General features: G+C 33.5%; 3 protein-coding genes across 4 annotated transcripts; 2 read left to right on the plus strand and 1 right to left on the minus strand.

Moving 5' to 3' along the window:
• Positions 1–1,180: 1,180 nt before the first annotated feature.
• Positions 1,181–135,961, minus strand: LOC124537997 (neuropeptides capa receptor-like). The gene is made up of 7 exons (XM_047114999.1): positions 135,336–135,961; positions 68,100–68,190; positions 64,195–64,394; positions 38,791–38,932; positions 36,690–36,793; positions 8,732–8,915; positions 1,181–1,522 (listed from the first exon to the last, which is right to left on the minus strand). Exons 1-7 carry the CDS (start codon positions 135,634–135,636, stop codon positions 1,246–1,248), a joined length of 1,299 nt encoding a protein of 432 aa, XP_046970955.1. The 5' UTR covers positions 135,637–135,961; the 3' UTR covers positions 1,181–1,245.
• LOC124537996 lies at positions 72,500–76,943 on the plus strand. Its single transcript, XM_047114998.1, has 2 exons — positions 72,500–72,598; positions 73,158–76,943. Exon 2 carries the CDS (start codon positions 73,162–73,164, stop codon positions 76,480–76,482), a length of 3,321 nt encoding a protein of 1,106 aa, XP_046970954.1. The 5' UTR covers positions 72,500–72,598; positions 73,158–73,161; the 3' UTR covers positions 76,483–76,943.
• Positions 135,962–178,484: 42,523 nt separating the features above from the next.
• LOC124538024 (zinc finger BED domain-containing protein 4-like) lies at positions 178,485–181,252 on the plus strand. 2 transcript variants are annotated; one of them, XM_047115026.1, is made up of 3 exons: positions 178,485–179,606; positions 179,709–179,794; positions 180,050–181,252. In XM_047115026.1, the coding sequence occupies exons 1-3, from the start codon at positions 179,490–179,492 to the stop codon at positions 180,966–180,968; spliced, it is 1,122 nt and encodes a 373-aa protein (XP_046970982.1). In that variant the 5' UTR covers positions 178,485–179,489; the 3' UTR covers positions 180,969–181,252. The 2 variants fall into 2 exon arrangements, with proteins under 2 accessions (XP_046970982.1, XP_046970981.1); XM_047115025.1 differs by having other exon boundaries at positions 178,485–179,794.
• Positions 181,253–227,656: the final 46,404 nt, after the last annotated feature.

Genomic DNA, 227,656 nt, shown 5'->3' on the forward strand with positions numbered 1-227,656 from the left:
TTATTCGATTGTATTATGTCGGAGGCTGCCCCCCAAGTATAAAACCGAGTTTCTGTCGCCCGAAACCGCGAGAGCGTTAGCCGCCATCTTGGAAAACGTTATTTTGCATACATAAACGGTAAGTTTTACGTTAAAAACCGAAGAAATCTTTTTTGTAGAGAACAAAATTTCCCACCTTTTTTATACAAAACTTTTCCCCCTATTGTTGATATTTTCCGATATATTTGGGGGGCACCCTCCGACATAATCCAATGGAAAAATCACGTAGAAGGATTTTATGCAGAGCGGACCGATTTTCGATGCTAAAATTCCTGGACTATATTGTCTTGTAATCAAATTGTGTAACCGTAACCGTTTCTTTAGCGAGAAGATTAACTACTGTTAATTTGTAATACTTAATTCTGCTCTTTAATTTAAATTAAAAATACCTCTCTTACAAAAAATAGCTTAAAACGAACGGCTTTTTACTTTACTTAAATAAAAAACACAATAAATAATAATTAAAAAGAGCGCAATGCTTCTAATTGAAATGTCTGTTAAACGTCAACTCAAATATTTGTTTCCAATGAATCATGAATAACCAAAAAACCCAAAAATAGAACGAAAACGCCTTTTTTGGTTTGGGCTAATGTCTTATTTTTGCAAATGTAATCAAATAAATGCTCAATAAATTAGGCTGAATAATACAACAATAATACACGAACAAGCTACCTCAAGTGAAGTACCGCCATTACTGATATTAATATTTATTATGCTTGTGAGAAATTCGTGGTAGGTAACAATCATTACATATTTGCTGTCAACAATTATAACATTAGACACTAATGTTTTAAATTTCTTGCATTTTAATATTTGTATAAAACATTCACATACTCATATTTACAAATAATTAACGTACATTTATGAAACAACAAAATCCAAATATTTGTGGATTCTACAATGAAGGGTCTACGTAGTTGAACCTTATTACTCGTACATATTTACACAATTATAATTTAATTTTTAACAAACATATCAGTAGAACATATATTCTGGTATAACATTGGAAGTGAAAAAAAAAACAAACGTTCTTTAGTAAAATATTATGTTATATTTATACAAGCCAAAAAGTAACAATGGAACATTGACTATCGTAATATTTTAAGAGAGAACGAAATACCTATAAATAACATTGAAATAATGTTAGGAAAACGCGCTACGCGATTTCAGACTGCAATCATAGAAAATAAATGTATTAAAAAAAATTTACTGAATTTCTTCAGTACGATTATCGTCTTGTATATTTTTGTTGTCACCGTTTGGAAAATAGAAAATTGTTTTCTCGTCAATCTTTGTTTCGATACAAAACGGTGAGTCGTCCTTCACAAAGTCCACTTTGCTTGATGGGATCCTAGGTTCCTGATAGAAACTGGACTTAGGCTTGACGTATGTAGACATAGTTGTTTCACGGCGTGAATATTCGAAACTGTTGCGATCCGCGCCATGCTTGCATAGAAGTGTCTCGTGGAATGCCATTCTGTATCTGTGGAAAATAATATTTTTTATTAATAATAAAGATAAACAGAACCCAATAGAATTGACGTATAGTATGATTAGGTGAGAAAGTAGAAGGTCTGTATATAAGAAGAAACAAAGAAATAAATAGTTTTAAGCGTGTATATACGTAATGTACCTTTATTACTAAGTAGCATCAAAACCTTTTATTTCGGTAATAGGCTGTTTGACTGGTTTTTAAAATCAATTTTATATTATTTAGTAGAAGTTAAGGAACCCATTAAAAATGTGTTTATTATTTCTAGTACATATTTGCCGAAAAATATCATATTAAAAATTCCATATTTAAATAGCGGACAAAAACGCTACTTGGACAATATGGCGCTGCAATGGGATCGGTGACGTCACTTTCCTGTTTTTTAATCTGTGGTACATATTGTAGAAAAGCAAAGTTTACAAGAAATTGACTTCATCATAAGCCCGGCCAATCAGGAGCGTTTTGTGTCACGTGACAAACGTTTGAAAAAATGCATTTTTATTTATGGATTTTTGAATAAATTAAGTATTGTTTTCAACTTTCGTTAGTAAATAACCATTTTTAAGCCCATAATATACACTGATTACAATAATTCACAATTAATTTTTCGCATTGTCAAATAGCCTATTGTTATCGAATAACTATATACACCTTACATCATTTACAGTTGATCATCGCTTCAAAAAATAAATAAATAATACAAATAAATGAGCTTCTTTTTAATATACTTTTTTCATTTTTTTTTATTCATTATATTTCTTACGTGTGATCTCTGTCGACAATTAAATATGTGTGAGAGGAGACTTTGAGCACAATATTCATATTAATTGAAGAACTCTTCAACCATCTGTTTCGTATAATTTATTTATATAGAATATACAATACCTATTATAAAGAAAAGTTATATCTCGAATATAAAAATACGCAACGTACTTAAATGACACTCAGATATCAACAGTGTTTTTATGAGATTTATATGATGGCATGATAATTGATAATTTTATAATCAAATTTGTAAAGTAAAGTAACAGCCTGTAAATTACCCACTGTTGGGCTAAGGCCTCCTCTCCCATTAAGAAGATGGTTTGGAACATATTCCATGACGCTGTTCCAGTGCGGGTTGGTGGAATGCACATGTGGCAGAATTACGATGAAATTAGACACATGCAGGTTTCCTCACGATGTCTTCCTTCACCGCCGTGCACGAGATGAATTATAAACACAAATTATTAAATGAAAATACTTATTTAAATGAAAATTATTACTTGCTTTGAAATTATTTAAAATATATATTTGAATACGGTAACATTATCGGATACTACTTACTGATTACAAAAATTCAATTTTCACGTGGAAGAGGCAGGAAGGCGAAAAGGACTGAAATTCTTATTTAAGTCATACAAAAATACTTAATCAAATCAAATACTTGAATATCGTCCTTCAAATTATATTTCTTTTAGAGTAGGAAAAGGTAAGTTCTTATATAAAAAAAGCTTAAATATGTTAAATTGATAAGATGTCTTTTCAACCGACTTCAAAAAGGAGGAGGTTATCAATTCGTCTGTATTATTTTTTTTTTTTTTTTTTTTTTTTATGTTTGTTACCTCATAACTTTTCACTGGGTGGACCGATTTTGATAATTTTTTTTTGTTTGAAAGGTAGTGCTTCCCGTGGGGTCCCATTTTTTTTTAATTTTTTTCCGATGCTGGTATCCGTATGAAAACGACATAAGTCTTAAATTTGCATTATGTATATGCGCGACAAATAGGTGAATAACTGAAAATCACGTTAACCAATTTTGATAATTCTTTTTTTATTATAAAATATATACTTCAAGGATAATTTGGTGAAAGTTTGGTAAGGTTTTGAGCACAGGATCCATGGCAAAGTAACGGAACGGAAGGGAACGGAACAATTCTGAGGAGCACGTTAGCGATACTCGGTCGAATCTTTTATTTTTATGTTATTTGGATATTTGAGTCACCTTCCGTAATGCGGTAATGTTAATGTAATTATCATAGTCGAATATTATAATCAACTAGCTACCCAGCCCGGCTTCGCACGGGTGCAATACTGATACTAAATATACTACAGAATTTGTTTATTTACGACATCACATCGCAAACTTCTAAAATTATCAGTGTTTCTTTACTATATTGGTCATGTATTATATATACTAACTTTCCTCTGGAATCACACTATCTATTAAAAAAAACCGCATCAAAATCCGTTGCGTAGATTTAAAGATATAGGGACAGAGAAACCGACTTTGTTTTATACTATGTAGTGATGGAACTCCTAAACGGCTCACAGTTAGGGTGCGATATGGGGCAGAATTTCTTACTATCTTTAATCAAATTTTGTGTATGTGATGTAATGTAATATGATGTACGACATATATTAGCTCTTTTTAAAATTTTTTTTGCTGAGGTCGATTACAGCTCTTTCGAGGGATCCTTGTAGTTTATGCCGCAATACGTATTAAAGTCGCATTTTCGAAAGTCTATTTTTGTTAAGTTTCCCTTAAATTGTCCTCGAAGTAGTTTATGACTCATATAAAGGGAACGCTTAATCTATCCATATTAAGAAAAATTAGTTAGTCAAATTCACAAGCTTCACTTAAAATCAAAAAATAAATAAAAATTTTAACAAAAAGAAAAACCGACTTCAAACAAAACACTACTTTAGAACAAATGAATATGCACTAAAAAGTAATAAAAATAATTGCGTATTCAACATATTTTTTAGAGTCCTCCTAAGTAAAATGAACTTTCTTACTGTCTTTAATCAAATTATGTGTATGTGATGTGATGTCATATGATGTACGACATATGTATATCAGCTCTTTTTTAAAGTTTTTTTTGCTAAGGTCGATTACAGCTTTTTCGAGTCATCCTTGTAGTTTATGCCGCATGACGTATTAAAGCGCATTTTCGAAAATCTATTTTTGCTTTATTCGCAAGTTTCCTTTGAAATTGTCCTCCAAGTAGTTTCTGACTCATATAAACGGAACGCTTAATCTATCCATATTAAGAAAAAATAGTTAGTCAACATCAGCTTCACTCAAAATAAAAAATAAATAAAAATTTTAACAAAAAGAAAAACCGACTTCAAACGAAACGCTATTTCAAAACGATGAATATGCGCTAAAAAGTAATAAAAATAATTGCGTATTCAACATATTTTTTAGAGTCCTACTAAGTAAAATGAAATGAAAAGTATTAGACTACTTAAACGTCGATTTACGATTATATAATGTAGTTATAATTATTGCTATATTTGGAGTCGGTGTCAGCCAAGAAAACCCTACAATATATCTATCAAAAAACAATACGAGAATACTTTAACAAATATGTTTTTTACAAATTACCTTTTATACAATAATATACTGGATTACTGGATCAATCAAGGGGCTCGTATCGCTTCTTTCTTTTGATTGTTGGCTCAAGGGCACCGTGGCTGACACCGGCTCCTCCAGAACCTCGAAAACATAGTTCGAATTCTCAGGGAAGAAGGCACGAGATATTATGGCATGCAGCGTAAGGGCAGGAAGTCCAACCTATCGGAAAAGACTTTAGGGCTCATGAAGAAACGACGCGAAAACCCACCTGTCACTTCGTCAGAGAATCGGCAATTAAACCAAGAGATCAGCAGGCGCGTACGACACGACCTCCGGTGCTCCAATACTCTTGCAATCGCAAGAGCGATTGAGCACAATCGAGGGTCTAAGGTGTTCGTACAATCTCTTGGAAGGAGCCACCTGGCGAAGTTGACCACAGCAAGTGGAGAAGTCGTTTCTTCTAAGCCGGCAGTACTTTCAGAAGTAGAGGACTTCTACGGCCGGTTATACGCATCGCATACGTCTCGACCTGATCCCGAAAATGAGGATTCTAGAGCTACATTAAGACGCCATTTCTCCGAAGACCTGACCGAAGTCAGTATTGGCCAAATCGAGATTGCTCTTAAACAGCTTAAAAATGGAAAAGCCCCTGGAGAGGACGTCCTTACCACGGAGTTATTAAAAGCAGGAGGTAAACCGGTATTCAGAGAACTCCAGAAGCTTTTTAACTCTGTCCTCTTCGAAGGGAGAACTCCAGAGGCGTGGAGTAGGATTGTGGTCGTCCTGTTCTTCAAAAAGGGGGACAAAACCCTGCTGAAGAACTATCGTCCCATATCCCTACTGAGTCACGTCTATAAGCTGTTTTCAAGAGTGATCACGAACCGTCTTGCGCGAAGATTCGACGAATTCCAACCCCCGGAACAGGCCGGCTTTCGGACCGGATACGGCACCATAGAACACATCCACGCAGTGCGGCAGATTATACAGAAGTCCCAAGAGAATAATCGGCCCCTGTGTCTCGCATTCGTGGACTATGAGAAATCTGGGCTGTTCTGGAGTCCCTGCAGCGTTGCCAAGTTGATTGGCGATACATCCAAGTGATGAGATGTCTCTATGGAGCTGCCACTATGTCCGTCCGAGTACAGAATCAGCAAAGAAATCCCATACCATTGCATCGAGGAGTGAGACAAGGGGACGTTATTTCCCCCAAATTGTTCACTAATGCAATGGAGGATATGTTCAAGACGCTGAACTGGAAAGGACGTGGTATCAACATCAATGGCGAATACATCTCTCACTTGAGATTCGCAGACGACATAGTCATCGTGGCAGAAACGCTGCAGGACCTACAACAAATGCTGAACGAGCTGGCTGATTCTTCTATGCTTATCGGCCTACGGATGAACTTGGGTAAAACCATGTTCAATGAACATGTTCTACCGGATCCGACTGCGATACACGGCACCGTCCTCGAAGTTGTTCAAAAATATGTCTACCTCGACGATTAGGTAGAAACAACCTTGAGGACGAGGTGAATAGAAGAATTCAGCTGGGTTGGGCAGCGTTTGGGAAGTTACGTCGGATCTTTACATCGTCAATCCCGCAGTGCCTTAAGACGAAAGTCTTTAACCAGTGCGTCCTACCCGTCATGACATACGGAGCCGAAACGTGCACACTCATGACAAGGCTAGTCCACCAGTTTAAAGTCGCTCAGCGCGCTATAGTGGATGGATGGATCGCATCAGAAATGAGGTGATCCGTCAAAGAACCAAAGTCATCGACATAGCCCACCGGATTAGTAAGCTGAAGTGGCAGTGGGCTGGTCATATTTGTCGTAGAACAGACAAACGTTGGGGAAAACGTGTTCTAGAGTGGAGACCGCGTCTTGGCAAACGTAGTTTAGGACGTCTTCAGGCACGGTGGAGTGACGATATACGCAAGGCGGCAGGCAGGAGCTGGAAGCGAGTAGCCGGAGAAAGACCACAGTGGCGTGCGCTTGGAGAGGCCTATATCCAGCAGTGGACAACAACAGGCTGATGATGATGATGATGATGATCATTCATAGTTTTGTAAAGTGCCAAATAACAGTTCTTACAGGTATAGTTCATTTAATAAATATTAGTTGTGACAATATAGTCATTATAAAAGATTTTCTTTAAATAATTAGGTTTTTAGGAGGACTGACAATTCTAATCGTAGTTGATTACTGTCCATAAATAATTTATTGCATGATTCTGATTTACGACAGGTGTTCTGCGGCGTCGATATATTATTTGTATGAATGAGTATTTTACGTCGTACTCGCTGATTAAAAAATAGTTGCCAAAAAACATTTTACTTAGAAATTAAATTTTTACTTAAAATTATTAAATTTTGCAACGTGCAGACGATTAAAAAGGTGCCGTGATTTAAAGGATTTCTTCAGATTTGATAATCATTATTGATATATTTTATATAATTTAAGATACTTTCGCATTTAATATCATTCAGTCATGTTTTTTTTCTGATTACATTAATAGTTAGTTATCTTTGCTCTAAAAGTACAATATTTAAATACCTATGACATGACGTCATTGTCTTATTTAGTGCCCAAAATTACAAGGGTGAAAGAGAGACTTTTGTTATGACTGATGATATGACTGTCACATTGTGGGAATTGTGAATTTGAAATACGAACGTATTGACGTAAATTTATGAATACATCAACATTTTCAAATAAAAAAATATATCAAAAAACGAACTAAAACAAAGTTATTGAAATTATAATTAAATTTACCAGCAAAAATAAAAAGAAAGCCCACCGAGGGATCCGTTCAAAATTGAAGGTACATATTACATAAAATAATATTTTAACATATTATCTATCTCTAAATTAAAAAAGAAAACAGCGTTTTTCATCATAGAAACTATCATAATAAAAATTCTATTTAAGCTTGTGCCACCGAAGCCCTTTCATACGATCCCCTACATGACACGGTAAACTCAATACAAAATTTTGAAGGCCCAGACCCTAGAGAGACCTAGCAGTTTTTCCTAAAAATGTAAAAGCGTATTACAGAAAATTGCCTGATATTATATTCATATAAAAAAGTAATATTGGTAAAGCACAAAGCCTGTGTCTAATATCCATTCGAAATGTAAATGAGACTCATAAGTGACCCATAAACAGACAATCCTCAAACAGATTAGAGAGTAATTCGATTTATTGAACACGGCTCCGGTAAAGGAGTTAAATGTGGCTAAATCAGTTCCACGCAGTTGCTGAACTTCCGCCGCCTTCAAACAACTAGATACAAATAAAAGCTATAACTTTTTCCGCCCTGTAAATGTAAATAAGGACTATTTAGATCCTGCAAACTGGGTCACGCCTAGTTTGTATCCGTTTAATATTTTTTTATCGATTTGATACTACGAATGTAATTGTAGGAAGGAAAAATATGATGTTATCGAAAACATTTTATATGTCACAGCTAAAAATATGCAGTTAAATTAAACAGATTAGCGTCCTCACTCGGACACGATACGTCATTTTAATTAACGTTAATTATAGCAGACGAATATTATAAGATAAACACTTACATAGTTTTACTGCTAACTTACTGTTTTTTCCAAAATTGCATAATAGTAATACCTATTTCATTCCTCTTCAATTCGACTCATTTAAATGTATTAGTACCTAATATTCCTGTATCACATCTAATTAATTGTATAATTTGTCTTGTAAAACGATAACTAATTTATTTATTTTATCAAGAACTTTCAGATTGCTATATCAAGCCAAATCGTTGAACCATTTCACTGACAATTTATCTAAATATACCTAACCATATTTCCATAATATATAAAGGTTTATACTTTACCGAGCGCTCATAACATTATAAAGAATCGGATTGACGGTCGCCGACACGTAGTACAAGGCACCAGCGACGTTGAAGAGGTGCTCGTTGATCACGTGGAACTGAGGGTGGTCGTAGCCGTAGATGAAGAACAGGCGTTGGACGTGGAAAGGGGTCCAGCACACGAAGAACGCTATCACTACTGCCACTGTTACAGAAAATGACAAGTTAGAGATAAGTTTTTTTCCCTTTATTTTTTTTTCTCTTTATTGTTTTACATTAGATTTATATTTTACATAGTCTAACTGATTTTAAGTATTTTAAGCACATAGTCTATAAGTTTTTAAATAAGCATGCAGTGTTTATCTATAATTAGTTGTACAATTGCGTTTGATATTTTGTTTATTTTAATTGTACCTATAGTAAGTTTTATATTGTAACAACTGTTGATAAACCTAAATAAATAAATAAATAAAAATAAATAGAACAGATTAAAGCGTGAATACACATAAGTGACTTTACAAAGGTATTAGAGCAATCTAATACCTTTGCAATCGATAAACTTTATTGAAAAATAAATATTATATGAATGAACAACATTAGTTTCGTTTCATAACGTTTCTATACCTTTTTTTTATTGCGCTTATTTATTTTTTGCCTTCAGTTTTAGTGATTACAAACCGTACCAAATCGTACATGTCACAAAATCGTACAAGTATTCTACATGGACCAAAAAGATTAAGTGAAGAAAGAATTCTTGTCAGCATATCATGTCTATAATTTTATCTATCTCAAATGTACTTAGCTATCTAAAAAGTTAAAATGAATGCGAAAAACACAGACTTCGTAACAATCACTAATATCAAGTAAAAACGTGCACGACACAATTTGTAATATGTAACTAATTTAAAAAAAAAGAGAAAAGAAAGAAAAAAGAAAAAAATAGGTACTGATAGTACGATAAAGTTAGTTTAAAGTAGGTTTAAATGTGTTATAAATTTTGGAACTTATTAAGAACTACCTGCGGCCCTACTCGCATTGAATTTATAAAACATTGCCCCTAACCCTAAAACCGTCATCTCCATTATACCCTTTCTAGAGATGATTTAAAAAAAGTAGCCAATTTTCTTTATCAAACCAATTTTCATTGGAATTGGTTTAGCAGAAGCGTGATAACGGACAGAGTTACGTTCCCATTTATATTAGTAAATTGTAATCCGAAAAGAGATTGGTAAGTTTTTTTCTTGAAGTGGAAAGTATATCGTGTCAAATATTGACGCGGGGTATTTTGATCGTTAATATTAAAACAATAAAGTTGAAAGTTCTTTTTACGGCTAATTGTATTTAAGTATTATGTGAGGATTTCAAAAATCAGTTTAAATCGTTGGATTTAGATCAATCATCTATTCAATTATGTTGAGGAGACAATTTTTAATCCGAAAAATCGACCGAATTTTGGACAATGTTGCTTTGCTAACGCTTCTTGCCTTTTTACCAGCTCGACTCAATAATCAATATGTTAGTACGCATTCATTTTTTACGTTTAAAGTACTTTTTTATAGGTATATATGGTATAGGTTAGCGGACGAGCAATTGGACTACCTAAGTGGTCACTACCGCCCATAGACAATGGCGCTGAAGGAAATATTAACAATTCCTTACATCGTCACTGCGCCACCAACCTTGGGAACTAAGATGTTATGTCCCTTGTGCCTGTAATTACACTGTCTCACTCACCCTTCCAACCGGAACACAACAATATTGAGTACTGTTATTTGGCGGTAGAATAACTGATGAGGGGGTGGTACCTACCCAGACGGGCTTGCACAAAGCCCTACCACCAAGTAAATTTTTATAAATTTATAAACATCAATCATCAATCATTTATAAACTACGATTTTATTCATCCTATAATGTTTTAAATATTTTAATGGTCCCGTTTCATTGTTTAGTTTATTTAGTCATTTTAATAAAATGAAATACGTCGACGCAATGTTGATATAACCTTTAACAAAAAAATATATGTTTCTAACGATACCCGGTTGAAACGATTCGTTATGTATTATGTATTAAATAAAAGACACAGTGAAATAAATGAACAACGCTTGAGAATAATTGAATTGCAAGACATATTTTTTTATTAAAAATGTGTGTGTTTCATTATTCGTGAAAAAAAAATATAGAACGAGAAAGAAATAGAGGAAGAAAGAAAGAGAGAGCCAGTCTAGTTCAATCTACAGTAAGCTACATAAAATAAGTGAATTTTTAATCGGAGTACTTACTATCGTAATTTACCTTTTTATAGGATTACTATATGTACTATCACTATACACAAATCAAATATGATTAATATTTATTCAAAAAATAATATAGTACGACTGACGTATATTTTAAGAAGAAATTATAGTATTCTATTTTCTTTTTAAATGTTATGTATTGTCACTTTACTGTGTACAATTCTTTAAGTTATTTAAAGCCAAGTTCTCTAATGGTTTTGTCATTTATGTATCAACGACTCAGCTTAGATGTAGCATCGGCAAAATTCGTAAAACCGATCACATCCGAATTTAGTACGTTATCCCAAATTATCAATATTTATTTCTTATGTAAATATGATCTTTATTCAAACATAATAACTTGTTGTATCATATGACGTCGATTTACATGCACTTGCTTTCTTGGATTGAACTGACGCGAGAATCTATAGCGACGAATAGTGTCGAATGGCGCGATAGAGGGCTATTTCTATTGGTTTTGTAAATCGGCAGTAATCGGTTTTATTGAATTTGCCGATGTTACATCTGAGTTGTGACATAATAAACTTTTCTCTGATGTGATAAAATATATTTGCCATAGTTACTTATGATTCATAATCCTTAAGATACAGATGTTCAATCGTGAGATTGAATTCAAAAACAAAACATTAATAAATTTATTGAATAAGTCGGTAAACAAAATTGTAACATTCAATGAAATAACTTCTGTAAACTCAAAGGGAAATGTTTAATCAGACTTAAATATAATTTTAAAAGAGACCACAGTCAGTAATCAAAGGAATTTCAAAGTAACAAGATTTATGTCTTTTCTAAAAAATACTGACCCAGTGAACATTTGAAACGATAATATTTTCTACAGAAACCTGTATTAATAATTGGAAATATTTTCTATTTATGTGCTGTGTTCCTCATAATGCTTTTGGTGGATATTGTGAATCAAAGTTGTACCTGAGGCATTTGATATAAAGAGAACATGTACCTCAGTTCCGTTTTTATAATTAGCCGTAATAATTTTAATTAGGGCACGGCCCTTAGTCCCTTTGTATTTACTTTAGGCTCTCGGCTTGCAAGGAACAGTCTCTATGACCGATATATGTAGGCCTATGCAGTGGCAGATTTATATATTTGCCGCTTGTAGGCTATTAAATTTTTGCGACCCATACTGTTTTAGAAATTCAAAACGTTAGTTTATTTCCCAATCATATTAATTACATTTATTCTGAAATTGCAACTTTATGATCTGTCTTATATCGTCCTCATTACATCGGCTTTTTCCCGTTATTATAGTTACTAGATAATTTTTGCAACCCGCTATGTAGTTACGAGTATGCGGATTACGGACGTTATGTGTATTACATATATAATTATAATTATTTCTGTAAGATAAAAAAAATTGGGCTTAAACTTCCCCGCTCTTTAAATCTGCCGATGGGCCTATGACATTTCGCTCTTCTTATATTATTAATTTGAGCCTCTTGGTCCCTGATATAGTGGATAAGCTACGAGGACATAATCTCTACTGGTATTATGTGTCAATCTAAGAACTATGTCGGAATAATTTGCCTTGATGTATAGTTCTCTCGAATTAAGCGGCCAAGGAAACGAAGACTGGGTATTTTTCTTATGAATATTATATATGTCAAAGTCTTCATGTCTTTAATTTGTTACAGTAGTATTTAAAGTTGACAGTACGTTATTAAAATAGGTTCTATGCCGGATGATCCAAAAAATAAATATAGTGTACATCACTGCTTACAGTAATTAGCGGAGAAAAAATGTAATCAACGTATTGCTTGCAGCTTCAATACTGTTAGAATTAAAGTTCTATTTTATGTCTACCACCAGACAAACAAACTACAAACCTACATATATAGTATATATCCTATTAGGGTTGTCTCCAGTTAACATCCTATGTCTAAAAAAAAAATGACGTAGATATTGTCGTGGACAAATTTATAGAAGCCTTTTAAATCAAAGACTCCATCATCAGATTATAAAGACATAAGCTTCACGTTAATTGGATTCAATCAATTTCCTAATAATAGCGTATAATTGTAAGTCAAATTAAAACCTTCAGCTATTGTATCGATACCAAAGATCCAAAAATTTAATGGAATAAATTAATAAAGCACTAAGAAGGTTTGACTCGATGAAAAAAGACGCTCATCTTTTGCAACCAAATTATATCTCAATATTTAAATCAAAAACATGACGTTACATGGTGGTAGGTCTTTGTTCAGTACCGCTTGAGTAGGTACCAACCACACATCAAATATTGTAATGCCAAACAGCAGTATTCAGTATTGTTGTGACAGCGTAAATACAGGCACAAGGGACATAACATCTTAGTTTCCAAGGATGGTGGCGCTTTGGCGATGTAAGGAATGGTTAATATTTCTTCCATTGTCTATGGGCGGTGGTAACCACTTAGTCACTTGCTAGTCCGAAATACTAAAAGAAACTGCCTAGTTGCATAAAATGTAACTAATTTTTTTATTATTTGAAAATTTATTTTGAAACAGTAATAAGTTTTTTTTTATTTGAAAATCGAAGACGCAAGCAGAAATAATTAAAATGTGTTGAATAAGAATTAATGACACCGTGCAGATATATATACCCTTGCTAATATTCACAATCAAATTTTTTTTCTTTTTTTAAACCATAGTAGCTAGTTTTCGCAAGAACATATCAAGGTCCCCGAAAATTAAAAAAAAACAACAACAACAACAGCCTGTAAATTCCCACTGCTGAGCTAAAGGCCTCCTATTCCTTTGAGGAGAAGGTTTGAAACATATTCCACCACGCTGTTCCAATGCGGGTCGGTGGAATACACATGTGGCAGAATTTCTATGAAATTTGTCACATGCAGGTTTCCTCACGGTGTTTTCCTTCACCGCTGAGCACGAGATGAATTATAAAGACAAATTAAGCACATGAATTAGCGGTGCTTGCCTGTGTTTGAAACCTCAATCATCGGTTAAGATGCACACGTTCTAACCACTGGGCCATCTCGAAATTTAAAAAAATATATTTTAAATACAGATACATTTTATTATTGTGAAAATCATCGTGATCGTGTGCAGTATCGTCGGTTGTAGGTTAAAATATTTATTATACAGATAGTTCTAGGATAATGAAATTCATTGAATTCCGAAGGCGACGAAGCGTAAACTCTAATCGTTTTGACAGGTAAGGAGAATAGTGCATTTTCTTGTTTATAAAGCAAACATACGTTTTATATGTTATTTTTTTTATGTTATAGGTTGGCGGACAAGCATATGGGCCACCTAAGTAAGTGGTCACCATCACCTATAGGCAATGACGCTGTAAAATGAAATATTAACTATTCCTTACATCGTCAATGTGCCACCAACCTTGGGAACTAAGATGTTATGTCCCTTGTCCCTTGTACTGACTCACTCTCCCTTCAAACCGGAACACAACAATACTGAGTACTGTTATTTGCGGTAGAATAACTGATGAGTGGGTGGTACCTACCCAGACGGACTTGCATAAAGCCCTACCACCAAGTGAAACCTTAAAAACAAAATATTCTTAAGTCAATTTAATTGAATTGAAATTTCAAACAACATTATCAAAACGCTACCATTTCTTGTAACATATAATGTGTGAACAGGTCTCATAATTTTATTTTAATTCTCGTTTTAGGCAATGCTAGTCAATTTTTCTAACAAGTTTTCAAAAGGTTACTATTAGGGGATTATTATTATTCTAAAATAATTTATAATTTTTTCTAGTCATGTTTTTTTTGCATACAAATTTTTGTTACAATTATTCTAATAAATTATTCAATTGTATATATTATTCATCTATGTTCTTTAAAAAATATAACCATTTATAGTATTTTGTATAAATTCAAATAAAATTAATTATCTATTATTACATAATGCACCTACGAAACTATTTACAAATTAAAAATTGACGATATCCGTGGTCGAGTGGAATGTACACCGCTTTTCATGGGTACGCCTATCCGAGGTACCGGGTTCGATTCCCAGCCGAGTCGATGTAGATTATCATTAGTTTTCTTTGTTGTCTTGGGTGTGGGTGTTTGTGGTACCGTCGTTACTTCTGATTTACCATAACACAAGTACTTTAGCTACTTACATTGGGATCAGAGTAATGTATGTGATGTTGTCTCATATTTATTTAAAAAAAAAAACTACAAAAGCGTTGTAGTCCAAAACAAAGGTTTAAGTAACTCATAGAATACACCAATATTATTTTGTGATTTTTCCAAGTCAAGAGCTTAAGTAACTCCATCTTAAGATAAGCTTTGTCTGCTTCACTTGTCTAGTAACTCTTTGTAAAAGTGTATTCTATTCTATTGAAACTATCATGTGAAGTAGTTTGGATTAGAGCGTTAAGTAGAATGGATTCAATATAATCGAATATTACACTGAAGTTGATTTATAGAAATAAGTATAATTTAGAACTGTCATTATTTCCATATATATATGTCTAACAGCAGAACTTCGATAGATTAACATATAGCGAAAAATAATGCCATAAATTGAAATCATATTTCACGGTTCACAATATTTCGACAATTTACTGTAGATTTACGTTAGATTGTAATCTAACGAAATTTGTAATCTTACGGTGTCATATACACGTCGTTGCGACAAATAACGGTTACGTCGGCGAATTTCAAGGGAGACCAGCCAACTCCGTTGGACATATTATTGTATTCCCTTTCTCTGATGGGACTAGTGTTGCCCAAATGCAAGAACAAGACGAGACTTAGCCAGTCTTGGTCTTGGTCTTGCGCCAATACACCTGGTCTTGGTCTTGGTCTTGGTCTTGCGCTCCCAGTCTTGGTCTTGCAGCAAGAGTCTTGCAAGTCTTGCAACCTATTAGTCTATTACTATTTATTAAAGTTTATTATAAATCATAAAAAAAAACTTATTAGAATTGGAACATTGTGAGCTTGAATTAACATAGCCATAGTAAAGATCAAGCAGATTAATAAATTACTGAAGATTTGATAAGAAATTTGAAAAATCAACTGACCTATATGTCGTTTTTAACCGACTTCAAAAAAAGGAGGAGTTTCTCAATTCGTCGGGGCCTTTTTTTTTATTTTTTATGTATGTTACCGAATTACTCGAAGATGGCTGGGCCGATTTTGACAATTCTTTTTTTGTTTGAAAGGGCATGTTTTACACGTGGTCCCATTGTCAGGAGATCAGGATCTGATGATGGGATCCTGGAGAAATCGAGGGAACTCCTCAAATTTTATAGGCACACCTATAGTGATTTCGGTTTTATTTAAAGTGCTTTGGTCATATGCTTACGAAAAGTGACATTTGATGAAGTAGAACTGATGATGAAGACCACAACTGGTAATCAGAACCTATTAGTAAGTAACTATTTTACGGGTTTAGTTCTATTTCTTTAAGATAGTCTTCAAGCAATTGATGTTAGTAAACATGCCTATGATGAAGTCTAGCTGATGGTGGACTACCAGGAGAACTCCTCAATGATTAACGGTATTGCATCGGGAAAAATGGTATTGTCTAATTGGCGATGAGCAGTTAACATTAGGCTATTGTAACTTAGGTAACGCTTAATTTGAGTTGCAGTCCACATCGTATTGAAACGGCGTTGAGTTATGTTTAGAGTCGAAAGCCGAAATGTACTGAGTATAATATAGTGAATGACAAACACTACAATTGTAATTATAAATAACAAAACAACACTGAAAAGCAGTAAATAAATTTTTATAAATAAAAAAAAACCGCCTTCAAAAATGAACTAAAAAGAAAAAAATAATCAGTTACATCCACATCCAATTTACGATTTTTTAATCACCTTTTGAAGTCGGTGCCAACAAAGTAAATAAATTCCTATATTGAAATCATTTAATTTGTATCGATAGTAAGGTTTGTCTAATGGTGTCATCTATACAATAAATAGATTTAGGTTTGTATGTATGTATTATGTACCTATATTAGCAATTTTGGCACCGACTTTGAGAGGTGATTAAAAAATCGTAAATTGGATATGGATGTAACTGATTATTTTTTTCTTTTTAGTTCATTTTTGAAGGCGGTTTTTTTTTATTTATAAAAATTTATTCATGGTAGTAACTGTTTCTTAATAATAATATGTTATAATTAAGAAACAGTTACTTCCACATTCCAATTTGGTTTTTTACATGTCTTAGCAAATAAGCTTACATTTGCTAAAACATGTAATAAACAAATTAATTACAATAACTTTATAATATATACTTACTAGAATAAATTATTATAACATCTACTACCTATCCTTACCATTTTATCGTAATCATAATACTACTTGCGTGATCATTATAATGTATTCATTTTCATTCTAAGCACTCTGAAACTTATTTATTCTTTGGAACACCTGTAGGTACTCTTAAAATTCGAAATTATTTTGCATGAGTATACCTACGCCCTGTGGCGGCCATAAAATAGTGTCAAATGTTGTGATTTCGGCGCGGCGGCAACGATTGTTGTATATGATTTCAAATTAAGCCGCCGGCGCGTGTATCGTAGCCCTGTACTTCCGAAAAACGGCAAATTTCTTTGAGAAGTAAGTACAAAACCTTTGATGCCGCATTATCAAAGTGCCGATGATTAAAACATAACTATGCTTGCACTCAGTTTGATTTTAATGGATATTTTTTTATTCGCTATGTAGGTATGTTTATGGTATTAGTCGTAATGCGCATAGGTCCAGTTTTTCATATTCTTTGATACAGTATTTTGCGTCTCATAGAATTCCTAAGCGTACCTATACACCGAACTGTTACACCTAACTACTCCGTGAAATAGCGCTAAGTCCTAGCTGCAAGACGCAAGAGTCTTGCAGGCTATGTCTTGTTCTTGCTCAAGTCTTGCACGGTCAGTCTTGGTCTTGCTAAAAATATGCGGTCTTGTTCTTGGTCTTGGTCTTGCAAAAACGCAAGAACAAGATCAAGACTGCAAGACCAAGACTGAATTTGGGCAACACTAGATGGGACGGCAAACACGACCGAAAGGACGCAAGACCATCAGCTCTCGGCTCGGTAGTGTACAACCAGTACTTGGACCAATGGCTAGACAGGAGGGCAGCCTTATTAAGCCTCTATTTCCAGGACATTACTGAGAATTTTTAAACCAATAACTTTATATTGGTCCGACCTAGGCTTTGAACCCAAAACTCGGGTTCTGTAGCCTTATAGCCACTAGACCAATGAGGTAGGCAACAAAATATAAAGTAACATAGTTTTTTAAGACGTTTGTCTATAATATGGCCTACGGATACGAGAGAAATGTGAAAAATTCGATAATATTTTACGTGTATTTAATATTCATAGCGGTCGAGCCTCGAAAACACTCATAATGCTAGGTGAATTCGTATCGTAGGTGATTCATTTTTATCATTCACAAGGCCTTACATTTTCATAATATTCAATTAGATTATAGAAATTCAAAAATTGTAGAGTTTGAAGGATTTTATTTGTTTTTTATAACAATTACATAAAAACAGAACGATATAAATCTAAAATTAGAAACCAGTTTTCGTAATAAAAAAATATTATTGCTACGAATGGTTAAGTTGACAGAATTTTTTTTGAAAAATCAAATTTTTTTACTAAATCAATATGATATACTGGAATCGTGAATCGCGATTACGTTGTGTTCAACGTAAGACATATCGCTTTTATATCCATACAAATAAATAAAATCGGTGTGTCTGTTTGTAATATTAAAATAACCGCTTTCTGCTACATGCATTTGTCTTTATATACGGTACACATACCAAAACACACATTTTTAGAATTTTTGTCTGTCTGTCTGTCTGTCTGTCTGTCTGTCTGTCTGTTTGTTCCGGGTAATCTCTGGAACGGTTGGGCCGATTTGAACAGGACTTTCATTGGCGGGTAGGTAATGTACTAAGGCGTAACTTAGGCTACTTTTTATACGCAAATAATACAAAGTTTTGGAAATATAAACGCCCAACTTAAGTTGAGCTCTTTCTGATATGGTTGTCGATATGAATTGGGGGTCAGCTTATATTGGAAATTGATCGGGTGTATGTTGCGTTGCGTTTTGCAAATTTCCCACGCCACGCGGACGTCGTCGTCTGTTTGTAATTTTTCTACTACGTGGACATGAATGTATATACGGTACACATGCGAAAACGTATAATTGTAGAAGTTTATAATGTGATGTCGTAAGCAAACAAATTCTGTAGTATGTTTAGTATCAGTATTTCACCCGTGCGAAGCCGGGGCGGGTCGCTAGTATTTTTATATGATTAATTATATGATTATCAAAACGAAGTTTAAGCTCTCTTCGCCGGTGGTACTGCTATATACTGGACCACGCCTTTGAACATAAAATGTTTTTTTAAAAAATACCAACGACTTCAAAGTGATAACTAAAAAGTAATAAAATAATTTGATTTAAACACTCCTGGAATATATATATATAATATACTCCAGGAGTATATTTTTTCTAACTAAAAAAAATCATCAAAATCGGTTCATAAATGGCGAAGTAATCGGCGAGAAACATAAAAAAATAAATAAATATACCGGTCGTATTGAGAACACTCCTTTTTTAGGGTTCCGTACGTCTGAATACAAAAACGGAACCCTTATAGGATCACTCGAGTGTCTGGCCGTCCGTCGCTTACAGTCAATTATCTCCGAATCTATTAGACCGATTAAGTTGAAATTTGGTACACATATCAATTCCTATAACCCAAATACAGAGGTGTGACGTGAGCAGATGAAATCTGTATATGGGGGGTCATTTTTGGGGGGGAAGGGGAAAATTAAAAAAAACAATTCTGAAAATTGCATCGTGTGGCATATCAAATGAAAGGTCTTGTTGAGAAGATCTTAAATGTATTTTTTTGTAATTTTAAAATAAATAGTTTCCAAGTTATTCAAGAAAATAGACGAAAATTGACCATTCCCTCCCCCCCCCTTATCTCCGAAACTACTGAACCTAAAATTTTGAAAAAAATACAGAAATTAGTTTTCTCCTTATAGATTATAGGAAAACCTATAAGAAGTCCATGATATTAAAATAACATGGAAAATCACTCAATATTGTGCGTACCAACTTACATTTGCAGGTGGAATGTGTGGGAGAACATATTTTAGTTACCACAAACAAATTTCAGGTCAGATTTAAAAAAACATGATACGGGACCCTCTTCACGCGAGTTCAACTCGCACTTGTCCCCTTTTTTGAAGTCGCTTAAAAATATCGGCAAGGCCAAGGCGTCTCCAAAGCCCAAATCAAATGACTGCAATGGCCAAACGTATTTACTGAGATGTTCCTATTAGGCGCAGAATCGACGGTCTTAATAAGAGTAGCGGTATTCACAACCGTTTCTCTTCATCTAAATTGAATGGAATCAGGGTAATTTAAAAGGGAAGGGAAAACATAGACTTCGAGTAACTTATTCCTTGGTCCGAAGTGAATTTTAAAGGTGACACGTAACGAACCTTAGATGATATATCTTAGGTATATTATATTAGAAAGGAGTAGTTAAACAAAAATTATATCTAAATTTTTGTTAGTTAATAAAAAGAATGTTTTTTAATAAATTAGATTTAGAAAGCGAACGTATGCGTTCACTTTGCTGGGCAATAAGAAAAATGGGAAAGATCAAGCGGTATTCGAAAAAATTAACTATCCACGGACGATTGTACATGATACAAAGAACATAATGATGTTATATAGGTTCCGCTTCAAGCTGAGAGTTACCCAATGTTTATAATTCGTTCCCGATTCCATTCCGACCTCACTTCGAACAAACAAAAAAAAAAGTTAATTTAAAAAATTGTTCTTATTCCGAAGGAATGCTGAAACTATCTGTGTCCGAGACCTCATACGCGTTTGAATTTAACAAAATAATATATTATTGTAGCCTAAGTTACTCCTTATAATATCAGTTATCTGCCAGTGAAAGTCCCGTCAAAATTGTTGCAGCCGTTCCAGAGATTAGCCGGAACAGACAGACAGATAGACAGACAAAAATTGTATATAAATTAATAAATAAAAATTTTGGCATATGTACCGTGTATACATATACATATGCATTGTGTAAAAAAAGGGCTATTTTAATATTACAAACAGACACTGCAATTTTATTACATGTATCGATAAGAGAACTGCATCGATTACGTTTCGATTCGATTGCAGTAAAGTAACAATGAATTAATCGGTATCGGCTATATTATATTCGCACTGTCGACTATAATACTTTGAGAAAGATTTAATCACCAACATCTCAAAATGCTGATAATGTATTTTAAGAGAGCTAGACAAAATATTATTCGTGATTGCACAACTCTACTACTCGTTTAGAGACAATACAATATACTATTGCTTTAGTAATAAAATCGATTATGATTCTGTTGCAAGTAACATTTGAGAGACTCATTTGTTAGCATATTTATTTTAAAATGATCATATTTTATTGTTTTAATGTATTAAAGTATTATCAGCATAAATAATTCGATATAAATAATTGTTACAATTTACGTTGATTGTTAACATCGGGTTTTGACTAAATTGTTTTTTTAAATAAATCATAACCGGATGTTGCTACAGTCGGAGGAGGGGCGTGTAAACATTAAATACTAGGAGTAAGCCTAGAAATGGTCATTCTTATTTTAATCGTCGAATTGGAAGGATCGTGAACCACTTCAGGAGAGATAAAGTATTGATTGTGAGGAGAGTTTTTGTATTATTCCAACACATTAAAAAACTAATAAATGTATATTTTCCACTGATAGGCTAAAGCCTCCTCTTCCGTTGAGGAGATGAGGACCATACTCCAACACACTGCTCCAATGTGGGATGGTGCGAGGTGGCAGAATTTCGTTGAAATTATACATGCAGGTTTCCTCATGATGTTTCTATTACCGCCGAGCTCGGAATGAATTGTAAACACGAATAAAACACATGAAAATTCAGTATATGTATTGGTTTGAACCCGTAATCATCGGTTTAGATGTACGCATTTAAATATCAATAGGGTTTTGATTTTTTTTTTATTTTATTTATTACTAATTGTTGCCCGCGGCTTCGGCTCGGGTTTTAAGCAAATAAATAAATATGAGACAACATCACATACATTACTCTGATCCCAATCCCAAGTAGCTAAAGCACTTGTGTTATGGAAAATCAGAAGTAACGACGTTACCACAAACACCCAGACCCAAGACAACATAGAAAACTAATGATAATCTATATTGACTCGGCCGGGAATCGAACCCTTGACCTCGGAGTGGCGTACCCATGAAAACCGGTGTACACATCACTCGACCACGGAGGTCGTCATAAAGGTCGTTTTAAGGGGTTTGTTGTCCTTGGAGCTTAAAATTGCTACGTACCAAATTTCATCAAATTCGGTACAGCGTTTGGTAGTGAAAGAACAGACAGATACAGAGACAGAGAACAGACATACTTTCACATGTATTTTTTTTCGCAGACATTTTTTGCCGTTTAGTAAATTCAAATCGTTTGTAAATATATACATTGGTAGAAAAAGCATATTATTCGATACAAGATGTTATAGATGATAAAAAAGCGTGGAGTTAATACCTGTTGACTTCCAAGCAGGATATATTAATTTAAATAATTGTATTTAATTAACATGACTTTGTATTTTTTTAATGTTAAATAAATAAAATTTTAACAAAAAGAAAAACCGACTTCAAAAAAAACACTATTTTAAAACAAATGAATATGCACGAAAAAGTAATAAAAATAATTGCGTATTCAACATATTTTTTAGAGTCTTCCTAAGTTAAATGAAATGAAAAATATTAGACTACTTAAAAGTCGATTAACGATTATATCATGTAGTTATAATTATTGTTATATTTGGAGCCGGTGTCAGCCACGGTGCCCTTGCCCCAACAATCAAAAGAAAGAAGCGATACGAGCCCCTTGATTGATTCAGTATATTATTGAGTAAAAGGTAATTTGTAAAAAACATATTTGTTAAAGTATTCTCGTATTGTTTTTTGATAGATATACTGTAGGGTTTTATTGGCTGACACCGACTCCAAATATAACAATAATTATAACTACATGATATAATCGTTAATCGACTTTTAAGTAGTCTAATATTTTTCATTTCATTTAACTTAGGAAGACTCTAAAAAATATGTTGAATACGCAATTATTTTTATTACTTTTTCGTGCATATTCATTTGTTTTAAAATAGTGTTTTGTTTGAAGTCGGTTTTTCTTTTTGTTAAAATTTTATTTATTTTTTGATTTTAAGTGAAGCTGATGTTGACTAACTATTTTTTTTTTAATATGGATAGATTTAGCGTTCCGTTTATATGAGTCAGAAACTACTTCGAGGACAATTTCAAAGGAAACTTGCGAATAAAGCAAAAATAGACTTTCGAAAATGCGGATTTAATACGTCACACGGCGTAAACTACAAGAATCCCTCGAAAGAGCTGTAATCGAACTCAGCAAAAAAACTTTGAAAAAGACCAACTATATTTCGTACATCATATGACATCACATCACATACACAAAATTTGATTAAAGATAGTAAGAAATTCTGCCCCATATCGCACCCTAACTGCGAGCCGTATAGGAGTTCCATCACTACATAGCATAAAACAAAGTCGCTTTCTCTGTCCCTATATCTTTAAATCTATGCAACGGATTTTGATGCGGTTTTTTTTAAAAGATAGTGTGATTCAAGGGGAAGGTTTGTGTATATAATACATGAACAATATAGTAAAGAAACACTGATAATTTTAGAAGTTTGCGATGTGATGTCGTATATAAACAAATTCTGTAGTATATTCAGTATCAGTATTGCACCCGTGCGAAGCCGGGGTGCGTAGCTAGTTGATTATAATATTCGACTATGATAATTACATAAACATAACCACATTACGGAAGGTGACTCAAATATCCAAATAACCTATAAATAAAAGATTCGACCGAGTATCGCTAACGTGCTCCTCAGAATTGTTCCGTTCCCTTCCGTTCCGTTACTTTGTCATGGATCCTGTGCTCAGAACCTTACCAAACTTTCACCAAATTACCCTTGAAGTATATATTTTATAATAAAAAAAGAATTATCAAAATTGGTTAACGTGATTTTCAGTTATTCACCTATTTGTCGCGCATATACGTAATGCAAATTTAAGACTTATGTCGTTTTCACATGGATACCATCATCGGAAAAAAAATAAAAAAAATGGGACCCCACGGGAAGCACTACCTTTCAAACAAAAAACAAATTATCAAAATCGGTCCACCCAGTGAAAAGTTATGAGGTAACAAACATAAAAAAAAAAAAAAAAAAAAAAAAAAAAAAAAAAAAAAAAAAAAAAAAATACAGACGAATTGATAACCTCCTCCTTTTGGAAGTCGGTTGAAAAGACTAACTACTGAACTTTCTTGCCGGTTCTTCTCGGTAGAATCTGCTTTCCGAACCGGTGGTAGCTTCACTTAATTGTAAAATGACGATTCAAAAGTGCTTGTAAAAGCCTACTTGAATAAAGTTTATTTTGATTTTGATTTTGATTTTATAATATTAGTATAGAAATACAGATTTAATTGTATGATAACTTGTTTCATATTTCTATATCGTTCTTTCGATACTTTTATTACTTTTTTATTTTTATTTTTTTTATTTTTTATTTTATTTTATTTTAGGGAAACAAACAATAAGATAAACTTATGGGATAGGAATATACAAAATTACATATATCAGCTAAGTTTCCACTGGTAATTAGACACATATTCATAAAGTTAAAAAAAAGACTAACATACATAAAATCAAACATTAAAAACGTATACTGACGAATTTCTTCGGCAGTTATGAATAAAATCAACATAAATATAATTAAACGAAACAAAATTAAAAAAAAAGTAACAAAACACATTAAACAAAATTGAAGGCATTAATGGCTACATCGGTTAGTTAAATTACAGGCAAAACATTTATTTATACACGTCAGAACAAACTATGAATTGATACATAAATTGATCTTATTAACTTTATTTTTAAAAGAATACATTTTTTCGAATAATATATCAATATCTGAGTAAACTTTATTATAATTTTGGCAGCTACGATATAAGAAGATATTATTAGTACTTTTCGTTTTACAAATCGGCACATTAAATAATGGTTTATATCTATAATTTATTCGTGGACAATTAAATTCAATATTAGACAATAGGAAAGGTGAATCAACGAAACTGTTAATTATTTTTAACCGACTTCAAAAAAAGGAGGAGGTTCTCAATTCGTCGGGGCCTTTTTTTTTTTTTATGTATGTTACCGAATTACTCGAAGATGGCTGGGCCGATTTCGACAATTGTTTTTTTGTTTGAAAGGGCATGTTTTATAGGTGGTCCCATTGTCAGGAGATCAGGATCTGATGATGGGATCCTGGAGAAATCGAGGGAACTCCTCAAATTTTATAGGCAAACCTATAGTGATTTCGGTTTTATTCGAAGTGCCTTGGTCATATGCTCACGAAAAGTGACATTTGATGAAGTGGAACTGATGATGAAGACCACAACTGGTAATCAGAACCTATTAGTAAGTAACTATTTTCAACCGACTTCCAAAAGGAGGAGGTTATCAATTCGTCTGTATTTTTTTTTTATGTTTGTTACCTCATAACTTTTCACTGGGTGGACCGATTTTGATAATTTTTTTTTTGTTTGAAAGGTAGTGCTTCCCGTGGGGTCCCATTTTTTTTATTTTTTTTTCCGATGATGGTATCCATGTGAAAACGACATAAGTCTTAAATTTGCATTATGTATATGCGCGACAAATAGGTGAATAACTGAAAATCACGTTAACCAATTTTGATAATTCTTTTTTTATTATAAAATATATACTTCAAGGGTAATTTGGTGAAAGTTTGGTAAGGTTCTGAGCACAGGATCCATGACAAAGTAGCGGAACGGAAGGGAACGGAACAATTCTGAGGAGCACGTTAGCGATACTCGGTCGAATCTTTTATTTATAAGTTATTTGGATATTTGAGTCACCTTCCGTAATGTGGTTATGTTATGTAATTATCATAGTCGAATATTATAATCTACTAGCTACCCACCCCGGCTTCGCACGGGTGCAAAACTGATACTAAATATACTACAGAATTTGTTTATATACGACATCACATCGCAAACTTCTAAAATTATTAGTGTTTCTTTACTATATTGTTCATGTATTATATACACAAACCTTCCCCTTGAATCACACTATCTTTTAAAAAAAAAGGCATCAAAATCCGTTGCGTAGATTTAAAGATATAGGGACAGAGAAAGCGACTTTGTTTTATACTATGTAGTGATGGAACTCCTATACGGCTCGCAGTTAGGGTGCGATATGGGGCAGAATTTCTTACTATCTTTAATCAAATTTTGTGTATGTGATGTGATGTCATATGATGTTTTGTTTTGGTTGGTCTTTTTCAAAGTTTTTTTGCTGAGTTCGATTACAGCTCTTTCGAGGGATCCTTGTAGTTTACGCCGCGTGACGTATTAAATCCGCATTGTCGAAAGTCTATTTTTGCTTTATTCGCAAGTTTCCTTTGAAATTGTCCTCGAAGTAGTTTCTGCAAAATGTGTAGTTTTTACCCTACCTAATGTTAGCAAGCAAAATTATAATATATCTTTAAATGGTGACCGTCTTGAAGTAGCTGATACTACGGTGTTTTTGGGAATAGAATTGGATTCCAGACTTCAGTGGACTTCTCATTTATCATCCCTAACAGGAAGACTCAGCTCCGCAACATACGCGGTTAGAAAAGTTAGACAGCTAACTGATATTGATACCGCTCGTTTAGTTTATTTTGGTTATTTTCACAGTATTATGTCATATGGCATATTACTTTGGGGTAACGCTGCAGATATTGAATCTGTCTTTATTTTACAAAAGAGAGCAATTCGGTTTATTTATAATCTTGGAGCTAGAGACTCTCTTCGGGATGTTTTTAACAGAGTATAGTATAGAGGAATACTTACTGTTGCGTCGCAATATATTTACAACAATATCATGTATATTCACAGTAACATTGATCACTTTGATAAAATCAGTGATAATCATTGTATATGCACTAGAAGTAAGGATAAACTTATAACGCCAAGTTTCCGACTCCGCAAAGTCAATGGATCCTTCTTGGGGCAAGGTATCCGTTTCTATAATAAAATTCCGCAGAAATTTTTAACTTTGCCGTTTAGTAAATTCAAATCGTTTGTTAAAAATACATTGGTAGAAAAAGCATACTATTTGATACAAGATTTTGTAGATGATAAAAAAGCGTGGAGTTAATACCTGTTGACTTCCAAGCAGGATACATTAATTGAAATAATTGTATTTAATTAACATGACGCTGTATTTTTTAAATGTTAAAAAAGAGTAACTACTGAGTTTCTTGCCGGTTCTTCTCGGTAGAATCTACTTTCCGAACCGGTGGTAGCTTCACTTAATTGTAAAATGACGATTCAAAAGTGCTTATAAAAGCCTACTTGAATAAAGTTTATTTTGATTTTGATTTTGATTTCTGACTCATATAAACGGAACGCTTAATCTATCCATATTAAAAAAAATTAGTTAGTCAACATCATCTTCACTTAAAATCAAAAAATAAATAAAATTTTAACAAAAAGAAAAACCGACTTCAAACAAAACACTATTTTAAAACAAATGAATATGCACGAAAAAGTAATAAAAATAATTGCGTATTCAACATATTTTTTAGAGTCTTCCTAAGTTAAATGAAATGAAAAATATTAGACTACTTAAAAGTCGATTAACGATTATATCATGTAGTTATAATTATTGTTATATTTGGAGTCGGTGTCAGCCAATAAAACCCTACAGTATATCTATCAAAAAACAATACGAGAATACTTTAACAAATATGTTTTTTACAAATTACCTTTTACACAATAATATACTGGATCAATCAAGGGGCTCGTATTGCTTCTTTCTTTTGATTGTTGGGGCAAGGGCACCGTGGCTGACACCGGCTCCAAATATACCAATAACTTTAACTACATGATATAATCGTTAATCGACTTTTAAGTAGTCTAATATTTTTCATTTCATTTAACTTAGGAAGACTCTAAAAAATATGTTGAATACGCAATTATTTTTATTACTTTTTCGTGCATATTCATTTGTTTTAAAATAGTGTTTTGTTTGAAGTCGGTTTTTCTTTTTGTTAAAATTTTATTTATACGGGTTTAGTTCTATTTCTTTAAGATAGTCGTCAATCAATTGATGTTAGTAAACATGCCTATGATGAAGTCTAGCTGATGGTGGACTACCAGGAGAACTCCTCAATGATTAACAGCATTGCATCGAGAAAAAATGGTATTGTCTAATTGGCGATAAGCAGTTAACATTAGGCTATTGTAACTTAGGTAACGCTTGCATATTCAAGGGTAGACCGAACATATGAGTTATAGAGCAGAACCAAAGTTGAGCACTGTCTGAAGTCCCTACCAACTCTTAAAATAAATCCAAGCATTCGATAAGCTTTTGATGTTATGTAATAAATGTGAGAAGCATAAGTAAGCTTAGAGTGTAAAACAATGCCGAGGTCTTTAACCTCAAACACCCTATTTAAAGAAATATTATTTAAATTATACACATACATTTGTGGAATTCTTTTCCGGGTAAATGAAATCGTCCTTTGTCGTATCGTATATGTGTAGGTACATATCTAAAAAATATTTATATTTGACGGCGCCACTGTATATTGAGAGCGTCAAGAAACATCGAAAGCAATAATAACATCTGATAACGAACGTATCTTCGCTCTGACCTGACTTCAGTCTCTTTTGTAAGCGAAGCCAAACGGAAAACAAAACGTGCCTGGTGGGGCGTCATTGCTTGAGTTGATTGTATTAGTGATAATATTTCGTTGTAATAATTATTGGATATTGTAAAACAACCTCATACACGTTATTTTAATTCTCTTCGCCTGACAACCCGCGATCGCTCGGCAGCCACATGGATACCAACAATAATGATAATATGAGACAACATCACATTACTCTGATCCCAATGTAAGTAGCTGAAGCACTTGTGTTATGGATATCAGAAGTAACGACGGTACCACAAACACCCAGACCCAAGACCACATAGAAAACTAATGGTAATTTACATCGACTCGGCCGGGAATCGAACCCGGGACCTAAGAGTGGCGTACCCATGAAAACCGGTGCACATACCACTCGACCATGGAGGTCGTCAAATGATAACGGCAATGTGCCGTTACATTTGTTACCTGCGCACGTATTACATGACAGATTATATTTCATTTATTTGAAGCTGGAATGTAATTACATACAGGGCGACAGGCTCAATCATTGTTTGTTTTGTATTTTTGTATAACAGCATTTGCATTTTTCAATTTAAAACAGAATTTCTGGAATGACGAAACATGTAGTATTCAAATTTAAATTCAAAACATACTTTGGCCGAGTAGATCTTTTCAAGCTCTTTTGAATCGCTATTTTCAATAATTATAATATAATAATTATATTCAAGCTACCAACAACACCATCATCCTGTAAATTTTCCACTGCTGGGCTAAGGCCTCTTCGCCCTTTGAGCAGGTTTGGAACATATTCCACCACGCTGTTCCAATGCGGGTTCGTGGAATACACATGTGGCAGAATTTCTATGAAATTAGACACATGCATATTTCCTCACGATGTTTTCCTTCACCGCCGAGCACGAGATGAATTATAAACACAAAATAAGCACTTTATTTATTTATTTAACAAGTACACTAACAATATACATATTAATTGATGGCTTACACAAAATCCAAAAAAAGAAAAACAACTTCTGATATGTACATCGATTACAAGTGTACATAACATTCATAGTGTATCGTGTCAACATATTTGTTTAAAGTTGAAATTAAAACATATTATACAATTTAAAAAAAAATGACCTATGCTATCGTCGTTTATAAACATAATAACTAAATAATATAACAGAAAAACAAAAAAAAAATAAAAAAAACAGGAATTTAACGCACTATTTAGCTAACAAAAAGAAATCCATGAGCTTTTTTTTAAAAGTAATAAAGCTATCATGAAAGATGTCAATGCCACGTATAACTTTTGTCAATTCATTATGTCGAGCACATATGCGCACTATCGGAGCCAGTTTTCCAAGACGAGTTTTCGTGATAGGAGTATGGAATATTTTTGTTATGTAACTTCGGGGATGTTTGCGAGGAACAGTAAGAGATATTCGATGTAAATGGTCGCAGCACTTAACCTTGTTGTGTATAATTTTATGCAAAAAAACATTGATCGAGAATATCCCGCCTATTTCGAAGAGACATTAATTTATATTCAGCTAGTCGCTGATTGTATGGCTGCCTGTGTGAGAAACCGCTGGCTTGGAAGGCCAAATGTCGAGTAAATGCACGTTGTATTCCTTCAACGCGTTGAGAGTTTGAGCTGTAAAAAGGATCCCAAATGACGCTGGCGAATTCAAGATGACTTCTTACGAAAGCGTTACATAAAATAATTTTAGTCCTGGAAGAAAATCCTTTAGTATTGCCTTTAATGAATCCCAAGAACTTTGCAGCTTTGTCAACAATATTGTTTATGTGTGATTTGTAATTTAACTTTTTGTCAATAGGAACTCCTAAGTATCTTATCTTAGATAACTCTTTTAAGGTTACATTATTAATAAAATAACTGGAGACAAGCGGTTTTTTCTTCTTCCTGTATTTTATATGAAAGCACTTGTTAGTATTAAGAGCCATACTATGACTTCACATCAGTTCATAATATTATTAAGGTCATCCTGTATTAACTGAATGTCATCAACTGATTTTACTGTTTTGTAATTTTTTAAGTCATCTGCATATAACGAGCACGAACTATTTTTTATAACCTTAGTGATGTCATTAATAAAAGCTAAAAACAACAGTGGTCCTAAATGGGATCCTTGGGGAACGCCGGATTGGGCCAAATACAACCTAGATTCGAAGCCATTTACAACAACCGTCTGAGATCTCCGCTCAAGATAAGATTTAATCCAATTAGTTAGAGTGGATCCTATACCATACTGCGAGAGTTTGTTAACAAGTGGTCACCTTTCTTGAAAACTGGCACGATTCGCGCTTTTTTCCATTCTTCCGGGAAAACACCTTCATCAATGGACGATTGAATATAAACATCAATGGAAGTGCCAATCCTAAGCCACAGCGCTTAACAAAAATGGGAGGAAGGCCATCTGGTCCAGCTCCCTTTTGGGTATCCAATGTTTTGATTCGCTTAATAATATCAGATTCGAGAAATTTTAATTTATTTAACTGTAAAATGTTGTAATTTGTTGCAGGTTCACAGGCGTGAAGGTTTTCGTTACAGTATAGATGGATGAAAAATGATTAGCAAAAAGATTGGCAATTTCAGTCCCAGTGCTTGCTATGTCACTGCCCAGTCTCATAGATGCTGGTAGAGAAGATTCGTTTTTCTTTTTCTGTTTATAATATTTCCAAAAAGCTTGCGGGTTTTTGGAAATATTATATTCAGTATTATGCTTAAACTCGTTTAGACACGAATCAAAAAGTTTATGACAGCGACTGCGAATAATTTGAAACTCTAGTTGATCCCTAGGATTTTTGTATATGCCAAGTTTCTTACGTGGTTTCTCTTTTCCCGAAAGTATTTTAATTAAGTTTTGTTTGAACCAAGCTGGGTATTTAACAGAAGTAGGCTTATGTTTAGGCACAGATTGTTCGATAATATCGAATAGACTGGTGTAAAATATCTTAACCATGGCATTGACATTTTCGCAATTTGAAAATTTATCTAACCAATTTACATTTTTTATTATTTTACTTATAAGATTAAAATCAGCTTTAAAGTAATTGTAGTCAATACGACCTTTGGAGTGAAGGTACAAAATTTTAGAAGAGTCTATATTTATTAACAAACATGGATGGTATGAGTCAAGTTTGCTCAGCAGATCGGGGGGCTTTGTAACTGTAACACTACTTAAATTACTTATTACCAAGTCCAAAAGTCTATCGTCACAGTTACTTATATTATTATATTGGTATAAATTATTAATAGACATAAAATCAACCAACGAATATCCGAGAGTATTGTTGTAATTAGATGGTGTAATTAGATGGTGGTGGGGGTGACAGTTCCTACAACTGTGATCACCGGCTCTCCATTCGATAAAACCCAAATTGAAATCTCCTATCACAACCACATCATTAACTTTGTTAATTACATCGTCTACATTTTCCAGAAACTTTTTAAGAGATTCAGGTTTGACTGGTGGAGGCAAATAGACTGCACTTAGTCCAATACTGATTTTAGTGCAATTATGTATACATTCCAAAACTACCCACATATTTTCTTTATCAGTGTCCCAATTCACAATACGAGAGGATGAAATCTCTCTTGAGACGGCAATGAGAATACCCCCACCATCTTGTTTGGATGGAGAGTGCATTCGATCCTTCCTGTAAACTGTATATCGTGAATCAAAAAGCTCGTTATCGAATATATTCGGATTAAGCCATGTCTCAGTGAATACAACAACTTTGTAGTTCGAAGTCAAGATATTCTTAAGCACATCATTGGTCTTAGTTCTCAATCCACGCACGTTCTGGTAATATGCTTCTAACACAGTGAAGATTGAGGAACTACAACATTTACCATCAAGTTGTAACAAAATTAAATTATCAGCTTAAGACTACCTTCGTTTTTAATGACTATGGCTTGACTAAATTCGTCTTTTCGAACATAGATTTTGCCATTTCTGATCCATGTGAAGCGGTATTTCATTTAGCCTTGATTCGCGTAGCTGCATGTAGGGATTTGTTGGTAGGAGTCAGATGCTCAGAAACGTATATTGGTACTCGAGATCCCCCAATTCCCAGATGTTGAGAGCTCAATTTGTCTTCAGGATTTTTTTTGTTGAATTGAGCTACTGCTGCTAGAAGGGTGTCTCTATGCTTTATTGTACGTAACTTTACAATGACAGAGCGCGGTTTTACAGCGTTCTTGTTAAGTTTAGCAACTCGAGTGACATAATGAACGTCGTCGAACGTCGAAAACGTATTGCGACTATTGAAGGTAGGAAATTTACTTTTGGGACTCTTATAAACAGTTACATCTTCCTCGTTGTTTTTTCAGCACTTTTGTAGATATAAATTTAACAAGGCTTTAGATATTGTTGTTGATTTTTTTTTCAAATCAATATTTATCTGCGAATCATTGGACTGTTATACACTATAATGTTTACACACAACTATTGCACACTTATAAACAGTTTTATAATACTTTTATGAAATATTGAGAATTATAACAATTTTAACGTATTTCTAAAGCACGGAGCGAAAATATTTATTTGTTAACACGACGAGTGACAGTGACATTTTGATATTTATATTGATATAGCACTTTGATATTCAGTGGTGCTTGCCTGGGTTGGAACTTGCAATCAGCAGTTAAGATGCACGCGTTCTAACCACTGGGCCATCTCGGCTCTATTCAAACTACCGCCAGTTCAAAATCTAGATTTTCCCGAGAACCGGTTTTCGAATATTTGAAATACATTATTTTAGTTAAATACAATTATATATAACATATTCTGGATGGCAACAAATATAAGCTTTAAGGTTTTTTGTCATCCATATAATGTTTTGTTGATTATTTATCTTTATTATTCATTTGAAAAATATTTCGAATCAGCAAAGTAAAATTATTTTTAACATTAAAAGTTGTCACATCAAAGTGATCTGATAGTATATTGGTATATAGCATATTCTATGAAAATTAAAAGGCAATTTTTTTCTTATCTATATTAATGAAACAGTTACTTTATTTTGTAACTAATAGCGCTAATAGTTCTTTAAATCACCCTATATTTGTTTTGTTATTTTAGGTGCATTGCCACATTTAAAATAGGAATTAAGTTTCCACTAATTTTGATATTTTAATAATCGTGGTAACATTTGTGATCTGTGCTATTCATTATGGAATTATAAATATATTGCAATACACAAATACATAAAATTATTAATACGATGAAATATTATAATTCTATTGAAATAACACAAAATTTATAAACTCGCATTGAAATCATGTAATAGTTTTATTGGTAAATTGAGAATTATTATTAATTATTAATTTATTGGAAAATGCCATTAAATTAATGGTGATTTTAAGTTTGGCAACAAAAAAAGAACTCGATAAAAAGAAAGGAAATAATACTGAACGACTTTATGACGTCAACAAGTCTTGGCACCCTTTTTTACAGGCAAGTGATAATCTTTATTCAATATTAAGCGATACACTTGCTTATTGTTAAAATTTTAAGACTGGTCTCAAAAAAATACGACAATAAAATACTCTTGATGACATATTCCATGTTGTGTTGTTCATGTGGGTATAAATTAAGTTGCAAGGAGTATATATGTAAATGGCTGTGACGATAAGTAATCACTAAACCCATAGACAATTCCGCCATAAGAAATATTAACCCTTACTTAAAACACCAGTGCGTCATCAAACATTTTTCTGTGCGATCTTGAACCAGCCTTGGGAACTACGATGTTATGTCCCTTATACCTCTAGTTACACTGGCTCACTCATCTTTCGAATCGGAACACAATAATATTTAGTATTGCTCTTTGATGATAAAAGATGTGATGAGTTAGCGGTAACTACCCAAACGGCTTCTAACAGCTTACGATTTCTTCTTTAAGTAATGGATTGAACCCGATCAGAAAGTACACTCTGTGTGTATATTTATATTTTTACTGCAATATTTATGTAATTAATTCAGTGCAACAATTTGGATCTTACCTTCCCATTATAAATAATCGCATATTACTCTTCAAACATTGCCATTGTATATCATAATTATCTTATATAATGTTAAAGAATGGCGTAGACAAAACCAGCTGTTACCCGCCAATATCACTGGGCATTAAATGAAAATATAACAAACATAATTATATAAGACGTGAACATTCAATACATCAATACAGTCGTAATATGTATCACATAGCAACCGTCAGCGTCACGCTGCTTTCAAATATTCACAGCGACGCCATTTTGTATGATTTTTTTATAGAATTACTATCATATCCCCCATTTCAGCGTTATTCGAAAATTAAAATTCTAGATTAAAGAAAGTCAATATATGACATTGAGTTTCATATATGATTTTTATATGTGGTAGGACTTTGTGCAAGCCCGCCTGGGTATAGGGTAATAGTACGCAGTATTGTTGTGTTCCAGTTTGAAGGGTGAGTGAGCCAGTGTAACTGCAGGCACGAGGGACATAGCATCTTAGTTCCTAAGGTATTAAATAATTAATAATTTTTCATTATTTTCTTTTATTTATGACATAAATATACATAATCATTAGATAGTATTGATAGTAATGATCTTTTTTATACGCTGAATTTGTAGCAGACGAAGCCGCGCTTTCACATAGTAATTCCAAAATCTATTTGCTTCTCTTTTTAAAGCTTTGGTAAATATTTATTCGACTACAAATCATTTGAATTACGCTCTCAAAGCGAATGGCAATATTAACCTCAATACGATGAATTTCTTATTTGATACTTATTAAAGTTTTAAATATTTCATTCAAGTGTTATTATTTTCATATGGGTTGAAATTGGGTACCTATGTTCGTGGTTTTGAATACTTACAGATACCCATCAGTCCTGCCTACCTCATTATCAGAATTTAATCTTCAGAATGGTTCCAGAGCCCTTTAAAAGAAAACCGGGTTACGTGGGATTCCACCATCACTGCTCTAATGGGGTTTGACGAATGTGTATATGCCAGGTTTCTTCAGGTTGTTTTTCAGTACGTGGTGAAGTATAAACACTAAATAAGTAAGTGAAATTTGAGTACTTGCATGGTTTTGAGCCCATATCTTCAGTTCCCCTTATTATTATTATGGTACCTACGAGTCTTATTAGACATTTATAGGTACGTAGGTATACTCAAACTTAAACTGAAATAATTTTATTCAATATAGAAGCATTACACTTTCTTACAACAACAGCCTGTAAATTCCCACTGCTGGGCCAAAGGCCTCCTCTCCCTTTGAGGAGAAGGTTTTGGAACATATTCCACCACGCTGTTCCAATGCTGTTCCAATGGAATTTACATGTAGCAGAATTTCTATGAAATTTGTCACATGCAGGTTTCCTCACGATGTTTTTCTTCACTGCTGAGCACGAGATGAATTATAGAGACAAATTAAGCACATGAATCAGCGGTGCTTGCCTGGATTTGAACCCGCAATCATCGGTTAAGATGCACGCTTTCTAACCACTGGGCCATCTCACTTTACACTTTCTTATTGATGGTCATTTGAAACACTACACCGGTTCGGAAAAGAAAATATATAAAAATAAAAACCTGAGAAGAACCGGCAAAAGAAACTCAGCGGGTTTTTTGTTTGTCTCATATATTATATTAACAATTTGATATGAGATGAAACGATATGTATGAATACGATATGTACAGGACGGTGGTAAGTGGTGACTAACGCAATGTTTGCGTTAGGTCTTTTCGTATGAATACACAATCAAATTAATAAAAATTAAATAAATAAATTGACTCCTGAAAGTTAATAGAAGTAAGCGAGTTATACTATCAATATTCAATTAATAAACTCACCCAGCATCCGAACAACCGCCTTCCTCGACTTCGCCTGCCTAGTTTCGCCGTGGACGTGATCTTTGAACAGCCCTTGCTTCGCCTTTGAGCTCACTCGAGTGGACCTTGTGTAAGAGGAGCATTAAATAAATTATAGCACGACACAACTTAGATGTAGCATCGACAAAATAAGTAAAACCTATCACCTCCGAATTACACACAAATCCCAAATCATTAATATTTATTTCTCATGCGAATATGATCTTTGCACAAATTACACAAACGTAATAACTTCTAATATCATATGACCTAATTATAATATACTCGTCAATTTGACATGTCGATTTACATATACTTGCTTTCTCGGGTTGAATGGCGTGATACGGAGCTATGTGTATTGGTTGTATAAATCGGCAGGAATCGGTTTTATTGAATTTGCCGATGCTACATCTGAGTTGTGTCGTTGATCGATTTTTACTTTCGAGGTCTCCTTTTAACGAAATGTGTCTGGTGTAATGGTTTTTCTTCTTTTGATATATTATCTTTTGAAGCGACTACTTTTTGTGATAAATTAAATAACATCTTGCTGAATAAAAACAATCTCAATGTCCACAGAGAACGATATATTTAATACTAGTTCATGCTCGCGGTTTCGCTCGCATTTTGGGTTTGGTTTACGTCTCCCAAGTTTGGTATTTCATAAAATTTGGTTCTGTAGTTTGGTCGTTAAAGAACCACAGACAAATAGACTTATTTTGTAATGATATGATTTGGTCTTCATTATTTGCATAGCACGTTATATTTTCTATTAACATGTTACAAACGTTAGCTATTCATGTTTAACAGATTTTGCAATCTTTGTATATTTCTAAGTAAGAACTGTTTTAACTTATACTTTATAGACCGTAATAGGAAAAAAAAAATGTTACAAGAGTAACCTTTGCCTTCAATACGGTGTTATGACATTTGATTCTATATCATAATTTATATCACATTATTATTGCATATTATTAATATAGCAGGAGCTATTGAATTTACTTTATTATATACAATTATTATTCTAATTAATTGATCAATAATTTGTAAAACTGTAATTAATATTATTTTATTTTATATGGCATAGCATTTAATACTGGCATGTAACACTATTTCTTATTTTAAATATGATTGAGCTGTCATTATAAAACAATGGGACTATAGCGTGGCATTCTAAAATTTTATTTCATTCTAAAAGATAGAGACATTGAAGCATCATTGTAAAACGATAATATTATTTTGGCCATCCCGAACTACTGAAATTACATATATTTAGAAAAATCGTTTTAATGTTCATTATATCGTTCTCTGACGGGACATAATATTTTCCCCGTTTTTTCGGGAAGGTTGACTGAATGGAGTTATATTTAATTTGATTGAAAGTACTCGGACAAAACATAAAAATGTCGTCGTGGTATCTAATATTCTCAGCGGTTCGGATTTAACAGCCACTCAAACTATTACACAAAAGTGGTTTATGGCTGTCCTAGATGTTTTATAGAACAGATAGCAGAGTAGGCTGCGGTTCGCGACAGCCGGTTGGTTTTAGCGAACCCATTAATGATGTTGCTTTCGTCCACGTATTATTAATTTTTTGGCTGATATAGATTAATACGTGAAGCAATAACTTTGTATCCGTTTTTTACCAAAGATACGCGGACGGAGGTGGATGAAATTTGGCACGTTTAAAGTTTATATACAGAAAACTAATATTGTATAATTTATTATAAATACATTAAAATAGCCAAAAATCATTACACACACTAATACAATGTTTAACACATACACGTTTATTCACATGATGTTTGATAATAAACATTCATTGATAAAATAAATACTGCCAATGACGACACATCAAATTACAACAAAGATGTAAATCAATGATATATTTTTTATATTCGTTTTTTTTTGTAGTAGTGACAAAGTTTTGTTCATTTGAGCTTAATTTTTCCTACGTGTCTGTCAAATGAAAGTATCTATTATTTAAATAGCAAAGAATTATGATCTTAAAAAAAAAACAAAAATATTAAACAGTATAATAGTTTGAATTTTTTACCAAGAAAATATATGTTTAAAATGTACGCACCGGATATGTATTCCCATAGTAATATACAAACAAAGTATGAGAATGGCTGGCACGAAGAAGAAGAAGATGCTGCTGATCTCGAGAAGGGGAGATGACGCCGTTAGTGTGCAGAAAGCGGAATCCAAGGACAAGTTGCCGGAATCTAGAAAAATAGAACATTATATTTAGATGAAAACAGTCAAATTACAAGATTTAGATAATAAGTCAACTTAGTCATCATCCTCCTGCCATCTGTATTCTTCTTCCATACTTCCCTATCTGACGTCATCTCGAAAGTAATATTTTTCCAGGCATATCATCTTCCACACAATCCATCCATCGTTTCATTGGTCGTCCCGTTCCTCCATCCATCCACATTCATGGTCAAGACCTCACAATATGTTCCTCATCCCTCTACACATATACATACACACCATATGATAATAAGTTAAATAAGTACCTATGCAAATTTTCCCGTTGCGTTTCAATATTAATAGGTATTAAATAAATAAATAGTAATTTAAATAATATAAAAACAGTTATCAAAGACTTAAAATTATAACTTATTATTTAAAACGTTTGTTCAATGTCAGTAATGTTTATTTAGCATTTTTTCAGTACATTCTATTAAAAAGAGACTAAACTTTTGTACGGTATTTTTTGTTTAAGTAACTGAAATAATTATGTTTGGCTCTGAATCCCTTTGAAAAGTTTCTTGGAAATGCCGAATTCGGTATAAGCGCTTTTAATTGAGCACCGCCCGAGGTGGTTTTTTTCCTCCAAAAAGGAGGAGGTTGTCAATTCGTCTGTATTTTTTTTAGATATTCGTGTGTTGATGCGTTTTATGCATGTAACCGACTTGTTTTCCGGTCGAATCGGTAGTTTCCAGCATCAAAATATCACCCTGAAGCTGGAGTGAACGTAGACGAATATTTAAACGTCTATAAAGTTGTTGTTTTTTAAAATATTTTCAGGTATGTTCATAATTTTTTTAAGGTTGATTTATATATGAAAAATTTATCAGATTGAATTTTATGGAAACTAGACGACGAAATTGCTCGCTAATCCACTAATTCGACAGTCAAGCTACTCCAAATAAATAACTTTACATCTTATCTTTTTTTAAAAAGCTCCGGCTTCACGTGTATCAAAAGGGACTAATATAAATATTACATTAAAGAACAAACCTAAAAAAAGACATTCTAATTCTCTATTATAAAAGTATAAGTAACAGCTGTAGATTTCCCACGGCTGGGATAAGGGCTCCTCTTCCATTAATAAGGGTTTTAAACATATTCACATGTGGCAGTTTTTCGATGAAATTAGACATGCAGGTTTCCTCACGATGTTTTCCGTCACGGCCGAGTAAGAGATGAATTTATAAACACAAATTAAGCATATACATATAGTGGTGCTTGTCTGGGTTCGAACCCGCAATCATTGGTTAAGATGCCGTTCTAACCACTGGGCCATATATCTATAATATACATGCATTATGCATTTAAACCTTCCTCTTGAATCAATATGTTTATTGATAAAACCATTTGTGTATTGGTTGCGTAGTTAATCTATTCATTTGATTTAAACGTACGACGATGGGAATTGATGTTGGTTTATGCAATGTAGAAAGTATTATAATATTTTATTACTTATATGTTTACTGGATGTTGCCCACGTCTTGCCTCGCGTTTTAGTTTAGTTGTCATGTGTTGGGCAAATAAAGAAGCCTATGTCTTATCTTGGAGTTCACGTTTGCTTCATACCAAATTACATGAAATTCGGTTACACGAAATAGCGTCGTACAGACATACACACAGAGTTATTTTCACATTTATAATATTATTATATAATATAAACTACTTTTTATTAATTATTTTTATTAATTAGAAATATTCGTGTATCAAATGAACTTTTTCTTACTCAATGTAATTTTCATTCGCATATAGACTGCTAGTGTGGAAGGCTTCGATTAACAATACCCATACGGCATTGTTGATCGATGGTGGGATGATATGCTTTTCATGTAGACTTAGGCGGTCATAGCTTATTTTTTTATGTTATAGGTTGATGGACGAGCAGATGGGCCACCTGATTGTAAGTGGTCACCATCAGCCATAGACAATGACGCTGTAAGAAATATTAACTATTCCTTACATCGTCAATGTGCCATCAACCTTGGGAACTAAGTTGTTATGTCCCTTTTGCCTGCAGTTACAGTTATTGCGTATTTATGCCGTGACTAACACAATAAACAACAGCCTTCCTTTGAGGAGGAGGTTTTGGAACATATTCGACAACACTGTTCCAATGCGGGTTGGCGGAATACACATGTGGCAGAATTTTTATGAAATTAGACACATGCAGGTTTCCTTACGATGTTTTCCTTCACCGCCGAGCACGAGATGAATTATAAACACAAATTAAGCACATGACTATTCAGTCCTTGCATAGGTTTGAACCCACAATCGTCGGTTAAGATGCACGCGTCCTAACCACTGGGCCATCTCAGCTGGTGATTAACGCAGAAGTTTGGAAATTCTTATAGAGTCAAAATATTTAGGTCATGTAATTAATTTAGTTAGTACTTGATATATGTAAAGATATACTCAGATATTTAAATATTTTATATACGTTTCTGAAAGCTGTAAAATATAATTGCTTTATATTATTATTGACTTGCATTTGCATAAACTATATTAGTATCGGAAAGTCCTTCGAATATCGTACAACGTGACCGTAAAATCAATAGATGTTTTGAGTGCGGAATACAGTGAAGTTGTAAACAGCGTTTGGTTATTTTATGATTATTATAACATATTCAATTTGAACATATAACAACAATAAGTCGTTTCTGATTTGAACGAATAATTGATATTACTATAACGAACTGCTAACTATAACAGAGATTTATTTACGTAAAGACTAATGGCACGACCCCGCTTCGCTCGGCTGTACATAAGTTTTATTTGAATATTTATTGATATATTTTTTCCGACGTGTTTAACAATTGTCGTTCTATTTCAAATTATTACACAAAACCTTAATAAATAATATACCTAAACCTTCCTTATGAATTCCTCTGTCTATTTGTGAAAACCGCATGAAAATTTAAAAAGTTTTGGACTTCATTGCAAACATACAGACAGTCAGACGGGGGTGCTTTGTTTTATAATATGTATTTATTATAATGCTAATGACGATAAGTATGATCGCACGAAAAACAGATATCATATATGTATATACCAATAAGTTATATTTGATATCAGGAGCGGTAACGTATAGTACGACACAAATTAGATGTAGCATCGGAAAATGCAATGGAATGAAAATAAAACTGATTACTGCCGATTTACACAACCAATAGAAATAGCTCCCTATCGCGCCATTCGACGCTATTCGTCGCTATAGATTCGCGTGTCAGACAAAGCAAGTGCATGTTAATCGACGAGTCAAATTGACGAATATATAAGGTCATATGATATTACAAGTTATTACGTTTGTGCAAAGATCATATTCGCGTGAGAAATAAATTTTCATAATTTGGGATAGCGTACTCAATTCGGATGTGATCGGTTTTACGAATTTTGCCGATGCGACATCTAAGTTGTGTCGAACTATATAGTATATACGTTTAACACAGGTGGAAATGGGCGCATCAGCTCGTATTAGATATTTCGCTTTTCTAATAAATCGTTCCCATGTAGTTCGCTATCAAATGTTTCGACAGGGAATAAAATGGATATCTATTGGAGTCTATATTGGAGACTGGGAACTGTACTGCTGTAAAACGTTTTTGTTTTATTGAAACGATAAAGTTTATTTCATCGAAATGCTCGATAAATGTGCATATTATTTGTGTTCGTGTATAATCTGTATTTACGTCATTTTTTAATAGAATAAAAATATGATAATGTTATGGTTGTTTTCAAACTGTTTGTGAAAATAAAAATTGACTCCGAGAACAAAAACATTCTTATGAATTTATTCTGCTCTCATTATAAATTATTTTGGTTCCTTGGTTGTTTTGACAGAGTAGATATATTCTATCTCTAATGTTTCATAGTATGAATATTGATATAGTAAATTTTCTTATTTAAATGTAATTAAGAACAAATTCAAATTAAATAAATAAACATGAGACAACATCACATACATTATTCTGATCCCAATGTAAGTAGCTAAAGCACTTGTGAGTGAGTATGAAAAATCAGAAGTATTATGGTACCACAAACTTCCAGATCAAAGACAATATAGAAAACTAATGATAATCTACATCGACTCGGCCGGGAAACGAACCCGGGACCTCGAAGTGGCGTACCCATGAAAACAGATGTACACAACTCGACCACGGAGGTCGTCAAAATGAATTAGAATACAATATCTATAAGTGATATCTAACTGCCGAGGTCAAATTAGCAATTATAATAAGTAAAATTTGTTTATTTTTGAACCGTTACAGTACAAAAAATTTGCGAATACTTTAATTAAAAGTAATTAGGCAAAACAGTTTACACAAAAACATTGTTTATATTTTCTAAATAAAAATATATTTGATGAAATTAAAGCGGCGAAGATTTACTCAACAAACATTACTATTTTTTTTAAAGTTAATATACTTCAACGTAAATAAATGTTCTGAATATACCATTCGTTTGTTTCCAATAAAAACTTAACGAATTTCGAATAGCAATCAAATTGAAACGCAACCATCTCGGAGCAATACTGAGTCCGAATAAAAAAAGCATTAAAATCAGTTAAAAACAAAAAACATAATAAAAAAGTTATATCTGAATATATACAAAAAAAGAACATATATATTTCATTTTTAAATGAGAATTAACAACATTAAATGTTTAAATATATATATACAAATATGAACTAAAACTAGTTACTGTATAAGTCTTGACCGCGTGGAATGGTGGCAAGAATGATAGCAGCCTTTCCCCGTTTAATTTACATTTTAAATTAACATAATTATTTTCATTATTACAGTTATTAACACGACATTATCTACGAATGTCTCGTGAACAAGACATTCGTAGATAATGTCGAAATATCGAGCTCCAACAAATAAAAATAAAAAACATGGTAAATATTCCGTATTTAATAACTGTAATACTATATATGTATGTATATTATATTTATGAATGCCGTAATAAAAAGAAGCGTCTCAACGCTTCTTTTTATTACGGCTCCAGCTAAGGGCTCTATAAAAGTTCACCTAAGAAAGTATAATAATAAGAAGTATATTTGTTACATATTTATTTTGTTATATTCTAGATTATTACGAATTAAAAGTTGTCTTAAATTTTCGCGATTATTACACATTTAAATAAAACTAATTATAACGGATGAATCGCGTATATTAATTATTTTTAAACATCCCGACGTTTCAAGCACTTTGCAGTGTTCGTGCAGTCTACCCGTGACCACCACCCCCGTACCCGTACCAATAAATTGGTTAATTTTGGTACATTTTTTCCAATAGTACAACAAGCCTCCACTTTCCTACCCTATGTTCTTTATTGGTTCCACTGAAACGTATCTAATGTATGCAAAAGTTATTATGATCTGAGTAGTTATACATCTAAGCGTAATGTATTAAAATTTATAACATTTGTTAAGATCGTTTGATGTATTAGGAAAAATATGGTTCTTTGATCTGCACAAAGCCTTGATCTTACCTACGTACCCGAAGCCATAGCTTTAACTCATTACTAGTGAACCGGCTCGCTAAAGTTTTTTAATTCTAAAACTTATACTTGGTAAGGATATTTTTCTGTTATGCCTACATTCGTTTTGATGTAGAAGATATTAAATCCTTGAATTCTAAATCCTTAAAGTTTACACAGGAATATACTTTAAGGCTTCAGGAATTATTGTGAAGGAAGACATTTTTCTGCCATATGTACTTTTTATGGTATAGGTTGAGAGCAAATGGGCCACCTGATGATAAGCGGTAACCATCACCCATAGACAATGAAGCTGTGAGAAATATTAACTATTCCTTACGTCGTCAATGTACCACCAACCTTGGGAACTAAGATGTTATGTCCCTTGTGCCTGTAGTTACACTGGCTAACTCACCATTCAAACCGGAACATAACAACCTTGAGTACTGTTATTCAGCGGTAGAATAACTGATAAGTGGGTGTCACCTACCCAGACGGGCTTGCACAAAGCCTTGCTCGAACTCGTAGCTAGTACTCTACTATTGCAATAAGGTCAATTGACTTATTCATTATTATTTCCGACGCCAAGCTAGGAAGGTTAAGACAACATATATTTTTTTATTTTGTTAGATGAAGGAACAAATGAGCCGTCTGAGCTCACAGATGTTGACGCTGTACGATAAATAAAAATTTTAACAAAAAAAAAACCGACTTCAAACGAAACACTATTTCAAAACGATGAATATGTGCTAAAAAGTAATAAAAATAATTGCGTATTCAACATATTTTTTAGAGTCCTACTAAGTAAAATGAAATGAAAAGTATTAGACTACTTAAACGTCGATTTACGATTATATAATGTAGTTATAATTATTGCTATATTTGGAGCCGGTGTCAGCCACGGTCCCCTTGCCCCAACAATCAACAGAAAGAAGCGATACGAGCCCCTTGATTGATCCAGTATATTATTGTATAAAAGGTAATTTGTAAAAAACATATTTGTTAAAGTATTCTCGTATTGTTTTTTGATATATATATTGTAGGGTTTTCTTGGCTGACACCGACTCCAAATATAGCAATAATTATAACAACATTATATAATCGTAAATCGACGTTTAAGTAGTCTAATACTTTTCATTTCATTTTACTTAGTAGGACTCTAAAAAATATGTTGAATACGCAATTATTTTTATTACTTTTTAGCACATATTCATCGTTTTGAAATAGTGTTTCGTTTGAAGTCGGTTTTTTTTTTGTTAAAATTTTTATTTATTTTTTGATTTTGAGTGAAGCCGATGTTGACTAACTATTTTTTCTTAATATGGATAGATTAAGCGTTCCGTTTATATGAGTCAGAAACTACTTGGACGACAATTTCAAAGGAAACTTGCGAATAAAGCAAAAATAGTTTTTCGAAAATGCGACTTTAATGATTTAATGCTTTAATGATCATGCGGCATAAACTACAAGGATCCCTCGAAAGAGCTGTAATCGACCTCAGCAAAAAAACTTTGAAAACGAGCTAATATATGTCGTACATCATATTACATTACATCACATACACATAATTTGATTAAAGACAGTAAGAAAGTTCATTTTACTTAGGAGGACTCTAAAAAATATATTGAATACGCAATTATTTTTAACACTTTTTAGTGCATATTCATTTGTTCTAAAGTAGTGTTTTGTTTGAAGTCGGTTTTTCTTTTTGTTAAAATTTTTATTAATTTTTTGATTTTAAGTGAAGCTTGTGAATTTGACTAACTGATTTTTCTTAATATGGATAGATTAAGCGTTCCCTTTATATGAGCCATAAACTACTTCCAGGACAATTTAAGGGAAACTTGCGAATAAAGCAAAAATAGACTTTCGAAAATGCGACTTTAATACGTCATGCGGCATAAACTACAAGGATCCCTCGAAAGAGCTGTAATCGACCTCAGCAAAAAAAAATTTGAAAAAGAGCTAATATATGTCGTACATCATATTACATTACATCACATACACAAAATTTGATTAAAGATAGTAAGAAATTCTGCCCCATATCGCACCCTAACTGTGAGCCGTTTAGGAGTTCCATCACTACATAGTATAAAACAAAGTCGGTTTCTCTGTCCCTATATCTTTAAATCTACGCAACGGATTTTGATGCGGTTTTTTTTAATAGATAGTGTGATTCCAGAGGAAGGTTAGTATAAACAATACATGACCAATATAGTAAAGAAACACTGATAATTTTAGAAGTTTGCGATGTGATGTCGTAAATAAACAAATTCTGTAGTATATTTAGTATCAGTATTGCACCCGTGCAGAGCCGGGCTGGGTAGCTAGTTGATTATAATATTTGACTATGATAATTACATTAACATTACCGCATTACGGAAGGTGACTCAAATATCCAAATAACATAAAAATAAAAGATTCGACCGAGTATCGCTAACGTGCTCCTCAGAATTGTTCCGTTCCCTTCCATTCCGTTACTTTGCCATGGATCCTGTGCTCAAAACCTTACCAAACTTTTACCAAATTATCCTTGAAGTATATATTTTATAATAAAAAAAGAATTATCAAAATTGGTTAACGTGATTTTCAGTTATTCACCTATTTGTCGCGCATATACATAATGCAAATTTAAGACTTATGTCGTTTTCATACTGATACCATCATCGGAAAAAAATTTAAAAAAAATGGGACCCCACGGGAAGCACTACCTTTCAAACAAAAAAAAAATTATCAAAATCGGTCCACCCAGTGAAAAGTTATGAGGTAACAAACATAACAAAAAAAAAAAAAAAAAAAAAAAAAAAAAATACAGACGAATTGATAACCTCCTCCTTTTTGAAGTCGGTTGAAAAATTAACCATTCCCTAAAGTTGAGAGGTTAGAATAACGTCATTTCACTTACTGATCTTTATAGCATAAAGTCAAATTGAAAAACTGTTACTACGAAATACTATTAAATACGAAATATCCTCTAATTTTGTATTTTTACCAGACGTGTAATTTTTTATTCGAAAACTGAATAATTCGTTATATTTGAAAAATTAAAATATACTTTTATTCAAGTAGGCTTTTACAAGCACTTTTGAATCGTCATGTAACAAGTATATTTTGACGACCTCCATGGTCGAGTGGTGTGTACACCGATTTTCATGGGTACGCCACTCTGAGGTCCCGGGTTCGATTCCCGGCCGAGTCGATGTAGATTACCATTAGTTTTCTATGTTGTCTTGGGTCTGGGTGTTTGTGGTACCGTCGTTACTTCTGATTTCCATAACACAAGTGCTTCAGCTACTTACATTGGGATCAGAGTAATGTATGTGATGTTGTCTCATATTTATTTATTATTATTTATATTAAGTAAAGCTACCTACGGTTTGGAAAGTAGATTCTAGACTCGCAAGAAACTCAGTGGTTACTCTTTTCGTAATAAGAGTCATGAAATAAGAGCGGTAAAGCAAATTTAAATAAAATGTAAGCATACTAATTGAATTCAGATATATAACATACACACGGAATTTGAAACGATGCTGGCTTTTGACCTGCTAAACTAGTGATTGCGGTTTACCGGCGCTAGCACCAAATTTCAGGTGCTTCATTTGGGCTTAACAGTTCATCTGGTTTTAGGCATGAAGGCAGACATCATGAAGCCACGTGTTATGAAGGATTTGTTAAATTATGCGATACAACTATGTCATAGAAACTGGTTATTTTTCAGGATGTAACTGAGTTTATCTAAAACCCTGTCATACCAAGCTATAGAAATGTTTTACAGGAATCATGTGATTTTTGGGTTGTACGTTGTGTTTTGTTAAATGAAATTAGATTTGTAAGAATCATAATGATTTTACAAGTGAATATGAGGACATAAAGGAAGCCTCACCAAAAAAATGATAGTCTGGTTATATTGTTTAAGAAAACTAGACAGACAATCTTTTCTGAAAGAGTTTTGGAGTAGGAACGCGTAATGTTGCTACACTTAACACACCGTTTCAAGCTTTGCTTCTATCTCTTGTGGTTAATACTACTTAAGTGAACACTAACTTGCTTTGTTACGATTACGATTCTACATGAGTAGAATACAACCAACATCTTAGTGACATTATCTTTAATAGAGATTTCGTCATAAGTTATGAAGAGAAAAATTCAGGATTATTTATAATTAAATTTTTATTATTTATCTCTGTCGTGATTTTTATTAGACTTTCGAATTTCGAATTTCTGTAATAAATAATTATATAAAATAATTATTACAATATTTGTGGGACACAGTATTAACATTTCACTAGTGAGATACGAAATTAATTCTTACGGAATGTCACTGCTAAAGACAATTACGATAGTTCAAAGACGTTCCATTCAATCTTAATAAAATATTATAATTATTTACTAATGATTTTTACCGACAAGGTTGAATGCGACCCCATTATAAACAACAAAAATAATTAGTATTTATTGTAACTGTCTTACTGTCACGGTTCATGAGATACAGCTTGGTGACAGACAGACGGACGGACAGCGGAGTTTTAGTAACAGGATTCGTTTTACCTTTTGAGCATGGAACCCTAAAAATAAACTCAAATCTGATTATAATAATTGATAGTCTATTTTATTTTTTTGGTCCTGGAAGGCAATAAGTGGTAATTGCATCCGTCACTCGCGTTTTTTCCGAGTAAATGAATATGTAATAAAAAAACGTTTGCCGTATCAGAATAAATTAGATGAGATCTAAGAGATATTTTTCACCTGAAATGATTTGCTGCATCAGTTGTATGAGAAATATTTTATATTTTTTACAACATCTATACCTGGAAGGGTTTTATCATTCCGCCCTTATCCCAATCTACTTGAATTATTTATTGAAATATTGATCTAGAAGGGGTTGTGGTTTTTTAAAAACAGATGGCATATTTCTTCGTCTGCCGTTTCACTATAAATGAATATGAAAAATGTTTATAAAATTATTTTCCTAATAGTATTTTAATTTTTTAATAATAAAAGAATTAATGGAATTCTTGTAGTTCTCGTCCGAATAAATTTGGAATGTGTATTAGAATGGTTACGTTCACTTAGAGAAGGTCTTTATCTTGATTGACAATTAAATCGGTTTGTGCAGAGCTATATTAGTTCATAGAAGCACTAAATAAAGTTCCAACGGCGGCAGCTCAGCAGTCATATTATACAGTTTTTTTACTTTATATATACGATTTAACAACGCTACTACTACTGCCTTTAAAACAGAGTCGGATTTAAAGGTCTGAAGGCTCCCGGGCCATAAAGCAGTGGGGGCCTTAGACAAACAGAAGCGTGAACAACCTAATAATTATATTATCATGAATTAATTACTTTTTTTATTTCAATCAGTAAGCAATGATTTATTTACTTGTATCGGTAAGTTTTAAAATAATAAATAATAACATTATTATAATTTGACTATATCTCGGTATTTCTTAACTTGCTGAAAACTGTGGCCCCCACTAATGTGGAGGCTCCAGGGCAGTTAAAACCTTAACAGCCACATTAAACTTAAGTGTGCGTTTGTACCTGCACAACATATGTGTGCATGAAATCGAAGATTAAAAATTGCAACATCGAACAATTATGTTATTAACAGCTCTTGAATAGTATATTATTTTAATTTTATTAACACGTTCAATTCGGAGCGAGGTCTCATACGCCACGTTTTTTTTATGGTATAGGTTGGCGGACGAGCATATGGGCCACCTGATGTTAAGTGGTCACCATCACCCATAGACAATGACGCTGTAAGAAATATTAACTATTCTTTACATCGTCAATGCGCCACCAACGTTGGGAACTAAGATTTCATGTCCCTTGTGCCTGTACTTACACTGGCTCACTCATCCTTCAAACCGGAACACAATAATACTGAGTACTGTTATTTGGCGGAAAAATAACTTATGAGTGGGTGGTACCTACCCAGACGGGCTTGCACAAAGCCCTACCAACAAGTATTGACTTCCTTGTGATGAGTCTAAGAAAATCATGGACTTCTTTGTCGTGCGGATGCCGTAACCTCTATTTTATATATTGTAGGAAAGAGATAAATGTATTTATATGATGCCTGTTGAAAACAGAATGCTATGGTGTACCAATTTAATGTGGGGTCTCCTTGACCATGTACCGCACTGAATAAATAAAATTCGATTACATCACAGCATCACATCACATCGAATTCTAGTTTCTTATACTTTACGAGATCTAATAAGACCGGTACCTGTATTATGATAGTTTTCATATGAGGTCTTAAACGCCCCGTACGGCAGAAATTAGAAAAAAACTGATACCGCAACGAACGTGTTAATATATTACTGTTACTTTAAAAATGTGAAGGAAAACATCGTGAGGAAACCTGCATGTGTCTAATTTCATCGAAATTCTGCCACATGTGCATTCGACCAACCCGCATTGGAACAGCGTGGTGGAATATGTTCCAATCCCTCTCCGTAATGGAAGAGGAGGCCTTATCTCAGCAGTGGGAAATATACAGGCTATTACATTACTTTTACTTTACTTTAAAAATATGTAATGTTTTACTGTTATCTTAGACAGAATTACAAATACATAGTCAATATAACCCTATCGAATAAAATGCTCAATGGAACAATTCACATTGGAATTGCATAGAAATATCTCAACACCTTGATGGAAACTATGACATGCGAATTGAATTAACGACAGCGTATTCCTGTAACGCGAAGTTCCTTGAACGTTTGCCAAGTTATAATGTGATGGTTGAAGTCTTCTGACGCAACGTTAGCTGGTGGAAATTTACATGGTAACCCAATATTCGTAACACAATGTCATGACCAAATTTCAAATATTTAAATGCTTGTTTTATTTTTCGACGGTTTATAAATACAGTAGCTAAATGACAATTTTTATGGCATAGTTAGGTGGATTGGTAAATGGGTTATCTGTTACTGAAAGGAAATAATCATCGCTGCCCTTAGAAGTTCACGCTTTAAGAAATTTAAACGAAACCATACATCGGCAATGCGCCACCTTCCTTATGGACTGATATGGGTTCTCCACGTATAACAACAACAACAACAGCCTGTAAATTCCCACTGCTGGTCTAAAGGCCTCCTCTCCCTTTGAGGAGAAGGTTTGGAACATATTCCACCACGCTGTTCCAATGCGGGTTGGTGGAATACACATGTGGCAGAATTTCTATGAAATTTGTCACATACAGGTTTCCTCACAATGTTTTCCTTCACCGCTGAGCACGAGATGAATTATAAAGACAAATTAAGCACATGAATCAGCGGTGCTTGCCTGGTTTTGAACCCGCAATCATTTGTTAAGATGCACGCGTTCTAACCACTTGGCCATCTCGACTCTTTCTCCACGTACACTTGTCATTAATCCTTCAAATCAGTACACAAAAATCCTAGGAATTTGTGCTACACAGTTAAACGTGCACGAAGCCCTACCATTAACTGACGGTTATAATTAAAAATTGCCCAAAGGACCTCCTTTCTTACATAACGCCCCTTCCGATGTAATTTGGTTGATCCATTAGCTGAACTATTTTATCCAAAACATGCGAGAAAACATCCCAAGTAAGATCTTACGAAGCCTTCCTTGATTCGAGCACTATCATTTACGAGCATTAATTTATATTTTGATACTCCAAGCTTGCTAGGTTTGAATTTTCAAAGTACACGGATATCTCAGTTCTTCTATGCTATGATTTTCGTATTATTATTACTCTTGGCCCGTTTAATTTCAAAGATTACACCTTGAATTACTTCGACTGCTGGAATACAGATCCAAATATCTCATATTTTGAATACGTATTCGATATCTAGTACCTGACTTGCCTTCAGGCTTGTTATCTGAATTCTAAACTACCTAATTTTATTTAATTAGCTTCATATATCTACATAGCAAATTTGCTTCTTTGCATATGTTCGTTTTGACTTTATATGCTACGCAACGGATTTTAATACGGTTTACAAATAGTGATTGAAGATTAAGGTTTTGTATGTATAACACGTGTTTATTGCTATAATATTAGAGAAACGCCAACAATTTCAACTTTCCTAGCCGGAAAAGAAAGGATTTTCTTTTCATGTTCTTTTATCTAAACGATGTACTTAGACCATTATTGTTCCGTATAAACGGGTAGCTAATATTTATTAAAGTCGAATGGGTTGGTCCATTGAAATAAGAGCTATAATATACAATATACTTATTATAATAACGAGATCGAAAATCAAATTGGACATTTTATTTTATTTAAATATAAAGTGTTAGTTATCTTTGAAATAAAGTGTAGAACTTGGTAGATTTACGTGATTAATTTAAGCTAGTAGTACAGCTTTTTTAACTTTGCCGTTTCGTAAATTCAAATCGTTTGTATAAAATATATTGGTAAAAAAGGCATATTATTCGTTACAAGATTTTATAGATGATAAAAAAGCGTGGAGTAACTACCTGCTGACTTGCAGGCAGGATATATTACATACATATATAATTGTTTTTAACAAGCATGACTGTATTTTTTAAATTTTGAAGTAGAGTTACTACTGGGTTTCTTATCGGTTATTCTCGGTAGAATCTACTTTCTGAACTGGTGGTAGCTTCACTTAATTGTAAAATGACGATTCGAAAGTGCTTGTACTCGAATAAAGTTTATTTTGATTTGATTTGATTTGCTTACATGATGAGTTTATTTCAGATAATACTTTTAAAACAGTATCGATTCGTTACTAAGTAACGGTCCGCAGGAAGTTAATGAACTCATTGGTAACGGTCACGCTGATATACACAGAGGGTCGTAAATATATTGTGTTTTCTCAACGAAGTAAAACATTGTGTGTTTTGCTCGTGACTTGGCTTTAAAACAAGCATGCTCACATTAATCTAATCTCAATATTAAATCTGATTGAATAAATACTTTATATGATATAAACTCATACCGACTCTTATAATATAATTGTTGTTATTAAATAGAACTGCTTTTGTAAAAGTAGTATTTAACAATACATATTAATCAAACTCGAATAACGAAAAATAAATAATAAGTATGTTTACCTATAAAGAATATATCACAAGAACATGAATAACAAAGGAACTGATTTAATAAAAAATATGGAATAACGTATGTTTGCCGATAAAGACGAATTGAATGAGTAGGGAACGATGTTTGCCGTGACACCGCATTTATTAGAAGAGGCAGCGTAAAATGTCAAAAACCAATATCATACGAGTATTGAAATTACAATTTCAGAATAAATAAAACGACGAGTGTAGAAGCGTTTTCATATTATCCGATCATTTCATTCACAAATCCGATATAGATTTTGGGCTCCGATACGATATTAACAACAACAACAACAACAGCCTGTAAATTCCCACTGCTGGGCTAAAGGCCTCCTCTCCCTTTGAGGAGAAGGTTTGGAACATATTCCACCACGCTGTTCCAATGCGGGTTGGTGGAATACACATGTGGTAGAATTTCTATGAAATTTGTCACATGCAGGTTTCCTCACGGTGTTTTCCTTCACCGCTGAGTACGAGATGAATTATAAAGACAAATTAAGCACATGAATCAGCGGTGCTGGCCTGGGTTTGAACCCGCAATCATCGGTTAAGATGCACGCGTTCTAACAACGGGGCCACCTCAAATCTTCGATACGATATCGTAGGAAGTTAAATGTATGAAATATGTATCTGGCTTTTATATTGTCCGACCCGATATTGGATACAACATCACTACCACCGGCACCAAATCATGTCTGTGAACTGTCGGGCGATATTGTTTATAAGTGTGCTATCCGTGTATTTAAATTGTCTCTGTGAGCGCAGAGCCAGTTTTTGTTTTAGGTGCGTTTGGTAGCGTGCTAAAAAGAGTTTAAAATGCTCCCTGTAAATATCTAGCTTCTATAATGAGACATATCCAATTCTTTCTTTGTACAGGTCTTTTTTGCGTGTTAAGTGTAAGACAGACTATCGGAAAGGGCTGCGGATGTGCTGCAAAAACGATCCTGCAGCCTCTCTGTTTCCGTGCTGATGGCGGCCATTGCAGGGGTTTTTAGTGAGTACAATCTCACATAACCCGACATCCCCATAGGTATCTATGAAGATTTACCCTGCGTCAACAAAAAACAAGTATAAGACAGACTAAATAAAGCTAATCTATGGAGTAAATGGCCAAATCGGAACGACTGTGTCAGAAATATGTAAAAACAGGCTATCTGCTATCAGCTATCGTCTTCCATGGCATCGGATGATATGAAAAGGTTTATACAATTGATGTAATCTATATTACTTACGTCAAAGTTGAGAACTACTAATAAAATAAATTATTATGGGCGTAGCTGGAAACGAGACGCACGACAGGAATGAAAGACATTTTAATTTATTTTCATGAATGACAGACGGATGAGCAATTGCAATATCTAATGTTAGGTAGGTCTCGTCTGCTCATAGAGATCATTTTTATTTTATTACACAATCCTTAGTTTCACGTATTATGTGCAATTTGATATTACTTGGTAGGGCTTTGTGCAAGCCCGTCTGGGTACGTACCATCCACTCATCAGTTATTCTACCGCCAAATAACAGTCCTCAATATTGTTGTGTTCCGGTTTGAAGGGTGAGTGAGCCAGTGTAACTACAGGCACAAGACATAACATCTTAGTTCCCAAGGTTGGTGGGACATTGACGATGTAAGGAATAGTTAATATTTTTTACAGCGTTATTGTCTATGGGTGATGGTGACCACTTATCATCAGGTGGCCCATATGCTCGTGCGCCAACGTATACAATAAAAAAAGTCTCCTATATTCAGCAATACAAACAGTTCTTGATTAATATTTATTTATAATGATATACCATTCTACTTAACTACTTATATGCACTTGAATTTAACTTTAAAAGTTCTGATACAAACTTCGTCGATGTTTAAAAGACCAATCATCCATAATCAATATCATAGATTATAACCTCTCGACCAATGAGATCTCGTCAGTTCGATGTCTATATCTGAATATCTATTTGGCTTTTGTTTGTTGTTGGAAAAGGCTATACGTATTATTCAAAACAAATCTTTTTTTGTATAATACTAGAATGAAAATACACGCATACATTACACAAATTCCGTTTGCTTCTGCTTAAGACGAATTTAATGTATCCAAATTCGATGGGTTCACTAGTCCGCATCCCAGGATTCCATCAGCCTTACAGTTTTATTCACAGACCTACCGAATCAGAATCATGTCCAAAGATAGATACAGGAATGAAAATTGATACATAATGAGATGAGCTGAGATGGCCCAGTGGTTAGAACGCGTGCATCTTAACCGATGATTGCGAGTTCAAACCCAGGCAAGCACCACTATATATATGTGCTTAATTTGTGTTTATAATTCATCTCGTGCTCGGCGGTGAAGGAAAACATCGTGAGGAAACTATTGTGCTAAACTGTTGTACGTGTCTATTTTCATCGAAATTCTGCCACATGTGCATTCCATCAACCCGCATTGGAACAGCGTGGTGGAATATGTCTAAACCCTCTCCTTGATAGAAGAGGAGGCCTTATCCCAGCAGTGGGAAGTTTACAGGCTGTTACTTTTACTTTTAAAGCTTTTAAATGCGTGGTTTAAATATTTTACGTTAAATATTTTTTTATGAGTACGGTTGTACTAAATAGGTACATTAATAAATACAATAAATACATTTTTTTCTACTTTGGAGAGTTGTAAGAAATCTCCTTACGGGATAACGTTGAAGCAGGCCTTTTATTTGGTCTTTGATAATACACATGTTGAATATTTTTTTAATGTACATATTATATGCTATATATTTCTGTAAATAATACACCAATAAATTTGTTCTTTTTTCAGCAGTTAGGGCTTATCGTAAATTTGTTCAATGAAACATTTTTTGCTAAACTCCTTGCTTCATTTTTATATAATGTATAAAATTATATACAGTACTTCTTTATTTCATTTACTATACAAATATAATACATGTTTCTGTGTATATTCCCAGCCCTTTCGTCCTTTGTTTACCGATTGTCTCCCCAAGCGAAATTTAAATATTCAATTTGTTTTCGAAAATTTCTATGCATTGTTGTTCAGTGTTTAGGAAATGTAAAGAAAGTTACTACAATTTTATGTAAACATGTAAATTGCTTCCTTTATCTTTTAAAATTCAAAATATTATGCATATTTTTTTTCTCATCTCATTTGATTTTTATGCAAAATTCTCCGGGAGATAGGTATGAATAAAAAATTACTTACATTTCACTAAGTAACGGTAGTAAGGTAAGCCTTAATAAATTGCCTTAGTATCGAAAGAGTTTAGTATCGAATAAGAGGATTAAGAGTAATTTACCTCGCTTTACTTGAGTTACGTTGTTAAAGCTCCTTCAATTATCCATCGATGAAATCAATCGTCCATTAAATATATGTAAAAATTATATTGAAACTGCAATAAAAATACTCACATAACATTAATTTATGTCACTATATTACTTTACCAATCGATACATATATTATTTATTCGCTTATTGTATATTAATTATACCGCCCAACTTCGAATCTAGTTTTCTTACCCCCTTCCCGTTCAAAATCAACCGCCTTTTGTTTTTCTCGTGCCAGGCTGTACCAGTCGTCGCACCACGCCACGAGAGGATGTGACGGGAGTCTCACAATACGGTGTCGATAACCGAATCAATAATCATACTAATAAATGTTATTTCAATTAAAAAAACGTATTTAAAAATAAAAACCGTACTAAATATTATCATTTCAAATAAAATTATATAAGTATATTTAAAAAATCATGACAAAACTGCAGTAATATTTAATTTACGATGTGTTTTGTTGTTTAGGATAATATAGGGGAATCTAATGGTTATTTAACATTGATACTAGATGAAAACGTGGTTACGCACGGGCAAAATTATTATTATTTGACATATTTGTCAAATAATATTAATTTTGCCCGTGCGTAAATAATTAAAAAAACTGATCACCGAAAATAGAATTTCGAATACATTTTCTAAATCCGCCCGTAAACGTCAAACATGGCTTGTTGAACTGTCATGTCATTGAATTTCATGGATTTAATATAAATATATACTGTTGGAATAACCAAGCAACATCTGCATCAAGTGACACAACTTCCCTTTAAAAAAAAAAGGCGGGAGATTCGTAGTTGACACATTGAGATCGCGATTATAATTATTAGGGTGTAATGTGATTATTGATGGTTATTTCTGTTGTAGACTAAACGTTTTTCCTTTGTGGTAGATTGATTGTTATTGTAAATTAAAGATAGTTTTAGAGGTTAACCTACTTCCTACTTCTGGTTCTAAAAATAAATATATAGTTTAGAATACTAACTATTTTTAATTTACCCTATTATTAACCCTTAATGTTTGTATTGTTCTAGGTTAAGGATTAACTAGGAAATCACTACTGCTATACTTGGGTTTAAAATTTAATTGAGTTTGTTATCTCAACCGTACCGATCAATCACATTCATGTCCTCTCCATCCTACGTGACCTGGTGAAATAATCTGTGTCCCGTCAGAACAACTAAAACTCATGAAATTAAGAATTGATTTGAATTGAATATCGATATAACTCAATTATACGAATTTTGCGGATATATGTTGTCGACTAAAAAAAATTTTTTTTAGAGAGTCATAATTGTGTATAGTTTTCTATCGGGTCCATTTTTTTTATGGAATAGGTTGGAGGACGAGCATATAGGTCACCTGATGGTAAGTGGTCACCATCACCCATAGACAATGACGCTGTAAGAAATATTAACTATTCCTTACATCGTCAATGCGCCACCAACTAAGATGTTATGTTCCTTGTGCCTGTAGTTACACAGGCTCACTCACCCTTCAGACCGGAACACAACAATACTGCGTACTGTTGTTTAGCGGTAGAATATCTGATGAGTGGGTGGTACCTACCCAGGCGGGCTTGCACAAAGCTCTACCACCAAGAACCTGAGACCCCTTCGAGACCTGTACGAAAATATTAATATGGATATAAATAAAAATGACATTGGAGATTGTATTTAAAATATTTTATAAATATATTTCTTAGAAAAATATTTACTTGATGGTGAGATCTTATTGTTAATTATAAACTCAGACATTATATGGAAATGTAATCATTAATGTAAATATATCAATTAAAATGAAAAACTTTTGGCACATATAAGGTTTCGTATTACTATTCATTATTTTTATACAATCGACGAAACTCAGATAGGAACACTGTTCAGAGTCTGTTTGCCTGTCGATTAAATGTCACGTAACGAGTGAATGAAAATCCTGCAAGCTCTTTTATTACTGGTGACATACAACCAAAATCGACAAGTCAACATCAAAGTATATTTTATTCCAGTGTTTCACAGAGTATTTTTACAGAGCTATATTAAATAAAGCTGAAATCGGTTTGAATGTAGATTATATCGAGAAGAATCGTTAGGAAAATAAGTATCGTACGACACAATTTAGATGTAGCATCGACAAAATTCGTAAAACCGATCACATCCTAATAACGTACGTTACACAAATTAGTATCAATATCTATTTCTTATACGAATATAATCTTCACACAATCGTAATAACTAGTAAGAACATATAAAGTAATATATTCGTCAATTTGACACGACCATTTACATGCAGTTGCTGTCTCGGGTCGAACTGACGCGAGAATAGCGTCGAATGGCGCGATAGGAAGCTATTTCTATTGGTTGTGTGAGTCGGTACTAATCGGTTTTATTGAATTGGCCGATGCTACATCTAAGTTGTGTCGTACTATAGTTACTCTTTTCCAAAATTTAAAATACAAAGTTATATTAGTCGAATACAATTATGAATATAATATAACGTGCCTGAAATTCTTAGCTCCGCACTTTTTAATCATCTATATAATTTTCTGTTGAATAGTATCTTTTATTTATTAATGTTTTTAACAGTTTTGCTGGTGGTTGCTTATGCACATCCATATCAAATATATATAAGTCGTGATCGTGACATTTCCATTTATTTTAACGCGATTTGGGTCTGTATATGTCGTTAGTATAACATGCTTTCGAGCTTTTGATCGCATTATACGATATTCTGCTATAGAAATAATTTCAAGGGGAATCCGGAAGAGGGGCGCGGGACGCGCATGAAATACCAAATAGATAGACTGGATCGAAGCTTAAACAAAACAGTATTCGTGTGTGTGTCAAATTATGGATCATATAAGTTCAAATTGTGTCAAACTAAAGCAACATTATAGTATCGTATTCAAATTAAACGAATGAATTGCAGACGCCGAGATGGCTCAATGGTTAGAACGCGTGCATCTTAACCGATGATTGCGGGTTCAAACCCAGGCATGCAACGAATTTTCATGTGCTTAATTTGGACTTATAATTCATATCGTGCTTGGCGGTGAAGGAAAACATCTTGCGGAAACTCGCATGTGACTAATTTCAAGGAAATTCTACCACATGTGAAACCAACCCGCATTGGAACAGCGTGGTGGAATACGTTCCTAGCCTTCTCTTTAAAGAGGTCTTAGCCCAGAAGTGGGAAATTTACAGGCTGTTAATGCTGTGACTTATTCTGCAATTTATCTAGCGTCTCCGATTGTATAGGCTTAATCAAAATATGCTTCTTTTTTAGCCTTTTAAAAGGACTTTTGTATTATAAAGATTAAAAAATAGTTAATCTCTTGATATAATTTCTTTATCAAATCTAAAATTTAACTTACGAAGTTTCGGCATTTTACTTTGAGGTAATATAAATATTGAAACTGTTTTCCCTTTGCTAAACTGAGCTGTCCGGCCTATTATAATCTTTTATATACATGTGGATTACATAAAAGTATTATATTACTATATATTTAAATCATCAAAAAGATAGGTCTTTTATAATGTAGCGTTAATTATTTTGTAAAAAATAAGAGCAAATTTCCATAGATATTTTTTTTACTTTCTTTATTATAAAGAATTATTTAATATTCTGTTAAAAACGTTAATATAAAAAGTTTGTTTTACATTAAAAGTGTATATTAATGACAAAAAGGCTTTGAAATATCGTTGTTTGTATTTATATTTAATATTTTGTACATATTTAAACAAATTAATACGGTTTAATTAAAAAGGGTATTTTCTTTTGCCTAATCCCTGAAAGTATGACATATTCGTGCTTTCTTTATATTTAATTTAATTCTGTAACATTTCTTTTCAATATTTCTTTTACCTATACAATAAATCAGACTTTGATCGTGGAATCTATACAAATAGTATTTACAAAAGATATCGATTTTAAACGGTCATGTATTCAAAATCAAAATGTACTTTGTTCAAGGCTTTTACAAGCATTTTTGAATCGTCGACAACTATATTAAGTGAACCAATGGTTCGGAAAGCAGATTCTACCAAGATTAACGACAAGAAACTCTATTTCAACATATAAAAATACAGCCTTATAAGTACATACATATATAATTGTTAAATACAATTGCTTAAATAAAAATGCTGCTTGGAAGTCAACAAGTACTAATTCCACTGTATATTCGTATAGTCTTGCATTGAATAATATTATATATATATATATATATATATATATATATATATATACATATATTAGTAGGTATAACTACAATATAATAAAAAGGCTCGCAACCTCAGCTTGTATATAACTTAATCTCATGTCATCTATATTTTGAAAGTTAGACAGATAATTAATGAGGCAAGATGACATAACAGATTAAATTTATTACGATTAATTAAGGCAAAAAGTTCGAAATCACGGTATATACGGCCGCTTTTTAAGGACTCTATTTATTTTTGCAATTCATTGCGTGTTTTAAAGGAAGACTGAAAAAAAATCTTTTGATTAACCCGCAATGGCGTAGCGTGGTTGGCTAAGTTTCAATTATTTTTTACTTTTACATAAGTTTCGAATTCATTTTTAAAGGGATAATAGATAATAGAAGTTATGTTTCCAAACGAAACTCGTAAAAAAAAGTTAAAACGGCGTTCTAATTTCAAAAATTATCGAGATGATAAAAAGAGAAAATATACAGGGTCTAATAAATTACGAAGAAAAAATTGATTTGACAGTTTAATAGTTAGTTAGTATTAGCAAATGATAATAAGGCTCTGTATATACTGGTGTTCCGCTTCGACGTAATCATGAAAACGTGATCACACATTACTTGATTAATTATACAGCGTGATTTATAAACACAATATTATGTTTCCTTAATTTTATCTCATACTGCAATTAATACTTCAATATACTTGTGTTTTCGAATAAATCAATAATGTATACTTTTTAATTATGAAAACCTTTAAAAGGTATTTAAATTATAAATTGATCGGTAAGTTTTCGCGATCTAAGTTTGCCAATCTGAATGTATAGACATCTATTTATTTATTTATATTTATATACTCTTTATTGCACACCAATATAGACAAAAATAATAGGAACAATTTTACAAAAACAAAGAATAGAAAAATGTACAATAGGCGGCCTTATCGCTAAAACAGCGATCTCTTCCAGGCAACCTTTGGTAGAGGAGAGAGATAGGATGGTAGGAGTGTACAAATTATTTAATACATAAAAAAAAAAAATAGATACAATATATATATGTATATATACGACACATAAATAAAAATTCCATAAATATATAATTATATAATAATATAATATACATACACATTATAAATATATACATTTACATACTATAGATACTTACATAATAAATAAAATATTTAATTACAGTATTACTTCATGAAGCAAGATAGTGCTCTTTTATCATTTTTTTAAAAGAAGTAATGTTTGGTGCACGTCTTGCTTCTAGTGGAAGAGAGTTCCAAAGACGAATTGAATGGACTGTAAATGAGTTACTATAAAAAGATGTTGTATGGGGTGGTATTTTTAAAACCAAATTCTCTTCAGAACGAAGATTACGGCTACTTCTTTTACCTATACAATAAATCAGACTTTGATCGTGGAATCTATACAAATAGTATTTACAAAAGATATCGATTTTAAACGGTCATGTATTCAAAATCAAAATGTACTTTGTTCAAGGCTTTTACAAGCATTTTTGAATCGTCGACAACTATATTAAGTGAACCAATGGTTCGGAAAGCAGATTCTACCAAGATTAACGACAAGAAACTCTATTTCAACATATAAAAATACAGCCTTATAAGTACATACATATATAATTGTTAAATACAATTGCTTAAATAAAAATGCTGCTTGGAAGTCAACAAGTACTAATTCCACTGTATATTCGTATAGTCTTGCATTGAATAATATTATATATATATATATATATATATATATATATATATATATATATACATATATTAGTAGGTATAACTACAATATAATAAAAAGGCTCGCAACCTCAGCTTGTATATAACTTAATCTCATGTCATCTATATTTTGAAAGTTAGACAGATAATTAATGAGGCAAGATGACATAACAGATTAAATTTATTACGATTAATTAAGGCAAAAAGTTCGAAATCACGGTATATACGGCCGCTTTTTAAGGACTCTATTTATTTTTGCAATTCATTGCGTGTTTTAAAGGAAGACTGAAAAAAAATCTTTTGATTAACCCGCAATGGCGTAGCGTGGTTGGCTAAGTTTCCATACTTTTTTACTTTTACATAAGTTTCAAATTTATTTTTAAAGGGATAATAGATAATAGAAGTTATGTTTCCAAACGAAACTCGTAAAAAAAAGTTAAAAGGGCGTTCTAATTTCAAAAATTATCGAGATGATAAAAAGAGAAAATATACAGGGTCTAATAAATTACGAAGAAAAAATTGATTTGACAGTTTAATAGTTAGTTAGTATTAGCAAATGATAATAAGGCTCTGTATATACTGGTGTTCCGCTTCGACGTAATCATGAAAACGTGATCACACATTACTTGATTAATTATACAGCGTGATTTATAAACACAATATTATGTTTCCTTAATTTTATCTCATACTGCAATTAATACTTCAATATACTTGTGTTTTCGAATAAATCAATAATGTATACTTTTTAATTATGAAAACCTTTAAAAGGTATTTAAATTATAAATTGATCGGTAAGTTTTCGCGATCTAAGTTTGCCAATCTGAATGTATAGACATCCTTTAGGAGAAAACAGTAGGAAGTGCGTTGCAGCATTATAGACTTAGGATGGCAACACATATATACAATAACAGCCTGTAAATTCCCACTGCTGGGAGAAAGGCCTCTTCTTCCTTTGAGGAGAGGTTTGGAACATATTCCACCACGCTGTTCCAATGCGGGTTGGTGGAATACTCATATGGCAGAATTTATATGAAATTTGTCACATGCAGGTTTCCTCACGATGTTTTTCTCCACCGCTGAGCACGAGATGAATTATAAACACAAATTAAGCACATGAATCAGCGGTGCTTGCCTGGGTTTGAACTCGCAATCATCGGTTAAGATGCACGCGTTCTAACCACTGTGCCATCTCGACTTTTACACACATATATCCAACAGTAATATTTATTTAAATATTTGACTAATAGCTACCTAAGTATATTTTCACAGTATATTATATTTATTGTTAAGACTCACTCAATTAAGATTGAATGAATTGTAAAAATAAAATATTTCGAATATCTAAAAGAAATATATCAAATTTTCCTGGCACATGTTTTAATAATACATTATCAAAATGTAAATTAAAATTACTTACTGGGAGGGTAGTCTCTATAGCTGATGTCACTGTAGACAGCGAAGGGTGAAGCGCTGATGAAGGCTAGCATCCACAGGATTACGATGATGCGAGACGCCCTCGTGAGCCCGGCCATCGCATAAAGATGTAGGGGATGACAGATAGCCAAGTACCGCTCCAAGGAGAAAGCTGATATCGTCAGAACCGATACGTATGTTGCCCTATAGAAAAATAAAGCCAATATTAGTAATTGTAATAAATATTATAATAAGCGAGATACTATTAAAATGTCGCTATAACTTTTTGATTTGTTCAATTATAAAATATAGATAACTAGAAATTAACATTGTCACAGATCAAAAACACAAGTGCTGATAATAAAATCAACACTGTCCACTTATAAAAAAAAAAAAAAAAACAATATATATTACCTCATTGGTAACCTCTGAATTTAATTTATTTAATGTGGAGGATGTCACACATATTATAAATGTTATAAATTCAAATACTCAGGAACTTTTAGTGGTTCAGAACAAAAATGTCATATTGATCATAACAAGAGCATAAAATTCGACTAATAAATACATTTCAAACTTCAAAGAGTTCGCATTTCCTTTCGAATAAGCGATAAAGTTAATATTCAGACCGCGTATGTGAGTACTTATTCGTATTTTATTTTTATACGATATTGTTAAACTTTGAACAAGTTTAATGTATTGACAAAACGACATAACTTAGATGTAGCATCGGCAAATTGAATAAAACCGATTACTGACGATTTATACAACCAATATAAATAGCTCTCTATCGTGCAATTCGTCGCTATAAATTATCGCGTTAGTTCAATCCGAGGAAGCAAGTGCATGTAAATCGACTTGTCAAATTGACGAATATATTAGGTCATATGATTTTTACACAAACGTAATAACTTGTAATATCAACAAGTTATTACGTTTGTGTAAAGATCATATTCACATAAGAATAAATATTGATAATTTGGGATAGCGTACTTAATTCGAATGTTCTATCTAAGTTAGCCTATTTTTATCAATTAGCTTATGTTTTGTAAATTCATATCTACTTAAATATGACTTTACAGACCTAGTTTGAGTTTTAATTTTAGCCTTATATGTTTTCGTACAGTTTTACTTTTTATGCTAGCTGTAACTACCTTTAAATGAAATTATATGTATAATTGCAACTTAAGGATTGATAATTTTTATGTAAAATATCCACATGCAATTTTTTTGGTGGTTCTTTAATAAATAAATAAATAAAATAAATAAAATAAATAAAATAAATAAAATAAATAAAATAAATAAAATAAATAAAATAAATAAAATAAATAAAATAAATAAAATAAATAAAATAAATAAAATAAATAAAATAAATAAAATAAATAAAATAAATAAAATAAATAAAATAAATAAAATAAATAAATAAATGTGATCGGTTTTTGCCGATGCTACATCTAAGTTGTGTCGTGCTATACGTGAGAGCGTATTACCGATTACACCCAAGAATAGATTTATTTTTGAACCATTTATTATATTAACATCAAAGCCTTTTTATGTTTTTGACAGACTCCATCTTTGAGACCATGAATAGAGGTGATCCGTCATAAAGTATAAATTGATCTTTACTAAAGATACGCTATCATTTTACAATTTTAATGTCACGAAGAAAATCTATCTGTATTATAGACTTTTCGTTATAAAATATCATTTTTTCAATAATTTAATGGAATAAAAATGATACTACAGTCTCATTTTATGCTTCGGTTGATAAGAAACAATATTTTAGTTTAAGAGCTATTTTCACTAGTCACTCGCCCCGGTTTCGTCCAAACATCTGCTCAGGTGTAATATAATTATATAAAAAATTTGGAGTGTCTGTTTGTAATATTATAAATGCATAAGTATGTATACATGGTACCTACATATACCAAACAAACATATATTTCTACCTATCAACATAGCGTCACAGCCAGTCTATTCAATGTAAACGATCGGGTTCGTCTCATGTCAAATTTTATCCTTGCAGAATAGATATAAAGAGTTATTTGAAAAATATAAAGTGAACATTGCAACGCTTTTATAGAATACCTGACAAGACAAAGACGCATATCCATTACAGAAAACAGGTTGAAAATAGCGCACAAAAACAGCATCAATATCTATAGATTTTATCTTTATACTAGCGATCCGTCCCGGCTTCGCATGGGTGCAATACTGATACTAAATATAATACAGAATTTGTTTTTTTTTTTGATATCACATTAGAAATTATCAGTGTTTCTTTACTATATTGCCTATGTATTGTATACAAAAACCTTTCTCTCGAATCACTCTATCTATTAAAAAAAACCGCATCAAAATCCGTTGCGTAGTTTGAAAGATTTAAGCATGCATAGGGACAGAGAAAGCGATTTTGTCTTGTACTATGTAGTGATATCTTATATCTCTATTACAATTGAAACGTTAGATATGTCCGTTCATAGTGGTGTTTGTTGCATTTTGAGGACAAAATATGCTAAATTTTACAACGTAGTATTACAGGATGTATCCAAATATGTACCCACATTTTGACGACACTTGAAATAATGAATATAAAAAGCTCAAACGTTACGTAACATACAATATATCTGAATAAGTTGTTATGTGTCATCTATTTCTATCGGTGTATTATTATCGTATTCAAAAGCGATGTAATTGTTTAAATACTGCGTATAATGATTTAAAAATAAATTGTGTTTTAGTAAAATAAGCGTTTAAATTATAATCTTCATCCTATAGTCGATAATTTATAAGAGATAAACGTTTCAGAGTTTGTACAAAAAGCGATCTTATCGCTTGATAAGTGTCGCTTTAATCGCTTAAATACTTCCAGACGACCTTCAGGTAAAGTACTTGAAGGTGAAGTTCCAGTGTAATTAAACATAAGGAACATAACATCTTAGTTCCCAAAGTTGGTGACACATTGACGTTTTAAGGAATCGTTAATATTTCTAGAGCCGCCATTGTCTATGGGTGATAGCTACTTACTAGTATTATTAAGCCTTTGATTGAACATAATTAAAAAAAATTAATTACCATATTCAAATATATCAATTTCAAAATTTTAATCGAATACAATTTAAATAATGCAATAAATCGATATTTCAAATTTAAACATTGAAAGTGTACTTAAACATAAATCAAAATATACTTTATTCGAGTAGGTACGCACTTTTGAATCGTCATAAACAACTATATTAATTGAAGCTACGACCGGTCCGGAAAGAAGATTCTATCGAGAAGTACCGGCGAGACACTCAGTTTCAAGTTGAACGATTAAAATATCCATCGATTAAAATCATTACGATTATGATTACGGTTCTATTTCGTTAGTATGGGTCGTAGAAAGGAAATCTATACTATTCTGACACTCGGATGCTAATGTACAAAAAAATGTTTGGTTGTCACTCGTTTAGAAGACACGCGAGAGCTTCACAAACACGTCAACGTCACGGCTTATTCCATTATCGTGACATTTCAATGGCGGATCTCAAACTGTCCCTTTTAGAATTGTGGAATTATTTTACTTTCCAAGTATTTGTTTGGTGTTACCCTTATTTACATCAGGACGAATTTAACAGACCTTCTAGGAATACATAAGCCAGCTTGATACCTATTCAATGGATCATGAATATACAACCTTTTTGATGGCTTAGGTAGGCTTAGGTGAAAAATGGACCTGATAATCGAAAATACACTACCAACCTTGGGAGATGAGGTATTATGCCCATTGGACATATAGTTACTAGTAAAATTGATACAAAAATATAATTATAGTATGAATGATTCTTTGGTTACTTTTGTTATTTAAGTACTGTGTCCAAGGAATTATAAGATTACACATAAAAATAATAATTATGTACTACTTACGCCTCCGATATGAATGCTCGAAGTTTGCAGAAAACTAAACCCAAACTGTAAGGATATTGGTGCCAGTACACTGCAAGATCATTTGGAAGACCTGGAACAATATAAAAACATAATTATGATGATGTAATATACAATTGACTTTAATGGTTTCGGCTTGACGATTGATTCGTATGCAGTGGTGGCAAACACCTCTTATATTTATTAAAATATTAATTGTACTAATAATTCTGATGACAGTACAGTCTGGTATTAGTATTTTATGTTGATGGTTTTTAATTGAAATATCAGAATTGGATTTGAAACATATGATCTCGAAAATGAGATGAATCAATAATTTTGAAAAAACTTAAATAATTTTATGATAACAACAAATCCGTAGATACAATTATTATTCTACTTTACGAACCGATGGTGGCTTCATTTAGTATAGTTGTTAAATGAAGATACAAAAGTGCTTCAAAAAGCCTACTTGAATTAAGTTTACTTAGTATATTTTGTTATTTGTGGAGATATCCACCAACTTCCAATAATCAACTTTCGATTTAAATTATATTTGTCAAAGTAACATAAATTATATGTTTATACATATTTATCGTGAATCACAAACATAATTTTAACGGCAAATATTTGGAACGTAGAGACTTTTAAAGTCTCAATACAAAGTTACCGAAATTGGTGGCACAATTTAATTAGAATCAGTGACTTATTAATAAAATTTGCCTTCTTTCATGACAGACCTAATTCTGACAATATTAATTTAGGAGCCGAGTTTTTGATTAATATTTATTTCATTGGTATGAAGTTATAATTACTTTTATGTATTCTAGATTACTGAAATTCTTTATGACTTTAAACATTAATGGTAATTATATTTTAATTAATAGTAGTTTAATAAAACATAAAATTAATTTATTGTTAATTATTAACTTTAATAATATCTAATTTATCTCATTTTATTTACTTAAGATTAAGTTAACAACAAGAATACTTAATTATTAATGTAAGTTTATATAGTATATTTTTTTTAACGTTTCAAAAAATAATAGATGAATAAAAAATGTTTATACTGTATATAGCTATATACTGAATACAATACTCTTGTTATTATATATACATTTAATTACCAATATCAGGATTATTCCTGATAAGTGGATGTATATACAAACTATTATTCAATAATTCAGTAAGCTTTTAATTAAACAAATTAATTACTCAGATAAAATCTCAATAGTCATTAATATCGTTTTGTTAAAATATCAAATATATTTTATATGTGTTTGTGTATATACACAAACATCGACTACAAAAAAAAAAATAAAGAAAATATAGGAAATTAATGATTCGTCATATACGTGGTGCGCGGGAAATCTAGAATGTAACCGTCGTACCAAAATGGCCGCCGCCCGCCCTGCTACCATCGACTGGCTTTGTCACTCTTTTCTTATGCTCACCAAACGCCGTCAGGTATATTGTAATCACTTTATAAAAATGTAACGTAGGTGTCAAGATACTTATTAGTTACTAACATGGGTACTACAACAACGATATGTATTTCTTTTTAGATCAATTAAAATGCAAATATTTTAACTTAACTTTGCCAGATACCACTCAAGTAGTTTCGAAAGAATAATAAAGAATCTTTTGCAGTAGTAAGATCTCTTTCAGATTTTTTAACTAGACGTTAAATTTATCTAGATAGATTCTAGTTTCCTCGATGACTTTTGTATAAATTTTACTTGAAGTGTAACTTAACTTATACAATCAATTCATATAATTGATTGTATTTAACTTAAAAAAATGCTTTAACTTTTATCACTAATATTGAGTAACAACATAAATCTAAATTAGGTATGTATCTTTTAGAGATTTAGTAGTAACAGGGTTTTTTTTATGAAATATGTATGCAAACATCTGATGGTATGTGGTCAACATATGTTAGTATATGTATGAATATTACATAAAGATGACGCAGAGTTACTTGTAAATTGTTTTCATTTCGACTTTATAAATGTGATACTTTCGCCCAAGGGATTTTATGGATTTCCAAAGCCGTAACCGATATCGAATATCCCAAATACAAATCTATTCGATACCGTATTGGAATCCGATAGAAAACATTGTTCGTATTTATTTCGCGTATTTTTCATAGTCCTTTACATAAAGAGAGTATCTAATAGTTTTTTAAAGCTATTTCTTTATATATTTTTTGTTTAACTACATTTAATAGATTACATAACTATTTTTAATTGCATTTTTCTAAATCTTATATTCGTAGCTAAAACTATTCGAAGCAATCGAATAGTCCAAAATTATTTCGTATCCAAAATCGGTATAATAGTTTTCGTATATATGTATCCGTATACAGATTTAAAAAAATCTGCTTCATTATTATGATGCAATCACCAGAATGACAGTTATTATTTACGGGATATTTACCATGTTTTTTATTTTTATTTCGTTATTTCGACATTATCTACGAATGTCTTAATATTATCGGGGTTATTTTTATAACCACTTTCATTTAAAATCACCAGAATGATCATCTATCGCATTGAAAAGTTAAAAGTATACCTTTTACGAAATATTTAAGAACTACGACCGCGTACGTTTGCAATGCTGATGCCAGATATACTACAGAATTTGTTTATTTAAAACATCACAATAGAAAATTCTAAAGTGATGAGTGTTTATTTACTATATTCTCCACGTATTATATACAATCAAAATCAAAAATCGCATCAAAATCCGTTGCGTAATTTTAAAGATCTAAGCATGCATAGAGAAGACAGCGGTAAGCGAATTTGTTTTATATTATATGATGATAATATTTATTTTGGTATAGTGTTATTTTCTAATTTACTAAAGTAGTCTTTATTTACGCAGTCTCTGCACGAACGTTGAGATATTGTAGTTTCACTTTATCGTTGTATAATAATGATTTTACAGTTATTAGCTGTATATCAAATAACTAAAATATAATTCAATTTTCCCACTTGTAGTTTATGAATACATAACAAGGAAATACATATTTCACTATAAATACACAAAGTTCCGGACTTTGGAGACAGGGAATTTATATACTTTGTGAGAAAACAATATCTAAAATAGCAAAGGTTTTTCTATTTATGATGGAAAGCACTTTATATAAATGGTTCAGTGGTTCTCTGGTCGAATGACCGTTTCATTGAACAAAAAGAATGAAATGAATACTTAATTATGGAGTTTGATATTATAGCCAGTCAGTGGCGGATTTACAAATCTGTCGCTAGTAGGCTATTCAATTTTTGCTGCCCCTTACTTTTTTTTGCAACATTTATGATTTGTGGTCTATCGTCCTCATTACATCGGTTTTTTCCCGTTATTATAATGATTATAAACTAGGTGATATTTCTGTTAGTTAGTAGATTATTTATCCAACCCGCTATGTAGTGACGAGTATACGGATTACGTACGTAATATGTATACATATAGTTATATGTAAGTTCTTTTTTATTTCTGTAACATAATAACAAATTTGAATTAATTTGCCGCCCCTCTAAATCTGCCGCCCTAGGCTCCAGCCTACTTAGCCTATTGGTAAATCCACCACTGTATTTCATTAGTATTTTTTATGATAAAGGTGTCAAACTGATAGGAGCCACACCTGATGGAAAGTGACTACCATCGCCCATCGATATCTACAATTACCCTGTACTTGCAGGTGCGGTAAATCGCCTTTATGAAATGTCTAAGTCAGCAAAGTCTACAAAGTGGTCTTGAAAGCTGAAATTTTCGGACGACTAGATGTCGCGAATCAAACTTTGAATTCTGACGCGATGTCCTAAGGTGAAATTCAGCAGCTGTGTTTAATCTAAACTATGCCTAGAAATTTGTCTTGAAAATTGTGGTAAAATATGCATCTTTAACTTATTACCTTTGTTTATGTGGCAATCATTCGCTGACGTCATTAAACGTTAGTAAACTACATCATTACACTTACAAAAAATAAAAAAGTTATCTTTGTCTTCAAGCGATTACAAACAAAGTTTTAGGAGTCGCTTATGAGATAATCGTAAGACCGTGTAATTCGTGATAATGGTCGACGTTAGTCTGCCGAGGTAGATAAAATATTTTTAACGACCACTTTTGACGTGACAACGTCTTAAAAATTGGTTTGCCGGGTGACACTTCAAGAAACTGCGTTACGCTCCGCTCACAATGAGAGCGAGTGAGAGGCACGCGTCCCTTCCACTCGGGCATGGTTAGCCCGCCTAAGAGCGAGAGAGACAGACATAAAAAGTGAAAGTCACGCGTCCCTTCCACTCGAGCACAGTTGGCCCGCCTAAGAGCGAGAGAGACAGAGCGAGAGAGATAGGCATACACACCGATTCATGTCATAGCGCTTCTATTTCGCTTAGGCGCCTGCATACAAGTCTACACGTTGCCAGTTAATTGTAAAACAATTGTGTAGTGATAATGTGAAGGTAGTTTCGTCCATCGCAACAATTCAAACAGCAAAGGTAAATAATTTCAGACTGATAATATAACATGATGAAATAAATGAATATTTGAATTAAAATCGATTTATATTAACAATTAATGTGATTTAAATAAATGTTCTAACTTTTAAGTTTAGTTTTTATATTCATAACAATGTAAAACAAGTTAAATTTATTAATAACTTATAACAACTGATTGATTTAACATAAACCAATTTTGTGAATTCTTGAATTTGTTATTTATATTAATAACTGTTTCAACAAAGTTCAATTTAAGCAAAAATTTGAAATAAAAAATGAATTTAACATACACAATTTTTGTGAAATTTCAAATTAATTATTTATATTAGTAACTTTTTAAAACTACTTTTATTTTTTAAAAATTCTTGAAACAAAAAGTTAATTCAACAAAAACAAATTTTGTTAATTTTCCAAATTATTATTAATTCATAACATGAACCATATCAGGTATTTAACACAAACAAATTTTGTTCATTTTTAAATTGACTATTCATATTCATAAGTATTTGAGAACATTTAAAAATATGAGAAACAATAATTTCTAATTTTTCAATTTTAGTACAATGGAGCCAGATGTACAAATTCCTTCAACGTCCAGTACACCGATGGAGACTGATGATATCGTGCCACCAACGTCTGCCATACCTTTCGCTGTGCCACACACACCCCATAATGCCAAAGCGCAACGACAAAAAATATATAGAAAACGTAAGGCCGCGGAAAGAACTCCAGCGGAGGCAGCAGATTTTGCAAAAGCAGCCGCCGAAAGACAACGTAGATGCAAGCAACTTAGACTCGCCAACTCAGCTCTTGACACCGGCACGCTAGAGACAGCCACAGTGTCTGCTCCTGTGGTAATGGAAAGAACAGTTACTGCCCAGACCAGCGCTCAGCGACAACGTGCTTACAGACAGCGTAGAGCTGCTCAAATTGTTTCACAAATAAGTACTCCACCGACTCACACAGCAGTGCAACCGGAACAATCAGCCTGGAATATCAAATGGTCGTCGTCAATAAAGAGGTTTAAAACTACATTTCTGGACAACGAATTTGGCCACGCTTGCTCTGTTTGCGACCGACTGTGGTTCAAGAATGACCTTAAAATCATCACTGCTGCACAACTACAGGTCATATCGGGTGGGTTCGTTAAGGAAAATAGGCAACTACGCGAGGAGGATTATACGCATATTTGCAACACCTGTAGATTTTCGCTGAACAAACATAAGCTTCCTACCCTTGCAAAAGTGAATGGCTTCTCATATCCAGAAATACCTCCTGGCTTACCGCCACTGGATCCAATTAGTGAACGATTAATCTCACCACGTCTGCCATTCATGCAAGTGCGTCGTCTGCGGCATGACTTCTCTTATGGAATTATTGGTCAAGTGATCAACGTTCCAATCAACGTAGAAGACATGGTAAAATACTTGCCCCGGCATTTAGATGAGGACGACGTCATTAATGTCAACATCAAACGGAATCTCGCACACAAAACAAACTACATCAGCGGCTACATGTCCAAAAGGACAATCAAAGAATGGTTGGATGTACTTCAAAATTCAAGTCTATATCGCTTGTACGATATCAAAGTAGATTTGTCAAGGCTGCAAACTGTCGTGCCACCAGAGGAAGATTTGCAGGATGACTCGGCTCATCGAATCGAAACAATCGCCGCCGAGTGTACTCCGGAGTCAGAAATTCTTGCTTCCAGGCAGCATACACTACTGTGGAACGAAGAGGATTGCCTCGACATCGCACTAGGACATCGGGCCATGCCTCTGAACATCATTTACGACCGTCATGCTGAAGAACTATCATTTCCTGCAATATACTACGGCCAGCCTCGTCGCTTCCACATGGGAGTTTCAGTGACACCTTACATGATGGCAACCAGTGAATTACGACGAAGTGACAGACGCGGAGCCACGCCTCAAAAAGTCTTGTACGTTGCTATGAAGATTCTACGTCTCCGCATGGTAGATGGCATTTACAGCACATTTCGAAATGTGTCAACCACGGAAAACGTAACTCGACGCATGTTGGACGACCCGGAATTTCTTAAAGAATTTGTCGTTCAAAATCTTGCCTTCATGAAGTCAGTACCTAATTCTGTCCAGTATTGGGCCTCTCGCAAACGAGATCTGTTTGCGATGCTCCGTCAACTAGGTAAACCGACCATATTTCTCACTTTAAGTGCAAACGAAGTACACTGGTTGATATTACTGAACTTACTCCTCAAATTGAGTAACAAGTATCCTGGAAAAGTTGCTGAAGATCTAAACACGTCAGAGCGGTGCAACTTAGTGACCGACGATCCAGTTACGTGCTGCATATATTTCCACAAACTCGTCGGTACATTGATGAATATGCTGAAGGCAAAACAATCATATAATCCATTTGGCCAGTACTTTGTAAAAGATTATTTCTTTTGCATTGAGTTCCAGCATCGAGGAAGCCCCCACGCACACATTTTGGTGTGGTTGAATAATGATCCACACGAAGCCGTGTCAGAAAATATGCCAATGACCATCGAGCTCGTGGAGAAGCTGAGTTCTGTCGCCAAAGAAGATATGCCCAACGAGAACATCTACGCCAATCAAATTCACAAGCACACTTTCACCTGCACGAAGCGAGGTGAGACGACTTGCAGATTTGGGATCCCGTACTGGCCAATGCCTGCTACTCGAGTCTTGGTTCCAATGCCTCAGACTGATGGACGCCGGTCAACATTCCAAAAAAAATCCAAGGAGCTACGAACGTGTCTCAGCGAACGTACATACCCTAGCATGGATGACTTTCTGAGGGAACATGGTCTGACATTTGATGCATATCTTGATATAGTACGTTCAACCCTTCGCAGGCCAACTTTGTTGTTTAAACGTAACTTCGATCAACTTATGACAAACACGTTCAACCCTTACCTTGCTGGTCAAATTAATTCCAACATCGATATTCAGTTTATCTTAGATGAATACAGCTGCGCACAGTACGTCGTGGAATACGTGAACAAATCAGCTCGTGGAATGGGTAATTTGAATCGAGAGTTGACTAAAATGATGGAAGAACATCCTGACCGCGATTACACTGGTCAATTAAAAGCATTGAGTGTCAAACTTCTCAATGCAGTTGAAATGTCGGCGCAAGAAGCAGCATGGTATTTGTTACGACAGCCGATGAGCGAAGCAAGCCGTCAAATTGTGTACATACCAACAGTGTGGCCCTCAGAGAGACAACGTTGCCGCAAACGTCGGAAACAATTGGATCGCGAAGGAATCGCAGAGGACAGCACAGACGTGTGGACCAAAAACATCATTCAGCGGTATGAAGAAAGACCTCCATCTTTGCAAGATGTTTATTTGGCCGAGTTTGCGTCGTGGTATGCTAACTCTCGTGATTTCATTGACAATGAAGATGACTTGAACGTGCATGAAGATGACGATCCTGAACCGCCGACTGGAGAAAGAACGACATCGAGAGGATATCGCAAACGTCTGATCGGTCGAATCATACGATACAGATGCTACGACATAGATGAAACTGTCGATTATCAACGTGAGATGGTACTGCTGTACTTGCCCTTTCGCAACGAAGTCGCTGACATTGTTGATTGTAATAAATTTATACAATTATTCAATGACAATAAGGAAACTATCATGGAACGCAGAAAACTTTATGGGAACAATATTGACATCGACAAAGTGATGCAAGAGCTAGAAGCAATGATGATTTTGCAAAATTCAGACACCACAGAACCGACGGAAACAGAGTCAAGAAGAGTGTTTGTAGAACAGCTGTTAGGAGGAGAGGGAGCTGAAAATAACGATGATGTTAATGAAATCGTGCCGCAAAACGGATTGTCAGTTGTAAAAAAAGGAGCAACGTGATGCCAAAACAACAATATTGTGAGCTGCTACGAACTACAAATGCTGAACAACGTGAGGTGGTTCTTGAGGCTATACATCGTTTACATGGCTGCGGAGATGAGCTCCTACAGGCTCTACAAATCTTCTTCACCGGACCAGCAGGATGTGGCAAAACGTATACATTGAAGGCCCTCATGGAAACGTACAATCGTTACACTCAGAACCACAACTCACTCAACAACGCCCACGTTGCTTGTTCAAGCACAGGTAAAGCAGCTGTACCTCTTGGTGGAACAACAGTTCACTCAGCATTTCGCCTAACAACTTCTCGAGTTACAAGACTTCTATCAGCTACAAACTTGCAAGCCTATTATAGAAATATGTTCGTTGGCGTGAGAGCAGTTTTCATTGACGAGATCAGTATGTTGAGTGCAGCTATCCTCGGTAAAATCAATTATCGATTGCAACAGATAACCGGCATATACGACCAACTTGGTCGTATATGCCGGTTTCGGAGGCCTTCACATCATCTTATGCGGCGATTTCAGACAGCTGCCGCCTGTACGCGCTACTTCGTGTTACACAGTGCCAATCAACTCAGTCCGTGTTGTACGACAAACTGACGAGCTGTTTTCGAGAATTCTGACTAAAATTGGAGATGGACTTAAACTAAGTGTCAATAATATCAAACTTATAGAATCCAGACATAAGTCAGAGTCCTGGTGCAAAGAGAACGTACCTGACGCTGTTCGGTTGTTTTTGAGGTTGATTCATACAATCGAAAAGCAATTAACAACGCACACAACTGTATTGCCACTGATATCATGCTCGGATATTCCAGTAATTCTGAGAGGGGCCAACAGCAAGGAAAACTTCACAAGATGTCGGTTGCAGAGACAGTCGGATTGCCTTACATGCTGCCCTTAGCAGTGGGATACCCTTACATGATAACGTCTAACATCAACGTAGGAGATGGATTGGTAAACGGCAGTATTGGAGTCTTGCGACACATCGAACGTCAGCCAGCTGATCCAGCCGAAGCAGGACCATTGACCAGCACGACGTCACCGCCCACAAAAGATGAAATTATCACTCTTTGGTTCGAGTTTCCAGACAAAAGTACGGGTGCCAGTGCAAAACTCAAAAGTCGACCACATGTACTCAGCAAACCAAACACTTTGTCCGTTGATTGGGTGCCGGTGTACAAAAAAGTGGTCAACATCACATTGACAAAAACAGTGAAATGCAAACGCAAACAATTTCCTTGCGTACCTGCCTTGACGTTGCGTTGCCTCCTTGTGCCATTACGATTCACAAATCACAAGGTGGGACGTTTGATGTAATCGTGTATAAATACTCCTCCAAGCAACCACAACAATAAGTATATGTAGCCATGAGCCGCGTAACGAGTATCAACGGATTGCATATCATCACGAAGAAGGACTCTCCTTTGATTTTCAAACATGGGCGCGAAGGAAACCACTCACAAACTACACGAGATATTCGCACTGAATATATTCGACTCCAAGGACACACTTTGCAAACCACCACTAAAAAGGCAGTCAAATTCTGTGACGATGCTACCAGTGCTGGACAAACTATCGTGACGAACATCAATTGTCAAAGTTTGAGTGCTCATGCCACAGACATTGAAACAGATACAGTGATTCCAAGATCTGACTATTTAGTACTGACCGAAACGTGGATGCGCGACACTTGTGAACCACATGCAATCAAGAATTGTTTAGTTGATTAGTTTGAATTTAACAATAAATATATATTAATGTAGCCTAAGTCACTCCTTATTATATCAGTTATCTGCCAGTGAATGTCAAATGTCAAATCAAATGTCAAAATCGGTCCAGCCGTTTCAGAGATGAGCCGAAACAGAAAGACAGACAAACAAAATTGTAAAAAATCTTGTTTTGGTATAGGTACCGTGTATACATACATATGCATACAAACAGACACTCCAATTTAATTGTATGTATAGATTATTATTATTATATAGCAAAAACATCTTCGTAGTAAACAAAGGTACCTAAAGGAGTGAAACGAGATCATATCATGAATACAAATAGAGGGATGCTTATTTTTATAAATGACTTCATAGCAGCGTTTTTGACACCCTTTAACTGTGGAATTATTCCATAAAAAACATCGTAGAAACGTAAAAACGGTGCTACTTAAAATGTAACAAGTAATTAAAATAGTTTCACAATTAACTATTTCAAATTATTGAGGTTATGAATATGTATTTAGTCTCCTATATCAATATTTGATATGTTAAATTACATATGTATGGACTTTGGAATTATGCGAATTGTGATTTTCTCTTCACATTCGGTTATATAATGAACTAGCTGTGCTCGCGACTTCGTTTGGGATGGAATTTTACAAAAAATATAATTATACCTGAAGTTAATTCCGTTTCCGAGATTAGACGGAACAAACAGACAGATAGACACACACATTTAGTAAAAAGCGGTTATTTTAATATTGCAAATAGACACTACAATTTTATTATATGTAAATATAGTCTATATTAATCAACGCATTATATTATTTAAATAATTATTGACATACCTTTTGCATATGTTTTATTTGTAGATTATTGTAGAATTATCAACAAATGAAATATCTGAATTACTACCGGCATTGGTTGCGGAAACCAAGCCGAATGGTTCACCTTTTTGGGACACATCGCGATTGCAGACATCATAAGTTAATACTGTGTATGTTGATTTGTATAAATTTGTTATTTTTTTTTGTTGTCTTCTTATAGTTATTAGTTAAATATTTCCTATGATTTTATTTTTTTTAAATAATTATGTTTGTCCCGAATAAACATTTTCTTATTCTTATTCATTAGTTATGTGATTCATATAAATAAAGAGTAATATGGGCCCCAAGGAGCTCCCCTGTGGTACACCACTCTAGATTTCGATAGACATTGATTATCAGTTTCCATTTTCAATTTATAAACTCAAGAGCCCTAAAAGATAGCCCGATAAATACTTACGGCAAAAATATTAATTTTATATTAGATTTCAAGAACAATTTGTCAATTAAAATTGAACGAATTCTACCTGTTTGGAACCAGTAAAATTTTCATTATCTTGGCATTTACAAGTATTGAGTGTTTATATAGTTAATCTGTATTAATATTATGAGCAGAGATGGCCTAGTGGTTAGAACGCGTGCATCTTAACCGATGATTGCGGGTTCAAACCCAGGCAAGCACCGCTATATATATAGGGCTTTTAGGGCCTTATATATATATATATATATATATATATATATATATATATATATATATATATATATATATATATATATATATATATATATATATATATATATATATGCTTAATCTGTGTTTATAATTCATCTCGTGTTCGTCGGTGTAGGAAAACATGAGAAAATAGCAGAATTTCATCGAAATTCTGCTACATGTGCATTCCGCCAACCCGCATTGGAACAGCGTGGTGGAATATGTTCCAAACCCTCTCCATAAAGAAACCATCGACGCGCTAACAATCCAAATGCCGGGTGCCTTGACCTGTCGACTGATGCGACTACGAAACAAAGTGGTCGCACTCTTCGAACGGGAAGAGGAAGCCTCCTTTGCAATGGCGTGCGAAATGCTCTCGAGGTTGGGTGAGTTGGACCATGGAGGGAACCCATGTACGATAAGCGTGGACGCCATGAGAATCGGCTATCAAAAAGGTGACATTGCAGTCTGCTATGGCTGCCTGTTAGCCTCGAAAAAACACGAGGTCATCGTATATGAGGATAGGGGAGAAAACCTGAGTTTCCTAAAACCAGAGGTCACAACACCTTTCCCTACCATAAAGCTGGCCACCATCGAGTCCCAATTAAGCGGATCTGAGCGCTTGCAGTTAAAAATAGCGGCGCAGAGAACAGCCCAGGCCCCGAAGAGCCCTCGGGACAGACGGCCGAGTCCTGGACCCACAGTGGCGGCGGTGACATGTTTAATCCGCGATCTGGTATCTCCAAGGAACAAGACGTCGCACTCACCTCAATCAGACCCTGGCCCGTCGGGATCATCGAGTAGACAGGCGAAGGCAATGAGGGAATTCCTAATGGTCAAACATCCGGAAAAGCCCAAAACTACTCGCACCCACCTAACAAGGGCCGATAAGGGTCAAGTAATACCACCAAAGCTGAAACCAGCGTCTAACCCTCGAGACCATGCAGTGAATGCTTTCCTAGAGTTCCGGGCTATTGTGACGGCCACCCGCGAGGTCCACTTAGCCACCTGTAAAAAGATCATGCAGACCTACCGACGCGGTAACGAAAAGCTGCTGGAGGTGGAGCTCGAAGAAGCCGGGGCGGCCATATACAACAACGACACGTCCCAAGTTATCAAAGGGAAAATGTCGGGGCGGTACATGGCAGCCTACAGCGCTGTAGATGGATTCGTTGGCCTGGTTGAAGCGGAGGGGCGAAAAGAAAATTCCCTAGGTTCTTGATACAAACAGGAGACCCAGTGGTAGTAGTGGCCAGATGCATGAGAGTAATGCTAGACGACAGGATACTCGTGATGGCAAAGTCCGTCTCAGAAGGTCCGGGCGTCGACGCACCTCTCGTGGGTTGGGAGCTGCAACAGATATCGTGGATAAACGGGGTACCAGGATGCGGAAAGACGACTCACATTGTCAGGAATTTTGATGAGGATAACGAAGTGGTAATCACCTCAACAATCGAAGCCGCCAAAGATCTGAAAGAACAACTGAAGAGATTCACTGACGCCAACATACCATCCGACCAAACTGAAACCCTATATCTGGTCCATACGCAGGAGGAAAAGAAACTCCTGATGGACCAGGGATATGGAAAAGGAGAAGGATCAGGCGTCATGACCATCCACGAATCTCAGGGACAGACCTACGGCGACGATATCATAGTCCAGTCGAAAAATGTGAGGCTCCGTATTCACGAAAGTGTTCCTCACGCAGTTGTGGCAATTACTAGACACACTAACACCTGTGTCTATTACATGGACGATGGTGACGACGCTATCGGCAGATTCATCGGCCGAGCGGCGGGTGCTTCAGAAAGGACCATCCTTGAGCACAGCCTCAAGACTAGATGTCTTGTTCTAGATACATAAACGCGACATCAGAATCGCCGAGGCCGTGCTCTCTCTGATCAAACGCGGACCAGGACCCGCTGGATTGAGTAATTCGAACACATATACTGCTATATATTTTTATTTATATATTATTTATTATAGTTTATATATTATTTTTATTATATATTATTTATTATAGATCACGTATATATTATTTAAAAAAAAAAAAATCAGTGTGGGCCACGTCTCCCAAGAAGACGACAATAATGATTTCCAGCGAAGATCTGCTGATGTTTAGTATAAAATATAAAACGCCAAAATGTAATTGAATATAAAAGGTAAAAAAAGGCACGGGCATCTGCGAGCCTGTGGATGTTGTATTTTAAATAAAAAAAAAAAACATACAGACAGACCGACAGACAGACAAAAATTGTAAAAAATGTTATTTTGGTCTATGTACCTTGTATAAATATATATGAATTGAGGTAAAAAAGGGCTATTTTAATATTACAAACAAACACTCTAATTTTATTATATGTATAGATTTACTCGAAGAATATCATGTTCGGAAATGCATATTATATTCCAAGATGTTCAGGTGTAACTTTATAACATACACTAAAACATTTTCTCCTTTTGTCGGAGTTCAGTCCAGAGCAACGGTCATTGACATGTCTGTCTGTGTACTGGAATTTACAAGTAAAGGACATCTGACAATATGAAGCTTCATAAGGTAGACTTTGTTGCAAAAAAGCTGGCTGTGTCGGAAGTGGAAAAAAGCCTTGATTTGTCACGAAGATAGTTGACATTTTGAAATGACATAATATTTGATTCTCAAAACGTGGTGGTGAGTCTACTTGGTGGTAGGGCTTAGTGCAAGCCCGTCTGGGTAGGTACCACCCACTCATCAGATATTCTACCGCTAAACAACAGTACGCAGTATTGTTGTGTTCCGGTTTGAAATGTGAGTGAGCCAGTATAACTACAGGCACAAGGGACATAACAACTTAGTTCCCAAGGTTAGTGGCGCAGTGACGATGTTAGGAATAGTTAATATTTCTTACAGCGTCATTGTCTATGGGTGATGGTGACCACTTTCCATCAGGTGGCCCATTTACTCGTCTGCCAACTTTTACCACAAAAAGTTTTGAATGTCAAAGCAGCGAACGCGTTGAGAAAAAAATAATGGCAATTGTTGGCCATTAAGTATATCGTAATAATTGGTATGACATTTAACGATTTCAAGTGCAGATTTCAAACATATTTATAGAATAAAGTCTGTTTATTTTGGTCCTTTGTTAGTGCGATATATGAATTGTCTAAGTACATTATATGCCATGGTGAGTATTATGACTATAAAAGGGCCGTTTGTCTAATCTATTACCTTGGAATATATCGAGATTTTGTATTGTAGAAATAACCGAAAAATACGCACTCTTATTTGTTCTACGTACACTTTATACTTCTCCCTCTCTCTCTATTTCGCTCTCATGATGGGAATAAGGATGCGTTTGAACTAATGATAGAAAATAAAGAGCAAGTATGTATAAAAAGTATATTCGTGTTCACTATTTCACGGTTATTCACGGCGGAGTGATCTCGCGTGACATAATATCTCTTTTTACGATGTCTTTCAAAGATATAACAAATTACCTTCACCTTTTGTGGCTTTATGAACGTCAGTTAATAATGCTTTGTATGATATTGACGTAAACACAATAGTGAGAGTCTATGACTTGTATACCTCGAATAAAACATGGCAGTTTATACAATAAACTAGTAACTTGTAGACATCACAATAGGAATATTGGAAAAGGTAACCCTGCTATCATATATAATTTCCGATTCGTTTAGGATTTCGAATTACAAAGCCCTTTACAAATAAGGGCAATAAAAGTTTTAGATGGAATTCGACTGTACGATGTGTACTCTTTTGGTGGTTGGTACCATCCAAACATAATACTTAGTTTTGGTGTTTAAATTTGAAGAGTGAGTGAACTAATACCGTCTAAGGAAGTTACCACCCAAACAGCAATACTTATCACAGTTATTAATTACGGGATATTTACCATGTTTTTTTTATTCGTTGGAGTTCGATATTATATTATATAACTGTAATAATAAAAACCATGTTAATTTAAAATCTTATACGGCAATACTTAGTTTTTTAGTTTCAGTTGGAAGAGTGAGTGAAACAATACCGTCTAAGGATGGTATCACCAAAACAGAAATACTTAGTTTTGTTGTTTCAGTTTAAATTAGTTTGTTGTTTTAGTTTAAATGGTGAGTGAGTCAGTTTAACTTCAAGCACAAAGGACGTAACATATTAGCTCCCTAAATGAGTGGTGCATTGGCGACATAAAAATGGTACAAAAACATTACCGATATGACCACTTACAAATAAGCTGAAATAAAATTTGTTCATTAAAATAAAAAAAATCAAAAATAGGAAGTAAAATACATATGTTGCAGATCAAATGCAGAAATTATCCTCATTAAATAGGAATTGTAAACAATGTATATGAGGCAAACGAGAAAGCAATGTTACTTTTTCCTCTTACTTATGTATTTTTTCCAATATAGTGTAATATAAATTCCAATGTACTTCACCAAGTAATTTTGAATAAACCAGTGACAATTGAGAGCTGGAATGCCCATTCCAATTGTTTAAATCCAACAAGTTCGGTCTATTGTAGACTTACGAGCTCCACCCAGTACCGAATTAGTATTTTATTGTTAATTGTAATTAAGGATCAGACTAGGGTAATGTGTATTTACTTAACTTGTCTGAATTTTGTAGGTCGCTATGACGATAGATGTATACGTGATGAGTTCGTGATATATTCACACTGAAATATTTAATTTAAATAATTATATAATTAAATTAAGATTTTTATACTGGTTAGTTTCTATTGAAAATTTTTTGGTGTACTAAGGTAAATGTTGTTTACACATTACATAGACGAATCATTTCGTATATTACCTATATTAGTTATTATAGTGCTGAGTGATAATTTGATGGAAATATTTCCATAAATAAATATAAATTTGAAATTAATTTAAAAATGCCTGAGAACTGACTGTAGATATATATACCGATTAGCCGCTTCTTTTGGTGCTTTTATCTTAATGATTTGAGGCTAATACAGTGTTTAACCTTAAAACTTAAAACTCGAATATATAAAGTTAACTTGTTGATAACCACTGATCAGTTATTCTACCGCCAAATAACAGTACTCAGTATTGTTGTGTTCCGGTTTGAAGGGTGAGTGAGCCAGTGTAACTACAGGCACAAAGGACATAAGATCTTAGTTCTCAAGGTTGGTTGCACATTGACGAAGTAAGGAATAGTTAATATTTCTTTCAGCGTCATTGTCTATGGGTGATGGTGACCACTTACCATCAGGTGGCCCATATGCTCGTCCGTCGACATATACCATAAAAAAAATGACAAGACAAGAATTACGATTAATACATAATGCCAGGCGTAAAAAACAGAATAATTTAGTTGTTTTTTTTTTAACTTTTAATATTTATAAGTTGAATAAGACTATATAAGTAAATAATTAATATTTCTTACAGCGTCATTGTTTACGAGTGATGGTGACCACCAGGTGACCACTTACCACTAGGTGGCCTACATTCTCGTCCGCCAACGTATACAATAAAAATAAATTAAGTTAAATGTGTCAATAATAAACGGGAAAAGCAAATTATTGTAAAACATTCCAGTCAAGAATTTCTCGACATGTTACTTTCAAACGTTCTAAGTAACTAAATTGTAATTTCTTCAGGTTTAATATAATTAGTCTTTGCTCTCAACGATTTCATACTAATTTTGTTTTAAAGGGTAAGGGTACATGTATTCTCTAATATGTCTTCTAGTGATCGAATTATCTTAAAGTTCAAATAACCGCTCAATCAACGATTATGTCCTTAGATAAGGGTAAAGTACTTAAATCGGTATTAAGAAACTCGTCCAGACGATCTCCAGTCTCATCTCGTATAATTGAAACCTATTGTCCATATAGCTTTGTAAAATCAAATTCAAAGCGCGATTTATTTTTCTGAAATTAACTGTTTAATAGCAGTGACAGCCGAATTTGACGCAGACTGTATCGATTGATGCCGAATTGGAAGCCGAGATGGCCCAGTCTGAAAGCGTAGACCTTAACCGATGATCGCGGGTTCAAACCCAGGCAGGCAACATTGAATAATCATGTGCTTAATTAGTGTTTATAATTCATCTCCGGCTCGGCGGTGAAGGAAAACATCGCGAGGAAACCTGCATGTGTCTAATTTCAAAAAAAATCTGCCACATGTTTATTCCACCAACCCGCATTGGAACAGCGTGGTAGAATATGTTCCGAACCTCCTAAAAAGGGAGAAGAGGCCTAAACCCAGCAGTAGGAAATTTACAGGCTGTTGTTGTTAATGTATCGATTTAAGGTTCACATTCACATGTCATCACATTTCAGCTTTTTACATGTAAGTCAACTCTAATCAGTTGTAACAACTCGTTTCTACTCCACCAGAACCAAATAGCAAACTTGTGTTAAAGTGTTATTAAATCAGTAGTAATACTTTAAAAATGCGAAAGTAGCTATATCTTCACGATAAAACCGCTGATCTGATTTAGATAAAATTTGATATGCGTAGTTCAGGCTAGTTTTTATCGAGAAAGTTTGTATGGATGTAGAATGTATAATTTCTTAAGTAATATCAATATATTTTGTGATTTACCTAACTTTTCGATACCTCAAATATTTTTTGAGTATGTTTTATCAATCTGGTTAATTATAAGATGGTAAATTTTAGGGACATTTGTATATCGTATCTCAAATCTACACTTACCACAAGGATATTAATTAATTGTAGTACACTAACTACTAATTACACAATTAATATTAAAAATGTAATGTTTTATATGTTGTACTTTGACGACTTAGCCGCTGGAAAATTTTTGGAGAAATTAGTTCAAAGTAAAATTAAACTCCACGAAAGTACAAAGCCAATTTTCCTGGAGTTAAAATTGCGAGACAAAGTTTTTGTGCTAAAAACTTTGATAAATTTTACGCGTTTAATCTAAACCAACTATTTAATTAAGAGTCGGATGCAATTAAATAGGAATGCACAGTATCATTATCATCAGAGTTATGAGCGACGAATAAATTCCCACAGAACTATAATACACGTATAGTTCGACACAACTTAGATGTAGCATCGGCCAAATTCGTAAAACCGATCACATTTATTTCTTACGTGAATATGATCTTTACACAAACGTAACAACTTGTAATATCATATGACCTAATGTATTCGTCAATTTGACATGTCGATTTACACGCACTTGCTTTCTCGGGTTAAACTGACGCGAGAATATATATATAGGGGGAAGTCCCGTAACGCCGGACGGCACCTAGCGCCGGACACTCGTACTATAATATTTAAGCGAGTATAAATCTGTTCGATTCAAAATACAAGTGAAAGGGGCGCAGGGGGCGCGGGGGGCACACAGGTACGGGATCACGCGCGCGCGCCTCGCCAGTGACGCACACGGCCACGGCTGGAGCAACCGTTTGGTGTTTTAGGCGCGAAATCACGGCGTCACTTAAATATCAATGTAAGTAATTCTAGTATATTTATGCAGTTACATTTGAGTAGTATTCAAAGATATAAGTAGTACTTGATTGTTATCCGTAAAATTGTAGAATATTATTAGATTTTTTAAGCAATTTTAGTAGGTACCACCTAATGAACGAAAATGTCTGTCCCCTAGCACCGGACACTAAGTCGTCCCTTAGCGCTGGACAGTAAACATATTGATATTTCTAATGAGAATTCAAGGCGTTTATTCTAATTATTTAATTTTGTTTTAGCATATAGAAGAAAGAAGAGAATTAAAATGGACGAAAAGAAAAAGAAAGGATCCTGGAAGCCACGGAGCTTACAAACTGCTATTGATAAGGTTATGTCAAAGAACTGAGTGTAAGACAAGCTGCAATGCAATATAATATTCCTAAAAGCACTATACATGATAAAATAAAGGCTCTAAATCGGGGAGAAGAAATAACAATGAAAGCAAAGTTAGTTAGGTTCACTAGCACCTTTTCAGCAGAGTATGAACAAGTCTTGGTGGACCACATTAAAGATTTGTCGAATAGATGCATGCCGCTCATGAAAAATGAGTTTCTAAAATTAGCATACGACTTAGCTGAAGCCATGAAGATTCCTCATAGATTTAATAAAGAAAAAGGCAGTGCTGGTAAACATTTTTACTACGACTTCATGAAAAGGCATTCTGACATTTCGTTGCGAGCACCGGAATCGACAAGCATGATGCGCGCCATAGGATTTAACAAACCACAAGTGGATCTATTCTACGACAACCTTGAAAAGCTGATGAAACGGTACAAATTCACACCCTCAAGAATTTATAACTGTGATGAAACTGGTGTCAGTTGCGTGCACAAACATCAAAAAGTTCTCGCTCCGAAAGCCATCCGTCAAGTAGGTAAGCTCACTTCTGCTGAGAGAGGCAAAAACATCACATTTGTTCTGTATGAGTGCTAACGGTCACTACATACCCCCATTTCTCGTATTTCCTCGGCAAGAATGAATGAAAGGCTCATGATGGATGCTCCAGCTGAGAGCATCGGTGTGGCCCAGCCCAAAGGGTGGATGAATAGTGAGGTTTTTGTTTCAGCACAGGGATGGCCATTGCAGCCACAAGACATTGGCGGTAATCAATTTTTGCAGAGAAAATCATATTCACTTGATAAGTTCACCACCACACACTACGCACAAGCTCCAGCATCTGGACAGGACATTTATGAAGTCATTTCAAGATGCATACAGCCAACGATGCGACTTGTGGATGAGAACAAATGCTGGATGTCGGATAACGGATTACGACATTGCTGGTTTAGTTAAAGAAGCATTTATAAAAGTAGCTCGATTGGATATTGCTGTATCTGGATTCAAATGCACTAGAATCCATCCATTTGACAGACATTTATTTTCTGACCTAGATTATTTGGCGGCAGATGTGACCAATATACCACAAGAACAAACAGAAACTTCATCGAACTCACTAAATATCGAACAAGATGTCGTGATATCAAACTTAATCATTGAAGAGCAAATTAAGAAAGAATTTGAACAATCTATTAGTGAGCCTATAACCACAAGTCCCAAACCGTCGACAAGTTCTGCTCCCGATCTTATTCAGATAATCCATAACTTATCACCGTTGCCTGACGCGGCAAAAAAACGAACAGCAGTTCGAAAAAGAAAGAGTGAACGAAGTGAAATTTTAATTTCATCGCCCTAGAAAAAATGGCAGAAGAGAAAGAAAATGTAAAGAACATGAATCATAAAAAAAGGAAATAGAATCTAAGTTTGAAGTAGCAATTGGAGGTAAAGAAAAGCAAACCAAAAGAATTAAAACAAAACGAAAGAGCGTAGACAAAGTAAAAGAAGCGACAAACGTGAAACCTAAAGCAAAGAAAGGAAGTGAAATAGAACCATTAACTGAAACATCTAACACAAACATAACAATTTGCGTAGTTTGCTTAGAAGACACTGACGAAGACTGGATCCAGTGCTCATCCTGTCGTGGGTGGGTACATGAAGCATGTGCTGACATTACAGAGTGTGGAGATGGCTACATATGTGATCGTTGCAGGTTATTTTGAAATGTCCGGTGCTAGGGGTATGGCGCAAATATTCGCCCGGTACTAGGTGCCACTTTTTAAAATTATATTTTTTGTTACCAAAGTTTGATTGATGGTATTAATTATTTTTTAGCAGAAGTTGCATTTTTGTTAATTTAATTTGATTTCTAACTTTGTTATCTAATATAAGTCATAATTTAATAAACATTTCTTTATCATAAATATTTGTTGTTTTATTTATAAATAACCTTAGGTGTCCGCCACTAGGGGACTTCCCCCTATATATATAGGGACGAATAGCGTCGAATGTCGCGATAGGGAGCTATTTCTATTGGTTGTGTAAATCGGCAGTAATCGGATTTATTGACTTTGCCGATGCTATGTATAGTACGACACAACTTAGATGTCACATCGGCAAAATTCGTAAAACCGATCACATCCGAATTGAGAACGCTATCCCAAATTATCAAAATTTATTTCTCATGCGAACATGATCTTTACTCAAACGTAATAACTTGTAATATCATATGACCTTAATATATTCGTCAATTTGACGCGTCGATTTAAATGCACTTGCTTTGTCTGACATGCGAATCTATAGCGACCAATAGCGTCGAAAGGCGCGATAGGGAGCTATTTGTATTGGTTGTGTAAATCGGCAGTAATCGGCTTTATTTTCATTCCATTGCATTTTCCGATGCTACATCTAATTTGTGTCGTACTATACTGTAGTAACTCCAAGACGTTAACGACAACAATTCAAAATTATTATTCTAAGAATTTTACAATATTAGCTTAAAAAGAGTAAGTCAGTAATAAGACGAAACATTTCAAAATGTGGAAAGATTTCCACGTTCGTTTAAAATTGACTTAAGCTTTCACTTTTGTCATAGACTTTTCGTATTCTGAAATCCGCATTTGTAAATTAGGTTACGTAGCCACTTTTCAGATAGCGCTTAAATACAGATTTATTATCGAATCCGATCAAATTTCCATGAAGCTATTAAAATCTACAGGAATGACTAATCGTTAAATTTGTGGAGCAGAACAGTCTAGTTTATAGTTTCATTGTGTAAGCAACCAATAAGTGTCGATAATCCTTAGTCGTCCATGGCGCAATGGTTTTGGCTACCTATGTAAAAAGACGATCGATTCTGACCTCTTGGGCTATTGTCGTTCCCACTCCTAACACAAGTGATAATAAGTATATATATTATAAGAATCAGTCGTGGTAATTTATTAAAAAAAAAACAATCTACCGATAAAACACGCTTATTTTACGTTCGAAATCGAAATAAAGAATTTAACCATAACTTTTATTAAACTAAATGGCTGACAATAATAACAATTAGCGAAATACTAATTATCTCACGTGCCGACAGCATGAGGAGCGTCTACTGCGGGATGATAAGTGGGCTCTAATCTTGTGAACCAAAAAGGTTATCTTCATTAAAACAGGTTTTCTGAATGTATCAGAACACAGCTGTGTAACTAATATTATTTGTATTTAAAGACTATTGACCAGAACAAAGTTAAAAAAAAGAAAGATATAATGTTTGAAGGCATTCTCTGCCAGTCAACCTTTAGATTAAACAGAAAAACATAAAGGCGGTAATTAATAACTAGTAACAATACACAGAAATCTCATCTCTCTGAATTAATTTATATAAAACTATAGAACCAAATATATATCACGGAAAGTCGGCAAGATTATTTGATTAAGGATCATCATCTTCGATATACATATTCACGAAATAATACAACAAATCTGTAGCTGGATTCGTATATTGATTTGTTACAATATTTTATAAGACGCGACACCATCCGTCATATCTCGTAAACTCAAATTGCTTTATTCAATATAGAAGTTACTTTCTTACAGATGGTCAATTGAAACAGTACCACTGGTTCGGAAAAGAAAATACCCTGACCTGAGAAGATCCGGCGAAAGAAATTCAGCGAGTTTTTTTTTCTAACACGATTCTCACTGGCCAGAATCAAATCTCCAAACTAAGTGATTTCAATCAAAGTATTTCATTATCTCACGCTGCAACATAGACATATAAGCATATAGAGTGTCTACAAAATAAATATCGATCTATATTATTAATTGAAACAAATCTCATATGTTTATACAGTTTCAAAAACCTAATTTATATTTATAAATTTAAATTGAACGCTCCTGATTGGAGTCAGTTTGTTAGTACAGTAAATAAGGATCGTATTGAATGGCACTCATTTTGCATAAAGGAAATTAAAGTGTCTATACAATATTCAAGTGGATATTTGCATGGAGCGCGGCTACATGCGATGTCATACGATTGAATCCGCCTATCCTATATCCAATGCTTTCACAGACTGGAATTTATAACCTTCATTATTAGTTATAACTAACTATCGACTCGCCCCGGCTTAGCACGGTTACAATTCTGATGCTAAATATACTACATTATTTGTTTGTTTATGACATCACATTAGAAACTTCTAAAATTATCAGTGTTTCTTTACTATATTTTCTATCTATTTCGTACAAAAAAAATCCTCACGAATTATTCTATCTATTAAAAATACCGCATAAATATCTGTAATTATAAAGATCTAAGTGTACATAGGGACAGAAACCGTGAAGTGACTTTGTTTTATATATGTATGTAATGATTATTTGTTTTACTGTTGACACAAGTTGCAATGGGTCCCCCTGATTAATGGATTGGGGAGTAGACTGAGTTCTGCGGCATTTGCAGTCGAAAAATTAGGTTGTATACTGATGGTACGGCTAGCTTAGTATATTTCAGTTACTTGCACAGTATAATGTCTTACGGTACTAGCTTTGGGGTAACGCAGCCGCTCTCCATACTATATTTGTGTAGGAGATAAAGAATCATTGAGGTATGTTAAGAAATCAAGATATAAACTATTGCTTCTCAATATACGTATATTTTGTAATGTTAAGTACCTATCTTCGGAAAAATATTAGTAATATTATGAGGAAATGTGATACTCATAGCATTGGTACAAGAAACAAACACAAACTGGTTACTCCTGACATCCAGCTGCATGGAGTCAGTAACACTTTTGAGGGGCAATTTATATGGTTTTACAACAAGATCCCGGAAGGCGTTCGTATTGAAGACGAATGCTTCTATTGCTAAAAAAAATGTTAAGGAACGTTTTCTTGCGAAAGGTTCCTATACAATTAGTAACATTATGATTGATAGCACGCCTTAGGAATGAAACGATCGCCGCCTGGATATATTATGTAAAAAGACCCGCTGAGTTTCTTTCTCCGGTTCTTTTCGGGCCAGGGCATTTTCATTTCCGAACCCGTAATGCTTCTATATTGAATAAAGGAATTTGAGTGTGTATGGTAAGTGGTCGTCTTATATTCGCTAAATCTTAAATCTGTATTTTCACCATCATGAGCTGATATGATATGTTTCAGATATCGTTTATGCGAAAAGTATGGCAACGTACTAGTATACAATGGTACCATCGGTTCGGAATGTAGTAGTATTCTATCGAAAAAAAACCGTCTAGAAACTTATTAGTTTCTCTCTCCCACCATTTTAATTACAAAGTAACACAAGTATATAAAATAAAAAAAATCTAATTAATCGAAGTTAACTATTTTGTTTTAAAGATATTTACTGTGAATACAATATATTTTTGACTTTGACTATAAAAATAACTTATAATGAGAGCTTTTAAAAATTTTATCAATAATAAATTGATTTCTTTTTTCTCTTTGTAAATAATTTAAAAAAGTTTTTATGTTTACCATCGAGCTCGCGTAGGTGTTTCTTAAAGACTCCATGTTTTGTATCTATTCGGTAATTATTCTCATAATGAATTGGCTTGATAATATATCCGGTGAATATAGCACGATGAAATTAAAATATTTTTTAAGTCCGATCTTTAGTAAATCGGACTTGAAAACTATTTCCATTAAATGAAATAAGTTTAAAATAATTTTGTTGTAGTTGGTATATTTTGCTTTGAAATTAAAAACACTTTTAATACCAGATTGCGTAGCAATAATGCGACTATATTTGATTAAATTTTACAAACTAAGTATATAATAATAGGCTTATTAAAATGAAAACGCTTTATACTAATCAATAAAACATAAAGGATTAATCTGTAAATGTCCTACTGCTGGGCTTAGGCCTCATCTCCGTGTAGGAAGAAGGTTTGGACATAAATCAACCACGCTAGGTCAATGCAGTTTGATGTACACATTCACATGTGGCAGAATTTCATTGAAACTATACACATAAGGATATTTTCACGATTTTATTTGCTCATTAGTTTGCATTGTTTCACTTGCCTAGTTATTAATTCGCGATCATCATCTGGGCCAACTTTATAAAAATAAAAATTAAATCAGTTAAGAGAAGAAATAACAAAGGGATTGAAGTATTTATTATTACGTTTATCATTCGTAATAAATAAATCTTACAGCGTTGTGAGTAAGATGTCAGTTCATAGAAGCTTTCAAAATGTGCAAACAACGCTGTAAGTATAAGATCTATCGTACTAAAAGTCTGAAGACGTTCTTTGAAAAAAATATATTAGTCAAGAATACTTGGCGTAATTAAAACATCGATTCAGAAACATGACTGGTCTCGAATTTATTGCTGTTTCACTCATAGATATTTCTTTCCTTATCGTTCAGTATTCCCTCTAATTAGTTACTAATTTGGTTCTCAAACAACCTTTCTGAGAAGTGCTAACATGAAATTACGTTAGTCGAACCTTTTCGACATATATATAAAGGGAATTTTCCATTAGAATGTAATACTATATATTGTACGAATTATTATTATCTAGGTAGTAGCTGTTCCCATCGTCTTCGATCGCGTTTGAATTTAACTACAGAGTTAGTTAGCCTAAGTTACGTCCTTATTACGTCAGCTTTCTGCCAGTGAATATATTGTCAAAATTGGTCCAGCCGCTCCAGAGATCGGAACAAATAGACGGACAAAAATTGTAAAAAAATGTTATTTTGGTACCGTGTATGCTTATGCTTTTCGTTAAAAGTGGTTATTTCAATATTACATTCAAACACTCCAATTTTATTATTTTTATAGATTTATTTCGGATTTGTTAATGAATCCTTATAATATTGCAACACTAATAAAGTCAAAATCAAAAATCATTATACAATATAGAAGTGACACTAATTGATTGTCAGAAATTTTTACCGGCTCGGAATTTAAAACCTCGTACACTGAGAAGAACCGGCGAAAGAAACTCAGCGGGATATATTTTTATTTATTTTTTATTTTCATGTACAAAAATATTTTTGTTATTTGAAATATCCTGGAAGCGTTCATCTCATTCCCAAGGTGTGCAATCATCAATCAATAATATTGATGGATACACGTCATGGGGGAATAATTGCTTTCATATATATACATATGTTGCAGCTAACTGATTAAATTGGTCATTTAATCAACAGCCTAGATACTTTACCTGAGTTTACTATTCAACCAAAGGCCTGAATAGACATCATACAGACATCCTCCAATACATCTTTCATTCATGGAATAAGGATTCTCATTAAATTAAAAATATTTATATTGATAGCTTAGACAGGAATGTAATCAGTGACATCGTAACTACTCTTGGTAGTCTCGATACTTACGTATTAAAGCCACCGCATAAAAAAAGAACACCGTTTAGTTTAGTGGTTAGGTGTTTAATTGGATGGCTAATTAAGTTAGTTTTTACTAACCTGTAACATATTAATTTGTACATAATTTAGAGTTAGACGAACTCCGTGGTAGAGTGGTGTGTACACCAGTTTTCATTGGTAAGCCACTCCGAGGTCCCGGGTTCGATTCCCGGCCGATATACATATGTTGTCTTGGGTCTGGGTGTTTGTGGCACCGTCGTTACTTCTGATTTTCCATAACAGAAGTCCTTTAGCTTGGGATTGATTGATTGATTGAGATCAGAGTAATGTATGGGATGATTTTCACTGTGCGTCATGTAAAACATTAACTATAATGATTATGTAATTATATGTATAAGAGAGCTTAAGACACATCGTTTCATTGCTGAATAAAGTAAGTTATTTTAAAGTAATGTATATGTTTTATTTGCTAAACAATAAATTTATTTCTTAATCCAGTATACATATAATTGCTCAAAAACACTCTTAGTAACATACATACGCGAAAACTAGCGCTTACAAGTTATAGTATTATTATATCAAGCATTTAGTTAATCGTGGTAAACTTTAGCCAAGAACAAATATAATATCTACATGATATTGTTATTTAGAGTTATATGATCTCAAAGTACAGGGTGAAGTTTATCAACTAAATTCGCATCTCGTAACAAGATGAACGAACTTTCACACAAAATTGTTTTCTATGTATTTTATGTTTCGGTACATATTTAACTAGTTATGCTCTTGTCTTAGGGGTAAGTCACCCCGCAAACCCCCCTAAATGTTGGAAAAGGTACCGTTGGTTTTTTAGTGCGCACCTATATACCCTCCCACTTCCAGGTGGGAAACGCGAAGAGGTAGTCGGTAGGGGTGAGGTATTAAAAAAGTGTGGGGTTGAAACTTGTTTTATTGCAAACTTCGTCATATTCGGTTTAGCTGTTTGGCCGTGAAAGACAGGCTCGTAAAGAGAGACAAAGAGTTACTTTTGCATTTTCACTACATAGTATAAAACAAAGTCGCTTTCTCTGTCCTTATATTCCTGTGTATGCTTAAATCTTTAAAACTACGCAACGGATTTAGATGCGGTTTTTTTTAATAGATAGAGTGTTTTGAGAGGACGGTTTTTGTATGTAATACATGAACAATATAGTTAACTAACACTGATAATTTGAGAAGTTTCTAATGTGATGTCGTAAATAAACAAATTTTGTAGTTGGTACATATATTGTATTTAGTGTCAGTATTGCACCGGTGTGAAGCCAGACCGGATCGCTAGTATATACATAATATTAGTATAGAGAATATATATATAAGAAACCTGGTTAAGTGAAACTTCAAGGGACCTGCAATGTTGTTTCATTTATAGAGGTATTCCACTAACCCAGTGTCTCAGATACCCAGGTATAAATAAATATGTCTCAGATATAGAGGTGCGCTCTGACATTTTGCAAAAAAAAACTCAAACTTGGAGTCATTGATACTTCAAATTACATACATAGTTAAGTGCGGAATTTGTGGGCAGAAAAAGAATAAGTTAGTAAAAATACAAAACAATGTTATCTCAGTTACAGAAGTTTATCCGTAAAAAAATCACTTGCTGTCTCATTTGTAGAGGTTATTCTAATGATGAAACAAAATAACAAATCCCAGTTATAGAGGTTTGCTTCCTCCCACTAACAGAGGTAATTCAATGCCAAAGTGATGGGACCGCAGCATGAGCTCCAGTTGTGGAGGTATTTCACTTATCCAGGTCCCACTTAACCAAGTTTCACTGTATATATGTTGTGAAATATATTCTTTTTGCGTTGGGTTCAATATAGTTCCAACTAATAACATCAATCGCCCTTGCCAATATCATACATCGAAACAAACATTTTGCGAAACCATCGTCTTTCACGGAAATTTTGGGAGTCAGCTTTTATTTTCAATTAATAAATTGGAAAGGTTATTTCCATGAAATGTTAATGAATATTTTTAATTAATTCCAAGAATCAAAATATATTCGATAAATGTGCTGATGTTCCATGAAACGAGATTTATTATTAGTGAAACATTATTTTATATATAAATAGCATTTGAAATGTTAAATTTTCATGTCTCGTACTTCACATCTGTTACAAAGTGCCTCTTGGATCTTTCCGAACACATAAGATATGTACTTTACAGATGGATATATTGTAAATACTTGTGTTCAAAACGTTGAAAAAACATTGAGACAGTATAACTGTTTCGTATTACAATTTTCCGAATACGTATATTTATATCATTGAATAATGATAGACTTAATTTTTACAGGTAGGTGAACTGGCATATAATAACTATATATATAACGGGCATGAGTCGTTATGGCCCAGTGGTTAGAACGCGTGCATCTTAACCGATGATTGCGGGTTCAAACCTAGGCAAGCACCGCTTATTCATGTGCTTAATTTGTCTTTATAATTCATCCCGTGCTCAGCGGTGAAGGAAAACATCGTGAGGAAACCTGCATGTGACAAATTTCATAGAAATTCTGCTACATGTGTATTCCACCAACCCTCATTGGAACAGCATGGTGGAATATGTTCTAAATCTTCTCCTCAAAGGGAGAGGAGGCCTTCAGCCCAGCTGTGGGAATTTAAAGGCTGTTGTTGTTGTTGTTAAACGGGCATATAGGCCTCTTGGCGATGGTCATCCATAGAGATACGCGCTTTGATAAATAGTACCCAGTAGCCGCCCACAGCTTCGCTTGCCTTTTAGACTCTTGGTTGTCATGTGGCGGGCAAAAAAGTGGCCTATTTTTTATACCAAATTTCGTCAAATGCGGTTCAGCGGTTTGGTTTTGAAAGAGCGACATATATAGACAAATAGATTTACTTTTACTTTTATATTATTATTATAGATAACATACATCGCCAATGCACTATAACAACCTCAGGAGCTAAGATGTTAGGTTGTACCTGTGGTTACTGCCGCACTACTTCAAACCGGAACCACCCAATATCATGTATTGTTATATTTTTGTATACACATCATCATCGTTTAATATTAAAGCTTTAATAGGCCTTAAGAGGTTGTCAATTTTAACCGAAGATTGTGGGTGCACTCCCGGGCAAGCAACACTGAGATTTCAAATCGCTACGAGCAAAATATATTTGGTGAAATGTCCATCAACCCACAGTAGAGCAGCGGGGTGGTAGACAGTGGAGCATCTCTAAACATCTGTATAACATATTTAAAACTGCCAAAGCCATATCTGTCCTTTGACAATAGTTTTATAATTTTTTTTTGTTATAGGTTGACGGACGAGCACATGGGCCATCTGATGGTAAGTGGTCACCATCACCCATTGACAAAGACGCTGTAAGAAATATTAACTATTACTTACATCGTCAATGCGCCACCTATCTTGGGAACTAAGAAGCTATGCCCCTTGTGCCTGTAGTTACATTGGCTCACTCACCCTTCAAACCGGAACACAACAATACTGAGTACTGTTATTTTGTGGTAGAATATCTGATAAGTGGGTGGTACCTACCCAGAAGGGCTTGTACAAAAAGGCCCTACCACCAAGTAAATCGTGTGATAGATAGTATTTATACGTAATGTTCCTTTTATCGCGTTATAAATTTATATATTGAACAGTAGCTACATACTTTTATAAGGATAATAATACTATTAGCTAATGGATCTTGTTCTACAACATTCAAGTTTTATAACTAACATTTAATTTTCGAATTGTTCTAGAATATTCTCGAAACCCTAACAAAGCCTTATTAACATAATTTCACTATTCATTACCTACACGGTTGTAGAATGTGGACGAACTATGTCATTGTTAATGAAATTACTTAATAACAAATTTTAATTGAAAATATTAGGCAACGACTAAACTATGTTAGCACAAAAAGCTCTAATTAATTTAAATAGCCAATAACATTTTAAGTAACTATGTCATATACTAACTGAACCTGTGGTTTTACCCGCAGGAGAATTGTAAAATTACCATTCAAACCCCACCAGGGTTGAACAAAAAAATATATACACAGAGTATAGTTAGTGGTATATCCACTCGAAATTAGACTCTGTGGTAAGTGTAGGTAGAGCGTAGGTATGGTATACTAAGGTGATTTTTAAAATATACTCAAAATGATTTTATTTAAAGAAAACTTAAAAACATACCTACTCTGGAACTTCACCAATCTCCATACCAAATTACATCTAAATTGGTTCAGCGGTTTAAGAGTAAAAAGGAAACAGACTTTTTATATATCATCATAGAGCTGAGATAGCCCAGTGGTTAGGACGCGTGCATCTTAACCGATGTTCGCGATTTCAAACCCAGGCAGGCACCACTATATATATGTGCTTAATTTGTGTGTTATAATTCATCTCGTGCCCGGCGGTGAAGGAAAACATCTTGAGGAAAACTGCATGTGTCTAATTTAATCGAAATTCTGCTACATGTGCGTTCCACCAACCAGCATTCGAACAGCGTGATGGAATATGTTCCAAACCTTTAACGAATGAGGAGGCCTTATCCCAGCAGTGGAAAATTTACGGGCTGTTACTTTACTTTTTAAATGTTAAAAAGGAGAAACTACCGGCAAGAAACTTATTCTTGCCGGTTCTTCTCGGTAGAATCTAATTTCCGAACCAAAGCTCACTTAATTGTAAAATGTCGATTAAAAAGTGCTTATAAAAGCCTACTTGAATAAAGTTTATTTAGATTTTAATTCGATTACAAATTTCAACCAATATTAATCAATACAAACATATAATTTATACATTATTATATTTTATTAATTCTGAGGGAATATATCCGGTAAAAACCACTATTAATATGATTATTATGGCATCCAATTAATATTATTAACATGAGTCACCCCCTGGGATTCGACAGATTAATTTGCTATTCCAATTTAATCTTATTGTGACGTATAACGAAACACCACATAGGAGTTTGTCGCATTAACTAATTTGACTTTAAATGAAAGGCCATTGGGAGGCAGCCGATGACGGGGCAGGCGACTAATGAGCGGTCAGTATATAAGTAGATTAATTGAGAACATTGTTCACTATATCAAGCACTAACCGGTACTTAACAGCTGAATTCCATGTTAGGAAAAGATACTTATCAACCGATTTCCGTGTTCTGAAAAGAGTTTATATTGTAAACTAGTTGTCTAGTTTAGCTCGTGATTGACGGGGTTGGCTGGCGTTAGGCTACTAGGAAAACAATCCAGTAACATAAATTTAATGTACGTATTTGTGGGAGCCAGCCAACTTGGTCCCATTGGATACCGATACATCAAGATCATACACAAAGGATCAGCATATATACATAAGGGACGAAATTTCATCTGTATCATCAGTGTAACGAATTTCCTCATATAATATTTTTTTTTACTGTTTCTGTAGTTAAAGTATATTTGCACAAGTATAGTTGCCGTTACAGGATACAGTCGCGGAGATGTAAATAAAACCCGCCAATTACTAGGGTGACTATGTCATTTTGTCCGTATTTCCCTATTATTACTATTAAAATATACTACTAGTAAAAGAAACTTCATTGCCTGGAATGCACATCAAATTCCTTAGTAAATAATAAAAACGCCTTTTTTTCCAAATACTTGTTATTAGTTTTGTTTTTGAATATTTCAGTGGCATTTTTAAAGTATATCTATTTGTATTATTACTATTAAGGTCTTGAGCATGAAAGTGATATAGAGTAAGGGGACGACCAATAAAACGTAGATGGATTGTGTGAAAGATGATATGACTGGAAAGAATGTTACTTGTGAGAAGGCCTCAGATATACCTATGTATGGATTTTTTGTATGAATTTATGGAATTTTTTTTTTTTTTTTTAATATTTTTCAAGATTGACAAGATAAGACAATGATTGTTTTTTTTTTTAATACTTGAAATAAATATGAGACAACATCACATACATACATTACTCTGATCCCAATATAAGTAACTAAAGCACTTGTGTTATGGAAATCAGAAGTAACGACGGTACCACAAACACCCAGACATAAGACAACATAGAAAACAAATGATAATCTACATTGACTCGGCTGGGAATCGAACCCAGAACCTCAGAGTGGCGTACCCATGAAAACCGGTTTACACACCACTCGACCACGGAGGTCGTCAAATAATCGTATGGATGAAGAAGACATGCTGCGCCGACCCCATATAAATTGAGAATAGAGTAGGAGGATGATGATGATTTATTTGTATTATTCCATAATGAAATCATCCGCCTAACGCCAATACAAAAGATACGTGTTACCCGCCAGTTCAGCTAGATCCCGTAAAATTTATCCGGGATCCTTGTATTTCGGGATACCGAGAATGCATTTTCTAGTTACAACTAACGCGTTAACGTGTAATACCCATACCTAATTATTTGCATAATTTTATTATTAAAAAATAAAACGCTGATTAAATTAAAAATAAATATTTTTAAATTAAAAAAAAATGTCTTTGAATACTGTAACGAATTTGCATTTGTCCGAAAAACAAGAAACCGGAAATGGGTCGAAAAGATTCGTTTTACCAGTGCCTGTTTATGCAAATCTTACGGGATAACAATTTATTACCTCGGGAACGTATACAAGTTAAAAAACATTGCTCGTAAATAACTAACATGGGTGAGACAGAATCTGGCAACATTATTTTAGTTTTTGCTATAAATCACGTCTTTGTTTTCAGAAACACTTCTTGCAGTGATAATGACAAGAACGCAATCTTTAAAAGAATGATTTATCTTGCATACTTTAATCGCAAAGAGCTTAGAAGTTGGTATCGAAGATTCTTATATAATTGGTGGAAATAATTGAGCCGACAAACTCTTTATTATAAATAAATAATTATAAATATGAGACAACATCACATACATTACTCTGATCCCAATGTAAGTAGCTAAAGCACTTGTGTTATGGAAAATCAGAAGTAACGACGGCACCACAAATACTCAGACCCAAGACAGCATAGAAAACTAATGATAATCTACATTGACTCGGCCGGGAATCGAACCCGGGACCTCGGAGTGGAGTACCCATGAAAACCAGTGTACACACCAGTGTACCATTCGACCACAGAAGTCGTCAAAAAATTATGAAACATATATTCTTGAATGGAAACAACTCAAATTTTAATAGAGGCAATTTACATTACACGAGACAATTAAGCAAGAGGCAAAAACCATTTTTATTTGATTTGAGCTTTTTCGCGCGTAGAGGATTGGAATTGCTATTTAACGGGGAAATGCTGCTAGCATTCTTGCCACCATTCCATGCGGTCATCATTAATACATATTTTAAGCAATAAATATTTTTAATTCATATTTCTATATATTTATGGACTTAAATATTGATAATTCTTACAGATTGTTAGATGTTATTTTTCTCAACAATATCTACTACCCCTTATTAAAAACTCGTTATTTATTCTGTTTTCAAAAGTTTTGTCGTTTCTCATTCGTTGAATTTTTATCAGAAATACAAAACAGTCAGATGAAGAGTTTGAAACTGAATATTTAAGAATAAACTCAGAGTCTAATCAACATGATAATGGATTAATATCTTCACAAATCTACATTTCTGAAACAACAATGATTTTAGGATTCTATTTAATTAATCCTTTCATAATTAAAACTTTTCAAAATTGTAGTAGAAGGCCGATGATAAAGGCTGGACCACGTTCCGGCTTATTTGGTTCGAGTTGTTTATACTATTATTTGTTTTCTAAATTTTCGGATTAGCATATCATTTATAAAAGCAACAAAGATAATAGCCAATAAAACAAAACACGATGACGGGGATGGCGGGTTCGTATGTAGTAACATGATTGTATATAAAAAAATGAATTTTTGCAGTGCAATTTTTCTTAACAAATTGTTTATTCTTTATCACTGTACAAGTGTACATAGCATACTTAAGGTTAACCTATAGAGATAGATACTCGAGTCAAAATTCTCTGCATCATGTGTTTTAAGAATAAAGAAACTTTTAATTCATATGAATAAAAAAAAACTGAAATTAATTGTCTAAGCGTGTTTAACAATGGAAGCCATAAAAAAGATTCAAAATTATTGTAAATACGATTTTTGCGAATTGTAAAAAAAGATTGTAAAAAAATTAAAGTTTTTTTTTTTAATTTTAGTTCAATTGCTTTTCATGTTGGATTATATTTATAAATATAGAATTTGTAAATTCTTGGGCATGTCTCCTGGATGCTTGCTACATCGTTACTCCGTGGCATTTGACATCCAATCGCTCCATTTTACTGTCTTGCCTGATAACAAGAAAAATTTGCCATACTTCAGCAATGATTATAAAGTACTAATTATGCTTGAGTTTGCTGTCGTTTTAAGGGTTGGTCGTCAGGTATTAGGCGTTGCCCTTCCTTGGAGTTCTTGTTTTACATCAAGTTCGCTTCAGTTGTTAGACCCTGAAAGAGCAACAGGCAGAGAGGGGCTGATTAGCTTTAGAATTCATAATATTAGTATTGATTAAACAAAGAAACTACTTTGTTAGCACGAAATAAAAACAAATATTTTAAATAATGTTGTCTTAAATTTTCGCGATAACACATTGAAATAAAACTAGCTATAACGGATTTGTATTTTCGAGCACTTTACAGTGTTCGTGGTCACGGGTAGACTGAAACGTCGGGATGTTAAAAATAATTAATATACGCGATTCAAATCCGTTATAGCTAGTTTTATTCAAATATTTTAAAGTCTAAAAATCTGAAATATTGTTACGAAAAATAAATGAGAAGTTAAGATCTGTCGACTACTTTAGCTTACCACGACATTTTTGTATGAACAAATCGTAATACGAATTTTATATCTATATATAAAGTTCTTGAAGATAGACATAATAATATGTATGTTAAAAAATTAAAACAACGCGCTTAAAAACAATAAATATTTAAAAAAATTAAGTAACTCGATGAAGCTTCAGATTTATGAGCTCGCAATGTATAAAGATTTACTTTTACCACACAAACCGCTATACCCCCTTTGACAAAAGTGTCTTGTGTATAGCCTGTGTCCTTCCTTGGGTCTCAAAATATCTCCAAACCAAATTTCAGCTGGATCAGTTTAACAGTTTAAACGTGAAGAGATAACAGACTGTGGAACTTTGCATTTCATATTAGGATGGATGATAATTTGTTTAAATTTCAATCTATGTATTTTGTTGTTGCTTTTTCACTGCGTGGAACCTACGAGCCTAGATCTTTTCCCATTGATGTAGTACGACTAAGGAAATTTATGTTCAGTACATACGATCGGTCATGTAAGCTTCTTAACAATCCGTACGGTAGCGGGCAACTCGGTCAACTACCATAAGTATTCTTAATAAGGGTTAGCATCAAGCAACAGCTGGTCGTAGTCAGACCTTTTTTTGGTTGAATTTATGCCGCCCATACTCTCTACATAAATGGAACCAGGGCAGACGAATGTTGATAACGATTTTAAAATTATAACAAACTTTGAAAGAACAATAAAGTATCAAGTCCATTTTTAGATATACTTGATACTGTGCAAGAGAGCGACGGTTTTTTCACCTTTTAAAGAAAATATTTGGTGCTCATATCAGCTTAGAGGCTTTCTTCCTCAATATTTTCCGCGCAATAAACGCCTTAGGATTAATTAGCTGTTAATAAATAGTATAAGGCTTTTAAAGCTAAAAATAAAAAGTAATAGTGAACGTATGAATTATCCATTACGGATGTATAATACGACACAACTTAGATGTAGCATCGGTAAAATTCGTAAAACCGATCACATCCGAGTACGATAAATTATCCATATTTATTCCTTATGTGAATATGATCTTTACACAAACGTAATAACTTGTAATATCATATGAACTAATATATTCGTCAATTTGACAAGTCGAATTACATGCACTTGCTTTCTCGGGTTGAACTGACGCGAGGATCTTTAGCGACGAATAGCGTCGAATGACGCCATAGGGAGCTATTTCTATTGGTTGTATAAATCGACAGTAAGTGGTTTTATTGAATTTACTGATGCTACATCTAAGTTTTGTCGTACTATAACTATAAACAAATGAGTATTTAAAACACTATAAACATCACGACCACGTAAAATGTTGGCAATTTTGCTATCAGCGTTTCCCCGTTGAATTGTCACCAGAATGAACCAGGCCTCCTTATTTCATTCTTGTTAATAAATGCTATCGAATAAAATATTTTATTTAAAAAGTATAACATTTATTCAATAAATGTCTACATTATAATTATCCTTTTGGATGTTTATTTGAGGTAATAAGGTTTCGCTACGCTTTCATTAGATAGGACGTGATCGTAAAACTCTCACAAATTAAACCTAATTGGATAACTTTTATAAATTTTGAGTCTAAAAAGACATTTAACAACATTTGAGTAAGCATTGCAATTAGAATAGTTTTCTAAATTAACTAATATTATATAAATTGCCCAATTTTTAAAATGCTTTATAATCTTTAATAATAATCAACAACAACAGCTTGTAAATTTCCCACTTCTGGGCTAAGGCCTCATCTCCTTTTAATGAAGGAAGTATAGAAAATATTCCACCACGCTATTCCAATGCAGGTTGGTGAACCTTTGGCATAATTTCAATGAAATTAGACACATGCAGGTTTCCTTCACAGGTTATCCTTTAGCGGCACAAGATGAATTATAAACACAAATTAAAAACATGAATATTCAGTAATGCTTTTTTTTTGGTTGGTTTGACCTCACAATCATCGGTGAAGATGCACGCGTTCTAACCACTAGGCTATCTCATCGTTATCACATTTTTTTTCGTTTCTATACATTGCAATGAATATCTATGTATTATTATGTAGTATGTAATTGTGTGTATCACTGCCATCATACATCGGCGCTATCGGAAATATAAACCATTCCCTACATCTCCAAATCGCCACTAATCTTGATAACTGAACTGTTATATCCTTCGTGCATCTGCATTTATAGCTGACTCGTTTACCCTTCAAGTATTAGTGTTATGGCTATCACAATGTGCTATCACCGAGAAAAAATCATGTTAATGATATTTTCATGGTAATTGTAGTTCATTATTATATTATTTATGGTTTTAATAAAAAATATACTATCATAATTTTTATAGTTTATACGTGATAGTATTTTAAGTTTTGTAATTCTAAACCCAGCCTTCAACATTTTTCTGTGTCAATTGCTATGTATACAATTAACTGCTTCAATTCAGCAAAATTGTTAATGTTTCGACTTAATTTTGTGGGGATGAATTTGACGTTGAATGTGGATTTCTATACAAGGGAATGAGGATGAACTTTTAATATCTGTCTAGATTAATCCAAACAATTCATTGAAAAACTTCCCGAGAAAAATGCCGTAGAAGAAGAAGAGTGTTTCAATATGTCTGCAACAACAACAACAACAGCAGCCTGTAAATTCCCACTGCTGGGCTAAAAGCCTCCTCTCCCTTCGAGGAGAAGGTTTTTAACATATTCCACCACGCTGTTCCAATGCGGGTTGGTGGAATACAAATGTGGCAGAATTTCTATGAAATTTGTCACATGCAGGTTTCCTCACGATGTTTTCCTTCACCGCTGAGCACGAGATGAATTATAAAGACAAATTAAGCACATGAATCAGCGGTGCTTGCCTAGGTTTGAACCCGCAATCATCGGTTAAGATGCACGCGTTCTAATCACTGGGCCATCTCGACTCTTATATCAATATATCTGCGCAAAGTCAAAATTGATACAATACTAGCTGTAGATAAGATTACCATAGAAATAAGATCGAATATTCGAAATCTATGAGAGGAGGCGGATGCGTCCTTATTCTCTCATAGACACGGTTGAAATATGGAACTTTGTGAGTTTATGTGAGGTGTCCTTTAGCTAGATATGCTACTCCGGTCTTGTAAATCTACCCAAGACTTTAATAATCTGTATTTGCTATAACACTGCGACTTCCTTTATCAGTTTGAATTATACATAATAATAATAATTTATTTATTTAAGCATCATGTTGAACAAAAGCAAGATGTCAACGATAATAACTGTCATAGTATAAAACTGTGGTGCAGGTGTAACGCCCGCCAACAAAGCGACATTGCTCTATTTATTAAGACACTTAAATTGCACATATTTGTTACATAATATATGAATACAGAAAAGAAAAGAAAAATAAAACACCAAAACACTAAAGAATTTTGAATTGACCGATAACAAGATTTAAAAAAAAAAAATTACTAAAATCACCAAATAAAGAATAAAATAAAAGTCATCAATAAATAGTAGCATCGATTTAGCCAATACAATTTCAAAAATTAAGTTATAGTATAATTAGTGTATTATACTTAAAACTAGTAAGTTACATATTTAATAATACGAGTATTTTTATATGCTCGATTAAAAGTTATATGTACACTGATTTAATTAAATACTTTAAAGATCGTAGGATGAAGATCGTCAATCCTTCGTCAAAAAACAACCTATTTATTTAACTTAATTAAATGCCCAATTATTGTTAAGTAAATTTCACAATAATTGGGCATTTAATTACTTGTTTTATTTTTAATCTGATTAATGATCGTTATTAAGATTGCGTCTTTAGAATAACAATATTCCAAGTTTAATTTAATTTAATTAAAATGTATTTTATAATTATACTGAATATACAACCCCTCAATGCAAGCTTATACAATATAATGATTGCGAGTAAGTTATTAGAGAGTCTTATTTCTAAATTGCAATGTAACATTCTCGGTAAATGCATATTATTCTTCGGTTCGCGGGAAATCTACGTCAGCTTCCTTTCTGGAGTATGCTTGTATAACTGACATTTGTGTCATCGACAATGTTAAGTATCACTACACAATTTAAATGATTTTCAATTTACGAAAAATCCAGCAGTTTTCTTTCGCTGGTTCTTCTTAATTTTCGGTAGATTTTTGACTATTAATAAGCAAGTGATTTTGCATTATTAATAAAGTTTTTTGACTGACGTGACTTTTAATATTATTATTTATATGTATAGTAATATCTACATATTAATTTCATGTAGTTAATATTTTGTATATGACCAGTAGTCAGTCGCACGCGGCTTCACTCGTATTTTATGCTGTTGGTTGTCATGTGTCAAGCAATAATATTACCTTTCTTGGTGTTCAAGTTTGCTTCATAACAAATTTCATCATTCAAATCGAATCAAATCAAAATAAACTTTATTCAAGTCATTTTACAATTAAGTGAAGCTACCACCGGTTCGGAAATATATTCTACTGAGAAGAACACGCAAGAATCTCAGCAGTTACTCTTGTTTAACATTTAAAAAATACAAAGTCATGTTAGTGAAATACAATTATTTAAATTAATATATCCTGCTTCGAAGTCAACGGGTATTAACTTCACGCTTTTTTATCATCTATAAAATCTTGTATCGAATAATCTGCTTTTTATACCAATGTATTTTTTACAAATGATTTTAATTTACGAAACGACAAAGATAAAAATGTCTGCGTTTGGTTCAGTACTTTGGTTGCGAAAGAGTGTGAGTTACATCCAGATTTATAATATTAATACAGATTTTTAATCACGTGATTATTTAATTCCATTTTACGAGCAGATTTCGAAAAAGGAAGGTCCTCAATTTTTATTTTCTTTTATGTTTATTACCTAAGAATACCGTCATTTATAAAACGATTTGGGAAATTTCTTTTTTGTTCGTAAGGGTTCCCATTTGGTCACCAAAGGGTGAATAAATCGGGTTAGTATTTTTTATGGATTTGAATTTTTTTGTAATTTATTTTCTCGGTCGTTTTGATTTTTTTTTAATAAAATAAATTTGTAAATATATATTGTTTTTTTTCTGAATCCATATAAAATCCTTTTTATTTACACCCAAATTGATATTTATTCATCCTTTTATACATATACATCATCTTGTTGAAGGTATAGTTAGACAACTCGTTAGTTCGACGCTTATCTAAATACATATCTATTGTTCTATTTCCGAATCAACTTTTAGCAATTTTATTTACTAAAAGCATATATACCATAGCATGGTACAGAGATATAGTATTATTTTTAAATATTATATATCTTTACATAGTATAAAACAAAGTCACTTTTTCTGTCCCTTTGTACGCTTTAATCTTTTAAGCTACGCAACGGATTTCGATGCGGTTTTTTTTAATAGATAGAGTGATTCGAGAGGAAAGTTTTTTATAATACATAAACAATATAGTTAAGTAACACTGATATTTTAAAAAGTTTCTCATGTAATTTTATTTTTATGAGAAAAAATGGCCTATTTTCGAAGCGATTTCAAGATATATAGCATTTATCCTTATCCAATTAGGTACCTTAAATAAATTGTGCATTCAATATAGATCAATACGGCCCTTAACAGCATGTAATTTAATTGAATATTTTCGAAGATATTACAGTTTGAAAACGCAGGGATATAGCTGTTTGTATTTCCTAAGGAGTGAAAACTGTGTATATTGTACCTATTTGTTATCACAGCATAGTATGAGTGAGTGATTTAAAAAGAATGATTTTGTATCTATAATACATGGACAATATAGCAGATAAACACTGATAATTTTAGAGGTTTCTAATGTGATGTCGTAAAAAGACACATTGTTGCGCATATATTGCAAACGCTGGCTGAATACTATGAGACAGATCAAAATAATGTACCACAGAATGGTAGACCTCAAAAATGTATAAATATATATAAAAAATAACATTTTTTTATCATTTATTTTTTACCACATATATTGTCTAATTTTCGTAGCACTTTCTTTTTCATTTTAGCTATTTATATGTATTTGAAGTTATTATCGGAACTCTCTAGCGAGGGAATTAACAATACTTAATAAATAAATAAAAATTTTAACAAAAAGAAAAAGATGTAATAAAAATAATTGTGTATTCAACATATATTTTTTAGAGTCTACTTAAAATATAGGCTACTTAAAAGTCGATCTACGATATACTGTAGTTATAATTATTGCTATATTTGGAGCCGGTGTTAGCCACGGGTATGCGCCACAACAATCAAAAGCAAGAAGCGATACGAGCCCCTTGATTGAGCCCCAGTATATTATCCTATAACAGGTAATTTGTAAAAAACATATATCATCATCAAAGTATATCGTATTGTTTGTTGATAGGTATACTATGGGGTTTTCTTGGCTGAAGGTTTTTTTGGTTTTTTGGGTGTGTTTTTTTTAAGTGTGATTCCAGAGGAAGGTTTGTGTATATAATACATGAACAATATAGTTATAATTTTAGAAGTTTGCAATGTGATGTCGTTAATAAACAAATTCTGTAGTATATTTCGTATCAGTATTACAGCCAATAAAAATAAATAATTAAAAAACAATTACATATATACATACCATTATTATATTTATTTATTAATATGATAATAAAACTATTAAAAATAAATACAACATCTTTCCCTAAAAATAATTTATTGGCATAGTGCTGTGAGTTAAACAATGCTTCATCATCTCCTGTCCGAATGTCAAATCAATCATGTCGGAAAGAGAGAAAGTATATTAATTGACACACACTACGCTAGCAGTAATAGCAAAAAAATAGAAACATGTCAAATAATTAAAATTGTCTATATAATTTTTATGATTTTGATAGGCAGACTGTCAAACTCACTCACTCACTCACTCACGTGAAATCCTTCGAAAAAACCGCTATTAGGTACCGCTGGATTTTTAGCGTGTATTCCAGTACCTACAGCGTTAGCTAGCTCCTACATGAGGGGGTATGTGGTAGCTAGCCGTCATGTAGGGTATAACCGTGAATGAGTTTTTCCAGCAAAAAAAAAACGGACTGGCAAATAGGCCACTTAATGGAAAAAGTAGTAGATAAATATTAAACGTTCGTTAAATCGTCATTGCTCCACCAATCCTGAGAACTTAAATGGTGTCTTTAATGCCTGCAGTTACAATGGCTGATTCTTCTTTTGGACCGGAATACAAGGATGCTAAGTATAGCTGTTGGTCAGTAAAATATTTGTTGTGGTACATTTATATATCATGAGCGAAGATCTGCTGATGTTAAGTAATAAAGGAAAGGAACAGCCTATAAAATTTCCCACTGCTGGGCAAAGGCCTCCTCTTCCATTAAGGGGAGGGTTTGGAACATATTCCACCACGCTGTTCCATGCGTGTTGGTGGAATTCACATGTGGCAGAATTTCGATGAAATTAGACACATGCAGGTTTCCTCACGATGTTATCCTTAGTAATAAAATAAAACTTTAATACCTACGCCAAAATTTATTAAAGAAAAATGTATAAAATACACGTGCAACTGTGAGCTTTGAGCTTGTGAATAAAGCCCTACCACAGTGTGATCATTAAGTGAAAAAAATATACATAAGAAAAATGTGTGAAAATGTAGATCCGAATAACTCTGTAATAATAATTACGTACAATAACTAAGTAGTTAAAGAATACAAGTAACTTAAAATATATTTACCGAAAAATTGATATATTCGAAATTCGAAAGCGATCGTCTCAAAATAATAAACTAATTTTGCACGGAAAAGTTAATTTATCGAGTACAAACACTTATTAAGAGCGCGCCTAACTACTTTTCTCAAAACTAATTTCCTTTCTCTCGGTACTTATATCTATGGTTTTTCTATAAATAACGAACGATGGACGAGTATCACATTTATTGGTGTAGTTATTTCCAATGTAATATGATTGTTAATACAAAGCGTACAAATTAGATGTCGTACGGGCCATGTTCCAAAAAAAAATTCCTAATGTGAGTCCCAGAATATTTGAAATTTATCTAAACATCTTATTTTATGATTATTTTGAATGTTGTTGCTTATTATAGATATATAGTTTTAATATTTAATTTTTAAACTTATTAAATATTAGCAATTCTTAACTAACTATTCATAATTGCTAATTACAACAATTCATCATCATTTCATTGAATACCTTGATGGATAAAATAATAATTATTCCAAAGGTGTATCTGGAATATATGAAGGTAAAGAAACATACTACACGTCTTGGTAAAGTTTTAAGGTTTTTTAATCGATTCAGACCGATTGTTAAATGGAGTAAATTTTGTAATTTTTTAAATTCATAAATTTTTGCTTTTATTAGATTGTGTGTTTATTTAACTTAAACTGATAATTATTAAAACGATTCATAATCCACCATTTTTCGAATAATTGTTCAATTATTGTAATAATTCCACCAACCCGCATGGGAACAGCGTGGTAGAATATGTTCTAAACCTTTCCCTCAAAGGAAGAGCTCAAAGCATGAGCTGAGATGGCCCAGTGGTTAGAACGCGTGCATCTTAACCAATGATTGCGGGTTCAAACCCAGGCAAGCACCGCTATATATATGTGCTTAATTTGTGTTTATAATTCATCTCGTGCTCGGTGGTGAAGGAAAACATCGTGAGGAAACCTGCATGAGTCAAATTTCACCGAAATTCTGCCACATGTGCATTCCACCAACCCGCATTGGAACAGCGTGGTGAAATATGTTCCAAACCTTCTCCTTAATGGAAGAGGAGGCCTTATCCCAGCAGTGGGAAATTTACAGGCTGTTGTTGTTGTACTGTAACAAACAAACTGTTTTTTATAAACTTACGTTCGTAATATTTTTACTATATATTAGCAATAAAATACTGTGTTGAAATCAGTTCCGTAGGGAAGATAATAATTAAACGTGTTTGCGGTAAACCCCAAAAAGCCAATATTACAAATTGAATTAATATTTTCTGTTATTTAAATAAATAGCTTTTAAAAGTTTTACAAACAATAAAATCACACAAAGATCTATATAAATTTGACATCATTAAATTATCAACAATTTTCCTGTGAAAAACAAATCACCAAATGTTCTTTTTCGATTCATTTCGATCACTCATTCGTTCAATATAATTCGAGTAACTCACTGCTGACTTACCCTTATTAGGCCTAAATGAATGAAGTTACTAATAAAATTGTCGAACAAATAAATTACCCTTAATATAGAAAGTATTTCTACTCGTAGTTTCAAAGAACTAATGATACATCGAATGACATTCCTCTGTACATAATGAGATTGTCTTTGATTACTTTGAAATAACAAGACTTTACTTAAAAGGAATTCGGTTGATTATATTTTCGAACTAACTGAACCCGCGGCTTTACCTATGAACCTTTTCCTATGACACACAACCCATCACCCACAAAACCATTTTATTTAACTCAATTCAACGGTATAAGCTTGAGAAGGAAACAAACAATATTAGTGTACTTTTTTATGGTATAGGTTGGCTGACGAGCATATGGGCCACCTGATGTTAAGTGGTCACCATCACCCATAGACAATGACGCTGTAAGAAATATTAACTATTCTTTACATCGTCAATGTGCCACCAACCTTGGGAATTAAGATGTTATGTCCCTTGTGCCTGTAGTTACGATGTCTCACTCACCCTTCAAACCGGAACACAACAGTACTAAGAACTGTTATTTGGCGGAAGAGTAGCTGATGAGTGGGTGGTACCTACCCAGACGGCTGTCACAAAGCCCTACCACCAAGTAAAGTGTACGAGATAAACGCAACGTTTTCAACGTCGCAAAGTAACGAGAAACATAATATTCGTGTCGATACTAAAATTTACTAAGTATTTAAAGTTTGAATATTAGTTGAACGTATTTTGTTATCATGCTAATATATTTGGGGGAAAAGTATTTACTGAATTTCTTCACAGTTTTTCTGTAGATTATTTAATATATGTAAATTTTTGTTCCGTAAGTGTATGAATATCTGGCCCGTTTCTGTTTAACCCGCGTTAAACGTGATTGCCCCACCCTCGTTCATATTCTCTTCTTTAAAAAATATATGTGTGTCTGTTTGTGCTCTATGCATTTCTAAGTCTCTTGTTCGTCAAATTAATGAAACTTATTCTCTATTCCAATTATAAGCGGAAAAGCCAAATAAACAACATTTGACTGAAAATTGACTCCATATGGTCATGAGCTTGATTAATCTACGATCACTATGGATTTGCGAAAAAAAGAAATCGAACGTCGTCAAAACCGTTATCGGAATTTTGATAGAAAAATTAAGCTGATAAGTAAATAATTGTTGTAATTTCGTATTGTATATACATATATATTAATCAAAAACTCTTAGTAAACAGTGGCGGATTTACAAATTTGCCGCGAGTAGATTATTCAATTTGCCGCCCCAACTGACTTTTGAAAATCAATACGTTAGTTGTTATGTATATTAACTACGTTTATTCTGAAATTGAAAGTGTATGATTTTTGTTCTATCGTCCTCATTACATCGACTTTTTTCCATTATTAGTATGACAGTGAACTAGATAATATTGCTGTTAGTTATTGGATACACGTCACTTCATAGCGGCTTGCAAAAATATTGCAAGCCGCTATGAAGTGACGTGTATACGGATTACGGGCGTAATGTGTATATATAATGTATAATCATAAGTTCTAATCTAAATCCAGCCTACTTAGCCTATTGGTAAATCTGCCAGTGTTAGTTGTGCATAATATACATAGCTGAGTTATGAGGAAATCACACGATATACATCACATCTTTATTCCCATTTCGATTAGAAAGCTACACATGCAAAAAACGTCAATTTTTCCGTAGCTTGTCCATTGAATCGTTTCATGCAGACCCTTAGAACTACAAAACTTGCTATGCACGTCCTCTTGGTAGTTTGTCGTTTTCCATTCGCCTTGAAATTTGTTACATAAAACCTTTGTATTGGCGAATAATGAAATATTTTTGACATTATCCTTGGCAACTCGACGACCCAAGTTAAGTCACGCATGGATAGTTTGACTCACAAGATCTATATATTTTTTTATGGAGATATCAATCTTCTTATTATTCAATCCTAGCATATGGTAAGATAGAATATGTTATTTATTATATGTAATAGATAGTCAATCTGGCAAATAGGCATCATGGTGGTAAATGGTCATTACCATCAGCTGTTGTCATACTTTTAAGACGGCATTAAACAAATCATTGTTAGCAAATTAACATTCATTGCTGGACATAATGATCCGCCTTCCGCACCCATTCAGATCCTACCACCTCTTTCTGGTCACCTTCCTACCCTGCTGGAAGGCTACCTATGCTGCGTTTGCCTAACCGTGGTCGACTCTGCCAACCCCTATCCTTGGACATATATGACACGTCACTTTAGTCTGTCAATTTTTCTGATTTATTTTTATCTCGATAATCTTCACCCTAATTTTGTTCTAAGGATACTTCTGGAATATTTAAGGATTTTGATCATATCCTTACTAAAAAGAAACCTTACAAAGCTTCATAGCCTGTAAAAGTCCCATTCCTGTTCTGAAGCCCCTTTCCTTTTGAAGGAAGTGTTTATAACTTATTCAATCGCGCAGATTTTCATCCCACACATATTATAGCAATAAAATTGTCGACAATTTCCTTTGCCACTAAAATTATTTTAACAATTATAATTAACATAACATTCATAATTTAACGTAACAGTAATTTCCTTTACGCAGTACCAAATATATTCTGATACACGGTGATAATAATTTAACTCAGAGGGGTAGTAGGGGTATCTTTTGAGTGAACCAATGTTATAATACATGTCAATGGGTTTAGTAACGTCAAAACGTGGATTAAGATATATCCATGGCCATATATATAATCTATAATATTGTATAAATTTACATGAATTTAATTAATTAACATGTACAACGATATATGTTAATTAATTATAATAATGTTAATTTATATCGAAAAATAATGATCGTTTAAAATGACAAAATATAATTTACTAAATGTTGTATTATTTATCTGAAATTTTATGTTTTTATTTCATTTCATATTCCCTAAAAAATTGTACAGTTGTCAATTTAGACCTAAAGATCAATTTTATATTAGTATTCACAATACATTTGATCTTGATGTTAGCACAGCCGAGAATCATTTATCAAGGAACGTTTGGAGTTACTGATAATGTGATTTCCTTAATAGAATTTCGTTTATCTATTTTTAACGACAAACCAATTTACATTAATCAAATAACGAAGACGAAATGGGACCTCATTGACTTAATTCTGGCTGAATACAAATCTAACAGACCTAAACAGACTTAAGTTAGTATAAGTTTAATGAAAATAACTTTGTCACTAAGCAAGTTTATTAAGGTAAAATGAAGTATGCCCTAGTCCCTGCAGATTTGACATGCAAGGCAAGCATCTTTGTTTACGGCATCTAGTATTTTTCCTTGAAAAAGATATTTATTGATATTAGTGAGTTTCATTGGAAAATCTATTATAGTTTCTAAGAAAAATAATATTCAATTTCTGCTTATAACAACGAGCGTATCAGCAATGTAATAACGGTACTAAGGTCAAAAAGGCATCACTTCAGATTTGGCATATAAACCCAGTGGAATCCTTCATTGATTTTATAGTATATGTAGAGGACATACGGCCCAATAGACCACTTGGACTATCATCCACCACTAGGTTACCACCATTGACGCTATAAGAATTACTAGCCATTCCTAAGATCACTGATGTCATTTTTATTACTAAATTAGTTACCCGCCCCGGCTTCGCGCGGATAATACTGTACTAAATATACTACAGAATTTGTTTATTTACGATATCACCTTAGAAATATCTAAAATTGACAGTGTTTTTTTTTACTCTATTGCCCATGTATTATATGCAAAAACCTTCCTCTCGAATCACTATATCTATTAATAAAAAACTACATCAAAATCCGTTGTACAGTTTTAAAGAAATAAGCATATAACGTAGTGTTGTTTTTTTTTAAAAAAAATGGAAATAAATGTGACCTTTTGTAAAAAAAGCAAAGTTAAAAACTTGAAAAATATCTGAAAATTTAATTGTTCATTAAATCACGTTAAACGCGTTATATTGTCCGGTTTTAAAAGCACGGTAGAGAACCGGACAAATTAAATTAAATTAATGGTTGTGTTCATTTTGTTAATTTGTAAATAGTCATATAATGCGCCACGAATCTTGACTACTGAGATTTTGTGTCCCTAGCGCTTGTACAATCGACCTTCAACCATATAAAATATTTTTTCTAAAAAATAACACCGACTTCAAAGTGATCACTAAAAAGTAATAAATCACTTTGAAGTCGGTGTTATTTTTTAGAAATAATATTTTATTTTACTCTTTAAGGTGTTATTTTCTCAAAATAGAAATTAAAAGTCCTTATGTAACAAATGGTTATTTGTTGATTTTTTCAAAAAGCGCTGAACCTATTTCAATAAATCTTATATGGGACCACTTCTGGAGCATGATATACCAAACAATAACATAACAAGAGAAATGTTTAGTGAACCTGTACTTCTCTTCATAAAAGCTACGAAGAGGAGTATAAATCCATATATTAATGTTGAAAGAACTATTTCCTAAGTCCTAGTAAATGAAGACTTACACCTTTCATCATCAGCTCAGCAGTATAACATTATGATTGCCAGAAGCAAATGCCAATATAAATTCAGAAAATATGTAAAACGCGGTACATGTGCCTATAAAATTTGAGGGTTCCCCTCGTTTTCTCCAATATCCCATCATCAGACTCTGATATCCTCATCATGGTACCATTCCAGGAGTATCTTCGTTCTAACTAAAAAACATCAAAATCGGTTCATAAATGGCGAAGTAATCGGCGAACAAACATAAAAAAAAGAAAAAAAATATACCGGTCGAATTGAGAACACTCCTTTTTTTGAAGTCGCTTAATAATATATTTTTAAATATAAACTAAATGTACTTACCCCGAGTAAAGCATTTACTCCAAATAAATCTTCAAAGACTCTCAAATTTTAATACAAGGTGACTCCGTAGGTACAAAAATATTCCATCAACATCGGTCAAGAAAAAAAATGTTGTAAATAGAAAATTGAATAATATTTTCAAGTCGATATGTATTTCGAAAAAGAATTAAATATAAGAATGTACTATTCGAAAGGTAGGAGAGTTATAGACTTTTATAAATATGGACAAATTGCGACTACACCTTTTATCACTACATATTATAAAACAAAGTCACTCGGATCCGTCAGTCTGTCTGTATGTTAGCGATAAATTCCAAAACTACTGAACGGATATTTATGCGGTTTTTTTGTGTAAATAAATTGAAATAGAACGACAATTGTTAAAAATGACGCAAAAGAAGCAACGAAAAAATATAAATAAAAGCTATAAAATATATAAAAAACTTATGTCCATCCTTGCGAAGCCGGGATGGACCACTAGTATTGATATTAACATCTATGCTTGTTCTCCCTACGTTCAAATGTGCAAAAATCCTTACTTGAATAACGTGTCTTATAATACGTCTTACTATGTGTAAAATAAGCGCTTACATCCATATATACCTGCCACGTCGTGTTATATTCAAATTCTGTACATCCATTCCTCTGATTTATGCAACAGCAATGTTGGTGTAAGCACTAGCATCATCATTATCATCATCATCAACAGCCTGTTTTCATCCACTGCTGGACATAGGCCTCTCCAATAACACTTAAAATACTAGCATTTAACAATTTCCGAGGTCCTAGGTTTAAATTTTCAACTGGACTAATAAAAAATAATGAGTTTTTATGTCGTAAAATTCTTGGTAGCAACCCAAATTTTAAATCATTTCAATTTGGCAACTCTCAACTTTTAATAGATAATTTGTAGTAGCAGTTTTGTGGCTTAAATGATTTACATTTTTAATCTGGACGTATTCACAATGTCATTTGTAAAACATTTCCTCGATTAATATTTTGCATTTGATATAGATATCATTAATTCAAGGATTATGAATGAACTGACTGACTGACATGAACTACAAGAAACAGCAACAAAAAATGGATAAGATGTTTATGTGAAGAGAAGTTAAGTCTAGACCGGAAAAATCATCAAGTACTACAAGCGACCCGCCCCATTTTCACTCGGGTTCAGTACTGTTACTAAAGATACTAAATATAGTATCTTTACTACTTTTTCCATGTATTATATACAAAATATTCCTGACGAATCAGTCTATCTATAAAAAACCCCTTCAAAATCCGTTGCATAGTTTTAAAGATCTAAACATACGTAGGGACAGACAGCGATTATTCGGCGCAAGCGCGGCTTCGGGCCTGTTTGTCACGCGTTAGGCAAAAAGTAGCCTATGTTCCTTGGAGTTCAAATTTGTTTCATACTAAATGTCATCAAATTCGGTTCAGTGGTTTGATAGTAAAAGAGCGACGAATAGACAGACAGAGTTTTAATAATAAATAATAAATAATAAATATGAGACAACATCATATACATTACTCTGATCCCAATGTAAGTAGCTGAAGCACTTGTGTTATGGAAGATCAGAAGTAACGACGGTACCACAAACACCCAGACCCAAGACAACATAGAAAACTAATGGTAATCTACATCGACTCGGCCGGGAATCGAACCCGGGACCTCGGCGTGGCGTACCCATGAAAACCGGTGTACACACCACTCGACCATGGAGGTCGTTACTTTAACATTTATAATATTAGCATTATATATTTAATAAACTCATATTCTGTTATTGTATCAGATTATATAAAAGTATAATGCATTCTAGAACGTCATTCATACGGCTTTAAACAATAATACAAAAAGTTAGCTCGCCTATTAATTTTTTAAAAAAAAAAACACAATATAATACGACTTCACGACTATAATATTTATAAAATATAACAAAATATTTTGTGTACTAGTGTATTTATTACTTGGTAACAGGTCTGGCGTCAGAATCTCTTAAAAGATCGACGAAAATATATTATATATATTATGATATATATGACCTCTACGATAAAAGTATCTGAAAGTAGCAAAACTGGAAAACATGATTAAAATTGTTGTTTAGAATTTTTATAATATATGGATATTTTTTTTTATTTATAACTATCTATGTTATTGTTGTAGCCTTAGTTACTCCTTATTACGTCAGCTATCCGCCAGTGAAAGTCCCGTCAAAATCGGTGATGCCGTTCTAGAGATTATCCGGAACAAAGAGACAGACAGACAGACAATTTTTTTAAATGTTCATGTAGTATATTTACTGTGTATAAATTCTTATGCAATTAGTAAAAAGCCTTTAAATAAAACTAATTATAACGGATGAATCGCGTATATTAATTATTTTTAAACATCCCGACGTTTCGAGCACTTTGCAGTGTTCGTGGTCACGGGTAGACTCATGTCTCATCATAGTCTACCCGTGACCACGAACACTGCAAAGTGCTCGAAACGTCGGGATGTTTAAAAATAAAAAAAAAAAAAAAAAAAAAAAAAAAAATAAAAAAAAAAAAATAAAAAAAAAAAAAAAAAAAAAAATAATTAATATACGCGATTCATCCGTTATAATTAGTTTTATTTAAATGTGTAATAATCGCGAAAATTTAAGACAACATTAGTAAAAAGCCTTTATTCTAATATTCCAAACAGACACTCCAATTTTATAATTTCTAGGCTCTTTTAATTACCAAAATTGTATTTAAAAATTGCTAGTAACTATCTGACCTATTACTGTTCTATTATTGTTTGTTTCGTAATTTACAATTTAAAATATAAATGTGCTGAAATATTTTTATAAAACCATCATGGCAACACATAAAAAGTCGTAACATTACATAGTGCGGTAATCAGGTCCTAACAAATTTATGATTGTTCCTAGTAGCTAAAATCACATAGATCACCGTCGGTAATCAAATCTTTTATCATTTAATATACTTTTGTTTTTGCTGAATGAAAGAAAATTCATTCGTAATACACATTTTTTCTATGTCCTACAATCGACATTCTGAATTGCTATTACATTTAATCTTATAACATGACGATCCAAAATTGCTTACTAGAGATTATTCGTATAATATTTGGCTTAGAGTAGAGTGAAGAGGCAAATTCAACACGTAATAAAAAAAGGTGTTATGATCTCTTCAGGCGTTCTATTCCTCTCTGTCTCCTTTGCTCCGTCTCTTTCTATTTTTTATTTATTTTCATTGAATTATTCTCAAGTGTTATTTGTTGCTTATTAAATACATAATATATAGCGATTGCCACGTCGTTCTAACCAATCTCATGATACCGATTTTTATAATTTTGTTAATAGCCGGCTACGTCATTACTATTAATCATTTATTTAGAAAAAGATTTTTTCTTCAAGCAAATATCACCCTTGTGATTTCAGAACATTCAACTTAATAAATTGCTTAATTACATAAATTCTTACGAAGACCAGCGACAAATTTGTACAAAACTTTCACCGGTGCTAATGCGGGGTCAGCGAGGACACTATTACATGCCCCCACCGCCCCGCAATAATATTATTAGCAGTTCCGAGAACACTCTATTATTTTATGGTACGTGCCTCCAAAATAGCCAATAACTGCACGCTTCACAGATATCTTAGTATCTACTTTAATTTGACAATTAGTGTTAGTTTGAGGGCTAATAACATTAAATGCTTAAAAATGTACAAATATGAATTAAAAATAGTTACTGTATAAATTTGGTCCGCGTGCAATGGTGGCAAGAATGCTAGCAGAATTTTCCCGCTGAATCGCAATTCTGATCCTCTGGGCTAACAACGAACCAACCCTCCTGTCACCAGTGGAGGCAATAAAACGAGTTGTTATTCTTCTTTTTGCTTCACTACTCCAATGTTTGAGGGTAATAAATAGCAATGAATAGTAACAAAAAGCAATACAAATATCAGAGCTATCTTTTGAAGTTGACTACATGTGAACAAGAAATAATAAAAAAAATAGAGTCGAGATGGCCCAGTGGTTAGAACGCGTGCATCTTAACCGATGATTGTGGATTCAAATCCAGGCAGGCACCGTTGATTCATGTGCTTAATTTATCTTTATAAATCATCTCGTGCTCAGCGGTGAAGGAAAACATCGTGAGGAAACCTGCATGTGACAAATTTCATAGAAATTCTGCCACATGTTATTCCACCAACCCGCATTGGAACAGCGTGGTGGAATATGTTCTAAAAACCTTCTCCTTAAACGGAGAGGAGGCCTTTAGCCCAGCAGTGCGAATTTACAGGCTGTTGTTGTTGTTTTGTTTAAACAAGAAATACTCAATTCACCGAAGGAAGTCGCCGTATAAATATCAATATTCTGAAGTTTTTATAACTGTAGCTACTCTTCCCGATTGACATACTTGCCTAATTTTCGTATAATTTTATTATTGTTGTAATATAGTGGCATGTAAATTATCTAATAACAACAGTCAAAAGCCTGTAAAAACATAATAAATGGGCGACGAAAGTAAGTAGACATTGTCGATATAAGAAATATTAAATAATCCTTACGTAGCCATCTACCGACCTTAGGAACTAATCCACTTGTTTTAGGAGCCTTATATTCCTTGTGCCTGTAGTTTAACTATACACTAGTACACCGTTCAAACTGGAAGAAAACAATGCTCAGTATTGCTGCTTTTGTTTAATGCTCTCGTAGAATATCTGTTGAAATCAACCAATGTATACGTGACATGGAACAGTTCAAATCTCTTTGGGAATACTTAATCTCTATTCTAATTCAAATCAAATATGTCACGTAATGATGTAAGGTCTGACCTCTATTCCCGTTATATCCTACCCAATTCAATAATTTTCCTACTTAAATTAGCCTATTGACAAATGTTATACAAATGTATTCATTAGTATTTTTAGCGTTATTAAATTATTATTATTCAATAGTCTGACGACCTCTGTGATCGAGTGGTGTGTACACCGGTTTTCATGGGTACGCCACTCCGAGGTCTCGGGTTCGATTCCCGGCCGAGTCGATATAGAAAAAGTTCGTTAGTTTTCTATGTTGTCTTGGGTCTGGGAGTTTGCGGTGCCGTTACTTCTGATTTTCCATAACACAAGTGCTTTAGCAACTTACATTGTGATCAATTACGTAATGTATGTGATGTTGTCCAATACTTTTTTATTTATTTTATTTATTTCTTACCAATTTTTTATGTTACTTTTACATATAATATATTCTATTTATTTGAGTTACAATCACTTATAATATAATGCTTTATATTACTTTATAAAGGATTTTGGATTAGGATTTAGATGACAAAGGATATTTGCGCAATTTATTTCCCTTTAAGCGTGTACGTACAATATTAAAAGATAAAAAGAACCTTTCTTATGTAATCTTATGTGTAATATTCTTACGTACGTATTCCGTACTATTAGTCGCCCGCGGCATCGCCCGCGTTTTAGGATGTTGGTTGTCATGTGTTAGGCCATAAAAGCAGCCCATGTCCGTCAGTCAGTCAGTCAGTTTAAGTTTGTTTCGTACCAAATTTCATCAAATTCGGTTCAACGGTTTGATCGTGAAAGAGCGACAGACAGACAGACAGAGTTACTTTCACATTTGTAATCTATATATATAAAATAACAAGTCCTGACTGACTGACTCATCATCGCCGAGCTTAAACTGCTAAAGTTAGGGCCTTGAAAATTGGTGAGCAGGATGGATTTATTGAGTAGGCATCCACTAAGAAAGGAATTTTGGAAATTCTACCTCTGAGAGGGTGAAATAAGGGGTTAAACGTTTGTATGGAAGTCCGTAAATTTTAAAGTTAGAGACATTAAATTTTATTTTTGTGATACTGATTAAAAATAATTTGATACCTATTTCTGTGTTTTTGGATATTCTATCCCTAAAGGGGTGAAATAAAGTTTGAACGTTTGTACGTAAGTCCGTCATTTTTAATGTTAGAAATATGAAATTTTATTTTTGGAAAACTGATTAAATATAAGTCGACCTTACCTTACCTTTTTCAGCGTTTTTGGATATTTGGCAACTAAAGAGATAAAATAAGGGTTGAAAGTTTGTATGGTCGAGCGTCATTCTTTTAAGTTAGCGACATGAAATTTTAGTTTTGGGATACTGATTGAAAATAAGTCGATACCTATTTCAGCGTTTCTGGATATTCCAGCCCCAAAGGGTGAAATAGGGGTTGCCATTTCATATAATATGTTAGCCTAACAGTCGGCTTATTTTGACGTTAGACTCATGAAACTTTATTTTTAGAATACTAAATAGAAATAAGTAGATATATATTGAAGCATTTATGGAAATTCTACTCCTAAGGGGGTAAAATGAGGGGTGAAGTTTGTATGAAAGTACGTCATTTATTAAGTTAGAAACACGAAAATTTGTTTTTGGAAATTGATTAAGAATCAGTAAACAGATATTTATACCTTTCTGGGTATTCTAGCCCTAAAGGGCGAAATAGGGAGTTGATATTGCTTATATTGGTTAGTAAGGAAGTGTGCCATTTTTGAAGGTAAAAGCATGAAATTTTGTCTTCAGGCGTTTAATTACTAATAAATACGTACCTATATCAGTATATATGGAAATTCTTCTCCTAAGAGGGTAAAATAATGGTTGAAAGTATGTGTGAAAGCCCCTTATTTATTAAGATAAAACATAAAACATTATTTTTGGGATATTGGTTAAGAATAAGTTGATACATATTTTAATTTTCTGGATATTTTAACCCTACTGGGAGAAATAAAAATCTTTTAAGTTAGAGATATGAAACTATATTTTTGGGAAACTGGTTAGAAATTATAAGTCGAGATGGCCCAGTGGTTAGAGCACGTGCAAGATGAACCGCTGATTGCGGGTTCAAAACCAGGCAAGCACCACTGAATACTCATAAGCTTAATTTGTGTTTACAATTCATATTGAGCTTGTGAATGGCAAAAATCGTGAGGAAACCTGTATGTGTCAAATTTCATAGAAATTCTGCCACATGTGTATTCCACCAACCCGTATTGGAACAGCGTGGTAAAATATGTTCCAAATCTTCTCCTCAAAGGGTGGGGTGGCCTTAGCTCAACAATGAGAAATTTACAAGCTGTTGTTTTTGTTGTTGGTTAGAAATGATTTATTTAAGCGTTTTTGGATATTCTGCCATTAAAGGGTTGATATAGAAGTTGAAATTTCGTATATAGCTTAGTGTTGAGATACGTCATTTTCAAGTTAGAAAATTGTCGTGCCAATAATATTACTGAGTGTCATAGGGGCTACAATTAGCACTTGATTATGGGTGGATAGATGAGAAACAGTGCAATATTTCTTTTAAGTTCAAAAGGGAACAGTTCGAGCTTAAGTCGTTAAACAAAGCACAAGATCAAATCTTTAAAACGGACTGCATGGACATGAATGAACCACCAGTGCTCTATACAAAGAAGTCTTAAACTGACATAATATTTTAAATTAATCTTTTAAGTTATTTATAACCATTTTTCACGCGAGCAAAGCCACGGGCAACAGCTAGCTATTAACAAAGATAGGATAACGTAATTTTGGCCGATTTGGGGAATGGCGAGCGTTTTTAAATTGGATTTGTGACTCTTCACTCATGTAGCCTAGATGGATGTTGATGAGCATTTCGTAGCAGAAAATTTTAGTAGCTCTCTTAATAAATAATTAGCTCTCTCACTTAGTAATAATTATTTATGCAATAGCGTCTGCTTGGTACCACCGACACATAATATATTTTACCAACAAAGTATGGTTGTCTTCTGCAAGTGTTCGTTGTGTTCTTTGGTTCGTTACCAAGTTTGACGGCGCGTTGGTGATACGAGGAATAATTAATTTATGTTACAGTATATACACATACGAACCCAAATTATTGACAAATTGAATTTTAGCTGTCACATTTACCCTAAGACATCGTATAATCACGAGCGTCACACATCGTGTCACTGGGCGTGCATTAGTATGAAGCCCATAGTGAATGAATGTGGAAGAAGACCCCGTGAGTGAATAGATCAAAAGGTCATTGTCTACTTACAAAAAATGCCAGACCCTTAAATGATTCAAAATTAAAGTTCGACCCGAAATTTAAATGGAGTATAGTACGACACAACTTAGATATGGCATCGGCTAAATTCGTAAAACCGATTAAATCCCATTTAAGTACGCTATCTCAAATTATCAATATTTATTCCTTACGTGAATATGATCTTTACTAAAACGTAATATCATGTGACCTAATATATTCATCAATATGACACGTCGACATGGTTGAATGACGCGAGAATCTATAGCGACGAATAGCGTCGAATGGCGCGATAGGGAGCTGTTTCTATTGGTTGTGTAAATCGGCAGTAATCGGTTTCATTGCATTTTCCGATGCTACATCTAAGTTGTGTCGTACTATACTCGGTTTTCGCAATCTTAACCACAACAATGCAGTTACACAAATCAGAATAGAATCGGATGATATATAAAAAAAAAGTAAAAGTAAAGTAACAGCCTATGAATATCCCACTGCTGGTATAAGGCCTCCTTCCATTAAGGAGAGGTTGGTGGAATGCAAATGTGGCAGAATTTCGATGAAATTAGACACGTGCAGGTTTCCTCGCGATGTTTTCCTTCACCGCCGAGCTCGAGATGAATTATAAACACAAATTAAGCACATATTTTAGTGGTGCTTGCCTGGGTTTAAGCCCGCAAACATCGGTTAAGATGCTCGCGTTCTAACCACTGGACCATCTCAGCTCAGATGTTATATGTAAAACGAATTATACTGAATAGTGGCTAGATTAGAACATAACACGACATTTTACATAATACCTTAAATTTAATCCGCGGCGGTAAGTGGCTATCAGGAATCTGCATAAAGCTGTAAGACCACTTCCAAAGTTCGCGCGGCCATTCTGTCATCATTACTACAACTGTTCCCCCGAGTCACTGGAAATTGTCACAGTTACGGACTAATGGGGTTAGTGGATCTCTCCGATGGACTTTTACTGAAATTGTAGTGTATTATATGTATTGTATAATATTTATACAATATATAGAGCTATATTTTGTATATTAAGTTAGTGAGTAGTTATTATTGGTTAATATGTTTTCATTTTTATTGTTTTTCTTTTTTTGTTTTAATCTTTTTATACTTCTTATACTTTTATTATGTGTGTTTATTTTGTACTGTGTCCTATTAAAAATTTATTTCTTTCATTCTTTCTTCTATAAAATGTTATTGGATTAGATCGTTTATTTATTTTTATCTATTGTTCATTGTAAGCTTATAAATTATTTTAAATAAAATATTTATAAATAATCATTAAAGGTTGTATAACTTCTAGCTATTGAGTTATATTCAATCACAGAATTATATAAATGTAATGATGACATTTTTATGAAGATGAAGAAATATAATAGGTATTATTGAATTTGACAGGGGAATTGTTAGTCTGGGTTTAATGGAAGATAATGGATAATTGAAACAAAAACTGTAACATAAATATTGTAAACTATATTAAATATTATTTATTATTATTATATGTTGCTGTTTACCTGAAGCTGGGTCTTCATTATCTATTTGTTAAAGTTAGTACATATTTAATAAGCCATTTCATACAATTTCATTAAAGTAAGCTATCCTTATAAAGCAATGGATATACGACTCTCTCAGAGATTCCCGCTGATAAGCGTAAAGATGTGCTACGTTTTTTAGAAAAAGATTTCTTAGTATCGCTGTTAGGCTTATTAATGATTAGTACTCTAATTATGAATTAAAATTAAGAAGAGTAATAATTATCAGTAGTTTACCGTCTTTCGAATAACTTTAGTCGACCGGTGTAAATGATTACATATCTATATATGTAATTATTACATCTTGATTTGATCGCCTCGCTGGTCTAGTAGCTACATATAAAGCCGCAGGTCTCACGGTCTTGGGTTCAAAGTCCAGGTCGATAAAAATTTATTGGATATTTGGTTGTAAATTTCTCAGTAACAGTTCTGAGTATACAAATTGGGTGTACATACGTACATTCCCGTGCCCGGAATAGCACGTAAAGATAATGCGTCGTTCCATCCAATTACGAGTGTGAACGTGTGTTTGTACGCATCTGCATATATATCATAATAAGGGAGTTTGTTAGTCTCGTTTGAGTGTGGCCGAAAGTGGTCGGGACATCAAAAGTTAACTTAAAGCTGCCCTTATAAAACTTTTATCATTAAAATATATATTGTATGTTCAAATGTTTGTGATAATCGGTCATAAGCCTATTCTAAACGGATCAACAATAATCTTTATATATGAGGCTAGTGTCGTGACGGCCCGGCTTCGCACGGATGCAATGATATGACATCACAATAGAAAGTTCTAAAAATATTAGTGTTTCTTTATGAATTTGTTGAATTTGCGTGATAAATTACGTTGTTTTATACTATATACTTATATAGTGTTACTACATAGTTGTTGCCAGCGGCTTCGCTTGCGTTTTGGGGGGTTGTTACAAAAAGTAGCCTAGAACATGGGCTACTTTTTGTGACGACCAACTTCTTGGAGTTTAAGTTGCTTCGTACGAAATTTCTTCAAATTCGGTTCATTAGTTTAGTAATGAAAGGGCAAGGGACAGACAGAGTTACTTCCACATTTATTATATTAGTATATGATTTATGTATACAACATACTACCTGTCTTATACAGTCCGCTGGAGTGTTAGTTCATTTTCGAAAGGAATTTATAATTCATCGAGAGTATGTTGATCGAATTCTTGACGTCATACCACGCACTCATGAAGTTCAAGTTATTTTTAAATTTCACCTATAAATATAGAATTCTAGCATGTAAACCTAAATACATATCAAATTCTAGCTAAAACCGCAGCGTCACGCGCGTTCATGAAATTCAGTTTGTCACGAAAATTCACCAAAAAAAACATTGTGCTATTTTTGTCAGGTCGATTTTGTTATGCAAACTTATATAAAAGATAAATATAGATATTAAGAGTTATTATTATATGTAGAGACTGTTGGATTTCAATGCAATTAATCGACTCGACAGCGCACAACTCTGGCAAAGTAACTTTTTTGTCTTGGCTAAGCTAATAATGAGAAAAAGTTCGTCATCAGTATTAATTACAATATTTATTACAAAAAAGAAATAAAGAAATTGAATACCAGTAGAGGTTTAATTTTTACCATTAAATGAGAAACCTCATACTAATTTACCTCCACTAAAATCATTTTATTGTTCAGTTTAAATAAACATGAAAATAATGTTATTTTTAAATGTATAATTAGATACTTATCTTTGAACATAAATTTTCTTGAAAAATTAAAATGATTTATTTTTTGAGTTGCCCATCCTTTTTAACCTCCATTTGTTTAATTTTAACCCACTAGGTCAAATTATAAAAAGCCTTAATATCTATCTTAACTAAGTTTTACAGCTTAGTATGAAGCCCTTATGACTTATTTTGTAACTAATTGAAAACAAAATTTTGAAGGTGAAATAGTGGGTTTTTTCGTACTAAATTTAAATTTAATCAAAATCGGTGTAGTGGTTTGGCCGTGTTAGCGTGACAAACAGACGGAATTACTTTACGTTTATGATATTAAGTATAGATAGGTGCTTACTTAATATAATTGTACAATTATCTTAAGACAACACCACCTGTTTTCATTTCTTAATAGCTAATTATGTCAGCCTATTACTCTTTAATTATTGTCTGTTTTTTTTATAATTAATTAGAAATATTACATTATCAGTGATCAGTTACGAAACATTATTCAGTTTTCAAATTTCATCCCGGACGAATGTAATCTTTTCACTTTTATTTCATCTGCTTTAACTAAAACCGTTTCAGTTCGCACGTGATATTTTTCAATTTTACGGAATTTGCTCGATGCTTTTATAAAGATTATAATTTTAAACCATTCTATTTACTCGTCTTGAACAGCATCAAGAATTCATGAATTACGTTTTAAACTTAATCACCTTTATTCGAGTCTTAGTCATTTGTTTAACTTATTAGTGTGAATACGAAAATTGTTGAAATGCTAATTCAACTTAACCGCGTTAATCCTTTTCATTATAATAATTACTGGGCAACACATGTCAACATTGTTTTCCAGGAGACAGCGTTGTATTTTTAGTTTATTTAATTAATGTATTATGTCATTATAATTCGCTATTATGAACACAGATTACAATTAAAATTGCAAAAACAATAATTTTAATATTACAATTCATTGTATTATTATTGTTTTTTTTTTATTGAAATAATACAGATATTATTTTACTACACTTGTGAATTATATTTTATCTATTTTCATTACCTGAGACGAATTAATTTAAATGAAAATCAAAAATAGAAAGCTTCCTCCCGTACCATTAATTGATTTTAATAGAAAATGGAATTAAATACCGTTAGATGCAATTTCATATCCTTAATCGCAGTATCGATTAGAGTATTACATACGTATATTGAAGTGATAAGAGTTTTTATGCAGTCAATAAATATAATTGCTGAAAATGATTTGACGTAAAACATATAAGCGTCACTCGGAATTAAGATTGTAAAGCGCCGTCAAGGCGACGTTGCCATACCGTGCAAAAGCACGATGCGGCAACGTTTCGTAGCACGTTACAAAATTGTTCCACGTTGAAAACTTCGTGACGTAAGGATGTGGACAGGCCCTAAAACGCGTGATGGCTGAATCTTATTACCCACTGTATCGGCCGCCGCTCTCAAAAACCTTGTGAGTGCATCGTCCTTAAACTGTATTAATCATTGCTATCATCCTCATCATCATCATAGTAAATTTCCCACTGCTGGGCTAAGTCCTCCTCTCCCTTTGAGGGATCCACCATGCTACGTCAATACGGGCCTATGGATACATGTTTGGCAGAATTTCGTTGAAATTAGTCACATGCAGGTTTCCTCACGATGTTTTCCTTCATTGCCGAGCACGAGATGAATTACAAACACAAATCGAGCACATGAAAATTCAGTGGTGCTTGCCTGCATTGCTATGAATTATTCAAATAGTATTTTTATTTTTTAATATATATATGTATATGTAAGAGGTCATTATTCTACACGGGTATAAGGCCTCATTTATTACAATGACAATAAAACACAACGTGATTACGTTGATTTTAAATTAACATGGCTATTATTATTATTACAGTGATTACGTTGTGAAACGTCAACTGTAAGAAAATATAAGACGGGCACGTATTTTGTTTACACAGCCGATAGATAGATATATAAATATTCAATGGTGTGTATATGTAGTAGTAATAGTGTGTATATATAGTAGACAATGGGTGTCAGTAAGTGTTTGTTGAGTGAGGCACTTGGTCTCTTAGTCGTGACAGCGCCAGTGCCAGACTGCTGATTGAATAAGTAAAACTAACATATCGAAAGACATGATCGTTTTGATGCCTATCCATTTGAATCTGCGACATATACATTTATGTATATTGACGGATGGCCAAATCGGGCATCTGATGGTCGTAGTCACCACTGACCGTAAACATTGGCGCTTTAGTCAATATAGCATTACTTTCATCACCAATGCGCCACAAAATTTAGGAACTTAGGGAACACAACAGTATAGCTCGCGTCATGTAAAAAGAACGCTAGCTGTCAACCTGCGCACTAGACTATTTATCGGTCAATTTGGTGGTATGAGGTGCGGCGGGTCAAGCGCCGCACGCTTGCCGGTGCGCTATTGGTTCGTCAGTCGCCCTTTGCTATCCACGCAGTGTCCACGTTACGTTTGTTCTCAAAATACCATCACGCAAAAAAGTTTTTATTACGAAATGGTTTTACATAGGAAAGAAAGAAATAATATTTATGACGTAAATTGTTTTATGAAGAGAGAGGATGATATTAATGCAGTTGATAATAATTTATAACAATCTATAAAATGGTGGTCCGTTTTATAGATTGGCACAAAATGGTTCGAATCTAAATATTAAAAGGTTCAAAAGATTCGGAATTTCTTACTGTCTTTCTAACTAGCGGCAAAAATAAAAGAACTGAACAAAGCCTGCCTATGGTGTGCCTATCAAAATGTAATTTGTAAACCCGCGAGCGAGGCTGCTTTAAAAATAAACAATATGCCTAGTACTTTCTTGCTCGATAGTACACATGCGCAAGCACACCCCCTCCGCTTTCTTCCAGCGTTCTTTTTACACGACGCGATCTATAGCATATATAATGATAGGGTTGTCAAAATCAAAATAATTCAAGTAGGCTTTTACAAGTACTTTTGTTTCTTCATTTAACAATTAAATGACGCTACAACCGGTTCGGAAAATAGATTCTACCGAGAAGAACCGGCAAGAAACACAGTAGTTACTATTTTTCATCATTTAAAAAATACAGTCATGTTAGTTAAATACAATTATTACAATTATATATGTATGTTACATATCCTGCCTGGAAGTGAATATGTATTAACTTCACGCTTTTTTATCATCTCTAAAATCTTGTATGGAATAATATGCCTTTTATACAAATTATTTTTTACAAACGATTTGAATTTACGAAACGGCAAAGTTAAAAATATCTGCGGAATTTTATTATTATATTGGTATCCTGATATAAATCCCTACCGCCTAGTAATTTAGATAGATTTGTATATTTTCTTTATTTAATTATAAATACTCTCAGTACCTTATGATTTCCGTATTTCTAAAATAGCCAATTCTGACGGGCGCCCCGTGATGACATTAATTTACTTATAAGAACATACCTACAATCTAGACATACTTTCATCTTAATCTATTAGATACATTTTCTGTGAAAACCTTCATTCATTTGGTTTGATTTTTAATGAAGATATCATTTGTTACAATTTGAGTTATTACGTAAACAAATAGGGCAAGGTAGTGCTCAGATGAAAAAAATATACTAAGTTTTTTATTTGGAAAAATTAAAATACGGTTATGCATGTCAATGTCTTACTATCTTACTTGGAGGATTTTCACTTATTCCACCAAGCTCCTTAAATACCGCTTGGTATCGATATACATGTAGGTGATATTATATAAAAAAGAGATATATGTTTCTTTGCAATAATTTACATCACCACTAAAAATGCAATTATAAACACTAATGATTTGACCCCGCAACCATGAGATGAGATAGGCGAGTTCTATCGGCTGGGTCATCTCGGCTCTACAGAGATTTGTGTCAGAGCAATAAATAAGTATCCTAATATTGATAAATTGTGAAACCTGACTGACATGGTATTTCTATGCCTCCCTTCAAATATGGATGAAGTCAATACTCACTATCTATGGAAGCAATCTTCATTTATTAACGTAACAGCCTATAAGCTACCCACAGCTGGACTAAGGCCTCCTCTTCCATTAAGGAGAGGGTTTGGAACATATTCAACCACGCTGTTCCAATTCGGGTTGGTGGAATGCACATGTGGCGGAAATTCTATGGAATTAGACACATGCAGGTTTCCTCACGATATTTTCCTTCACTGCCAAGCACGAGATGGATTATAAACACAAATTAAGCGCAAATATATAGTGGTGCTTTCCTGGGTTTGAACCCGAAATCATTGGTTAAGATGCACGCGTTCTAACCACTGGGCCATCTCAGCTCGTAGGTTCATTTATTAATCTATAACATAAAATGCTTCTTCTAAATCTGCTGTATCTAGAAATTACAGGATGAAATAATTATAATATTATTATTATTACTTTGTTTATAATTTAAACTTGTTTATATATAAACATAAATGAAAATTATCTTGAATGAAATGTTTACATTTGGCAAAGACTGCGGTCGATGAATATTAATCACAATTTATACATCTAAGTTTCGCCGATATTTTGTTCACGATTTAGTTTATATAAACATACTAACTAACCGGCTTACACGCATTAAATAAGGTTCTATATTTAAATCGTTTATGTTAAAAGTACAATATACAAAGAAAATTATTTTCTACTTCACCATGTATCTGAGCTACGTAGAACATATAATATATATACATAGTATTTTATATGGAGATAAACTTAAAACATTTTTTTTACTTATTAGTAGCAACAGCACTTCTCATAGTGATTAATTAAAAAAAGAAAATAGTAGTTATAAATATAGTGTTTATCTGATATCACTCAGACTTTTTAGAACTGAATTTAAAACATTAATGGAGATTACACCCTAAAGTAAAAAAAAAAGTTTTACTTTTATAAAATATTAGTATATACTAGTGTAGAAGATTATACAACGACCAAAATATCTGAAACAATGGATGCGGAAATTTATCCTTTGTTTATAATAAGCTATTAAACATCAAACGGGATTACATTCCGTTTCACAAATTGTGTTTTAAGCTTTAAAGAGGATCATGGGAAAAATAGGCTGTAAGCGTACATCCTTTAATGTAATTACACAAAGAAAAAAAAGACCTCTTTTCGAAATTCAAATGCGGTCTCAAGAAACCTTTCAATTCTGCCCATACGAAATAAACATGGAATACATACTTTTAGAACCAGAAGTAGCAAGTAGGTTAATCTCTAAAACAATTATCTTTAATTTAAAATAACAATCAATCTACAACAATAGAAAAATACTTAGTCTACAACACAAATAACCATCAATAATCACATTAAACCGTAATAATTATATTCGCGATCTCAATGTGTCAACCACGAATCTCCCGCCATTTTTTTTTTTAGATTAGATGTTGCTTGTTTATTCCAATAATATACTTTAAAGAAAAGTTAAAGTGGTTTCTGAAAGATCTTGCAAGACGTTTTGACCTCGAATTAAGTTAGAGATGGCACTGAAAATGTATCCTCACGAGATGCGAATCCATTTGAGTGTTGATCCAGATACAACACACGATTTCGAATGCTTACCACGATAAAATATATAAATGTGCACTTGCAAGTGAGATATTGCTCTTTGTAGCTGTTAGAAAATAGCATTTTTTTTTTAAATATGTACAAAAAAAATAGTTTAGTTCCATTTTCTCATCTGCTTGTTACAATTTTTTATTTAACAGCTATTGGCAAGCTTAAATCTAACCAATAAACACTATTTTAATAAAAATATTTCCTTTAGTGTTCAATAATTATTATGTTCAAATTTCAACTACTAATAATAAACTAGTTCTTTTTTTGCTATAGGTTGGCGGACGAGCATATGGGGCACCTGATGGTAAGTGGTCACCACCGCCATTGCCAATGACACTGTAAGAATTAACCATTTCTTACATCGCCAATGGCAACCAGGCCAACCAACCTTGGGAACTCAGATGTTTTGTCCCTTGTACCCATAGTAACACTGGCATCGTTCGTTTGGCGGTAGAATATGAGTGGGTGGTATTTACCCAGACGTTCTTGCACAAAGCCCTACCACCAAGAAAAGTAATCGCAAAATTTTTGATTGTCCAGTATCACAAAATAAACATCTTAATCAATATAGCGTTATAAGGCCAAATACCACTACCAATAACACTTTTAAATAATCAGGATATATCTAAGAATTAAATTTAATAACTTTTTTTAATACTTACCAAATAAAAGCAGCAATAAGTCACTTACAGCCAAACTGAATAAATAATAATTGGTCGCCGTGTGTAGGCCCGAATTTCTCACAATAACGACACATACACACACGTTTCCTATTACACCGGTCAAAAATATGACCACGAGTACAACACTAAGCGGCACGATTTCGTTCAATGGTAATCTACGGGAACCCATCAACCACCATAGCATTTCCTCCTCACTACAGTCAAAGTATGTCAGATTATTGCATCTGTTGTAAAAGTCCTCGTATGTCTCGTTTTCACGGAGAAATGAATCCGATTCCATTGCTTCGAAATTTAAAAACACATTAATAATTAATTATCTGTGTAATAAATAAAATTACTCAACACTCTTTAAAAATGTGGTAGCATAGCAATACCACGCAACGCAATTTGAAAATACTTTTTTAATTTATATTCTTAAAATTTCTTAACTTAGTACACTTTTCACTAAAATCTGTTTAGGAAAGTGGAAGGTTTAAAATATATGTTTGTAAATAAAAAAGTAAAACTATTTAAATTGAATTATTTTTGTTTTATACTGGCCAAACATGAAGTTTAAAAATGGAATCGTAGTAGTTTCCAATAATTTAATGGATACGTCTATCCTGTGCGAGTTTCCCGCGCACACTGCTGGAATATGGATGGGCTCGGAAAAACAGGGAACGCTTGCAATAGGTGGAATTTTCTCTTGATTGCTTTAAACAATATTTATAAATTTAGAAATTAAACTCCATGAGAGACAAAAACACAATAAATTAAATTAATCTATTAAAATATAATTTGATTTATTAATATTTTTTTATTTAGTTGTTTGTCTAATGTTTTAAATATCGAATAAATAAAATGTTGCCACAATGAAATCAAAAGTAATTGTGAATAATTAATAACTTTGATTGATGAGAATTATATGTTAATCTAATTACGAAGTTAATAAATAATCTATAATTAAGTAAAACTGTAAAGACATTTTATAAATAATAGAAAAATACGCCGTCCAAAAGATTGTTCTTTATTGTGCCTACGACACTGGCACGTAACCTACTCAGAGTCGCTAGGCTCAGCTTTTGCTAACTAAGCGCCAGCTCGTGAATTATTTTTTTAGCTTTTCAGTATCAGACGACTAAATGTGTTAAAACCCAGCGTTGTGTGTGTGTGTGTGTGTGTGTGTGTGTGATGTGTTCAATCAACTCATATTCGTTGGATAAAAATGAATAAAACGCTCGATTATTGGAGCAGTTTCAGTGGCTGCACTGGATTCATATGACGAGCTCTGGATTTAAAATGTGTCGGCGCGTCTACCCAACAAGGATACGTTCCTATAACGATGGTGTATTTTTGCTCTATCTATATATCTTTAACCGACTTAAATGAAAGGAGGTTCTCAGTTCTATTGTTTGTATGTATGTAGGTATGTTTGTCTGCGATTATCGCGCGTTTGGCTAAAGCTATTTGAACGCGGTTTTCACAAAAATTTTTGTTACATTCAGGAAAAAGTTTTAGTGATTTAACCGACTAAAAAATGAGGTTCTGTGTTTGGCCTGTAAGCATGTATGTTTGCCCACGATTATGTCCGTATCGTATCATTGAGTATTTTCTTTAAGTTTTTAAATACAGTCGTAATTAAAATATATTCACTATATTATTTAATTCATTTAAAGTAAAGTAATGATGGACACTAACAAATGTAAGATACATCCGTGTGTGAAAGAAATATATTGGTCATATAATAACTACACATTCAAACCGCTCAGGAAAGCTTTCAATTTAAATGGGAATTTGGTTCTTAACGGCATATACGATGTTATTTATGACTCGCGTTTCTGGTACAAATTGAAGTTATTAGCAGACATATGTGTGGATTAAGTTATCTTTAACTTCAATATGCTTGGACTTTTTGTATAATTAGTTTGTTTCGTCAGAGACACAGGTATATTTGTAAATTAATATAATAAATATTGGACAACATCAGATACATTACTCTGATCCCAGTAAGTAGCTAAAGCACTTGTGTGGTGAATAAGCAGAAGTACCGACTGTACTACGGTTTATTTATTTATTTGTCTTGTTGAGTTTCCTTATGTGTATAATGCATATATTAATATTATGACTACCTTAAATTTAGTTAAATAATACACAATTTAATCATATAAGCATTTACTGGTATTTACCTGGGATTCATTTATATAGACGTGTTTAAGCCACTGGAAAGGAAAACATCATGAGAATTATTAAAGAAAACTCTGCCCTGAGTATATTCACCAACCCTCATTAATACAGTCTAGTGGAATAAGCTCCAAACCTTCTCATCTTAGAGAACGGAGTCCCTTTGCCCAGCTGTGGGACATCTACAGGCTATTACTACTACTATAGATTTTAATAACTAATATATATTTTGTAAATTATTATTATAAGAACTAGCGCGCACTGGTAACTTTTGTCACGGTGACTGTTTCGTCAGTCTTGTCGAATCCGTGAATATGTACAGATGCAGACACAAATGTCACGTCGTAATGTGCACCTCCATACATATTCATGGACTCGACAAGAGTGACGAAACAGTCACCGTGACAAAAGTTACCAGTGCGCGCTAGTTCAAATAATAATAATTTACAAAATATATAAATACAAATTGTCACCGAACAAAATTTATCTGTCTATTTGTATGTATAGATGCATTAAATTTAATAACTATGTAACTGATTTTCCTATGGTTTTCAAAGGAAAGAATAATTTATGAGGAAGGTTTAAGAGTATGTCAATAAAGATTTGATGTAAATTGGCACATGTTAGTTGTTCTAGATGTCGGAATTTAAAATGTCAACTGAGAGCTTTACTGACGTTCACCGCGTAAACTAATAATAATGTTATGTGAATGTTTTATAGTAAAAGTACGATATAAACGATTTATAGAAAAATGATGTATCTACAAAAAGCTGAGGTCTAACCCACTTAAACGATACCTCAGTCTTATTAAAGGAATCAAAATATAAGTTTTTTTTTAATTATTTAATTTTAGTACATTTTTATGTCGAGTTGATAAATATCTCCAGAAACGACTAATACCGTGAAACGTTTATACCAGTATCATGAATATTCACACTGAAGGTGTTTTCGTGTTAAGGGTGTATGCATACATGTACATGTTAAGGTGCGGTATCGCGGTGCGACAATTGCTACTTGCAAGATTGCTGGTGTCGTTTTTTTTCAGCGACTTCAAAAAAAGGTGTTTTCTCAATTCGACCCGTATATCTTTTTTTATGTTTGTTCGCGGATTACTTCGCCATTTATGAACCGATTTTGATGATTTTTTTAGTTAGAAAGAAGATACTCCTGGAATGGTACCATGATGAGGATATCAGAGTCTAATGATGGGATCCTGGAGAAAACGAGGGGATCCCTCAAAGTTTATAGGCACATTTACCGCGTTTTACATATTTTCTGAAGTTATATTGGCATTTGCTTCTGACAATCATAATGTAATACTGAGCTGATGATGGAAGGTGTAAGTCGTCAATTACTAGGAGTTAGGAAATAGTTCTTTCAACATTAATATATGGATTTATACTCCTCTTCGTAGCTTTTATGAAGAGAAGTACAGGGTCACGAAACGTTTCTTTTGTTTGTTATTGTTTGGTATATCATGCTCCAGAAGTGGTCCCACATACGTTTTATCGAAATAGGTTTAGCGCTTTTTGAAAAAATCAACAAATCATAATTTGTTACATACAGACTTTTAACTTCTATTTTGAGAAAATAACACTAAAAAGAGTAAAATTTTTTTTTCCTAAAAAATAACACCGACTTCAAAGTGATCACCAAAAAGTAATAAAATAATTTGATTTAAACACGTATTATCGAAATCGGTCGATCGTATGTAAATATTTCTACATTTTGTTTTTCACTCAAAATCGTCCGACTTCAATCGGTGTTATTTTTTAGGAATAAAAATTTTATAACGAAAACGGTCGTGTCACTTTATATTATGATTTCAAAATAGATTACATTATATTCAGCGCGCTTTAGTTGCGTTCGAGTGGAAAGATTCTTTAAGACATTAATATTCCACTAAAAACATAAAATGTAAAAAAAATGCCAAGTCTATCGATGCAGTCTTTCCATCGTAAAAAGCTTTGAGATCTCATAGAAGCCAAGTCACTGATCACAGGTCTGGCCAGTAACATTTGCACATAATTCCAGGCAGCAAACAGCTTTTAATTTGTGCTCAAGTCCTACCTTTGTCCACGTCGAAGATATAGGGAGGGAGGGGGGTGGGTCAAACAGCCGTGTATCGCTTCGAGAAAAAATGGTACGGCCGTGCCCGTTTTGCTCGAGACTTGGCTGGGGCACTGCCGTGCCCTCAGATAGAAGACAGTTCTTATCTTTCTATTGAAATTTCCACCAATTACCTACATTAAATAGTCATTTAAGAATATGTTTCTTTATTTTACACAACTGTAGTAAAGGCCAATTTATACTGACACGGTAAAAATTAAGGTTTTTCTTAACGCTTTTCAACAACACAAATTTCTTTAAAGTTTAATTAACATTGATTAAGAACATACACGTAATAAATAAAAATTTTAACAAAACGAAAAACCGACTTCAAACAAAACACTATTTTAAAACAAATAGAAATGCACTAAAAAGTAATAAAAATTATTGCATATTTAACATATTTTTTAGAGTTCTCCTAGGTAAAATGAAATGAAAAATATTAGACTACTTAAAAGTCGATTTACTATTATATAACGTAGTTATAGTTATTGTTATATTTGGAGCCGGTGTCAGCCATGGGCACACGCCTCAACAATCAAAAGAAAGAACTGATACAAGCCCCTTGATTGACCAAGTATATTATCGTATAAAAAGTAATTTGTAAAAAACATATTTCTTAAAGTATTCTCGTATTGTTTTTTTAATAGATATATACTATAGGGTTTTCTTGGCGTCAAACAAAAAAAAATATCAAAATCGGTCCACCGAGTGAAAAGTTATGAGGTATCAAATAGGTATAAAAAAATATACAGACGAATTGATAACCTCCTCCTTTTTGAAGTCGGTTGAAAAGAGTCATAAAAAAACGGGTAATATTTATATTACTAAATTAATATTGATGCAATAAATCTTTTTTTTCTATAACAATGAACGTGAAATATACTTCATTACAACATGCAAGTCAAGGCGATACGAAGGTCATGATATATAGTCGAAAGCTAGGCAACGCGACGTCGCAAAGCAACGCTTTTGTGTGAACAAGCCCTAAGACAATGTGCCTCAATTAATTGTAGTACACTTTATCAGCTTCATAATCAGACTCAATCCGTTTATCTCCTTGAGATTGATGATTCAGAACGAACCCATCCTGCTATTTAATTACAGCTAAGTCATAACAATAAGATTTCATTACGATATTTTCTTCCTTTAAAGTCGCTCGCGGTCGTCGTAAGATTGCCTTATAACTTTTATAACTTTATATTAATACGTAAAGCCACAATTTTATATCAAAAGATGCGGACGAAGCTGTATGCAATTTGGCACTATTAAAGTTTATATGGATTAAATATGCATTATATTCGTTGATGTACACATCACTCACACTACGATACGTTTAACACATATATAGTATGACACAACTTAGATGTAGCATCGGCAATATTCGTAAAATCGATCACATCCGAATTAAATACGCAATCCGCTATATGACTTTACACAAACGCCATAACTTGTAATATCATATAACCTAATATATTCGTCAATTTGACACGTCGATTTACATGCTCTTGCTTACTTGGGTTAAACCGATGCGAGAATCTATAGCGACGAATAGATCGAATGGCGTGATAGGGAGCTCTTTCTATTGGTAGTGTAAATCGGCAGTAATCGGTTTTATTGAATTTGTCGATGCTACATCAAAGTTGTGTCGTACTATACGTTTATCTACAGGTCGCAAGCGTGTCATCTTTGGAAAGCTAGCGCCGTCTGTCGGCGTTCGACGGAGTCAATGATTCACCGTCTGAGTGACACATTTATTTCGCAGCAGCCGGCCAGTGTTTGTATTTTTTACAAACGATTTGAATATACGAAACGGCAAAGTTAAAAATGTCTGCGGAATTAAAATGGAAACGAATACCTTTTTTTCTCGCTGGAAAAACGCGTTACGCGCTTCCCCTACGTGATGGAAGTGGGCAGGTATGTGGGACTCCCCGGTTTGCTTCCCTCTTGCTTCCCTGGACGCCGAGTGCGTCCAGGGAAGCTAGCATGAGTGCAAGCGTAATCCGAATGAATGATAATCTTTTATATTAATAGCCTGTTACATTAAAAATTATTTTCATAATTTTAACTTTTTTTATAATTATATAAAACGTCAAAAAAAGTGTCAATTCGCTAAATTCCGTGCCATTGACCCATTTCCCACTTAATTTATGTCGGTGTTGCTAGTATAACGCTTCAACTTGGCATTTTCTATAACTTTAATTAATAAAATAAATTACATTTATTTTAAAGGTGCATTAAAACAATTATTAAAATAAGATTTTAATCATCTAATTCGCTTGCTGAATTTGATTAGAGGTCATTTCACATCGTTTCAGATTAATTTAATAGCTGTCTTCCAGTTTAAAGGTTAGTTCTTCGATGTAGGTGTCGGAGTCTAGTTATGATAAATTTACTTTGCCTCATATTTGGCTTTTCTTAATTTTAATAATTATTCCAAAATTATTTCCTTGATTTAATTATGGATATAATTCCTTTTTCATTAAGGGTATGTTGGTAGTGATACTGGTCACACTCGCTAACCTTTCAAAGGTTCGTGAACTTTCGATTTCGTGCTTTTTGAATTTTGGAACTATCGGCTTCACACCGAATCCAAACTTATAATTCGATATACTGAATATATCGAATTTATATTAACAATGAAGTTTTGAAGTTTGACAGAACTTTATATCATGTTTACCGACTCGTAAGAAATTTGACCCTTTGAAATGGTTCTCCGGAGTTGAGATCGTCAATTTGTGTAAGCAGGACTTTGAACCTCCAGAAGGAGGTTTTTTTTTTAATCGGATTTACCCACCACGTGGACTTCTTGAATGGAAATATTAAGAGTGAACGGCTCCAGGTTCCTGGTTGAGTGTGCCCAGATAGCGGCTGGTGCAACTCCAAGGACGGCAGGCCTGTTCCCTAAGCTGTTGTCGGTATCCACGTGTAGCTGGAAACTTTGGTGATGTACCCCCTTTTAATTATATTATAAATTTCGTTTACACCGGTCTGGCGAACGGTGTATTCTTTCAAACCACATCAATTAATTTATTCGTCAGTGGCGCCTAATTTTCAACCTTAAATTTTGAATTAGTAATCATTGAATTTTCAAGCTTGCCTTTTATCCCAAGTGACCCACGCTGAGTCTAGCTGGCATAATTTTTATATAATAGTCATTATAAGAAGTAACATAAGTAACTAGTAAATTAAGTAATTGGTTGTTTATAATACTATGTTACTGTGCATTAAAAATTTTATAACCTAATATTGTTTCTTTATACCCACCACCAGAAAGGTAACAAGCCTAATTACTCACAAGCTTTAAATATTGTAACAAAATTTATTATCAATTTTTATCATTTACTTTATTTTTCTCCCATATATATTTTATCAGCAGAATCTCGAGGCGTTAGTTTAAAAAAGTAGCCTGTATCCTTTCTGGCGATCAAACTGGAGATAGTTTGAGCTCTAGATATTGAGTTTCTTCAAAATCGGTTCAGCAGCATGAGTATAAAGACTTGGTTACATAGTCAGAATTTATTTCGCGTTTATAATATTGATATGGATATATTACATTATTTGGACCCATATTGTGACAGAGGTTTACCTACGTGCCATATCCTATCCATCAGTTATTCAGTTATATCATTACAAATTATTCCATAATGGTATTCGACCTTTTGGAAAGGAGCAGGTGTTCCAGCCAGTAACGGTAGCGTCGGCAAACTCATACCGATTGTCGGGAGATAATAGTATGTGATTTTACTTGTTTATTGGGTTGGATTTTCGTTCGTATTTTGACTGGTTTACTTCTTCTTCTTTACATAGCATAAAACAAAGTCTCTTATCGCAGTCTGTTCCTATGTATGCTTAAATATTTAAAATTACACATGGGATTTTGACGTGCGAAGTCGGAGCGGTTCGCTAGTAAGAAATAAATCATTGTACTATCATTTAAGTAACTTACTTGGTGGTTGGGCATTGTGCAAGTGCTGGGAAGGTACCACCCACTCATCAGATATTCTACCGCCAAACAACAGTACTTTGTTTTGTTCTGTTCCGGTTTGAAGGGTGAGTGACATTACTTGATATTGTTGTGTTCTGAGGCTGTGTGAGCCAGTGTAACTACTTGCCAAAGGGACGTAACATCTTCGTTTCCAAGATTTGTGGCGCATTAGCGTTGAAATGAATAGTTAATCACAGTTTCTTACAGCGCCATTGTCTATAGGCGGTGCTGACCAATAGGTTGTCCATACGCTCGTTCGCATTATTTGTAACAAAATTTGAAAAGTCAATCATTTGCAATGATGTTGCGACAGTTGAATATATACGCAAAAACCCTAACGAGCCAAAGTAACGCTAAAAAAACTTTGCCATAGTCGGATATAATTGTACAGAATGCTGCTAACGGTCCTTCACTCACAAACTGTCATTTTCGATTCACTTTGACAAGGTTCCCAGCGCCCGGATTAAAATTATTTTTATCATATTTTATCATTTGTTTTTTATACTGTATAACAATTGGATCATCATTAAGCATTCGGTTGTAATTCAAATTTCCTTTTAACTTTATTCCTATAGACAACACTGCAGAGTTTCACAATTTTGTACAAAACAAATCTGACACAGTTCTACGTGACTAACGCCTTAATGAGAAAAGTATTTCCCAGAAATGTCGATACAATTATTATTTATTCTTATTCTTTAATAATAATCTGATTGGCTATCTAGTGTCTAGGTTAGCTTATAAGTTTGGAGATCAGAAGGTCCTATGTGGCCTATTAAGTTAATTGAGTTATTCCATCGAGACATTCTCAATAAAACCCCAGTATATATGTCACCGTAAGATTATTTTTCACTATATTAAAAAATAAAAAAATAATGCGTTAAATTGGTATCATAATTCACGGTTCACAATATTCCGATAATTCTTGGTGGTAAGGCTTTGTGCTAGTCCGTCTGGGTAGGTACCACCCACTAATCAGTTATTCTACCGCCGATTAACAGTACTCAGTATTGTTGTGTTCCGGGACAAGGGACATAATATTTTAGTTCCCAAGTTTGGTGGCACATTGACGATTTAAGGAATAGTTAATATTTCTTACAGCGTCATTGTCTATGGGTGATGGTGACCACTTACCATCAGATGGCCCATATGCTCATCCGCCAACCTTTACCATAAAAAAAATTGCAATCTGTCTTGTCAGATTTTAAAATAACGAATTTTGTAATCTTACCATGACATGTACATACCTGTGCTTCAAGAAACACGTCGAAAGATCAAATGCCTAAACTACTTCCGGTCGTATTATATTTAACATCCCTCGCATTATAAGTTTAAAAGTATAGAGAGTTTAAGAATGGCTGTTTTTGCTGATTGTAAGACAATGCGCTCATAGTCACATTACCTTGCGAAATATGTGGTAGCAGTCGTAATATTAAGTTATACAACGAGGCGACTGTGTATAATCGCTACAGTTTGATCTGTGTCATAAGGAGTAAGTTTTTAAATACAACGTCAGATCAGTGCTGTGCAAAAAGTATTTACTTTAAAGTCATTTCTTATATGTTTTATTATTTATATAATAGATGTCACTGTACCGAAATTAAATCGCGCTAACGTTTGGTATTGTTGTAAATAATAATGTTTGAGAAATGTTTGTGTATTCAGTTGAAAATTAATAATGTATACGAGTACGTGAAGAATAAAGTATCAGTGTAAATAGTAAAGAGTTGTACTGCGTTATTCCTGAAGTAAGCTTACGTACGACTGTACAGGTTATACAGACTGTACCATCTTCGTGTTCGTGGTCACTAAGTCAATTGACAAAATCATAATGGGAGATCAAGGGCGACAAACCAATTCCTAAAGGACACAGATAATAACACACTTAAACATTAACGAGCCCATGAAATCTTTTTTAATTATACAGTAAAAAAACAATTTAATTAAAAAAACAAGCATTGCCGCTTCGTTCGCTCCGACTTTGACATGGAAATACACTAATTCAACCGTGCCGTTGGAACTCGTTAATTTCCAGGAAAAATCACATATTGAACTCAATAAAATCCAATTTTTGACACGTGATACGCGCTTTTGAATTAACAGACAATATTTGAGAGTCGAGATGGCCCAGTGGTTAAAACGCGTGCATCTTAACCGATACTGCGGGTTCAAACCCAGGCAAGCACCGCTGTTTCATGTGCTTAATTTGTCTTTATAATTCATCTCGTGCTCAGCGGTTTAGGAAAACATCGTGAGGAAGCCTGCATGTGTAAATTTCATAGAAATTCTGCCACATGTGCATTCCCATTACCAACCCGCATTGGAAAAGCGTGGTGGAATATGTTCCAAACCTTCTCCTCAAAGGGAGAGGAGGCCTTTAGCCCAGCAGTGGGAATTTACAGGCTGTTGTTGTTGTTGTTGTTGTTATATTTAAAAAAAAAAACAAGTATTTTTCTCTAATTAAGCCCACGCGGTGTATAATACACGTAGACTTTAATGTTGGAAACGGTAATTGATTCAACATTGGTATTTAGCGGTCGCAATTACATTACATTACGTCAATGAAAGGGATGCTTTATACATACATATTCTACAAGCTATATCTACTTAGTAAATGGATTTATCATTAAATTATTTTATGTGTAAAGCAATAATATCATTAATGGGTGAAGCTACAATAATGAGATAATCTACATAAAAGTGTCGTAGTAATTATTTAGAGAATAAGTTTCGAATGAAATTTTATATTCGTGCAGGATGCTTTGCAATAAGTTAAGGTCCAAAAAGGGCCCAGACGCCCCAGTCGATTAAGTCGCTTATCACTCTTATATCTGGAAGAAGATTCAGCGCTCAATCCGCCGTGCTGATTCAGTGCGGATTAAAATATGTTAAACTATAAAATGGTGAATTTCTTTTTCGGAAATATCATTGCCGCGCGTTTAAATGAAGTATAAACAGCTTAAGCATATAAAAATTCAATAGTGCTTTTCCGGATTTAAACCCGGCTAAGATGCAATCCGTTATAACGACTCATTCACTCACGTCATTGGCGTAACCTCTTTATTTTTCTCGTTGTCGTCTATTTTACATCGACGGTACTGAGTTAGAAACTTTTGTCAAAGCAACTGATTTTGATGAATGTTTTATAAAGGCACAACTTGGATGTCAATCAAAATACACATTATTCAAGTAGACTCTTAAAAATAACTTTTGAATAATCATTTTATGATATATAATTTATTTTTTCAAACACAGACGGTCAGGCAGGCATAAACGTTGTTCTGTTATGTATGTAAAAGCGTGAATAAAACGATTATTTTTTTATATAATATAATGAAATGGGTTGCCGGATGAGCACATTAAGGCATCTAATGGTAAATTTTCTTCATTTCTTAAAGGGCAGTAATGCACCTGCAAGGCCCCTGTGATGCAGATGTCCATGAACGGTGGTTGTAAATTTCCATCAGGTGAGCTGCTCGTTTGCCACCTATAACATAAAAAAGTGGTCACCACTACTATAGACATCGAAAAAAGAAGTTATTTATACACTCGTGCAGAGTCGGATTTAAAGGTCTGGAGACCCCAGGCCACAAAGCAGTGGGGGCCGTAGACAAACAGAAGCGTGAACAACCTAATAATTATATTATCATAAATTAATTACTTTTTCATTTCAATCAGTAAACTATGATTTATTTACTTGTATTGTTAACTTTTAAAGTATAAAATAATAACATTATTATAATTTGACTATATCTCGGTATTTGTTAAGTTGCTGAATAAATAAAATTTTAACAAAAAGAAAAACCGACTTCAAACAAAACACTATTTTAAAACAAATGAATATGCACGAAAAAGTAAAAAAAATAATTGCGTATTCAACATATTTTTTAGAGTCTTCCTAAGTTAAATGAAATGAAAAATATTAGACTACTTAAAAGTCGATTAACGATTATATCATGTAGTTATAGTTATTGGTATATTTGGAGCCGGTGTCAGCCACGGTGCCCTTGCCCCAACAATCAAAAGAAAGAAGCGATACGAGCCCCTTGATTGATCCAGTATATTATTGTGTAAAAGGTAATTTGTAAAAAACATATTTGTTAAAGTATTCTCGTATTGTTTTTTGATAGATATACTGTAGGGTTTTTAATTGGCTGACACCGACTCCAAATATAACAATAATTATAACTACATGATATAATCGTTAATCGACTTTTAAGTAGTCTAATATTTTTCATTTCATTTAACTTAGGAAGACTCTAAAAAATATGTTGAATACGCAATTATTTTTTTTACTTTTTCGTGCATATTCATTTGTTTTAAAATAGTGTTTTGTTTGAAGTCGGTTTTTCTTTTTGTTAAAATTTTATTTATTTTTTGATTTTAAGTGAAGCTGATGTTGACTAACTATTTTTTTTTTAATATGGATAGATTAAGCGTTCCGTTTATATGAGTCAGAAACTACTTCGAGGACAATTTCAAAGGAAACTTGCGAATAAAGCAAAAATAGACTTTCGAAAATGCGGATTTAATACGTCACGCGGCGTAAACTACAAGGATCCCTCGAAAGAGCTGTAATCGAACTCAGCAAAAAAACTTTGAAAAAGACCAACTATATTTCGTACATCATATGACATCACATCACATACACAAAATTTGATTAAAGATAGTAAGAAATTCTGCCCCATATCGCACCCTAACTGCGAGCCGTATAGGAGTTCCATCACTACATAGTATAAAACAAAGTCGCTTTCTCTGTCCCTATATCTTTAAATCTACGCAACGGATTTTGATGCGGTTTTTTTTAAAAGATAGTGTGATTCAAGGGGAAGGTTTGTGTATATAATACATGAACAATATAGTAAAGAAACACTGATAATTTTAGAAGTTTGCGATGTGATGTCGTATATAAACAAATTCTGTAGTATATTTAGTATCAGTATTGCACCCGTGCGAAGCCGGGGTGGGTAGCTAGTTGATTATAATATTCGACTATGATAATAACATAAACATAACCACATTACGGAAGGTGACTCAAATATCCAAATAACCTATAAATAAAAGATTCGACCGAGTATCGCTAACGTGCTCCTCAGAATTGTTCCGTTCCCTTTCGTTCCGTTACTTTGTCATGGATCCTGTGCTCAGAACCTTACCAAACTTTCACCAAATTACCCTTGAAGTATATATTTTATAATAAAAAAAGAATTATCAAAATTGGTTAACGTAATTTTTAGCTATTCACCTATTTGTCGCGCATATACATAATGCAAATTTAAGACTTATGTCGTTTTCACATGGATACCATCATCGGAAAAAAAAATAAAAAAAATGGGACCCCACGGGAAGTACTACCTTTCGAACAAAAAAAAAATTATCAAAATCGGTCCACCCAGTAAAAAGTTATGAGGTAACAAACATAAAAAAAAAAGAAAAAAAAAAAAAAAAAAAAATACAGACGAATTGATAACCTCCTCCTTTTGGAAGTCGGTTGAAAATGTGGCCCCCACTAATGTGGAGGCCCCAGGGCAGTTGCCCCGATTGCCCTCCCCTAAATACGGCCCTGCACTCATGCAAAAATATACCCTTTTCCATAAAATTCAATTGCACGTATCTTAATTAAAAACTATTGAATTATCTTGTATACCGGTTAAAAACCAACGAATACTAATTATCGTAATAAGTCTTATTAATCGAATTTGTTTTTAAATGAAATTTCAATTTATTTATAGGCAATGTAAAAATATCTCATAATTTCATATTTCAATCACAGTCCACTGCTGGACAAGGCTCTTACGAATCTATAGCCCCGGGATTTTCACCCTTGCATCCAGCCAGGTCTCTCATACATACTCAAGGTCGTTAACCTCCCTAACTCGTGGCTGGGAAGTGCCAAACATTACGTTACAAGACGCTGAATAAAATATCTGTTGCAATGTATTATAGAAATAAAATACGCATATCCCAGGAAGGAAGTAACGACTTTACAAAATTTGATTGGTTAAGGTGGCTTTTATTTTGATTATGTTGCACGAGCGCACCCCCGCACGGATTTTTTAATTAATAGGTAATATAATCTTCTTGGAGCAAAGCCGTCGTGAGCCGTCAGCTGCCATGTATCATGTGAAAAAAACCTCTTCTCTGTTATCAATAACTAACGACCCGCCCCGACTTCGCACGGGTACGAAATATTCTACGAAAGATATGTTTATTTACGACACCACATTAGAAACTTCTAAAATTATCAGCGTTCTTTTACTACATTGTCCATATATTATATACAAAACCTTCCTCTTTGATCCCTCTATCTATTAAATAAAACGACATCACAATCCGTTGCGTAAATTTAAAGATGTAAGCATACATAGGGATAAACAGCGGTAAGCGACTTTACTTTATACTATTATATGTAATAATAATGATATTCATATTAACATAATCTCAGGATTGTGACGAGCTAAACAACGATATTCTTCCAGATTTCATTCATTAACACTATTTTCAACCGACTTCCAAAAGGAGGAGGTTATCAATTCGTCTGTATTTTTTTTTTTTTTTTTTATGTTTGTTACCTCATAACTTTTCACTGGGTGGACCGATTTTGATAAATTTTTTTTTGTTTGAAAGGTAGTGCTTCCCGTGGGGTCCCATTTTTTTTTATTTTTTTCCGATGATGGTATCTATATGAAAATGACATAAGTCTTAAATTTGCATTACGTATATGCGCGACAAATAGGTGAATAACTGAAAATCGCGTTAACCAATTTTGATAATTCTTTATTTGTTATAAAACATATACTTCAAGGGTAATTTGGTGAAAGTTTGGTAAGGTTCTGAGCACAGGATCCATGACAAAGTAACGGAACGGAAAGGAACGGAACAATTCTGAGGAGCACGTTAGCGATACTCAGTCGAATCTTTTATTTATAGGTTATTTGGATATTTGAGTCACCTTCCGTAATGTGGTTATGTTTATGTAATTATCATAGTCGAATATTATAATCAACTAGCTACCCACCCCGGCTTCGCACGGGTGCAATACTGATACTAAATATACTACAGAATTTGTTTATTTACGACATCACAACGCAAACTTCTAAAATTATCAGTGTTTCTTTACTATATTGTTCATGTATTATATACACAAACCTTCCCCTTGAATCACACTATCTTTTAAAAAAAACCGCATCAAAATCCGTTGCGTAGATTTAAAGATATAGGGACAGAGAAAGCGACTTTGTCTTATACTATGCAGTGATGGAACTCCTCTACGGCTCGCAGTTAGGGTGCGATATGGGGCAGAATTTCTTACTATCTTTAATCAAATTTTGTATATGTGATGTGATGTCATATGATGTACGAAATATAGTTGGTCTTTTTCAAGGTTTTTTTGCTGAGTTCGATTACAGCTCTTTCGAGCGATCCTTGTAGTTTACGCCGCGTGACGTATTAAATCCGCATTTTCGAAAGTCTATTTTTGCTGTATTCGCAAGTTTCCTTTGAAATTGTCCTCGAAGTAGTTTCTAACTCATATAAACGGAACGCTTAATCTATCCATATTAAAAAAAATTAGTTAGTCAACACCAGCTTCACTTAAAATCAAAAAATAAATAAAAATTTTAACAAAAAGAAAAACCGACTTCAAATAAAACACTATTTTAAAACAAATGGATATGCACGAAAGAGTAATAAAAATAATTGCGTATTAAACATATTTTTTAGAGTCTTCCTAAGTTAAATGAAATGAAAAATATTAGACTACTTAAAAGTCGATTAACGATTATATCATGTAGTTATAATTATTGTTATATTTGGAGTCGGTGTCAGCCAATAAAACCCTACAGTATATCTATCAAAAAACAATACGAGAATACTTTAACAAATATGTTTTTTACAAATTACCTTTTACACAATCAAGGGGCTCGTATCGCTTCTTTCTTTTGATTGTTGGGGCAAGGGCACCGTGGCTGACACCGACTCCAAATATACCAATAATTATAACTACATGATATAATCGTTAATCGACTTTTAAGTAGTCTAATATTTTTCATTTCATTTAACTTAGGAAGACTCTAAAAAATATGTTTAATACGCAATTATTTTTATTACTCTTTCGTGCATATTCATTTGTTTTAAAATAGTGTTTTATTTGAAGTCGGTTTTTCTTTTTGTCAAAATTTTTATTTATCATATTCATTTTATTCACTAATCCGTGTTTTACATTACATCCTGTATTTTATATCATTCTTATTATTTCCAAATTAATAATAACGAAACCAAACATTGCCGCCGCATTCGATTTCTTGACATTCTCTTTCTTACCGGCCAGTATCAGACAATCGGTCAGTATTAATCGTGAAAAATTAAAATATTACATTACCACATATTCTAAAAATAGTCAATCGACATATTATTAACTAAATTATTCTAATAAATTATAGTTATACTATGTGTAACAAAAAATAACTAACAATAAGTATATTAATGGCAATATGTTTTATATATTTATTTAATGTTGCGTCTCAGATTAGTAAACAAAAGGCAGACTAAACGGAACATTATAGTCAACAACAAAAGCGCATACAAAACCAAAAGCTGATAAAAAATGATGCAATGTGATTATTTGAGGTTTCAGTAAAAATAGTAGAATACGTCCTTCTTATGAATATGCACATGAATTAACGAATTAAGCCGTCAAGAGACTGATTTAATTTTCGCACAGAAGATCGGTATGAATATATCTTATATATTAATAGCCTTAGCTATTTTTTGTTCCAATGATTATGGAACGATAGCTGCTCAGTGCAGAAAGTTAAAGGACTCTTGATTGCAATTTACTACAACAGCAGCCTGTAAATTCCCACTGCTGTGCTAAAGGCCTCCTCTCCCTTTAAGGAGAAGGTTTGGAACATATTCCACCACGCTGTTCCAATGCGGGTTGGTGGAATACACATGTGGCAGAATTTCTATGAAATTTGTCGCATGCAGGTTTCCTCACGATGTTTTCCTTAACCGCTGAGCACGAGATGAATTACAAAGACAAATTAAGCACATGAATCAGCGGTGCTTGCCTGGGTTTGAACCCGCAATCATCGGTTAAGATGCACGCGTTCTAACCACTGGGCCATCTCTGCTTCGCAATTTACTACATTGTTACGTAATGTTGTCTTAAATTTTCGCGATTATTACACATTGAGCTTACACATTGAGACTTTACAGCGTTCGTGGTCACGGGTAGATTGACCTACCCGTGACCCCGAACGCTGTAAAGTGCTCGAAACGTCGGGATGTCAAAAATAATTAATATACGCGATTCAAATCCGTTATAACTAGTTTTATTTCAATACATTGCTTCGATTTCATAAAGAATTCATTTTAGACAGCGAGATAAAGTTACTGGCAGTTTGAGCGGTGCTAAAAAAAAAGCTTAAAAGATGCGTCGTCAATATGAAATTTAATCAAAACATAACCTGTCTTAGGTGTTTAAATTTATTAATTTGTAAAATTCGAAAAGTCGAGATGGCCCAGTGGTTAGAACGCCTGCATATTAACCGATGATTACGGGTTCAAACCCAGGCAAGCACCGCTGTTTCATGTGCTCAATTTGTCTTTATAATTCATCTCGTGCTCAGCGGTGAGGGAAAACATCGTGAGAAAACCTGCATGTGACAAATTTCATAGAAATTCTGCCACATGTGCATTCCACCAACCCGCATTGGAACAGCGAGGTGGAATATGTTCCAAACCTTCTCCTCAAAGGGAGAGGAGGCCTTTAGCCCAGCAGTGGGAATCTACAGGCTGTTGTTGTTGTTGTTGTTGTTGTTGTATTTAAAAAAAAACAAGTATTTTTCTCTAATTAAGCCCACGCGGTGTATAATACACGTAGACTTTAATGTTGGAAACGGTAATTGATTCAACATTGGTATTTAGCGGTCGCAATTACATTACATTACGTCAATGAAAGGGATGCTTTATACATACATATTCTACTAAAGCTATATCTACTTAGTAAATGGATTTATCATTAAATTATTTTATGTGTAAAGCAATAATATCATTAATGGGTGAAGCTACAATAATGAGATAATCTACATAAAAGTGTCGTAGTTATTATTTAGAGAATAAGTTTCGAATGAAATTTTATATTCGTGCAGGATGCTTTGCAATAAGTTAAGGTCCAAAAAGGGCCCAGACGCCCCAGTCGATTAAGTCGCTTATCACTCTTATATCTGGAAGAAGATTCAGCGCTCAATCCGCCGTGCTGGTTCAGTGCGGATTAAAATATGTTAAACTAAAAAATGGTGAATTTCTTTTTCGGAAATATCATTGCCGCGCGTTTAAATGAAGTATAAACAGAACTTAAGCATATAAAAATTCAATAGTGCTTTTCCGGATTTAAACCCGGCTAAGATGCAATCCGTTATAACGACTCAGTCATTAGCGTAACCTCTTTATATTTCTCGTTGTCGTCTATTTTACATCGACGGTACTGAGTTAGAAACTTTTGTCATAGCAACTGATTTTGATTAATATTTTATAAAGGCACAACTTGGATGTCAATCAAAATACACATTATTCAAGTAGACTCTTAAATATAACTTTTGAGCAATCATTTTATGATATTTAATTTATTTTTTCATACACAGACGGTCAGGCAGGAATAACCGATGTTCTGTTATGTAAACGCGTGAATAAATACGATTATTTTTTATATAATATAATGAAATGGGTTGCCGGATGAGCACATTAAGGCATCTAATGGTAAATTTACTTCATTTCTTAAAGGCCAGTAATGCACCTGCAAGGCCCCTGTGATGCAGATGTCTATGAACGGTGGTTGCAACTTTCCATCAGGTGAGCTGCTCGTTTGCCACCTATGACATAAAAAAGTGATCACCACTACTATAGACATCGAAAATAGATGTAATTTATACACTCGTGCAGAGTCGGATTTAAAGGTCTGGAGGCCCACGGGCCACAAAGCAGTAGGGGCCGTAGACAAACAGAAGCGTGAACAACCTAATAATTACATTATCATGAATTAATTACTTTTTCATTTCAATCAGTAAGCTATGATTTATTTACTTGTATTGTTAACTTTTATAGTATTAAAGAATAACATTATTATAATTTGACTATATCTCGGTATTTGTTAAGTTGCTGAAAAATGTGGCCCTCACTAATGTGGAGGGCCCCAGGGCAGTTGCCCCGGTTGCCCTCCCCTAAATACGGCCCTGCACTCATGCAAAAATATACTCTTTTCCATAAAATTCAATTGCACGTATCTTAATTAAAAACTATTGAATTATCTTGTATACCAGTTAAAAACCAACGAATACTAATTATCGTAATAAGTCTTATTAATCGAATTTGTTTTTAAATGAAATTTCAATTTATTTATAGGCACTGTAAAAATATCTCATAATTTCATATTTCAACCAATCACAGTCCTCTGCTTGACAAGGCTCTTACGAATCTATAGCCCCGGGATTTTCACCCTTGCATCCAGCCAGGTCTCTCATATATACTCAAGGTCGTTAACCTCCCTAACTCGTGGCTGGGAAGTGCCACAAACATTACTTTACAAGACGCCGAATAAAATATCTGTTGCAATGTATTATAGAAATAAAAATACGCATATCCCAGGAAGAAAGTATCGATTTTACAAAATTTGATTGGTTAAGGTGGCTTTTATTTTGATTATGCTGCACGAGCGCACCCCTGCATGGATTTTTTAATTAACAGGTAATATGATCTTCTCCGAGCAAAGCCGTCGTAAGCCGTCAGCTGCCATGTATCATGCGAAAAAACCTCTTCTCTGTTATCAATAACTAACGACCCGCCCCGACTTCGCACGGGTAAGAAATATTCTACAAAAGATATGTTTATTTACGACATCAAAATTAAAGAACTTCTAAAATTATCAGAAACTTCTAAAATTATCAGCGTTTTTTTACTACATTGTCCATATATTATATACAAAACCTTCCTCTTTGATCCCTCTATCTATTAAATAAAACGACATCACAATCCGTTGCGTAAATTTAAAGATGTAAGCATACATAGGGATAGACAGCGGTAAGCGACTTTGTTTTATACAATTATAGGTAATGATGATGGTGTTCATATTAACATAATCTTAGGATGGTCAAAATAAACAACGATATTCTTCCAGATTTCATTTATTAACACTATCTTCACATACATTTTATTCACTAATCCGTGTTTTACATTAGATCCCGTATTTTATATCTACTTCAGTCTATCATTCTCATTATTTCCAAAGTAATAATAACGAAACCAAACATTGCCGCCGCATTCGATTTCTTGACATTCTCTTTCTTTCCGGCCAGTATCAGACATTTGGCCAGTATTAATCGTGAAAAATTATAAAATTTTAACAAAAAGAAAAACCGACTTCAAACAAAACACTATTTTAAAACAAATAAAAATGCACTAAAAAATATTAAAAATAATTGCATATTTAACATATTTTTGAGAGTCCTCCTAGGTAAAATGAAATGAAAAATATTATAGTAAAAAGGATAGCTTGATAAAAACAATAAGTAAAAGGGATAACTAGATATTTTAATTACGCAAAACGTATTACTACGTAATTATGATGTATTATAATGTATTGCTACGTAAAACGACTCAAGGCAAACGTTCCAATTAGGACGTCTTCACGTTTTGCGCGTTAAATCTGTTTATTAAAACATCATTGATTACAACATATTCTAAAAATAGTCAATCGACATAGTATTAACTAAATTATAGTTATACAATGTGTAACAAAAAATAACTAACAATAAGTACATTAATGGCAATAGGGTTTATATATTTATTTAATGTTGCAATCTCACATTAGTAAACAAAAGGCAGATTAAACGGAACATTATAGTCAACAACAAAAGCGCATACAAAACCAAAAGCTGATAAAAAATGATGCAATGTGATTATTTGAGGTTTCAGTAAAAATAGTAGAATACATCCTTCTTATGAATATGCACATGAATTAACGAATTAAGCCGTCAAGAGACTGATGTAATTTTCGTCCAGAAGATCGGTATGAATATATCTTATATATTAATAGCGTTAGCTATTTTTTGTCCCAGTGATTATACGACGATAGCTGCTCAGTGCAAAAAGTTAAAGGACTCTTGATTGCAATTTACTACATTGTTACGTAATGTTGTCTTAAATTTTCGCGATTATTACACATTGAACTTACACATTGAGCACTTTACAGCGTTCGTGGTCACGGGTAGACTGACCTACCCGTGACCCCGAACGCTGTAAAGTGCTCGAAACGTCGGGATGTCAAAAATAATTAAGATACGCGATTCAAATCCGTTATAACTAGTTTTATTTCAATACATTGCTACGATTTAATAAAGAATTCATTTTAGACAGCGAGATAAAGTTACTGGCAGTTTGAGCGGCGCTCAAAAAAGCTTAAAAGATACGAACTGAGGTCGTCAATATGAAATTTAGTCAAAACAAAACCTGTCTTAGGTATCTAAATTTATTAATTTGTTTAACGCAAATTATCGTGTGCAACAAATTTTCAATTCTAATTGTTTCTTCTTTGAGTCATCAAAGTAATAAAATACCTTACAGGCATATACGTTAAATAGATTACTTTATTTTAGATAAGAGCAATGCCATAAAGCACAGCATGCGATTATGTCGTAGACGCGGACGACAATGTTTTCAATCGTCAATAATACATTTTCTTGATACAATTGCAGCTCATAACCGCCCGCGTGGAAAATACGCTTATTTGCTTGATTACGCAACTAAGCGGATATCTGTGTGAACTACAGATATAATAGATAACCCTAGATCAGACGGAGATATATTCGTATGTAGAAAACTGATCACATGCATACACGTGTATAAAAAAAACTTTCGCAGATATGGAACAACCAAGCTTGAGCGTCTTAATCTTGAGAAGTAGGTATTTTGTTTTTGGAGATTGTTCCACAAAAGAATTGTTAAAATGTTAAATTAATTAAACGAAACAATATTATATTTATCAAAATTTACGACGATTACTCTGTATTAAATATTTAGTCCTTTTTATGTTATAGGCAAACGAGCAGGAGGCTCACCTGATGGAAAGTGATTACCACCGCCAATGGACATCTGCAACACCAGGGTGCTTGCGGGTGCATTGCCGGCTTGCAGTTATATACAACCATTATATAGTTACTTGGTGGAAGGGCTACGCCAGTGAAACTACTGCCACAAGGGTCATTTCATAGCTTTGCACCCAAGTTTGGTGATGCATTGGCAAAGAAAGGAATTGTTAATATTTCTCACAGCGTCAATGTTTATTGGATGTCGTGATTCCAAATCAGGATGGACAGTATATGAAGATATAGAAATAGACAAGAAAAATCGTCGCTAAATACCTGTATGTGTATTATATATGTCAAGATGGCCGCCGACGTATTAAATACGAGCTTCGCCGCCGACATATATATCTGTTTTTTTCATATATAAAGTATATTGGACAACATCATATACATTACTCCGATCCCAATGTAAGTAGTTAAAGAATTGTGTTATGGAAAATCAGAAGTCACGACGGTACCACAAACACCCAGACATTAGACAACATAGAAAACTAATGAACTTTTTCTACATTGACTGGGCCGGGAATCGGACCACGGACCTCGAAGTGGCGTATCCATTAAAATCGATATACACATCACTCGACCACTGAGGTCGTCAAATACTTTTAGTTTTATATATAGTATGATTATTGATTAATTCTATTATGTTTTTAAATATAGAAGTTGACGTGTCGAGTGACATAAAATGTAATAGTATAAAAACTTTATCCAATAAAAAATACGTCAATCTGATAACTTTTGACGTATTCGGTAAAATGATTTCGAAGTGTATTTATTACTGCCCACTCGTAACCGCTCGTTCAATAATTTGTAGCGCTCATTTAATTATTATCTTGCTGAATTATATATTCACTGATACATTTAATTATTTTTTATTAGTCACTTTTATTTACATTAGTTTACTGTTTAGTTATAATTGCTGAACTAATAAATACGTGCCATTTAGTGGTGTTTTTACCACCACGCAACCACGTTGCAACCTTTGCCATCGTGAATATATTAACCAACTTTTATTTCATTGAAAACCACGCCTAACCAGCACCATTTATTAAGGACCCGTCGCTATAAAACCGTCTCAACAACACATAAAATGTATATTACGAATAATGTATGAGAAAAATGGAAAATTATAATAATTTTCTTTGTTGGCACGGGTTCAAGTGTAGTACTTATAGTGCTTGAGCATAAATGATGTTCAAAATAATGAACGAACTCAATCCAAAAACTGCCCTGTTATACTTAATATAATAATCTGATGGACGTATTAAAATATATATACATAATATCCCTCATAGCCTGAGCTGTCTCCTTTTGACTGCACACAAGTTTTATATTCATTATATTTTTTTTTTCTTTATTATTATATCTTTCTTTATTTATGTTGTTTTTATATCCATTTTTGAATATATATTTTTTTCATTATATGTGTGTATGTCATACATGTTTTTTCTTTCTTTCTTTCTTCTTCTATATCAATTATTAATAGTCATGAGAACCGTTGGCTCTTTTAGTGGATATTCCGATACACTTGGTGTCAGTGATTGTAGGGGGTCAGTAGCATGTGAGAAGCGATCCTGTGGCGCAGCTGAAAAGACGGAGAGGGTACCGGTGGTTTAAGTGGGTATTCACTCGGCGACCTGGGCACTGGTGAGTCCCACATACCTCCCTATTTCACATGGGGCAATCGCGTAGAACGTTTTTCCAGCGAGAAAATGAATGTGCCAGTGATTGACCACTATTTATTTAAAATAAACTATTAGTTATACTCAAAATTTTACAGACAAATAAGTTATTAATAATTTGACTTACATGCCTCTTGTTGGATTACTGTCATTAAATTAACCCAACAAGAAATTAACTATTATAAAAAGCGATATTTTATTAATATTTTCTGAACGTTCTTAATATTAGTTATACGTACAATGTATTGCGGATTCCAAAATGTGGACAACAATACTCTAAAGTTGACCTCATATAAGAATTAAAAAAAAATATAGTACCTTTTTTCGATTCCTTACTTTCAATCAAATTAAACCCAAATATTCTACACGTTTCAGTTGTTATAATATGATCTTCTCTGTACGAAAACATTAGATTATGATCTGTACCCTTAGTACGAGTTTGACAGTTAACTTCATGTAATTTACTTTCGGTTTTCTTTTCATACAAATCCTATCAGCGCCCCAAGCGTAAACGCAGAGGAACTAAAATCGGCAGTACGAGTTTTTATTACTAACTAGCAGTATATATAATGTACTCTGTGTTACTAACGTTATCGACTTCGAAGTCGAAATAACGCGCGGTTTTCGACATTTTGGTAGTACGAGTAACACTTTTGACAGATTTACGCAAGTAAATTGACGTTTTCGTTACTTTCTTATCGAGTTTGAACTCACTGAATTTATTTCGGTGAGAGTCAGTGAAACCTATTTTTGAAAATTAATTACTAAACATGTGAGGCAATATAATGCTTGAAAACTAGCTACAACTGTTACGGTAGTCTTTTAGAACATTAAAAAGCAACGAAACTGAATTCTGCGGTGAAATTTATCTTTAATTAGCCGTATTTTAAACTAACATATTTTCTTGAGAATTGCCTTAGAAAATGTTAATATTTTTTTGCGTTAACATGTGAAGAAGAAATGAGTTATAAATATTAACTTATTTTCAATATATTTACAAATATGATACAAACGCAAGGTGAGTCTAAATATAACATATATTTTTAAATGGCATGCTAATGTATTATTTAATTACATCGAAAATAAATGATAATAATGTAAAAGAGTATAATTCAATTATCATAATATCATAAAATCGCTTAAACAAAATAGTAAAACAAGTTATAATTGAAATATGTATATTGTTTAAATGAGTATTTTCAAAAACATCAAAAATACTTAACTTATTTTTGTTATTATTCCTAACAATATTGGTAGCAGTTGAGAATGCTTTGAAGGTATGATGGGGATCATGCAAAGTATAAGTAACTGTCATTCTTTAGTGTAATCATTATTAATAAAAATATATATATTTTTCAGGCTATGAGTGAATCAATCCTTTATTTGGAGCAGCTATACTATTATTAATGATGATTTGGTGCAGACAATATCCAAGAAACAAGTGACCATGCATTGAACAGTTATCTACGTCTCTATATAATTTCCTTTTGATTTAATTCAAACAATAAATATACTGAAAAGTGGATTTGTCTCTTTATTGAATATCTATTATTTTCTACGATATTGTAAAATTAAATTGAATTGAGAATTATTTAAAAAATATGCATTATTATATTAGAAACATTTATAGGTACATTATTATACTATTATGTATGTATATTATATGTTTATATTAAATTATATATACATTATTATTATACTCAATAAATGCTTGTAACTATTGTTTTGAATTCTTATAAATAATCAACGTCAAAAACACTCATTGCTTAAAAACATAGAATGTTATTTATCCTTTTTCTAAAAGGAAAAATATAAATAACAATAGTAGTATAAAACAGATAATTAAAACTATTAACTCTTTATTGTTTAATGTAAATCAGTAACTTTATGTATGTAGTGCATATAATTATATTTTAGGAAAAATAAAACAAATTAAGAGAAAGTAATTGTTAGGTATTTGTTTTCAATATATTAAATTTTATTTTCACAATGATTCTTGGAGTTAAGAGTGTTGGATGTAATGTCACACTGGAAAATCAATAACTATTGTTTTGATTTCTCTCAAATAATCGACTTCAAAAACACTCATAGCTTAATAAAATAGAATGTTGTTATTTATACTTTCTCAATTATGGGGTATATTAAAACAGTCAATTAAAACTATGAACTCTTTGTTGTTTAATGTAAATAAAGACCTTTATATATGTTATATACATAATTATATTTTAGGACAAATAAAAAACAAATTAAGGTAGTAATTATTAGGTATTTGTTTTCTATATATTAAACTTTATTTTAACAATGATTCTTGGAGTTAAGAGTGATAGATGTAGCATCACACTGGAAAATGCAGCACAGATGTATTTGTATTATCTAGGCTTGTTTTTCTTCTTTGGAACTGTAATCATAAAAAATATTTTTTATTAATACATTCACAAACATATAAGTCATGATCATGGAATTATTTAAATCTAAGTGAACCCTAATTGAAATATAATTAATAAAGGCCATAATACATAATGGCAATTAGACATGCATATTATTGTAGTATATTGAAATAGTTTGTATTTAATTAGGATAATATCGAAATAACAAAATAATTTAAGCATAACTTTGAATTGAGATGAAAGTCACTTCATTTTAAATTAAACTTAATAAACAGGAAATAAAAACAATAATTTAAATATAGAATAAAAGTATTCGCAAACTAATTTTACTTATTAATAGATGCTCTAAATATGTATAAGTATATCAACGTAAAATTGTAAGGAGAATTCAATTAACAATATTTGTAGGTTAGTTATAGTTTAACACAAATTCCTCTATATTAATAACAATATTCACTGTTTATATATTTTTTAAACGTTTAGAATCTTTATTATAAACTTACGGTCCTTACAATTATTACGTATCGTTTTATTTATTTAATGTAATAATAAATTTATGTTTACGTACCTCTTGATGAATTTTATAATATAATTAATCTTTCAAACAATGTTTCAGTGTAATTTCTTTTCTTTTCACTGCTATTATAACACTTAAAAATTAAAGCATTCACCGTTCTATTTCTTACAGTAATGTAAACAGTGTAAAATACGATAAGATAACCTTAAAATTTTTAAAGACATTAGACAATACTTTGCGAGAAATGTCAAATACAAGAAAAATGACAAAATATTTTTTTTCACTCTTTTTAGCGCGTGTAAGTGAGACGGAAATATGAATTGTGTGGTAGTCTTTTTCGAGTAGCTCGATGGCTATCATGGTTTTAACGCAAACGAGTAATGTCAAACTTATACTATCGAATTCAAATACTTCGTAAACGTTTTCGAATAGACGATACGTTATTAACGCAAGAAGTATTTAAACTCGTACTAGGGGTACTGAGTAAACATTGAGCGACTTTACTTAATTATATTTATCACATTTATTAATTGTTTATTGCTTTTCTCGCAATATTGACACAACATATTGAGATCTCTTTGTAGCAGACTTATGTCTCTTTTGTCGATATTTATCGTCGTTGAATAAATAGGACAAATTATATTAGGTCTTTTATGGATTAACCTTTTTCATGAGTTTTCTTAAAGAAAATATCTATCTAATATTGAGCAATTAGTTACATAGTAAAAAATCTTGAATCAGTATTACTTATATTTGACAAATTCTTACTAAAATGCATGTTTTCAAAAATTGCACTGCTTTGCCTGGTGTCCAACCAATCATCGGTTAAGGTGCACGCGTTCCAACCACTGGACCATCTCAGCTCCTTGTAATGCTGCAAATCTTCTTTTATGTAATATAAAAATAAATATTTTACCTGCGTCAAGCGGCTGATACTTACAGCATACAAATATCGCTCATACGCTTACGGACAATATTTATCGTCGCTGAATGTTAGTGGGATACGTCTCAGTCTTGCTATACATTAAATCTTTTCAGCTAAAGCTTAGTTCATGAATTTTCTTACTGGCGCTCAGTCTTTCTGGAATCGAAGCCACTAGTTATTAGTAATAATCAGCAATAGTCATAATCGAGTTATCTCGAGATTTAAAAATGTTCTACAGGTGAACAATGATATTCTAATAAACAGATATGTTATACCCATACTAAACAACAGAAAAAAGTATGTCGCGCCGGGGACCGTTAATTTTACATTTCGTTACAAGTAAAAAGGAAAGCTTGATAAAAACAATAAGTAAAAGGGATAACTAGATGTTTTAATTACGCAAAACGTATTACTACATCATTATGGTGTATTATAACGTATTACTGGCATAATTATGATGAAAACGACTAAAGGTAAACGTCCCAATTAGGACGTTTTCTAGTCTTCACTTTTTTTTTTAAAACCATAAGTTTTAATGTCAGCGAAATCAAACATTAGTCAAGGTAAGCTAAACTAAGTAACCTTTCTTGGAATGATAATACCAAATGTGAAGTTATACTTAACGTGGAATAATAAATTAAATAAATGTTTACGAGGAACTTCTGAATTCATATAAATTTGATAAAGTATAGAAGGCAAAACTGAAATTTGTAAAATCAATGAATTAGTTAGTGGTATGGTCGCACGTAAGGTTGTCTGTGAAAGTATCGCCCCCTTATAAATTATACCTCTCAACAGATTGCTGTTTGAGTATTCACTCAGTATTATTGTGGTCTGGTTTTAAGGGTGTGTTAACTAGCGTATATACAGGTTTCAGGAAGATAACATCTTGAATGATTAATATATCTTATATCGCCACAATATTGGTGCCCACTTATCATAAAAAAATATATCCATTGACAATAGTGACACTACTTACTCTTAAGCATATTTACACGTAAGTCTAATTTTATCTATACATATAATAAAGTTGCAGTGTCTCTTTGTATTATTAAAACAGCCCTTTTTTACTCAATGCATACGTATGTATATACGGTACACATACCAAAATAACATTTTTTTCAATTTTTGTCTGTCTCTCTGTTCTGACTAATCTTTGGAATGGCTGGACCGATTTTAACGGGACTTTCTCTGGCAGTTAACTGATATAATAAGGAGTAACTTAGGCTACAATAATATTTTTTTTGTTAAATTCAAACGCGTACAAGGTCGCGGGCACAGCTAGTTATAAATAAAAATGAAACTGAATATTAAAGTTGGCTAACTTCACCAATTTCACAACAAATATCGGAACAAGTAATCATGTACCTATATTCTGTTTCAATCGCAGAAGGATTAAACATAAACAAACCTCCAATTTTCATATTCCGTGTTATTTGCACGTCAAACAGTTTTTGATTAATATGAGTGAATCTTGAAATCGTAACGTATATTATTTTTCCTTTTCGTTTGATATTTGATCTATCTGAGGCACGATTGTATTTATACTGATTTGAGTACACATAGCCGAAAAATATCCAAAAGTATAAAATTGTCGGTATGGCCCAGTGGTCAGAACGCTTACCGTAACTGATTACGGGTTCAAATACAGGCAAGCACCACTGCATATTGTTTAAAATTCATCTCATGCTTAACGATGAAGGTAAACAGCGTGGTGGAATGTGTTCCGAACCTTTTCCTCAAGGGCAGAGGAGGCCTTAGCCCAGCACTGCTAAATTTATAGGCTATTGTTGTTTTTATTGTATAAAATTGTATATTATGTGTAATGTAACCCCTACGACTCTATCGGGAAAAGTAATAAAAGTAAGCAAAAGATTGACTTACTTTTAAGCCATTGACTTGTGCTTATTGCATACGGTTTAGACGTAAATTAATATTAATCGCAGATAAACATTAAAATCTAAAATAAAAAGTTCGTCTGGACCTACGCATTGCTTCCAATGGCACATCTTTTATACACGTGTAAGTCATTAGTGGAACATTATAGATCAGTAAATTCGTGTATGCAAGAACTAGTCGTGCTTCAAACACCGTGTGGGAAAGTTTCCGTTCCCTTGCTCCATTATAAAGTTAAGGCAAATATGTGATTACTCTACTTTCAGATCATTAAATGTCACATTAATAATGAAAATTTGCAATTTTATAACTTTTCATACTTGTTAACAGAATTTTGGTTGAGATGTTTTTATCCTAATATTATTTTCAGCATTAAATAAACTTAAGACAAAACTTGTTGAAGATCACGCACAATTACAAGTAGGTGTAATTTTGGGCATCATCTGTCTATCCCAAATTATCACAAAAGCATAATAATATGGCAAATATATTGAACAAATTGGATGAATTGGAAGATATTGAGGATCCCATATCAACAGCAGTAACTACAAATATTTTCTATACCTACCTATATTCTCATCATTAACCTTTAAAAATACAGAACACTAGAGAGTAAATATATACAGAAACGCAAAGAAAAGTTTTTAATTTTCTCACTCGAATTAATATTAAGTTTTGTAAACACTATCGAGTACAACACTAATGTACCACAAACTAACTGCCGTATTGTAGGGTGAAAGGAGCGTTATGTCAGTAGAGTAGAAATCTCGAACCTCGTGTTTATAACCTAAACCAATATTAAGAGCTTGATAGAAATTTACTAGAACGAATTTGAAATTTAAATGACGGCTGGTGAAAGCCTTTGTTGAACTGAAGTTATAATGATTGTTATAATGATGTGTCGTGTTATATAGCTAATGTTTTTGTTATAAATGATGAATATCTAAATCCATCACTCTCTTGGGTGAAGAAGTTTTAAAAATTAAGAGGAATTAATGGGTATCTTTAACGCCTCGGCATAAGCCTAAATACCAATTTTTATAATTAATTATATTATTTCTACCATCAGAAATACCGCATTTCTTTATAAACTTTCCTCTTCCTTTCATCTCCCTTAGAAGACTAATTTTGGAAAATCCTTTCTTAGTGCTCACTTTTGTTCGACAAAATTTAATCCCTGTAGATCCACCGGTGCATGTCAGTCATATTAAAATTTTACAAAGTTGATGTAACAAGATATGGAATACACGCTTCACTTTATAATTATAATATATTACAGTAATTACCGCTAAACATATGGCAATTATTTACTGCATATTATGTGGATCAAGTCTCTTAGGTGGCAAAATTCCATTAGTAGCTCCATCAAGTCATTTTGCATTTGCATAATTTCTTCATCGCATGTAATGTTAATGTTTATTATCGCTTAGTATATTTCAGTTACTTTCACAGTATAATATCATACGGTATTATGCTGTGGGGCAACGCAACCGCTATCCATACTATATTTGTGCTGCAGAAGAAGGCTATTCGCGCAATCTATAACTTAGGAGCTAAAGAATCGTTAAGGAATAAATTTAAAGAAATCAAGATATTAACTGTTGCTTCTCAATATATAATCTGTAATGTTATGTTTGTACGAAAAAATATTACTGATTTTCCTCTCAGGTCAGGGTATTTTCTTTTCCGAACCGGTGGTACTGTTTCAAATGACTATCAGTAAGAAAGTGTAATACTCCTATATTGAATAAAACAATTTGAGTTTGAGTATGTTCTTGTAATATTTAGAATTAAACAATACAGAGAGGCTCACTTGAGATATTTTAGTGTCTTGTCAGTTCTACAAAATATAATCATTACAAACCAGTGGTAACGCTATATTTAAATCAATCCTGTAACTAGAGGACTTAAAACTACAGTCTATTTAAATTTAGAATATTTTGTGTTTTTTATAAAACGACAAAGAATAATCACGTATTGAACGATAAAATATAAAATCACTTCTTGGTACAAATATCTTAGTCTCCGAGAAAGGTTTGCCCAAATATTAGACCCGAACAAAAAATCGACGCTCAATATAACTAATGTAACGAAAGAATTCCCAATGTCTTGGGAAAGTCGAAAAATTTCAGAGAAAAATTCCATGTAAAGATTGCTTCACATGACAAAGTGAGTGATTTGTGGCCAGCGAGATATAAAGCTGAATATGTCGGACGTAAAATACGTCAATCTAACAAGCTCGTTTCGAACTAAATTCGCAAGTTATATCGTTTGTTCCGATACATATTGCGGTAACTAATCTGAAGTTATTTTTCTTAACTCATTTTTCTAAAGTTATTCTGGTTTTCATGAGGACCAATCCGAGATCCTTCGTTCAATTCCCGGCTGAGCTGATATAGAAAACGTTCATTGGTTTTCTATATTGTTGTGGGTGGGTTTGGTTGTTTGGGTCGGGTTGGTGAAATACACATGTGGCAGAATTTCAATGAAATTAGACACATGCAGGTTTCTTCGCGATGTTTTCCTTCAGCGCCGAGCACGAGATGAATTATAAACACAAATTAAGCACATATATATAGTGGTGCTTGCCTGGGCTTGAACCCGAAATCATGGGTTAAAATGCACGTGAAATGAGCCGAGATGGCCCAGTGGTTAGCGACTGGGCCATCTCGGCTCATTTCCATAACACAAGTGCTTTAGCGACTTACATTGGGATCACAATAATGTCCGCAATGTTGTCCAATATTTATTTATATTCCTCTTGAGCGTTAATATTCAAATTTAAAACAATGTAACATATTACATGGGTACGTATAATTATGTTTAAAAATAAATTCACCAAAAGTGTGCGAATTGCAAAGTATTGTAAATCCAAGATTTACAATACTAGATTTAGCCAACATCGGTTGGCTAAATCCCGTGGCATATCTTTGTAGATAAATATTGAAGCTGTACATGTTTGCGAATTCTGATATACGTTATTTTGGCAGCGTTCACTCGGAAAATGGTGTGTGAGGATTTTTTTCGACTATTTTCCTCAATATCGGCATATTACAATATTAAAAAGTCTATATATAAAGGAAAAAACAATGACGTGAAAACAACTGACATGATATGAGTAGTCTCATACTCTCTTTGAGCAAGTCTTTCTAGATTCCTCATCAAAAGAAAAATCACGTCAAAATATACTGTATTCAAGCGAGGTTCTACAAGCACTTTTGAACCGTCTTTTAACAAATAATACAGTTGAGTAAAGCTACCACGGACAAACCAAATAAATAACAAAATACCAAAAAGTCGATTCTACCGGCATGATAATCAGTAGTTACTGTTTTCCAACATTTAAAAAATACATTAATATTAGTTTATTATAATTATATATGTATGTAACATATCCTGCCTGGAAGTCAACAAGTCAGCGACTATTATATATCAGCTACTGTCAAACATGGGACATGGAATCTTAGTTCCCAAGTTTAGTGGAGCATTGGTGTTTTCCGGAATGGTTAATACTTCTTTGAGCACCAATGACTATTGACGATGGAGACCGCTTACGGCTTAACGGCTGTGGCTGATTTATTTTAAATAAAAATTTACTTGTAATTTTGATTATAAGTAAATTTACTATTAGACCGGGAGATAATGACACAAAATATTTATTCGGTCATTTGTACCAGTATGGCGGTTCTTTAGTGGTCTGATTACGTAAAAGCAAAAAGGACAATGATGGTCATAGCGCTGGCACCGGCGGCCCAATCGCGTGGGCGTTAATCGAACGCGTCGGATAAATAACGAGTGTCGAACGATTTGTTCCACAAAAATGCTTGTATTTTTTAGATAGTCGAAATAAAATAAGTAGGCGCTGGCCTAATACCATACTTCTCGGGTGACTTACAGCCCGCCATACCGACGCGAATACATTAGTTTAAATAAAACAATTCAATCATTTGTATACCACTGCAAAGGATTTTTTTTTTTATCGTCAAACATTTTGTACCAGGAAAGTATGTAGCAAAATTTGACCGTTATTATTTTTCCCATACAGTAGGGGGAAAAAGTGCTGCCATACTTGAAATACTTATTTATTTGACACGTTTTAAAAATACGACTGTAATCATTTTCCTTTTTGCCTCTACGTAATCAGACCCCTGAAGAACCGCCATACTCGTACAAATGACCAAATATTTTGTGTCATCATGTCCCGGTCTATGTGAGAATATTTATTTAATATAGTAGAATATTATATATTAAATATGTTAGAACTTATGAAAATAATTTAATATTGAATTATACAGAAGAACTAATTCAACGCATTTGCAACATTGACATTCTAAAGACAAAATTAGTTTGCGAGCAATTTCTAAATACCTTTTGCCGAAAGGTCATATTAGTCATACATATCATCACTAATGATTTTTTAAAATAATTAACATATATTATATTTTAACGGATTTAAGTCGCGTATATTACATTTTTTTACCATCCCGACGTTTTCGAGCACTTTACAGCGTTCGGGGTCACGGGTAGACTGAGGTGACATTTGTCTATTTGAGGTACAAAAGAAATATTATTTACAACTACCGCCAACGATTTCTCAATTGGTATCTTGAGTAACGTTCCGGTTGCACGCAGAAGGCACTGACTGTATCTTTAGGTCTTGCAGTCTGTTGGATTTGGGATTTTAAATTTTTAATAAGTGGATCCCAGGTGTTTTTTTTTTAATTTATTTAAGCACACTTACAATATATATATATATTTACACTGATATAAAATTTGAAAGAGTTCAATACAATAAAGTCCTTAATACAAAACACTTAATAACACACTAAATACAACACAAAAAGCTCAGCTAGTGAAATAAGGGGAAATAAAAAAGAGTATAAAAAATATTAACGAACTGTGTTAGAAATGTGTGTTAGAAAGTCTCCAACCATCTTCTCTATTGAAGTTCGGATATTTTTGAATTTCAATAGCCTCGCGTATCATTCTAGGAATGAATCTGTGTTCTCTAGCGAGGATCTGTGATTTATCAAATCGAATAAAATAAATAAAAATAAAATCTTTATTTATTTTTTGATTTTAAGTGAAGCTGATGCAGACTAACTATTTTTTCTCAATATGGATAGATTAAGCCTGCCGTTTATATGAATCAGAAACTACTTAGGAGACAATTTCAAAAGAAACTTTCGAATAAAGCAAAAATAGACTTTCGAAAATGCGGCTTTAATACGTCATGCGGCATAAACTACAAGGAACCACCCTCGAAAGAGCTGTAATCGACCTAAGTATAAAAACTTTGCAAAAGAGCTAATATATGTCATACATCATATGGCATCACATCATATACACAAAATTTGATTAAAGACAGTAAATGATACTGCCCCATATCGCCCCCTAACTGTAAATCGTTTAAGAGTTCCATCACTACATTGTATAAAACAAGGTCGCTTTCTCTGTCCCTATATCTTTAAATCTACGCAACGGATTTTGATGCGGTTTTTTTTAATAGATAGTATGATTCAAGGGGAAGGTTTGTGTATATAATACATGTACAATATAGTAAAGAAACACTGACAATTTTAGAAGTTTGCAATGTGATGTCGTAAATAAACAAATTCTGTAGTATATTTAGTATCAGTATTTCACCCGTGCGAAGCCGGGGTGGGTAGCTAGTTGATTATAATATTCAATACATATTACGGAACATTACATTACAATACATTACGGAAGGTGACTCAAATATTCAAATAACCTACAAATAAAAGATTCGACCGAGTATCGCTAACGTGCTCCTTAGAATTGTTCCGTTCCCTAGCGTTCCGTTACATTGTCATGGATCCTTGAAACTATCCTTGAAGTATATCCTGTATAATAAAAAAAGAATCATCAAAATTGGTTTACGTGATTTTCAGTTATTCACCTATTTGTCGCGCATAGACATAATGCAAATTTAAGACTTATGTCGTTTTTATACGGATACCATCATCGGAAAAAAATAAAATTAAAATGGGACCCCACGGGAAGCACTACCTTTCAAACAAAAAAAAAATATGAAAATCGGTCCACCCAGTAAAAAGTTATGAGGTAACAAACATAAAAAAAAATACAGACGAATTGATAACCTCCTCCTTTTTGAAGTCGGTTGATAAAATGGTTAGGTTTATCCAGAGCATGTTTACATACTTACTTTACGACTTTACGACTTGAGGAACGCCTATTTTTGACATCTCCTATATATTCCTTGACCCTAGTGCCGATGCTTCTCTTTGTTTGGCCTATGTAAGATAAACCACACTCACATTCGAGTTTATATACTCCCGCAGTTTGTAAAGGAATATTTCTCTTGATAGGTCTCAAGAACTGGCTCACTTTCTTATGAGGCTTGTAAATGGTTTTAATCGAAGCTCGCTTCAAGATGTTGCCAATCCTGTCTGTAACTCCCTTCACATATGGTAGAAATGCAGGTTGTCGCTCAACTGTGGGTGGCTTGATACGGCTTCTGCGTTGCTGGCGATGCACGGGCAGCTTGTTCTGATGGAGTGCAAGCTTGACCTGACGTAGCTCGTCCTCTAGGTGTTCAGCATCGCAGAGATGGTGGGCTCTCTGAAACAAAGATTTGCCAACGGTAGCTAACTGACTAGGGTGGTGGTGCGAGTCACCATTGAGGTATTTGTTGGTGTGTGTGGGTTTCCTATAAACAGTGTGACTGAATGTATTGTCAGGATTCTTGATAATAAGGATGTCAAGGAAAGCTAAAGAATTATTTGCCTCTAATTCCATAGTAAATTGAATGCTTTTATTTAGAAAATTAAGATGTACTAAAAATGCAGATGTCAGATCACTAGGTAGTATTGTGAAAGTGTCATCTACGTACCGTTTATAAAACCTAGGTGTTATTGGTCCAGAGCGAATTAATATAATATAATGTAATCGCGAAAATCTAAGACAACATTAAAATATTAATCTTCACGTGGCATGAAATTCAAGGAATTTATTTATCTTGTAATTAATTTACGATATAATTGTACCACATAAAGTATATATATTCATATTAATGTATCAAATTACCGACAACCCCGGCTTCGCAGAAATGCAATCAAGAAATAAAATGATATGAATTAAATATAACTTATAACCCTTCAGCACAGGAATAATGTACCTTTCTACTAAAGTCATTTTTTTTTCTTTTAATTAGATGTTTATTTAGTTCCCAAGATTACCCCCCATATATTATTTCACCTCTTACTCATAATATATTCTTATTATTTAGATGTATAACTTATTGCACATCTATGGGCGTCCTACCCTTTCAAAGTGCTCCTACTGTTCCTGTGTTGGCTTAGTGAGGAATGTTATGTCATCTAATGGAACAGCAATCTTCACAGTTGCTTATATAGGATCGAGACACTATTTATACTTAGTTCAAGATTAATCCGCCCCAGTATAAGAAAAAAAATGTAGCAATTAGCATATCATATCAGAGTAGCTTTACATTTAATATAACCTAATAAAAATGACGATTGGAAAAGTCCTTGAGCCTCCTTTAATAGATTATGTTTTGGGTCTGATTGTGATAGGCTTATGATAGGAGGATATAATCCGCCGATTTCTTTGAACATTTTGATTATTATTCGTAGAAAATATTTCCCATGTAATAAATTTTATTACCAGGTACGTTTTCCTTTACCAAATATTTTGTAACAATGAAACGATACCCTAGTGGCCGAGAAGGTCACGTTCAGAACGTTTCCTTCGAAAGCTCTCTACCATCGTACTGCTCGAGAGCTATGTGTAATATTTGTTCGTTTTCCCTCATGACCGTAAAATACCAATATGACTGGTATGAAATATTTGCAATAACTTTTGGTTTCATACCAAAGATTAGAAAGAAAATATACATAGACTATGTGACATAGGTTAAAAATACAAATTGACACGGAACAAAATTTTTCCGTCTATCTGTATGTATAGATGCATTAAATTTATTATTTATTATATACTAGTGAACAGATTTTCCTGCGATGTTCAATTGACAGAATAATTTGTGAGAAGGTTTAAGAGTATGTCAGTAACTCACTTAAATAATACCTCAGTCTTATTACAGGAATCAAAAGAAAAGTTTTTTTTAAATTATTTAATTTTAGTACATTTTTATGATAAATATATCCACAAGCGACTAATACCGTGAAACGTTTATACCAGTATCATGAATATTCACACTGAAGGAGTTTTCGTGTTAAGGGTGTATACACACATGTACACGCGAAGGTGCGGTATCGCGGTGCGACAACTGCAACTTGCAAGTTTGCTGGTGTGGTTTTTTTAACTAAAACGGTCGTCTCACTTTAAATTATGATTTAAAAAAATATTACATTATATTCGGCGCGCTTTAGTTGCGTTCGAGTGGAAAGGTTCTCTAACACGTAAGTATAGAAGACAGTTTTCATCTTTCTATTGGAGTTTCTAACAATTACCCACATTAAATAGTAATTTAAGAATATGTACCTTTATTTTACATATTTATGGTAGGAATTCATACACAAAAACGTTATACTGACACAGTTACAAATAATTAATGGTTTTCCTAAACGGTTTTCGACAAGATTTAATTAAAGTTTAATTAAATTTATTTTAGAGCACACACATTTACAAACTCATAACAAGGGGTGTGTGTTGTTAGATTAGTAGAAAAAAAACGGGTGTTAGCAAATGTTAGTGTTGGTTTTTCTTAACGCTTTTCAACAAGACTGATTTCTTTAAAATTTAATTAACATTGCTTAAGAACATACACGTAAAAACAGTCATAAAAAACGGGTGTCAGCAGTAATATTTATATATTACTAAATTAATATTGGTGCAATAAAACTTTTTTTTCTATAACAATGAACGTGAAATATACTTCATTACAACATGCAAGTCAAGGCGATACGAAGATCATGATATATAGTCGAAAGCTAGGCAACGCGACGTCGCAAAGCAACGCTTTTGTGTGAACAAGCCCTAAGACAATGTGCCTCAATTAATTGTAGTACACTTTATCAGCTTCATAATCAGACTCAATCCGTTTATCTCCTTGAGATTGATGATTCAGAACGAACCCATCCTGCTATTTAATTACAGCTAAGTCATAACAATAAGATTTTGTTACGATATTTTCTTCACTTTAAATCGCGGTCGTCGTAAGATTGCCTTATAACTTTTATATAACTTTATATTAATACGTAAAGCCACAATTTTATATCAAAAGATGCGGACGAAGCTGTATGCAATTTGACACTATTAAAGTTTATGTGGATAAAATATGCATTATATTCGTTGATGTACACATCACTCACACTACGATACGTTTAACACATATATAGTACGTCACAACTAAGATGTAGCATCGACAATATTCGTTAAATCGATCACATCCGAATTAAATACGCAATCCGCTATATGACTTCACACAAACGCAATAACTTGTAATATCATATAACCTAATATATTCGTCAATTTGACACGTCGATTTACATGCTCTTGCTTACTTGGGTTAAACTGACTGACTTGGATTATAACAAAATTTATTACCAATTTTTAGCATTTACTTTATTTTTCTACCATATATATTTTATCAGCAGAATCTCGAGGCGTTAGTTTAAAAAAGTAGCCTGTATCCTTTCTGGCGATCAAACTGGAGATAGTTTGAGCTCCAGATATTGAGTTTCTTCAAAATCGGTTCAGCAGCATAAGTATATAGTAGACTTGGTTACAAAGTCAGAATTTATTTCGCATTTATACTATTGATATGGATATATTAAATTATTTGGACCCATATTGTGACAGAGGTTTACCTACGTGCCATATCCCATCCATCAGTTATTCAGTTATATCATTATAAATATTTGTATTATACCATAATGGTATTCGACCTTGGAAAGGAGCAGGTGTTCCAGCCGGTAACGGTAGCGTCGACAAACTCATACCGATGATCGGGAGATAATAGTGTGTATTGTTACTTGTTTGTTGGGTTGGATTTTCGATCGTATTAGGTTGGGGAAAAAGTCTTTTCGCATATAGTATGTATGAACTTGTAATAAAATCTCTTTGGCTATATCATTTGTATCTGGCTGGTTTTGGTATCATTAAAAAGTTTTAATTTTAAAGAAGGCACTTCCAAATTCAAATTAGGAATTTGTGTGATTTTCATTTGTTTTTGTTGTTGTTAAAATGAGTGAATCTAAAGAAGAAATTCGATACATTTTAAAATTTTACTATAAAAAAGGTAAAAATGCAACTCAAGCCGCGAAAAAAAATTGTGATGTTTATGGACCTAATGCAGTATCTGTGAGAGTAGCGCAAGTTTGGTTTAAGCGTTTTCAATCCGGAAATTTTGATATCAAAGATGCATCTCGCTCTGGTCGCCCTGTTACGGACAAAATTGATGCCATTTTTGAAAAAGTGGAGCAAGATCAGCATATTAGTAGTTACAATGTAGCTGAAGAACTGGCTACTGACCACAAAACGGTTTTGACTCATTTGAATAAAGCTGGGTACACAAAAAAGCTCGATATATGGGTGCCTCATGAACTCACTGAAAGAAACCTAATGAACCGTGTACTCATTTGTGATTCTTTATTACGACGTAATGAAACCGAACCATTTTTGAAGAAGCTGATAACTGGTGATGAAAAGTGGATCACATACGACAAGAACGTGCGAAAAAGATCGTGGTCAAAGGCCGGTCAAGCTTCACAGACTGTGGCAAAACCCGGATTAACTCGCAACAAGGTAATGCTGTGTGTATGGTGGGATTGGAAGGGCATCATTCATTATGAGCTGTTACCGCCCGGCAGGACCATCGATTCAGAACTGTATTGCGAACAATTGATGAGATTGAAGCAAGAAATTGAGAGAAAGCGGCCAGAATTGATCAACAGAAGGGGTGTGGTTTTTCACCACGACAATGCTAGACCTCACACATCTTTAGCCACTCAACAAAAATTACGAGAGTTTGGCTGGGAGGTATTAATGCATCCGCCGTATAGTCCTGACCTTGCACCTTCAGATTTTCATCTGTTTCGGTCTCTGCAGAATTCCTTAGGCAGTGTCAGGTTAACATAACGAGAGGACTGCCAAAACCACTTGTCGCAGTTTTTCGATCAGAAGCCCCAAAATTTTTACAGCAATGGGATCATGTCACTACCAACAAGATGGCAAAAAGTTATGGAACAAAATGGCATCTACATACTTCAGTCAAATGTAAATAAACTATAAAAAAAATGTTTGAATTTTCATATAAAATACGAAGAAACTTTTTCCCCAACCTATTATTTTGACTGGCTTACTTCTTCTTCTTTACATAGTATAAAACAAAGTCTCTTATCGCAGTCTGTTCCTATGTATGCTTAGATATTTAAAATTACACATGGAATTTTGACGTGCGAAGCCGGGACGGTTCGCTAGTAAGAAATAAATCATTGTACGATCATTTAAGTCACTTACTTGGTGGTTGGGCTTTGGAAAGCCCGTCTGGGTAGTTACCACCCACTCATCAGATATTCTACCGCCAAACAACAGTACTTTGTATTGTTGTGTTCCGGTTTGAAGGGTGAGTGAGCCAGTGTAACCATGCGAAAGTGACATAACATCTTTATACCCAAGGTTTGTGGCGCATTGGCGATGAAAGGAATAGTTAATGTTTCTTGAAGCGCCATTGTCTATGGGCGGTGCTGACCAATAGGTTGCCCATACGCTCGTTCGCATTATTTGTAACAAAATTTGAAAAGGCAATCATGTGCAATGATGAATGACAGTTGAATATATACGCAAACACCCTAACGAGCCAAAGTAACGCTAAAAAAAACTTTGCCATCGTCGGATATAATTGTACAGAATGCTGCTAACGGTCCTTCCGCCACAAACTGTCACTTTCGATTCACTTTGACAAGGTTCCCAGCGCCCGGATTAAAATTATTATTGTAATATTTTATCCTTTGTTTTTTATACTGTACAACAATTGGATCATCATTAAGCATTCGGTTGTAATTCAAATTTCCTTTAAACTTTATTCCTATAGACAACACTACAGAGTTTCACAATTTTGTACAATACAAATCTGACACAGAGTTCTACGTGACTAACGCCTTAATGAGAAAAGCATTTCCCAGAAATGTCGATACAATTATTATTTCTTCTTTTTCTTTAACAATAATCTGATTGGCTCGTTATCTAGTGGCTAGGTTAGCTTATAAGTTTGGAGATCAGAAGATCCTATGTGGGCTATTAACTTAATTGAGTTTTTCCATCAAGACATTCTCAATGAAACCCCAGTATATACATCACCGTGAGATTATTTTTCGCTATATTAAAAATAATGCGTTAAATTGCTATCATAATTCACGGTTCACAATATTCCGATAATTCTTGGTGGTAGGGCTTTGTGCAAGCCCGCCTGGGTAGGTACCACCCACTTACCAGTTATTCTACCGCCAAATAACAGTACTCAGTATTGTTGTATTCCGGTTTGAAGGGTGAGTGAGCCAGTGTAACTACAGGCACAAGGCACATAACATCTTAGTTCCCAAGGTTGGTGGCACATTGACGATGTAAGGAATAGATAATATTTCTTACAGCGTCATTGTCTATGGGTGATGGTGACCACTTACCATCAGGTGGCCCATATGCTCGTCCGCCAAGCTTTACCATAAAAAAAAATTGCAATCTGTCTCGTCAGATTATAAAATAACGATGTTTGTAATCTTACGATGACATGTACATGCCTGTGCTTCAAGAAACACGTCGAAAGATCAAATGCCTAAACTACTTCCGGGGGTATTATATTTCGCATCCCTCGCATTATAAGTTTGAAAGTATAGAGAGTTTAAGAATGGCTGTTTTTGCTGATTGTAAGACAATGCGCTCATAGTCACATTACCTTGCGAAATATGTGGTAGTAGTCGTAATATTAAGTTATACAACGAGGCGACTGTGTATAATCGCTACAGTTTGATCTGTGTCATAAGGAATAAGTTTTTAAATACAACGTCAGATCAGTGCTGTGCAAAAAGTATTTAGTTTAAAGTCATTTCTTATATGTTTTATTATTTATATAATAGATGTCACTGTACCGAAATTAAATCGCGCTAACGTTTGGTATTGTTGTAAATAATAATGTTTGAGAAATGTTTGTGTATTCAGTTCAAAATTAATAATGTATGCGTGAAGAATAAAGTATCAGTGTACCTAAACAGTGAAGAGTTGTATTGCGTTATTCCTGAAGTAAGCTTATGTACGACTATGCGGGTTGTACAGACTGTACCGTCTTCGTGTTCACGGCAGAGATGTAACGGAGCTTCGATTCCGGTTCCGTTAAGTCGGAACTTCCGATTATTATTACACTTTCGGTTCCGATTTCGGTTCCGATCCTTTTGTATCGGATGTTAATCGGAGGTCGAACGAAACAAAGCGGGCGGCGCGCGACGGCCTGCGCGAACAGGTTCATACATGTCGCGCGGGGAATACCCCGACCCCACTACGTGCACATTCAGTCAGTCAATTATTTTTTCACTTGTTATTATTTGTTACGCCCACGACACGTTTATAGGTTATAGATAATTGTTTTGATTTTTGCGGCTTATTATCAATAAAAGTGATCTGTTTTTGTGTGGTATAATGAAACCTAAATCCAGTTGTATTTGGAACTACTTCAATGAAGTTAATTCAGATTCGGCAAAGTGTAAACTGTGTATGAAGACGTATTCAAGAAAGGGAGGTACGACAACGTCCTTAAAAAGTCATTTGAAGTCTGTCCATGCCACTGAATTTGAAGAATTCATTAAATCAGAAACTGAAAAAAAAGATACTGTACAGCCTTCGACTTCGACGCCCCTTCAGGATGCTAAAAAACAAATGACTTTAAAAGAAACTTTGCTGAAGAATACAAAATGGTGCACTTCTAATGCTAAATCTAAGGAAATTGACAGATTAATTTCGGAAATGATTGCATTGCAAGACCTACCCTTCAATTTTGTGGAAGGTATAGGATTTCGACGACTTATGCAGTTTACTGTGCCAAATTATCAGTTAAGGGGAAGACAATTTTTTACGGAAAATATTTGTGGTCATTTATATGAAACATTAGCTAAAAATATTAAAGATTTGCTCACATAATTTGAAAAGATCTCATTTACAACAGACATTTGGACCGAACCAAGTTCAAATGTATCTTTATTGAGTCTGACAGCACATGGCATAAACAGAGATTTTAAAAGGCTAAAAGTTATTTTAAAGTGCCATACATTTGACGGAAGACATACAGGAGATCTAGTTCTTGAAAAAATTAACAGTATGTTGATGGAATGGGGCATCATAAAAGAGAAAATTCATTGTTTTGTACGCGACTCAGGATCTAATATGATACGAGCAATGAAACTCGGCGACTTACCTGATGTCAGTTGCACTGTGCATCAGTTGCAAATGTGTGTGCGAACATTGTTAGATTCTGATGAAGAAACTAAAGCCTTATTATCGAAATGCAAAAAAATTTCGACGCATTTCAATCATTCCCAAATAGCTCAGACTGAACTGCATAAAATACAAAAGGAACAACTCAACCAAGAATGTTTGAGTGTAAAACAGGATTGTAGTACGCGGTAAGTTCTTTAATTTGTGCGTTTATTTTTTTTACCTCCAGATTAGTCCAGATTATATTTCAGTCAAAATTCTATGCACGCTAATACAATAAATTTAAATAAAACTACTAAATAGATTTTATTGAAACTCGCTGTCCCTAAGGACGCTGATTATAATGAGTGTAAATATTTAGTTTTTATCATTAATTTGATTTCAGTTATACTGTATATAGGTGTAAATTGTAAGCGTTAATTAAATTAATTAATCTGTTACAGGTGGAATAGTTCATTTCATATGTTGGAAAGAATGATTAAAATACAGGATTCTCTATGCCTGTACGCATGTAAACACAACATCTCGCAGTTGTCTCCTGAAGAATGGCTGCAGCTTAAAAAAATAGTGACTATACTTCAACCTTTTGAAGAAATTACCCGAAATATGAGTGATAATAACGCCAGTATCTCATCAGTAATTCCACTTATACACACACTCAAGTATACATTACAAACTGAAGCCAGTAAACAAGATACGAATGAAAAATTTAACAGTATAATAAAATGCACCGTCGATCAATTAAATTCCAAATTTGGTGACCTTCAAACAAATAATTTCTTTGCAATAGCAACCTATCTAGATCCTCGGTATAAAACAAAATTTTTTAATGAAGTGGTTAAAGAGAATATTGAAACCGAAATAATGTCACTATTTGATGCAGTTGCAGACACATCTAAAAACGAGGCTGATAATATTGGCGCTCCTGTAGAAAAACGGGCAAGAATGGAATTAAAAGCAGAAGCTAGCCATAGTAATGTGCAAACAGTTTTGTCGAATATATTGTTAAGTAGTGATAGTGATGAAGATGATGATGATACAACATCTGGAAGATATGCAGTTTTTGACAAATTTGTTGTAATGAAAGGTATGCTAAATGAGTACAATAAAGAAAAACGTATAAGTATTAGTGATGATCCGTTATTGTGGTGGAAAGTAAATGGAAATACAAAATTCCAGCCCCTACAATCAATTGCCCGGCAATATTTGCCATGTCCACCGGGATCGGTAGCTAGTGAACAACTTTTTAGTGGTGCTGGCCTAATTTACGACTCTTTAAGAAATACATTGGATGGGGACAAAGCATCAAAACTTTTGTTCATAAAGTACAATACATTACTTTTGGAGTCCATTTTGATTTAATTTGTTTTAGCTTTTGTTCATTTATTGTAATGTAACCAAATGTAACACGATACTTTAGGTTTTAATTTTAATTAAACTTTAATTAAATTCATTAATTTTATCTTTTGTTTATTTGGAATTATGCCAATTTTTTTTCAGTTTTTTTTATTTTGTAACAAAAAATAAAAATGAAAAGAATTGACTATGAATCATGTTTTATTTGTCCTTAAACAAACTGACCCTGCCTCCGATTTCGATTCCGATTCCGATTCCGATTCCGATAAACCAAATTTGAAAACTCCGATTCCGATAAAACTACCTCCGTTACATCCCTGGTTCACGGTCACTAGGTCAATTGACAAAATTATAATGGGAGATCAAGGGCGACTCAAACCAATTCGTAACGGATACAGATAATAACACACCTAAACATTAACGAGTTCATAAAATCTTTTTTAAATATACAGTAAAAAAAACAATTTAATAAAAAAAAAAACATGGCCGCTTCGTTCGCTCCGACTTTGACATGGAAATACACTAATTCAACCGTGCCGTTGGAACTCGTTAATTTCCAGGAAAAATCACACATTGAACTCAATAAAATCCAATTTTTGACACGTGATACGCGCTTTTGAATTAACAGACAATATTTGAGAGTCGAGATGGCCCAGTGGTTAGAACGCGTGCATCTTAACCGATGACTGCGGGTTTAAACCCAGGCAAGTACCGCTGTTTCATGTGCTTAATTTGCCTTTGTGGGAATTTACAGGCTGTTGTTGTTGTTGTTGTTGTTGTTATATTAAAAAAAAAAAACAAGTATTTTTCTCTAATTAAGCCCACGCGATGTCAGTATAATACACGTAGACTTTAATGTTGGAAGCGGTAAATGATTCAACATTGATATTTAGCGGTCGCAATTACATTATGTTACGTCAATGAAAGGGATGCTTTATACATACATTTTCTACTAAAGCTATATCCACTTAGTAAATGTATTTATCATTAAATTATTTTGTGTGTAAAGCAATAATAACATTACTTGAATAAATTCGATTATTTTTTATGTCATAGGTGGCAAACGAGCAGGAGGCTCACCTGATGGAAAGCGATCACCACCGCCCATGGACATCTGTAACACCGGGGGGCTTGCAGGTGCGCTGCCGGTCTTTAAGAGGTACGCTCTTTCTTTGAAGGTTCAAAATAAAAAGGTTCAAAATATGTATCAAATGGGTTACCGGGTGAGCACATTAAGGCATCTGTTGGTTTTACTTCATTTACATCAAGGCTCCAGTTGCAGATGTCCTGGATGAACGATGCTTGTAAGTTCCCGTGGGCTGAGGTGCTCTGCTACATTACTATCTTAAGAAAATTTGACCATTCGTAGCCAATGCACCATCAAGCTCGGGGAACAAAGATGTTATTTATACACTCGTGCAAAAATCTACTCTTATCCATAAAATTCAATTGCACGTATGTTAATTAAAAACTATTAAATTATCTTTAATACCGGTTAAAAACCAACGAATACTAATTATCGTAATAAGCCTTATTAATCAATTTATTTTTTAAATGAAATTTCAATTTATTTATAGGCAATGTAAAAATATCTCATAATTTCATATTTCAATCACAGTCCACCGCTGGACAAGGCTCTTACGAATCTAAAGCCCCGGGATTTTCACCCTTGCATCCAGCTAGGTCTCTCATACATACTAAAGGTCGTTAACCTCCCTAACTCGTAGCTGGGAAGTGCCAAACATTACGTTACAAGACGCTGAATAAAATATCAGTGGAAATTTATTATAGAAATAAAATACGCATATCCCAGGAAGAAAGTTTCGACTATGCAAAATTTGATTGGTTAAGGTGGCTTTTTTTTATTATGTTGCACGAGCGCTCCCCCGCACGGATTTTTTAATTAATAGGTAATATAATCTTCTTCAAGCAAAGCCGTCGTAAGCCGTCAGCTGTCATGTATTATGCGGATTTTTTTTTTTCTCTTTTATTAATAGGTAACTAACGACCCGCCCTTCGGATTCGCACGGGTAAGAAATAATCTACAAAAGATATGTTTATTTACGACAGCACATTAGAAACTTTTATAATTATCAGCGTTTTTTTTACTTCACTATCCATGTATTATATACAAAACTTCCTCTTAAATCCCTCTATCTATTAAAGAAAACCGCATCACAAACCGTTGCGTAAATTTAAAGATGTAAGCATACATAGGGATAGACAGCGGTAAGCGACTTTGTTTTATACTATTATATGTAATGATGATGGTGTTCATATTAACGTAATCTTAGGATGGTCAGTTAAACAACGATATTCTTCCAGATTTCATTTATTAACACTATTTTCACATTCATTTTATTCACTAATCCCTGTTTTACATTACATCCCGTATTTTATATCTACTTTAGTCTATCATTCTCATTATTTCCAAATTAATAATAACTATCACCAAATATTGCCGCCGCATTCGATTTCTTGACATTCTCTTTCTTTCCGGCCAGTATCAGACATTTGGCCAGTATTAATCGTGAAAAATTATAAAATTTTAACAAAAAGAAAAACCGACTTCAAACAAAACACTATTTTAAAACAAATAAAAATGCACTAAAAAGTATTAAAAATAATTGCATATTTAACATATTTTTGAGAGTCCTCCTAGGTAAAATGAAATGAAAAATATTAGACCACTTAAAAGTCGATTTACGATTATAAAACGTAGTTATAATTATTGTTATATTATTATTTGGAGGTCGCTAATTGATTATAATATTCGATTATGACAATTACATGAACATAAGCACGTTCCGGAAGGTGATTCAAATATCCAAGTAACCCATAAATAAAAGATTCGACCGAGTATTGCTAACGGGCTCCTCAGAATTGTTCCGTTCTCTCCCGTTCCCTTAATTTGTCATAGATCCTATGCTCAGAACCTTACCAAACTACCCTTAAAGTATATTCTTTATAATAAAAAAAGAGTAATCAAAATTGTGCCAACCAATTTTGAGTTATTCACCTATTTATCGCGCACATACATAATGCAAATTTAAGACTTATGTCGTTTTCATACGGATACCATCATCGGAAAAATATAAAATTAAAATGGGACCCCACGGGAAGCACTATCTTTCAAACAAAAAAAAATTATCAAAATCGGTCTACCCAGTAAAAAGTTATGAGGTAACAAACATAAAAAAAAATACAGACGAATTGATAACCTCCTCCTTTTTGAAGTAGGTTGAAAAGGGATAACTAGATATTTTAATTACGCAAAACGTATTACTACGTAATTATGATGTATTATAACGTATTGCTACGTAAAACGACTCAAGGCAAACGTTCCAATTAGGACGTTTTCTAGTCTTCACTTTTTGCGCGTTAATAACATATCTGTTTATTAAAACATCATTGATTACAACATATTCTAAAAATAGTCAATCGACATAGTATTAACTAAATTATAGTTATACAATGTGTAACAAAAAATAAATCTAACAATGAGTACATTAATGGCAATAGGTTTTATATATTTATTTAATGTTGCGTCTCAGATTAGTTAACAAAAGGCAGATTAAACGGAACATTATAGTCAACAACAAAAGCGCATACAAAATCAAAAACTGTTACAAAACAATGCAATGTGATTATTTGAGATTTCAGTAAAAATAGTAGAGTACATCCTTCTTATGAATATGCACATGAATTAACGAATTAAGCCGTCAAGAGACTGATTTAATTTTCGCGCAGAAGATCGGTATGAATATATCTTATATATTAATAGCCTTAGCTATTTTTTGTTCCTGTGATTATGGGACGATAGCTGCTCAGTGCAGAAAGTCAAAGAGGATCTTGATTGCTATTCACTACATTGTTACGATTTAATAAAGAATTCATTTTAGACAGCGAGATAAAGTTACTGGCAGTTTGAGCGGCGCTCAAAAAAGCTTAAAAGATACGAACAGACGTCGTCAATATGAAATTTAGTCAAAACAAAACCTGTCTTAGGTTTCTAAATTTATTAATTTGTTTAACGCAAATTATCGTGTGCAACTAATTTTAAATTTTAATTGATACACTTCTTTGAGTCATCTAAGTAATAGAATACCTTATAGGCATGTACGTTAAATAGATTACTTTATTTTAGATAAGAGCAAAGCCATAAAACGCAGCATGCGATTATGTCGTAAACGCGGACGATAGTGTTTTCAATCGTCAATAATAAATTTTCTTGATACAATTGCAGCTCATAACCGCCCGCGTGGAAAATACGCTTATTTGCTTGATTACGCAACTAAGCGGATATCTTTGTGAACTACAGATATAATAGATATCCCTAGATATATATTCGTATGTAGAAAACTGATCACACGTGTATAAAAAGAATCATTCGTGAGATGAAATCATTCGTCAAGATGTGGAACTGCCAAGCTTGAGTGTCTTAGTTATGAAAAGTATTTTATTATTGGAGATTGCTCGACAAAAGAATTGTTAAAATGTTAAATTAATTAAACGAAACAATATTATATTTATCAAAATTTACGACAATTACTCTGTATTAAATATTGATTCATTTTTAATGTTATAGGCTAACGAGCAGGAGGGTTATCTGATGGAAAGCGATCACCACCGCCCATGGACATCTGCAACACCAGAGGGCTTGCAAGTGCGTTGCCTGCCTGGAGTTATATATAACCATAATATACTTACTTGGCGGAAGGGCAACGCCAGTGTAACTACTGCCACAAGGGCCATTTCAAAGCTTAACAGCCAAGTTTGGTGTTGCATTGGCAATGAAAGGAATTGTTAATATTTCCCACAGCGTCAATGTTTATTGGATGTCGTAGTCCTAAATCAGGATGGACAGTATATGAAGATATAGAAATAGACAAGAAAAATCGTCGCTAGATACCTGTCTGTGTATTATATGTGTCAAGATGGCCGCCGACGTATTTAATACGTGCTTCGCCGCCGACATATGTATCTGTTTTTATTTTATATATCTAATAAGTATATTGGACAACATCATATACATTACTCTGATCCCAATGTAAGTAGTTAAGGAATTGTGTTAAGGAAAATCAGAAGTAGCGACGGTACCACAAACACCCAGACATTAGACAACATAGAAAACTAATGAACTTTTTCTACATAAAATCGAACCCGGGACCTCGGAGTGGCGTACCTATGAAAACCGGTGGACACATTACTCGACCACGGAGGTCGTCAAATATTTTTAGTTTTATAAGTTTTATGATTATTTGTTGATTCTATTCTGTTTTAAAAATAAAAGTTGAAGTGAATGTAATAGTATAAAAACTTTATCCATAAAAAAATACGTCAGTCTGATAACTTTCGACGTATTCGGTAAAATGATTTCACGAAGTGTATTTATTACTGCCCACACGTAACCGCTCGTTCAATAATTTGTAGCGCTCATTTAATAATTATCATGCTGAAATATATATTCACTGATACATTTAATTATTTTTTATTACTCACTTTTATTTACTTTACTATTTAGTTTTAATTGCTGGACTAATTAGTAAACGTGCCATTTATGACTTTTAACTTACCGTACCCACTATTTGCAGCCTCTTTAAATCAGTACCTTTATAAATTAGACATCTTTTCCAACCACACAAACACGTTGCAACCTTTGCCGCCGTGAATATATTAACCAACTTTTATTTCATTCTCAACCACGACTAACCAGCATCATTTATTTAGGACCCGTCGGTATAAAACCGTTTCAACAATACATAAAATGTATATTGCGAATAATGTATGAGAAAAATGGAAAATTATAATATTTTACTTTGTTGGCACGGGTTCAAGTACTACTTACAGTGCTTGAGCATAAATGATGTTCATAATAAGCAGGATAATGAACGAACTCAATCCAAAAACTGCCCTGTTATAGTTAAGCGGTAATTTGATGGACGTATTAAAATATATATCAATTATTAATAGTCATGACAACCGTTGGCTCTTTTAGTGAATATTCCAATACACTTGGTGCCAGTGATTGTAGGGGGTCAGTAGCATGTGATAAGCGATCCTGTGGCGCCGCTGAAAAGACGGAGTGGGCACCGGTGGTTTTAATGGGTATTCACTCAGCGACCTGGACACCGATGAGTACCACATACCCCCCTATTTCACATGGGGCAATCACGTAGAGAGTTTTTCCTGCAAGAAAATAAACATGGTGCCAGTGATTGGCCACCATTTATTTAAAACATACTATTAGTTATACTCTAAATTTTACAGAATAGTAAGTTATTAATAATTTAACTTAATTGCCTCTTGTTGGATTACTGTCATTAAATTAAGGCAATAAGAAATTTTCTATTTTAAAAAGCGATATTTTAGTCATATTTTCTGAACGTTTTTAATATTAGTTATACGTACAATGTATTGCGGATTCCAAAATGTGGAACAATACTCCAAAATTGACCTCACATAAAAATTAAAAAATGTAGTACCTTTTTTCGATTCCTTACTTTCAATCAAAATAAACCCAAACATTCTAAACGTTTTAGATGTTATACAGTAAAACCTCGATAACTCAAACCTGGGTAACTTAAAAATAATATAACTTCAAACAATCATATGTTCCCTTTCCATCAGACTCCAAAACCTCAATAACTTAAAATACGCAACCTCTATAACTTAAATTAGTAATATCTGTATTGGCCCTCAGTAACTTAAAATTGTCTGTCAATAAGTCGTTTCGAAAGAGTGTTCAAAATAAAATATTTCGGTATTTATTTTTTTGCATGTGTTCAATAGTTACATTTTTAACGTTAACAATACATACACATGTCATCTATTTGCTTCTTTGAAATTTTTGAAAGCTTGGCGGCGGTTAGATCATAAGTTTTTAAACACTGTCCTGGAGACATCGCTTTACTTACTGTGTGATAAATTTGGCTTAAATTGAATTCAAAAAGAAATTAACAACACTCACATACGCCGATAAATTAAAAGCTATGGAAGCAGTGAAAAAATGATTAAAAAGAAAAGAATTTGCGACTCAGTATGGGATACATGAGACTAAATTATCCATCATCATTAAAAAAGAAGCTGAAATCTTGAAGAAGCAAGAATCAGGAGATAGTGTTTTATCTATTTATTTATTTTACTGGACCAATCCTTCTGACGCATTTGAATATGAATAAGAAAAGGGGTACATACATACACACCTCTAAATTGATTTATCCTTAATATAGACCCTTGGTAACTTAAAACCTCTATAACTTAAAATATTTTATGTTTCCCCTGGACTTTTACTTATTTAGGACTGTTACGACGTTCTACTGTAATATGATTTTCTCTGTACGAATATATTAGATTATGAACTGAGTAAATATTGAGCGACTTTACTTAATTATATTTATCACATTTATTAATTGTTAATTGCTTTTCTCGCAATATTGACACAACATATTGAGATCTCCTTGGAGCAGACTTATGTCTATTTTGTCGATATTTATCGTCGTTGAATAAATAGGACAAATTATATTATGTCTTTTATGGATTAACCTTTTTCACGAGTTCTTAAAGGAAATCTGTATCTAATATTGAGCAATTAGTTACATAGTAAAAAATCCTGAATCAATATTACTTATATTTGACAAATTCTTACTAAAATGCAAGTTCTCAAAAATTGCACTGCATTGCCCGGGTTTAATCGCAATCATCGGTTAAGATGCACGCATTCTAACCACTGGACTATTTCAGCTCCCTGTAATGCCACAAACCTTCTTTTATGTGATATAAGAATAAATATTTTACCTGCGTCAAGCGGATGATACTTACAGCATACAAATATCGCTCGTTCGCTTACGGACAATATTTATCGTCTCTGACTGTTCGTGGGACGCGTCTCAGTCTTGCTATTTAATCTTTTCAGCTAGAGCTTAGTTTATGAATCTTCTTACTAGCGCTGAATCTTGCTGGAATCGAAGCCATTAATTATTAGTAGTAATCAGCAATAATCATAATCGAGTTATCTCGACTCAAAAATTTTCTTCAGGTGAATCATAGCTGAAGATTGTTGCTTGTAGTCGAAAAAATATCACGGAATTTTCAATATATGTTTATAATTCATCTAATACTTGGCGACATAGGAAAACATGGTAAAACCTATGTCGGATAAAAATCTGCCGTAAAAGTTTGGTTGAACTCACGATGTCAATATAAATATTCCTTCGAAGAGCAGTGCGGTACCCATAAGCTGTCACGTAGATCTTATTTTAATTTGTAACTAATAAATGTTTTAAAAATAAAACCGTAAGTTTTAATGTCAGCGAAATCAAACATTAGTCAAGGTAAGCTAAGCTAAGTAACCTTTCTTGGAAAGATAATACCAAATGTGAAGTTATACTTAACGTGGAATTATAAATTAAATAAATGTTTACGAGGAACTCCTGAATTTGTATAAATTTGATAAAGTATAGATGACAAAACTGAAATTTGTAATATCAATGAAATCGTTAGTGTTATGGCCTTACATGGAAGAAATACAAGAGAAGATGCCACCCACTCATCAGAAGTTGTACCCCGCAACAGATTACTGTTTGAATATTGACACTACATTATTGTGCTCTGGTTTTACAGTGTGTTAAACAGCGTATATACTACAATAATATTTTTGTCTGTCTATCTGTTTGTTCCGGCTAATCTTTGGAACGGCTGGACCGCTTTTAACGGAACTTTCTCTGGCAGATAACTAATATAATAAGGAGTAATTTACGCTACAATAATATTCTTTTTTGTTAAATTCAAACGGGCACAGCTAGTTATAAATAAAAATGAAGCTGAATATTAAAGTTGGCTAACTTCACCAATTTCACAACAAATATCGAAACAAGTAATCATGTACCTATATTCTGTTTCAATCGCAGAAGGATTAAACATAAACAAACCTCCAATTTTCATATTCCGTGTTATTTGCACGTCAAACAGTTTTTGATTAATATGAGTGAATCTTGAAATCGTAACGTATATTATTTTTCCTTTACGTTTGCTATTTGATCTATCTGAGGCACGATAGTATTTATACTGATTTGAGTACACATAGCCGAAAAAGAACCAAATGTATAAAATTGTCGGTATGGCCCAGTGGTCAGAACGCGTGCCGTAACCGATAATTACGGGTTCAAATCCAGACAAGCACCACTGCATATTCATGTGCTTAATTTATGTTTAAAATTCATCTGATGCTTAGCTGTGAAGGAAAACAGCGTGGTGGAATATGTTCCAAACCTTTTCCTCAAAGGCAGAGGAGGCCTTAGCTCATCACTGCTAAATTTATAGGCTATTGTTGATTTTATTGTATAAAATTGTATATTATTTGTAATGTAACCCCTACGACTCTATCGGGAAAAGTAATAAAAGTAAGCAAAAGATCGACTTACTTTTAAGCCATTGAATTGTCCTAATTGCATAAGGTTTAGACGTAAATTCATATTAATCGCAGTTAAATATTAAAATCTAAAATAAACAGGAGTTCGTATGGACCTACGCATTGCTTCCAATGGCACATCTTTTATACACGTGTAAGTCATTAGTGGAACATTATAGATCAGTAAACCCGGGTATGCAAGAACTAGTCGTGCTTCAAACGCAGTGTGGGAAGGTTTCCGTTCCCTTGCTCCATTATAAAGTTAAGGCAAACATGTGATTACCCTACTTTCAGGTCGTTAAATGTCACATTAATGATGAAAATTTGCAATTTTATAACTTTTCATACTTGTTAACAGACTTTTGGTAGATATATTTTTATTCTAATATTATTTTCAGCATTAAATAAACTTAAGACAAAGCTTGTTGAAGATCACGCACAATTACAAGTAGGTGTCATTTTGGGTATCATCTGTCTATCCCAAATTTTTACGAAAGCAAAATAATATGGAAAATATATTAAACAAATTGGATGAATTGGGAGATATTGATGATCCCATATCAACAGCAGTAACTACAAACATCCTCTATACCTACCTATATTCTCATCGTTAAAAGCCCTTTAAAAATACAAAATACTGAAGAGTAAATATATACAGAAATGAAAAGAAAAGTTTTTAATTTTCTCACTCGAATTAATATTAAGTTTTGTAAACACTATCGAGTACAACACTAATGTACCACAAACTAACTGCCGTATTGTAGGGTGAAAGGAGTGTTATGTCAGTAGAGTAGAAATCTCGAACCTCGTGTTTATAACCTAAACCAATATTATGAGCTTTATAGAAATTTACTAGAACGAATTTGAAATTTAAATGACGGCTGGTGAAAGCCTCTGAACTGAAGTTATTATGATTACTTAACTGTGTCGACTTCTATAGCTAAGGTTTTTGATATACATGATGAACTTCTATACCCATAAATTTCACCCTTTTATTCTCTTTTATGGGCGAACTTTTAAAAATTAAAAATATATTCTTTTTTTTTAAATATACTCTTTTATGGGTGAACTTTTAAAAATTAAGAGGATAGAACTTTAGCCTAAATATAAATTTCCATAATTAATTTCATAATTTCAATCACCAGAAATACGTATATATATATTAGTGCTCACTTTTGTTCGACAAAATTTAATCCCTGTAGATCCACCGGTGCATGTCAGTCAGACATTTTAAAATTTTACAGAAGAACATGTAACAAAATATGGAACGCACGCTCCACTTTATAATTATAATATATTATAGTAATTACCACAAAACATATGGCAATTACTGCATATTATGTGGACCAAGTCTCTTAGGTGGCAAAATTCCATTAGTAGCTCCACCAGATCATTTGCATAATTTTTTCATCGCATGTAATGTAAATGTTAATTATGTTGAAATATTTACAATGAAACAACACAGAAGCTCAATTGACACAAAATACTAAATACTGTCAGTTCTTCTAAATATAACCATTAGAAGTAGTTAACGCTACATCAATTTAATCTTGTAACTTGATGATTAAAAACTACAGTCTATTTAAATTTAGAATATTTTGTTTTTTTTTTTAAAACGACGAAGAATAATCACGTATTATATGCAAAATATATAAGGATAAAATGCAAAATCACTTCTTAGTACAAATATTTTAGTCTCCGAGAAAGGTTTGCCCAAATATTAGACCCGAACAAAAAATCCACGCTCAATATAGCTAATGTAACGAAAGAATTCCCAATGTCTTGGGAAAGTCGAAAAATTTCAGAGAAAAATTCCATGTAAAGATTGTTTCACATGACAAAGTGAGTGATTTGTGGCCAGCGAGATAGGAAAGCTGAATATGTCGGACGTAAAATACGTCAATCTAACAAGTTTGAAGCTCGTTTCGAACTAAATTCGCAAGTTATATCATTCATCCCAATACATATTGCGGTAACTGGTCTTAAGTTATTTTTCTTAATTCATTTTTTTAAAGCTATTTCTGACGACCTTCGTGGTCGAGTAGTGTGTATTCCGGTTTTCATGATGACCACTCCGAGATCCTTGGTTCAATTCCCGGCCGAGTGGATTTGGAAAACGTTCATTACTTTTCTATAGTGTCTTGTGTTTGGTTGTTTGTGTTACTTCTGATTTTCCATAACACAAGTGCAAGTGCTTTAGCTACTTACATTGGGATCAGAATAATGTAAGCGATGTTGTCCAATATTTATTTATATATTCATTTATATATATTCCTCTTGAGTGTTAATATTCAAATTTATAACAATGTAGTATATTACATAGGTAGCTATAATTATGTATAAAAATAAATTCACTAAAAGTGTACGAATTGCAAAGTATTGTAAACATCGGTTGGCTAAATCCCGTGGCATATCTTTGTAGATAAATATTGAAGCTGTACATGTTTGCCAATTCTGATATACGTTATTTTGGCAGCGTTCACTCGGAAAATGGTGTGTGAGGAATTTTTTCGACTATTTTCCTCAATATCGGCATATTATAATATTGGAAGAAATAATCTATTTATAAAGGAAAAAACAATGACGTGAAAACAACTGACATAAAATGAGTAGTCTCATACTCTCTTTGAGCAAGTCTTTCTAGATTCCTCATCAAAATAAAATAAAGTCAAAATGTACTTTACTCAAGGAGGCACAAGCTCAATATACAAGAACTTTTGAATTGTCATTTAACAACTAATATAGTTGAGTTCGAAAAGTCAATCCTACCGAGAAGAACCGGCAGGATAATCAGTACTTACTGTTTTCCAACATTTAAAAATACAGTAATATTAGTTTATTATAATTATATATGTATGAGACTTATCCTGCCTAGAAGTCAACAACTTTTATATGCTCGTATCAGCTATTCCACTGCAACTAGTCAACAAAAACTAAATTAGGTATTCTACTGCCAAACATGGGACATGGAATCTTAGTTCCCAAGTTTAGTGGAGCATTATTGTTTTCCGGAATGGCTAATATTTCTTTGAGCACTAATGACTATTGGCGATGGTGACCACGTAACGTCTGTGGCCGATTTATTTTAAATCAAAATTTACTTGTAATTTTGATTATAAGTAAATTTACTATTAGGCCAGGAGATAATGACACAAAATATTTATTCGGTCATTTGTACCAGTATAGCGGTTCTTTAGTGGTCTGATTACGTAAAAGCAAAAAGGACAATGATGGTCATAGCGCTGGCACCGGCGGCCCAATCGCGTGGCCGTGAATCGAACGCGTCGGATAAATAACGAATGTAGAACGATTTGTTCCACAAAAATGATTGTATTTTTTAGATAAACGAAAAAAAAAAGTAGGCGCTGGCCTAATGCCATACTTCTCGGGTGACTTACAGCCCGCTATACCGACATTAGTTTAAATAAAACAATTCAATCATTTGTATACCACTGCAAAAGATTTTTTTTTTCGCCAAAGTATTCGTACCAGTATTGCATTTGAATTTTCGGAAAGTATATGGCAAAATGTGACCGTTATTTTTTTTTACATATCATCACTAAAGATATGTAAAATAATTAAACTATTTATCTTGACGTGGCGCCATAATTCAAGGAATTTATTTATCTTGTAATTAATTTGCGATATAATTAAACCACATAAAGTATGTATATATATTCGTATTAATGTATCAAATTACCGACAAGCGCGGCTTCTCAGAAATGCAATCAATACATAAAATGATATGAATTAAATATAACTTATAACCCTTCAGCACAGGAATAATGTACCTTTCTACTAAAGTCATTTTTTTTTCTTTTAATTAGATGTTTATTTAGTTTCCAAGATTACCCCCCATATATTATTTCACCTCTTACTCATAATATATTCTTATTATTTATATGTATAACTTATTGCACATCTATGGGCGTCCTACCCTTTCAAAGTGCTCCTACTGTTCCTGTGTTGGCTTAGTGAGGAATGTTATGTCATCTAATGGAACAACAATCTTCACAGTTGCTTATATAGGATTGAGACACTATTTATAGTTCAAGATTAATCCACCGCAGTATAAGAAAGAAATGTAGCAATCAGCATACCATATCAGAGTAGCTTTACATTTAATATAACCTAATAAAAATGACGATTGGAAAAGTCCTTGAGCTGCCTTAAATAGATTATGTTTTGGGTTTGATTTTGATAGGCTTATGATTGGAGGATATAATCCGCCGATTTCTTTGAACATTTTGATCATTATTCGTAGAAAATATTTCCCATGTAATAAATTTTATTACCAGGTACGTTTTCCTATACCAAATATTTTGTAACAATGAAACGATACCCTAGTGGCCGAGAAGGTCACGTTCAGAGCGTTTCCTTCGAAAGCTCTCTACCATCATACTGCTCGAGAGCTATGTGTAATATTTGTTCGTTTTCCCTCATGACCGTAAAATAGCAACATGACTGGTATGAAATATTTGCAATAACTTCTGGTTTCATACCAAAGATTAGAACAAAACGCATTACATACAAAATATACATAGACTATGTGATATAGGTTAAAAATACAAATTGACACGGAACAAAATTTGTCCATCTATCTGTATGTATAGATGCATTAAATTTATTATTTATTATATACTAGTGAACAGGTTTTTCCTACGATGTTCAATGGACAGAATAATTTATGAGGAAGGTTTAAGAGTATGTCAGTAACTCACTTAAATAAAAAGATAAGCTTTCTATTAATTATTTAATTTTAGTACATTTTTATGTCGAGTTGATAAATATCTCCAGAAACGACTAATACCGTAAAACGTTTATACCAGTATCATGAATATTCACACTGAAGGAGTTTTCGTGTTAAGGGTGTATACATACATGTACACGCGAAGGTGCGGTAACGCGGTGCGACAACTGCAACTTGCAAGTTTGCTGGTGTGGTTTTTTTAACTAAAACGATCGTCTCACTTTAAATTATAATTTAAAAATAGATAAAATTATATTCGGCGCGCTTTAGTTGCGTTCGAGTGGAAAGGTTCTTTAAAACATTAATACAGAAGAAAGTTCTTTCTTTCTATTGGAGTTTCTAACAGTTATCCACATTAAACATTCATTTTACAATATGTATATTTATTTTACACATCTATGTTAGGAATACATACACAAAAACTTTATACTGACACAGTTGAAAAAAATTAATGGGTTTCGTTAACAGTTTTCAACAAGATTTAATAAAGTTTAATTAAAATTATTTTAGAACACACACGCTTAACTCATAACATGGGGTGTGTTATTAGATTAGTAGAAAAAACCGGGTGTTAGCAAATGTTAGTGTTGGTTTTTCTTAACGCTTTTCAACAAGACTGATTTCTTTAAAGTTTAATTAACATTGCTTAAGAACATACACGTAAAAACAGTCGTAAAAAAACTGGTGTCAGCATTAATATTTATATATTACTAAATTAATATTGATGCAATAAAACTTTTTATTCTATAACAATCATGATCAATAGTCGAAAGCTAGGCAACGCGACATCGCAAAGCAACGCTTTTGTGTGAACAAGCCCTAAGACAATGTGCCTCAATTAATTGTAGTACACTTTATCAGCTTCATAATCAGACTCAATCCGTTTATCTCCTTGAGATTGATGATTCAGGGCGAACCCATCCTGCTATTTAATTACAGCTAAGTCATAACAATAAGATTTTATTACGATTTTTCTTCACTTTAAATCGCGGTCGTCGTAAGATTGCCTTAACAACCCATATATATATATATATATCCGTATAACTTTATATTAATACGTAATCCACAACTTTATATCAAAAGATGCGGACGAAGCTGTATGCAATTTGACACTATTAAAGTTTATGTGGATAAAGTATGCATTATATTCGTTGATATACACATCACTCACACTACGATACGTTTAACACATTTATAGTACGACACAACTTAGATGTAGCATCGGCAATAATCTTAAAATCGATCACATCCGAATTAAATACGCAATCCGCTATATGACTTTACACAAACGCAATAACTTGTAATATCATATAACCTAATATATTCGTCAATTTGACACGTCGATTTACATGCTCTTGCTTACTTGGGTTAAACTGACGCGAGAATCTATAGCGCTGAATGGCGCGATTGGGAGCTATTTCTATTGGTTGTGTAAATTGGTAGTAATCGGTTTTATTGAATTTGTTGATGCTTCATCAAAGTTGTGTCGTACTATACGTTTATCTACATGTCGCAAGCGTGTCATCTTTGGAAAGCTAGCGCCGTCTGTCGGCGTTCGACGGAGTCAATGATTCTCCGTCTGAGCGACACACTTGACATTTCTTCAGCAGCAGCCGGCCAGTGCGGTCGAATATTGGACCCACGCGCGTTCAAAGTTATTTAAACATTATAAACGAGTTGATTAATATCCTGTGTTTAGTTGCTCCAACATTATCCATCGACGCCCACTGAACGCTTGAAACTTAGCAATTATGGACCACGCCAATCAAACTGAGGGTCATCCTTCGTCATACATACTATTTAATACCAAACTAGCGACCCGCCCCGGCTTCGCACGGGTGCAATAATGACTAAATATAATAGAGATTTTTTTATTTAGGACATCACATTAGAAACTTCTCAAATGATCAGTATTTCTTCACTATATTATCCATGTATGATACAAAAGCTTTCCTCTCGAATCACTCTTTCTATTAAAAAAATGCATCAAAATCCGTTGCTTAGTTTAGGGATATAGGGACAGAAAAAGCGACTTTGTTTTATACTAAGTAGTGAAATATATTTTTTACCTTTGAATTTTTTTATTGTAATAGTGATAAGGTATCGTCCAGCTGAGCCTCATTTTTCCTATGTAACTTTCCAATCAACATTTATTTACATATAATACCATTAATATAATTTCTATCACTAGTATTTATAAAAAGATCAAGCCTATGAAGTGTTAATAGGCAGGCTGACTGCTATAAATAGATGCATGACACTGCGCCTTAATAGGATGAGTGCAAGGGAAATCCGAATTAATGATAATCTTTTATATTAATAGCCTAATTACTTACAAGCTTTAAATATTATAAAAAAAATGTTACCAATTTTTATCATTTACTTTATTTTTCTCTCTCTCTCTCTCTCGAATCTCGAGGCGTGAGTTTAAAAGAGTAGCCTGTATCCTTCCTGGGGCTCAAACTGGAGATAGTTTGAGCTCCAGATATTGAGTTTCTTCAAAATCGGTTCAGCAGCTTAAGTATAAATACTTGGTTACATAGTCAGAATTTATTTCGCGTTTATAATATTGATATGGATATATTAAATTATTTGGACCCATATTGTGACACAGGTGTACCTACGCGCCATATCCTATCCATCAGTTATTCAGTTATATCATTACAAATATTTGTATTATTCCATAATGGTATTCGACCTTTTGGAAAGGAGCAGTTGGTCCAGCCGGTAACAGTAGCGTCGGCAAACTCATATCGATGGTCGGGAGATAATAGTATGTGATTTTACTTGTTTGTTGGGTTGGATTTTCGATCGTATTTTGACTGCTTTACTTCTTCTTCTTTACATAGCATATAACAAAGTCTCTTATCGCTGTCTGGCCCTATATATTCTTATATCTTTAAAATTACATAAGGAATTTGACGTGCAAAGCCGGGGCGGTTCGCTAGTAAGAAATAAATCATTGTACGATCATTTAAGTAACTTACTTGGTGGTTGGGCTTTGTGAAAGCCCGTCTGGGTAGTTACCACCCACTCATCAGATGTTCTACCGCCAAACAACAGTACTTTGTTTTGTTCTGTTCCGGTTTGAAGGGTGAGTGATCCAGTGTAACTACTTGCCAAAGGGACGTAACATCTTCGTTTCCAAGGTTTGTGGCGCATTAGCGCTGAAAGGAATAGTTAATCACAGTTTCTTACAGCGCCATTGTCTATGGGCGGTGCTGACCAATAGGTTGCCCATACGCTCGTTCGCATTATTTGTATTAAAATTTGAAAAGTCAATCATTTGCAATGATGTTGCGACAGTTGAATATATACGCAAACACCCTAACGAGCCAAAGTAACGCTAAAAAAAACTTTGCCATAGTCGGATATAATTGTACAGAATGCTGCTAACGGTCCTTCACTCACAAACTGTCATTTTCGATTTACTTTGACAAGGTTCCCAGCGCCCGGATTAAAATTATTTTTGTCATAAAATATGACTTTTGTTTTTTATACTATATAACAATTGGATCATCATTAATCATTCGGTTGTAATTCAAATTTCCTTTAAACTTTATTCCTATAGACAACACTGCAGAATTTCACAAATTTGTACAATACAAATCTGACGCAGAGTTCTACGTGACTAACGCCTTAATGAGAAAAGTATTTCCCAGAAATGTCGATACAATTATTATTTATTCTATTTCTTTAATAATAATCTGATTGGCTCGTTAATAATAATCTAGTGGCTAGGTTAGCTTATAAGTTTAGAGATCAGAAGGTCCTATGTGGGCTATTAACTTAATTGAGTTTTTCCATCGAGACATTCTCAATGAAACCCCAGTATATATGTGACCGTAAGATTATTTTTCGCTATATTAAAAATAATGCGTTAAATTGCTATCATAATTCATGGTTCACAATTTTTCGATAATTCTTGGTGGTAGGACTTTGTGCAAGCCCGTCTGGGTAGGTACCACCCACTAACCAGTTATTCTACCGCCAAATAACAGTGCTCAGTATTGTTGTGTTCCGGGACAAGGGACATAATATTTTAGTTCCCAAGTTTGGTGGCACATTGACGATGTAAGGAATAGTTAATATTTCTTACAGCGTCATTGTCTATGGGTGATGGTGACGGTAACCATCAGATGGCCCATATGCTCGTCCGCCAACCTTTACTATAAAAAAATTTGCAATCTGTCTCGTCAGATTATAAAATAACGAATTTTGTAATCTTACGATGACATGTACCTACATACCTGTGCTTCAAGAAACACGTCGAAAGATCAAATGCCTAAACTGGTTCCGGTCGTATTATATTTAGCATCCCTCGCATTATAAGTTTGAAAGTATAGAGAGTACAAGAATGGCTGTATTGGCGGATTGTAAGACAATGCGCTCATAGTCACATTACCTTGCAAAATATGTGGTAGCATTGGTGCGGTCGTAATATTAAGTTATACGACGAGGCGACTGTGTATAATCGCTACAGTTTAATCTATGTCATTAGGAGTAAGTTTTTAAATACAACGTCAGATCAGTGCTGTGCAAAAAGTATTTACTTTAAAGTCATTTCTTATATGTTTTATTATTTATATAATAGATGTCACTGTACCGAAATTAAATCGCGCTAACGTTAGGTATTGTTGTAAATAATAATGTTCGAGAAATGTTTGTGTATTCAGTTCAAAATTAAAAATGTATGCGTGAAGAATAAAGCATAAGTGTAAAAAGTGAACAGTTTTCTGCGTTATTCCTGAAGTAAGCTTATGTACGGATTCGGATCTATACGGATTGTACAAACTGTACCATCTTCGTGATCGCGGTCACTAGGTTCATTGCCAAAATCATAATGGGAGATCAAGGGCGACTCAAACCAATTTCGAAAGGATACAGATAAAACACACCTAAACATTAACGAGCCCATGAAATCTTTTTTAATTATACAGTAAAAAACAATTTAATTAAAAAAACAAGCATTGCCGCTTCGTTCGCTGCGACTTTGACATGGAAATACACTAATTCAACTGTGCCGTTCGAACTCGTTAATTTCCAGGAAAAATCACATATTGAACTCAATAACATCCAATTTTTGACACGTGATACGCGCTTTTGAATTAACAGACAATATTTGAGAGTCGAGATGGCCCAGTGGTTAGAACGCGTGCATCTTAACCGATGACTGCGGGTTCAAACCCAGGCAAGCACCGCTGTTTCATGTGCTTAATTTGTCTTTATAATTCATCTCGTGCTCAGCGGTTTAGGAAAACATCGTGAGGAAGCCTGCATGTGACAAATTTCATAGAAAATCTGCCACATGTGCATTTCCATTACCAACCCGCATTGGAAAAGCGTGGTGGAATATGTTCCAAACCTTCTCCTCAAAGGGAAAGGAGGCCTTTGTGGGAATTTACAGGCTGTTGTTGTTGTTGTTGTTGTATTAAAAAAAAACAAGTATTTTTCTCTAATTAAGCCCACGCGATGTCAGTATAATACACGTAGACTTTAATGTTGGAAACGGTAAATGATTCAACATTGGTATTTAGCGGTCGCAATTACATTATGTTACGTCAATGAAAGGGATGCTTTATACATACATATTCTACTGAAGCTATATCCACTTAGTAAATGGATTTATCATTAAATTATTTTATGTGTAAAACAATAATAAGATTAATGCGTGAATAAATTCGATTATATATATTTTTTTATGTTACAGGGGGCAAACGAGCAGGAGGCTCACCTGATGGAAAGCGATCACCACCGCCCATGGACATCTGTAAAACCGGGGGGCTTGCAGGTGCGTTGCCGGTCTTTAAGGAAGGAGTACGCTCTTTTTTTGAAGGTTCAAAATCAAACGGCTCAAAATATATATCAAATGGGTTACCGAATGAGCACATTAAGGCATCTGATGGTTTTACTTAATTTCATAAAAGGCAGTGATGCACCTGCAAGGTCCCAGTTGCAGTTGTCCTGGATGAACGATGCTTGTAAGTTTCCATTAGATGAGTTGCTCTGCTATTGACATCGATATCTTAAGAAATTTTAACCATTCGTAGCCAATTTTACTTGGTGGTAGGGCTTTGTCCAAGCCCGCCTGTGTAGGTACTACACCTACACCTACTCATCAGATATTCTACCGCTAAACAATAGTACGCAGTAGTGTTGTGTTCAAGGAATAGTTGATATATCTTACAGCGTCATTGTCTATGGGTGATGGTGACCACTTACCACCAGGTGTGCTTACCACCACCCATATGTGCTCGTCCGCCAACCTATTCCTTAAAAAAAAGCACCATCAACCTCGGGGAACAAAGATGTTATTTATACACTCGTGCAAAAATCTACTCTTTTCCATAAAATTCAATTGCACGTATGTTAATTAAAAACTATTGAATTATCTTTAATACCGGTTAAAAACCAACGAATACTAATTATCGTAATAAGCCTTATTAATCAATTTATTTTTTAAACGAAATTTCAATTTATTTATAGGCAATGTAAAAATATCTCATAATTTCGTATTTCAATCACAGTCCACTGCTGGACAAGGCTCTTACGAATCTAAAGCCCCGGGATTTTCACCTTTACATCCAGCCAGGTCTCTCATACATAATCAAGGTCGTAACCTCCCTAACTCCTGGCTGGAAAATGCCAAACACTTCGTTACAAGACGCTGAATAAAATATCAGTGGAAATTTATTATATAATAAAATACACATATCCTAGGAAGAAAGTATCGACTTTGCAAAATTTGATTGGTTAAGGTGGCTTTTTTTTATTATGTTGCACGAGCGCACCCCCGCACGGATTTTTTAATTAACAGGTAATATAATACTCTCCAAAGCCATCGTGAGCCGTCAGCTGCCATGTATCATGCGAAAAAAACCTCTTCTCTGTTATCAATAACTAACGACCCGCCCCGACTTCGCACAGGTAAGAAATATTCTACAAAAGATATGTTTATTTACGACATCAAAATTAAAGAACTTCTAAAATTATCAGAAACTTCTAAAATTATCAGCGTTTTTTTACTACATTGTCCCTATATTATATACAAAACCTTCCTCTTTAACCCCCCTATCTATTAAATAAAACGACATCACAATCCGTTGCGTAAATTTAAAGATGTAAGCATACATAGGGATAGACAGCGGTAAGCGACTTTGTTTTATACTATTATATGTAATGATGATGGTGTTTATATTTATATATGTATATGTTTATACATAATCTTAGGATGGTCAGTTAAACAACGATATTCTTCCAGATTTCATTTATTAACACTATTTTCACATTCATTTTATTCACTCATCCGTGTTTTACATTACATCCTGTATTTTATATCTACTTTAGTCTATCATTCTCATTATTTCCAAACTAATAATAACGAAACCAAACATTGCCGCCGCATTCGATTTCTTGACATTCTCTTTCTTACAGGCCAGTATTAATCTTGAAAAATTAAAATATTACATTACAACATATTCTAAAAATAGTCAATCGACATATTATAACTAAATTAATCTAATAAATTATATTTATACAATGTGTAACAAAGAATAACTAACAATACATACATACAATTGGGGTGTATTAGATTGTCAGCGTCAGCTACTGTTAGTCGACCTTTAACTTTTAAGGTACAGTTTCTGCAATTATAAAATCGTTGATGGTCCAAAAACCTCTCACCAGTGGCTCCTAGCAGCTGTCAGCACACAGCGGCCACACCCTGGGAACCGCGTCGACTCGCGGGCTAAACCTGGTTGTGGGGGACTCGAGCACTGACATTTTCCGTAATTGTGATGGCTTATGTCAGTGTTCGAGTTTAACACGGCAACTCCCCGTGCAAGTGCTGTTTGTCTTGGCACATATGCAGTCCACTTTCAGTGGCGAGACAACCAGGCAATGTTGAAGGCCTGAAGGTGGCGATAGGAGTGATGTATCGTTGCCAGAGACTGCATCTTCCTCTCCTCCGATCGTAGCGGTTATCCACTCCATTGGACCAAGGGGAGGTAGACGAGAGGGTGCATCTGTGTATTGCGCGTCCACTTATGCACCTAAATATATCCTGCGTACTTGACTTGGCTTTTGATTTTTGTTTTTTTTTTTTTATAAAAACAAAGGTAGTCGCTCAGAGTGTAACTCGTACAGAGGTATCTCATTGCTCTCCACCGCTGGAAAAGCGTTTGCTAGGGTACTCTTAAACCGCCTAATGGATCTCTCAGAAAGGTTATTACCTGAAACACAATTTGGCTTTAGACCAAACAGAGGCACCTGTGAAGCTATTTTCTCGTTAAGGCAATTGCAGGAGAAAAGCAGAGAGCAGGACCAACCTCTGTTCCTTTGTTTCATAGATCTAGAGAAGGCTTTTGACAGTGTGCCTCGTGAGGCGTTATGGATTGTTCTATCGAAATTGGGGTGTCCTGACAAATTTATACGTCTGATAAAGCTTCTTCATGAGAATATGACGTGTAGAGTGCTTGTGAACGGTGCGCAGTCAGAGCAGTTTCCCGTCACCTGTGGTGTAAAACAGGGCTGCGTATTGGCACCGACACTTTTTGCTCTGTATTTCTTAGTCGTTGTGAAGGAAAGTTTAAAAAATAACACGGAAGGTATTCGAATACGGTATCGTACGGATGGTGGCATATTTAACCTTGTTAGGCTTAAATCTCACACAAAGGTATCATACGATCTTATTACCGAACTCATGTATGCCGACGATCTGTGCTTTGTTGCGGATACTTCTGAAGGACTACAAGCGCTTATCACGAGACTTAATACCACATGTGTTAGATTTGGTTTAAAAATTAGCATCGCAAAAACCGAAGTGATTGCTATGGGTGCCGGAAATCAGGCTCCACTGAATCTACACATTAACGGAAATAACTTGAAGCAAGTAGATAAATTCCGTTATCTTGGTAGCAGCATAACAGCCAAAGGCGACCTTGATTCGGAAATCAATAGTAGACTTGGTTCTGCAATGGCTGCTTTTGGTAATACCAAAATACAGGTGTATATGGCGATCATACTGCCCATCATCTTGTACTCATCTGAGACGTGGTGTCTACATCGTAGCCAAATACGCACGCTTGACAGATTCCATCTATGATGCCTCCGAGAAATTTTAAACATTAAATGGTCGGATCGGATTCGCAATACCGATGTTCTTCGTCGAGCTAATGTTTACGGCATTGAGGCATATTTGATGCGGCGTCAGTTGCGTTGGTGCGGGCACCTTGCGAGAATGTCAGACGAGCGAAAGGCGAAGCGCATCTTCTTTTCTGAATTAGAGTTCGGTAAACGAAAACGCGGGGGGCAGTACCTACGCTTTAAAGATGTTCAGAAAAGACACATGAAGAGCTGCGGCATTGAGGTCTCTCGCTGGGAATCTCTCGCTGAAAACAGATCTGACTGGAGACGACATGTACATGAAAAAGTACATGCCTATGAAGATAACAGGAAAATAGAACTAGACCTCAAACGCGACAAAATAAAAGCACGTCCACCTGCTAATATAACATACAATTATGTAAATGGTACACTCACTTGCGACACATGTGGTCGCACGTTTAGTGCAAAGATTGGGTATGTTAGTCATGTGAGGTCGCATCGCAGGCTTTAAATATTACCTACTAATTACAATTTCAAGAAAGCTAAGTCACTGTAGCCGAAAACGGCTAGGTATATATATATATAAATATATATAACAATAAGTACATAAATGGCATTAGGTTTTATATATTTATTTAATATTGCAGTCTCACATTAGTAAACAAAAGGCAGATTAAACGGAACACTATAGTCAACAACAAAAGCGCATACAAAACCAAAAGCTGATACAAAACAATGCAATGTGATTATTTGAGGTTTCAGTAAAAATAGGAGAATACGTCCTCCTTATGAATATGCACATGAATTAACGAATTAAGCCGTCAAGAGACTGATTTAATTTTCGCTCAGAAGATCGGTATGAATATATCTTATATATTAATAGCCTTAGCTATTTTTTGTTCCAGTGATTATGGGACGATAGCTGCTCAGTACAGAAAGTTAAAGTCTAAAGAGGATCTTGATTGCAATTTACTACATTGTTACGATTTAATAAAGAATTCATTTTAGACAGCGAGATAAAGTTACTGGTAGCTTGAGTGGTGCTCAAAAAAGCTTGTAAGATGCAAACAGACTTCGTCAATATGAAATTTAGTCAAAACAAAACCTGTCTTAGGTTTCTAAATTTATTAATTTGTAAAAATATTTTGTATTAACGCAAATTATCGTGCGCAACTATTTTCAATTTTAATTGATTCTTCTTTGACTCATCAAAGTAATAGAATATCTTATAGGCATGTAACGTTAAATAGATTACTTTATTTTAGATAAGAGCAAAGCCATAAAACACTGCATGCGATTATGTCGTAGACGCGGACGCCGCAGTGTTTTCAATCGTCAATAATACATTTTCTTGATACAATTGCAGCTCATAACCGTCCGCGTGGAAAATACGCCTATTTGCTTGATTACGCAACTAAGCGGATATCTGTGTGAACTACAGATAAAATAGATAACCCTTGATCAGACGGATATAAATTCGTATGTAGAAAACTGATCACATGCATACACGTGTATAAAAAAAATCTTTCGCAGATATGGAACTGCCAAGCTTGAGCGTCTTAATCTTGAGAAGTAGGTATTTTGTTTTTGGAGATTGTTCACAAAAGAATTGTTAAAATGTTAAATTAATTAAACGAAACAATATTATATTTATCAAAATTTACGACGATTACTCTGTATTAAATATTTAGTCCTTTTTATGTTATAGGCAAACGAGCAGGAGGCTCACCTGATGGAAAGTGATTAACACCGCCAATGGACATCTGCAACACCAGGGTGCTTGCGGGTGCGTTGCCTGCCTGCAGTTATATATAACCATAATATACTTACTTGGTGGAAGGGCTACGCCAGTGTAACTACTGCCACAAGGGCCATTTCATAGCTTAGCACCCAAGTTTGGTGATGCATTGGCAATGAAAGGAATTGTTAATATTTCTTACATCGTCAATGTTTATTGGATGTCGTGGTCTTAAATCAACAGTGGACAGTATATGAAGATATAGAAATAGACAAGAAAAATCGTCGCTAGATACCTGTCTGTGTATTATATATGTCAAGATGGCCGCCGACGTATTTAATACGTGCTTCGCCGCCGACTTATATGTCTGGTTTCTTTATACAATAAGTATATTGGACAACATCATATACATTACTCTGATCCCAATGTAAGTAGTTAAGAATTGTGTTATGGAAAATCAGAAGTCGTGACGGTACCACAAACACCCAGACATTAGACAACATACAAAACTAATGAACTTTTTCTACATTGACTGGGCCGGGAATCGGACCACGGACCTCGAAGTGGCGTATCCATTAAAATCGGTGTACACATTACTCGACCACTGAGGTCGTCAAATATTTTTAGTTTTATAAGTTTTATGATTATTGATTGATTCTATTATGTTTTAAATGTAGAAGTTGACGTGTCGAGTGACATAAAATGTAATAGTATAAAAACTTTATCCATAAAAAATACGTCAATTTGATAACTTTCGACGTATTCGGTAAAATGATTTCGAAGTGTATTTATTACTGCCCACACGTAACCGCTCGTTCAATGATTTTAGCGCTCATTTAATTATTATCTTGCTGAATTATATATTCACTGATACATTTAATTATTTTTTATACTTTACTGTTTAGTTTTAATTGCTGGACTAATTAGTAAACGTGCCATTTATGACTTTTAACTTACCGTACCCACTATTTGCAGCCTCTTTAAATCAGTATTATTAATTAGAGGTGTTTTTACCACCACGCAACCACGTTGCAACCTTTGCCACCGTGAATATCTTAACCAACTTTTATTTCATTGACAACCGCGACTAACCAGCACCATTTATAAAGGACCCGTAGGTATAAAACCGTCTCAACAATACATAAAATGTATATTGCGAATAATGTATGAGAAAAATGGAAAGTTATAATGTTTTTCTTTGTTGGCACGGGTTCAAGTGCTACTTATAGTGCTTGAGCATAAATGATGTTCATAATAAGCAGGATAATGAACGAACTCAATCCCAAAACTGCCCTGTTATAGATAAGCGGCGATCTGTACTGACTATTAAAATATATATCAATTATAAATAGTCATTACAACCGCTGGCTCTTTTAGTGAATATTCCGTTACACTTGGTGCCAGTGATTGTAGGGGGTCAGTAACATGAGATAAGCGATCCTGTGGTGCCGTTGAAAAGACGGAGAGGGTACCGGTGGTTTTAGTGGGTATTCACTCGGCGACCTGGGAACTGGTGAGTCCCACATACCTCCCTATTTCACATTGGGCAATCGCGTAGAACGTTTTTCCAGCGAGAAACTAAACATGGTGCCAGTGATTGGCCACCATGTTTTTTTAAAATATACTATTAGTAATACCCAAAATTTTACAGACAAGTAATTTATTGATAATTTGACTTACTTGCCCGTTGTTGTGTTACTGTCATCAAATTAACCCAACAATAAATCAATTATAAAAAGCGATATTTTATTAATATTTTTGAATGTTTTTAATATTATATACGCGTACAATGTAGTGCGTATTCCAAAATGTGGTACAATACTCCAAAATTGATCTCACATAAGAATTAAAAAATGTAGTACCTTTTTTCGATTCCTTACTTTCAATCAAAATATACCCAAACATTCTAAACATTTTAGATGTTATACAGTAAAACCTCGATAACTCAAACCTGGGTAACTTAAAAATAATATAACTTCAAACAATCATATGTTCCCTTTCCATCAGACTCCAAAACCTCAATAACTTAAAATACGCAACCTCTATAACTTAAATTAGTAATATCTGTATTGGCCCTCAGTAACTTAAAATTGTCTGTCAATAAGTCGTTTCGAAAGATTGTTCAAAATAAAAGATTTCGGTATTTATTTCTTTGCTCGTGTTCAATAGTTACATTTTTAACGTTAACATACATATGTCATCTATTTGCGTCTTTGAAATTTTTGAAAGCTTGGCGGCGGTTAGATCATAAGTTTTTAAACACTGTCCTGGAGACATCGCTTCACTTACTGTATGACAAAATTGGCTTAAAATGAGTTCAAAGAGAAATTAACAAAACTCGCATACGCCGATAAATTAAAAGCTAAAGAAGCAGTGAAAAATTGATTAAAAAGGAAAGAATTTGCGACTCAGTTTGAGAAACATGAGAGTACATTATCCATCATCATTAAAAAAGAAGCTGAAATCTTGAAGAAGCAAGAATCAGGAGATAGTGTTTTATCTATTTATTTCTTTTACTGGACCAATCCCTCTGATGCATTTGAATACGAATAAGAAGAGGGGTACATACATACATACACACCTCTAAATTGACTTATCCTTAATATAGACCCTTGATAATTAAAACCTCTATAACTTAAAATATTTTATGTTTCCCTTGGACTTTTAACTATCGAGGTTCTACTGTAATATGATTTTCTCTGTACGAAAATATTAGATTATGATCTGAGTAAACATTGAGCGACTTTACTTAATTATATTTATCACATTTATTAATTGTTAATTGCTTTTCTCGCAATATTGACACAACATATTGAGATCTCTTTGTAGCAGACTTATGTCTATTTTGTCGATATTTATCGTCGTTGAATAAATAGAACAAATTATATTATGTCTTTTATGGATTAACCTTTTTCACGAGTTCTTAAAGGAAATCTGTATCTAATATTGAGTAATTAGTTACATAGTAAAAAATCCTGAATCTATTTTACTTATATTTGACAAATTATTACTAAAAATGCATGTTTTCAAAAATTGCACTGCATTGCTTGGGTTTGATCGCAATAATCGGTTAAGATGCACGCGTTCTAACCACTGGACTATCTCAGCTACATGTAATGCCGCAAATCTTCTTTTATGTAATATAAAAATAAATATTTTACCTGCGTCAAGCGGATGATACTTACAGCATACAAATATCGCTCGTACGATTACGGACAATATTTATCGTCTCTGACTGTTCGTGGGACGCGTCTCAGTCTTGCATACATTGTATACATTTAATCTTTTCAGCTAAAGCTTAGTTTATGAATCTTCTTACTAGCGCTGAATCTTGCTGGAATCGAAGCCATTAATTATGTATTATGTATATTATGTATATAATTATGATTTAAAATTATTATTCTTTAGTTTTTAGGTTTTTTAGTTATTACTAATTAGTTTTATCAATTTCTTAATCTTTCAACAGCTGGCGGGTAAGATGGAACTATTATATATTCGCAACTTGTATATTTATATATTGTTTTTATTACATATATTTATATACTTATTTTATTTTAAGTTATTATACTCTTATTTATTTATTTATTATTATTTAATATATATGTATAATGATTGATAATAGCCATGTTCAAGACGACAATGATATTTATCTTTCTCTCTCTTCTGATTTAACCAGTAGCGACGACAGCTTTCAAAGTATTCCTTCGCTCAATGAATCCCTATTAAATCTTTTTACAGACGTACCTAAAAACTTTAACATTGTTCATATTAACGCTCAGAGTATTCCTGCTCACTATCCTGACCTTCTCACATCGTTTGATAACAAAGACCTCCATGCTATACTTGTTTCTGAATCATGGCTTAAGCCATGTTTGTCTTCTGAGTCATATTCTTTACCGGGTTTCCATTTAATTCGAAATGACCGTGTCAATAGAGCTGGTGGAGGTTTTGCCATGTACCTGCGATCCTACATTCCTTTTAAAATTATCAGCATGTCAGCACCTCAGACTAGTCCTTCCGCGGAACATCTTTTTATTGAGTTAACCTTTTCCCATTGTAAACTTCTACTATGTGTTTTTTATAATCCTTGCCTATCAATCGACTACTTCTCCTCATTAGAATACCTTCTTGAAAAATTTACTCCTCAATATAACCACACTATATTGATGGGTGACTTTAATACTTGTCTGATCAAGAATGACTATAGATCCGTGAGACTCAATTCCTTAATATCTTCATCTAACTTGCACATTCTTCCTCTCTCTGCCACACATTCCTTTCCGAATTCTAATCCCTCACTCCTTGACTTTATTATTGTGTCTTCCACGGACCATGTTGAAAAACATGGTCAGTGCAATGCTACAGCATTCTCTTATCATGATTTACTTTACCTGTCCTATAAAATTAAACCACCTAAAGCCAAGTCAAGAATCCTTCTGCTGCGTAACTTTGGTGGTATGGATATCAGTCGCTTGCATGAAGATGCATCTAAAATCGATTGGTCAGTAGTACTGGCTGCGGATACAGTTGACGAACGGGTTGCAATTTTAAATTCCTTACTGACACAACTGTATGACACTCATGCTCCCATTCGTCCTGTGCGCCTAAAACATCGGCCTGCTCCCTGGCTTACTGATGAAATCAAAGTACTACAACATCGTAAGAACATAGCCAAAGCAAAATATAAAATGAACCCTACAAACAAAAACCGCGAGAAATATAGAAATATTCGGAATCGCTGCAACATGCAATGTAGAGATCAACAACGACGCCATATTCATCAGTCCTTAACCGACAATGATCCTTCTAAGGTGTGGAAATTTCTTGAAACACTTGGAATTGGGAAAGCACGTCAAGAACTAAATTTAAATAACCTGGATATAAACCAACTTAACCAGCATTTCTCGTCTTCTGATACCATAGATGGTACGATAAAAACTGGCACCATTAGAAATATTTCAGCGTCTTCTACTCCCAATATTCCTTCTTTCTCTTTTAGTCAGTTTACTGTATGTGATGTTAAGAAGAACATTTTAGACATCAACTCTGATGCCGTGGGTTCAGATTGCATTAGCCGTAAAATGATTCTTCCTATTATTGATATTGTAGCTCCTAGCCTTACATCTATCTACAACTTGTCGATAGAATCCTGTACATTTCCTACGATCTGGAAAGATGCTCAAATAATCCCTGTACCTAAAAAGTCCAACCCGAATAGTTACTCCGAATTTCGTCCCATATCGATTCTTCCTTCCTTATCCAAAGTATTTGAGCGTCTTATATATCAGCAAATGACTCCCTTTCTATCCAAAAATAACCTTATGAATCCTTTCCAATCCGGTTTTCGCCGTGGTCACAGTACGGCTACTGCCCTCGTTCAAATAACGGACGACATCAGACTTGGTATGGACAAGCAACTGATTACAGTGCTGGCACTGCTGGATTTCAGTAATGCATTTTGCACTGTAGACTTTGATATTTTACTAGCTATACTACGTTCTCTTAACATATCTCCTAAGGTGACTGACTGGTTTCATTGTTACTTGCGAGGGCGTCGGCAGCGCGTATATACTAATGGTCGTAACTCAGACTGGTGTATGCTAAGCGCTGGTGTCCCGCAAGGTGGCCTGTTGTCTCCTCTATTATTTTCTATATTCATTTCCTCTATCACTAATCACATTTCTTCTCTCTACCACTTGTACGCAGATGATCTCCAAATATATTCACAGACACAATTCAGCGGGCTCTCGGACACCATTGATTTAATAAACAAAGATTTGATGCACATAAGTCAATGGAGTAAATCTTATGGTCTGAGAGTTAATCCCACAAAAACAAAGGTGATTATCATTGGTAGCCCGAGACTTATTTCACGGATTGACTGGAAACAATTACCACCTGTCCTTTTTGATGGCGTCTGCATACCAATCTGTGAAACAGCAAAAAATCTCGGCGTTATCTTTGATAGGCACCTTTCTTGGGCACCTCAAATAAATGAGGTTAGTAAAAAATTGTTTTCATCCTTTGGCTCACTGAGAAGATTGAAAAACTTTTTACCCATTCCAACTAAAGTTACGCTTGCACAATCTCTCCTTCTACCGATTCTTGACTATGCCGACACTTGTTATACAAACTTAAGTGAGGAGCAATTAAATAAACTTGAGCGATTACAAAACCTATGTATACGGTTCATATTTGGTTTACGCAAATATGATCATGTTTCCGAATTTCGCCAAAAACTCAAGTGGCTCCCTATTCGCCTTCGCAGGAATACTCACATTTTATCTCTTCTTTATTCTATTCTTTTTAATCCAGCGACACCCTTCTATCTTAAAGAGCGTTTCACTCTCCTTCGGGAGACTCACAAGCGTGCTCTTCGCTCGAATGAAAATTTAATTCTCTCCATTCCTTCTCATTCTTCTTCTTACTATTCTAAGTCCTTCACTGTAGAAGCTTCTCATTAGCCGTTTTTAAAAGTATGGTTAAGGACTTTTACTTATCGCATTAGTTATTCTAAGCAGTCGTTGTTGTTGTTGTTAATTTCTTGTTTAGTTAATATCTCCTATTTTATTATATATATATATTTTATGTATTTATTTATCTATGTATGTATGTATTTATATTATATATATTTATTGTTATTTGTGTATTGTATACTATTCTATTAAGAATTTATACTATATATATATGTAAAAAGTTATTGTACCCTTCCCATTAATATCAATATCATGATCCTTTACCCAAAGGTTGCCTGGAAGAGATCGCTGCTTAGCGATAAGGCCGCCTGTTGCATCTCATGCAACTTTTATGTAACTAAAATGTTATTTTTTAGTTGTAAGATTGGGTGCAATAAAGAATAAATAAATAAATAAAATAAATAAATAATTATTAGTAGTAATCAGCAATAATCATAATCGAGTTATCTCGACTCAAAAATGTTCTTCAGGTGAATCATAGCTGAAGATTGTTACTTGTAGTCGAAAAAATATCACGGAATTTTCAATATGTGTTTATAATTCATCTAATACTTGGCGACATAGGAAAACATGGTAAAACCTATGTCGGATAAAAATCTGCCGTAAAAGTTTGGTTGAACTCACGATGTCAATATAAATATTCCTTCGAAGAGCAGTGCGGTACCCATAAGCTGTCACGTAGATCTTATTTTAATCAACCGACTTCAAAAAGGAGGAGGTTATCAATTCGTCTGTATTTTTTTTTTTTTTTTTTTATGTTTGTTACCTCATTACTTTTTACTGGGTGGACCGATTTTAATAATTTTTTTTTTCGTTTGACAGGTAGTGCTTCCCGTGGGGTCCCATTTTTTTTAATTTTTTTCCGATGATGGTATCCGTATGAAAACGACATAAGTCTTAAATTTGCATTATGTATATGCGCGACAAATAGGTGAATAACTCAAAATCACGTTAACCAATTTTGATAATTCTTTTTTTATTATAAAGGATATACTTTAAGGGTAGTTTGGTGAAAGTTTGGTAAGGTTCTGAGCACAGGATCCATGACAAATTAAGGGAACGGGAGGGAAAGGAACAATTCTGAGGAGCACGTTAGCAATACTCGGTCGAATCTTTTATTTATGGGTCACTTGGATATTTGAATCACCTTCCGGAACGTGGTTATATTCATGTTATTGTCATAATCGAATATTAAAATCAACTAGCGACCCGCCCCGACTTCTCACGGGTGCAATACTGATACTAAATATACTAAAGAATTTGTTTATTTACGACATCACATTGCAAACTTCTAAAATTGACAGTGTTTCTTTACTATATTCTTCATTTATTATATACACAAACCTTCCCCTTGAATTACACTATCTATTAGAAAAAACCGCATCAAAATCCGTTGTGTAGTTTTAAAGATATAGGGACAGAGAAAGCGACTTTGTTTTATACTATGTATTGACGGAACTCCTAAACGGCCTACAGTTAGGGTGCGATTTGGGTCAGAATTTCTTTCTGTTTTTAATCAAATTTTGTGTATATGATGTGATGTTATATGATGTACGACATAGCATACGAATAGCTCTTTTGCATAGTTTTTTTACTGAGGTCGATTACAGCTCATTCGAGGGTGGTACCTTGTAGTTTATGCCGCATGACGTATTAAAGCCGCATTTTCGAAAGTCTATTTTTGCTTTATTCGAAAGTTTCTTTTGAAATTGTCCCTGGAGTAGTTTCTGATTCATATAAATGGCACGCTTAATCTATCCATATTAAGAAAAAAATGTTAGTCTACATCAGCTTCACTTAAAATCAAAAAATAAATAAAATTTTAACAAAAAGAAAAACCGACTTCAAACAAAACAGTATTTTAAAACAAATTAAAATGCACTAAAAAGTAATAAAAATAATTGCATATTTAACATATTTTTGAGAGTCCTCCTAGGTAAAATGAAATGAAAAATATTAGACTACTTAAAAGTCGATTTACGATTATATAATGTAGTTATAATTATTGCTATATTTGGAGTCGGTGTCAGCCAACCCTATACTATACCTATCAAAAAACAATACGAGAATACTTTAAGAAATGTTTCTTACAAATTACCTTTTATACGATATTATACTGGGTCAATCAAGAGGCTCGTATCCCTTCTTTCTTTTGATTGTTGAAGCGTGTGCCTGTGGCTGACACCGGCTCTAAATATAGCAATAATTATAACTACTGTTTCAATCGCAGAAGGATTAAACATAAACAAACCTCCAATTTTCATATTCCGTGTTATTTGCACGTCAAACAGTTTTTGATTAATATGAGTGAATCTTGAAATCGTAACGTATATTATTTTTCCTTTACGTTTGATATTTGATCTATCTGAGGCACGATAGTATTTATACTGATTTGCGTACACATAGCCGAAAAAGAACCAAATGTATTAAATTGTCGGTATGGCCCAGTGGTCAGAACGCGTGCCGTAACCGATAATTACGGGTTCAAATCCAGGCAAGCACCACTGCTTATTCATGTACTTAATTTATGTTTAAAATTCATCTCATGCTTAGCTGTGAAGGAAAACAGCGTGGTGGAATATGTTCCAAACCTTTTCCTCAAAGGCAGAGGAGGCCTTAGCTCATCACTGCTAAATTTATAAGCTATTGTTGATTTTATTGTATAAAATTGTATATTATTTGTAATGTAACCCCTACGACTCTATCGGGAAAAGTAATAAAAGTAAGCAAAAGATCGACTTACTTTTAAACCATTGAATTGTCCTAATTGCATAAGGTTTTAAATATTAAAATCTAAAATAAACAGGAGTTCGTATGGACCTACGCATTGCTTCCAATGGCACATCTTTTATACACGTGTAAGTCATTAGTGGAACATTATAGATCAGTAAACCCGGGGATGCAAGAACTAGTCGTGCTTCAAACTCAGTGTGGGAAGGTTTCCGTTCCCTTGCTCCATTATAAAGTTAAGGCAAACATGTGATTACCCTACTTTCAGGTCGTTAAATGTCACATTAATGATGAAAATTTGCAATTTTATAACTTTTCATACTTGTTAACAGACTTTTGATAGAAATATATTTATGCTAATATTATTTTCAGCATTAAATAAACTTAAGACAAAACTTGTTGAAGATCACGCACAATTACAAGTAGGTGTAATTCTGGGCATCATCTGTCTATCCCAAATCATCACGAAAGCAAAATAATATGGAAAATATATTGAACAAATAGGATAAATTGGAAGATATTGATGATCCTATATAAGCCTATCTTCTCATCATTAAAAGGCCTTTAAAAATTTAGACCACAAGAGAGTAAGGAAAGACAGAAATTTAAAGATTTTTTTTTAATTTTCTCACACGATATAATATTAAGTTTTATAAAAACAATATGGTACAATACTAATAAATCAAAAACTAACTGCCGTATTGTAGGGTGATAGGAGTATTATGTCAATAGAATAGAAATCTCGAACCTCGTGTTTATAACCTAGACCAATATCATGAGCTTGATAGAAATTTACTAAAACAAACTTAAAATTGAAATGACGGCTGGTGAAAGCCTCTGAACTGAAGTTATTATGATTACTTAACTGTGTCGACTTCTATAGCTAAGGATTTTGTTATACATGTCACTTCCATACCCATAAATTTCACCCTCTTATGTGATTTTATGGGCGAATTTTTAAAAATTAAGAGGATAGGTATCTTTAATGCCCCAACTTTAGCCTAAATATAAATTTCCATAATTAATTTCATAATTTCTATCACCAGAAATACCGAATTTCTTTTAGAAAGTTTCCTCTTCCAAGACGAATCCACTTAGTAGCCGAATTTTGGAAAATCCTTTCTTAGTGCTCACTTTTGTTGAAAAAAATTTAATCCCTCTAGATCCACCGGTGCATGTCAGTCAGACATTTTAAAAATTTACAAAGAACATGTAACTCACGCTCCACTTAATTATAATATATTACAGTAATTACCACTAAACATATGGCAATTATTTACTGCATATTATGTGGATCGAGTCTCTTAGGTGGCAAAATTCCATAACTAGCTCCACCAGGTCATTTGCATAATTTCTTTATCGCATGTAATGTAAATGTTAATTATGTTGAAATATTTACAATTAAACAACACAGAAGGTCAATTGACACAAAATACTTAATCCTGTCAGTTCTTCTAAATATAATAGTAACGCTACATTTAATTTAATCTTATAACTTGATGATTTAAAACTACAGTCTATTTAAATTTAGAATATTTTGTTTTTTTAAAACGACGAAGAATAATCACGTATTGAAGGATAAAATATAAAATCACTTCTTGGTACAAATATCTTAGTTTCCGAGAAAGGTTTTGCCCAAATATTAGACCCGAACAAAAAATCCACGCTCAATATAACTAATGTAACGAAAGAATTCCCAATGTTTAAATAAAACTAATTATAACGGATGAATCGCGTATATTAATTATTTTTAAACATCCCGACGTTTCGAGCACTTTGCAGTGTTCGTGGTCACGGGTAGACTAAGATGACATTTGTCTATTTGAAGAACAAAGGAAATATTATTAACAACTACCGCCAACGATTTCTCAATTGATGTCTTGAGTAACGTTCCGGTTGCACGCAGAAGGCACTAACTGTATCTTTAGGTCTTGCAGTCTGTTGGATTTGGGATTTTAAATTTTTAATAAATATTTAAAAATTTAAAATCCCAAATCCAACAGACTGCAAGACCTAAAGATACAGTTAGTGCCTTCTGCGTGCAACCGGAACGTTACTCAAGACATCAATTGAGAAATCGTTGGCGGTAGTTGTTAATAATATTTCCTTTGTTCTTCAAATAGACAAATGTCATCTTAGTCTACCCGTGACCACGAACACTGCAAAGTGCTCGAAACGTCGGGATGTTTAAAAATAATTAATATACGCGATTCATCCGTTATAATTAGTTTTATTTAAATGTGTAATAATCGCGAAAATTTAAGACAACATTATGTGAATTCCCAATGTCTTGGGAAAGTCGAAGAATTTCAGAGAAAAATTCCATGTAAAGATTGTTTCACATGACAAAGTGAGTGATTTGTGGCCACCGAGATATAAAGCTGAATATGTCGGACGTAAAATACGTCAATCTAACAAGTTTGAAGCTCGTTTCGAACTAAATTCGCAAGAAAACGTTCATTAGCTTCCAAATTGTCTTGGGTCTGGTTGTTTGTTATACCGTCGTTACTTCTGATTTTCCATAACACAAGTGCTTTAGCGACTTACATTGGGATCAGCATAATGTACGCGATGTTGTCCAATATTTATTTATACATATATACACCTCTTAAGTGTTAATATTCAAATTTATAAGAATGTAGTATATTACATAGGTACGTATAATTATGTATAAAAATAAATTCACTAAAAGTGTACGAATTGTAAAGTATTGTAAACATCGGTTGGCTAAATCCCGTGGCATATCTTTGTAGATAAATATTGAAGCTGTACATGTTTGCGAATTCTGATATACGTTATTTTGGCAGCGTTCACTCGGAAAATGGTGTGTGAGGATTTTTTTCGACTATTTTCCTCAATATCGGCATATTACAATATTGGAAGAAATAATCTATTTATAAAGGAAAAAACAATGACGTGAAAACAACTGACGTGATATGAGTAATCTCATACTCTCTTTGAGCAAGTCTTTCTAGATTCCTCATCAAAATAAAATAAAGTCAAAATGTACTTTACTCAAGGAGGCACAAGCTCAATCTACAAGAACTTTTGAATCATCATTTAACAACTAATATAATTGAGTGAAACTAACAGCGGTTCGAAAAGTCGATTGTACCGAGAAGAACCGGCAGGATAATCAGTACTTACTGTTTTCCAACATTTAAAAATACAGTAATATTAGTTTATTATAATTATATATGTATGAGACTTATCCTGCCTAGAAATCAACAACTATTATATGCGCGTATCAGCTATTCTACTGCAACTAGTCAACAAAAACTAAATTAGGTATTCTACTGCCAAACATGGGACATGGAATCTTAGTTCCCAAGTTTAGTGGAGCATTATTGTTTTCCGGAATGGCTAATATTTCTTTGAGCACTAATGACTATTGGCGATGGTGACCACGTAACGTCTGTGGCCGATTTATTTTAAATCAAAATTTACTTGTAATTTTGATTATAAGTAAATTTACTATTAGGCCAGGAGATAATGACACAAAATATTTATTCGGTCATTTGTACCAGTATGGCGGTTCTTTAGTGGTCTGATTACGTAAAAGCAAAAAGGACAATGATGGTCATAGCGCTCGCACCGGCGGCCTAATCGCGTGGGCGTTAATCGAACGCGTCGGATAAATAACGAGTGTCGAACGATTTGTTCCACAAAAATGCTTGTATTTTTTAGATAGTCGAAAAAAAAGAAGTTGGCGCTAGCCTAATGCCATACTTCTCGGGTGACTTACAGCCCGCCATACCGACGCGAATACATTAGTTTAAATAAAACAATTCAATCATTTGTATACCACTGCAAAGGATTTTTTTTTTCGCCAAGGAATTTGTACCAGTATTGCATTTGAATTTTCGGAAATTATGTGGCAAAATGTGACCGTTATTATTTTTCCCATACAGTAGGGGGAAAAAGTGCTGCCATACTTGAAATACTTATTTATTTGACACGTTTTAAAGTACGACTGTAATCATTTTCCTTTTTACCTTTACGTAATTAGACTCCTGAAGAACTGCAATACTGGTACAAATGACCAAAGATGAGAATATTTATTTAATATAGTAGAATATTATATATTTAATTTACTAGAACGTATGAAAATAATTTAATGTTGAATTATATAGAAGAACTATTTCAACGCATTTGCAATATTGACACTCTAAAGACAAAATTAGTTTGTGACATTTAAATAAAACTATTTATAACGGATGAATCGCGTATATTAATTAATTATTTTTAAACATCCCGACGTTTCGAGCACTTTGCAGTGTTCGTGGTCACGGGCAGACTAAGATGACATTTGTCTATTTGAAGAACAAAGGAAATATTATTAACAACTACCGCCAACAATAATATTTCCTTTGTTCTTCAAATAGACAAATGTCATCTTAGTCTGCCCGTGACCACGAACACTGCAAAGTGCTCGAAACGTCGGGATGTTTAAAAATAATTAATTAATATACGCGATTCATCCGTTATAAATAGTTTTATTTAAATGTGTAATCATCGCGAAAATTTAAGACAACATTAGTTTGTGACAAATTTCTAAATACCTTTTGCCGAAAGGTCAGCTCATATTAGTCATACATATCATCACTAAAGATATTTTAAATATTAATCTTCACGTGGCGCCATAATTCATTATTTATCTTGTAATTAATTTACGATATAATTGTACAACATAAAGTATATATATTCGTATTAATGTATCAAATTACCGACAAGCCCGGCTTCTCAGAAATGCAATCAATACATAAAATGATATGAATTAAATATAACTTATAACCCTGCAGCGCAGGAATAATGTACCTTTCTACTGAAGTCATTTTTTTTTCTTTTAATTAGATGTTTATTTAGTTCCCAAGATTACACCCTATATGTTATTTCACTCACCTCTTTAGCATAATATATTCTTATTATTTAGATGTATAACTTATTTGCACATCTATAGACGTCCTACCCTTTCAAAGTGCTTCTACTGTTCCTGTGTTGGCTTAGTGGGGAATGTTATGTCATCTAATGGAACAGCAATCTTCACAGTTGCTTATATAGGATCGAGACACTATTTATAGTTCAAGATTAATCCACCGCAGTATAAGAAAGAAATGTAGCAATCAGCATATCATATCAGAGTAGCTTTACATTTAATATAACCTAATAAAAATGACGATTGGAAAAGTCCTTGAGCTTCCTTTAATAGATTACGTTTTGGGTCTGATTGTGATAGGCTTATGATAGGATATAATCCGCCGATTTCTTTGAATATTTTGATTATTATTCGTAGAAAATATTTCCCATGTAAAAAATTTTATTACCAGGTACGTTTTCCTTTACCAAATATTTTGTAACAATGAAACGATACCCTAGTGGCCGAGAAGGTCACGTTCAGAGCGTTTCCTTCGAAAGCTCTCTACCATCATACTGCTCGAGAGCTATGTGTAATATTTGTTCGTTTTCCCTCATGACCGTAAAATACCAATATGACTGGTATGAAATATTTGCGATAACTTCTGGTTTCATACCAAAGATTAGAACAAAACGCATTACATACAAAATATACATAGACTATGTGATATAGGTTAAAAATACAAATTGACACGAAACAAAATTTATCCGTCTATCTGTATGTATAGATGCATTAAATTTATTATTTATTATATACTAGTGAACAGGTTTAAAAAAAGATAAATATCTCTCCAAGCGGCTAATACCGTGAAACGTTTATACCAGTATCATGAATATTTACACTGAAGGAGTTTTCGTCTTAAGGGTGTATACACACATGCACACGCGAAGGTGCGGTATCGCGGTGCGACAACTGCAACTTGCTTTTTTGCTGGTGTCGTTTTTTACTAAAACGATTGCCGCACTTTAAATTATGATTTTAAAAAATATTACATTATATTCGGCGCGCTTTAGTTGCGTTCGAGTGGAAAGGTTCTCTTACACTTTCTATCTTCTATTGGAATTTCTAACAATTACCCACATTAAATAGTAATTTAAGAATATTTACCTTTATTTTATATATTTATGGAAGGAATTCATACACAAAAACGTTATACTGACACAGTTACAAATAATTAATGGTTTTCCTTAACAGTTTTCAACAAGATTTAATTAAAATTTAATTAAAATTATTTTAGAACACACACGCTTACAAACAAACAAGGGGTTTGTGTTATTAGATTAGTAGAAAAAAAACGGGTGTTAGCAAATGTTAGTGTTGGTTTTTCTTAACGCTTTTCAAAAAGACTGATTTCTTTAAAGTTTAATTAACATTGCTTAAGAACATACACTTAAAAACAGTCATAAAAAACGGGTGTCAGCATTAATATTTATATATTACTAAATTAATATTGGTGCAATAAACCTTTTTTTTCTATAACAATGAACGTGAAATATACTTCATTACAACATGCAAGTCAAGGCGATATAAAGATCACGATCGATAGTCGAAAGCTAGGCAACGCGACGTCGCAAAGCAACGCTTTTGTGTGAACAAGCCCTAAGACAATGTGCCTCAATTAATTGTAGTACACTTTATCAGCTTCATAATCAGACTCAATCCGTTTATCTCCTTGAGATTGATGATTCAGAACGAACCCATCCTGCTATTTAATTACAGCTAAGTCATAACAATAAGATTTTATTACGATATTTTCTGCCTTTAAAGTCGCGGTCGTCGTAAGATTGCCTTATAACTTTTATATAACTTTATATTAATACGTAAAGCCACAATTTTATATCAAAAGATGCGGACGAAGCTGTATGCAATTTGGCACAATTAAAGTTTATGTGGATAAAGTATGCATTATATTCGTTGATATACACATCACTCACACTACGATACGTTTAACACATTTATAGTACGACACAACTTAGATGTAGCATCAGCAATATTTGTAAAGTCGATCACATCCGAATTAAGTACGCTATCCCAAATCATCAATATTTACTTCTTATATGAATACGATATTTACGCAAACGTAATAACTTGTAATATCATAGGACCTTATATATTCGTCAATTTGACACTTCGATTTACATGCTCTTGCTTACTTGGGTTAAACTGACGCGAGAATCTATAGCGCTGAATGGCGCGATAGGGAGCTATTTCTATTGGTTGTGTAAATTGGTAGTAATCGGTTTTATTGAATTTGTCGATGCTACATCAAAGTTGTGTCGTACTATACGTTTATCTACAGGTCGCAAGCGTGTCATCTTTGGAAAGCTAGCACCGTCTGTCGGCGTTCGACGGAGACAATGATTCACCGTCTGAGTGACACATTTATTTCGCAGCAGCCGGCCAGTAGGGTCGAATATTGGACCCACGCGTGTTCAAAGTTATTTAAACATTATACACGAGTTGATTAATATCCTGTGTTTAGTTGCTCCAACATTACGCCGACGCCCACTGAACGCTTGAAAATTAGCAATTATTTATCACGCCAATGAAAATGAGGCTCCGTCATACATATTATTTAATATGAAATATTCATAGTTTACGTTCATAATCAAATCAAAATAAACTTTATTGAAGTAGGCTTTTACAAGTACTTTTGAATCGTCATTAAACAATAAGTGAAACTACCTCCGGTTCGGAAAGTAGATTTCACCGAGAAGAACCGGCAAGAAACTCAGTAGTTACTCTTTTTCAACATTTAAAAAAATGCAGTTATGTATGTTAGTTAAATACAATTGTATATGTATGTAATATATCCTGGAAGTCAACAGGTAATAACTCTACTTACTTTTTTACTTTTTAATCATCTATAAAATCTTGTATCGAATAATATGATTTTTTTACCTTTGAATTTATACAAACGATTTGAATATACGAAACGGCAAAGTTAAAAATGTCTGCGGAATTAAAATAGAAACGAATACCTTTTTTTCTCGCTGGAAAAACGCGTTACGCGCTTCCCCTACGTGATGGAAGTGGGCAGGTATGTGGGACTCCCCGGTTTGCTTCCCTCTTGCTTCCCTGGTTGCCGAGTGCGTCCAGGGAAGCAAGCATGAGTGCAAGCGTAATCCGAATGAATGATAATCTTTTATATTAATAGCCTAATTACTCACAAGCTTTAAATATTGTAACAAAATTTATTATCAATTTTTATCATTTACTTTATTTTTCTCCCATATATATTTTATCAGCAGAATCTCGAGGCGTGAGTTTAAAAAAGTAGCCTGTATCCTTCCTGGCGATCAAACTGGAGATAGTTTGAGCTCCAGATATTGAGTTTCTTCAAAATCGGTTCAGCAGCATGAGTATAAAGACTTGGTTACATAGTCAGAATTTATTTCGTATTTATAATATTGATATGGATATATTAAATTATTTGGACCCATATTGTGACAGAGGTGTACCTACGCGCCATATCCCATCCATCAGTTATTCAGTTATTCAGTTATATCATTATAAATATTTGTATTATTCCATAATGGTATTCGATCTTTTGGAAAGGAGCAGTTGGTCCAGCCGGTAACAGTAGCGTCGGCAAACTCATATCCATTGTCGGGAGATAATAGTATGTGTTGTTACTTGATTGTTAGGTTGGATTTTCGATCGTATTTTGACTGGTTTACTTCTTCTTCTTTACATAGCATAAAACAAAGTCACTTATCGCTATCTGACCCTATATATTCTTATATCTTTAAAATTACATAGGGAATTTTGACATGCGAAGCCGGGGCGGTTCGCTAGTAAGAAATAAATCATTGTACTATCATTTAAGTAACTTACTTGGTGGTTGGGCATTGTGCAAGCCCGTCGGGATAGGTACCACCCACTCATCAGATTTTCTACCGCCGAACAACAGTACTTGTTATTGTTGTGTTCCGGTTTGAAGGGTGAGTCAACCAGTGTAACTATATACCAAAGGGACATAACATCTTCATACCCAAGGTTTATGGCGCATTGGCGATGAAAGGAATAGTTAATGTTTCTTACAGCGCCATTGTCTATGGACGGTGCTGACCGTTTACCATTCGATGGCCCATACGCTAGTTCACCAAGCAATATCATAAAAAAATAACAAAAATTTGTAACAAAATTTAAAAAGTTAACCATGTAATGCAATATCGCGACTGTTGGATATATACGCAAACACCCCAACGTGCCAAAGTAACGCTAAAATAAAGCTTTGCCATAGTCGGATATAATTGTACAGAATACTGCTAACGGTCCTTCACTCACAAACTGTCATTTTCGATTCACTTTGACAAGGTTCCCAGCGCCCGGATTAAAATTATTTTTGTCATATTTTATCCTTTGTTTTTTATACTGTATAACAATTGGATCATCATTAAGCATTCGGTTGTAATTCAAATTTCCTTTAAACTTTATTCCTATAGACAACACTGCAGAGTTTCACAATTTTGTACAAAACAAATCTGACACAAAGTTCTACGTGACTAACGCCTTAATGAGAAAAGCATTTCTCAGAAATGTCGATACAATTATTATTTCTTCTATTTATTTAATAATAATCTGATTGGCTCGTTATCTAGTGGCTAGGTTAGCTTATAAGTTTGGAGATCAGAAGGTCCTATGTGGCCTATTAAGTTAATTGAGTTTTTCCATCAAGACATTCTCAATGAAACCCCAGTATATATGTCACCGTAAGATTCTTTTTCGCCATATTAGAAATAATATGTTATAACTTATAATGCGTTAAATTGCTATCATAACGGTTCACAATATTTCGATAATTCTTGTTGGTAGGGCTTGTGCAAGCCCGTCTGGGTAGGTACCACCCACTTTCCAGTTATTCTACCGCCAAATAACAGTACTCAGTATTGTTGTGTTCCGGTCTGAAGGGTGCGTGAGCCAGTGTAACTACAGGCACAAGAGACATAACATCTTAGTTCCCAAGGTTGGTGGCACATTGACGATGTAAGGAATAGTTAATATTTCCTTCAGCGTCTATGGGTGATGGTGACCACTTACCATCAGGTGGCCCATATGCTCGTCCGCCAACCTATACCATAAAAAAAATTTCAATCTGTCTCGTCAGATTATAAAATAACGAATTTTGTAATCTTACGATAACATGTACCTACATACCTGTGCTTCAAGAAACACGTCGAAAGATCAAATGCCTAAACTGCTTCCAGTCGTATTATATTTAGCATCCCTCGCATTATAAGTTTGAAAGTATAGAGAGTATAAGAATGGCTGTATTGGCGGATTGTAAGACAATGCGCTCATAGTCACATTACCTTGCAAAATATGTGGTAGCAGTCGTAATATTAAGTTATACAACGAGGCGACTGTGTATAATCGCTACAGTTTAATCTATGTCATTAGGAGTAAGTTTTTAAATACAACGTCAGATCAGTGCTGTGCAAAAAGTATTTACTTTAAAGTCATTTCTTATATGTTTTATTATTTATATAAAAGATGTCACTGTACCGAAATTAAATCGCGCTAACGTTTGGTATTGTTGTAAATAATAATGTTTGAGAAATGTTTGTGTATTCAGTTGAAAATTAATAATGTATACGAGTACGTGAAGAATAAAGTATCAGTGTAAATAATAAAGAGTTGTACTGCGTTATTCCTGAAGTAAGCTTACGTACGACTGTACAGGTTGTACAGACTGTACCATCTTCGTGTTCGTGGTCACTAAGTCAATTGACAAAATCATAATGGGAGATCAAGGGCGACAAAACAATGCCTAAAGGACACAGATAATAACACACTTAAACATTAACGAGCCCATGAAATCTTTTTTAATTATACAGTAAAAAAAAAAACAATTTAATTAAAAAAACAAGCATTGCCGCTTCGTTCGCTCCGACTTTGACATGGAAATACACTAATTCAACTGTGCCGTTCGAACTCGTTAATTTCCAGGAAAAATCACATATTGAATTCAATAAAATCCAATTTTTGACACGCGATACGCACTTTTGAATTAACAGACAATATTTGAGAGTCGAGATGGCCCAGTGGTTAGAACGCGTGCATCTTAACCGATGACTGCGGGTTTAAACCCAGGCAAGCACCGCTGTTTCATGTGCTTAATTTGCCTTTGTGGGAATTTACAGGCTGTTGTTGTTGTTGTTGTTATATTTAAAAAAAAACAAGTATTTTTCTCTAATTAAGCCCACGCGATGTCAGTATAATACACGTAGACTTTAATGTTGGAAGCGGAAAATGATTCAACATTGATATTTAGCAGTCGCAATTACATTATGTTACGTCAATGAAAGGGATGCTTTATACATACATATTCTACTAAAGCTATATCCACTTAGTAAATGTATTTATCATTAAATTATTTTATGTGTAAAGCAATAATAACATTAATGCGTGAATAAATTCGATTATTTTTATTTTTTTTATGTTACAGGGGGCAAACGAGCAGGAGGCTCACCTGATGGAAAGCGATCACCACCGCCCATGGACATCTGTAACACCGGGGGGCTTGCAGGTGCGCTGCCGGTCTTTAAGAGGTACGCTCTTTTTTTGAAGGTTCAAAATATGTATCAAATGGGTTACCGGATGAGCACATTAAGGCATCTGTTGGTTTTACTTCATTTACATCAAGGCTCCAGTTGCAGATGTCCTGGATGAACGATGCTTGTAAGTTCCCATGGGCTGAGGTGCTCTGCTACATTACTATCTTAAGAAAATTTGACCATTCGTAGCCAATGCACCATCAAGTTCGGGGAACAAAGATTTTATTTATACAGTCGTGCAAAAATCTACTCTTTTCCATAAAATTCAATTGCACGTATGTTAATTAAAAACTATTAAATTATCTTTAATACCGGTTAAAAACCAACGAATACTAATTATCGTAATAAGTCTTATTAATCGAATTTGTTGAAACGAAATTTCAATTTATTTATAGGCAATGTAAAAATATCTCATAATTTCATATTTCAATCACAGACCACTGCTGGACAAGGCTCTTACGAATCTATAGCCCCGGGATTTTCACCCTTGCATCCAGCCAGGTCTCTCATACATACTCAAGGTCGTTAACCTCCCTAACTCCTGGCTGGGAAATGCCAAACACTTCGTTACAAGACGCTGAATAATATATCTGTTGCAATGTATTATAGAAATAAAATACGCATATCCCAGGAAGAAAGTATCGACTTTGCAAAATTTGATTGGTTAAGGTGGCTTTTTTTTGATTATGTTGCACGAGCGCACCCCCGCACGGATTTTTTAATTAATAGGTAATATAATCTTTTTGGAGCAAAGCCGTCGTGAGCCGTCAGCTGCCATGTATCATGCGAAAAAAACCTCTTCTCTGTTATCAATAACTAACGACCCGCCCCGACTTCGCACGGGTACGAAATATTCTACAAAAGATATGTTTATTTATGACATCATATTAGAAACTTCTAAAATTATCAGCGTTCTTTTACTACATTGTCCATATATTATATACAAAACCTTCCTCTTTAATCCCTCTATCTATTAAATAAAACCGCATCACAATCCGTTGCGTAAATTTA

This window comes from Vanessa cardui, chromosome 19 (assembly GCF_905220365.1).
Source record: "Vanessa cardui chromosome 19, ilVanCard2.1, whole genome shotgun sequence".
Classification (NCBI taxonomy): domain Eukaryota; kingdom Metazoa; phylum Arthropoda; class Insecta; order Lepidoptera; family Nymphalidae; genus Vanessa; species Vanessa cardui.

Excerpts from the sequence above, each read along its gene's own strand:
- LOC124537996 (XM_047114998.1), top strand. The coding sequence starts at position 73,162 with ATGGAGCCAGATGTACAAATTCCTTCAACGTCCAGTACACCGATGGAG.
- LOC124537997 (XM_047114999.1), bottom strand. The coding sequence starts at position 135,636 with ATGGAATCGGATTCATTTCTCCGTGAAAACGAGACATACGAGGACTTT. Across the intron at positions 36,794-38,790 it reads ACTATGGGAATACATATCCG|GTCCACTCGAGTGAGCTCAA; the intron begins GTGCGTACATTT and ends CTCTTACACAAG. Across the intron at positions 1,523-8,731 it reads TATAATGTTATGAGCGCTCG|ATACAGAATGGCATTCCACG; the intron begins GTAAAGTATAAA and ends TATTTTCCACAG.
- LOC124538024 (XM_047115025.1), top strand. The coding sequence starts at position 179,490 with ATGTTGATGGAATGGGGCATCATAAAAGAGAAAATTCATTGTTTTGTA. Across the intron at positions 179,795-180,049 it reads AAACAGGATTGTAGTACGCG|GTGGAATAGTTCATTTCATA; the intron begins GTAAGTTCTTTA and ends AATCTGTTACAG.